General features: G+C 38.3%; 1 protein-coding gene and 1 non-coding gene across 2 annotated transcripts; both read left to right on the top strand.

The window, feature by feature from the left end:
• Positions 1-9,067: 9,067 nt before the first annotated feature.
• On the top strand, positions 9,068-9,170 carry LOC123827580. The gene has a single exon (XR_006787244.1). It is a non-coding gene; the product is annotated as a U6 spliceosomal RNA (small nuclear RNA).
• A 101,760-nt stretch (positions 9,171-110,930) lies between these two features.
• Positions 110,931-265,021, top strand: P3H2 (prolyl 3-hydroxylase 2). The gene is made up of 15 exons (XM_045851973.1): positions 110,931-111,587; positions 233,088-233,240; positions 234,167-234,356; positions 239,141-239,272; positions 240,569-240,711; positions 241,038-241,127; positions 242,984-243,024; positions 244,740-244,834; positions 251,410-251,537; positions 252,042-252,137; positions 252,764-252,914; positions 253,716-253,833; positions 254,750-254,825; positions 259,334-259,474; positions 264,002-265,021. Exons 1-15 carry the CDS (start codon positions 111,102-111,104, stop codon positions 264,092-264,094), a joined length of 2,133 nt encoding a protein of 710 aa, XP_045707929.1. The 5' UTR covers positions 110,931-111,101; the 3' UTR covers positions 264,095-265,021.
• The last annotated feature ends 23,337 nt before the right edge of the window (positions 265,022-288,358 follow it).

Below are 288,358 nucleotides of genomic sequence, written 5' to 3'. Positions count from 1 at the left end.
AGTCATGCTGATTTCTTTTTCTCCTAAATATAGCTCAAATCAGTTATTTCTCTCAGCCACTACCTTGGTCTAAGCCACTGAACTATTTCAATGCCTCCAAATATGCTCCTACCCTCCATTCATTCCCACTTCCTTTGCCAGTAGTAAGCCTTAGCTTTCAGATGGGTCCCTCCTTCCCATGTGTTGCTTGACATTGTAGGGAGGCTAAACCTTGTAGCTGTGACAAGGCTATTTGTCAACTGACTTCCTGCTGGTTCTGCTAATGGGATATAGTGGCAGGAGACTGGAGGATGTAGGAAGGGAGCGAGATATTTCTTTCTTCCTTTTCTACCCCAGCCAGATCTCTGGCACTGTCTGATCTCGTTCCATCTCCCAATTGTTCCAGCTTCTCCTAGGAGACTCCGGACACCAGGTATTGGTTTACTACCTTCTTCCTTGGTCCCTCTAGCCTTGGTGTGTTAGAGACTTCCAGGTGTTGCTGACCTAGCTGTCACCTGTTGACTTTTAATTTACTTCATCAACTATCAATTGTCAACTGACTCTTCCTAGATTGGAACTGTCAGAGAGAGAAATCAAACAATTACAGGGTGAGGGAAAAGTAGGTTTACTGTTGTGAGTACACAAAACACAGAGTTTATTCTTGTATTATTATCTATTATTGTATTACTTTCCATACAAACAACTCTACTTTTGCCCTACCCTGTGTAACCAAGGAATTTCAGAGTCCAGCACCATTTCCTAGTTCTCAAGGCCAAGATTAACTCCAATGGCACAAAATAACAAAGCTGTCATTGTGGATTAGCTGATGGATGTTCTGTGAAAGAGCTAAGACTATAAGGCCACCAAAGAAACTGAATCCTGCACATCATCTAAGAAGGAATGCAAAAAGTACCTGACTATGAACTGTTTATTCCCCACATAGACCGCTAATGATTATTTATCATGTGGATTCTCTCTGACTGTTTAACCCTTTCTTTCTGAATATGATGATTGTTGGGAGCATCTGTATCTGGCTAGACAGGCTACATAAGGATAGATGCAGACACAGCGATACACAAATGGTGTTAAGATGAAAGTCTCCACTGAGGAGGGTCTTTTATGTTTTGTGTTTTTGTACAGTTACTGAGCAAAGAGTACTAGCATACACCTCCTCTTTAATTGCCAGGTTTCTCTGCTGTGCACACAATTCCCTTTCTGTAGTCCTTAGCAGTTTCTCAGTAATGCTGGTGGCCAAAAATCCCTGGATAGTCTGATCCCTTTGGACCACTGAATAGTTTAAAATATACAGGCTTTTTATATTTGTATACCATGAAAGTTATACTTTGTGTCTGGCTAGGTCTCCTTTCCTTACAGACTTCATTTGCTGTAAACTCATTGCAACTTAACTGAAAGAAGAAAAGAGGTACCAAACTATATTTCATATAATGTTAATAATTTGATACTTATGAGGGAAAAAAACACAGTCTCTTATAATTGGGCTCTGAACTTATTACTATCTTCTTTTCAAGTCAAGTTTTTCAGAAAAAAGAAACACTTTTCCCAAGAGGTACTTTTATCATTACTTTTCTAGGTAAAAATAAATTCATCCCAGCGTTTGCCTCTTCATGGTAAGGTGGTATAGTGGTTGCGAGCATGAACTCCCAGCTTCAGAGACCTGAACTGGAGTCTGGGGCCCAGCAGTTACCAGCAGTGTCAGCTGAGGTAAATTGGACTCCCCGTGCCTCAGCTTCGTTATGTCTACAGCAGAGGGAAGAGTACAGTTATCATGAGGAGTAATGGCATATTTGTGTAAAATGCTTACCAGAATGCTTGACACCTAAGGAGTTTGCTATAGATTAGCTATTCTCATTGTTATTTTTATTCTTAACATGTCTACTTATTTTGTATGGATTTCATTAGAAAATGTCTCTCCTTATCCCAAATAAACTCCTCCTTCAATTACTAATCAAAATTAGGCTTTTTATAGTAATCAACTGAACATCCCTAGGGAATTATTTCATGAAGGTCATATACACTGAATCTAATATAGAAAAAATGATTACTCCCCTTTAGTAAATATGTGGTTCAAACCAAAGACTCCTGCCAAAATTCTTTGCGGGTTTTTTCCATTCCCCTGTGTGATTTAATATACAGAAGATCAGCCAAAAGGGAATTAAACTCTCTTCTTCCCTATTCTCTCTCCTCCACTGCAGTCAATGTCCTCCACCTCCTCCCAGCCAGCCACATGTGTATTTTTTCTCCCCAGCGCCTCTCTACTTCATCAACTCGCCTTCATCAACTCCCATCTTCTCACTCTTCATTCACTAACTCTTTAGTTTCAAATGATTGTATTCAATTTAATTAATGTCAGGAAAATAAAGATACAATATTTTGAAAACACAGTTCAGCCCTTTAGAAGTTTAAAGTTAGAAAAATTTCACAAATGGCGATGCCCAACTGTTAAACAAACAGTTAACAAGAAATAGGTTATGAAGTTGCAAAGAACGGAAAGAGATTACATCTTATTGGAGGGATTTAGAAAATACCTTATGGAGTAACTCTGAAAGTTGATTATGGTTTCCTCATGAAAAGATAAGAATAACAGGCACAAAGATAACCCAGGAATGTCAGGGGTGTTTGTGGGGATCAGGAAATAATCTGATTGCCTCATAAATAGAGATGTAGCTAAGAGTGAGGAAGGATTATTTGGACTATTGGGTGGAACACTTAAGACATTAGAATAAACAGTGTACATGTGATTAACAATAAACAAGGAAAGAAAATTTTAAGGCAAGATAGCAGTGTTTAATATTGTATTTTTATATGTTGCCATTTATTTTGCTACCCAGATTCAAATGCTAGAAAACTTACATATGAAATATAACTCCAGTAGAAATACAAAATTAAAGCATAAGATCTAGCCAAATTCTTCTACTTACAAAGCAGGCATTTGTGTTACTACTTAACGATTTCAGCAAACAGTGCTTTTTATGCTTTAAATTCTTTAGGCATGAAAATATATTCATACCTATGTGTTTGCTCTGTGCTTAGTCTCATTCCAAGCCATAAGACACAGCAGAACAAATAAATTGCATTCTCTTGTCTATTGTAAACATAGGAAGAATCCAGGCATTTGGGTTCAATTCACTTGATAGACAGTTGTGGGATTTGTCCTTTTAGGAAACTTCAAGGCTGAAAAAAATACATGTTCTATATTATGTGTGAGAATATTAAAAGAAGGAAAAATATGTATTTTATCAACAATTGAGACTTAATAAACAGTCTCATAAGAAAGATCCAGTTGGTGTAGTAAATCCATGTGAGGAAAAGTGGGTCATCTATATAAACGACTGCTTTGCAAGCATATATGTGCTAAGCCATGTTTGCAGAGATGCTGCTGTGGTAACAATCTTTTCCCTTCATTCCACCTGCACTACTTCCACAATCATTAAAGGAAAACAAATCTATTTTCCTTCATGCCTTTTCTTTCCCTTGATAATCTTACCCCAAATTAGCAATTTTATTAGTCTTTTCCAACAATCAACTTTTGACATTTTGGTATTCTTTCTACAGTGTATTTGTTTCTTATTTCATTTGTGTCCATACTCTCTATGTTGCTTGTTCTACTTAGATTTACTTGTTATTCTTTAAAAACAAACTTCCTGAGATGAGCTAATGCTGATTGAGTTTCAGCTTCATTTCTTTTCTAATACATGAATTTAGAGATAAAAGTTTTTCTCTAAACACAACTTTCCCTGAAGCCTCTAGGTTTCAAAATGTAGTATTTTTGTTATCATTCAATTAAACCTATGCTGTAATTTTAATTTTTACTTCATTGTTCGATGGGTTGTTTTAAAGCTCATTTCTTAATTTAAAAAGGCTAAAATCCTTGTTGTAGTGTTTAAAAATCATTAATTTCTATTTAAATTGCATTTTAGTCAGAGGACACACTGTGATGTCAGTCCATTGAAATTTGCTGAGATGCATCTCATGGTATAGAACATGTTCAGTTGTTGCAAATGTTTGGTGATGCATATTCTGAAATTTGGAGTATAGTGGTTTAGGTATGATAATTCGATCAATTTTATTTATATATATATATATTTAAAGATTATTGTTGGGAACCACCCTGACTGGTATCAGAAGCTGAAACCCCCGCCTAGGCTAAGGCTAAGGGAACGCCCTTGGAACTGTAAGCCAGCAAGGAGACAAAAGCTTATCTTCCAGGCAGGAATGCTGCTTCTGCTGCTTTATTCATGACTGAACCCCCAAAAAGCTTGGTCGGTTAGCCAAAGACAGGGTAAGATTCCCCACGGGGGAACGACCTAAGACAGGCACGATCACTTGGGAGGCCCCCCAAAAGAAGGACTTGGGGGGCTGCAGCAAAAGGGGGTGATGGACCCTCGCTCCTCGGCTTTGACAAAGCCTGAGTTCTCAGTGTCTGGGAGAAAACCTTGTCTCCCAGTTGCCTTAGTTCCCTTGCTCCACCTAAGCCTGAAACAATGACAGGGTGGTGCAGCTCTATGCTGAAAAGGGCGGATTCCCTGGGTAATCAGGCCTAATAAAGAACATGTAAATTACTGTGAAACCTTCTTTGTTTAGAATGCTCTCAGTTGAATGAGAAGGGTCTTAGGAGGAAGTTAGTTTGTTCCTCAAAGTCTTACAGCCTAATGAGTACTGTACTTTACCTGAATTATTATGCAGAATGAGCCCAATAAAAGCAGGTATGGACTGTAAGGCAGCGCGCTCCCCACTGGGGGGGTGGCCATTTCGTCCCTACTTCCCCACAGAAACTAGTTTGTTTCCGTGCATGTGTGTTTTTTCTCACGTGTTTATCGTCGAGCCATCGGCAGCATTCCATGGTCACTGCTGGCCGGTGACCCACGCGCAACAGATTTTATTTATTTATTTATTTTTTAGAGAGGGAAGGGAGGGAGGGGGAGAAAGAGAGAGAGAAAGAGAGAGAAACATCAACGTGCAGTTGCTGGGGGTTGTGGCCTGCAACCTAGGTATGTACCCTGGCTGGGAATCGAACCTGCGACACTTTGGTTCACAGCCCGCACTCAATCCACTGAGCTACGCCAGCCAGGGCAATTTTACTTATATTTTTAAATATTCATAGAGGAATTGATCTTTATTGTTTTCTTAAAAAGTTTCTACTTTATCTTATATGGTTTGAGTCTGTGTTGTTAGTTGTCTTGTGCTTTGCACACAAATTTAGAATTATATCTTCTTTTTTTGAATTAAATCTTTAATAATTTTGAAGTGACCCATTTTATCTTTAGAGATCCTTTCAGCCTTAAAAATATAGTTGTCTCACATTATAATAGCTAAACTGGCATTCTTTTGGTTAATATTTGCATTTGAGTAGTGTAATTTTTACCATCCTGATTTCATTCTTTCTATATCCTTATGTTTTAAATGTCTTTTGTCAACAGTATAAAACTTTTGTTTTTTCCCATTATGATAGTCTTTATCTTTTTCTTGAAATATTTAGGCTTCTATGAGTTTCAAATGCAAATTTAAATTTAATGTCTTTACTGATATATTTTGTTTATATCTCTGTCTTACAATTCCAATATCTTTGCATTAATTTTTCCTCCTTTATTTCACTTGCATTTATTAGTTTTTACTCTATTTTCTGTCTATATTAGCAAAAAGTTATAAATTCTCTTACTTTTATTTGAGATACTACAATATTCATTTATAGATTAAGACATGATTCCTACTTTATTGTCTAATATTCACTGGCTCTTTAACTTTTGTCTTGTACAAGAACCAAATAACTTTTTAATTCCATTTACCCCTTTTCTGAATTAAATACCATTACTGTAATATATTGCAATCTGTCTAAACTATAAACTCAGGAAGACATTACTATTAATTAAGAAAAATATTCATTTATACTGATCACAATCTTTTTCAAATTCATTTGTGCTTTTCTACTTGTATCTACAAACTTCATCTTGAAATATTTTTTTTCTGTCTGAAGAACATCTTTTCATATCTCCCCTAGTACAGATCTGTTGATTTTAAATTCTCTAGTTTTTTTTTGTTAAAATGTCCTTATTTTTATCTTTATTCTTGAATGATATAGAGTAGTAGATTGGTAAATATTTTCTTAGAGAATATATTGTATTAAAAAGTCAACTGTTAATGTCTTTAAAGATGATCTTTGCTTGATGTTGTTGATTAGCTTTGTACATTGTTTTTTTGTACCCTAAAATAACAATAGATTTAATTGTCAGTAATTACTGCTTTCAAATTTTAAGTGGTTGAATGTTTTTCTAGTTAAGTCTTGAACTAATACCTCATGTCAGTGAATTGTGAATAAATACCATAACTGTTCAATTGTGACTTTGCAATATTTTGCTTTAATGATCTTATATATAATTAATTTATACAAATGCTAAATGTTTATTCAAAAAGAATGCCTATTATCTGACAGTACAAATATCAATATGTATCTGTTTAATCATTTCATATTCAAATTCTTTTTAGTCTAATTTAATCTTGCTTATTATATCTGACAAAAGTTATCCATCTTCCAATATGATTGCCATATTATGTAATTCTAAAGGTTTTGCATATGTGTTATTCAAATATGATTCCATTCATAAGGGTTCAGTCTATTCACTGTGGATTTAATGTTTTTCAATATAAGATGACCATTTTTGATCCAGTATAATTATTTTTGGCTTGAATTCTCTTTATTGTCATTATTATTGTTTCCTCATTCTCCTTGTTTTTCATTAGTTGAACTTATTATCATTTTTATCCTTTTATTTTTACTTTTTGTATAACATGTTGCTTTAAGTTGGACTCTTTGTATAGCTAGACTTTAGTTTTGACTCTTCATTTCTTAATCAGAAATCAACCCATTCATATTTTTATTCTTGCAAAAACATATTATTTCTACATAATGTTAAATCATTAATAGGTTATTGTAAAGTTATGAGTTTTCAAATGTCACTTAGTGTTCTCAAAAGGGGAAAGGCTAAATTATATAATGTCCAAGGATACATATTATTCTATATATAATAATACTTCTATATATTTGTGTGGTAATATGTAATTTACAATGTATTTGTATAAACATATTAAAATTATATAGAAAGCAGCAAAAGGTTTGTTACATACTCAGTATTAATTACATTTTTATAACATTGCATTGAATAAATCATAAATTCTTCCTAAAATCTCAGAAATAAGTAGAATAGATCTTATCTGATAGTATAAAAGAAGATATTGTTCACAGAAGTGGCCTGATTAGTACAGGATTATACATCTTTTAATAGGAGGGATTGAACTTGAACACAATTCCAAAAACTTCAGTTACATTGTTTTACCTTGAATTCTAAATTGCAGTTCTATTTTTATAGTTTGTATTAATACAAAACAATATACTAATATAATCTCATCATTCAAATTTAAAATATAGGGAAGTCACAGTTTCAACAACAATATATTATACCATAAAGAGGCCTAGATAAACCTTATATTGTTTCTTAATCTTCTATGAACCTAGATAAAATTAAGATATATTTTTTCTAGTTTTTGTCTCTCTCAGCTGAGTGATTCCATTCTATTCCAAAACATAAGGAAGAATATAACGAGTTATAAATATCATCTGGTTATGGTTCAGGGAAGTAGGATGTCATTTTAAAGGAAAGGACCTTTCTGAGCTGCATCCTTAGCCAGACTATTTAGGGAGGTGACGGGAATCATCCAGCCTGATTCCAGGGTGTTGGACTGGAGCTGGCCTGGACTTTTGTGAAAGGACAGTAACAAAGTGGCAAGCTTTACTAAACTATAGAAATAATTCCATAATTCCATGCACTCTAATTTCCATAGTTCAGGCATACACAAATCATTTTTAAAAGTGATGAATTCGAGAAAACCCTCAGTGATGAATATCAACTAACTCCAATACTAATATATGTTGGACATATAATAAACAAGCAGATATTCTAGTTGAAATATTTAAGAACATTAAAAGCCTCTTTCTTTTGAGTTCAGTGCTACTGAAAAAAAACAAACAGTTCTCTGTGACAGCTGATCAGATAAATGGAGAGAAAAATCTTAGCTCTACAAAGCATGGTAGAATTAGAAAATTTCAATACATTCTAATGGTCACTAATGCTAAATGCATAGTGCGTATAACTCCATTATACTGGTATTCCATAAAATGTCCTTGAGGAAATGCAAATAGATATTCTTATAAAAATTTAATACTTTAATTTTAATATTATATTAAGAAAATCAGACATATTTTGTTTCTTTTTATTATTTAAAAATGCAGTGTCTTACATGTTTATTTTGATTAACTAAGTTATACAAATACCATTTCTGTGACTAAAAGGAGAAAACTAAAGATCTTGTGGTTCTCAACTATAACCAAGTGAAATTTTAAAAAGTCAGATTCTCTCAAAGTTAAGTTGAACAACTGAGCTTTTGTTTTTAAAAAGTTAGTAGGGATAGTGATGATCTATACAAGATGTACATCTAAAAACATTGGAAATAGCTGAATTCAAGATTAACAGTTTATTACTGTAGTTTATTTTCTTTTTATTATAATGCATATGTATAAAATAGGATTTTTATATTGAATAGCACACAAAATAAAATACAAAATATAAAATATAACTTGAATTCTCCATTTTCATTTGTTATAAAGTTAAATGCAACACATTTGAAGACAAATTTTTATTATTTGTTGTAACAGTTCAGGTGCAAAATCATTTTTAGATGTCTACTACATTCAAACTGTTTATTATAGTTTTTGATTCTCTGTTGGTTTCCTAATACATTATAACCTAAAAAGTATTTCTGTGGCCTGATTAGTTAGGGGAATATACTTAAAATATTGAGAGACATTTATATATTGATGAGAAAGAAAAAAATATATCTATCTACTTATTTGCCTGTCTATCCATCTATCTCTCTATCTACCTATCTATACTTTGGAATCCAAAAGCACTATATTTAATTCTTAGTTCTTCAGCTTATTAGCTACATGGTGGGAAAGATAAATGTATGAACTTACTAAGGATCCTTAACTTTACAAGGAACACCAAGGTGCTACAGCTTGCTTCAGCAGCAGATATCCTGGAACTGGAGAGAAACAGAGAAGGTCAGCATGGCCTCTACACAAGGATGGCACTCAAGTTTGTGAAGCATTCCACATTTTTAAAAGAAAAAAAAATACTACAACTGGAAGCACTGGCATGGATGCTTAAGATTGGAAGGAGCAAGATAACTATTCCAGTGCTATGATGTTGGAATTATTTAATAACACCTATGCTTCAAGCAGTGCTGCTTGAAGTTTGTTAATAGACACTGTCAGGTACCTATCAAATTGAAAGAGATGTAAAGAGAGAATATTTGTGTGTCAAAGAATGAGGTAGGTATTCAATATATTATACTATTCAACTTTCACAAAAAGTGATGTAAAATATACTTTTACTATTATGCCTGAGGCTCAATAAAGCTAGAAGATTTGACAGAAATCACAAAACTGGTTTTTGAGACTGAATATTCAATTGGACAGACCATATGAAAAACAGAACTTTGACCCACAACCTGCAGCGACCTGCTCAGGAAATCAACTTCCTATCTACAGCAGACGGCCCGGGAAGCCAATCTGCATAACTGAAACTTCTGGGAAGCCAGATTTCTATCTCTAATATTGTAACAATCCAAGAAGCTAAACAGTAACTCCTGTAACAACCAGCCCCAAATGACCAGGGCTTGATTATCAACGGACAGCTTCCCTAATTTTCTTTACTTCTAACTCAGGACCAGAGAAATTCAAATATGACTCATTACCAATCACACATGATGCCTTGCTTCCAGTTAACCTGCCTACAGCATCCTCAGGCCAACAGCCTCTAAACATGGTGTGCCTGAAGGCTTCCCTGTTTCCACTATTTATAACTCTTTCCCACTCTTCTGCCTTCCCTTGAGTCTCTGCCAAAATGCAAGTGATGGTGGCTGGCCCCTTTGCTAGCAAGCTATCAGTAAGTGGGTTTTGTTTCTCTCATTCAGTTTATCTTATTTATATCTACAACAAACTGATAAAAATGGGATCTAAGAAATTATTGTATTGAGCAATAGGCTACATGTATAAGAATATTCATTGTGACACGGTTTATGACAAATTCCCATCAATAAGAGAATAGTGGAATAGTTACACAATTAAAATTGAAACAATGAGAAACCTTACATCAATAAAAATGAAATAATTACATCCATAGACAGCAATGTAGATCAGTTGTCCTTGCACAGAGAGGGTGTCTGTGATTACCAGAAAGGGCCATACAGGGGAGCGCAGCACACAAGCACCTGTATTTATTAATCTGGTTGAGATTACATGAGTCTCCCTTGATTCTCAATCCAGACTCCTTTCTGTAATATATTCCTTTCCCAGTATAAAAGTGACAATTGTTTGCTGAACTTGAAGTTTGAGTACAACAGTTATGGGACACTTGCAGTTTCTATGGGATTGATTCTTGCTTTATGTTGAACAATGAATTCTCTCCCCAGGAGCATGAATTCCCTTTAAAAATCACATACATTTCTGCTTCAAACCAGGTTTGTGTGTCTCCTACAGGGACAGCCAGACTCTTCTGCTCACAGCTGCTGAGAAAGAATGACACTTGGCATACTTGCTCTGGGGTTTTACTGGATTTTTAACGGAATTCTTGCCCATGAGTACAACAGGCAAGAAAGAAGGAGTCATTCCTTAGTCTGTGACTAGGTTTCTCCTTCCTATCTAACCTCTTTCTTAACCCATTAGGAGTCAGAAAAGTATCTCTGAAATTATATCACAGAGGTCCAGACCTCTGTTATATAACAAAGACTTATGGGGGAAAGGACAAATGACTTCTGGTGGGGTACTGGTGAAAGTTTCAAGGAGAGATTACAAGAGGCCTTGAGGTCATAGCAAGTTTCATTAAAAAATTTATTTAAACATTTTAACATGTCAAATGGCCTCTTTAGCCTTTCACTGTTTCTTTTTTACTTTTTATGTTGAAATAATTTTAGACTTCCAGGAAAGTTGCAAAAATATTTCACAGATTTTCTATGAAGCTTCATTCAGTTTCTTATGTTAACATTTTAGGAATATATGCACATATACTGACCAAACATATACTCACAGTACGTTTACATTTTTGTATATATCTGTGTGTGTGTGTGTGTGTGTGTGTGTGTGTGTGTGTGTCTGTGTGAAAAGCAGGAATCCATACTGATATCTCTGATTCTAATCAAACACCACAAGATTAAAACTTCTGAGTGGGGAGGGAGGAAGGAAAATGGTAAGATTTTGATGGGAGAAGAACACTTTACATTAAAGTAAACAAAAACATAGAGGTTCAAAAACCTTAGTTCTACTGGAGGAAATGGTCAGGTTTTACACTGTTTAGGTGGCAGAAGGAGAGTTACACTTTGAAAAATGCTGCCAATAGAAAGGACAGGGAAGACCGAAGACTGATAGGTGTACCAATATATAAGGCAGAATGACACAATTAAACCTATATAACATATCTGTTTTATTTATTATTAAACATAGGACTGTAACTTAAAGCTACATTCTAATATTGAGCAATACTTGCCTTACTGGGAATTCAGTCTCAATCATGACATTTTTTCCTCCTCACCCATGATTCTCACCTCCCAATGGCATGTTTGCCGAACACTCAGAAATGTATGATCCTGCTTCCTAAGAACTGGAATGGGATCAGCTAGATTTGATCCATTTCCTCTCTCATGACCTTGGCAACATCTGGGATGTTCTCTGCTAAAATTCCAGTCAGCTGTACAAAACCTGGTGCTTGGAAATGAGCAGACATGTGAATTAAGTGTGTGGGTGCTATTGTTTGGTGAAAATTTATAGGTTTCCCTTTCGGGTTTCAGATTTATAAACAGCATGAATAATAACCTGTTTGGCATAAGGTTGTAATTTTATTCAAGAATGCACATCTAACACTGCAAAATATTATTATGCTTTTGCATTGCAGAAGTCTCCTTTATGATTTATGCAGTTTTTACAGTTAGGGATGTTTACAGATTCTGCTAATTAACCTGAGTGTACCAGTTTCCTGATGTGTGGGACAGTTTGTCCTTTTCTATTGACTCAACACTAATATTTTACAGTGTGTCAAGCTTCTACTCTATTCTGCTGGGCATAAAACTGAACACAAAGTTGAATAAGGTATGGGACTCTTTCCTATACCATTCCACATAGAACAACTTCTGGCTTCAGCTCTAATAATAAAAAGAACTTAGAAGTCACCACTCTTGTCCTTGAAATGAGAAAAAGGTGGACAACTTGAAAATCAATCATTTTTCTTGGACCCATTAGTGAAGTGAGATTGCAGGGCAAACCACCACCTTAGAGAGACAGATGGAAAAAAGATTACCAGAGCCTTATTCCACTTGGCAGAAGGGCATTCTTCCTACTTCTGCCTTTCTAACCTTTCTGTCTGACCTGATGGGGGAGGGACAGGGTGAAAGAGCTATATCCCTAAAGAAACTCTTGTGAGGGTCATAGCCAGAGACAAAAGCCACTAAAAGACCAAGATTTAATAATAACATTATCCAATGTTTCTGTTTCCCCACTCTTGACCACCACACTAATAGTCTCCGGTGCAGTGGATTACAGCTCAAAGAGATACAAGATGCAGACTTTTGCTGAGGAAGCATACTCAGGGAAACCTGAAATCAAGATAGGAGACAGAAACATGGACAGAGCAGGAATCTCAAGGCTCTGGCACTTACAACTACAGCAAATATTAAAAACAGCCCTATTCTCAGGCAGATTAACATAAATCCTTACACTAAAGTCTTATTTACTTCCTTGCCTATCATGTGATACCTCATATCCAGCTTTAAACAAAAAATTGTAAGATGTGCCAAAAGGCAAACAAAAAAAAAAGGCTAAATAGGCAAAATAAAATCAGAACCAAACTCAGCTATTACACAGATTTGGGAAGTAGCAGAGAATATAAAAATAACTATGATTAATATATTGGGGTTTTAATGGAAATGTAGAGCACATGAATGAATAGATGGGTAATATAAGCAGAGATATGGAAATTCTAACGAAGAATCAGAAGTGAATACTAGAAATCAAAAATGCTAATGAAATGAAAAATGCCTTTGATAGATATTATCAGTACACAGCACAGGGCTGAGGAATGAATCAGCAGGCTTGAAGATACAGCATTAGAAACTTCCCAAACGGAAAAACAATGAGGAAAAAAAAAGAATAAAATAACAACAACCCCAGAATATTCAAGGACTGTGGAACAATTTCAGAAGTTGTAACATATGCCTAATTGTAATACCAGAAGGAAACAGAGGAGAGAATGGAGGAGAGTGACTCAAATTGTGATCTGGCAGGAAGGGTTCGTGCTTGAGGAAGTAGATCATGATGCACTTTGGGCTGGAGGAAGCCACAAAGCCTTAATGAAACAAAAACAAAACAACAGATCAGAAATGGGATCAAGAAACTTGATCAGATTTCTTCATTTTTCAAGCCATTCCAAAATATAATTTTCCCAGCAGCGGGGTACCTGGAGAAGCCTCTTCCAGTAAGAGTCAGAGATTCTCATCATGGTATTTAAAGGTCATCCCAGGCAGGTATGAAGCACAGTTTTTCAGCTCTTTTTGTGCCACCATCCTGCTACTTACATCTCCTCTCCTCCTCTTGGTTTTTCCCGAGGAAACCAACCTTCTCCAGAGACAGAATCACAGCACAGACGAAGAGTAAAAGAAGCTGGAACAACACATATCTTTTTTGGTTCTTTCTCAAGCACCTCTGATATCCTGTCCTTGGTTCGCAATACAGTCCTCAGGCATACAGTCCATAAGAAAGCATGGTGTTTTTCAATATTATGATAACCTATATAAACTTTTTCTGTATCCAAAGCCACATCCTGGCTTTCAAGGCTCACTAGGCTGTGTTTTTAACTTTAACTAGGGGGTTAGCATAATTAAAAGGCTTTTTAGTAGCATTGTTGAGTGTGCTTTTAGGGAGACAAGACCGGTGGCAGATAGGAAATATAGAACTAATTCATACAGAGATGAGGAAGGTCTGAACTGAGACTGTAGTGAAGTGGAGCAGAGGAAGACTGATTTGATGAAAGAGAGAGGACATGGGGCCCAAATGGATGTTGGGGAGAGAAAGAAAGGAAAGTTTATATATAAGGAATATATAAATGGAATATATTGCCTAATAAAGGCACATTATTTTTATTTTCTATGGGAAGCAAACTCACAAATATGAGTGGAACAATGAAGAAATCAGCCTAATGAAAATAGGGTCTGTGTTTTTAAGAGATAAGTTTTCAAAAAGTAAGGGAGGCAGGTTATGAAAAGCCACACAAGTTTGACATATTTGAAAGGGATGTCACATGCAAGAAGGAGCCAGTGGAGACTCTTGAATAATATCATGCAACAATTTGAAAGATGCATGGGAAGGGGAGAAGTGGAAGTAGAGATAAAAAGTCTTTGCAAGATTTTAAGCATGGAGTGAGCAGCACTAGAACCAGGTAGGGGCAATGGAAACTGGAGAGGACCGCATGTTGATCAAAGGTGCACAACATATACCTCTACACCTTGGTTTCTCATTTATAAGGGAAAAGTAGTAATCCCATTGTCACATACTTATTGCAAAGCTCAAAGCAGCCATCAAGTACAATGGATATGAGTACACAGCCTGAAACCAGACTTTGTGGGTCAAAAGCCCAACTCTGCTACTAACTAGCTGAATATTCTTGTGCAAGTTGCTGAATACCGTGTGCCTCAGTTGTTCCATCTGTAGAATGGAACTTACAACAACTTCAAGGGCTTGTATGAAGATTTACAGAAAACATACACACAAAAAAACTCTTTTCAGCATGTAGCAAATGCTATGTAAGTATTGGCTATCATTACATATATAGAGTACCTCACTCAGTACCTAACACAATGCTCAATAAAAAATATGACTAGTATTTTAGAAATATAATTGTTTGGAAAAAGTATAATAGGTGTAGACTTAAAGTCCATCTAATTCAATTCAGATGCTGAATGTAACACTCAGCATCTACCACTTCCCTTATTGCACACTTGCCCTGTAGTCATCTAGCCTCTGCTTGAACAATTCCAATAGCAAGGAGTTCAGAAAGACATTTCATGGAATATGCAGGACTTCAAGGTAATATTTGCTCTCTGACTCAACGTCTTTCTAACTGCTGGCAAATAACCATGAGTAATGTTTGCCTGGGTATTCTCAATAGGGATCATAAAACCAAGGCAGTCAGCAAAAGGGCTCTGCCCTTCCACCAGTGGCACACTCCTATTTTCTTTAGTCTCTGACTCTCCACAAGGCACAGTGGATCTGCTTATCTCCGTTTTTCCGTGCAAGTCTTTTGGACACTGGATTTTATTATCTATCCCTTTTTAAAACCATATGAATATTGCAGGCTTCCATATCCTTGTCCAGGTTAAGTAATTTCCTGCTGCAGTACTTGGTGGTAACATATGTAAAAAAAAAACACCCTAAAATTTGATAATTGATGTAATTCAAAAAATATTTACTGAACATACACCAAAGATCAGGCACCATGTTGGAAGATAAGACCAAAAATAAATCAAGTATCAATTTTTACTTCTAAGACCTCCAGTCTGGTTGGAAAAACAGACTCACATGAATAAATAAAATGTAGGGCTGAGTATAAAATCATTTTAAATAATAATAGGCTACTAGAGTTTCCCTCCTGAATAAGACTCTTGGTCTTCACTTTTTTTGGTTTATTCAAACAATGGCCATTCAAATCCTGGAATAAGTAACATTAACAGGGTTTGTCTGAGAATTGGAATATTGGCAAGAATATTCATGGTGGCTTTTAGTTTGGAACTTTTAGACATATGATTATAAAAATGACAAAATATGTATAGTTGCTAAGGGTTTTAAAAATTATAAGAAACTGTAACCATGAATTTGAAGGCTGCATTACATACCTGCAATAATTTCTTCTGCCATCTAAGTTAATTTGTGAGGAAGTTGAAACCAAGACCAATGGAGAAACTGGCCTGAATCTGTGGAGGTTGCATGCAGGAGCAAGGAGAGGTGATGAGTTGACAATGGACCATTTCCAAAAAGATGCCTTACAAATATTTGGAAATCTGCAATTAGAGTACAGGGCTAGCCATGGAGATTGTGAAGACATTTCTTGAGCACTGATGTAGAGTCCTGCCAATGGGTTAAATCTCTACAGGGTCATTGTTTAGAGAGAAGAGATGAGAATCAATTGCCAGGTCGTGCAATCAATAATCACAGCTTAGTAAGAGAAGAAAGAAAAGGCAAAAAAAAGTAGAGAGAAAATTTACCTGCAAAATAGAAGATAGCACTGTCATAGAACATCTAATAGGAGGGTTTCAATTGGAAAAGAATGGTCATCAAATTTCTATCATCTGGATTGGTCAATGAAATTGGTCAAATGAAACCTCTAAGAAAATTTGTAAGAAGTGGTTTCTGAACAGTAGTGACTGCAGAAGCCAGAATTTAAGGTGCTAAATTAGGGACTGAGGCTTGATTTTCATATTACCAAGTGCTATTATTTATTTTGGGGTGAGCAGGGTAACTGGGAAGACCAGAACAGTACCCTTGACCTTCTGTTAGCATGGGATGACTCCTCTTTAGCTCAAGGGGAGAGACTCAGACTTTATAGAGCTTGATACAGCTCTGAGCTCTGCCTACTAGATTGTACTACCTTTTATTTTAAAAGGTTCCTGATTATTGTGTCTAAAGTTAATATGTTTTCTTTTTCTTGGAGTTTTCCAGCCAGACACATATTTTCTACCACCAACTGGTAGTATTTATTGGACGTAGGCTACTTAATCTATGCTTTCATACTCAGTTAATAGCCCTGTGTTGAGCTCCGTGTGGAGGGCCAATACCATTATGTGTCACTGAAGATGGAGAATCACATGAGGCATATTCCCTGCCTCATGGAGAAATGACACAAAAACAAGTATCCAATGAGTTGTGCAGATAAATACAAAGTATTGAGAGAACACAGAAGGAGTCTAATTACCTGAAAGTTTGTCAATAGAAATTTTATTTTTCTTAGAGTAGTTCCCAACCCTGGGCCCCTTGCTACCTCATCTTTTCCCTTTTCTGTCCACATTAAGCTGTATTAGTTTGTGGGTGGCAAGTGGGAAGACAACATTTTAGGCCTATGTTCCTGATTCTCTTGGCTTGACAGTTAAGGCTCCATCTGACTCATGGTGCCGCAGGTATTTATTGCTCAACAAGTCAGGTGTGATGGCTCTGGGAGATTCAAATCCCACAGCCATAATGAGGACTAGAATACTCATTTGGTAAACAACTTGGTCTGTAATTTTGGTTTTGTTTTCTTACTTGATTGAGTAGTTGCCTGAAAAATATAGGTTTTTAGAAATACATGTTGTACTTTACATTTATTTCTAGAAATTGTGCCAGCTTAATTGTAAGAATTGGAACACATTTACCTTCCTTATTTTCTTAAATATCTAATTAGATCTGGTGTTTTTTAGAATCTTTTAATATCTTCATAGGAGCAAACCTCAAATGTGATCTAATCTGGGCCTCCTATCTGATTCTTGAAGCAGCTCCTCATCACTCTTGCCATGTGGACATCCAGCCTTCCAGGCACTCAACAGTGAGTGGTGTGTGACTATACTATAATCAGTCCATAACACTGGGTTTTCTTTACGAAATGGCCTATTATTTATTTTGTGTTATCTTTTATGGCTTTTAGAGCAGAAGCCTCATAACAATCTTATTATCCTAGCATTGCACAACTTTCAAATTGCTTTCACTTGCATTTCCTCATATAATTCTTGCATTGCTGTGAAGAAAACAGAATTGTTATTATCACGGTATCACCAGGAGATCAGCCACACAGATCTCCAGTCCTGGAGATCTGCCTCAACACTTGATGACTATCAAATCTTTTTCAACAATCCCACATGGCTGTCTCAGGGACCTTTTATCATCACTCAAGTTATAATATTACCAATTCCTCAAGGGCAAATGTGTCATATCTTAAAGTTTAAATTTTGTGGTTGTTTGGGGTCAAACGGAATACAATTATAAACTACTAATACTATAGTACTTCAATATTGTGAGTAATATAATCCTATTAATTTTTTTTCACTCAGGGATAAATTTAGATCCTTCAAGATGTCAAATAATTTTTTATTATTGATTGATTTGAGAGAGAAATGTCTATTTGTTGTTCCACTTATCAATGAATTAATTGGTTGATTCTTGTATGTGCCCTGACAAGGAATCAAACCCACAACTTTGGCATATCAGGACAATACTCCAACCAACTGAGCTACTGAACCAGGGCAGAGATGTCAAATCTTTTAAAGGATTGCCGGAGGTTAGGCTTGGTATCATCAAATAATAGCCACCATTGATTTAATGTCTACTATGTGGCAGTCAGTGAGTCAAGTTCTCTGTAACTCACCTCCCTTTGAGCTGAGTTAATGACCACTCTAAATTATCATTGTTCCCATGTTATTGTTGAGAAAACTAAACCTTAAAGAGGTCAACAACTCACCTAATGGTGAAGAGCAAGGAACTTTAGGCTTTGGAATTTAAATCTAGACTTTTCTAACTTGAAATCCTGAGCATGTCATAGATTCTGTTAGTATTTCTTTCTATAAAAAAAGAAAACTTCACCTGTGAATATATTTTCATTAATTTATAGAGAGACAGAAAAAGAGGGAGGGAGAGAGCAAGAGACACATCAATTTTAGAGAGAAACATCAATCAGTTGCTTCCTGTATGCACCCCAACCAAGGATTGGACCTGCAACTTAAGTATGTGACCTGACCAGGGATCGAACCTGCAACCTTTTTGGTTCATAGAATGGTGCTCCAACCAGCTGAACCACCTGGCCAGGGCTGTGTTAATATTTCTTAAACTGTGGTATTCAGACCACCTGCATGAGATTATCTGGGGTTTCATCAAGCAGTCAGTTTCTTGGACATTTTCCAAGGCTACAGAATGGGAATTTCTGGAGACATGGCTTGGGCATCTTAATTTGGAGTGTTTCCATTTGGAACACTGATGTTTGAGAACCACTACACTCAGCCATCCTCCCTCACAAGCATTTTTATAAGGGTGATGTAAAGGTGTGGAAAAGTTTTGAACTTCATTGTATACCATGGGTGCTGCCAGATGGTAACTATTAGAACCAGGGTTTACTGATCCTTGTAGCCATCAGGAGGGTTGTACTTGGCTGTTTTGACACTGTGCATGATGGCTTGAATTAAGAGTTTGGCAGAATTGGAAAGTGAGGGGCTTTTCCTGTCTTCTACCTTTATGTTTAGAGATACTGAGGTTACATGAAGACAAAAATGCTCAGAGCATCCTGTTTTATGAAAAAAGTTACATAGATTTCTAAATAGCATCTGTTTTCTCTGTTCCCAAGTCTCGGTATGTGTGTTATCTTCCTGGGCTGCTCCTGCCACAGTGCTTTCTCTGTGAATGGCGCAAGGGCCATGACTAAACCTCATGCCAAAATTAAAATAATCAGTTTAATCTATGAGGAAGATAGTGCAATATAAAGAACACAAATCGCCTGGCTGGCGTAGCTCAGTGGATTGAGCGCAGCTGCGAACCAAAGTATCACAGGTTCGATTCCCAGTCAGGGCACATGCCTGGGTTGCAGGCCATGGCCCCCAGCAACCGCACATTGATGTTTCTCTCTCTCTCTTTCTCCCTCCCTTCCCTCTTTAAAAATAAATAAATAAAATCTTAAAAAAACACAAATCCTCAAAAACTCTCTAAAATGTACAAAATGAGGTGTTTACGGGGTGAGACATAGGAGGCCATAGTGTCTTCAGGGTTTAGAAATGAGTTCAATATCATAAATGAGGAAACTTCATAAATAAAATAGTGTGAGTTTGCACATTAATAGTGCTCCTGCTGACTCCTGTGGGTAGGTCCTGACTCTCTAGCTAGCACATCTGCCATACTGCTTTATAACTCTCCCAGACTCTAGTGCCATGAAAGACAGCAATTTCTTTGCTTTGCTAATGTTGAGTATAAAAATTCAATTGCAACTTAGGCAAAGTACACTTTAAAGTAATTAGAGAGTCTTCATTTTCAAAAGTTAAATTAAAGTGGAATTATTACTCCTCTGTTTATGAAATTCTTCATGACTTTTCCAAAAGAAGCTTAGAGATAGTGCAGTTAATTTTTTCCAGTCTTTTAATTTATCGTATTTACAATTATATGTATATATGATCAGTCTGTCCTAAGGGCTGACTTCTGTAGGCAGTATCTACCTCATTTTTACCGATGAGAAAACGTGGCTCAGAGAAGCAAACGTAATTGCACAAAATAATAGAGTTAATGCCAGATGCAAAACAGTGACTTAAACCTCCAAACTGACAGTATTTTCCACATAAGGAAACCTCCATTGGAAAAAAAAATCTTCAAAGAGGCAGAAAAGTATAAATTTCCATGTTACTGCTCTCCACTATTAATATTATTATGCCTCAAGTTGATTTGCTTGCTCCTTCTCAAATGCTGATGCTCTTTTTAGAGACTGCATGAAAGTAAACTGTAAAAGATGTCTTGCTTCTGAATGTTTTGAGAATAAAAGTGTGAAACCTGCTGGAAGGGTTAGATATTGTTTTTATTTCTTTTCTGGGTGGGTGGTCCACTGCCATTCCCAAGACCACCACCATCGTGGTGTTGGAATCCTGGCTAATGGTGCTCTAGGGAATTAGAAGCTATTGTTTTGCTTTTCAAAACAACAGCTGAGCTAGCCAAGTTCCAGGTCAGCACACTCACACACACACCTGCATAAAGAGATAAGCTGCCAGCTTCAACCTCACCCACTCAATCCTTTCATCAAAAGGAGCTCTCTTGCCTTTCCAAGGCTCCCACTTCCATCCATAGATATCTAGAGAGACAGGCATGTGGAATGTGAGACCCCAGCGACAGTAAACAGAAGGAACCCCCAATTCAGTGGTCCAGTTTTCTCAAACTGCAGCCTAAGCATAAAGTCAGGTATTTATTTTTCTCAGTGTGTCTCTTATCTTGAAACTTAATGTATCCTAGAATCAACTCCTGCCTCTCTGTCCTGAGGCTCCCTGTGTGCATTAGGAGCAAAACAACAATTCCACTGCTCATAATTACATGCTTCTGTCTGGCTGTTTTACATGTGTCAGGTATATTCATCAAATCAGAGAAAGACTGGGTCTGCCCCACCTCTGGGCTCTAATTTTCATATTTCAGTCTAGAACTTTCAAAGCATGTCACTACTTTAAAGCAATCCTCTTGGTAAATAATGTCTCTCAGTTCCCAGAGGATTGCCAGGTTGCTCTGGGAGTTAGCCACATTTCAGCATTCCAACTGGACAATAACTAACCAAAGACTGGTGGAGGTACTTCTGATGTGTTGGTTTTAGACAAACCTGAACTGAAAAAATGCAGTTGCATTTTCCCCTCCTTTGTTTGCCCCAGTGAACTTTTGTTCCATCAGAAATGTTCTTTCTTCCCAATCTGGCATTTGCTGCTCAAACCACTCCCTTGTGCTCAGACATGTTTACGAAGTTTTCTCAGAAAGTTATGGTGTTACCTCTCTGAGACATTTTCTTGGACGTTTTGCCTTGTGACTATGCCCTGATGAATTCACAACCACTCTTCTAGATGCCCAGGGTCTCCCTCAGACATTGCAGTGAATAAGGTCAAGGTGCTAAATCTCTTCTCTTTAAAAAGAAAAGTTGAGGGATGAAATGATCTTAAAAAATTAGCCTAGTGCTCATTTGTAGGATAATCTCCCTTGAAAGGTACAGCTTGTTGCTTAAATAATGTCATCCTACATTTCCAAAGTTCCCTTGGGAATAAGTAGAATAGGAGACTAGCCTCAAAAGGTTATATTAAGAGGCTACTGGGAAAGGCAAAGATAGAAACATAGCAAAGAGGAACAAAAGCAAGTGTTTGGGGAAAAAAGTTAGCGGTAGGATTTACATCAGACAAAAGGCAGGAAACTCATGCTTGCTAAATAGCTATTATATCTTAGGTCCTCAATAATACTTTAAATACATGATCTTATCTAATTCTCATCTTATAAAGCAGATTGAATTGTGTCTAAGAGTCGTATGGTGATGTCTTTTAACTCTTAGTCCTTCACAATAGATTGTGACTATTTGGAAAAGGAGTTGTGGCAGATGTAATTAGTAAGATGGTGTCATTTGGATGGACCCTAATCAATCATGCTGGTTTCCTAATTTAAAAAAAGAGAAATCTGGATGCAGACAGACACCCTTAGATGGAAAATGATGTGAAGTGACACAGGGGGAACACAGCCATTTACAAGCTAAGACAAGAGGCACTTACTGGAACTGTAATATTTTTTTGAGTCTGCCTGCTTGTGTGCACTGGCTCAGATAAATGCATGAGCAATATAGAAAGAAAAAATTAATTTAACATTGCATTGGCCAATTTGAAGGCAGGGAGTTAATACTTCTAAAATCTCCACTCCTCAATGGCCTGTGGGTTACATATTGTATTATAGAGGGCAAAATCACAAGACATACTGGATTGGAGGGTTCAGGGTCATGCTGGGAGCTGATTGGTCCAAGGTGAGGTAAGGTATTTCTTCAGGTATTTAGAACAGGTCCGAGGTCTTTTACAGAGTCTCTCGGTCTGTTCATGGGAAAGCAGCAGGGGGTATGTTCACTTTAGGACTCAGCAACTGAAACATAACTTAGGTCAAGATGTTATCTTTATCCTGCCAGAGCTCTGGGCCTTGAAATCATAGTCAGGCCTTGGCTACTGTCTTCTGCTGCCTCAGGGGCTGCTGATTACCAGGGGTGAAAGGCTAGGTCTCTGAGGGGTAGATATAGAGAGGAATGTGATTTCTAGAGGCAGGATTTAAAGCTAAATATAACCGAAGTCATAAGGACTCTCCATTTCAAGACCTGGAACAGGTTCTTCTCTCACAGCCTCAGAAGGGATGAACCCTGCTGACACATCTGTGAGATTATAAATCTCTGTTGCTTAAGCTCAGAGGTACTTTGTTGTTCTATAACAGCAAACTAATGCAGCAGATGCAGTTATTATCAGTTCACACAAGAAGAAATCAAGGCTAGGTTACTCAAGTTCATCCACAACAAATGTTCATGGGCTCAAACACAGACCTGCTAGATGCTTTTACCTGCTACCTGATCAGAGGTGTTGCTGGAATAAAATATGGTCCCTTTTGAAAAGAACATGACAACTCTGTAGTTTTCAAACATTTTGGCCAGAAGCTTTTTTGTTCACAATGTCATGAAGAAGTTTACTATAAAACAGAGGGGGATGGAGATGTTCCAGTGGGAGCAGGGATGGATGGAGCCTGTGGTCTAACCCATTTATCCCTCTCCCCATCACCACACTGATGGTCCTCAAAAGGCCTCTGAAACCCACTGTTAAATGGAACATTGCTTGAAAAATCACTGTATACAAAAGGAAACTACATGGGCACTAACAGAGTATTTACATTAGGCATAACACTAGGAAGCAAGAAACGGCCATTATCAAATGTTACAAAATGCATCATAAAAAAACGCAGAAATGATACCCCTTCCTCTAGAGTGCATAATGGATGCAAAGCCTTAAAAACATAACCCCTGTCAGGTTGCTGGATTACTGCATAGAATAACACTAGACAGGAGTAATGTGCCACTTACTAGCCCCACCATTTGGGCCAAGTTCATTCCTCTTTGACTCTGTTTCCCTGTCTCTAAAGTGTAGGTCATTGTGTCTGCCCTGTGTACCTCACAGATGCAGTGAGATGACAAAGTAATGGATTTGAAGAGGGCTTTCAAATAATGGAACAAAGTGCCCCAACATGATGAGGATTAGTCTCTTGCTGAGTTCTCTAATCATAAAAAAAATTACATAAAGGAAGATACTTAGTTAAACATGCTGAGGAATCAGGGAGGGACCTAGGGTGAAGGCTCCATGTCTGGGAGAATCAGCGCACCATGAAATTAAGAAGTGTGATCATTAACTGGGCCGTTCTGCACAGGCCTTCATCTCTGCATTCAGTGTTCTCTTTGAAGTCCATGACCTTCTATGTGTCACTGAACTGCTGAATGACTACTCGGAACTGAACTGAGCATCCCAGCTCACCCTGCTGATGTAATCAGACAGGGTTCACTCTGCACAGCCAGGTTTCATGGTTAGCATTCATTCCAGCAATTCAAGTGAAGCACTTGGGGCTGGTAAAACACAAGGCCTGCATTCAGGCATTAGCCATTGACTTCAGGGAGAAGAATGAGTAACCTGTGGTTTGTTTTTGTTCTTCTAGTCCTGTTGGAACTCTCAGAGACTCATTTATTTTTAATGGAGAGTTCAACTAATACTCTGCTAACAACAATGAAAGGGCATGGTTTCATTTTATAGCTAAATTTCAAAAGTTCCAGAATGTCAGGAAAGGAAGGGGACTTAGAAATCACTTCACCCAACCTTCTCATTCTATAAATGGATGAACTAAGGCCCCCAAGAGGAATGTTAATTTTTCCAAGTTTACTCCATGGGTTAGCAGGAGAGCAAGTGTTAGAACTCAGATCAATTATCTCACAGCCCATATTCTGTTTATGGATTGCCAAAAGAATGGACATATTAGCACTACAGGGATGCTGGGGAGATGGAGGAGATGAGATCCCATTTCCACAACATATCGGAGGCCTCAGCAACAACAACAAAGACACATAAAGTGCTTAATTGTGTGTCTTGGTGACGCACATAGAAATTGTAGGTTGGGTTAGCTAAAGGTAGTTGTAAAATAATGTTTGCAATATTCATTTGAGGTAGATGTATATGTCAACAAGGTTGATGTAAAATATTAAGCAGCTTGATATCAATGCATATATTTTCATAAACTGTCAAGCCTGATGCCTTAGTTTGTAACTTCCAAACTTTGATAAATCACATGAGTAGAGCCAAGATATTACAGGTATTCTACATGAACTATATAAAAATCACAGTTCATAATTCATATTAGTAATAGCTTCTGTACATCTCTATAGCACTTAAGGAAAAATCTTTTTAAAATAAAGTTTTATGTTTTTCATATTTTATTCCAAGAAATTGAGATGTGAAATGGCATGCAGTTCTCACACTTGCAGGCTTTGAAAGGGTAGGTAGATTATTTAACCACTCTGTGCCTCAACTCTTTCACATGTAAATAGGGACAGTAACTCTATGTACCTCATAAGATTCTTGTGCTAAGTGAAGTGAAATGACATATGTGAAGCACTCATTAAGCATTAGTTTCTTTTATCACTATTCATAAATTCACACAGAGGGGCAACTATGAAGCTAGGATGAGAATCCCTGGTTTCTGACTGGATTTCCTCTGCTCTTCCCATTTTTATTCTCCCCTTTCATCTTTCTCCCACTCATATTAGGAATTCTCAGTATTTCGTGGGTATTTTTTTTCTCAAAGAATTTCCTCTTTTAAATTTCAGGTGCCACTTCCTCCCCATTTTTATTTTATGTTAAATTGACTTTATTTTTAGGAGTAGTTTGAACCTTCCCAAATATCTAAATAATTAAATTTAGGTATTTTCAACTATCATTGTGCATTTATAAATCAATAATCTCAATTCTTGATATGTCAAAGGGAGTGATAGTTTACAGTTGTAGAGTACATTATCAATGCAAGATGACTTTATGTCCATTATTTAGTGTGGTTTTCAAAAGAACATTGTAAACTAGTCACAGCACACATTTTATGGTTGAGTACCCGAAGCTCAGAAAAGGAAACAACAGCAAAATATCAAGTAATCATAAGTGGCAGAGGAAAGATGAGAATTTAGTTCATGTGTCATGAACTCAAATTCCTATAAAGGCTGGGCAAGAAGAATACAACAGGGACTAAAGAAATTTGTGGAAAAGTAGGGAGGTTCAAATGTGGAAACAATGGCCCAATATTTCCTAGCCTCCTTATTTTTTTAAGAGAAACCGGAAGCATTTTTATGTGAGATCCAAATTTTTTAAATGTTTTGAATTCTAAACAAAACATATCCTTGGTCTACTTGTTTACAACTGTTGATTTAGATTAATAAATTTTGGGCCACATATGCCTCTTCCTACTGCTCAGATTGAATTTGTTTCAGAAGAAATTATGCTTATCAAAATGTTTCTTTTTCTCTCTGGCTAGAACAAACCAAGTCAACTTTTTCTAAACTCAGAAACTAGACTGTGATGTCTAACAACAAACTCAACCTTAACGTAGTTAAGACAGAACTACGGATTTGTTTCTTGCAAAGCTATGTATTTCTAAATCCTCGTAATTTCAGTAAATGAATACACTGTCCGCCCAGTTGCTCAGACCAACATTTTAGGAGACATCTATGGTTCCTCTCCTCCCTCACATCCACATCCAATACATCAGGTGTGTTTAACCCCACTCCAGAGGTTTCTCCACTACCTAAACTGTCTATATATTTTTTTCTTGTTGCCACCCTGTTTTTCACTCTGAAAAATTCCAAGAAAATGAAAAAAGGAGAGAGAACAGTGTAATGAATACCCTTAGGTCCACATGGTAGATTGGATATTTGTTAATATTTTGCTGTATATGCATCATCTATATTTTTGTTTTGAATGAAGTAGTTTAAAGTACACTACCCATATATATATATAATGACATTTTTGACCCTGCTACATATTTCAAAAAAACAAGTGTATTCTCCTATATAACCCCAATACCATTACCACACAACAAAATTACAAATAATTTTTGTAATTTTTTAATATCACCTAATACCCAGATCATCTATAAATTCTGCCAAGTGCTACAATAATTTCATTTATATTGCACTTGGTTTGTCTAACTGGAATCCTATCAAGGCATTGCCTCAAATCATTATGTCTCTTTTCATTTAAAACATTCTCTCTTTTAATATCATACATATTATTTTATTTTATTTTTTATCATTCTTTATAGTATTGACTTGTTGAAGAGACAAGTAGTATCCTATAAACCACCCCTCCTCTCAGTAGCCTAAATTCTTCTTTATGGTGTTTGATTTGTCCCTTTATCCACAGAATTTCCTATGAATTGGAAGTAAGAGCTGAAGGCTTGATTACACTAATATCAAAGTGCCTTCATTTTTGAAGATAGAAATTTGCAGCCATTTTTCTATTTTAATTGACTGAACAAAATCCCAAAATGGCCTTTCAAGGAATAGTAGGAAGGAGACAGGAAAAAAAAGCAGGCATGTGAGAAGGAGGCTGTTGCCTTACATCACAGTGCCCCAGGATTTGGTACTTAGCGGTGGTCCTCAGAACTTGAATGCATTTAAAGAAACATCAAAAAAGTATGAAATACAAACATGAATATTGCCTTTATAATTTCTAATGAGATGTTTAAGCATTATACCAACTTGAATGTTACCATTTGTATGACTAGTATATTTTCCTCCCACAGAGAGTGATTTCCAAGCCTAGTTGCATATTAGAGTCATTTGGCACTCGAAGAAATACCACCCCCATAGATTCTGATTTAACTGGTCTTGGGTGGGGAGAGGGCATTGGTATTTTTTAAAAGCTCTCAAGGTGGTTCAAAAATGCTAACAGGGCTAAGAAACACTGCTGTAGGCAGGTATAAACCAGAAGCCAATTTGTCATCAGTAATTTGTTTTGGAAATACAAACCAGAACTTGGGATGTTTGTGATATGAATAAAGTCTGAAGCCTCAGTACCAGTCAGTGTGTTCAAACATCTGTGAACTTAAGAGTCGGTGGGACGTATTTAATTACAAAGCAGTAATGACAGTAACAACAACAAAAACACTGGATCCTTCCCTGCTTTCCACTTCACTCTCATCTTCACATCTCCTTTGAAATTGTGATTAAAGAACTCTAGGATGAGGCTTTAGATGCGATTTTAATAAACAGCAATGGTGATTCTGACATAGTTATTCCATGGTCCCAGCTAAGGAATACTAGTGCATATCCTATAGCATACACTTGCTTTGAGGAGTAGATAGACTAGTGTTGCCCTTCAACAGTACACTGCATCAGAATGAGCTACAAGGCTTGTTAAAACACAGATGGCTAAGCCTCACTCCCAGAGTTTCTGATTCAGTAAGTTTGGGGCAGAGTCCACAATTTGCATTTCTAGCAAGTGTTAAATCAGTGGTTCTCAGCCAGGGAAATTTTGCCTTCAAGGGAACATTTGGCAGTATCCACAAAACTTATTTTAAGACTTTATTTTCTTTGGAACAGTTTCAGGTACACAGGAAAATTGAGAGGAAGGTAGAGAATTCCCATATACTTCCTTCCCCCAACACAAGCACAGCCTCTCCCATTATGAACATCCCCCACCAGCAACTATTTTATCATTTTAACCTCCTCCTCCTTCCAATTGTCTCATTTACCTCTTAACTATCAGGGTACTTTGAAGATCACTCTTCTATTTCTTCCTCACTGGAGTCCTTTAGAGAATTTTTAAGTGTTATGAATTTTGGTTTTCAGGTACCTAATTTTGCAAGCCATCTTCTTTATAAGTCTCAGCCATGGAAAAATTACTAGTGTTTTTCCCCAAAAATGTTTGAAATGCTTCATCTATACAGCAATATGGGAATTAACTTAAAATAATTTAGAGAGAATAATAGAATTTATAATACTTTATTTTTTGGTTTTCATGTTTTTTTCTTAGACCATTTATATCAAAAAACTAATTTTTTAAAGATAAAAAATCTTAAAGTCTTGTACACATATTTATGTGATGTCAGAGCAGGATATTAGGTTTTATGAAACAAGAAAGGGAGGAACCGTTTGAAGTGAAGAGCTCTTTTCATAGAAGCTGGAGAACAAGTCCTACAGGTCTGGATATGGCACCTGGGGTATCTAACACGGGTGACGGCGGAGGACCACACTGAGAGCTAGAATCACGATGCCCGTGCCAAGCTGCATAAGCAAGGCCTGACATTTCTTTCTTAACCTTCAGAGAATTGTTCCTATCCAAATGGTGATTTATTATTTCACCCATGTGTTTCAGAATGAGCAAGAAATAGTTATTATAAGAACTTGAGAAATCCCACAAACAAGGAAAACATAATCTAGTAAAATAGACCAGTATGTGGCCAGTAGGAGAAACTGACAGTTACACAAATAACTCTCAAACAGGCAGGAAAACCAAGTGCTCTACTAGAGACATAGACTCTGAATTGCGCTTATATTTGATTTGAGTAATCAGAGAAGGAGTCAGAGAAGGATTCAGAAAAAGAAAAAATCAATCTTGAATATTGCTCAGGATTTGAAAAGGTGGAGTTGGTGAAGAACATTTCAGGCTGAAACAATACTGTAGGCAAAGATCCTTGAGCAACTGTGGATAGATAGAACAATAGTGCAAGAATTAAACAGATCTTGCAGGGCTTTGGGGGCTTCCATGATGGACAGAAAGACTTAGTGGAAAATAAAATGGAATTTCTCATTGATAGGAACTAAACAGAAACAGTCATGTGGGCATTAGTTCTCATTTTGAGAATGACTCTTGAAGAGTTCCTATGTGCTGAGGATTTCCCTAGGTATCTTCACTTAAAGCTCTCTAGAGCTTGTTGGCATCTTTTGTGCTTTATCCTAAGAATAGACAGGAAGAGGGTGATATGTTGTAGCCATAGGTCTCTCCACCCTGGAAAGCTGCTTGAGCTTGTTTTTAAGGAACATATGAAAGCCTCATATCTAAATAGAATTACAGTTGGCACACTTGGTATGTCAGGAAGACACAAAGCATAACCTCAGTGTCTGTATTTTTTTCTGTGAGTTTTTCATTTTGGGTTTGCATTATTTTTTTTAATAATTTTTGCTCGTGTATGCATATTATATTAAGTGGAGTGTGACTAATTTCCCAGTTCTCAGTTGTAAATAAATCACTGCTAATGAAACTTTCTGTTGACTGCTATTCCAAACATGATTTCTGTGGCAAGGGTGAGAACCTATTAAGAAAGAGAAAGTTGGAGGGCATCCAGCAACATATTTCAAGCACTTCTCATAAGTGATTGAATCAGGCCTTTACTTTATAACGTAAGCAGAGTCCGTGCTCCGATACCACCTTGAGGTGCCCGAAAGAAGCCCAGTCAGCCACAAGGTTTGAGCAATTCCAAGGGTGGCACCTTATAATAGTGGTATTTTGATGACGAGATCTGCCCACAATGAACTCCCAGAAAGATCTCAGAAAGACTGATGTCATGAAGACCTCAATTATCAAAGTAAAAGAGGAAGAATGTGACGTGGGGATTTCCTCTGTCATCTCCTTGGCACAGACTCAAAAGGTAGAAAGTGGCAGAAAAGGAAGCAGTTCTACTTCTGTGTTGTTTCCTGCACCATGAGTCAGGTTTATGTGAGTGGAGACTCTAGATAAACCAGTGGATCTTTAAGTCAGAATTTCTGGAAGTCAGATCTGGCTTCAGAATAGGTCCTTGTGTATCAAAAACTCCAGAGAAAGAGAAATGAACAGAAGAAGTGTGTGTTACCAGAAGCACAGACTTTAGAATCAGAAAGGCGACGTTTAAATCCCTCAGCTGCCACTCCCGGCTGTGTCACTCTGGCTGAACTCCTCCGAGTTTCACCGGAAAACGGGGTGTGGGGCAAGCAAGGTATTAACACTGTTTTCAACAGAATAGTCTCAAGAATCAAAAGACATGTGTATCTGAAATTGTCTCATGGGCGAATGAGTCACAAACATTAATATGCATACAACTCACAGGGGAATCTTGTTCAAGTGCAGATTCTGTAGGTCTGGGGTGAGGCTGTGGACTCTGCAGCCTCTGCATTTCTAACAAGCTCTCTGGTGATGTTCCATGCAGGGGTCCCTATAGTACATTTTGAACAACATGGTGTTAAAGAGAAAATTGTCAGCCAGTGATTGACTATTAGTCTATTTTAACAAGTTTTCAGGGAAAGATATTCTTCGGTCTTTACATTTTAATTTTTGCTCTCCTTTACCAACTCCTACCCTGACCCTTCTCATCAACCTACACATCTAATAACTTCATAACTGCTCACTTAATATAGTGAATCCTGATTTAAAAAAACAACCCATACTTTTACTTATGTCTAGGTTTAGGGGAAAATAATTTTTTCTGTAGGTTTCTACTTATAATGATTTAATCATTATCTCTGTATACATTAGATTCTTGGGGATTGTGATGAGGCAAAAACATTTTTTTAAAAAGTGCTTGATAAGTTGCAAGAGAGAATTGGAGGAAACTTTATAAAAGGATGTCTTGGAAATAATTGTACACATATTTATATAGTGTGTGAATTTCTGTAATATTTTATATATTTTGCTATTTTTAGGACGCTTTCATATATGTGGTCTCATTTATTCTTTATGAAAAGGTCAGGTGGGCAAGTGCATTAAGTCCTGTTTCTCAGATGATGAAACTGGAACACAGAGAGAGGGAGTGAGTGTTGCTACAACACAAAGTCCAATTCTTCTGATTCCTAATTCAATGCTCTGTCCTTTGTCTCCTTGTCCACAGTGCTGACCACCACGCTGACTCAGAACCTTGTCTTGGTTGGGTTTGTGAAACCCTGGTAAGGCTCCAGGAACTAGAATGTGAAAGGTGGAAGTCACAGATTTCTTCTGGGGTTGGCTACTGTGGGTATACCATCAGCAAAGAGCCCATGAACATAAATATCCCTCAAACTAATCAGATGAAAACTTATTCCAACCCTGAATTTCCAGATGATTCATTTGCTTGCTTCATTTCCAGCCAAGAATACAATGTCCTATTCCTTTTGGAATGTTTACAGATGAGAGTTAGAGGCTGTGGGTGGAGGACATGTTGATTATTACAATCATCCCAAATGGGTGCCTAGTTTTCTACTCTCTCAAAATATTTTTATTACCATCTCTGTGATATGTCCCTGACCACTCAAACTCATAGTGATCTTAATCTCTCTTTTCCTGCTCATACTAACTACCCTATGAGTAACACTTGTAAGGCACTTGGCATCATATACTGATATTTTGCCTGTAGTGAGGTTTCACTCTGCCATGTATGTGGGTTTTCCTTGCCAAAAGAAATAGGGTAGTATTTGAGGGCAACAGCAGACATGTTTCATGCCTCATCTTCTACTGAATGATGGAAATAAAAATGGAGGTGCAGAGTGAAAATTGTGTTGACTTTGGAGTCAGATAATCTGGATCAATTGCTCATTGGCTATATCACCCTGAATAAGAAAGATCCTGAAACTCTGAGCTTTTCTTCCCTCATGTAAAAAGTGAGAGTATTAATACCTATCTCATACTATTGTCATAAAAAGTAAATAAAATAATATGTGTGAAAGTACTTTGCAAACTCCTCAGAGATATACAAAGGTAAAGGATGTATTTGTACTTTAGGAATCATATACATTAAATAGGAAGAGTTTGCTAATAAACTCTAGTCATATACAATTATATTTGCTTTCTCTTCAATACTTTACATTTCTATGTCCTGCTATGCAAATAATATAACCACGTGGAAACAATATTATTAATTTGTTTTTGCAAAAGTGGGAAATATAAAAGATTGCGATTCAAGAAAAGCTGATATAATCCAGATGCCAAAAGGTTCAACATTGTGGTCTCATGGAGCCAACACTAGGAAATTCCCTTTTAAATTCTCAGTAATTTTGTGGAAATATTAAGTGAAATGGCATAACTACCAAAGCTTCTAAATGGAGAAAAATGATTCCCTCTCTGAAATGAGGATGCTAACACAAGCAGAACACACATACCTACCAGCTCCTCTGAAAGTGGCCCTAAAAACCCAAACCCAACCTTCCCTTCCTATTTATCCACTTTCTGTTTGTACCACATCAATGCGCTTCCTGTTTCTGGCTTCAAGACCAGTCCATAGCATTTCCTCTCTGTTACCCTCATCACGCACATACCTACTGAGTGTCAGGAGCTACATTGTTGATAGTCATTATCTGTAATCTGCAAATATATCTTCCAAAAAGATTCCCATTGTTCTGATCTTACAGAAATCAAGACCTCAAGAATCTTAAGTATGTTGCATACAGTCCTGTGGGTCAGGGAGAGCCAGGAGTTAAATTAGATCTCTGTGGTGCTTTGTCTCTGCTCTTGTCAATCAGCACACAGTCCAAGGCTTCTCTCCTTCATTCTTTCAAAAATATTTTACTTTAATCATGTAAACTATTTTTAAACATTTTCAATCACTTGGATTTATCCATAGACATTTTTCAAATGAAAATATAAAAATATTGAACATCCTCCAGACAAGTACTTTTAAATTACTAACTGAAAATAGCAGATAACATATAAATAAGGGTTTGAATAGGAATGTACAACATGGTAAATTGAGTAGAACAGGCACATGAGACCAAAATTTACTTTTTTAAAAAGGGCCTGATTTCATGAAAAAAAATTACTAGATTATGAAGCAAAACCCCAAGTTGTAGATGTTACTGTATAACAAACTTTCTGTGTGATAGTGGGCATTTCTTTTCTCCTGTAGACCTCAGATTTCCCATTTGTGACATGAGGAAGTTCTACAAAATATGTCACTTACATTCTGTCTACAATACTGTGACATCAGCTTGTCTGGCATTTATCCCCTACTTTTCCACACTAAATCCCCCTCATTTTTCCCTCTTTTTCCAATCTATCTTTTCTTGTCAAAATCTTGTTTAGATTTTACAAGAATCTTGTAACATCTTGTTAACAGATCTTGTTAATAGATCTTGTTACAAGATCTTGTTAACATCTTGTTTAGATGTTATTAACATCTTGTTTAGACGTTAATTCTTTGTATTGTCTACCAATCCACAGTACTTTAACTTAATATTATTCTTTACAATAATTTGCAAAACTTTATTTTTATTCTAATCATATTCAAGAATCCTTATTCTAACCATATTCATGATCTAAATAATATTTTATTGACTATGCTATTAGAGTTGTCCTGATTTTTCCCCCCTTTACTCCTTTTCACCCAGCTTCCCCCACTCCCTCAGGCAATTCTCACATTGTTCATGTCAGTGGGTCCTGCTTATAAGTGCCTTGGCTACTCCATTTCCTATAATATACTCTCTATCCCCATGGCTGTTCTGTAACTACCTATTTGTACTTCTTAATCCCCTCACCTCTTTACCTATCCCCCCACATGCTATCCTACCTGGCAACCATCAAATTGCTCTCCATATCCATGATTCTGTCTCTGTTCTTCTTGTTTGCTTAGTTTGTTTTTTAGATTTTATTGTTGACAGATATGTATTTATTACAATTTTATTGTTCAGAGTTTAGATTTTTTTTAAATAAATCTCTCTAATATGTCATATAATAATGATTTAGTGATGATGAACTTCCTTAGGTTTTTCTTATCTTGGAAGCTCTTTATCCGTGCTTTGATTCTAAATGATAGTTTTGCTGGGTACAGCAAACTTGGCTGTAGGTCCCTGCTTTTCATGATTTTGAATATTTCTAGTGAATCCCTTCTAGCCTGCAAGGTTTCTTTTGAGAAATCAGCTGACAGTCTTATGGAAACTCCTTTGTAGGTAATTAAATTCTTTTCTCTTCCTGCTTTTAAGATACTCTCTTTATCTTTAACCTTTGGCATTTTAATTATGATGTGTCTTGGAGGGAGCCTCTTTGCCTCCATCTTGTTTGGGATTCTCTATACTTCCTGGACTTGCATGTCCATTTCCTTCATCAAATTAGGGAAGTTTTGTGTCAATATTTTTTCAGACAGATTTTCAATTTCTTGCTCTTCTTCTCTTTCTGGCACCCTTATGATGTGAATGTTGGACCATTTGAAGTTGTCCCATTTGCTGCTTATACTATCCTCCTTTTTTTAATTTTTTTTTTATTCTTGTTGTTCTGATTGCTTGTATTTTGCTTCCTGATGTTCCAAATCATTGATTTGATTCTCAGCTTCATCCACTCTACTGTTGTTTCTCTGTAAATTGTTCTTTATTTCAATTAGTGTATCCTTCATTTCTGACAGGATCTTTTTTATGCTGCTGATGTCTTCACTAAGTTCTATGAGTATCCTTGTAAATAGTGTTTTGAACTCTGTATCTGATAGATTGCTTATCTCCATTTTATTTAGCTCTGAGTTTTGATTTGTTATTTCATTTAGGCCACATTTCTTTGTCTCCTCATGTCATCAGCCTCCCTGTGTTTGTTTCTATGTATTAGGTAGAGCTGCTTAGCTTCTTTGTCTTGATAGTGTGAACTAATGTAGTAGGTGTCCTATAGGGTCCAGGGACATAGCCCCCCCGCAATTGCCCATGCTCAAGATGTGCCCTTTGGTTAGGCTGAGTACACCCTCCTCTTGTAGTTGAGGTTTAGTTGCTGTTGGCAGATCAATGAAAGGGATTTACCCAGGCCAGTCAGCTGCAAGGACTGGCTTTGGCCACTGATCACCAATCTCTGCCCTCTGTGGAAGATCAGCAGAGCAGGAGCAGGGTGGTGGTACCCCAACGTGGTCTGTAGCTATCTACTGGGTGTGTTGACTCTGGAATTTCCTGGGTGGTGCAGGAAAAGGTCAGCATCCATCTGTCTTTCACCCTGGGCTACCCTGCCTGAGCTGTAAAGCGATCTGAGATGGCTGTTACTTCTACTGGGCTTGGAGATTCCCGGGCAAAGCCAAGCTGTGAATCTAGGCTGGCTGCTGCTAGTGCTGAACCTGGGACTCACTGAGTCCAACTATTGCTTGTTTGAGGGGATTTAGGAAGTTGTACAGCATGAACCAAGACCAGCCATTTATATGAAAAGTCAGCTTAAGTAGGTCTATAATTTGGGTGGGTCAGAGACTCTGGGGATCCCCAAAGTGGATCAAACAGTGTTAGCTAGGTTGATGGAGTCTCAGATATAGCATCAGCTGGCTAGCTCTGTGGGGAGAGGGTTTAGAAAAGGGACAATGGTGTTGATGTCAGATACTTCAGTTTCTCCTTTTATACCGCTGGTGCCTTTTAAGCTGCTACCCTGGTGCTGGAGCTCAGAAGGAGTGAGTATGAGTAGGAGAGCCCATGTGTGGGTTCTTTAAGAGGAACTGCTTGGGGATCCAGAAATTTCTTCCACTGATTCAATCCCTGATTGTTTTTGCAGCTAGAAGTTATGGACCCTCTTGTGCTAGAACCCTAGGTTGCGGGACCTGGTGTCAGGCTGGGACTCCTTGCTCCCAAGATATCCCTCCCAAATTTTTATCCACTACATGTGGGTGAGAGACCAGCCTGTTCTGCATCTGTGTCCCTCCTACCAGTCCAGCTGGATGTGGTTTGCTTAGTTCCGTAGTTGTCAGACTTCCATTCAACTCGTTTTCTGCCAGTTATGAGTGATGATGTTCTATATTTTAGTTGTAATTTTGATGTACTTGTGCAAAGAGAAGAGCCATGTTTGCCTACACCACCATCTTGACCAGAAGTGTGGCAATTTTTTCTCATACTCATGAAATTTAATGTATAACTTAAAAAAAATTTATCTCTGTACCCAAATCTTGAATATCATCAATTGTAAACAAATCACACTTTTCTCAAACTCATATTTTCCAAAAGTTATCTGGACTCCGTAAGGAAACCTGTCCTTACCACAGATCATTCTTGACTGCCTTCACTCTCTACTTCTTTGATCGTTTCCTTTATTAGCTGTCCAATTCACCAGGTCTACCCATCTACTACATCCTAGAAATCTTCTACCACCATCCAGTCTCAGCTATTTGAATCTTTTTCAATATCTTATTTGTAGTGAGGGGTGTAGTTAGGGGTGAAATTCCCTTTCACCACCAACACTCAAAAAAGATTTTTTTAAAAAGTATCACATTAAGTAGTGGTTTAAAAAGCATAGTTTCAGTTATATCCAGTTCACAGTCTCCTTGATGAAGAAGGTACATTCTTATCTGGACTGAATATTGTTCTTCTGAATATAGAACATTCTTCACTACTCGTCATGGTCCATCCAACCACTCCTAGAGGTCACTCTGGCTTTAGGTCCCTGAACATTGTGATGTTGAGGAGGACTTGTTTCCTCTCTCTGGTTTCTTGGTTGTGTGGGGGGAACAAGCACAATTGTCTGAAGGAGTCAGACTAAACTGGGTTGCAGTCTTAAATCTGGTTGTGTGTCATGAATAAGTGACTTAAGAATTCTATGCCCTGGTTTATTTACATGTAAAGGGGGGAACAATACAAAGTGTTTTTTGTGGTATGTAAATGGGGTAATATGGGTAATATATCCATTATAGCACAGCTGGTATAGCGCAACATTCTTATAAAATATTATTTTCACTTGTAGTGTTTGAAATATAGTTATTACTGTCTGGATGTTATTGTCAGCTCTACACTTCAAGAACCCTTGGCTTGCCCTGGCCAGCATGGCTCAGTTTGTTGGGGTGTCAGCCTGTAACCAAAGGGTTGCTGGTTTGATTCCTGGCCCAGGCACATGCCTGCATTACGGACTTCATCTTTGTGTGGGACAGGCGGAGGCAACTGATCAGTGTTTCTCTCTCACATCAATGTATCTCTCTCTCTCTCTCTTCTCCCCTCTCTCGAAAGTGAATAAAATAAACCTTTAAGAAAAAAAGAACACTTGATTTCTTTAGGTAGAATTAAACTACATTTGTGAGAAGCACTGGCTATGTGAAGGCCTTGATACTTCATGTCAGCTCCTGTGGCAAGAGCTTCATATAAAAAACCCAACTTCCTGGGACCTCCCCATTTTGTCCCTATTTCTGATGTGTGGGAAGCTGATTTAAAAGCAGAACGAATTCTTTTCTGATAATCTGTTCAAGCATACACCACCACTCACAAGGACAAAATAACTCATATGTTCATTAGAGATAGCAGTCATTCAAATATTTGCCAAAATGTTGATATTTATTAGCAGGTACGTAAGAGGCACATAAAGGTTCATGATACCACTCTACTTTGATGTAGGCTTAAAAATGTTTCTATTAAATGTAAAAGAAGGATTTCTTCCATAGGGTTTCAAATTGCCACTTGTATCACTCTAAAACTATAATTGCTTTTCCTTGCTCGCATTTTCTACTATCAAAATGTCTTGCTTTACCCCAACTCATTCATATTCTCTATTTTGACCAGAAAAATTACTTACCTTCCTATGCCAATAAAGCAGTTCAGCTCACATATATTGCCTCCCTTTTGCATGGCATGCTGCCCACTATTCTGTTTAGTAAGTCAAGCTGCTTTTCTCCTCAACACACGGGTAATGGTTGTTTCTATGGACTGAGTCAGTGTCTGTGCAGTCACAGCTGTGTGAGGATGTGTGCAATGCTTCTGTGATAGTCTGTGTTCCTTGTTTTCCCAAAAGCGCTGGTTCCACCTTTAACTTAAGTTCCTCAGGAACAAAGGTATTGTTTTCTACTTCCCTAATAATTTGCCACAAAGTCAAATGCAATGTCTTTCACAATGTCAGCCCTGAAGGCATGAAAATTCAGAATTTTATTTTTTCTGCTTAGAGATCTGGAGAATTCTACAACTTCTCTAGGAAACCAAAGTGATGAATTTCATATAATTAAGGCTAATAGGAGAAGGGACATTTTCTGATTTTACCCTTCCTTTTACTTTAAGTGTGGAAAATTTTTAATTCTCTCGTTACAATAGTCACCCTTTTTTTCTTCCTTTTGTCCCCTAATGATTTAATAGCTGTTAGCAGGGAAAAATAGCTAACATAAAATGATAGTGCCCTGAAGATGCTTAAGAAGTATTTGTAAAGCAAAGAATTGAATTACCGTTACCACCACTTCAGCCAAAAGTCATTTTTTTTCCCTTTGAGGAAAGGTGAGAGCCTTGTGAAATAGCATTGAGAGGAAAAGCTATGTTCAGTGTATTGATTACAAAGAGAAAAAACACCCTTTTGAAGGGAGGGGCAGAAATCAGTAGACATATTTTTAGAGAAGAAAGGAAAGGAAACTTCTCGTTCTCAAGGCTCTTGATACATACCCGGTCAATTGGGAAAGCATGATTTCGGACAAACCCTGAAATCCCTAAGATTTTGGTCCTTGAATCCCAGGCAGAAGGGACTAGAGACTACAATATCACCTTTCAAGTATAAAATTCATACTCTAACAATTCGGTACTAAAAACTTAGATATGTCTGTAATTTTTCTTTTATTTATGAAAGGAGAAAGAAAAAAGCAAGGAAAAAGAAACAAACAAAAAAATAAAAGGGAAAGAAATAACTGAAGAATGGTATAAAGAAATTGGCTTTTCTGCTGAAAGAGGAAAGAGAGCAAGAAAGAAAAAGAGAATCTGCTTGAGTGATGATTTAAGTTTTAAATCAATTAATTAAGCTTTGAAATTGTGTTCATGTGGCTCCACCTAAAGGCAGAAACATTGTCTTTTGGGTCCTTAGTCATTGAGGGCCTTCCAGTGGCTGTTGGTTTCGTAGAGTTCAAGACCTGGAGTAGAGCTGAAGGGTTATATTCTCCCAGGAAAATGTGTTCCAATCTGCCCTGAATAAGGAAATGAGTTACTTAGCTTATAAATATTAGAGTTCTGTAAAGGACCTTGTATTATTGAGATAGTAATAAAAATTTAACAAGATCATCCACTGTAGAGTGCATATTAAAATACATTTTGTTATGATTTCTTTGAAGTCTATTTTCAGCTGGGCTTAAAATAAGCAATAATCATATATATTAACAACAAAATTAGGTCTTTTATAGAATGATTATCTTCTAAAGAATTTTTTATTACTTAATCTTTAGAATAAGACAGAATTAAAACATTGCAATCTTTTTAAATGGATAAATGTCAAAATCATGACACAAATACAGACTATTGTACTAATTTGAATGCAAATTAGTGCAGTGGCTGAAGTTCAGGTATGACATTGAAGAATCTGAAGTTCTAGAATCAATCCCCTTGAAATTGCATGAGAATGCCTGGAAGGTTTTTTTTTGTTCCATTTCTGCTTCTGCAAATTCTAATGATACATCAAGGCTCCATAAATTACACTCCTTCCATCACAGTTTCCTGATTTTCAGCATTGTATGGTAAAGACCCACATAAGTGTTTTGGATAATGAATTAAATAACCACTGACGAGTGAATGAGCCCATGAAGGAATAATTGCATCAAAATTCAACTGCAAAGAAAGCAAATTAAGTCTCCTAGATAAAATTTAGGTCAAAGAAACAGTAGAGCAATGCTGTATGAACTAAATAGAGGTCAAAGCTAAAAGAAAATGTGAAGGTGTGACAGAAATAGGTTTAGGTTTACTCAAAGAGTAGGTCAGATCTGAGCCTGGAAGTGGAGGTACGGAGTCAGTAAGTGCATTCTTTTGCTCAAGCATTGCATAGCATGAGCCCATTATCTTGATGTAACCCTAAAACTGCTCTAAAAATTAAAGTCTCAAAAAAAATGACCACTTTCTATGAGTGAGTGAGTCAGAAGTGTGGTAGCATTCCGTTTAGTCTTGGATCAACATCATGAATCCAAGCATTTCTTTTTGGTATCTAATAAATATCTCCACGTCAATAGGTCCCAAAACATACCCTTGATTCCCCATGCCCCACACCTATTTCTCCTCCATTTTTCCTATCACAGTAAACTGTGTCACCATAGACTCAATTACTCAACTGTAAAATCTACAAATTCTCTTTTCCTCTTGCTCTGCTTTTTGTTTCTGATTAATCCTCAAGTCCTGCTAGTTCTTACCTCTGAATCCATCTGCTTCTGTTCCTTCTACTGTCATCTCAGTCCGGCGTACCACTATCTTATACCTGGACAAATGTCATACTCTCCTAACTGGTATCCCAGCTTTCAATTTGTCCATCTCTGATTTATTAATTTTTATAAATCAGTTGTCTTTCTAAAATTATATCAGAGTTGTCATTCTCTATCTTGAAACTTTTCAGTGTTTTCTCTAATGACATTAGAATAAAATCTGGACTTTCTGAGATGTGGCCTGCAACTCCTACAGCAAATGACTCTTGCCTATCTCCAAAATCAACTCTACCATCAAGTTTCATACACTCTGCATTAAGGCCCTATGCCTGTCCTGTGAGTATATCAAACCCTTTCCCAACTCTAGGCTGCTTCACTTACCTAGAGTACTTCCTCCAAATCATTGCATATGTGTTGCTTCTCACTTTTGTTTTTCCAGTTTTTAGTTAAATGGTTAGCCAATTTGATAATAAACTCATGCTTTGCATTTTCCTTCTACCTTGTTTATTTTCACTGGTCCTTCAAACTCCCTGGAATCAAACATCAATTTAATTATTGACTGTACCAGTAGGGGTTCTCTAGAGAAACAGAAATGTTTTCATTTATTATTATGCCTTGATAACTTCAATTGCCATTAAATGTTCTTCAACTTTATTATTTTATTGAGGACACAATGTTGTAGTACAGCAATGTTTCACAATATCTTTAAACAATGTAGATATTCCTCAGTTTTAGTCTTATAATTGATGATAAATTCCACTGTTCACATTCTGATGACATTTACAAGATAATTTTTTTCAGTAATTTAAATTGTTTCCAATGTTTTAGTTTAAAAAAATTTGTTATTTTTATTTCATTTTGGTTATTGAGAAGAGTAAAATTTTATATGTTTAATAATAATTCATATATATTTTTTGTGAATTTGTACTTTTTGATTATTCAGTTGGAGAGTTAGATATTTCTTAGTGATGTAAAATAACTTTTTATATTGATTATATTACTATATCATCCATCATATGCATGACAAATACTCATTTCTAGGATTTTTTTCTTTTTAAAATATTATCTATGAAGTTTTGATACCAATATTTCAATTATTTTTCCAAATTTAGTGATATTTTTACTTGCTTCCTTTGTCCTGTAAGAGTAAAGGCAGAAGTGTTTTGGAATATGATTAAAAACAATTTTTTAAGATAAATTTAAAAGTTAAGTTAAATATGAATAGTGTGATATTTAAAAAAATAAATAGGTTAATGAAATTTTCAATTGAGAATTAAGAATAAAACTCATGCATTAACATTTAAGTCAATGGAAAATGTACGGACTATTCAAAAATTTATTATCTATTTGAAAAAAAATGGATTTATACTATTCAAAGCCAAATTCCAGATGCAACTAATATCAAAATAGCAATAATAAAAATAAACCTTCAAGCTGTTAGAATAAATTATAGTAAAGTTTATTATGCTTTGGGGTAGAAAAGAAATCTTTCTAAATAGTCATAAAAATACATGCATTCAAGAATTGATATATTTGCATCAATTTTCTTTTTCTTTCTAAAGGCTGTTTTATTGTAACACCATACAACACTGACATGAAATCATTTAAGTAACTGGTCTTCTCTAACCATTGAAAGGGTGTCTTTTTGCCTTGGTATCAGCTAACTGGGAAATAGTATAAGAATTCACGGGCTAGAGGGATTCTGAATTCTGGGCTGGGGCTTTTGTTGATTTAAGGAACCAAGTGGAGCCTTCCTCATCTCCCTGGGAATGTCCCACTTTTGGACAAGAATAGACAGTTAGAAACAGTAACATGTAAACAGCTCAGTTTTAAACTGCATTACTTTGTAAAAATCTCTCCTTTTTCTGTTCTTTCCTCCACTTGACATCAGTAAAAGCTTGAAGCATAATGAAATTGATTTGGCTGTAAATGCAGAAACATTACACAAAGCGAAACAAAAAACCCAAAAGGACAAACAGAAAACCCTTAAATAAACCCTCATGTTTGGTCCCGGAGGCTTACACCTCACACACAAACTGTGAACTCAACCTCCGTGCAAAGTGCCTGCTCGCAGAGCTGCAAACAAGCCTTTTCTTAATTAACACAGCAAGGGTGACACTGTGTAATTTTTTTTAACAAAGTACATAGTACACAGGGTCCCAAGATAGCCCTGAATAAACCTCTCGTGGAGACTTGAGCCAAGCACTGAATGTATATAAAAATATTATGTTACTACAAAAGTATAAATTAACACTACTGCTATCAAGAAATATTAAACACATAAAACTTTTAAGGATTAAGAAAAGTATTCATTAATACCTGTAGAAAAACTCTGGCCTAAAAAAGGTGTTTTTTGTGTGTGGGGGGGTTTGTAATTTTGGGGGGTATCTTTTTAAAGATGACTTGATGGGGATGTACCACCAGGAGACAGAGGGACCTTCGGGGCTGATGGCTCAGTCCCACTGGACCACAGGTCCAGGGCCATTCAAATCTCAGGCATCAGGTAATCATTTTGTTCAACCACCTGAAGCAGAGATGTATTTTTTAAGTATTATGTATTTTCCTTTCTCTTCTGATCCTACCTTCTTTCCCCCGCAACTTCTTATCAGTGATTCTTTCATATCAGGGAAATCTTGGGAAGGCTGTGGAGGCCCTTCCCTCCCATGCCTCACTCAGTAATCACGTGCATGCACCCCCATCCTTTCTTAATAGTCAAGACGTTAATCTAGGTGATACCACAGGCACATCTGACTGTGTCTCTCAGAGTGCAAGAAACTCAAAGTTTAAAATGTGAATGTGGGCAAGAAACTATCAGTTGCTATATTTTTCTCCTAGCTGACATTGTTTTTCTTCACAGCTTTCTGTTGGATTTCTCCAGTGCTTCTTTTTATTTGTCTTTAAATCTTGAAAGATAAATATTGTTTTCTATTTTCTAGTATTAACCTTAAATATTTTGCATACACATTTAAAATCATTTAAACAAAATCTTAGTTATCACTAGCTTTATCCAACCTCATGTTCATTATATCTAAAAGTTTACTTCTCCCTTGTCATTCAAAGCTAATTTTTAATCAAACAATACTTAGATTTACTGATTTCATTTACTGATTTTTTTCTTGTGATTCCTTCTTATGTCTTAGTTTTTATTATTAATTTTTATTTTTAATTGACTATATGAATTACTTGCCCTTTCAGAGGGTCAGTGAATTATAAATTTAGAGTCCTTGCATGTCTAAAATGGTTAATAACCCAAAATAGGTTAGCTGGGTATAGAATCCCACACTCAAGTTATTTTATCATAACAATGTGAAGCTGTTGCTACTTTGTCTTCTTGAATACAGTATTGCTGACCTTATTCTATTCCTCATTCCTTTGTAGTTTATTTTCTTTTCTGCTTAAAGTTTACCTTTAGAAGTTAATTTCTTTTCATTATATTCTTAGGTTTCGTTTTGTTGTTTCAAGTTATAAGTATTTGTTCTTGTGTTTATTTTTTAATCTTGTTTGGAAGTTAGAAGGCCCTTTCAATCTTAGGAGTTATGTTTTTCTTCACTTTTGGAAAATTCTTGCCATGTTTCTGAAATGTTATATTCTCTCCATTCTCTCTATTCTTTCTTTCTGAAACATTTTTTAAAAAGCTGAATATTAGGATTCTTGACCAATTCTTGTTTTTACATTTTTTAAAAAATATTTTCAATATTTGGGGACATGTTTGGGCAATTTTTTAGCTCAGTTTTTGCAGCACATTTTTTAGTCCTTCTAGTGAGTTTTTAAATTAAAGTACATGTTTTTAATTTCTAGAATTCTAATATGTTCTTCTTCATAAACACTTGTTCTTTTTTTTTTAAAGATTTTTAAAATTTATTTTTAGGGAGGGAGGGAAGGAAGGGGGAGAGAGAGAGAAACATCAATGTGCGGGTGCTGGGGGTTATGGCCTGCAACCCAGGCATGTACCCTGGCTGGGAATAAAACCTGGGACACTTTGGTTCCCAGCCCGCGCTCAATCCACTGAGCTATGCCAGCCAGGGCTTCATAAACACTTGTTCTTTATCATAATATTTGATTCTTGCTTTTGGAAGTAAATTTTTTTTGGAAGAAGTTACTTCCCTTGACTCTTTGAGATGGTTATATATATATATATATATATATTTAAAAATATATACTATATTTTAATATATAATATATATCATTAATATGTATAATATATAAATATAAGAAAAATAAACTACAAAGGAATGAGGAATAGAATAAGGCCATCAATACTGTATTCAATATGTATATAAATATATTACTTTGAAATCTTTTTTAGACTGCATTATTATATCTACTTACTTGGTTATAAGTTTTTTTGGTGGTTGAGTTTATTATTTCTCTATAAAGATACTGAAGTTAATTTAGCCATTTTGTGATTCTCAGATATTTGCAGAGGATTTTTTTTCACATCTTGTCATGAGAATTTGTTTTTGAGATGTGGCTTCACAATTTTACAAACACTAACCTTAAAGATGGCTTAGCTTTTGACTTGCCTGATCAGCAGGGAAGCCTTGGACTTTGCTTCTGACCAGTACAACCCTAGTTCCAACTTCACGGTAGTAAAGCCGCAGACTCTGAGGTCATGTGCAGTTTGTTTAACCCTTTTAGAAATGTCTCTCCAAATGTCTCTGGTTCATAAAGAGTTCTCTTCTTTGCTTTTGGGTGTGGCCAAAAGTTAGTATATATAATTTCAATGAATTTTGTGTGGAGGGAAGATATTTTATCATATTTCCCACCTGCCATCTTGAACTTGAAAAGATGTACTTATATTTTTAGTTTCCTGAAAGGTTTTATCAGATAAGAATTACATTTAACACATATCCTTTCAACAATAATCCAGGTGAATATTGTATCCTCTGTGTGATATGTTATATCAGTGATCTTCAAAGAAGTATAAGCATTTCAGTATCTGTTTGCCTGCTTTATATTTAAGAATATTTTCATCGTTTTTGTAGGGTGTTTCTTATTTTTCTGTTTCATTTTGTATTATACTTCCTCATTTTTTAGAAGTTCAGTCCACTTAAGTTTGGTGTTAGAATTTATATAATATGAGTGGATTTCCCTAGATCCGTTTTTATCTCCAACTAGTTACAGGGAGAATATTTCTCCAACTTTAATCTCTTACTCAGATGTTAATCTGAAGATCTGGTTGATGTGTGAAATAGTTAATTAACTTTCCAGAGTTTTGTTGTCATTTATCAGGGGTTTTTTTTCCCTAAATTTTCTGACTTCTTTAGAACAAAATTTTTTTTCTTGCTTTTCATGTAGGGAAATGTGTTCCTGGAAAATTTAGAACTAATTATTATGCTTTAATTGAATAATGTATTCTTTTTTTAACTATGATACCATTTTTTAAATGGATCATTACTTTGCTCTAGAAGTATAAGAATGCAACTTTTATTTTCTTCTGTCTCTGAAAATATTACATTTCTGTGTGTGTAGGCCCGAAATAAATATGGAAAATGCAGTACTTATTAGGGACCTAGAGTATTGTCCTAAACCTGCACCTCATAAAGCTTTGCAGTAATTTCTTTACAACCCAGAAATGGCTGTATTGCTTCGATTCAGCAAAAGCTCCATATGTCTGAGGCAGGCATGAAGAAGAATGTTAAAATCTTACCACTCTTCTGATTCACTTTGTCTTTTTGCTCCATGGATATTGTTTTAACTGGACTGCTAAAAATATCCAGTACCCAAAAAAGCACAACACGACTTAAATAGAAAAACATTTGTCTGCTTTTGTAAATTTCCCTTTTGCTTTTACTTTAATAAATGTAGACACATAAACACATGCCTATGTCAGGAAAATAACCATTCTCTCTTTCTTTTGATAAATATGTAATCTTCTCAAGTATGATTAATAAATTATAACTAAGTTATATCTAAGAAATGTCCAGTTTCAGATTTTTTTTAAAAATACCTTTTAAATCTCAACTATCATAATATGCTATTAGAAGAGCCATTGGCTACGGATTAAAATTATCCATGGATCTCCATGCTGCTAGGTCAGCACATGGTCTACTGGTCCCTGGTCTGTGGCTGTGCATTTCAAAAGTTGTATTGTTTTGTCTGTGGGATCCTACTTCTCTATGTGCAAGCTGCGTCTGTATCCTACCCATGGTTCTTCACCACAAAGTTAGGAAGAAAAATGAGATAATGTCTGTAAATGTTAAAAGTCTAGAATTTACTTTCCAATAAGTATAAAAGACATCATTAGACATACAATATTTAACAAAAAAAAATTATTTCTAAATCAGTGAAACAAAAGGGAGAATAAGGAAACAGATTATTTACATCCATCTATTTATTTACTCCTTAATTTATGCAAAATGTAATTGAAAGTGGACTGTATCCTAGCCATTGTGTAAAGTATTGAGTATGTGAACTGTAAAGATAAAAATGGTGTCATCCTGTAAGGAACATAGTGGAAAAACAGATACTGGCACAAGGAGCTCTGACAAAGCACAGGAATTGACAAAGGCTGAGAGTGACTATCAGAGGGTTTAGGATAGAAAAATATCAATGTAAGAAGGGAAGAGGGAAGTGGGAGTTTTTGTAACTAACTTTTATTTTTTGTTAAGCTATTGGTAATATTCTATAGTGTTTACAAAGTGCTCTAAGAAATGGAAAATTTTAAAGATTATACCAGCACTATAATATCAGAGTCTGTTAGTATTTTTAAATTAGTTGTAATTACTCTTAATTAACTTTTCTTAACTAACATAGGGAGTTTCTATAAATTTATTTAATTATGCAAAGTTAGCAGAGCAAAAGGGGAATCTTTTTTCTCATACGCCCTAGTTACCACCCTCTCCCCCTCCTCAGCGGCACCCACTGGTAAGGCTTGGCATGCATTCTTGCAGTCCCTTCTATGAATTGACATGCATGCTCAAGTAAATTACATGCCTACTTCAAGGACAAATGAGAAACATTGTTATACAACTTGCTGTTTTTAATTAAAGTTATTTCTTGGAAATTTCTGTGTTTCATATCAGTGTACCTCTTCTTTTAAATTGCTATTATGTAGAATTCTACAGTAAAATTTATCCTGAGAATGGAGTATGAGTGAGTACATAGACATTCCAGGAATATATGTGATGGAGAAAATGATTCCCAGATCTTCAACTTTCAAGTATGTTTTTCCCTACAATTGCTTTGCCTGAGAATGTTCCTGTAATCTGAATGCTCTCCTTTCCTCAGTCCATTTTCATAAACAATGGATTATTTTTCTCCTACTTAACAACAGAAATGCATACCTCTCACCAATTCCTGTTATTTATCTAAAATAATAGTAAATAATAGCCTCAAGGTATAAAAGATTTGGGGGTGCAAACCAAAGGAAAATTAGAGAATGAATAGCTTCTGGTGGAAGGGACCAAAAAAGAGAGACCAGATGCAGTTTTAACATATTTAGGGGGTAACATTGATTTTATGCAGGCAACTGGATTAACTTGGAATTAAATTTCAAAAGTGAGATGATTGTCCTGGAACAGATATTTATCTATTTGAATTAGAAATGAAAGTAAATATTTTTGACACAGATATGAGGATTGTTATTGCTGTTTGGATTATACGGCAGACATTATCCATAAATTGAGTGAGCAAATTGACAGTACTTAAATTTGTATCAAAATATATTTAAAACATGTGCATAAAATATTAAAAGCATTAGAAGCCACATATTTTGCAATAAATTATTATGATTAAAATACAGTTGATGTCATAGTTTTTCAAAATTCTTTTGAGGAATACTTGAAAAAAATTTAAATACCATTGCCTTATAGTACTTTCTTATTGATGGATTTTTGACATTTCTTTACTCAGCAAATACTGAGCACCTACTGTATGCCAAACAACTCTTTTAAGAGCTGAATGTACATCAGTATATAATAATAAACAAAATTATACAACTAATCAAACAAGAAAATCAGGCAAAAATAATCTAGTTTCAGGAAGCATAAAATAAATATATGAATTCATAAAGCATAAAATATATATATCAGATGGTAATGAGGAAGTATACAACTTTAAATAGACTGGTCAGGAAAGGTTCAATGAGAACATGACAATTGAGTAAAAGCTTACAATAAGTGAGGGAATAAGTAGAGAAGTACAAGAAGAGGAAATGGTAAGGGCATGTGCCCTATGTCAAGGTTATGTCTCAGGGATTTGAAGATTTCACAGGAGGGCAGAATGTCTTAAGTAGAATGAGTCAGGGGAGAGTGTTGGTAGGTAAGGTGAGAAACATTGAGGGAAAGGAGATTTGGGAGGAGATAGTAAGAATGAAAATAATGTTGAACGATGATTTAAAAACTATTTTTTTGGAATTCTGGCTTTTACTCTGATATGGAAAACCAATGGAGAATTCTAGGCAACAGAGACTGAATCTGACTTTCATTTTAAAAGAATCACTCTGCCTGCTGCATAGTATTCCATTGTGTAAATGTACCACAGTTTTTTCATCCACTCATTTACTGATGGGCACTTAGATTGCTTCCAGCCCTTGGCTATTATAACTTGTGCTGCTATGCACATTGGGGTGCATAGGTTCTTTTGAATTGGTGTTTCAGGATTCTTAGGGTAGTGTCCCAGCAGTGGGATTGCCAGGTCTAAAGGCAGTTCCATTTTTAGTATGGAATTTTCCGAGGAAATTCCATACTATTTTCCACAGTGGCTTCACCAGTCTGCATTCCCACCAACAATGTACTGGGGTTCCCTTTTCTCCACAACCTCACCAGCACTTTTGTTTGTTGATTTGTTTATAATGGCCATTCTGACTGGTGTGAAGTGGTATCTCATTGTGGTTTTAATTTGCATCTCTCTGATGGCTAGTGATGCTGAGCACCCTTTCATATGTCTCTGGGCCCTCTGTATGTCCTCTTTGGAGAAGTGTCTGTTTAAGTCCTTTGCCCATTTTTTGGTTAGATTGTTTGTCTTCCTGGAGTGGACTCATGTGAATTCTTTATATATTTTGGAGATCAAATCCATGTCTGAGGTATCATTTGCAAATATATTTTCTCATATGGTTGGTTCCCTTTTCATTTTGCTGTTGTTTTCTTTAGCCATGACAGTAACCAGAGGGGAGGTAGGAGGGGATAATGGGAGGAAAAGAGAGATGGGTTGTCAAGGAACATGTATAAGGGACACATGGACAAAGCCAGAGGGAAATAGGATCAAGGGTGGGAGGTGGGGATGACTGGGTTGGGGGGGAGAGATGGCGGGGGGAATGGAGACAACTGTACTTGAACAACAATTAAAAAAAGAATCCCCCTACTTTCTCTATTAAAAGCAGACCACAGCAGGATAAGTTGCATGTTGGAAGACCAGTTAAAAGGCTATTTCATCATTCAGGTAAGAGATGATGGGGGCTCAGACCAGAGTACTGAGATTGGGAGAAATGGGAGATTATTGAAGTCTCCATATATCGTTAAAGCACAGCCAATAATAAGGCTGCATAAATTGCTGATGAATTGCATGGAGGAGAGGACAAAATGTGATTTCAAATGTGACGACTAGGATTTTGGACTGAGCTACTGAAAAAAAGAAGTATTTATTTACTAAGATCTAAACAATTAAAGTTGAGACCAGGTTTGGAAGAGACGATCAAGAATATTTTTTAATTGTATGTGTGATACATACTAGATATAGAAGAGAAGCCCACAGGCAGATAGATATGTGGATCTGGAGGCCAGAAGAGGAATCTGGACTAGAAATGGAAATTGTCAAGTGGAGAGTAGTGGATGTCGATCAGAGAATGCTGAGACCAGATAAGGTCACCAAGGAAGTGACTACAGACAGAGAAGAGACCTCAGGGCTGAGTCCTGGGGAACTATAACGTGAGGAGGTGGCGGGTATGAGGAGGAACCAGGAAAGGAGATCTAGTCTGGTTGGCCATAGAGGAAGGGAGAAAGTCAGGAGCATGTGGTGTCTGGGGAAACAAGTGAAGAAAATCCTTTCACTTTAAATTGTTTTCCATTTTTCACAATTATTTTTAAAAATAAAGCAATGAACACATATGTGAATATATGTGAATATTTACTTGGGATTGATTCCAGAAGTAGAATCTCTAGGTCAAAAATATGTGAATTTAACAATTTTACAGATTCTGCCAAACTGCCTTCCAAAACTGCTTCAACAATTTATCACTTTTAAAGAGAGTTTAAGAGTGCCTGTTTCCCCACGTTATTATGCATTCTTGATATTACCAAACCTTAAAGTGAATAAAACATCTTATTTTAATTTGCATTTGTCTGAACAGTGTTAAATTTGAGGATCTTTTTATCAGTTTTTTGGCCATCTGTAATTCCTCAGTGAATCCCAGTCCAAATCATTTGCCCAATTTCTCTTGACTTACTTCTTATTGATGTGGAGATGTGGAAACACTTTTATATTCTGAATGTAATTTCCAGTCTGTCACTTGCTGTTTAACTTTGTTTATGGTACCTTTTGTCACAAAGGAATTGAAAAGTTTTATGTAGTCAAGTGTGTCAAACCTTTTCTTTATGCCTCTGGATCTTCGCTTTGTTTAGATTCTCCCTTCCATATGGTTACAAACATTATCCTGCATTTTCTTTTGAACACTTCCATAGTTTTGTTTTTTGCATTTAGCTCTCTAAGCCATAAGGAATTTATACTGGGATGTGGCTTGAAGTTGAAAATAAATATTTTTTTGCAAATGTATAACACATTTTGACAGCACCATATACTGCATATTTGTTCTTTTCCCCACTGATTTGAAATGATGTTTTAATTAATCAACAGCTGAAGTTCAATACATTTCATGATTCTGTTTCTGGACTCCATGTACTATTCAATTGGGTTACTTATTTATTTCTGCATAGTTTTACATCTTTTAATGACTGCTATTTTAATACTTTGAAAATAACTTAAGCATGTTGTTTCTTTATCTTGTTCTTTTGGGGAATTACTGTTTCACATTTTCCTTTATTTAAATGTTAGAGCCAATTTATAATGCCACAGTATACAAACAAAAAATATTTTGGGATATTACCTGGGATGTTTTTGAGTTTGTAACTGAATTTAGAAAGACAATGCATATTTATAATAGTGAATATTCCTCAATAAACATGGTATATGTTCATTATTCTGTGTTTCTTAGTAGAGTTCTGTCATTTTCTTCATAATTGTCTTTTTCATGTCATGTTGGTTTTATTACTAGTTAATATATGTTTTTTCTAGAATTTCATAAGGAAAAATATTCTGAAAATGTGCCCAATCTCAACTTTAAGAGGAAGGGCTGTCTCAAATTTTTATACCTATAGCCATACTGACTGGCCTGCAATATTCACATAGCAGGTACCATCATTAAAATGTGTCATTGGGTAAATTTTGGTTTCGATTTTTACAGCATGATAAAACTGACCACTAGATGGCAGAAGAAGCCACCTTTCCTGGATCTGTGTAAACAGACAGGAAACACAAGCGAGGCAAGACTTGGGGTGGGGGGGAGAGAAGCATATTTTGTAAGTTACATAAAAGCCTAACCACTGTCCTGTACACCTAAAACTAATATAAGATTAAATGTCACCTGTGATCGAAAAATCAAAAATTAAAAAGAAAATCTGTAGTTCACAGCTTCACTAAGTTAATAAACTATTTTATAGTCCACAATAAACCAGAACATACTGGTAATAATATTGATCTTTAAAAAGTCAGTATAAAATAAGATCAATGATTTCTGACTCAAAAACAATCAGCATAAATTATACTTTATTAAATTACCATATAAACAAGTTTTTATGCTCTTTCTCTGATTCTTTCTCCTTCCTCCACTGCAGAACCGTTGTATTCTGCAGTTTATTTTTGACCATATGCTTTGCTGTGCTCATTTTGGCTTTCTCCCTCTGAATAACTTATCTAACGCAAGCTTTCAACCATCATTACTGTGGCCAGAACCCCAAACTCCATTCATGACTCTGAACTCACTCTGATTCTCAAGCCTCATATTTTTGATAGCGGACTGGCATGTCCTATAGGCCGCCTAAGTCCTCCTTGTGCTCTAGGAACACAGACTGGTAGCATGCACCTCTCCAGGGATCTCTTGGCCGATATTCTTCAAGTGACAAGTAGGTTGTGGAATCAATTTAGTTAACTGTATCCAGCAATATAAAAAATAAAATATGATGTAGTAGCAAAATGTCTGAGTGAAATGCCTATATAATGCCTATAGTAAGGACAAATATTCCTTCTACAGGATATTAGTATCAGTTAAATATGAGCATCTACATGAATATGTGTACTGGCTTTGAGAAAAAATGTATTTTTCTTTACTGTGGGCGATAGTCAAAATATGTATTTTTAAATCTTACTAGAATTCCTCAGACTCCATTTTACCTATATATAGTGGGGGATCCCAAATCTCCACTTTCAGAAGTGCACCAGGTCACTTTATACAGTAGCCCTTTGGTCTTAGCACAAATATCAAACTATTGCTCTGTGCTTCTAGGCTGATAGGACTATGAAATCTGCCTTACGTGCTGTAAGTCCTAGCCTCTCCAGAGGTGTGTAGAACCAAACTAAAATGGAGTCTCTTATGTCAAGGACAGAATGGAGACAGTCAGTGCAGGTGCGTGTATAGTAAACGTAACCTACCCTTACAGGAATTTACAGCTCTTCTCAAAAATTAGCAAGTACACGAGCCAATCAGTCCCCAAATGCCAAGACTGTTCAGGTCATCTCCAGACTTCCTTGTTCCTCTGAATTAGCTACCCTCATCCAAACATGAATGAAGACCACTAGGCAACAAATCAGCTGAAAAGTCACTCACCATTCTGCTTTGTTTTATGCTTTGTTTTGTTTCAGTGTGAAGAGTTTGGCTTTTGACGGATGCTTATGGGTGTCACGTTCTCCCATCTCTCCTACCATAATTAGCTTCAGGGTCCCTGCATTCTCTCCTCTAAGACCTACTGAAGGCTATATCCTTGCCTGGCATTTTTGCAAGAGCATGTCTAAGCTTTATCCATTTTTGAAATCGCATTGGACATCCATTTACAAGTTGTACTGTCATTTAAAAGTGAACACATTTGAACCCTCACTCATTCTCCTTGTTTCAAATCAATTCATATCTTGATTTTTATGGTATTAATTTTATCAATCTCTTAGTTAGCCTTGATATTTTAAAATGAGTATTAGATTAGATGTTAAGAGTTAGCTTTGGGCTCACAAAAATCTGCCTTTTAATATGAACTACCTCATTTTTTCTCCGTGTATCTTCAAGCAACTTAGTTAGCATTTCTAATTCTCAGAGTTCCTCATCTATAAAATGGAAGTGATAAAAATGCCTATATTATAGAGTCATTGAGAAGACAATGCTGTAACGTGATGTGTGGGTCACTGGCCAGCAGTGATCATGGAACGCTGCGGATGGCTCGATGAAAACACGTTAGAAAAAACATGCACAGAGACAGACTAGTTTCTGTGGAGAAGTAGGGACGGAATGGCCACCCCCTCTAGTGGGGAGCGCGCCAATTTACCGTCCAAACCTACTTTTATTGGGATCATTTTGCATAATAATTCAGGTAAAGTACAGTACTCATTAGGGGGAAGTAAGGAACCATAGAAAACAAGGAAGTCTGAGGGTCTACTTTGAATCAGGGTCAAAGAGCTGTAAGACTTTGAGGAACAAACTAACTTCCTCCTTAGACCCCTCTCATTCAACTGAGAGCATTCTAAACAAAGGAGGTTTCACAGTAATTTACATGTTCTTTCTTAGGCCTGATTACCCAGGGAATCCGCCCTTTTCAGCACAGAGCTGCACCACCCTGTCATTGTTTCAGGCTTAGGTGGAGCAAGGGAACTAAGGCAACCGAGAGACAAGGTTTTCTCCCAGACACTGAGAACTCAGGCTATGTCAAAGCCGAGGAGCGAGGGTCCATCACCCCCTTTTGCTGCAGCCCCCAAAGTCCTTCTTTTGGGGGGCCTCCCAAGTGATCGTGCCTGTCTTAGGTCGTTCCCCCCTTGGGGAATCTTACGTGTCTTTGGCTAACCCACCAAGCTTTTGGATTCAGTTATGAATGAAGCAGCACTCCTGCCAGGGAGATAAGCTTTTGTCTCCTTGCTGGCTTACGGTTCCAAGGGCGTTCCCTTAGCCTTAGCCTAGGTGGGGGTTTCAGCTTCTGATACCAGGCAGGGCGGTTCCCAACAGTAACATTTTCAAAGCACTTAACTGGCAAATAGTTAAGAACACAATAAATGTGAATTATTGTTTTCAACAGTAGTAGTAATTTTGTACTAGTGGCAACATAAATGAAAGAAATCAACACAACCTTACTAAACCCTTCATTCACTTTGATATGGTCTGAATTCTTCTGAGTTTTTTTTTTCCTCCATAACACTTAGCTTAATGTCTAGTATTGGGTCGGCCAAACAGTGCATTTAGTTTTTTCTGTACCATGGCTCTAGTAGTGCTTAGTTGTCTTTAACTTCATTTGAAACAGTTTTGTTAGTGTGTGTTGTGACAGCTGTTATATCAGTGTGCATTTAAAAAAAAAAAACTTATCAAAACTGGTGAATTTTTGTGCAGCTATTTTAATATTGAAGGATGGAAGAAAATATACAACATTTTAATCCTATTATGCTTTATTATCTCAAGAAAGGTAAAAACACAACCAAAATGCAAAAATAAAGATTTGTGCAGTGTATAGAGAAGGTGCTGTGACCAATTGAATGTGTCAAAAATGGTTTGTGAAGTTTCTTGTATTATTGACGTTTTGGCTAAATAATTATTTGCTGTGGGGCTGTTTTATGCACTGGAAGATGTTTAGCAACACCCCTAGCCTCTACCAACTAGAAACTAATAAGAGATAGCTGCCAACATTCTCAAAATATCCAAATCAATAAAGTTATTGGTAAAAATAAAAAATGTGTCTTTCATTTTATGGAAAAATTCTGAACTAACTTTTTGGCTAACCCAACACATAAAATTCACTCAATAATAGGGTATGTCTGTTATCTGAACATTCTCCAATTACTCATTATAGTTATCTAACTAATCTTTCAATATTATGTTTTGAGAACTCATGTTTACCATTTATATTACAGAATTTATTTTTGCTAAAAATGCTGTTTCTACTCCACAATTTTGTAGTGAAATTGTGAGATATTAGTGTTATTCTTTTTTAAAGGGGAAACCTATGTAAGTTGTATGTTTTTAAAGATGAGATTAATAAAATCTATTATTCCTCATTATAAAGTTCATGTTCTCAGTGTAAAATGGAAAGAGTAGAGCCCGAATGTTGGGGTACTACTCTAAAATGACTTGCGGTCTTTTTTTCTCAAATATTTCATGCATTTGGAAAATTTAAATTATTTTTCCTTGACATTCTCAAGAAATCCTGGCAAGCATGTACCTTTAGTGTAGTAGGGAAAAACGTGCTCTTTAAAAATGTTTTGTTTCCTGCTTTACTTCTATACTGAATCCAGTGTCTGGCATAGTGCTCAACAATATTTATGGAAGGAAGGGAGGGAGGGAGGAAGTGAAGGAAGGAAGGGAGGAAACCAAATCCTCACTTGTTAATATCCTGATCTCAGTCAGGTTATTTACCTCTAACCTTAGTTTTACTCTTCTCCAAAATGGGGAAAGTCTACTTTTTGGCTTTGTTGTCATGTAAAACAAGGATTGCATGAAAGTATATGACAGGTGGAATTGATGGAATAATAAAACTTAGATATCCAAATGTCCAGGTTTGTCTCTTTTAAATTTAATCTTTATTGTATTTTTTCCATTGCTCTTTAGTCGCCTTATATTCCTCCCCCTCAAGCTGTCACTACACCATTGCCCATGTCCATGAATCCTTTCTCCTTTTTGTTCAATCCCTTCACCCCTAACCTCTCCCCTACCCCACTAGCTATCATCTGCTCTCCATCTATGAGTCTGTCTTTGTTTTCCTTGTTAGTTCAGTTTGTTCTTTAGATTCCACATATGAGTGAAATCATATGGTATTTGTCTTTCTCTGACTGGCATATTTCACTTAGCATAATGTTCTCCAGGTCCATCCATACTGAAACAAAGGGTAAAATTTTCTTCTTTTATATGGCTCAGTAGTATTCCACTGTGTAAATATCCCATAGTTGTTATATTCAGTCATCTACTGATAGACACTTGGGCTGCGTCTATGTCTTGACGACTGTAAATAAATAATGCTGCAATGAACATAGGGGTGCTTACAAGGTTTTAATCTTTTGGTAAGCATATAACTATATAGGATACATTGTAACAAATGACTTCAAGTTAAACATTGAATACTACTACTGTGAGTTCTAAAAGGGATTTTAGGCCATTTCATCCTATTGCTTCATTTTATAGGTGAGGAAACTGAGGCACAGAAAGGCAGAGTAACTTTCCCAAGTTCCCACAGCAAGTGAATGTCTGTAGTGAAACTACATTCTAGGTTTAAAAAAAAATTAAATTCTATTTTTTATGCTATTACCGTTGTCCCAATTTCCCCCTTTTGCCTCCTTCCACCCAGCCACCCAACCCCATTCCCTCAGGCAGTCCCCATACTGTAATCCATGTCCACAGAACAACTCAAGATAGTTTTCTTTCTCTCTCCCTCTCCTTCCCTGTTTCCTTTCTCTTGCCCTTTCTCTCCCCACACCTCCCTTTTCTCCACCAGGCAGCTTTCCAAAGTTAGAGTCAGATGATTTTTGGCCAAGAGGGACCCACCAGAGAGACAGCAAGACAGCAGGCAAAGTTAAGACACAGCATCTGTTAATGTTTTATTCTTATGTTCAACATCAGCTATAGACTAAGGGAGAGCTCTCTGAGGTGGCCAGAGTCGGGCATCACCTGCAGCACCGGCCATTCAGCCACCCTGACCTTTGAGACTTGGGAGCACTGAGGAGCAGCTAGAAGGAAATGCAAGAGTCAGCAGTTAATCAGAGGGCAAGTCTGTGCTACAGATGAGAAATTGGGCCTCTCATCTGAGCGATCAGATTGAGAAATCTAACTGGCCCCACTTCATGTATCACTGACACCTTACATACAATAAATATTTAATTCTTTCATTGGCTAAGTATTTATTTTATCAGATATTTTTTCAAAAAGTATTTTATATTTACTTGTATTGATGTTCATTATTTTAACTATGCATCCCTAAATATTTTAAAAATGTATTATATACATAAAATAAAATTTACAAAGAAATTTGTAATTATTTCTATTTGTTTAAAATTTTAATTTCTTGTCATTGCATTGATTTTCTCATTGAAATATTTCAGATTTAGCCAGCTCCCTTCTTCAGATTTTTTTCAGAAATACCTAGGCATTTGGTAAAAAGGTGTTAGTTAAGGAATAAAGTAGTTTAACATCTGTGTTTTAAAATAATCAATAGTTTATCAAGCTTTAGTTGACTTAGAATAAGTGGATAAAGTAAGTATTATGTTTTTGAGAACTTTTAATTTCATTAGGAACTGAATTTTTTCAGATCCAAAGAGGTGGAAGTAATTATATTTTAAAATGTCAGCCACTCATTCATTCGGTCATTTACTGAGCATTTCTACTCTCCAGTCCCATGCTAGTACTTTTCTTATGGTATTACTTGTTACAACAAAGCCTCGTAGTAGGTATTAGCCCCATATTCCAGATGAGTAAATTGATATTTGAAAAAGCCAAAGTCATATTACTAGTAATAGGCAAGGCTGGAATTCAACTCCAGGATATTTTGTGCTGCTTTCATTGTCCCATTAAGTCTCAATAAACTAATAACATTTAGCATTTTTTCAGTAGTGGCCAAGTACTAGACATCATTACAGATATTGTCTGTTTTTCTCATATCACTTCACACACAAGTAAGTAATATAACAATCAGAAACAGAATTTCAGAAAGCTCATAGTTACTTGGTGCAGAGAGATACTGAAATTTGAATCTCAGTCTGTTTGATTTGGAATCCCATACTTTCCAGGGGTTCTTAATCAGGAATGTAGGGATAGAATTCAAGGGGCCTATTAACCTGGATTCAAAAAAATATTCATTTCATACTAAACTTGGACATTTTTTCAACCATGAATGGTGACAAAAATAAAAAATAAAAAACACAGTAGTGTTAGAGGCCCAAGGCAGCCACAGGAATCCAGCTCATAAAAGGTTAAGATTCAAAAACTTCCACACTGCCTCTCAAAAGTCATGAAATACCTACCCTGTCCCTAGCACAGTGTTTCCTACATCAACAGAAGAACATCACCCCTAGTGAGCTCAGAAATGTGTGAAGGAAATAGATAAATGTGTGTACATTAAGTTTATATATATAGTATTTAAAGGCCATGACAAAGGTGGTGAGACCAGCCGTACCCAAGAGAGCTCCACAGGAATAGAGGCAGTCAGGAGACATTTCTGAAAAGACGAGCTACTGGAGCTGCATCTTCAAGAGTAAGGACTCACCTTGCAAGAACAGTTCAGAGAAGAACGACTTGTCAAAAGAAAAACTTATGCAAAAGTTCTAAAATAGGAGAGGCAAGGTGCAATTAGAGAACTCCAAACAGTTCAGGACAAGTGGGCTACAAGGTTTATGTGAGAAGAAGATTCAGAGGCAGAGGCTACAAAAGCAGGCAGGGGTCAGTTTGTGTTTAGTCTGCCGCAGTACGATTCTGAGACCAGAGAAGAGGGGACAAGCTTTGAAAAAGTATCTATCTCCCATGGGAATAAGGAGCATGTTTAATGAATAAGTGATCAGGGCTGACCTCTACGCACCTTCATTATTTCCTGATTTACAACCTTGGGAAGACTGCTTGCCTCAATCCCACCTTAAGCACTGGGTGGTTGATTTCTTAAAGATGCAGTAGACACAGCTGAGGTTGATGAGGTACCCCTTCCAGTGAGGAGGAGCTTCTCAGGGTAGGGAGTCCTGGGCTCTGGAATTTAGCTGGATATTCCGACAGAGCCAGCTTGTTTCCATTCTGAGCATAGTTCTCACTTTACCTCATTCACTCGGGTCTGCAGCTGAGACAGAGAGGAAAGGAGGGCTTGTACCAGTTGTCAGAGACATGAAATCAAACCTCGACCTCTGTTCCAGAGATTAGTGTAGGTCTTTCCACACTGCTCTGAGAGGAGCTCACAGCCTCACTTGGAAAAAAATCAATGACATTTTCTAAAACTTTTGAGCAGCACTGGTCGGACTAAAGTTGTGATAGAATGGGCTTGTGTACCAATAGGGGCCAGAGATAAAATTTATTACAATTATTGTTGTTGGTCCCTTTCTGTATGTCAAGCACTATGCTAAACATTTTACAAACATTAGATCACATTTTCTTCACAGTAATCCCATGAGGTAGGAATTGCTTTTTCTTATTTTACTGATTAGAAAGCTGTGATTAGTGAGGTTCAGTGGTTTCTCAGACTTCACCTTCCTGTCACCTGTGTAAAAGCCAAGATTTTACCCAGGGCCCAAAGGAACAATTTTTAAGGAGTCAATCTGTGTCTAAGTTCTCACTCTGCAACTTAATTTGCTCTAAAATGTGGATTGTCATTTACTCTTTTTCTTCCTTGCATGCAAGATAGAATTAATAATAATTTCACTACAGATATTTGTTGTGGAGATCTAGTGAGTTTATGTATATAAAAGGTTTTTGATGTTATCAAATTTTATGTTAGAGAATTCACATGCTTTTCTTTCTTTCAAAGCCTCAGTTTTATTACCTATAAATGTGGGATAATTCTGGTCTTGCGTAACTCACATAGATGTTGGAAGAAACAACTAAGATGATCTATAAGGAAGTACTTTATAAACTGTAAAGTGTTACAGAAATGAGGTAATGTGCAAGCAATCACCTTATAATTCTAATAGACTGTAAGGAATTATAGTGATTACTGTCAGTTCCTCTGAGACTAATAACATGTATCACTACTCAATATTCTTTCACTTTTATTAGGTTCCTTCTATTGCTGTGGCATATATTTTCCAAGTAACTTGGCATAGAACTTTCTCCTATCCCTTTCTCCTGCTCCTAGCCCCTCTGCTGCTATAAAACAAGATGACGCCATTATCAAACTGGCAGCATGTTCTTTGAATGACCTGCCCAAGTCAAAGCCTCATGTAGGGCACATTCTAAGATCTGCACACGCATTAATACTATGAAAGAGGTTTTGTGAGAGAAACAAATACAAACACCATGAGGTCACTTCTTCCAGAGTATAACAGGATGCAGACTCTTGGAAGAAAATAGTATAAATGTCTTTTTGGAAAATTTTGTCTCTGAGCACAGAACACATTATAAGTTTTCCCAGAACCCTCCAACATACAGTACATCAAACAGTGTGCCTTTTCTTTCATTCCTCTCTCTCTCTTCTTCTCTCTCTCTCTCTCTTGCTCTCTCTCTCTCTTCCTCCCTCTGTCTCTCTGTCATAGTTCTATTTTAAGAAAAAGGAGGAAAATAGTTCTATTTTCAGAGAAAGGAAGAAAAAGTTGGGAGGGAGCTTTTAGTTACAAATGATTTTCAAAGTCCATTCCTGCTCTTTAGACCCTGGTCTGTTAGCAGAGAGGGCAGGGTAATGAATCCAGAATCAAGGTGCCAGACCCATTTCCCCAGCTGGGTGAAAGGTTCCATTTTTCAGCCATCTTCATCTGCCAAGGAGGGCAGTATGACACAGAGTTAAGTAAAAAACAAAGTAGAAATCAAGATATCTGGACTCTTCAAATAATTCCACAAATAATTATGTGATAAAATAACTACTTTTAATAATGTCTACTAACTCATAGTACCACTTGGCAGAGGCTCAGTAAACAGTTGTTAAATGACGAAATATAGAAGTATATTATATACATAAATGTGTAACATATAATAATATATATAAAGTACTCAGTAACCATTAAGCAAAATTTCACTGGAGGTGTTCAGATCACTGTACTTCTAGACTTCTGGAGGTGCTGGAGGTAGCATGTAACCTGTTTTTGAACACGAGAATAACTCCAGAGGACATGTAAAAGCTGAGAGTTAAACTCAGGTCTGTTGCCTTCACTATATTATTGTAGCTCCTCTGGTAAACGGATTGCCCTCTCTGAGCTTCACTGGTCCATCTATGAATATAGTTAGACCAGATAATCCATAAGACCACCTCCAGTTTTGTGAGTCCACTCCTATCGTGCAGCACATAACAAGTAAGAACCCTAGACTTAGAGCCCTGGCTGGTGTGGCTCAGTGGATTGAGTGCAGGCCTGTGAATCAAGGGGGTGCTGGTTCAATTCCCAGCCCGGGCACATGCCTGGGTTGCAGGCCAGGTCCCCAGTAGGGGGTGTGTGAGTGGTAACCACACATTGATCCTGATGTTTCTCTCTCTTTCCCCTTCCCTTTCCCTCTCTAAATAAATAAATAAATAATAAATAATAAATAAATAAATAAATAAGATCTTTTTTTAAAAAGGTCCCTGACTTAGAAACAATTTTTAGTAAACACTCGAAGCTAAGTCCCCCTTCCAAGAAGAATGATATCAAGCACACAAGAGGTTGTATAGGCTCTTCGTAGTGACAGAGGTGCCGTGATCTCCTTTGGTGTCTTACTTGAAAGTCTGGCTACTTTGTTGACCATTAACCCCATATCCAGAAACATTTAGTGGTTGCTTGACATCTTTTACTCTCAACATTTTCACTTTATTGAAAGCCTCAAAGACAACAACCCGCAAACCTGCCACAATTCTACTAAAACTTGGGGAAATTACAGAACTTTCTAGAGGAAGTCAGCCCTTTTTCCCACTAGCAAATTACAGCAGTTTCCAGCACTTTCAAAGACCAATAATTAGAATGTTAGTTTTGAAAGTTTACTAACCCCAAGCATTCTCAACCTTAGCACTTTGAGTTAAATAACTGTATGTATTGTAGGATGTTTTGCAGCTTCCTTGACCTCTACCCACTAGAGGCCAACCCCCTTTCCCCATTGTGACAACCAAAGATGTCTCCAGACATCACCAGATACCCCCTAGAAGGCAAAGTTGTACCTAAACTAGGAGTGCTGATATAGACTCAGGAAATCAATGAGAGTGGTGAGGGTAGGAGACAATGTTCATGGCTCTGACTTGATTATTTGTGTGGAGGACAGTGGTACCTTTACCTGGAATAGGGAGTAAAGGGGGAGTGTGACCTTGAGAAGAAAGACAATAAATTTAGGTTTGTCGTGTGGATTTTGAAATATCCAAGGGCCTTCCTTGCATAGGAAGAACATGGGTAGAGTCATCAGAGGAAATGCCACTAAAAGATGAGAAGCAGAGGTTCTCTGGAATCACTGTAACTTGAAGAGAATGTCACAGAACTGGATATCAAAAAGAAATTCTTTTAATTTGTTTATTATGTTCCAGGAACTTCTTAAGACCTATTATAAATGGCTGTCGTACAAGCTAGCATGATCATTTTGCTGATGAAAACCTAGATTGAGAGAAGCTGAGTAACTGCTCAAAGTAAAACAAACAAACAAAAAAAAACAAAAAAAAGAAACAAAAAAACTCTTAAGTGGCTAAGTTTGGCCTATCTCTGGAGTCTAAAGTTTTTCTATAATCTCTTTCTTCTTCTTCTTTCTTTCTCTCTCTCTCTTTCTCTCTCTCTCCCCGCCTTCCTCCACCTCTTTTGCTTTCGTTTATTATCAACTATAATAAATGGCTACCATGTACCACATATACATTAAAGTAAGGAATAGAAATAGTCTTTGTTCCTTATGAAGCTTTCAATGTAACAGCAAAGATAGAAAATTTAAAAAGGAATAATAAACTGTTAGTTATTATCCAGAAAATCATAGTGTCACAGGATGACAAGATCATTTCTTCCAGTCTTATCTCAAAAGGGGAGAACAGGAAAGGCTCCCAGCAGAAAATGACATTTAAACTAAGATGTTACTGATGAGTAAGAATAGAAAAAGAAGTCTTGGCTGGTGTAGCTCAGTGGATTGAGCACGGGCTGCGAACCAAAGTGTCGCAGGTTTGATTCCCAGTCAGGGCACATGCTTGGGTTGCAGGCCATGGCCCCCAGCAACTGCACATTGATGTTTCTCTCTCTCTCTCTCTTTCTCCCTCCCTTCCCTCTCTAAAAATAAATAAATAAAATATTTTTTAAAAAGAATAGAAAAAGAGGAGGGAAAGAATGTTCTATGGGGTCTGTCTGGAAAAAGTCCAACCATTGTTAATATAATGAGGACAGTTTCAGGGACATCAGTGTAACCTGGCAGCCAAAGAGAGTGGACTGGAATGCACATGTGTACACATTGTGAACAATGATGACTACACTGCACTAGTCAGTGGGGGCAGTATATGCCGTTGAGTGAGCATGTGTACTGAGTGGCCATCACATTCAAAACAACAGAGTGAGTAGAGCAATGCATGAATGTGTAACCAATTTTGTGTTAAGCTTGAACATTCTCCACAGAAACTATTCAGGTGATTCAGAAGGCCACAGCTATTGGCAATTGGTGATTGGCAGCTTCATCATGACAATACACCCATTCACGCATCACATCTCATGTAGAGTTTTTTGGTGAAACATCACATCACCCAGGTGACTCAGCCTCCCACAGCTCAGATTTGGTGCCCTGTGACTACTGGCTTTCCCCAAAACTAAAATCACCTTTGAAAAGGAAGAGATTTCAGACCATTGATGAGAGTCAGGAAAATACAATAGGCAGCTGATGGTGATTGGGAGAATCGTGTGAGGTCCCAAGGTGCCTACTTTAAAGGAGACTGAGGTGTCATTGTCCATTGACCTATGTACAATGTTTCTTGTATCTTGTGCCTTCTTCAATAAATGTCTCTCTTTGTCATATTACATGGCTGGTTACTTTATGGACACACCTAGTAATCTTAATTCTAAATTCTTTTATTCTCTTTAATCTTTAAAACCAATAATGTTTATATCAGTTTGTTAACAGGTAACTTCATTAAACCACATAAATTTATTGAAAGTACCTTGATCTATATTTCAATTACATTGTACTAAAAGAGGCAATATAGCTTGGTGAAGCTTTGAAGCCTAGATTCAAATCCCCGATCTGTAACTTTCTAGGAGTGAAACGTTGAGTAAAGCATTTTCATTCTGAATTTTACTTTTTTTTCATTAGCAAAATGGCAATGGACTATTGTAAATATCATATAAGATAATATATATCGAAGTGCTAGGCTCTTATTAATTAATGAATTATTATTATGCCAGCTCAAAGGATTAGCATGAAACGTGAACACAAAAAGGATATTTAGGAAAAAGCAAAAAATCCACATTAGCTGGAGCCTTGAGATTTTCTTGCAAAAAGAGGCAGAAAATAAACTTAAGTGGTATGTTAGTGGGCCTTAAATACAGGGGGGAGGAGCTTACGCAGGTTACGGCTCTTCATTGCTTGACATCAGAGCAAGAGCCAACATTTTCTGGGAATCTTTATAGCATTTGGCAATTTCTATAAAACTTTTATAAATAGCAACATATATACTGTCAATTTCACAACTGATTCGTAGCAGTTTAAATATTTTTTCAATTCCCAAGTATGCCTGGTTTGAAGTTGGGCTCCAGAAAGCTGTTTACAGATGGAATAACATTTCTTGGGTACAAAAATAAATATATAAATATTAGTCTAAATTTAGAAATGTCTTAGGATTTTCCAGAATGTGGTATGTAGTTGTCCAGCCAAGAAGCTTCTGTGTGTATGGGGGAGGAAAGGGTCACAACAATCAGAGAGATGTCTTGAGGACCAGGAATGTGGCTTTGATAAATTTGCACTGAAGTAGCACAAGACCCAGAGTTGAACACTGGTGGCAATCTTGAGAAAGCCACTGAGAATCATGTCTCTAGAGAGAGGGCCCCTGGGGCCATTGAGTGCCCTGGTCTCAGACACACACACAGAGGACCCCACTTAAAAGACAACTTGAAAAATGTGCAATTCAGGAGGGAGACATTGCCAAAGATTCTGGAATATGTCTGAGAGGTCTTTTTGAAAAGAACAGGAATGCATCTAGTATTGTATAAAAAGCCTGGGTCCTGAAGGCAGAAGATGAGGTTCTGAGGCCCAGTAAGCAGCTATCGGACTGAATCTTCTAGAAGTCACTGCACTGCACTGAGACCCATTTTCATTATCTGTCAAATGGACTAAAGTTACAGCCTTATTCATGAAGTTGCTGTTGTGAAAAACAGATAATATTAATTTTAAAATATTTCTATTTATTTATTATATAAAATATAATACATAAAATGTTAGTCACAGACCAGAAAACTCAATAAAAATGTTATTAAAAACAGGCAGTGATTAATTTTGTTTTAACTTTCAGATAGCATATATACAGGGGTAGACAAAAGTAGGTTTACAGTTGCATGAGAAACACAGAGTTAGAAATGCTCAACATGTTTGTAGTTCTTGCACCAAGTGTGGTTTAGAATTTAGGATTCTCTTCCTAATGGGAGAAGAAGAGAAGAGCCTAGAGTTCAAGGAGTATTTAAAATTCACTTTAAAAGACCTTTTCAGTCCAGGGACCTACCTTCATTGCTTCACTGCTTTCGCTGTGAAATGAGTTTCTGGGACAGTCAGAACATGAGGCCATAATATTTTCCATCTAGAAACTAAATATCTGAAAGTGGATCTTCTGAGGTAAAACGATGTAAGACATTTATTAAAGTTTCACATACATAGTTAAACTGTCAGTAGAAAGCTTTGTGTATTTTAAATTCTCATTAGCAGTCAGTAGTTCGGAATGTTCATTTCCTCACTGCATTGCCAACATAAGATGTTAAAAAGCTTTCTTTTAATGTAAAACATCTGGTGTGCTACAAGAATTTTTAAAATATGCAATACCTGACTATTTAGTCAGGACACTGACGTCTTTTCCCTTAGAATGTCAAATGAAAAATGACAACAGCTGACACAGCAATAGCCATCTGGTGTGAATGAATCAAAATTATACCCATTTCTTGTCAGATCAGCATAGCATATAATATAGTTTGGATGTGCCATAGAATTTTAGTAATTAATTAATATGTGCCATGAGATAACAAAGGTTGAAAATCACTGTTTTAGAGTATAAACAGTATCTTACCATTGTATTTGGTATTTCTTTGAAAATAGATAAATGGACTTCTTATCTTCAGAATTTTTCTCAATGTTGTGCATAAAACTACTTGATCAGTAGGTGGTTATATTTTCATTTATAAGATATTCACAAATCTTTCTGTATAGCCTTGCAAATTATACGCAAGTTTCTGTTTCCATGCATCCTGAATATTATATTTTCAACCTTCACCTCAAATCTTTAAAAGTCTTATAAGAAAATAGTTTAATTTCTTTCTTTAGTAGGTATTTGAAAAAAATAAACAGTTATAAAAATTAATTTATAAGAAACAACAAGGAAGAGAATTAGGCTGTCTGAAGAATTAATTAATGTCTTGGGTGAATAAGGTAAAGGTAAAATTAGATGGGAAGTTCAAACTGGATTTAAAAGCAAGAACACTTTTTAAACCAAGATACAGATCCGGGGGTAATACAAGAGGCAGAATTAAGGAAATACAAAACCAGAATCAGGAAAAAATGAAACTGCCCACAGACAACTCCTATGTTATGTGCTCCATGACCAATAAGAGAAAGGCATTGCACTATTTTCCGGGACCTTTCTTTCATTCCTGTCTGGTGCCATGCCACTTTCCATCGTGCACTTAACCCTTGGTTTCATTTTCATCTTGTGGCCTCTTTCTGCTCTTTGGACTTGGCACGAGCACTTGGAATCCTTGGCTTTGAACTTTGCTGAACACTGAAGACTCTGGCTCATACTCACTTTTCCGATTCATTGTTCTTAGATCCCTTAGGTATTATCTTTTGGATCATGACCTGGCCCTTACTTCAGACTGCAAAGTTCATGAGCAACACTCATGCCAAGGTGTTGTTTGGGTATATTTACGTAGTTTGGGTAAAAGAGGTGGTAATGAGTAAAGGTCTGGGCATTCTTGATCTAAAAGATTACCTGAGCCTTGCATCTTTTTCTCAGTAGTGTATGTGTATCTATCTATCTATCTATCTATCTATCTATGACTTTTAATAACAATCATCTGTCATAATCCCCAAGCATGGCTCTGTGTCTTTATTACATGCTATTCCAAATGCAAACAAAGCCTTTAAATCACACAGCTACTCAACTAGCTCCTTCAAGATATAACTTGAACATTACCTCCTTTACGATGCCTTCCTTGATTCACCCACACTGCTTGCTCATTGTTCTGTTCTCTGTCCTTCTGTAGTAGTTTGAAGCAACAAACAGCAAGTTCCATGTTGTTTTGTAATGTTTCCAAATAAATATGCATCCCCATGGCCATACTATGAATTCCCTCTGCTTCACCAAACCTAGGGAACAGCTCTGCATACATCAAGCCCTATGTAAATCCTTCCTACACAAACCTTTAGTGACACCCTTGAAGAAAGAAAAACAAGAAATTTGACCTTCACTCTACAGAATAGATGAAGTAATTGAGGGGTAAGAGACAAAAAGCCCTGCCCCAAGGTGACCCTGAGAGGTAGTATCAAAGCTGAGACTCAAGTCCAAATTCTCTGAAATTAATCATAGGATTCTTTCCCTTCAAAATATCATCTTCAAGTCGAAATGGGATGATAGAACACTAAACAGAAGGAACCAGTGGCCAAAAGCTTAGCGATATAACATCAAGGTATGAAGAGTTATGGGTTTGTAATCTCAAAGAAAATGTTTATAAGGTTAACAATCCACTTTTCTTTTCGTTGCGTAAGAGGGAACATTATATTCTTCCTGAGCTTATGCTGAGGGATGGGGTAGTAAACAGTTTATAAAACTTGTGGCATCAAGGAAGTTCCAGACTGGTGAAGCATCTCACAGATTAGGATTTATTTTGTAAGTTTTATAAACCTGTCATTATATGTCTATGGTCATGTTGAATTTGCATAATGTTTTATGTGTATTTTAAGAGGAGGTTCCTTAGGGCAGATGTGCAAAGTAGTTTGATATAATGTTTCTCCCAATTATCAAGTCAAAAGCTCAAACTACAGAGGTTATGGAGCCTCTCGGGGGCAGAGACTGCTGTCTGCAGACACTTCCTCGGCTCACGGTACCAGATGACAGGACAAAGAGCTGTTTAGGGCTAAGACTTCCTCAGCAGACTCTGTTCTGTATAATAAAGTTTATTTATTCAGAAATATCTGTGGAACATTCACAGCAGAACTGGGGGTCTCGAAGTGTGCCTTTAAAGAGCAACAGACTTCCAGCTTTCAGAAAACATCCTCTCACCCACTGCTGTCCACCCCATGACTCCCGCATCCCAGTGCAAGTCTTCCATTCTCTGTCCCAGTGCACCTACCACACCTACCAGTTGTCTCAAGGTCCAACTTAAGTGCTGTCTTAGACTTGTTTTTCCATCCCACAGCCAATATTACATCAGGTCTCTACCTTTTTATTACTAGACTTCTTTAAACCGTCCTTTCTTCTTCCCCATTGTGATTGGGTTCAGGTCACAGTGTTTCTATTGCGAGTCCCTGCCCTCAAGTTTTGCCCCATTCTAATCGTTTAGACATAGTTAAGCCAGACTATCCTTCTAAATAGAAATTAGACTGTGGCTATTTTGATGCTTTCAACACATTCAGTTCTTTTTGGCTGACCTTTCTTTTCTCCCCTTACCTTTTGCCCTAGTCTCTTGCACCCCTTCTCTAGGATAAAGTTCAAACACCTTAATATGACTTAGGAGGCCTTTGTAATTTGTTCCTGTGTTTGACCACCCTCTTCTTTCCATTCCTGAATTCTATGCTCTACCCAGACTAAGCAACTTACAGTCCCATGAAGGCACCTGGCTGTAGTACCCACCTGGTTCTCTGGCCCATGAAAGGACAGTTTCCTCTAATGGAAACATCCTTTTACCCTCTTCTCCACTCCATTCCTTCTCCTTCCACTCTTAGCATGGATAACTTCTTCTTATGTTTCTGGCCTCAGCCAACTTACCAATTCTTTCAGGAGGCCTTCCTGAGCCCTTTAAGCTGGGTTAGGGCTCATGTGCTGGGCTGGTTGACAGTTGGTGTCTTCTAGCTAATACAAACAGCATTGTTTTAAAATTCACATTTGTTGTGTGTTTCCTCTATTATACTATCAGCAATCTGAGTGCAAAGACTATGCCTTTTAATATTTGTGCAATTCCACAATAGTTAGTATAATGATTAGACATAGTAGGCCTTCAATAAATATTCATTGAGAGAATAAATTATCTAATCAGTAAATAAAGAATTGATATAATGAAGGTCTTTGTAAATGAAAGTTTTTTATCTAGAAGAATTAACATATTAATACTTCCCTAGCTCTTGCCTAATACACATTAATAATGTAGAGCAGTTTGCTCACATTATGTAACCTTTGCATGTTTATTTTTGCTGTTTTTTTTCAGTGGGAGTAAAGCTGAAGGCAACAGTGGAGCTGTGATAAGCAAAGCAGATTTTAAAGGTCCTTGACATTTGTCTCAGCTTCCCCAAAGCTCAGGCTTTACTTTAGCTTTGCTTTAGATTTTATCAGTCAGTGGAACCCTGGGCCAAAGTGATTTGGCATTGATTCAATAACCACATTTTTGTTTACTAAAAATGAGTCAGAGTCTATAAATTAGTTTCTGGTAATGTTTTAGGGATGTGCTTCTCAAACTGAAGTATACATAAGAATCTGGAGAAGCCTGGAAATTGCCTAGTCCCTATCCTCAAAGATACTTGGGGCATGGTTCCAGAAATAATCCCATGCATTTATGCTCATTTAATATTTGACAAAGGAAGCAAGAACATACAGTGGAGTAAAGACAGTCTATTCGATAAATGATGTTGGGAAAATTGGACAGATATACACACAAAAAGTGAAATTAGACCACATCTTCTTACACCATACACAAGAATAAACTCAAGATAGAACAAAGACTTAAATGTAGGACTCAAAACCATAAAAGTCCTAGGGGAAAATAAGCAGTAAAATCTCAGACATTTCTCATAGCAATATTTTTTTAGATATCTCCTCAGGCAAGGAAAATAGAAGAAAAAATAAACAAATGGTACTACATCAAACTAAAAAGCTTTTTCACAGCAAAGGAAACCATCAACAAAATAAAAAGACAACACGCTGAATGAGAGAACATATTCATTATGATACATAATCAATGATACATCTGTGTAAGGTGTTAATGATACATCTGATAAGGTGTTAATATCAAAAATTTATAAAGAACTCATACAACTCAACACCAAAAAAGCAAACAATTCAATTAAAAAATAGGCAAAGGACTTGAATAGACACTTCTCCAAAGAGGACATACAGATGGCCAGCATACATGTGAAAATATGCTTAATGTCACTAATCATCAGAGAAATGCAAATTAAAACCACAGTAAGATATCACTTCACACCTGGCAGAATGACTATTATTAATAAATCAAAAACAACAAGTGTGGAGAAAGCAGAACCCTCATGCACTGTTTGCGGGAATGCAAATTGGTGCAGCCACTGTGGAAAACAGTATAGAGTTTCCTCAAAAAATTAAAAATGAAACTACTTTATGAACCAGCAATTTCACTTTTGGCAATATATCCAAAGAAACCCAAAACACTAATTTGAAATAATATATGTACACCTATGTTCATTGCATCATTATTTATAGTACCTAACATTTGCAAGCATCCCAAGTGCCCATTAGATGAGTGGATATAAGCTGTGGTATTTTTACACAATGGAATACTACCCAGCTATGAAAAAGAAGAAAATCTTACCTTTTGCTACAGCATGAATGAATTTAGAGAGTATTATGCTAGGTGAAGTAAGCCAGTCAGAAAAAGACAAATATCATATGATTTCTCTCATATGTGAAATCTAATTAACAAAATAAACTAACAAACAAAATAGAAACAGACTCAGATACAGAGAGCAGACTGACAGCTCAGGGGATATGGGAAGTGGCATGCTGAATGAAAAAGGTGAAGGAATTAAGCAAAAGAAAATCCCCAAAACTCATAGACACAGACAATAGTATGATGATTTCCAGAGGGAAAAGTGAGGGTGGGGGCAGGGAGAAGAGGATACAGGCATAATAAATGGTGATGAAAGGAGACTAGACTTTGAGTGGTGAACACACAATGTAATATATAGGTGATCTACAATAGAATTGTACACTTAAAACCTATATAGTTTTATTGATCAATGTCACCCCAATAAATTCAATAATGATTTAAAAAAGAATTTGCATTTCTCACATCTTTCAGGTAAAGCGAGTGCTAGCAGTCCACAGTCCATTGCCTACCATTGGGTAGGTAACAGCAATCAATAGTCATTTATTGAGCATTTTCAGCGTGAGAAACACAAGTAGGGGAAGATCCTGACCAAGGAGACACAATCAATTCCACAAATACTTGCTGAGTGCTTACTGTGCCTCCAAGTGCTGGCTTATACACAAGGATTCAGACATAAATAAGAAACCTCCTCTGCTCTCTGAGAGCTCCCAGAGTAGAGCCAGAAGCTGACATCAATGACTGAGATTGTGGTGCAGGCTGTGGTTGTTCAGATAAGCACTTCGACTCTGCTAGAGCATGTCTCTATGTGCTGGGCAAAGATAGGAAAAGGAGGTTCAGGTCAGATCATGAAGGTCTTTGAATCTCACTTTAAGGAATTTGTACGTGCTTTTTGTTTGCCATGGGGAAAACAGTATTTTTTATTTTGTTTGCCATGGGGAAAACAGTATTTTTTATTTTTTTTTATTTTTATGTTTTTAAAGACTTTATTTATTTATTTTTAGAGAGGGAAGAGAGAGAGAGAGAGAAACATCAATAACCAAACATCAATGCGTGGTTGCTGGGGGCCGTGGCCTGCAACCCAGGTATGTGGCCTGACTTGGAATCGAACCTGCGACACTTTGGTTCGCAGCCCGCACTCAATCCACTGAGCTACGCCAGCCAGGGCAGAAAACAGTATTTTTTTAAAAAGGACATGATGTTAATAGTTTCTTGGGTCACTGATAGCAATTTGCATGGTTATATACATGGGCAGAGATAAGGAGGCTGTTATGGAGGTGCGTGCTATGGTTCTGGCAAGAAGTAATGAGAGAATAAAGTGGGGAGCAGTAGGGTTACATCATTAATGCACACATAGTGGCCTTCAGGCACAGCAGTAGAGAGCCTGGGACTTTCCAACTCCTCAGGAATATTTAAGGCCGTATGATGGGCTTATAATCCAACTTGTTGGCTCTTTCTTCATGTTGAAATAAAAGTCTATTTTGTTTATTAATGTATTTCTAACACATAATAAAGTTCTTGGCACATGGTAGGTGTTAAATAAATATATAATGATTGATTGCTGAGCTGGAAAAGGCCTTGGGTATCATCTAAACTTATCCCTTTCTTAGTTTTTAATAAACAGTGAAACTGAGGCCAAAAATTGCAGTTGGTTAAAACCATGCATTTGGTTACTAGTAAAACTAGGACTAGAATCCACATGTCTTGACAACACATGTCCAGATTGTTTGTTGTTGTTTTTTAACATCACACCAAACACCAATCCACCTTCCATTAAAATTGATATTGCGTTAGAGATAATGAGTTGCTTCTACATAACCTCACTGTTGTCTGTTTGCCTGCCACATGCTGAGGTCTAGAAGACGGCAACTCAGTGAAGTCATCTTTCTAAAGCCAATGGCATCTTTGGCTAAGACAATCAAATGTGTTTGCTCCAACCTATCCCTCTTCAAGTGTTTTGTTTTCCTGGTATTTCACTACAAACAGATTGCAACCTGATTTTATATGCCATTCAAAGAGAAGAAATAAGTGGTTTAACAAGCAGTAATTGCCAAGAGATACTAAATCCTCAAACCACATCTTCAGCTTAAAAAAATGTATCCCATGGAAAATGCACCAGGGTGCCTTGGCCAAACCTTGTAAAATGTCTCTGTTGTGAATGTTCCAGGCCATGTCCCCAGTAAAGTCCCTCAACAAGTGCACTGTTTTGGCTGCAGCATGTGTGTTCTGGAGAGAACAGAAAGAAAGGAAACAGTAGACCTAGGGCTCCCAAAGGGAAATCGGCCAGCTTTCTACCATCGCAATCCCCATCTGAGCAATGTCTTGGTGTTATGTATACTTCACAGTATATTGAGCTTCTTGTTTCTAAGATAAGGAAAAGCACTTTGTATTTATATAAAGTCCAAAGTCATAGAAACTGGTCACTTGATTCACAAGGATTGTGGCCACAAATCTACTTTAACTCTCTGTGTTAATTTCTTCATGTTACAGGAAATAGTAATACCTTACTGATTCATTAAGGCAATTTAAGGAGAAAAATGAAGACAAAAGTAAATGGAACATCCAACAGTCATGTATTTAAACAGTAAGAAAAATTGATGTCCCTTGGATCATTTCTATGGCTTTATAACCATACCATAGGGTTTAAAAGTGGATGATCCTTGTTAGTAACATGTCAAAGGCTTTCTAGCATCACCAGGTCATACATTTATGTTTCTTTCAAATATAACAATAACCTTTATTTATTGAGAGCTTACGATATGCTAGACACTTTATATGGATGTTAACACAACAGTGGTAATAAAATGTGGTCATTATCTCAGTTTCACAGTTGAGGAAAGCAGAGCTCCAACAGGAAGGTAAATTACCTAGCTCAAAGACAAAAGTTTAGACATGATAGTGCAGAAATTCAAGATCAGTGTGTTATAGTCTACTATCTTTTTCACACCACATGACAGTCAACCTAAACCTTGCACACTGCCACATTTCATTTAAGATCAGACAAATCTGGATGTTCTAATTTTTCAGAAATAACTAATTTACTGAGTTTTCTATGGGATAAAAAGAATAACATATTAAAATAGTTCAATATTTTCAGTGATCATAATATTGGTGACATCATTGTTATGGCTTTCTGAGACAATAGAATACATACTATGAATAAATTAAATGCCTAATGATTGTGTATTATAATTATATCATTGTTGATGTACTTGACAGCCAAGATTTTTGATATGTTAAAGAAAAAAAGATAAAGGTGTAAGATAAAATAAATTAAGTAAAAATCTGTAGTCCTAAATTTTAATTTGATATAGCAATATGAAGGAATGATATATGAATGGTGACAATGTTAACTAAAATTATTTTGGTGATCATTTTGCAACATACACAATATTAAATCTATACATTGTGCAACTGCAGCCAACACTTGGAAACTACTAAATAATGTTACATGTTAATTTTATCACATTTTTAAATCACTCTTCCATTGGTGGACACTTAAGTAATTAATGCTGCAGTAGACGTGGGGGCACATATATCTTTTCAAATTGGTGTTTTTGGTTTCTTCAGATATATTCCCAGAAATGGATTGCTGGATTATGTGGTAGTTCTATTTTTCATTTTTTGAGGACCTTCCGTACTGGTTTTCACAGTGGCTGCACCAGTTTACATCCCCACCAACAGTGCACAGTGTTTCCTTCCTCCACAACCTTGTCAATACTTACTACTTCTTGTCTTTTTTATAAGTCATTTTAATAGGTGTGAGGGGACATCTCATTACAGTTTTGTTTTGTGTTTCCTTGATGATTAGTGATATTGGGAATCTTTTCATGAACCTGTTAGCCATCTCTTTGTCCTCTTTAGAAACATGTCTATTTAGATCCTCTGCCCATTTTTAAATCAGATTGTGTAAGATTTTTTGCTATTGAGTTGTATAAATTTGTGTTATTTTTAAGCCATGCAGTTTTTGGTGCTTTGTTTAGCAGCTTTAGACAGTGAATACAGCACTGGATATTTTGGTATTTATATAAAGTCTTGACTTTTATTCTGTGATTCTGCTAAATTACTTGGAAGCAGTTTGATCTTTTTGAATCTTACTTTTAAACTTCTCTAAGAGAGAGCAGTATTTATTCTAGAGCTAATTTTACCCTACTACCAAGACAAGGCCCTTTTTCTGAGCACTCCACCGGATGCTCCATAAATGAGGAGTTTTTCTAGTCTGGCTATATACGAAGAGGCACTCTTCTCAACCTTTTGTAAACTCCAAGTACTGCCATTGCCAGTTTTTTCAGGTCGATCTTTCCCTGTCCTCAGGTAGTTTTCTTGTAATTATTCATGGGTCATTACTCTGCTGAATACTTAAGGGAAACTCTTTGCAGATCTCTGAGGTGACTGGACAGCTGTGCTCTCTGGTGCACTGCCCCAGGAACACCGGCTGCCTCTGTCCTCCCGGCCTTTCAGCTTGATCTGCTCATTCACTGGGTCTGTGGGCTGCTGCTGTGTCACAGCCCGGAAGCTCTCAAGGCAGTAAGCTGGGGCAATTTTAGTGCTTATTTGTCTCTCCCTTTGTAGTGATTACTGTTCTTTGTTGCTTGATGTCCAGTGTGTTGAAAGCTATTATTTCACATTTTTTGTCACTTTGTCCAGATTTTTAGTTACAGTGTTTCAAAAATGTGTGGCATGAAGAAGGAAAGAAAATCAAGATACTGTAAGTCCACCGGACAGAGGGAAAATTCAATCTTTACTCTAGCATGATGGATCAACATTTGTTTTCATTATTGAGGTTTGTTTGTTTTTTAAATCCTGGCTCCAGGATATGCTTTTTTTTTTTTAATTGATTTTAGAGCAATGGGAAGAGACCGCGAGAGAGAAGGGAGTGAAAGAGAGAAAATCATCGTGAGAGAGAAACACCTCCTGGTCCCTTCCTTTACATGCCCTGATGGGGGGATCAAATCTGTAACCTAGGTATGTGCTGACTGGGAATCAAACCCACAATCTTTTTGGTGTATGCTATGATGCTCCAACCAACTGAGCCACCCAGCCAGGGCTTCATTACTGAGTTTTAAACACTTTCTTTCAACTTTACAAGTCAGCATTGAATATGTCATACACAAAAACAATTCAAATGCCTTTGAAATTGCCTGATATGTTGCATGAAGTTGCATACTTTTCTGGTCAAATAATTACCATATTATATACACTGACTTACTGGTGGAAAATGTATTGGTCACAGGAACACTTTTTTTCTTCAGGCCATTTCACTGTGTCAAAGGCAATTTTGCACGCTATTTTATCCGGAAGATCCAGACTTGTCAGGACAAGGGGAAGCAGGTATGCGAAGGCATGACCCTGTTGGGATATATATGACTTGAACATTCACTCACAAATTTACTCACTATTGTAGTACTGCTAAAGATTTATCCCACCAGATACTATGATACATTCTACTTCTCACCATTCCTAACCAAGTAAAAGAAAGAAGGACAATGTTTTAATTGCATAAACTGTGATATTACATATCTTTCTCTCAGGAGAGATTTCCTTTTAATCATGAGTTGATAAGAATTTAAATATCTTTTTATAGCTTTGACATCTGATGTTTGAAAGAATTTTTTACTCACTTTCTTCTGGATCAATCAATGCATTTCAAACCTTGTTTTGTCTTCCAGTGCCCTACAGTTCACGTGCTGGGTCCTACAAGACCCATTTTTGGCATAGATGACCTCTGACTCTGCATCTTCATGCCACATTGCTAGACAACAGTAGAAGTATTCCTGAAAATCATTCCTAGGTGAAGATTAGAACTAGTGTAGTTTTTTTAGCTTTAATTTGTAAATAACTAACTTACAGAAAAATTTCAAATATAAAAGTGGCAAAAGAACAAATATATATATATATATATATATATATACACATACACACACACACACACACACACACACACACCTTTCCCTCGATTCCCCTATTGCTACTATTTTACCCTATTACTTTTTAGGCTTTCTATTTTTACCAATTATTTACTTGCTTATTTTATCATGTGGGCTCATAAATTCCCACTTATCCATGTTTTATAATTAATTACTGCATTCAATTATTTTGGTAATTATATTGTCCCATATGTGGGTCAATCTTTAGAGTCCCTTCAAGCTGACTCCCGTGTTCTCATGCATGCCCCTATACTTTTTGGGGTGCCTTTCTTTCTGGACTGAAAAGTTGTTCAGCAGACTCACCTTGACCTTCTCTAACACTGGTCCATTCATAACTTGAGGATACCCAATTCCTTTCAGTGGAGTTGGTATTAGAGACCAAAATCTGTGTGCTGGATGTGCTCATTGATACTGCCATGTAGCACTTAAACCATTTTTAAGTAATTGCATGCCAATAAACATATTATACTAAACACAAACTAAAGGTATCCCCAACTCAACTTCCCTGTGGCCACTCCAAGGCCAAACTTTATGAATGAAAGTGTAACAGAAGGGAAATTGGAGTGAAAATTTTGTAAACTTTATAACAGCATAAGACCATAGGATTATAACGGAAGGGCTCCTCTAAGACTTCAGGGGAGGTCTAGAGAAAGCTTATATTCATTAGCTCAACAGTCAAAATCTGTCTTGATCTGTTAGAAAGTTGATTTCATTTCTAATTATATGAAGGGGATGGGCCATTAACAAGAAACCCTTGCAAAATTAGTGAAAATATATTATTTAACTGGGATTTTATCAAAGATTTTTAGTTCACATTTGTGGCTTTTTATAAAGATTTTTTTTTATTTACAGAGAGGGAAGGGAGGGAGAGAGAGAGAGAGAGAGGGAGAGAGAGGGAGAGAGAGAGAGAAACATCAATGTGTGGTTGCTGGGGGTCATGGCCTGCAACCCATGCATGTACCCTGACTGGGAATCAAACCTGTGACACTTTGGTTCACTGCCTGCACTCTATCCACTGAGCTACACCAGCCAGGGCTCATTTGTGGCTTTTTAAAAACTCTTTAGCAACAGTTTTTATTGTCCACCATCTTGACTCTTTCAAATGGGTCCCATTTCATTCCAGCTTCTTATTTCCTGTGCATTCAAAATCATTAAAATAGATAATTTAAAATTATTTTGTATTAATTCAACTCTGCAAAAATATGCTTTTATGATATTTCTGGTGACAGGGATATTGGTTTTGGGACCAAACAGTCCTCTGAATGATTGTTGAATAACTATAGCTAATTGGAATTAAGTAGTTGAAAGCCCAAGGTTCCTGGCTAAGATGTTCATCTCTTTGCCCTCTGCAGTCTTTAGTGATAGGTATTTTCATTTTTATGGCACTAAGGGAGAATCTGTTGTTCTATAATAGGAAGATATTGACTGTTGGAATAAAGTGGTCCCTAGTTTAACCAGAGATGAGTTAGGTTTATCCTTGGTTTCTGGGAATTCTGTGCACATTTAAAAAATCAGTACTTTTTGAATTCATACAACATCAAAATGACAACAACCCAATTTATAAATGGGCAAAAGACCTGAACAGACACTTCTCCAAATATGACATACAGATATCTAGCCAACAGACATAACAAAAAATGTTTAACATCATTAATCATCAGAGGAATGCAAATTAAAATCACAATGAGTATCACCTCATGCTTGCCAGAACAGCTATCATCAACAAATAAGTGCTGGTGAGGATGTGGAGAAAAGGGAACCCTCATGGACTGTTGGTGGGAATGCAGACTGGTGCAGCCACTGTGGAAAACAGAATGGAGTTTCCTCAAAAAATTTAAAATGGAACTGCCTTTTGACCCAGAAAACCCACTTCTGGGAATATATTCAGAGAAACCCAAAATGCTAATTCAAAAGAATATATGCATCCTTATGTTCATTGCATCATTATGTATAATAGCCAAGATTTGGTAAAAGGCCAAGTGTCCATCAGTAGGTGAATGGATAAAAATGCTGTGTTACATTTTCTCAGCCATTAAACTTAAAAAAAATAAATAAATAAAGGAAATCTTACCTTTTATGACAGCATGGATGGAGCTGGAGATTATGTGCTAAGTGAAATAAGCTAGTGAGAGAAAAGCAAATACCATATGATCTCACTTATATGTAGAATTTAATTAAGAAAATAAACTAATTGATAAAATATCAACAGAAGCATGGGTACATGGAACAGACTGTTGGGGGGATGGAGGCTGGGAGGCTGGATGAAAGTAGGTGAAGGGATTAAGCAAAAAAAAATATATATATATATATAACACACAGCCACAGACAACAGTATGGTGATAGCCAAAGGGAAAGGGGGTAGCAGTAGGTGCTGGTGGGAAACGGGGGCAAAATGGGGACAGAAAAGGATTTTGCTTGGGATGATAGGAGCATGACACAGTGTGAAGATGATGCTTTATTGCATTGTACACTTGAAAGATGTATGGTTTTGTGAACCAATGCCACCCCAATAGACTTAATAAAATAAAAAATAAATTAATTTAATTAAATTTAAAATATTAAATTAATACTTTCTAATATGACTATAAATTTCTAGTATTCTCTTAGGAAAATATTATAACCCATATATATTCTATATAAAATTAATCCATTTATAGCTTGGACATATTGAAATCATTTATAAATGGTTTTTCTATGAGAAATTACAAAATAATGTAGAAATTTCTTATCTAGAAATTAACACTTGAATCATTAATATATCCAGACATTGATTACTTAAAAATTAACTGAACATTTATTTATACCATGTATAATTTTATGAATTACACTAAAATCTATTGAATATTAACTTTTTAATTATTCTTATCTAACAATCAATGGCATATAGGCCAAGATACAACTTAAGAATTAGAAGGTTTACCTGAGCCCTGGCTTGTGTGGCTCAGTGATTGAGTGCTGGCCTGCAAATCAAAGAGTCTCTGGTTCGATTTCCTGTCTACTGCACATGCCTGGGTTGCAGGCCAGGTCCCCAGTAGGGGGTGTGTAAGATGGAACCGCACATTGATGTTTCTCTCCCTCTCTTTCTCCCTCTCGTCCCCTCTCTAGGAAATAAATAAATAAAATCTTAAAAAAAAAGAAAGTTTACCTGAATAATCCAAGAATTTAAACATTTTGAGTATGAGTATGTGGAGTTGTTTTGTTTTTTAAAATAATCTGTGAGTACAGAGTGATACGTAAAAATTACCAAGGTCAGTTAGGTGGTTAATTCCCCAGGAAGGATTTAAGCAAGAAAACAAAAATAAGTGTCCTCAGTTTGACTATCAGTCTTCATCTGGATAAAAAAGAAGAAATACACAAATCATATGGACTTGCTATGTTCTGAACTCCTCAGTGAAGTCAAATATTAAAGTGGTCATGTTCGATGTGATTATTTAGCAAAACTAATACTCATTTTAAAATAGAAATATAAAAGCTACATTAAAGTTTTCATAGACTTTCTGATTTTTCAAAACAGGTTTTTTGTTGTTGTTGTTTTGGTTTGGTTTTTGAGGAAAGAGCCCAGGAAGTTAAGTCCCAAATGTTTTGAAATTTATGTAAAAGTGAAACATTTTTTTAATTCGTTTGAACTTTGTTGGTGACTTGCAAAAGTGTCTGAACTGTACGAGTGTCTTCTAGGACCTCTGTATATCCTCACTCAGAGCTGGTCAAGGAGGCAGACACTCTATGACTGTGAACACTGGCTTACGAATCAAAGGACATGGGATCGGATCCTGTCTCTGGCATCAGTTGTCTCCGTGATCAAGTGAGTCACTTCTCCAACAGTGTCAGGGGGTGAACTGCATTAGTGCTTACTCATTGTATAACCCTTAGACCAGTGTTAATTCTTAAAATTTTTGTTACTGGTCTGAGGCAAATATAAACATTAACAGCAAATGTTTAAAAACATTACACAGCCTTCTGATGGAGTAATTTTAATTTCTTGTGAAGATCTGATAAAATTTGGGGCCTATATTTTGCATATCTTTTTTTCTAGTAATTCATTTTAATTTTGTTTTTCTAAAAGTGTTAATATTAAATAGCTGGATGGTGGGGTGAAATAAACAAAAACTTGGTCCTTTTGACAGAAACACAGGACCAAATGATCACCAAAGAGTTTTCTGGTTCTAATATATTCTACCACTTTATGACTCTAACAGGCTCATTAGAAAGACAACAATTGTCCAATTCTCACTTCCCTCCCAACTAAGCAATTTATAAGAGCACTGGAAAACACAGGTTTTGCCAAAGTTCTTGCCTTTTGCCAACCAATTTTGATTATGAAAGACTGTCTGGGCTAGCCATTTAGTAGCTGACTTGGACTTGTCCAGACAAAGGTCAGAAAAGCATTTATGAGGCTGGCTTTGCCTCGAAGCAATGACTAGAACACGTGCTATGTCTCCAGTTGTTTCAAGAGAAATGTTCTTTAATTCTAGTTCACGAAGCAATGCCAAATTTCCACAGGAATCTACTAATCGATGTTTAACGCAGAAAGTGAAAAGATATTTCTGACTAAATATTAAGAGACCAAGATGTTCACATGATTTGGCATTCAAGAAATTTGATGTATAAAAATTTATACATATATGGTACCTGCTCTGAAACCCATATAAAACAAGCTTATGACTAGAAATAGTATCTAGATTTCTAGTAGGCATAGGTATTATTTAACAGAAAAATCACCAGGCTGAAATTTGAGCTTCATTTCTTCCAGTGATACTTGATCACTTACCTCTCTAGGACACAGAGGAAACATATGTTAAATGAGTTTGTCTGTTAAACATATGTTAAATGAGTTTATCTGTTAAACATGCGTTAAATGAGATTATCATTTAACATATGTTAAATTAAACAGATAAATCTAAAATGCTTCCATTTCTAATGACCTGTGTTCCAAAATAATCTTATTTTCTGCTTCCAAAAGGGAACATTTTATCCTTATTTTTACATGTGATTCACCTAAAAACCCTTAGAAACCAGCAATTATTTAAAACAATAGCAAAAAACCCCATTTAATCACTATTTTTAATTCTTTCTAAACTTTGAAACTCAAGATAATAATATCTAATAGCCCTTTTAAAATTTCCTGTGTTACTTTTATATTGGGATGACTGAGGTCTTCTAATACATTTCAAATTGGTCAATGCTTGCGGACTGTCTGAATCCGAATTCATTGGTGAATTTTTTTAAAAAATATAGATTCTTTCTAGTTGCAATCTCCTTCTGTTGTTTTCAAGACATCTATTTAGTGGAACCAAGAACTCAGTCTGAATTTTTTGAAAAGCTACCCAAATTTTGTTGTATCATTAATTTGTGGAATCTCTCATATAGTTCCACCATTCATCTGAAGATTGAAATCACCAGTGGGTATTCAGTATGAAGTGGACTTTTACCTCTGCTTAAATACCTCTACTGGTGGGAAATGCTTTTATATTAGCACTGGGCCTATTAGGGAGTAAATACTCAACAAATGTGTGAAAAATGACTGTACATATCAAGGAAGGAAGGAAGGAAGGAAGGAAGGAAGGTAGGTAGGAAGGAAGGAAGGAAGGAAGGAAAGGAGGGAGGGAAAGATTAAGGGGAATGAAATAAAATTATCTCAAACCACTGTACCATTGAATTTGTACTATACTTTGTGTGCTAGGGTTAGCTTTTTCTTTTTCGTTTTGTCTTCTCCATAATTTTCACCCTTTATTCCTACTCTATACAATATATTTTTAAAATAAGTGATGTAAAATTTAAGGGTTTTTTTTACATACTGCTTTTGTATCCATTATTTTGCTAAAACACCTTAAAAATATGGGTACTTTACAGAAGAGAAAATGGAGGCTGGCTCAAAGAGATTAAACTATATTGTTCAACCTTATACATAATCAGAGAATAGTACTTAGTCACTTAGCATAGCTAAGATCAGAAGACTAGTACTCTTTCCACTAATAATTAGAACTAATGTATATATAGTGTTTGCTTTATCCCAAGTAGTTTTTTAAGGTTTTTACCACCAATAACCCCATGAGGTAGAAACTCTAGTATTTTTTGTCCTTTATCTGTGAGGAAACTGAGACACAATGATGTGTTGAGTCATTAATCAATTAATTAACTTTTTGGGTGTTACCCAGTTAATTAATTTGGTAGAAATTGTAAAGTTTGTAATGTATGGATAAAGTCCTTAAAAAGTGAGGATAAAATGGAATTTAGTGAACAAGTGAAAATTCTTGCTTTGAATAGGACAGCTCATCGTTTTAACAGAAAAAATGGTACAAAATATGAATTCTAATACAGCGAATATATGGTTTATTGGAGGGAAGATGGCCAAGCACTATTTAGATGGCTATTTTTATTTGGATGAATATGAACAGCAAAGCCATATGCATCAATAAGGATAGGGGAAAAGGTATAAATGGATGTCTAGAGAGAAGAGACGGGTATAAAGATTGATGGGATGTAGTTAGATTGCTCAGTAGTGCTGAGGTCACATGTGAGGTCTGTGTTGTTAATCTAAAGTAGGTTGACGGTATCTTATCTGTTCTTTTCCAGACATGTTTGATTACTCAGGTGCCAACATAAAGTAATTATAAGGTGACTTTTACCCAGAAAGACCAATGGAGAGAGAGATAAATAAGTCCCAGAGAAATGCTTTGGTTTCTGAAGCATGACAAAAGTTGACCGTGGTGCCTGTCAAGGAGAGGATCAGTGAATGAGAAAGTAAAAACACCAGCTCACCCCCCACTTCCATCACATTCTCTACCACTGTAACCTATTCATAATAACATGGTTATTAATCTTAAAAGTGAACCTGAAAAAATGGCTTACAAAAATGCAATTTTGAAATTTAAGGTTGCTGTTAGAAAGCAATCACATTTCTTGGTTGATTAGAAATGAGTTAGTATAGTAACATAAACATACTGAATACCTCCTTTGCTCCCATATCCCTTACATAAAGCCTCTCTTTCAAATGATCATCATAATAATTGCTCTAAGTGGTCATTTTGTCCTTGACTTTAATTATAAGTAAATTGAAGATTTTGGAAAGTAAATAATTTGCCCAAAGTTTCATTGCCAGTAATAAATGAACTTTATCAAAGCTCTTTCTATATTGACCCCCCACACCACTAAATTTCCAAGCCCAGAGCTGAAAGCTCTTGGCAAGACTAAGAATAATGTTTTAGATTCTGCCTCTTCCAAAATCCTTCTTTATAAAGGAAACACAGACTTTACTAACAAAACTTTGAACTGTGAAGATGAGTAAGAACTTCCACCTCATCACAAGAGAGATGAAAACTCTCTGATTGGGTGAGATATTAGAAACAAACAAGAACCACAAAAATAGTCCAAGACAGCAGCTAAGCACATAACCTGTGCTTGAAGAAGTCTCCAGGAAGTCTGAAAAATGCCAGAGTTCACCCACACGCTGATGGGAGAATTACTTGTTGCCAAGCTCTCAGATCTATTGGGATCAGTTGAATTTCACCCATGTTCATCTGGTTGGGCCCTGAACTACTGCTCTGTGCAAAATCTTCTACAGATCAGAGACCACATTTGGGTCTTCAGTCCCTTAAAGAACTAGCAGGCACACAGGAAAGTTTCAGAGACACCTTAAAAACACTGCACTCTCTTCACTTGAATTAATGGAAGGCATTTGAAGGACTCTGAATCAGCAAGTTGAACCAAGCTCCTGAGTTATACAGGGGTAGGCAAAAGTAAACCTACTGGTTTACTTACAGTTGTATTGTGATATTCTTTTGAGTTCATATAGCTATTGTAACAGTCATAACCTGTATATCTTTTTCCATGTGAGCAACTATAAATCTTGCTCCCAGACTAAGGTGCGATTAGTTGAGACAAATAAAGTTTACCATCAGATGAGGGCTCTGGAACCCAGTGAAGTGAGGCAACTTATAAATAATTCAAGGGATGAAGGCATGTAACTAAGGCAAGCTCAAAAGCCTCTGACACCAGAGCATTGTTCCTTCTACAGTGTGAGGAGAGTAGGGTGGAGCACCCCGCCAAAAAAAAATCCATCTCAGCCAGAATGTCACTCAAACAAGTGCTTTCAGGATCCTTGATGGTTTATTGCAAATCCTCAGTTTTCCTGTGGAGGAGCCAACCTGTGTCACCACTCCCACCAAGGTGACCCACCCTTTGGCAGGTTCACCAGAATTTTAACGGTGCAGTTACAAAGGGCCCCTGTTTACAGTAGAACCACTCAAGAAAGCTGGTTTTGCTTCACAAATAAATAAAACCCTTTTGCCTAGAGTGTTGATTATATATTTATTTATTCTTTATAATGAGAAATAGTCGACCGAAAACTTTCCCTGCTGGGTAAAGAGCAACTTTGTGCTCTATGTTTCTGGTTATTTTGAGCCTCAATATTGGCTCCTCTCTGGAGTAGCCATGAGCAGGCTTCTTCTTCCAGTTTCCACCTTCAGTTTACCTTTGAAGTTTAGAGGCCATATTTGTAATAGCTGATGTGAAAGCAACTTTATCTAAATATTGCCCATCATCTAGCAATGTATGATGAATGTCTATCACTTTCATTCTTGCCATTCTTCCTTCAGATTTACAATTCGAGTCATTGTCCATATCCCCAACAGCATTATTTTCCTGAAGTACCCCCTTGTACCCCAAACTTCTTAATATGGCATTCAAGGTTCTTTATTAACTGACCCCAATTTCCAGGTGTATTTTCTGCTGTTAACCTCTACAGTTCATATGATGTAATCACACAATGCTAAGGATTGTTATTAAAAATATCTCTGTGCTTTATATCTTCTTATCTTTTTATTCGTGCTGGTCTATCTTCCAAAGACCATCTCTAATTTTGCCTGCTGTTAAAACTACTTCTACCAGTGGCCAATCTAAAATGTTCTAGTCACACTATAGTTTTCTTTTTATATTCCCTTCACTGAAACAACATTAATATCTTTTATATTTGTTTTTGTACACCTTTATATTTACATTTATGATTAGGTATGTGTGGTTGTTTTCTTTACAACTGTGTTTGTGTGTATTTTAGATATCGTGAGCTCCTTGGGAATCTTGTCCTTGGCATCCTCAGTGTCCTATATTGTATTTGTTAAATTGAATTAATACAATTTACCAAATATTTTGACAAACAGCTTGTGATTGAGTTTTCTTCTGATTATAATACAGGGTCTGATAGAAGTAAGCCCTGCTTGAAGGTAGTCAGTAGAGTGATAATATGGGTATAGTAATTTATAGTTTTAATTTGAACATTCCACCTAAAATGTCATATGGTGTGCTTGAGTGTGATCTTGTTATGTTATAGAATTACATGCTTATGATTTTATAATAAAAAGGTGTGTTATTTGTTCTAGACCCTGTATTTGTTTTTGATTGATTTGTTTTAATATCAATAAAGACAAAAGAAAATATGTAGACAACAATGATGGGCCTACAAAACTGATGATAATACATCATATAATCTTCAGATTTTAAAAATAAAATGTTACGCATCAAGTTGTGATACCATGTCAAACCTCAGTTCTCTCTCCAGATGCAATTGTTTCTGTGGATGTAGCATATATCAATCCACATTTTTATATCTTTTCTAAGTAAGCATAAGTACCAATAAATAAAATATATTATTCTTCTATGTGTTTTTAAAAAATATATACATACTACCGTACTGAATGTATTTTTAACTTTCTCTTTTCCTTATTACCTACAAATGTTAATTCTTATAGTTGATTTATTTTAACATATATACGATATCCCTTCATATAAAAGTATCATAATCAATTTATTCATTCTTCAACTATTGGGACTATTTCTAATTTTTTGCTTCACATTAACATTTTAATGAGCATTGTCATAAATGTCTTCATGTGCACATGTGTAAGAATTTTTCTAGGAGTTTTACCTAGAAGTGGAATTGTTAGGACATTTTCTGAAGCCAGATTGTTTCTCTTCAAGGGGACTTTATAAACTCTCAGTATATGACAGTTGTATCTCTTTAATCTTGTCACACCTTATTGTTTTTGTATTTGCATTATTATTATTATTATTATTATTATTATTATTATTATTCAATATTATGGCTGCTTACCTCCCCTTCTAATTTTCCAGGTCCATAAATAAGCAGTAACTGCCTGGTACCAACTCTTTCCTGAGAACAATGTCTCTCCATGGTATCCTTTATTCATATAGCCTCAACAAGTTTTGTTTTTGTTTTTTTGTCTCCATAGCATTGAGGAAAATACCGAAGAATGGTTCTTTCCCATTGTCTGCTCCTAACCCTCTACTCCCTGCTGACTGTGATTGGTTATTATATGTAGTCCTTACAGTTCTACCATTATCAAGTAGCAGATCAAAGCACCACCAGCCGCTATCCCTGGCTCCTTTTTCTGCTCTGCTAAAATGTGATCATTTCTGATGCTCTCCCTAGTGCCTCAGCACTAGTTCCTAAGCATCTTCCCTTCCCCCACCCCCAGGAGTCCCATGGATACTGGTCAAAATTCCTGCCAAACCCCTTCTGTGCCCTAATAGGCCTCCAGTCCTTCTCCCACTTCTCCATTCCCCTGCTGTTTCCCACAGCCTTTTCCTGACCAGGATCTGGCCCTCCCACACTGATTAGCTGATTCATCATCTTTTTAGTGTGTATTTTTTGAAGCCTCTTGCCTATGACCCAGAAATAACAATATTCCCTCTGCTGCCTCCACCCACTGCTAGTCATCAACAGCAACCATGGCACCTGGTATATCCAGCCTACACAGGCTCCTGACATACTCATGCCCTGGCAGTTTAAACCCCTATGACTTGCAGGGGTGTTGGCTTTGTAACACCTGGACAAAAAATGTGGGTGGGTGGAGTGTTCTTTACCTCAGACCAGGCACTCCCTAGGGATGATAAATAGGCTTAGTAGACAAGTTTCCAGTTATCTGCCACACCCAAAGTCCCTGGAAGGAGAAAACTTTTATTTTCTATGCCCCAGCTTGCTCCCCCCTCGTCCTTAACCACCACAGATGAATATTTGATCAAACATAGCAAAACCCCTTGGTGGTCATATATATATGACTCATGTGGCTTAGCTTCCAAAGATGATCTATATCATTGGTTTACTACCCTGCTTGAATTTAGAATCAGCTGGGAAACTTTTTAACAATCTACCAATGCCCACATACCGTCCTAAAAACAAATGTTTAATTTTCCAATGTGGGATGAGATATATATTTTTAGTGTCATTTCTCCTCCTGTAGATTCTAATAACAGCCAGCATCGACAATTGAAAACAGAAAATCATCTAAAGCACACAGCTTACTGTCTAAATCAGCATGACATCAGGAAACTCTAAATCAGGAAGATAACATTCCAACTAACTTTATTGTTTATTTCAAGAACTATTGACCCAAATCCATTTATCTGAACAACAGATTACTCAACTATCTCTGCTCACTCCTCCTTAAGACAAAACATAAATTCAATAGGATCATCAGAAGACTGTTTATTCAGACTCTTAGAAACCCTTGCTCCCCTGTGTCCACCAACCCTAAACTATTATGTCACAAAATTGCCTAAACTCAAGTTGGCTTCAGCATTGAAAGACTTACCTTAAACTAGAGCCCCACATCCTCATATATATCACATTCTTGTCACCCCTCTTTTACAAGGTGTCACTACGACTGTCAAAATATTTGTCTGGTAACTATGTAGAAACTGTTTCTTTAACATGACCCTTTCTTCTTTCTGTTTGTCCACTTCCTTCCTTAATCATTAAGTCCTTAGGACATCAGATTCTGGTCAGTATCAAACTGTCTTAGGAACAAAGCCTCAGATCTGTGGACTACAGAAACTGAGTTGCTGTCAAGCTAAAGACAACATCTTGACTTCAGTTGTGTTTCAGCCCTTGTCCCATGAAAACAGAATCACCCTGAGGATGACACCATCAGGAAACCAGACAGAGCACTGCCACGGCTGGCAGCAGGACCTGATACACCGATCAGCTACTCCCTCCCCTGGCTCCAACCAGTCAGCAGAGCCCACAACCCCGACTCCGTTAGCCACCATGATTAATGATGTTTTTCCCCATTCCCTGGAAGCTACTGGGGAGCCAGGTCTCTAACCACTAGCTTACCTGAGACTCTAGGCTTGGCACCATTTCCTCAACTAGGAAACCCTTACTTTCTTGGCTACAAACTCCTGCTTGTTTTTAATTGGGTTTTGATGCATGCACGCAAATGGACCTCTTTAGTCTGGTAGTAGTCTCCCTTATTGTGTTAAGCAATAAACTCTTCTTTCCTTTATCATCAGCAAAGAGGTTACTTTGCTGGCCAATAGGTTATCCTACTGGTATATCAGGAAGTTGACAGTAGATAGAACCACTGATTTGGGCCAATCTAATTGTCTCTGTGATCTAAGAGACCCAGAGACTATTGCAACTGAAAGGAGGGGCCAGACTTAAGACATCATGTGATATAGTCAGGGACCAGAGTCATATTCATTATTTGCAAGATGAATATGCATTGGGAGCTGGATGACAAAGAGGGGAATAGAGCATTGTTCCAATAGAGGAGGAACAATGGGAAAAACAGAGTGGTCTCAGATAGTCTGCTCAGTACCTAGCATTGTGGTTCTACAGTATGTGAGTCCTTAGTATAATACTTTATTTCCTCACTTAGAAATCTGCCCAAGTGCCTGTGGTGCTCTGACAGGGCAGGGAGACTCTGTGTTTTGGGCTTTTATATATTTACTTACTTTTGCTGCTTTATCAAGAAGTCCCTGTAGTCAACTGTTGATGTATTGAGAAGGAAATAAATCATTCTCCCTTCCCTGCAGATAGCAGAGAGCAACAGTTGTGTTTCTAATGATCTGACCCCAAGCATTCAATGATGGTATAAAGTATATTCTATGTTGCTAAGTCATGTGGTTCCATCTGATTGGCCATGAAGCTCTCTCTGGTTAGTTATTAAGCCCATGCAGGACGAGAAACTAAATGAGAATGTACAAAAGAGAAAGTGTAAAGAAGAGGGGTCATGGAAGCAGAAAATGGTCTAGGATGCTTCATGGGCTCCATCCTTCAGAGTGGGCCATTGGTGGTCTGTGGCTTATAAACCAGCAGGGCCTGAGAACCTGGAAAAGGACCACTCACCCTGGCTGGCATAGCTCAGTGGATTGAGCGCGAACTGCGAACCAAAGTGTCGCAGGTTCGATTCCCAGTCAGGGTACATGCATGGGTTGCAGGCCATGACCCCCAGCAATCGCACATTGATGTTTCTCTCTCTCTTTCTCCCTCCCTTCCCTCTCTAAAAATAAGTACATAAAATATTTTTTTAAAAAAAGAAAGAAAAGGACCACTCAAGTGCTCATAGCTGTTTTTGACAGACCTGACTCAGCACCTGGGCCAGCTGTTGCTCACTTAGAAAAGCTTGCCCTTGTGTAAAAAGAAATGTTGCCCTGCCTATACTTCTGATTCAGACATCTAGTCAAACAGAGTAAATTAAACATCCCCTGTGCTTCAAGTTTTCATACACCAAAATCAGTGTGCTTATGCCTGGGGAGTCAAGGTGTGTGTCCTTCTGAGCTAGAATGGGATATGTTAGTATAATGAAGTTGAGAATAGAGGAGAGTAATCCTCCCACCCCCATTAAGATTATTGCCCATTCATCTCATTATTTGAACTAGTTTATGATCCTTGCAATCAAAATTTGTTACTAAAAAAATGATCTAATTCGTATAGGGTAATAGACATTTCTAAGGCACTTAATAGAATGACTGCCTTAAGCTTTAAAGTAACCCTGGAAAGTAAATGTGCTCAACTCCAATTTACCAATAATTAAACATATGTTCCATTGTATTAACTTGACCAAAGTCAGATAACAAGGTGAAGGTTGAATGAGTCAAACCCATGTCTTCATTCCCCATATTACCATCCAGACCTGCCCAGGGCTCCTTACCTCAGCAGGACCGAAGCAGGCAGGATAGCAGTTTCATAAGGGGAATAGCCAAAGTTCCAGCAAAGTTCATAGCAGTTCTTAAAGCTGAGCTATAGAGAGGAATTCATGAAGAGCTATGAAAGTTAACATTATTTTTCATGGCTTAAAACATTTCCCAAAGTTTCAGATCTAATAGCACTAAATAAATGGAACATTTCAGCTAAAAAAGGAAAAACAAATTAAAAAAAACAGAAAACCTTTCCACTATTATTTTCTCTTAATGATTATCAAGGTTTTTAGCAGCTGCCTTCTACAACTGCAGAAGGTATCCCTTTGAAAAATAATTAAATTGTTTGTGAATGTCAAGAAAATCAGTTTTCTTTTTGTTTGGGTTCCTTTCAATCCCAATTAACCTTATTACTTTTGAAGAATTAATTTAATATTAAAATTTATTTATGAATCAAAGTATATATATAAAGTTTGACTTCATTCAACTTTATGTGTATTGTAGTGTTTTATCCATATTCATTATAACTACAGGGTAGTTACAATTAGAACTTGTTTCTAATTTTATCATACTGTTCAGTGTGAATACTAAATAAGTTTGTGACCTAGCTAGTTTGATCGATTATGAATTTTTCTTTTCTCTCTTTGAGGTCTGGAGCATAATGATCGGCTGGAATTTTCTGAGTATAATGGGGAAAAATGGCTACCACCAATAAGTTACCCACATGGAATGATTATAAATATATTTGCTTTCCTTTCTGAACATAGCCCAGTATCATTAAACATCTAGCAGAATCCAATGCTTCTTTAGTCTGTTTTTGTTACAAATTCTTAAGACTTTAATAAGAAAATATTGGCACAGTAATGTGTAAACTGTGCATATTTCTGTGCCTGGCAGAGCTTTTGGAGACTCGTTGGCTATTCAGACTTTATCCCTTCATTCATCTACCTCAGCAAAGTTGGCCATCTGCTGACAATATCAAAAAAACAAACTATGTGATCTATTTTTTAGTGCCTGGCCATCTTATCTGTTCTCTCCATTTGTTCGTTCATCAACCATGCTAAATTCTTGGGGACCAAAAATAAATAGATGAAAGTCCCCAGCTTAGAGGGTTGAAGGGGAAGACAAACATAGAGACACCCCTTTGTAGGAACCTAATAACTGAATTTGAAAACACAAGAAGTAGAACCCCCCTAAGGTGTTTTGGGAACATTGAGGAAGGAATGCTTATCACTGACAGAATGAATTGTGAAAAGCTTCCTAGGGAAATGTCAGTTCAGTTGACTTTTGAAAGAATAATAGCAATTAACATTTATTGAGTTCTTATGACAAGCCAGACATGTTTTAAACTTTACATTAACTCATATAATTATCAAAACAAGCTTAAGAGTTAAATATTATTATTATCTCTTTACCTCATTTAATTCCTCATTTTAATTGTGGAGAAATTGCAGTGGTTAAATAATTTGCCCTGCGTCACTTGGTGAGGTAATGAAGGAAATTAGAATAGAATTTTCTTTGCTTTGTTTTTGACTGATGTCAAGTAAGGTAAATATTTGTTATCAAAGTGTAAGCTCTTTCTCATCAATATGGCACTTTACATAAAATGATATGTGACCAATGGAATCTCTTGGGCAAAAGAGGAATAAAAGCAAAGACTTCAAGAGAAGGTGTGACCAGTGGACTTGGAGAAAAATTTCTTTGGCAACATGTTCTTATGCTCTAAATACTCACCCTATTCATTTGGGGGAAGGAGTCTCACTTCTTTATATAAGGAGAGAGGTTTCAAGGCAACAGCTGAAAGAACTTTGAAATGTGCTTTTAAACATTGGGTGATGCATAGCATTATGACTGCCTCTCTCCTGAGGAAGCTTTCTCAAGCTGAAAACTAGGAATTCTGTAGGACAAAGGCAGGCCTGGCGTTGGTGGCAGAGCCTGGAGAGAACTTCTGCATTGGTATTCATTCCTCACTGGCTAAGGAAGGCTTGAATCTTTCCAAGGTTTGGGTAAGGGTCACAGGAAAGAAAACCACAGAGGGGCTTTTCTGATCTAGTCCAAAAGGATTGCCTGGAGGAGGGAGAGGCAATCAGAGAAAGAGACTGTATGTGTTACGTTAAGTAACCAAGTGCTGAAGAAAGAATTGCAAACAGCCACCTGGAATAGAGACGCCAGGGAATTTAAGAGAGATCCAGCAGATCTCAAACTTTACCGAGAAAAAAAATTCAGCTTTTAACATTCATATTCATAGAGCGGAAAGCCACTCCATCAAGAAATATCCTACCTATTTCCTTCCTTCTTTTCCTACTTAGACTTCAGAGGAGAAAGAAACCTAGTGGGTGGGCCAAAAAGCAAGCAGAGAGGGGCTAGAGAGCAGAAGGACCTTTCACCCTGGGCCTACCCCTTTGCCCAAACCAGACCTCTAGACAGAAGTAGACCAGCTTTGGCCAGGAGACAAATTAGGGGCTATGACAGGTTCAGGAATTTGACTAGGCTTGGACAGAACATTGCAGTGTCTAAATTCAAACTGTGTTTACACTTAAAGTAACCTCAAGACTGTAACCTAAGAATTGAAGCAATGGGGTCTCTGGATGTGTCATCCAGAGTCTGGGAAAACTTACTCCCACTGCTGAAAACTTAAAGGATGGTAGGAGACACACATACAGTTATATTTCGTTTATGTCATGAATCCAACATACAAGTTATACCAGTAGAAGTTAAAGTCATTGTTTCCAACTCTCTTGGTCCCCCAAAAGAAACAAATTTCCAGATGCTCCCTGGGGCAATATCAATTGATAACTAGCGGTGAATTTCCATGTTTCTGTAAGTCTGGCTTTTCAATCTAAAACTGCTTTTTATAAGAGAAGAAATACTGTAATGGAAGAAATATTGTAATGAAAAAATAAAGTTCAGAATACCATGCTCAGTATAAAATTATATAGAATTTAAAATAGCCCACACACAACATAAAAGAATACTACATATTGTTCATGGAGATATATATGTATACATACATATACATATATGTACATCCATTTGAGATGCATGTGTGGATGCAGATGGGGAAATAATCAAAGAGAACTAATTTTAACCAGAGAACATTCAGACTTTTTTATGAAGATAGCAAAACACTTTTTATTACCAGGTTATGAAAACTCAGAAATTTGTTAGGGTTAGGCTTTGTACTTTTTGCATTTTTAACTTTATTTTTATAAAATCCAGAATCAGAGAGGTACACATGAAGAGCAAATTAGAAAACAGATGTGAAAGTGCTGGAAAAACTGTAAAAAGCTGCATAAATATAAAGTGATATTCCTAACATATAGTAATTTTCAGTTTTGAGGTTTAAACTGTGTCTAAGGGTCTTTTTAGATTTCATTAAGGTAAATGAGAAATAATAACATATAGTTATTTGTTATTATATGCCTAAGTATGTCATCAGTTGCTGGATGAGAAGTGTTTTCTTTTAATTACATATGCTAATATATGGTCTGTGATTTTAAAAAGTTGGGAGTCTGGGCCCTGTAAATACTAGTTCACATGTCTAAGCATGGCTCTCTGTTTTAAAGGCTCTTTCCTGAGTTCAAACAATTTTTAAAAATCTCAAATTTTAAAATTAAGTAGTATGCATTTTTTTCTGTTTGTAATAATCACACATGATGCGTGGAAGATTCACAAAAATGAGTTAAGTTTTTAAAAACTGAAGCAACCATAATTCACTTTCTAGAGATGGTAATTTCCTTGTCCTATTTTTCTCTACAACTAAGCAGTTGGTATTATTATTTCATGTGTACTTATGTAGAGCAAAATAGCTCTTATCTCAACTCTGGCACTTGTCACCCAGTTTCATTCAGAGCATGTTTCCCTGTGATGTGCCAGTATGTGCTGATGCCATTGTTTATCTTACACTCTCCTATTGATGAAATTGCAGGTTATTTTCCATTTCTTAATGTGAGGTATAACACTGTGGTAAATATGCTTACTTACAAATATTTCTGCATGTTACTGACTTTTCCTCAGGATAAGCTCCTGGATGAATTATTATTAGGTCAAAAGTAGAACTTTTCTAAGACACTAGATAAATACTGAAAAATTTTTCTCCTCTCCAAAATTAAAGTCCAGGTCCATAATCCCTTAAACTTAGAGTCATATATGTTTTGGAATTGAGATATTTTTGGACTTTAGAAATATAATATGTTACATTTACCTTATATTAGCTAACAACTTTCTTTAGGAATAGGGAAGGAAACACATCAGATCACACACATTCACACTTCCTTAGCAAAAAGTATGAATATTCTCACTAAGTAGGATAAACAATAGCCTCATGTCAATTCAAGTCTGATTTTTCCACCAAATAAGCTATGAAAAGCCTTTGAACTTTGTAAGTATAAATAAGGGATTGCAGATATGTACCAATTTATAGTATATTCCTTCCCAGAATGGATGGGAGTAGTAATTCATGGAATTTTTAACCATTATTTTTAAAGTTTACCAGTTTGTAAAGTGAAAATAAAATATTTCAAAAATGTTAACACTTTCTCATATGTTATTCATTGGTATTTTCTTTCTTTCAGTATTCCTATTATGTCTTTTGCTTTTTCAGTATTGAACAATTCATTTTGATTTACAAGAACTGTTTATATTAAAGACAATAATCCTTCATATGTACTATATGCTGAAAATTTTTCACAGTTGTTTATATGTAATTTTAATATTTAAAATATACACACGTAGTTAAATCTATCATCTGTTGTTTTGTAACTTAGTTATTTGCTTTTATGTTTCAGAACTTCCTCACTTGTAAATCAAATGGTGACTTTCATATTTTCTTGTCCCCCTACGGCTACAGATTTTACATTTAACTTTGACTCTATTGAAATTTTATTTGGTGTATTTGATATAAGGGAGGAATTTTATTCATGTTTTCTCTATTAAAAATGAAACCATTTTAGAGGATATTTAGAAATCAGTCTTGAACTATATCGGTATGTGGTAAACTGCAGATCTCAGGTGCTTTGATTTTCAATCAGTCTGATGAAAAAGAAGTATTTAATAACAAAATTTGAATACACAGTTATAAAATATTTACAGAAGTAAAATGCTCACAATTTGGCATTATTTACAAATATTTTTATTTTATCAATTCAAATTATGCCTTATGTTTTGCATGGATTTGATTCAGCCTTGTATGGATAACAATAAAAAATTCTAACTTCACTCAAAATGTCAAAATCAATGTTAATCCTTTTCTTCAAACTCCTACTTTCAACCTGATCTAATTTTTGTATTTTCTACCATTATTGATGTTCATATCTGACTTTGGTTGAGCTTTCCCAGAAACAGAGTCTGAATTAAGGATGTGGGAGTAGGTAGCATATTTGGAAGGTAATTCCAGTGGGAACTGGAAGAGGAGACAAGAAGGAAAAGAGAAAAGGGTAAAAAGCCCATGAAGGATGTGTCCTGCAGCGCATCACTGCCGTGGGCAACAGAGGCTCAATTCCACTGGAGAAATTACACAGAATGTCGAACATGCTGAGGTTTATTGTGACATGGGCTAACTTTTCTTTCCATTCCCTCCACCTCCTGCTTTTGGTTTGTAGTACCATTTCTTAAGCATTTGCAGTAATCAATTATCTCAGTGATATTTCCTCATTCAGAGGTCCAAAGTTTCCCACTTTAATATAATTATTTTTCATGCCACAGTCTAATCTTATAAATGTACAATTGCCACATGCAAAAGAACATCAATAGATTGCCATTCTCCATAAACAGACTCTAAACCCTGAGAATCATTAGCCCCCCAAAATTATTGTCAGTCCTGCTTACCATTTATAGCTTACTGCTGCTCATAACATGCTCCAATAAAACTGGGCTCCTTTCTGTTTCTAAAACATGTTCCATGTTTCCTAAACACGTGCAACTCTCATACTCTTTTCTCTCCCTGAAGAGCTGTTATCTCCCCACCCCCATATCACTCTTTCGAATACCTACCTGTCCTACAAAGTTCAGCCCAAATACTACTTCTTCTGTTTAGTTCTGTGGCCACTTAGAAGCTAATTATATGGCCTTTTGAAGTTTCTTAAAACACAAGTCACTTTTTACTTTGCATTTTTTTCTGTGTTCCCTAGATTGTTCTCTTTGAGGACAGGGTCTATTAATCTATTCTTGCTTACTCCATTAAATCAAGCAAGCCCTTTGCACATAACATATACATAAGAAATATGTATTAAATTTATGCATTTTTTAATAAATTGCACTAAAGATGGAAGGATTCAGAAACAGCAAAAGTTGTTTCCAAATATCTGAGGAGATGTCAACTAAATGGAATTCTTTATTCTATTGATCTAACAGACAATGATAAAAAAAATGATGGAGATAGCAGGGCTCACGGAGATTGAAAAAAAGCCTTCCCTGAGGTTTTCAGGGTGCATCTACCCTGAATATTTGTCACCTTTTGTCTACTTACTTTATTCATTTGTTGGTTCTTTTAGTTAATTAGTCAATTGTTAGTGTTAATATAAGTCAGGCAGTTTTCTAGTTTCTGGGCATACAGTGGCGAACAAAATATCTGATTCCTACCTCCATAGAGCTGTGATCTATTAAAGGAAAAATACAAAATCAAACACAAAAATATGCAATGTGGTCAGTACCACCAAAAAAAATGACAATGTACTTGGCAGCAGATTATGATAAGAATTTAGTATTAAAAGAGCAAAAAAAAAATCCTTCTGAAAAAAGTAACATTTACATTGATAACTGAAAATGGGAGAATCACCAAAAGAGAGAGTATTCTGTGGAAAAGAACTGAGATGCAAAGGTCTTGGAAATTTTCAGAAAATTAAAGATGTCCAATAAAAATAGAGAACACTAAGTAGGAAGAAATTTTAAGAGGTAAATTTGAGTTTGGCATTTTCCACAACATGCATTATCATTTTTAAAGATTTTACCTATTTATTTTTAGAGATAAGAGTTGGGAGGGAGAAAGAGAAGGGAGGAAACATTGATGTGAGGGAAAAACATCTATCCATCAGTTGCCTGTTGCACACCCACAAGTGGGGACCTGGCCTGCAACCCAGGCATCCACCCTGACTAGGAATTGAACCAGAGACCTTTCATTTGTGGTGTAACACCCAACCCACTGAGCCACCATAGTCAGGGCTAGATCATACATTATCTTTTAGGAAAATTGTCTTATCTCAACTGCAGTGGGAAATCATTGGAGAATGTTAAACTGGGAATGACATGATCATATTTACATTGTTTTAATAAATCAGTTTATCTGTTTTATGAAGAACAAACTGGAGAACAATCATACCATTTAGAAGACCAGAAAGAAGGCCATTACAATTAACTAAGTGAAAAATTATGAGTTTGCTCTTGAGGGGTGATCTGGATTAGAGAGAAAGGGAATAGATTAGAAACATATTTTTAATTTTGAGTGGAGAAAGCTGAGTGATTAGCTATTGATTATGAGGAAAGGTGGGTCTCAATAATAACTTTAGTGTTTGGGGTTGATCAACTAGGTGAATGTTGGTAGATTTAATGATATGGGGAAAATTTGAAAAGGACAAACAAAATTGAGAGGCAAGGCTTGAGACAGAGACACTTTCTCATATCTCTGGTGTTTTAAAAACAGTTTGCTTGGATTTACCCAGTGGTTCTGTCTCTGTTTTCCCAAGATTCTCCAACTTGCCACTTGGATGTAAGGTTATCATCATTCAGAGTCCATTACTGATCTCTTCTTAAATATTCTTTGTGTTTAGGTTCATTTTCGGACTCTGTAGATGTGCTGGACTCAGATTCAGGCCTGCTGATTATAGTAGCTCTAATTGTTTCCTTGGGTATCTTGACTTGTGGCCTAGAAGTAAATAATATCTCCTTCCATGGAAATCTGAGCACACCACAAATGCAAGGGAAAGTAGAAGCAAAAACAACTTACAAAGTCATGTGCAGTTGAACAATAATGATGTTTTCAACTTTGGACCCTTGAGAAATTTTGTACATTTTTGTCGTTGTTTTTGTTCTCAGAAATGTCTTCTCCCCAGATTCCACCTGAACTTTTATGAGTGTGTGTTGGCTGGAAGTATGGCATATTTGAAATGAAGTTTTTTTCAAAGTTACAAAGCAACAGTATTTTTTTAATGTATTATATGCAAATAAAGTCCAAAAGTGTGGGCTGAAATGGAGGCAGGGCTTCTAAAAGGTCTCAGGGACTTCTCAGCATCTCACAGAAAACAGTCTAGCAAAGATTTTAAGGAAATCAGCAAGGAGCAGTTCAAAAGTCCACCTTGATAAGGCTGTTCTCCTAAGACAAAAGCTTTGTCTACCAAAGTGTGATTTCCATGCTAGTTCAGCTGCCAAATTACTGTGTACTTGTGTGTTAACAAGTCACTTTCCTTTCTAGGCCTAGAGGTCTGCAGCTGAATGAGGAATCTATACTAGATGATCTTAAAAGTTTCTCTCACCCTGGAATACCTTGTGAGTGTAACTATTCAAGCTTGCCTCAGTTGAGGAGATACAAGCAAGAGCATGTATATATAAACAGCACATATAACCTCTTTAACTTTCCCTTTGAATGATAAGTCAGTGTGTAGTTAGGGGAGGGGAAGGTAGTGGGAAGTTTGCATAAATATGGTAATAGGAGGCTGTGTGATTTGGCTCACCACCTTCAGAAAGCTGGTGGGGCCCTTCATTCACTGACTTAGTTTTGGGCTTACTGGGAGACTGGGAATAAGCAAGTCTTTGGGTCATGATCTTATTTCATTACCGGATAATTTGAGAAGTTTTCATCTGTACTCATGGGGAAAAGAGCAGAGATTATGAATAAATACATAATGTGGCCTCATTGTTCTATTCTTAAAATGGCAGATGGAAAATTCTTTTAAGAGGAATATCACTGAAGAAAAATGAATAAATGAAAAAATTATCTCTGGCTTTTAATGTTGTTAAGGCTTGTCAGAAATCCTTAGTCAAATATGACATAATCTTCCAAGGAAAAAGTTATGTTTTACCGATTAAAATGAGGCAGCAAATGTAATACAAGGATAATCTCCTGTTTCCATCTCTTCTTTTCTGTTATGCTGCAATAATACAGAAACAGATCCCTAGAGAACTTCAAACTTTGTGTGATACAAGCTGTCTGGCAATCCTTCAGATGGGTAGTGTAGGAGTTACCCTTGTTTCTTTGTGGGTACATGTATTTCAAGGATGAAGTAGGGAAGAAAAATAGAGGAAAGGATCATTCAAGAATAACTTTGATATATCTCAAAAATTGAAAATCATTTTGGCTACATTTATGTTTTAAAATGCTGCAATATCTCTAGAAAGTTAAGTATATTGTTTCATTGAATTGTTTTTCATCCTAGAACATTTTCAGTGGTGAAAAATATCGAGTGGGGTTGTTGAAAAAGAAAAGGGACCGATTAGTATAGAGTATCTAGTCTGGACTAGACTGTCCTATGTTTGCTAAAAGCAATCCTAGGGGCCCAGTGAGATTTTTAATTTCTCCTGCTTTGCATTATAACCCAAAGTCCTTGCGTGGGGAATGCCTGGGAGTACAGAAGATGGAGAGAGACAGCTTCTACCATTTTACACATGTGGAAAAGCTTTGAAAATAATCAACTACTACAAACATTAGTGATGTTATTTTTTAAATAATAATTATTATTACATATGGAATGCTTATTGATGAATCAAGTGGAAAGCCTTTGAGCCCTTAGAAGATTGACTTCAGTCATTGCAATATTTTTAATGTGAGCAATTCTTTATCTTCTGAGAGTGCACCTGACTCCGGGAAACATCTCAATGTCACCTAGGTTGATTCTGGAAAATGAGTTAAGAAAGACTCTTTTTTGGTAAAAATTCAGTTTTGATTATAAAATAATATGCACAATTTCTCTGCAAGTCCTTCCCAAAGCAATATGGCTTCCCAGGGTGTCTACTTTGAAGGAAATTGCTTGTACAATTTCTTCTATGTTTATTTTAACTAATCAACTTCAGATGTCACGTTGTGTGGTAGAATCTGAAGTCTGGTATTCTTTTAGAGGCAGAATGGCAAGTTGGTGACCCATGTTTTCTTGTGGGCATATTGGGACTGAAGTGGGAAAAAAACTGGAGGTTTTATTTATGCAACTTGCATAAGTTTTTATTCATACAACTTACAACCTACTTTCTCTTGAAAGTAAGAGGAGAGAGTTGTCTATAGAGTTTTTAAGAATACATACGTATATTTTTACAGTACCTGAAAAGTAATAATTAAGAGTTCAAAAGTGGTTTGGAGATTAAGTTAATTTTTAAATATAAATTTCCCCGTCCCTCAAGTATAAATGGACCCTGGTCAGTTTATTACTTACATTCTAAATTCTTTCATGGGGTAAGATGGTAAGAGGATAAGATTTAATGGAAGAAAGGAACTAAAATTTTGGCTTGACCAATTATTCATTATATTTCCTTTCAGGTGAGCCACTTTATTACTGTACTTGGACCTGCCTTTCTCCGTTTGTCAAGTGGGATGGGAAAGTGGCCAGCTGTACTTCTAGTCACTATTTCACGTAAATCCTGAACTCTCTTCATAATTCTTTCCTTTGGGTAAATGCAGAAGGAGAAGACATGCTGGACAGGCTGCAGCAGGAAGTTCCCCAGGGAACTGGTGCATGTGGATCAACTCTGCTGTGCCTGGAATTGTTATTATGCTACCAGAGGCCTCAAAACAATAACGCCAGTCTCCTGCTCTTCTGGCTGAGGTTGGCTGACATTTCTAGGCAAAACCAACAAGCTCTGAGTAAGCTGAGACTTTTAATGACCCCAGAGGGAGCCTGGAAATTTTCTTGGGAAACAAAGTTTAACTTCATCCCAGAGATAGATGTAGGGAGAGGAGCAGTAGCGCTTTGAGGGACCTATGGGAATGTGATAACATTATTTTTTAAATGAAAGAATCAGAGAATACTTATTGCCGGAAGGGTTATCAGAAGTCTGATTCCAGACCTTCTTTATTGATGGGGGTAAAAGAGGCCCGAAGAGAAGTGCCTTGTGCTAAGGTATCACAATTAGTTCATGGCAGAGCCAGAACCAGATCTGGGACACTCTGATTTCCTGTCCAGGGTCATTCTATGTATGAGTCTCTTTTGAAATACCTTCATTTTGTTCACTCATTTGAATAGCATTTTCTGAAACACAGGCACAGTGTTGAGATCTACTGAATCTCTTTCTTCCAAAGAGGTGAAGAGGATGATTATCACTAAGTATCTTCTTGGGTGAGTTTCCATTTGGGCAATCCGCACATGGCCAGGTACTGCTAAAAGGTCACTTAGATGTGAACACAGCAGGAGCAGGCTGATGGGGGGGTGGGGGCAGCATGGTTAAAGAAACCACAGGCAGGCGTCCTGCCAGGCTGGCAAGGAACAGGTGGTCAGGTAATCAGGAAGCTGGACTCTGTTTCCAGGGGAGCCGGAATGAGTGGTGAAGTCAGAATCTAAAGTATCCAGGTGTGAGTGACAAGTTCTCCAGCTGAGCCACAATGGTGAGTTTTATGGGTTCCGCCAATGTTTTCATTCATATGAATTTCTTAAAATCACTATGATAAACAAAATAATCAATTTTAAAGACTTTTTTGGTATTTTGCCTTTGCTAATTTTATTTTGATCACTAAGATGTATTATATAGTTTGAACATTTCTAGGGAGGACACTTTTATGTATTCAAAAGGAAAGCAAACTGTTTTTCCTTCCAACCTTTTTCTTTCATACAAATATGTGTAATCCTCATTATGTAATTTCCATTCACTCTATAGTTGCTAGAAAATCATATGGGTTGTTAATCTTTGGGTCTACAAATTACACTTTGGCTAAAAAAAATGGGGCACTGATGTTTTATATATTGACAATGAAACTATACATTTATTATTATTATTATTTTTACTTTGAAAGCAATTTATCTTAGATTTTCCACAGACAAGACTGTTAATGGGATACCAAGATTTCTGGGGCTGGGGGGAAGGACTATACATCTCCTGAGACTTGGAGGGACCACGTGCTGCCACAGATTGGCAAGGCTGTTAGTACCTGTCAGTCACTGGAGAACAGAACAGAGGAAGAGTCTCAACAGTCCTGGCAGAAGCTCAGTTAGGTGCTGCCCGGGGAAGTGGGGATACCAGTGTGCAGGGTACACGATGAGGACATGTTTGGAGATAGTCCAAAAAGAGGGAAATGGTGGTAAGTGTGGGCAAAGCAGACTAGAATAATGAGAGAGGCAGGCAACCAACACTAGAGTTTAGGGGCTTGTGGTGGCTGAGGCTTTAGTGATGTAATATTAGTGCCTTTTTATTTCCCTGTGATCCCAGCAGAAGATGAGTCTGGAAGCCACCAAAGGGAAGCTGGAGAGGTTTGCTAGAATGAACCCTCTGTTGCAGATGCTAAAAAGAATTCTTTTCTGGAGACCCTAACAAGAGAAGTATGAAATCTCCAGTAAAGCGGGCTCTGGACTCAGATTCAAGTCCTGACTTCCTACCTTACTTTTTCTGTGAATATTTAAACTTTCTCTGCCTAAATTTCTTTATTTGTAAAGTTTGTATAACAATATATTTTAATGTCTTCTCATCCTCCAACCTCAAGGATCAAATAAAATCAAAAAATGTTTCCAGCTCAAGTTTTCAATTAGTGCTACTTAAACCTAAACAGAGATGAACGTTTAATGCTATGAGGGAATTTAGTTAAAAATCTCTACCAGACAAGTAACAGCTTTATTTGTCTTCTTGCAGTTTTTGAATTTGGCTTTCCATCTAGGCCCCCAACACAATGTGGAAACTGCAGCAGCTTATGTTTGTTTGTTTGTTTGTTTGTCTGTTTTTGAAATGGGTACATGATACAATTCATTTGAAGTGATCTTCTCCATTCTTTCCCCAGGAAGATGAGGCCAGAGAGGTGAGACATGCACAGCTCTGTTCTAGGGTGGACAGGCCCCAGAGCCGGCTTGCAGACCAGTAAGAAGCAGAGTACACCATCCGGAAGGAAGGTCCTGACAGCTGGTCTGAAACACTTTGGTGGGCCAGACTCAGGGGCACAGAATCAGCCAGCAGCGGGAAGAAATTTACCTAGGCATCCAGGTGTTGCTGTAAGAAGACACAAAGGGTGCAACAGCAGAGAGATGAAGCTCACTCCTAACCATTCTGTCAGCTAGAACTAGGTGCTGGCCCAGGCTGGTTACTGTTATTAGTGATGCCTGACAAATGGAAACAGGGACTTGGTTTAGGGAAAGTCTTCGAGTGAGCAAGAATAAGTAGGGGTGCCATTCCAGAGGATGTGGGGTAATTATTTTCATTAGATAAATAGAGAGTTGGAAGGGAGCTCTTATTTTCCTTATCTGTGTTGATGAGGGAAGTTCTAGAGTAATGCTTCAGTAGGTCACCAGCTTGCACTGAGAGTGGACAGGTAAGTTTGATCTAAATTTGTGGGTGGCAGAAGTAATAAAAAGATCAGTTACAATATATAAAAATCTGTACTCTTCAAACCTGCTTTTCAGCAATCAAGGTAATACTTGGATATTTATTGCTTCCATTTATGAGTCTAACCAAGTCGTTCCAAAATTGAAGTTGAAGAAAGATAAGTGATTAATTATATACCTTAATATGTCCAAAAAGGAGCAGATATGGGTTAACATTCTAAGACAAGGATCTAGTGTCTAAGACAACAATTTAGGTTCTAAATGAGAGTTCAAAAGCAGAACAGGCCATGAGGAAAACACTAGACTTCAGAACATGAATTCAGAATCAATTCTGCTACAAAGCATTCAGGAATGGAGTTGGGAAGGGGGTCCCAAAGATAGGCAGTCCATGAGGGAATCTCAGAATGATGGATTACATATGCATACATAATAATCTTCTCTCCCAGAATTGGGAATAGGCAAGGTTTTTCTTTGTATCCATCCAAAGCAATCTGGCATCTCTTATGCAGGAATGAATTGAGACCTATTTACTCTCGTGGCCATGACTGTTTCTACCTGCATTACGTCACCTATCAATTTGAGTTCACAGTCACATTCAGCTTCTGTCTAATATACATCATGTCTCCTCTCACTCTCTCTCTCTCCTTCTCTCTCTCTGTCTCTCTCTCTGTCATGCACACACACACATACCTTGTCCACATTTATTCTGAAAAAAATGTTGTGTGTATGTGACTCTAGCTGAATGAGGAACATAGAGCAAAGTTGGTGACTAAAGAAAACATGTGGTCCATACTCATTTACCCAAAGCAGAACTTTCACAGGAGCTACGAGGACAGTTTCAGCTTAGAAAGAGGCAGCATAGGCCAGTGGGGAAAGCACTAAATAGCCTTCAGTCCTGGCCTTGTAATTTGCAAACTGGACTTTGGCAAGTCATTTCTCTTTTATAAGACTCAACTTTCTCACTGGTACAATTATAACACTAATACCTTATTCAAAGAGACCCTTAAAACTTAAATGACAAAATTCTGTGAAAAGAACTGGGTTGATATTCAGCATATAGGGTCTGTGCAATTCTCTGAATTTCAATCTGAGAAAGTTGTGTTTTTAACTTAAATTATTTTGGGAATAATTAGTATTCTCTATTTCACTTTTTTCTCATTCACCTAAAATGTGAGTCTCCTAAGGAATCAAGTTAGAATGCCTCCATGACAAGAGTGTACAGACAGAGTGTTTGTAGTGTTTTGCTTGATTTGGAATTTTAAAGCCCAATTAGGAATTAAGGTAAGTACAGGGACAGAGCTATTAAGGAAATTGGAAAGGAACAGACAGTCTTGGAATTTGGCAGCTCCTGTTTGATTTTAAATGTAAGTTAAATATTAATTTTTCTAAAAAAACACTCTTCTTCCAGGGAGGCCTTTTTTTTCTTCCTCTCCCTCTCTTATGTTGACAGACTGTTGGTGGCTTGCCTTTCACACTAACTTATTTGGAGAAAAAAAAAGTCTTCAGATGATCCTATTTGTATAAGAGAAAAAAAAATCTTCAAAACAGCTCCCTTGTCGCCAGCATCAACAGCAGCTGAACAGGGTTGGGTTGTTGCATATTGAGAATTATTCCTTTCATTTCAAAGGAATCAAAAATGTTTGGGGCAAGCAAGAGCCCTGGTTATACACGATCAAAATAAACTAATATTAGACTTGCATATTGAAAGAGTCTACTGAAGAGTATGCTGAAGTTTGAGTACAGTTTTTATTGTTCCCCAAGGATTTTGGAGCAAAGAGAGGCATCAGCTTTGAAAAGCTAAGCTGATTTGGGGGAAATAAGAAACATGCAAAGATCTCTTCTCTGAATCCCTTCCCAATGGAAGTTCCCTGAGCAAGCTGAGGCCACAATGCTGTTGACTTGTAAACAGAAATCGAAAGGAAATTCAAGCTTCTGTCAAGATTCATTCCAAATATAATAAAAAAGGAAGTGATTGAATCCCTTTTAAAGTTTTTGGATGGGCTTTCTTGTGCTTTGATTGTTCTCTGAATTTATAAGAAATGGGGAACAGTAGAGAAATTACAAGCTCCTAGTTCATACCTATCTTAGTAGAAATCCAACACTGTACGCTTTCAATGGCTCCTTTTCTCAAATCATCATTTCTTTCTTTTTTACTTTCATGCATATTTGTTTACTCTTTTAAAAAAATTTACAAGACTATATCATCCAGTACTATATGACATTCAACATATATGATTAATATTTTGGTATATAAATTTGAGCATATTACTTCTTTTGCTGCCTAGTTACATGATCTGTGGTCCTAAATTTCCTCATTTGTAAAATAAGGGAATGGAATAAAACTTGTAGCTCTAAAACTATGTTCTATCCCAGGGTTCTTCAACTTGTGCACTCTGGATACTTTAGGCAGGGTAATTATTTGTGTGGGAGGCTATCTAGTTCATTCAGGGATGGTTAGTACCATTAGATGCCAGTAGTGCAGCTGTGCTACCCTACCCTGGCTGTGACAACCAGCAATGTCTCCAGGTGGGAAATCACTAACTAAAGCAGTGGTTCTCAAATACTGGTGGGTGTCAGAATCCCTGGGGAACTTGGTGAAAACATAAAGACCCACACTTGATTTGACTCCAAAAGCCAGGGCCTCTATGTTCTTATTAGTTTTTTTCATACGCAACAAAGTCTGACAATCACTCTTCATAAGGAACAGTATCAATGAAGTGGTTCCCCATGTATGGTTCTTGGACCAAGGGCCTCAGCATCACCAAGAAACTTGTTAGAAATGCACATTTTGGGAGCTCCACCTAGACTCAGTGAATCAGAAGCTCTAAGATGGGACTCCGTTGTCTAGGACATGGCCCAAGTAAAGAAGAAGTGCAATCTTGGTACACCCAGCAAGACATTCAGGAGTGTGAGAGATCTATGGAAGACTGTCTTTCTCAACACAGAGTTGATACCATGGGCTAGAGCATTGCTTGAGATCAATTTCTGGGCCCATCATCACTCTCATCACTATACTGTCATATGAGCTTTGGTCCTGATTCAAGCTTAAAAGGCAGACCAGATAGTCCTTCTTGGGAAGGGGAGATCTGAGGAATGGCACATCTCAGACACATGAATTCCCCATGGAACCTGAAGCTCTGACTCACAGACTTACTCTCTGAGCTATGACGTTAACACCAGAACAGCAGTTCTCAATCTTGGCTGCATGTTAGAATTGCCTAGGGAACTATTAAAAAAGAAATCTCAGTGCTCAGGCCATACCCCAGACAAATTAAACCATAGTATCTCAGAGTGAGAGCCAGATATCATTATTCTTGTTTTCTCAGGTGATTTCAATGTTCAAGAAAATTTGAGATGTCGATTGAACACTCTATAAAGTCAGGCAGGATTTATACAGAGGGAAATAAAGTAGTAAGACACTTAGAAGGTTGAAAGCACATGGACAGTTTGCAGATCAATGGAAGTTTGGTAAGTTTTGACTCTGTGATGTCAATTCTTCCTCTAAGTTTTCCTAGATCCTTCCACCAGAAGTCAGTGTGGGCTCTGAATTTCCAACACACTTTGAATTCAATATGACATGTATAAAAGGACAGGGGCCTGGCCCTGAGTGGGCCTGCCGAGGGCCAGCTGTAGTGTGTGAGTTCTTGACTTCCTGTAGGAAAGATTTCACAACATGAGTCCAGGTGACTATGAGGATACATTTATTAGAGCTGGGGACAGTGAAACGAGGAAGGGCTTAGAATAAAAGAAACAACAGGAGAGATTAGCCTGAGCTGCCTTAGCCCACTGGGAAGTCAGAGAAAAAGGTGCCCTGGAGACAAGCGCAGGAGATCAGCCCGGGACAAGCTGCCAGCTGCCCATTCCATTGCCGTAAGTTTAGGAAACATGTTCCTGTGAAGAAAGAAGTGGGAAATGGGGGAGAAGAAAAAAAAGGAATAGCTCCTGACTGCTCTCCAGAGGGAGAGTGCAAGAGCTAGGAGTGAGAGAGATAGGTCCTTTGTTTTGAGGCTTTTATCTCTTTCTTGCAGTCTTAGGGGGATATCTCGGGGGAGGGTTTAGTAGAATATTCATCAGTTCTCCAGTGTGTTCTCTCACGGTCATGGTCTCTTCTGGCTGGTCAGTGACAGGGCAAGGGGCCTTTAGTCATTGCAGCTGGTTCTGGCATAGTTCACCTAGTTTTGCTGCTTTTCTGGGCCTGGAGTTGAAATACAACTGAGACCTAGATGTTACCTCCAGGGAGGAAAGGCCAGGGGAGGAGAGGTTACCCTGAAGGGTGACATCCTTATTTTCCCCTCTGCCACACACTGGGGGTTTCAGCCCTGGTGACAATTTTCATCTGGCTATAAATTGCTTGGCCATTGTATTCAGCTATCAGCCTCATTTTCCCTATTTGATATGCCAAGGAATTTTCCTAGCTTCTTACTATCCTGTCTCTCATGTACCACGTTCAATCTTGTATCATATAGTTCTGTACATAATGTTTGTCTCCTTTACAACATTGTGAACTCCCAGGAGTTTACCCCAGCTCATTTGCCTCTTCTCTCCCCGAGAACACTTATTTTGATAGTAGGCATCCAAAGATGTGAATTTAATAGACAAATATTAAATGATGCATAAGTGTCAAAGAATGTAAAGGTAATCTATGGCAAAGTGACCTCACAGGAGGACTTCCCAACCTAGTATGCTTTAAAACCTTCCATAAGTGGATTGATGACTCTGGACTACAAAGTCTTTATCTGATAAGAGAGACAATTCCTACAGAAAATAGGCAGATGGCTCAAGTGCAAGTTCTGGAAAATTGAATATCCAAAAGCATTGAATACACACTCAGCTCCAAACTGGAACTTTTCCATCAGAGGGATGAGGCAAATAAGTGAGGTTCAATGGAGAAAAATAATAAAGAAATGATTCTTTGGCATTTCTTAGAGTTACAGAGCCAAAGCTATTCATGGTCAGAGTGCTTAAATTCAACAAAATGAATGAAGGGATGAGCATCAAACTCTGGCAACCTCCTGGGCATCGTGTGATTCCTCACGAAAGCCTTCTTTAGGAAATTCACATCAACTCCGTGACACATGTGGTTCTTTCCCATTGCCCTCGCCTTGCTCACCATTCCAGTAACCAGGAGGGCTGGTGAAATTGCCACAGGCACTAGAAGACCACAAGAATGCCTTCAGGAGGCAGGCTGGAGTCAAGGGTCCTTTGCTTAAGCTCTTAGGAATCCTTGTGAGACTGTGGAGCCAAAGAACAGGGAAGAGGGAACATCTTGGCTCAGAAGGTATTTATGAGGGAGAAGCAGAGGAACAGGAAAGCCTTCTGCTAGTCCTTTGGAGTCTGGCAGCCATTTCTGTCAGCTTTCCCATTCCAAGACTGATACTCATTGCTTAAGTCCTGTGGGTACAGGATATATTAATTTCCTCTTTGTTCAACTCTTAGAAGAATTTATAACTGAGAACTATTTGACATGTTGGGACATTTGTCTGCTGTAGGAGACAGAGGACTGAGGCTCAGTTGCACAATGTCACAGGGTGGGTGAATAGAGAGGCAGAATTTTAAGTACAGCGGCTCCTTCCTCCAGCAGTTCTCTGGGTCCTGTAATACTGCTGTCTGCATAGAAAAGAGGACTATTTATAGTTCCTCCTTAGCCCCCAACTCCCTGTCCACTGCACAGACACACACCCACACGAACTGGGATGAGTAGCCAGGGTAGGGCCCCTTCCTAAGAGTAGAAGCTGTAAGCTTTGATTCCCAAGGCCCAAAGGGTGAGGTCTATAAACCAGGAATGATCACTCTTCTCAAGCCTCCACAACTGGGCCAACTCGCCCTCTAGTGCTTTCTCACAGCCTGAGACGGAGCTTCAGTGCTTCCCCCGAAGCCGAAGGTCCCTGCAAACTGCGAGGTCATGTATCAATTCCAGAAAATGATAAGAACCCCAACCTCACTCCTCCGGACTTCCTTCATCTCCAAAAAGGGAGTTATCATATCCACTTTGCAATCTAGAAGGGGACACCTCGTGTAGAGCTTCGCCCAGTTTGCCCTCAAGCAGCGCTCCCTCTGTGCCTGGCACTTGGGTGTGCAGCCCTTGGCACCCCGCGGCTGCGGCCGGGAGCCGGCAGGGCGCGCGCTGAGCGCCGGCGAAAAGCTCTCGAAGGCTCGAGCAGCAGGAGGAGCGTGTGAGCTGTGGGCGTCCCTTTAAGAGCTGCCGGCGGACTGGCCTCCGCGTCCCAGTCCTCCGAGCGCCGGCGGTCACCTGGGGCTCGCAGGACAGCCAGATCGTCGCAGGACCAGCTCTCTCACCCGCAGAGGTGGGAGAAGAGGCCGAGACTCCGGGTGCGGGAAGCAGTCTGGGGAGTGTGGCCATCCTGCGTCTCTCCGAAGCGGAGAATGCGGGAGCGCACCTCCGCGCCGCCGCCGCCCCTGCCGCTGCTGCCGCTGCTGCTGCTGCTGCTACTGCCGCCACTGAGGGGCGGCCCCCCGGACAGCCTGCGCCGGGATCCGGAGTCTGAGCCGGGGCCTCTGCAGCCCTTTGACCAGCTCTACGCCAGCGGCGTGGCCGCCTACTATAGAAGGGACTACGAGCTTGCGGTGCACGACTTGGAAGCGGCGCTGCGCAGCCACCGGCGCCTGCGGGAGATCCGTGCGCGTTGCGCCCGCCACTGTGCCGCCCGCAGCCCGCTCGCGCCCCCCGGCGCTGGGCCCGGGGCGGAGCTGCCCTTCTTCCGCGCCTTGCTGGAGCGGGCGCGCTGCTACCACAGCTGCCAGACCCAGCGCCTTGGGGGCCCCGCGTCCCGCCACCGCGTCAGCGAGGATGTGCGCAGCGACTTCCAGCGCCGAGTGCCCTACAACTACCTGCAGCGAGCCTACATCAAGGTACCAACCAGGGCGCACACCTAACGCTCCCTGCGGCTCCAGGTGCTCTCTTGAGCCCACTCCACTGTTCTTGACTTCTTGCTAGTTTGAGTCTTCTTTAATGCTTCTTTTAAAAAATTACTGAATTTATTGGGGTGACATTGGTTAATAAATTCTATAGGTTGAGGTGTACAGTTCTGTAATACATCATCTGCATTTTGTATTGTGTTCACCAACCCAAGCCAAGTCTCCTTCTATCACCATTTAAAAATGCCCCCCATTACCCACTTCTACCCCCACTCTCCTTTCCTCTTGATAACCACCATACTGTTGTCTGTGTTTTGTAAGTTTTTTCTCTTCTTTTGCTTAATCCTTTCACATTTTTTCACGCAGCCCCCAGCTTTCCTCCCCTTTGACAGCTGTCAGTCTGTTCTCGGAATCTATGAGTCTGTTTCTATTTTCTTTGCTAGTTTATTTCTTTTATTAGATTTCACATATAAGTGAAATCACATGGTATTTGTCTTTCTCTGCCTGGCTTATTTCACTTAGCGTAATACACTCTAGGCCCATTCATGCTGTTGCAAAAAGGAAGATCTTCTTCTCCTTCTTATTCTTCCTCTCCTCCTCCTCCTTTTCTTTTTTTTCCAGCCAAATAGGAAAATAGTATTCCACTGTGTAAATGCACCACAGCTTTATATAGAGGACCCTGAAGATTCCACCATAAAAATTACTAGAACTGATAGATGAATTCAGTAAAGTGGCAGGATACAAAATAAATATCCAGAATCAGTTGTATTTTTATATACCAATAATGAACTATCAGAAAGGGAAACTAACAAAAACAATCCCATTTATAATTACATCAAAAAATAAAGTACAATACCTTGTAATAAATTTAATTAAGAATGTAAAAGACCTGTACTTGGGAAATTATAGGACACCAAAGAAAGAAATTGTAGAAGGTACAAGTGAGTGGAAGCATATAATGTGCTCATGAACAGGAAGAATTGGCATCCATAATGTCCATACTACCCGAAGCAATCTATAGATTCACCACAATTCTTATCAAAACACCAATGGCGTATCTCAGAGAACTAGAACAAATATTCCAAAAGCTTATATGAAACCACAAAATGACCCCGAATAGCCACAACAATCTTGAGAAAGAAGAAAAAAATTGGAGAAATCACAACCAAACAATAGTACAGGGCCATAATAATTCTTTCATGTTTCTGTCTTCTGTTTGTGGATTCAGGTATCTGGTGGCAAGAACTCTGTAACCAACACTAGATGAACCTGAGCAAGTGATTAGCTCCATTGCAGTTAACCTCTCTCTCAAAAAGGACCGTACTGATCAGGCGATGTTTCAAGTTCCCACTAAGTCTAATTCTTGAGACTTTGTCAGAACTGAGTCTACCATAAGGTCTTCTCTTGCTTCATTTCTTGGTGTAGCCTCACACCCATTTCTCTGCTGTCTCCACTCCTTCATCCCTCCTACACACTAGTCTGCACCTCTGCTCTGAGGTTTAAAAAAAAAAGCATTCTCAAAACAGAGGAGTTAAAAGTAGGTTCCCTCTCGAACAAATCTCTCTCCTCCTCTGCATCTACAAAATATTAAGATCAAAGGTTAACGAGAAGGAATGCTTGGAAAAGGTGAATTTTGTGTGAGGCGATCTCACTAAGGCTTTCTGTGTCTGGAGGTAAGCATTCGACTGGGTTTTTCAACAGTAGATGCCCAGTGATCTCCTTCTGTTTTTATTTCTGTCTATTCAACTTGCCTGAACTCAGTGTCGGGGGCACAGGGTATATGTGAACATTTCCCCCATATCCACAATTTTGAAGATCTATCTGGATGCTTCAGCAGAGAGAATGTAGCTTATGTTCCTCAACCCTACACCCACTCTCACTCATTCACATTGTTCTTCACTTGCATTTTTCCCCTTTCTGCCCCTAGTTTTATGTCAATATGTTAATGTCTTGTATACAGCTTTTGGAGAAGTGGCAGCTCATGCCAGCCAATGGACCAGGCTGCTTTCCTGGAGTGGTGAAAATACACACCACATGCAGATACCCATGTATGTATGTTTTGTAGCTTCTTCCTGAAGATCTGTTCCCTCACAGGTGAAAGGGTGCTTGGTAGACTTGCAGGTGTTGGTGGAGTTCGGGAAATCGTAACAGAGACAAACGCTTAACTCTCAGTGCTGTGGCTAAGGTGCTCGAGTTCACTATGTTATCTCGGGCAGTTAATCAGGAGAGAGCCAGAATCCTTTCCAGGATTTGTCTTCTACTTACTTGTGGCTCTTGATAGATTTGCAAAAGCATGTATTAAGTATAAATCTGATTTCTTTTTTATGAGTAGACAGTTTTTGGTGGTCTTACAAAAATCAGTCAGTGGTAGGCAGAGAGGGGACCTTGAGCACCTGACAGCTGAAGACATACATACTAAGCTAGTTCCCAAAGGAGAACACAGGTGGTCCCATAGCATACTCTTCCCAGGAGTCTCGGATTGAGGCTGGCAGTCCCACTGATACTTTCGTCATACATCTTTGGCAGATTTTTGTTTTCTCAGGTCCTATGAAAATAAAGAACCACAAGGTAACAACATGTGCATTTCTTCAGTTCTGTAATTAAGCTTCCTTCATTGTAAATATTAACATTTATCATTCCCCTGTGCCCTGGCTGGAGGTCAAAAAAGGTGAAGCCATAGGTTTAATGTGCCTCAAATCATTGCAGTGAATTGATTACAGGAGTTAGTCACTCACAGGCACTCAGTGGTTGAACTTACTAGGTGTGGTCTAGTGAACCAATAAAGTTTAAAAGTTCTTTTTAAAATGTGTGAATTAATGTAAAAATAAAATACCAGGAATGTTTCTGAGAGCAAAACAAGTCTTGCATCTTCTCCATATTCATCCCTACTCCTGCAGACAATGTTTCTTGGATCCACATAATTTATAATCTCTTTGAAAATTCATTTTTGATGGTTGGAGTCTGCAGGAATATTTTTGTGAACGCTGACTACCACGCATCATGGTCGTCCCCCCTTTCCACAATTTTAGCCTTTGCATGGCTTCCAAGGAATGTTACACATACACACTATCTTTTGAAAGTAAATCAAAAATCTCAAATAATAACAGAATATCCTCGGGTTTTGACAGGCATGGATCCTAAAATACTCATTTCCTGATGACAGACTGAGGCGTTCCCTGCATGTGCTTGGATATGATCATGTTGTTGTTGAATGACTTTTGATCAGTGATCCAGTTTGCACTTGAAAAAGATAATCTCGGGCCAGATTGAATTCAGTGAGGACTTTGCAGCCAGGAATTGAGAATTGCAAATCTTATAACAGAGTCAGAACTAGCAGGCTTCCTAGAGATAAGGAAGCACATTTATTCTCAGCTAGGGCTTTACAAACTGTGGAAGCTCTTGGGAGATGCTGCTTCCCCCATCTTCCCCCGTCTCACACACACATATCCCAGGTGCTGAACCACTCACGGAAGCAGATCTTTTATGCAGTTGTGTTGGAGGGGGAAAATTAAAAATTGTAAAATCTGTGTCTGGTCCAGATCAATTTCTCATTTCACAGAGAAGGAAAGGGCGATTCGGAGAGGGAAAGGGTCTTGCCCAGTGTCACACAATCTGATTAGATGAAATGAGCACAGGAGTGGAATTCAGGAGTCTGGGCTCTCCCAATAAGTGATTTCCATGCCTGTGCTGTGCGCTCTGCCCCACGGGGCCGCCTCAGGTCCCAGAGAATGCTGTAGTCTCCAGGGCTACCTTCCTGCCAGGTTTGGACAGCTCCAGGGATGAGCTGATCCTTGTCCTGCAGGGTAACAGACACACATTGCATTTATCCTGAGGCCTCCTCTGTAGAATCTTCTCCAAGACCTGGCATGTTGGGAATTCACCTGAACAGCTTCGAGGCAACAGTTCCACCTGGCTCTTAGCTATACTTGTTTGCTTAAAGGCAAGGCAAGACTGTTCAAACTTTTGATTTTTATCATTTCCTATTGTAAGATATAAGTGGTGATTCATAGTCTAAAACCTAAAGTAAAGCTTTTTATCATAGTATTCTTTGGGAAACCTTCAGTGGTTTCCCCTTGCTACCATACAAAGACCACGTAGTTTAATACAGCATCTACAGCCTGGCTCCCTTTAACCGAAAGGGCTCTACCTCCCCCAACTCTGCCACCCTCCAGGCAGAGGCAACAATGGACGCCTGGTCTTATGTGTCTGACACTTTTGCACATCTGGGCTTTGTTTATTCTTCCTTGGGAGGCATGTAGGCTTTGGAATAAGATAGCTCTGGGGTTGAACTTCAGTTCCTCAATCTCGAGCTATGTGACTGTGAACACATTTCATAAAATTCCTGAGTTCACTCACCCCATCTGCAACATGGGGAAATGATAGGACTTTCCTGACTGGTTTGGGTTGGGTTTCCTAGAAGATTTATGTAAAGCGCCCGGGACAGGACCTCTTTTTCTCCAACACTGGCATCATGTTTCTGCTTTTTATTAGTTCTAACAGATTTTTCCTTCTCTATGTGTTGAAATGGTAGTTGTACTAACACAAATGTACCTATTTCTGTGAGGTCCTCTTTCACCCCCTGTGCAACTCCCAACAATCCATCACTTCTCACTCCTCTAACTGTCCACAGCAAAGAATGTGTCCCTCTCATATCATGTTTCATGTTTAATCTTGTTGTGGGAAAATTCACGTATCTTTCTATCACTTAGGTGAGCTCCTTGAGGTCAAGAAGTGTCTTAGTCATTGTTACATCTCCTAAAGTAGGAGTTCCCAGATCTGGATGATTATTAGATGGGTGATTATTATTAATCATCCGGGCGTTAAAAATGTGATTTAAAATTAGAGATTTGGGTTCAGTAGGTCTGAGATGGATCCTCAGAATCTATGTGTCCCCCAAATACCTAACACAGGGGGCAATAGCAGTTAATGCTCAGTATCTATTTGTTGAGTAAATAATAGCCTGGTTCCTGGTGCAGGACATATTGCTGAGACAGATCGCTGTGTGGCAGCCTCCCACTGGTTATTTGCCTTCCTGGTTGGTGAGTTGGGGGAGAAAGTTACAAAAGGGCTACAGATTGTTTCACCAGCCATTCTTTTCTACATGCATATCCTGGCTAGCGTTGCAAACCTTCTTTCCTTCCCTCTCCCTTTTTTTCCTCATTTAATTCTTATGACCTAAAACTATGTTTCAGAAAATCCTTGACACATTGTGCTTGCTTTATATACATTTGTTGAATTTAAAGGAATGAAAAGAGAGCCTTTTTTTTATCAGTGTGCTTTATAATCTGGAATACTTTAACAGTCATCTGTTTTTCTCCTGCTGTTCCAGCCATTCAAGAAAAAAAAAAGAAAAAAACTCCAAAGTGCTCATTATTTATTTATTTTTTTTAACTTAGAACAAGCCTGCCCCTGCATGCTTTGCTTCTGAGTCGGTGCTCTATGCCATCTGACCTTTGTTTTTTCTTCTCAGGATTAAAGGGGAACAAGAAAAAAATGCAATTAAGTTAGGGAATTTTATTTCCTTCCTACGGTCATCTAAGCTCCCCTTTTCTTGACCATAATGTGTTCTATTAGTGGCCCTGAGAAAAGAAAAAAAAGTAAGCTCAAGTTTTCTCACTTTTATTCTGTTTTATGAACTTCCATCTCTATCTAGATGAATGCCTTTAACAACAATAAAAAAATTGAAGCCGTAGGCCACAACTGCACGATGAGGATGCTGTTAGTTCTGAATAAAAACCTTTTCCAAACCCCATGTTTAAATCACTTTTTGCCTATGTGTAGACTATGCGCCTTTTGTTCTCCAAATTATTTCACATTGGAGGCTATGTCTTCTTGAAATAGCTGTTCTAAAACCTTGCTAGTGGTTATTTCCTCAGGGGATGAGACTTTCCCCACCCCTCTTTGAACAATTGAGCCTTTTTGGGGGCTTGAATCATCAGAATCCCTGAGTCACCATCTTTCTGTCTGCCCCACTTCTCAGGAAGGAAACCTGGGTGATTCTTTGTCTAGCCAGCTCTTAGGTCCTGTGTGCTAAGAAGTTAGAGTCCCAGTTTTCCCCTCAAAGGGGGTGTCCACTTGAAGGCCCAGTCAGCTCTTTATTCATTTCAATTGCAAAAAGTACCACCACCGAGGTTTAAAATTCAATTAAACGAGGCTAGCAACTGCTTATAAGTTTTCTCCTATCTCAGTCTGGTGAATCAGGGATTCCTTTACAGGTTTTAATAAAAGTAAGTAATAAACTGCTTGTTTCTCTTCACTGATCCCATCTTTGAGAATCAAATGCATTCTGTCACTAATATTTGCTCACTGATAAACTCCCAAACCATAGCCCTGTGAATTATTTTGGGAATGTTTGATAAAATGTCATTTGCTTCATGGGTGGGGCTTGAGAAATTCTGAAAGGCAGGTGGGTTCACCTGAAGTGTACACTCATCAGATTTGGTGTAATAATGGTTCTTTTGTATCGCTAAGGAATTGAGTAAACTGTGGGCTTCTTAGAATTAGAGATTTTAGAGCTCGTAGGGCCTCCAAGAGAACATCTTCAACTCTCTCTCTTCAGGTAAAATCATTGCTTTTGAGCAGTGCAGTAGGGGTGAGAGAGGGAGGAATGAATACCATACTCTGCTCAAGAAATGTGGTCTAGCAAGGGTGTGGAGTGGTCATTATTTCAACTATAAAAATGTTTCAGCTCGAAGATCCCACAGAAATCATGAAGAAGTCCATCCCTGTCACTTAATAACTAATAGCACTGGCTTCAGAGGTTCCATGACAAATCAAGGTGGGTCAGCAAGGAATGCTGGATCTGGAATGCAGGTATTCTCTTACCAGACTCTGCTATAGCCAAGGCCACCTCTGTGTAAAGGGGCAGTGCGCTTACCTAGTGATGAAGCAGGGACCTACAGTCCGCCTTGGGCCTTCAGAGACATGGCAGACACAAGACAGAGCTTCCTGCTCTGCCCCGCCCACCCTACATTTTCATTCACATGATACATGGACCACTCAGCCAAGAGTCAGAGTTGTCTGGTGGAAAATTTTGCAGTTCTCACTGGGAAAAATATTTTTTCCTGTCTTCTTTTTCCATTCAGCTTTTCTCCTGTCATTCTTTTTCTTTCCTTTTATTTATCCCTCTTTTCTTGCTGTCTGACTTCCAAGCTATGTGATTTCCATGAATCTTGGCCCCCACTTGCCAAAGGGCCCAGACACATCTTTTTACAATGTGATTTGGATTTAGCCTGAGTGGCACACTTTAGTGTGGTGTGTGTGATTTTCAGTTTTCAGAACTGCTGAGGGCAATAGACTGTTATTGGAAGAAGCCAGTTTCACTTGACTGCATTCCTTTCTGCTTTACTTAGTTTTCTATAATTGTTTCTGTCTCTCTCCCTCTCCTACCCCATCCCTTGTCCTATTGGTGACCAACATCATGAAATTACATCTGGAAAGGAGAGGCTTGAGGGGATCAGTAGAGGGAAGAGAAATGCAGGTGGTGGTATAGGCAACATCAGGTTTCTGGCTCTAATACAATGAAGGCGATAGAGCTTCTTTTTCTTTGTTTTACTGTTGTTCAAGTACAATTGTCCCTATTACTTTCCCCCATCCTACCCACCTCCACCTCCCACATTCAATCCTTTCCCCCCACTGTTGACTTTGTCCATGGGTCCTTTATACATGTTCCCTGACAATCCTTCTTCTTCTTTCCCCCGTTACCCCCCTCCCCCTCCCCTCTGGTCACTGTCAATTTGTTCTTTATTTCAGTGTCTCTGGTTATATTTTGCTTACTTGTTTGTTTTGTTGATTAGGTTCCACTTATAGGTGTGATCATATGGTATTTGTCTTTCACTGCCTTCTTATTTAATTTGACATACAGATATAGGCATCTACATCTTTGAAACTCTTTTTGTGCCCCCTTTCCTCATACACCCATGTACGGCTTGGGCATGTGTTGGGGAAGGTAGTCCCCTCCCCTCTCAGCTCCCTATCTTTCTTCAGCTGCTCCCTGCCACATTCATGGAATGAGAGGGCTCCAAACGTTCCATTTTATAGATGGGATAATAAAGCCTAAAAGGGCATCAAGTAGTCCACATTTATCCAGCAATTTAATGCAAGAACCAAGATTAGAATTCAAGAACCCTAGTCTCTCACCTCTGTAACATTGCTGATGACCATCGCTTGTAATACCCACACTGAAAACATAGACTCAACAAAATTAAAACACATAACATGTCACTGACATTATTTGCTAAATGGAATAGATCCATCTCCTTATGCAATGTTGCTCCTTATGGTACTATTCTGCCTACTTCTGGGAAATAAAACAAAACTCAGAAATGGGAACCTGGTCAATGCTGTTCCCCCATAAATCTAATGAAAATGAATAAGGCAAAATCTTCTTTGGAAAGGAAGTGAAAGAATAAGAGCCAGGTAGAGGGATGTCCAAGATGTCAGATTTTCCAGAAGTTCAGGGCTATCACAATGATCCCACTGGAATTCATTATCTGCGAATAATGGATTCAATTTTTGTTCAAGCAATGGGACACTGCTGGAAAATGCAGCACAATTATCCTGGACCCCAGAAAGGAATGGAAAAAAGCAAAGGATAAAATAAAATAAATAAATCCAAAACAAAACAGAGAAATTTTTAACAAACCCTGAATCATAAAGTTAATTGAGCCAATTTAGATTTATTCTTGCTTGAATGCTAGATTTTTAGCTTTCACTCTGCCAAGATCAATAGACTTGCATGAAGAAATCAACACATAATTAAGACTACAGGCACAGTGAATTACCTTAAAACCAAATTTGGCTGTTTTATAAAATGATCTCAAATTATGGTATCAAAGACTAATCCAGAACACCATACTAATTATTTCTCCACTGAAGCAAGAACTATTTCTTAATAATATTTTTCAGATTGAATCCAGGATCAACAATCAGCATTTGATTCTAGCACACACCACCAGGGACAGGGGCTTTCACAGTCACTCAAGAATTTTGCAGGATTACCAAGGGCTCAGTTACACTGTAGAGGCTACGTGGTTTAGGTCAGTAGGCATTGAAGCTGGAATTTCTCAACCTTGGCTTATTGATATTTGGGATGAATGATTCTTTGGTGTGGTGGGTTGTCCTGTGCAGTGTAACATGGTTAGCAGCAACTCTGGCTGTTACCTACCAGATAACAGTTTCAGCACACTCCACCCTGCTCCAAGCTGTGACCACAGTAAATGTCTTTGTGCGTTGCGCAATGTCTCCTGGGGGTCGAAATCATCCCACATGGAGAAGCACTGATTTAACACTTAGCCATATTTAAGATAACTGGACATTAAGGTTAGATAAATACAAAATCAATTTTTGACAATGAATGCTAGATGGCAATCTAGTGGGCTAGGTGCCCACTGATGAATCATGATATTTATGAGAAAGTTTGGATATAGGTTGACACTTTTCCTGAGGGGAAATCCATTGGAAATAGAGCCTCTTTCTCCAAGATGCAAATCGCTAGGCTCACGTCACACTGCTGGCCCTCCCCTGTGACTGTACTCACTCAGCTTGCAGGAGAGACCTGAGGGTCTGGTTTCCCTCTACTTGTTGTCTGAGCTTGACAGGACAGGCTGCTTTAGCTGTACAGACTAGGACCTTTTAGTCGTGAGCTCCAAACTCCAGAAAGCAGCTTGACTGAAACCCAAAATGCCAACCTATAGAAGCCTGTAAAGTGGTTGTAATGAGAGGGGCCAGAGGAAGGAAGAATGACATAGAGCTGGGGAGAGAGGCAGAGGAACTCTTAGTCTGCTAAAACAAAATACCCATACATAGACTGGGTAGCAAACATCTGTTTCTCACACTCTGGCTGCAGGAAGGCCAACAGGTGGAGGCCTGCTTCCTAGAGAGCCGTCTTTTCCCCGTCGCCACACATGGTGGAAGGGGGCAGGAAGCCCTGTGGGCCCTCTTTCATAAGGGCACCAAATCCATTCATGAGGGCTCTGCCTTCCTGACTTAATCACCTCCCAAAGGCCCCACCTCCTGATACCAGCAGTTTGAAGGCCGGGTTTCAACATAGGAATGTTGTGGGGACACACACATTCAGACTGTAACACATTATGTGGTGGCAGTTCAGGGATGTTTTGTTTCAAAGCCATGGAATTAGACATGGAAAAAAGATACAATTTATAATAGAGGAGAAATTCCATTTCACTGGTAACTTTTAACTTATAGTAGGAAAAATGGAGTAAGAAAGAAAAAACAAGGGCAAGGGGCAAGCAAAGGAACACTAATAGAAGACTCCTGGGCATGGACAATGGGGAGGGACTGACTGTGGCAGTCAGGGGGATGGGGCAGGGGTAAGCAATGGGGAAAAAGGTGGCACAACTGTACCTGAACAATAAATTTAAAAAAGAGAGAAAACATTGGAAGTAGACATGATGGAAAATTTGGAGAATTAATTTACTCCTGAGTATAGGATGTTTTAAGGATAAAGTTGAGTGATTACATTTTTTAAAATAATATATACTATTCTGAAGCTGGAAAAAATCAATATATGGTAGTATGAAATGATGCCTTTAGGGAATTTCACCTTAATTATAGCTGTAAAATACTTGTATGCCACCTCAAAGCTAAGTTCAAGTAAATTGTGGTTTTAGTGACTTCTTAAGCTTGTTAAGGGAAATGCCACTATACCCTTTTAGGTTTCTTTGAAATCCCAGATGTAGTTTGACCTTCCCTTTTACAGTTTTCCAAGTTACCTACATTCTTTGGGACTCAATATCTATCTCTGTGAAAAGGTAGATGATAATAAAAATAATAATAATGAAACTTCCTAACTCACAGAGTTGGTATAAAGATGAAATGAGAAATTATCTTTAAAAGTCATAGTGTGAGGCATAAGCATATAGAAAAGATGAGGAATCAGGAAGAGGAGGAAATAAAGTCCCAATAGAAGGCTAAATCATGTACATAAAAGCAAAAAGAGAATATTCATCACTTTGTACAGCTGCTATGTGTTAAACAATTTTCTGACTTTATCAGATTCACTTATTGGGTCTTAACATCAAAACCCACTTATATCGTCATAAAAACCCTGCCTTTTGTTCATGGCTGATACACAGAGCTCAGCACGTGAACCTGAGGTTTTTATCTGGGGAGCAGGGAGGATCATCATGCAAACCTCACAAGGCTCTTGTGAGAAGTTAATAAGCACACAACAAGCAAACAACGATTGTGGCTCACCTAGTCCAGCACTGATGCAGAAGTACTGGTTCTGTGCTGCAGAGTTTCTAGGCAGAGGGCAAACTTGTGAGGGAAGATGAAAGGCAAAATAATTGGCCAGTGTATCATGATAGACTGAGATAATATTAACACACAGAGTAGGTACAAAAAGCTTGGGGACACACAAAACAAGAACTTGATCACTCAGTGTGAGCCACTGACTTCATGTTCGACTCACTGTACCTTGGAGAGCATATTGACCAGCCTCCTGTCACCATTGGGCCAAAACAGAAACCCCACCTCTTAATGAGAACTTGCTTTTCCTTGTTGTTCTTGTTGTGTCAAGAAAAGTCCTTTTGTTCTCTTCTGTACTACATTCTTCAACCCCCTGATTTCACAACTTCCATGAGATCGTGGCTTATTCTTTGTATTTTTCAAAAAATGGGACTCTGTTCAAACACATTCCAAACCTTCTTTGTTTAATGTTAATAGATTAAATCTCTCCCTGTAGACCAGCACATCTTGAGTACCCCAGGGGGGGTGGCTTAGGTTTGGAAATCAACAAACATATCCTCGTAAACACCAAAAATGAGCCTGCCTCTTATATAACAGGTAAATGAGAAAGGAACTCAAATGAAAATCTAGAGGGTTATAAGGTTAAGAATCAAGCAATTTAAGCTCTAGTTCTGTCACTAACTTTACTCTCTAGGCCTGATGTCTCCATTTGGACAGGGGCAACATTGGACCACATGATTTATAAGAGCTCTTTTACTTTGCCAGCCAGAGATTCTGAAATACTTTAGTAGACTGGTAGAGACAGCCAACAGTCTACTTATGGAAAGGAAAAAGTGATGAGATAATGTAGTGGAATACAAAATGGAATGGAGATGAATGGAGTTTAAAATGCTGTAAAAAAGCAAGTACTTCCAGTGTGTCTGATGCTCATCTTCAACTTTGGACAATAGTCAATCACTTTAAAGTAAACCTTTCAAGAAGGTCACACTAATGTCTAATCTGGTAGCAATTTAAGAGATATAGGATAAACTAGGGCATGTTCAGGCAGAACAAAAGATAGATAAAAGACTCATAACTATGTTATTTGAGACATAGTTGAAATAGGAATGAGTAGACTAACCAAAAAAAGGAAGTTTTTTAAGAAAATATCATCAGAAACAGTCATTCTTGATCTTAGCGGCATTGAGCAATTGGAGAGCTAGAACCAAGTAAGAGGAATTCCAGAGAACAAGATCTTGGTTCAAACACACAAGACTTTCCTAACCCTAGCATCTGTTCACATATAATAGCATGTCCTTGACCATGAGTTGGGCAAATGCTTAACAGGGAGGTTGCATTTAATGTTCAAGCAATAAAGCAATGTTGAAATAGATAAGATTCCATATATTTTCTAATCCAGACTTAACAAGACTCCATGATCTTATGAAATAAAAATTTATCTTGACCCACAGATGGTGGATCATTAAAAACTATGTCATTGGAAAAGACATACAATTCTCTCTCTATCCTGCTTCTTAATTCTGGTTAATATAACATTAGACCAGGGTTAATATATTAGCACACTCCTTATAAGTAGCTCACATAATGCAAAGAAGGAAAGAGGAAAAAAACACTACCAAAGCCTTAAACATGTATAAGAACACACCCTCACAGAATATCTAACAGTAATAATATCCACATGAATGATCGGCATCAGCCTTCTGGTTTCTGGCTCAAGCATCTATGAGATGACATCTAAAAAGAATTTACTGATTGAAAGAAAGTGAAGGGATTAGTCAAAGAATATATATGCATAACCCATGGACATGGACAACGGTGTGGGGATTGACTGTAGGAGTGGGGGGCGGGCTAGGTGGAGAGTGGCAAAGGGGGGAAAATTGGGATAACTGTAACAGCATAAACAATAAAATATTTAATACAAAAATTATTTGTGGTTGCAGACTACCAATGACTATTTCAAATTAAATGTAATAGCTGATCAGAATATCCACGCTTAGGAATTGAAAGTGGGTACATTTCTCTTAGAAAGTACATCACAATATACTCAGAAAATCCATTTTCATTTACAAAGTGTTTACAGAGTGAGTCTAATTTGCTCTTCATTAATTGTGTGCTATGCAAAGGCCAAGCTAAAATCTGACCATATTCCACATTGTGGTTCAGTTTTGAAACCTTTTGCTGGTGTTCATTTGCACATTGGGTTTTTAGGGAGTCTGCCTAGGACTTCATATTTAAGAATATTTAACATTAAATATTGCTAAAGAATATTTAAAAGATCCTTTTATCTGGCCCCTCCTCTCTGAGATCCCTCCTTTACTCCCTATTTGAGAGGGGGCTGAGGGCAGTGGGAGTCCAGGCTCTCTGCTCTACCTGCTGCCCAAGGTTGGGGAGGGTGTGTGTTTTAATTCCCTGGTATTTGGCTGCAGTAAGGCAGGTGTTATCACAAACATTTCTATTCTGTTATTCTTGACCTTCCTGGTCCTTTAACTATAAAAAAGCATGTTTTTAAGGGGGAGGGAACCTTTATTTGTCTGCTCCCATTGGCATTTCCTGGTAGCAGGGTTCTCCAGAGTCCCTTCTGAGATACACGACTGACTATATGAAAAACAAAAAGAAATCCCAGGAAACATACCACCATGTTTAAGTGCCAGATCCCTCGCCATCTCTTCTTGCTACCTGTCAAACTCTTCCTGTGTTAGCCTGTTGCAGTTTGTCCAGAAGTTTTAGGTGTACTACAGGGGAAGTAGAAGAGAAATTAGTTCATATCATCTTGCTGAGATCTGAAGTCTTTATGCAGACTCTTCATACAATCTTTAAATTATAATGATGATGATGAATACTAATTGAGTAGACTTGATCTCAAAACTCTGGATTAACTTTGTTACCAATGCTTAATTGCAAAAAGCTACAGAAAAGCTTCTCTGATCTCTAATAAAAATGTCTAGTCAACTTTCACCACCACTAAATCAAACCTAAGTAGACTTAGACTACTAGACTGTGCTGTGGTTCATGTAAAGTCATTAAGAGTATTCTCTCCTACTCCTTCTTTCGAAGTATGAAATACCCCGGAACTTCTGTAGAGTTGCCTCAGAAGTTGCCCTTTTCTTTCACCTGTTCATAGGTCCAAGGAGGAGAGCCTTCTGGAGCATGGTGTTTTAACTCTTCACAAATAAATGAACAGTTGTTCATTCTGGCTCATTTTCCCACTAGGGTACTTAGTAAAGTTTTACCTACTATATTATATAGGTGAAGCCAATTAAGGTAGAATTTAAAATACGAAAAAAAATACTGCTGAGTAATGATCCCCTTTTCTCTCTCTCATTTTCCCGGAGCAGATATGACCCTCCCTTAATCGGCATCTCCTGTGTTCCAGGTGACTATGTGTAAGCCTCTGTCCTAAACATTCACACGTGGCTGACTTCACCGCCTGAGTCTCTGCACTTGGCACTAACTCAGTAGGTTTGTTGAATTCAAATTGTCACTGCTCCTAGAACATGAGTTTCTCCCTATGATACTCCTCATAATTATGTATTTTAAAATGCTGATCTGTGCACTTGATCATAGTTGTTGAGACTGCTCTTTCATGGGGGTATCGCATGAAAGATTATATGAAAGATTACTCTTTTTGATTATAAGTCAATGTAAGAATACTAACGTGAAGTTGGGTGGGATCGATTGGAAATAGTATTTGGGTAGGGAATTAAGAAACTGTGGCTCTAATTCTTTTTAAAATTTTATTTTAATTGTTGTTCAAGTACAGTTTTCTGTCTTTTACTCCTATCCCAGCCCACCCCCCAGCCCTCCCCACCTCCCTCCCATTTCCACCCCCACTAGTTTTTGTCCATGTGTCCTTTATACTTGTTCCTATAAACCCTTCCTCTTTCCCCTGAAATTCCCTCCCCTTTCCCCTCTGACCACTGCCAGCCTGTTCTCTGTTTCAGTGTCTTTGGTTATATTTTGCTGTTTGTTTGTTTTGTTGTTTAGGTTCCTGTTAAAGGTGAGATTACATGGTATCTGTCTTTTACCGTCTGGCTTATTTCGCTTAGTATAATGCTTTCCAGTTCCATCCATGCTGTCGTAAAGTGTGGCTCTAATTCTAATTATGCCACTAACTCTGGTTTTATGATGATGGTCTTTTCTTGGTCTCAGTATCTTCATTTATAAATGCAGATTATTGGAATATATAATCTTGAAGGTCTCTACTAGCTTTACTATATTTTAATGTTTGACATAATATTTCTTTTGATAAAAAAAGTATTAAATGTTACTGAACTATGAAACTCTCAGCAATGGAATTGTGTGCTCCTCAATTTGGTCTTAAGTCCTAGTATCTTGCCTACAAATGTTTGATATGTAGACACTAAAATAATGGCTTGAGCAATATAAACTGCTGAATATATTGCAGAAGAGCTCTAAGTGGGCAAGCCCTTTGCAATCATATAAGTAGCTTTTTGTAGCACTATCAGAGGCCTGAAGAAATACATTGATCTCATCACTAAATTCAAGAATGGCATCTCTCTTCTTCTAAACTGCATCTCTCTCTTCTCTAACTTCAGTGTTAGAAAAAACTTGCTAACACTGTTCCGAAGACTGCCCTCTGAAATGACGTAAGCTAATGGTTTAGATTCAATTTTATTCAAAATGTTCACTATTTTCTGTAATGCTAGATCAAGATCAGGATGCAAGTTTTTAACACTGGCTCTTCTCTCTGAATAAAGCACTTTATGCATTGGCATGGAGTTGAGACCTCTTACTTGACATGCACCTTTTTGCCACACACACACACACACACTCAACAAAGCAGAACCAAACCAGTGCTCTGTTACCCATTTTGATTTCAACACATCTTGTTCCAAGACACCTATGCTGTGACTCACACAGCACTGTGAATTACGCCAGACACCAAAGTCTGCATGGGCTTCAGTGGTAAATAAACAAGAAGTCTCCTCCACTTGTCTCTTACATGTGAATCAATTGTCTGGACATGGTTCTCTCTAATGATTTGCCCAGCAATAAATCAAAATATTCTTATATGTAAGTATATGATCATAATTGTTCTTCCCCATTGCATTATATCATGTATTATCCTTCAGGGTCATTTGAAAACAGAGCTTTGCCAGAGCTCATTCTTCTTTCTTTCCAATTATAGCATGTTATTTATTTTTAAGGCTCTTTTAATAAGTTTCTAAGCACTAGTATTTAATGTAATTATTTTTGCTATATGGAGTGTTACTTTGAAAAATGCCCCCTTTTTAACCAGTTATTTTCAGTTCTAGTATTTGTTACTGTTTTTGTCTCTACTACTGGGCTTCAGTGAAGCACTAAGGAACCAGGTATTTTTGTATGTTGGTAAATTGGAGTTGTAACAAACATAACAGTGATGAGAAAAGTCACACACTTAATAATGGTAAACAGCATGTAAATGGTGCAGAGTGGCAAGATTAAATGCACCCTGATAATTGGATGGTAGTACACAGAAAACACCGAGTGCGGCCCAGCGAAGAGCTGCTGTGTCATGGCATTCGTGAGGAGGTCATGATCATTAAGAGCATAACTGGGATTTCTATGAAAATCATAATTAAACATAGGTTACAAATTAATGTAATGTACCTAACCAAATCACTTTTAAGTCTGAAATTCTTGTTAACCCATGCAATACGCTGTGAATGATTGATGTATTTTAAGAAACACCGATCCAGAAAGTAAATGAGATGGTATTTTATCACCTGCAGCAAATTAAAGTGTCTGGGAAGCAGCAGTGAGTCACAGAGACATTGTGAGGGTTTTGTGAGAGAATACAGGGTCCGGCAGAAGCAAGGCCTGATTGAGTGTGGCTGGAGGGTAATACTATTGTAATAATTTATAGTTTTAATTTGCACATTTCACCTAAAATATATGGTGTGCTTAAGTGTGATATCATTATGTTATAGGATTACATGCTTATGGTTCTGTAATAAAAAAGGGGTGTTATTTGTGCCAGATCCTGTAATGTCAGGTGCCAAGAAAAGCACCTGGTTCATGGTGTAGGCACTCAGTAAAGAGTCATTGTTGCTGATGATACATTTATTACCATTATTGTTTTTCTAATGGACTACCTGCTCTTTACTAACCCATCCCACATCTTGCTTATATGAACCAGGAAGACTTGTGACAGTTGTTCTTTTCAGACCTCATCTCTTAAATTTTCAATTTTGTAGCATGAGATTAACTCTACACTGGCATTATTTAAAACATAAATGGCACAGTGTCTGAATACAAAACAATAGACTGATTCCAAAGAGCTCTAAAAGAGTATTTAACTTCTTTGAAATTCAGTTTTCCTTTCTGTATAATGGGAATACTACTACTATTACTCTATCTATAGAATGAGTTTACTATAAGGACTGAAGAAAGTATTTTGAAAATATTCAAGTTCTATGCAAATGTAATATAAATGCAAAGTAATTTTTATTTATACAAGAATATGTATAGTTTGTAAAATTGTGCTTTCTAAAATTAGTTACTATATTAATAAACATTTTATTTTTATACCACATTAAATTGTTCATTTTTACTTAAATAATGACCATATGCATATGGGCCATAAAGTTCATTAATATGACTTGAAAATATTTTTTTCCAAATGCTTTTGAGCTTACACATATCAGATATGGATTGTGCAGACACAAGAGAGCATATTTGGATGTTTCTTTTTGTCCTTGAAAATTTTAAGATCTCTGGCTTCCTTTAATAAGTTCCAGACCTACACATGCCTTTATCTCTGGGGGGTAGGGCATGGGGAGTGGAAGCTGTTGCTTAAAACAACACTTGGAACGGGAATTGTTTGATAAGGCCAATGGTTAGAATATTTGCAACTTCTTGTTTTGAATTCCTATGATAACATCAGCTTCCAAAGATTATCCGGCAATTTGTGGAAAATCCAGCAGTAAGAAAAATTGGGCCTGCAAGACAGACTTTGTATGTATGACCCATGAGGCAGAAAGCAATGAAGGAGGTGAATGTGAGGAAGGTCTGGGCTGGCCCCAGGCTACAGTGAGTCTTTTTGCTCCATGAGTCATAACAGGCGTGAGCGCAGGGCCGGACCCATGTCGGTGCTGTTCCTTCTTCGGGGTGTTTCTTCTCTTTAACCTATAACTTACTTGTTTTTTGAGTCTGTCACTTATTGACTTCTTTGTTGAACTGCACATGAGAAGCCAGCACCACTATTTTTGATTTGTAGTATATGGAAATAATTGTGTTGGAAAAATCAGATCAATTTCTTTCTTTAAGTCATGCAGCTTATCTGTGACGGAGTCAGGGCACACAGAATATGTGTCACTATGCTTCTTGAACTGGTTCTCTTTGCCTTTGAGTGGGGAGAATTACAATGGGCATGAAGATAATTACCTCTTATGTTTGTGTAAGTGTGAAGTACATTTGCACAACCACATCTTCACTTCCTCATGAGATCCCTATAAGAAAGCTGAGGTTCAATGGTTAGCCCAGCCAGACACTGAGAAAATGGCAGAGCAGTGAAGTTTTCTGGCTCCAAGGTTGGTGCTCTTGCCAACATGTCATAGCTGCTGTCTATTCAGATTTGAAGAGTTCTTTGTAGCCACAAAGCTATACAGTCTGAGTTTCCATTTCAAGGCCCACATGATGTCACTGTTCTGAGTCTGTCTTTATCTTCTCCAATGTGTGGTATTTCCAAGCTAGAGATTATAATCCAGTCATTTTTCTCTTTCTTTGATATATGGGGGCTTCTGGCCCCATCAGATGTCTGTTCTCATTGATCCATGAAAGCACACAAAAGGCTTGGTGTAAGAATACCACTTGCAGTCAGCATGGCACTATGGCACAGATCAGTCTCCTCAAGGTGTGTCCCATCTGAAGTGGAATCCACACCCCCTCTCACTTTCTTAAACCCCCTGGGTAAAGTATGGCAATAATACTTCCAATTGTCCATGTCACGTAAGGGAAATCACAGTGGTCGAGACCTTGGTTACTTTTCCAGTTCTTGATGTACGGTACTGTTCATTTCAAAGGGTTCTCTCTCTGTGCTTGATGTAAACACCAATGTACAGTGCTGGATTTCATTCTCTGATCAGCTAAAGGACTATAATTTTCAGTATCTAAAATGGTGCATTGAAAGAAATGATTCACAATTACACATGTTTTTTACTGGCATTGGTAAAATGTTGTGGTATTTTTATGTGATATTTACACATCTTTCCCTTGAGTTGTAATAAATCAGAATTGGTTTTTAAATTTTCTCCTAAGTTGACATATTTTCATGGACATGGCCCCCTCTCTTGTTGTGGTTCATTATGTGTAGCCCAACAGAAATTTCAATCAAATCTCTGTTGTTAAACTTTTGGATGGGGCATGTTGCTCTTTCACACAGGAGAATTATAAGCAAAATGTTAAACATTGTATCATTTGGAGGAGTAATTCTTCATGTTTTATAGACTTTGAGGGAGTTTGGCTTTGATACACAATTCCACTTCAAGCTCTCATGCATGGTTTTGTAACTTTGGGCAAGTTATTTAATGTCTTCAAGAATCAGCTAATCATCTTGAAAATGAGCATAATATGTCTCAGTTTTCCTGTCTGAAAAAATTAGCAACTCCTAAAAATATTATGAGGATTAAAGTGATTCATATAAAGTGATTAGATATGTGTGGCAAGTCATAAGCATGAAGCACATGTTAACTTTTCTTTTAAAACTAATGGATCACACTTTGAAAAATACTCATTCTATTTTTTCAAGTAAGTTTTTGGTTTTGTGATATTAATTAGACTTGGCATGGCTATATGGCAGAACTGTCTTGATATAACCAAACAATCATGGACGAACAGTCAGGAGATCCAATAGTTATCCTGCTTATTTCTTATCTAGCTGAATGACTTTGGACAAATCATTTTACATCTTTAAGTCTGGTGTTCCTCTAATGATGAATAAAAGTGGCATACTTATATACTTAGTCTCCTTAGTTTACAGGATTTTCTGGGGGTTGTTTCTTTATATTGGTGTGTAAGTATTATACTTTGGAAATTACAAAGAACTGCATACATGTGGCTTCTTATAATCCTAGCTTTAAAAATTACCATTTGGGGTTGGGCAGAGTGTCAGAGGCACTCAGCATTCTGCTGTTGTTGGTATATTGTGCTCAGGCACAACCAAGCTACAACATCAGGGCTCAGGACCCTGAGTGAGCCTTTCCAAGGCCACAATTGTCCCAGTACTTAGGAACTGTGCCCGGGTCCTCTAGAATTATAGGGGAAATGTGAATCAATGGGCTGTTGTACTTGACTGCTAAATTTGGTCCACTGTTTCATGAATTAGGACAAATCTGCCTAGAATGGTTCTTGTTGCCACCAGCAACCAGGGCCATAGAACTGAAGGATGTCAGATACGCAAGATAAATGGAAAATAACTTCCCAAAGTCATTCTTTCTGCAAGGATCCCAAGGCTAGTTGCAGGGTTGAAGAAAGCTTGAGATTTCCTGCTTGTAACAGAAAACGGATGTGGATGTTGATGTGGACACGAAGATATGGCCCCAAATTTTACTTTCCTGGGTGGAAGCAATGGCATCAGCATTAGATTACTAATTAACATTTTTTGCAATATATATAGCTCCACAGTTACAGACAGTAGAACAGAGATTAATTTTCTAGATGAGCTCATTCTCAATTCTGATTTTACATATAATTTATGTTATATTATATTAGTCAGATTGTTACCATTGATCTATCTGTTCCAAAGTTTCTGAAATTCTCAAAATTAATCTAACTTACTTTGGTTTATGCTATACCATTTTTCTTTTTGGAGGAAGAGGTGATAATTAAGAAAGTATGTGAAAATTTTTTTAAAGATTTTATTTATTTATTTTTAGAGAGGGAAGGGAGGGAGATTGAGAGAGAGAGAAACATCAATGTGTGGTTGCTGGGGGTCATGACCTGCAACCCACGCATGTGCCCTGACTGGGAATCGAACCTGCGACACTTTGGTTCGCAGCCTGCGCTCAATCCACTGAGCTACGCCAGCCAGGGCTGAAAGTATGTGAAATCTTTATCATGTAAAATAAAACCTAAATAACTTAACTGCAAGCTTTCATTGAACAATATGAACTTATAACATTTAATTTTCCATTTTTATGGGATTTTCATTGAAGAATCATGTGATGAGTTTTGCAAAACTTAAAAAAAAAAAGTCCTCCAGCTTTTCAAATATTGCCAAGGGCATCTACAGCTAATCCTGATGACAATGATATTAAACCAAACCAATAGGAAGCAGAGAGATGCTTCTTGTTGTACAGTCACTTATTTTAACGCCCACACCCTCTCATGTTCTCACCAGGGTCATTTACTGGTTCCCTCCTGCCCTCCGGACTCCCTCCTGGATGACTTCAGCTTCGGCTTGTGGTTTCATCGCAGCCCTTACTTTTGTCCAGCTCCCAGCCTCTGTGAATTCAGTAACCATGAGGATATTGCTTTGTTTTTCTTTAATCTTCTCAATTTTTTTATCTGATTTTGTCCTTACTAGCTACCTAGTTGTTCTGAACTTCCCGTGATGCCCTTCTTACCTATCTTTATTTACCTTTCTGTGTAAGCCAACTCCATGGCCAGTCTCTAACTTTATATAGAGGGATATGGGCATTTGTGTCGCAGTAAAGATCGTCATCACTCTTTCCTCTAATTTTGCATCTTGTTAAGCTTCGGCCTCTTCTCCAAACACTGCAGACAAATGTTGCACAGCCATGCCTTTGAGGTCTTCTACTAATTTTCACTGTGCGCTCACGGTGTTTTCAGGGTTTAGTGTTAGTGTTATTGAGCAGTTTTCTGCTGTTGGGGCTCAGTAATTTTTTCCTCATAGTAGATGTTCAGAATCATTTATAGTCCCCAAATCTGTAATCCTTCATGTTCTGCATGACTTTATCTCCTATATTAGCAAAGCGACTTTTAATAAGGAACAAAATTCAGGGCAGCATGCTAGGAAAAGAGAAGAGAGGCATACATGTGTGAGATACTAAGAAGGTGAAATTAATAGGTGCGTGTATCTTCCTATGCATAGGAAAGTAAAAGTAAAAGAAGGGGGTCAGAACTGAGACTCAGGAACTGATGGATTGTGATTCTGTGAATAAAAACAAGAAACACTGGAAAGAAAGTAGAGATGAAGGATGTGATTTTTCCCTTCTTACTTCTAGTCCTCTTTGCCTTTTATAAAAGTATAATTATTTGTGTTTGCATACCTTAAGTAAAATTTTTTAAAAATATTCCTTGAAATGAATGAGCACATACCAGAAACACTTAAACAAAGATAAAAAAAAAAGGAAGGAAGGAAGGAAGCATATACCAGAAATACTAAAAAAAGTTTAGGTCCCAACTTCCAGAAAGAATAATCAATCTTGATAAGTCAGGTTTGAGCTCCCTAATGTTAGATAACTAGAACAGCACTCTTCTGTCTTTGGAAAAATGCTATCAATTGTTTCTTTGCCTTTCCTCTTTCAAAATAACTATGGAAATGAGATGTGGCAGGTCTTAATGGGAAAACTTTCTATATTTTATGTCTTGCCTTGAGCGCCAGCTATTTTGCTAAGCCCACTATCTTCTCCGAGGGTTTTGTAAGTCAAGGAGTAAGAGAGTTGATAGGAAGTGACACAAGACATGAGGGCTATTTTAGTAGCAACTTGCCCTGAATAACCCCGTGGTCCTTGTATACTGTTTCAGCTGAAACATTTCCTCTTTGATAGAAATTTAGTGTGGCTAAGACTTACTGGAAAATACTTTTAGTCCAAAATCTGGCTTCACATCCATAATACGTTAGTAGAAATTGGGCTCCAGGTGGTTCCTAAGATAAAGCTCAGGGGAAGGTTTGATTCTCTTCCATTTTTATAGTGTTTTCCTTACTATCCCAGCTTCTTTGTAACCCACCTTCCCCACTTAACAGAGATGCCAAAATGTGAGAAATAGATACTGAATTAGCAACATCTTTTTGCTCTGGTTCTGTCGGAATACCCTGCCAGCCTGTGTGTTCTTTACAAACGTCATGTGGTGTCATTCTGTCCACAGTGATGCAAGTGGTCTCTTTGTTGGGGTGTGGCTTTTGTCATAGTTCTTTTTAAACTTTTATAGATTAGTATTTTTAAGACAGACAGTCTAGGATAGGTCTATAGGATAATGCTAATACCCTAAATAGATTTTGAGATGCATCTTTTCCTAACCTAAATTGTCACTTGCTTTGCACGTGGTGTAATAGCACTTTGTTTCTTTCCTTATGTATGTAGGAAATAGCCTGGATGGCCTATTATATCATTTTATTAAGTATGAATTCAGGAGAAGCATGACAGTGAGAGTATGTATTCATGAAATCAAGTTACTGTTGAGGTAACAAAAGTGTTCACTTTGTGTTTCCACACGGCAAATGTGAATCTTAGAACCACCTCCCTCAGTCTGAACACTTCACATCAGACAAGAAAGAAGCCATTCAGCGTATACAAGTTTAAAGTTGTCTCTTGGCAAACATTTCCTAGAAGGCAAATTTGTTTCCTCAAATCAGAATTAATAATACTAAGGCCAACACACCTAATTTTGGGATCACCTACCTGATTTTGTATTTATTTGTGGCTGATATTTCTCTTCATTTACACAATAGAAAGCTAGCCTCTATATTTAATTTGTTTATAGAATTAGAATTATATACTAAACATGGCAGAATCCCTATCTTAAGTGTTCATAGCTTTGGGAGAGGCCTGGCAGACATGTATTTCAGTACTAAAAAGAGTATGTGAGGAAGACTATGCGAGTACTGTTCAGCTGGCAGGCAACTGGGTGAGCCAAGGAAAACCTCTCTGGGAGGCTGACATTGAAGTGAGGCCTGTCGAATCTGTGAGAGGTCCCTGGACAGAGGACATGGAATCAGCCCATCGATATAAGGCAGTAACCTGGGTAAAGACTGGGTGTGTAAATGCTCAATGAGGAATTCTTCTAGGTCTAAGGTAATAGGTGGTGCAGAGTTTTTGAGTCTGTAATATGCTCAGCGAGAATTGCAAAAGTTGTATGTATAAAATGTTAACCTGTTTATCAGGTTAATATTTTGTTTTCAGTAAGCATTTTACTTAACATGCTCTCTTAGTACCTATTATCTGATAAACCCCAAAAGGAAAAATAAATGAAGAAGAAACACATGACATCTTAAAAATTTCCAACTATTTGAGGTAAGAGTGTTCCTTATTTAGGTAAGACATATTTGACCTGATGCAAAACGAGCAAGGAAAAGATGTTGCTGGGACACAAAGGAGGGAGCAGTTCTGGGGACAGACTGACAAGCCTCAGGCAAACCTACGTACAGAGAGGATCCATTGACTCCGTATTCTTTCCACTTTATGGGACAGACACCAGACCACAAGTCTGTTCCCTCACCCGCCGCTGAGGCTTTGCCAGGCCCAGAAAACTTTGCCCACAAAGGCCCCCATTCATCATTTCTTCACTCTGTGACCTAAATGGGATGAGGTAGCAGGCACTACTAGAGCTAAATATGGGATCGAAAACCTCAGTTGCACTAGGGTGGTAGCTTTGTGGTAGCCAAGTCTTCTTTAACAGACCTCACAAATTGGACACCCATCTTGTCCTGCCCAGATTTATGACTCCATGGGGCTGGAAGCCCCAGAATGACTACCAGCACTTGTCTCCCAGTTTCTGACGTGCTTCCCCTCACATGTCTCAAAGGTCTTCGTGGCTCATTCCTATAAATGCTACATCTCTGCCTGATGAGATACAGGAAGAGGGGAGGGAGAGAATGGGGCATAATGTAAATATTTATGACCACCCTCTAGAGTCAGATCAGCCTGTCCACCAGTCCTGTCTCTGATTTGCAAGGCAGAGGAGCACAAGGCTGCAAAGAAGAGGAGATTAAAGCCCTTAGTAATCTGGCTTTGGAGCAAGGGGGCTCATCCTGTGTTGTTCTTGTTTCCAAAAACTACTTTGGTAATTTTAACTCCAACACCTATCTGATTGACTCTGTTGGAACCTTCTTTGGTCATTTTGTATGAATGATGGTGGCAGAGGTCCTAGGAGGTAAAGGGACTGTTTTTGTGGCGGTATATAATGCAAAAATGGTATCTAAAATTTTTCATATTCATAAAAATGAATTTCATTAATAAAATTTATTTTATTTTATTTTTTATTTAGTTTCTTATTTTTTAAAAAGTGAGAAAATATCTAAGCACAGGGATCTTTCTTTTCAGTCTCCTAATTGGGTTTCATATGTCGGGTTGATATTCACCCCAATACTGCAGTTCTCAAGTATGAGCCGAGAGAAGGGTATGATATTAGACACAGATTTTGTCCTTCCATCCCCAGCTCTGACTCATTTTGTTTATAAGCAGCCCAGTCACAAGGGAGACCCACATGTTTTTCTTATGCATCAGCCTTGTAGAAAGAAGCACCCACTTAGTTCACACGTACCCCTCTCCAGATCAGCGAAGGAATATGGAACTTTTGAGAACTTAATGAATAATCTGCCTTCTCTTCCTTTCTCTAAGACATCTCAGAAGTTTCTAATGTGGTACAGTACAGTTATTTTACTCAGTTTTGCCAAGAGATTTTATTCTACAGCAGGATTATCCAGATGCTGTTAGATGCATTACTATTCTGAGGGAGTAATATTTTTGTGGTTCAAAACATTTTAAAGGGAATGTTCATTTTAAGGACCCAAGGAAGAACTCCTCTAAAAATGGCTTTGACTTTTATGCTTATCACAAAGTGAAACTCTAAATCTATTGAAATAAAGATTGTTTCCATGTGTACCATATGGGATTTTGTGTTTGATCTGTTAAATTTACCTTGAACAAAGTCATATTCAAAATCTAGCACATAAGTTTTGATAAGAAAAACCTTCACAGTACAATCCATGTGTTGAGGAGTCAAAAGGCAACTACTTTTAAGAACTTTTTAAAACCTTGGACCAGTGCCTTATTTTCTAGTATTTGTTAATATGTGAAATCTAAGAAGGCAACTTTCAGATTAGTAATCTGTGAAGCTGTGGGTGGTAGCTCTGCCTTTTATTTATGGTAATTCAGATTATGTTTCTATTTGTCTTTTTTATTCCACTCCCTGCCCTTCCCTTCCCTGCCCCCCACTCATTCCCTACCCAGAAATCAGGGTCAAAACTAATAAAACCCCACAAAAATCAACACCATTTTGGAGTTTTATAGAACTGAATTTGGAAGTACAAATCAATCCCTCATCAAATATACCAAGATCTTTAATTTATATTGAAGAGCAGTGTAGACTGACATGACATTGACATATCCCTGAAGAATTTTGAATTAACACCAGTGATACAGATGTATAGATAACAAAGATAGAATTTTAACAAGTATTTTATGGAGGCAAATCAGAGCACTGAAAAATGTGTATAGGAAAGAATTTGTTCTACTTAGTGGCATGTGTAAGGATGAGACCTTATAAGAAGGGGTGAACTTACCTGGGTCTGTATAGATGAGTAAGAATTTACACAGTATTTAAGGTAGAGTAAGTAGCACAGACTGACATTTGGGGTTGCAGATTTATTACTACTACTTGCTTGTGCAAATAAGTTAAAACGTGTGCTCCTTTACAGATCTAACTTCCCATACTGCTAAATAGTGGGGTCAGATTTGGGGGTATGGAGAGATAATAAGCTGCTAAAGTAGGATAGTGGATTTGAAGAATAAGAGAAGGCAGTGGGTCCAAGATGCATTAGAAAAGTTAGTGTCAGACAGATTTAGTTTGATTTTGGGGATGACTAGTTAAAAATAACCTCAACATTTGTTACTTGGGTGATGAGGTACTTACTGATGCCATTGATCAAATCATACAATTACAGAGTAACAAGTTTGGGACTGACTTTAGTGAGGTCAGTTTTGGTAATTGCCTTGGTCTGCTTAGGCTGCTTGCTATAAAAGAATACCTAGATTGAAGGGCTTATAATCAACAGAAATTTCTTTCTCACAGTTCTGGAAACTAGAAGTTCAAGATCAAGGCATTGGTGATTTTGAGTCTGGTGAGAGCCCACTTCCTGGTCCTTGGATGTCTGTGCTTTTGCTGTGTCCTCAGGTAGTGGAAGGGGCAAGGGTCTCTGGGGTCTCTTCTATAAGAGGACAAATCCCATTCAGGAGGGCTCCACCCACATGACCTAATCACCTTCTAAAGGCCCCACCTCCCAATACCATCACTTTGGGGATTAGTTTCAACACATGAATTTGGAGGGCACACAGACATTCAGTCTTCAGCAGTAATGAAGAATGAATGTTACTTAAAGTTTTTTAGTATGCTTCACTCAATAGAATGTTCTCATTTCCCTTTGTCCATTAAAAAGTATTACCTTAGAAATTTACAAATCAGACTATGACACATTATTAATCTTGCAAAATTACTGGGAACATATAAAAGTACAGATTTTAACATTTGAGACCTACATTAAGGAGGAGCATATCAACAGAATAAAAGTATATCATATTTTTATGATCTATGTTAATGAATGGAGAGGTAATTCACAAACATATTAAATACACCAAATAATTCAAAAGTCAATTTTTGATGTAAACATTAGTATTTTCTCTTTTTAGGTTCTCTAATCTGTTCCAGACAAAACATTAAAAGTAACGGTTATTGAACAATGAAAGATGTATTACCATAGGGAAAAATGTAGTCAGCTTCAATAAGAGTAATGATTATAAAGAGTCATTTGTTTACAAGGAGTGTGTTTAATCTATTGTATTAGATTGCATGGAGCTATAAATGGTTAGATAATTTGTGCCGGCACTAGTCAAGCAATTGGAAGAATCAATCATTTTTCTGCTGACAGCACTTCCATTCTCCATTTAAAAGCATATGTGTTTAACCACAGTATATCCAGAGACTTGTAGCATCTCAGGGGTATGTCTTTATCAACAAAAATTGGCACGTCGTCATTTTGGCCTTGGTGGCTCACATCATGCTTACACTAAAAACTCTCCGTAAAAGCAGCAGGTATCACAGATGACTGCATCATTAAACAATACAGCTGCAATTTCTGAATCATCTGTGTGCTGCAGGAGTCACCAATGCTGTTGCAACAGAAAGAGCATGGTTCTGGCTCCTTCTCCTCCCCTCGATGCACTGGGACTTTGGAAAAGTCATGATTCTTCCCTGGGCCTCAGTTCTTATATCTGTGAGAAGAGAGAGTTCCATCAGAAGCAATATAAAAGTAATCCAATATCCAGTGCCCAAAGGTCCTTAAACCAATCCTGCATATGCTCTCTAATTTAACATTTGAGATTAACATAACGCTATATTTTTCTCCAAAAAACAGCATAGATTTTTTAAATCTCAATAAGTCATGAGAGAGAGATAAAGTCAGTTCTAGAACTGAGGAGAATGCAGCTCAAAAAGTTTAAAAGATTGTTTCTGAAGTGTGTCCCCAAATCTTTTGTAATTTGCATTGTTTTATATTGTCTCATCAGTGGAAAAAGAAATAGAATAAAGGAATGTCATAGAGTTGATATAGTTTAATTAATATGTTTTTACATATTAACTTTTTAACATTTAATGAGATTTTAACACGGCAAGACCATTGGTCAGAATAATAATTTTACTTTCAGCATCCATAATTATTCATTTATTCATTTGGCATTTGGTTTTATAGAGCTTTTACTGTTAGGCTTCCCTCCCTTCCCATGTGCCTTTAGGACTATGACTAAAGATAAGAGTTCTGGCAAAGAGAAGGGGAAAATTAACACAAATTTGTGAATAAATTAGACTCAACATAAGGCCACTTATGTGTTAGATAATGTAAAAAGCTCTTTACATGCTGTTTTAAATGATGGAAAAGGTTGGTTAAAACATATCATTTCGTGAATTTGCCGTTCATTTTCCTTTTAGCAGAGACCTCTTATTTTTGTCATCTTCCTATTCTAACGAAGTTAGTGTGAAGATGATGTTTGTTAGCTGCAAACACATTGAAGAGATTTTGGTGCAAGGCAAAGAAACTTAATAAGGAGGAATTATTCAGGAAGTGTAACTCCATGCACATTATCCACAATATACAGCATACACAGAGGGCTTGTCTGAGCCCTAACCTCACGGGTCGATTCAAACAAATCCTGACCATGCCCTTTAGCCACTGGCTGACCTGAGTTAAAGTCACTGAGGGAAGACACTGCTCCCCAAATTGCCCTCTCATGGACCGCTCAAGTTGTTTAGACAAACAGTTCCAGACTGTGAGAGAATTTTTTGAATTTGAGAAAATTGTTTTCAAAATAATGAGCATAGAGCACATTACATAGGCTCTTAACCTATTAATTGCTACTCTTATGAAAATATTCAGATTCTCATTTTCTAAAATTCAGCCAAGTTTGTGGCTATTTGTTCATTTTTTTAAAAAAGCTAGTTACTTTGTCTGAACTCACTACAGGTCCAATAGGAGCCACAAAGCAGGATTCTCTTACATGGAGCAGAGCACTGCTCTTGGGTGCAACTGGCAAAAGGGTGAAAGGGTTTGATGTTGATCGGAAGGGTTTCTGGAAGGCTAAACAGTACATGATTTGAAAATGGATTGGACCTCTATGGGGGCCTAGGGAAATTTTATACTTAGTTAATTTTAGAAAGGGCTTTTATTTAGGGCTGTTTTTATGCCTGTGATGGGTCAGGCCACACCACAATTACACATTTTTAGAGGGGAGGATTCTTTGATGACAGATGTAATTCCTACCCCCTCATTTCTCCCCAGTTAAAAGATTACCATTTAAAAATCCTTTGAAAAGAGTTTGATCCTTTTTGCACATGCACTATTTTTTTTTCAGTCTTGAGGAGATTTATGCAGAGTGCAGTTTTTAGTGGAAAAGAGCACACCAGGGAGTTGAGTCCTTTTCCTTATCCAAAATAGAAAGGGCTGGGCTTTCCTCCTTTGATGTGGGTGAGGCACACCTCCTCCCTAACACTCCTGATGACTTCAGTGTTTCCTGCTATTTGGACTTCCTGTGAGCATCCCATCCCTTTTCTCCCTGTCTTTACCTCAAAATACCTAAGATGTTTTTCATTTCTCAGGCCAAATGTGATCTTGGATAAATTGGGTTGAAGAAGGAAGGCTGCAATTTTATAACTGGGTTTTCAAAACTCTAGAAAATCAACGTTATTATAAAAGTAAGGCCTAGACACCTTGATTAGCTTCTTGGTTTTGGTGACTTTAGGTGAATGCAGGTAAGTTCCACAATTCTCTGTATTATGGCATTCTGGTTACATATACATACTCTCTCATTAAACTTGGAGTATTATGTTTTTTAACCAATATATGATTACAACAAAATTTCAATTTCAGTTAAAAAGTATGTGTGTATGTATAATCTCCACCTGAGAGTGATTCTCCATTTCCCTTTAGTATTTATACTAGTAGTGGTAATTAATCATTCTTGAACATTTATTCTATAGAAAATGCTCTGCTAAGTACATATATTTCATTAACTCATTTGTACCTTATAAGAACTATGAGGTAGGCTTTATTATTATTCTTTTTCATAGATGAAGAAACCAAGACTACCTTCTGCATGTTCATACATTAGGAGATGGTAGATTCAGGACTTGCATACAGGTTCCTCTCACAACAAAGTCAATGTCTTAGACATGAGTTTGTTTAGCCTTCTCAGCCAAATGCCTTGAGTCTCACGTCTCAGAACCCTCTAGCAATTCAGAACATTTTCATACCCCATGAATTATAATTCTGTTAGAATGAGTGTTGTCATATTGTTCTCCCTACCACTGCTGTCCTATCAGTGACTCTTTCATTTACTGTGATTTTTCTGCATTTCATATTATAATTTAGTTTAAATTTTAAAGTAGAGTTTGTTTTCAGTAAAAGTCCCATTTTAAGGCTTCAAGGAACATGATGCAATGAAAGGCGATGACAGGTAGGGCAGGGATAGAATGCTGGCAGGTGCATTTGATGCTTCTCCTCTAGACTAGAATGATGGGATTAGGAAGTCCCTGTGCTCTCAGGACTGAAAGGGAGGAAATAGTTCAACTGGATGGTAGTTCACTTTAAGAACCAGACTTATTCCCCTGAAAAACAATTGAAGGCCCTTTTCCCTTTTTCATATCATGCCTTTTCCCCCCCAATATATTCAATTTCAGGTTTTTAAATATGTAACACACAACTCAATGTAAGTAGCCCTTCTATTATAGTCACTTATTTTGGGGTCAGTGGTAACATGAAGCTCTAATTTTTACCTATTATGATATACCAACCTAAGAAAAAGCCAGTAGGAAAACCTTAGACTTTTATTTGAATATACAATACTTACTACAATCTTTATATTTATTTATAGTCTGTTATGTGTCAAAGTGCTCTATGTACATGAACTTCTAATAATAAATGATGTCATAAAACATATAAAGGCTTTATAGTTTCTAGATTGATTTTTATTCATCAGATTATTTGGTAATTTTCAGAGCTCTATGAAAAAGACAGGAATGTATATGATGGAGGAAACTCAAGAAACTGAGGCACAGAAGTGCCAAATTGCTTGCTTATTTCACTTGAAAGCATGAGTATACTTACTTGTCATGTCAGCCACAGCCATTCATGTATAAGCATGGTAATTTCAACCCTGAACTTGTTTTGAAGTAAATTATTGTCTGTGTGGGAATGAAACATCAGCACGTTTCTTTTTATTTAATTAAGAGGTTCTAAAAGGCATACATGAATTCAACAGTTGGGAAGGCCATTATTTTTATTTCATCCTCTCTTATTTCTCATCACAGACATTTTCTGGATAAGTGATTTTTTAATGATGTTCCCTTTAAGTTTTACAGAGACCATATATGGGGGGGGGTAGAAAAAATTGTTCAAGCTGCATTCATTCTCTTCCAGATTTGTCAACAAGATTATCTGAGGACAATGAGGCAAAGACTAAAATTTTTAACCATGACACCCAGGTCCTTCACACAATGTGGCCTGGTTTACACTGCAGCCTCATTGCCCATTGCTTATGCCTATATCTTATTCTGTAACTCTAATCAAAGTAGTATTGGCATTGCTAGAACTCATCATGCTCGGTTATGGATCTGTCATTTTATCCATACTCTTCTTTTTGTCCCCCAGGCCCTAACACCACAGCCTTAACTGCTGTAAAAAACTGCATAGCCACTTCCCGAACTCATCATTGCCTGTGAATTCCCTCACTATTTTTTCTGCCTTTACGATAAATATAATATGTAATCTGCCTTTCTTTACTGTACTATATTAACAGTGAAGTTATTTATTTAATAGTTTTATAATCCAAGCACTATCCTAATTACTTTTCATATTATTTAAATGGTCTAACATAAATCTCTGAAATTGCTAGTAATATCCTCCCTCCGGACTGTAGATGAGAAGACTGGGCACTAGGCCCCATAGTAAATGATGGGCAGTATTATGAATTCAGAGTTATCTGCTTTCAAGCCAAGGAATTTTAGCATTAAAACACACTACCTAAAGTCAGCGAGTTAAGAAAGAGGAGGTTCACTGTCATTCATTGCTATAGACCAGTTCCTAGCCCCATTTTCAGTGGTGTGGATGCTCAGTTAAGAGGGTGGAAAGTGTGATGCAAACCGGGCACTGTCTTGCTGTGTCTTTGGGACATAGTAGACTCTCAGTCCTGGGAAGATCAATTACTAGGGAAGTAAAGTGTCATGTGCTGTGGACATTATCCAAAGGGATGCTGCCAAATTATACACTTTTAAAAGGAAAATTCAGTTTGATCTGTTATTTACTTGGGCTTATGTGCATTAACTCATTTCTCACAATAATCTTTTGTGTTAGATATTTTATGTCCCTGTGACACAAATGTGGATTATTGAGACACAGAGAGGTGAAGTTCATGTTCATGCTCACAAAACTAGTGTGTGACTAAGCTAGGACAGGATCATGGTGGACATATGGGCACCAGAGCCCACCTCCAACCACTGTGCACGCAAATATGATCCTTTTCCTCTGCTATACCTCTGAGTGAAGACCCCAAGGGAGCTGTCTGACCTTGCACCCTTTGACTAAGAATATCAACTCATACACACTGGTTTCTTTGCTGGTCGTCTGTAAATGCAAAGTCTTAGTTTGCCCAAAGTAGATGGTGATTTTATAAATAATACATAAAAAACAACACATGAAAAATTTGGGGATACAGTCAGAGCTGAGGGAACTGAGTCTATTTTTTGTTTTCTGTAAAATTGAGAGCAAGGATAATAACACTTGCAATCGCTGTAGTCCTTTCCAGTTTGTAATTATAAATATTTATGGCAGTTGGTCTCCTGTGTATGTTCTCTTGTCTCATGAGGCTGCTGTTGCTTGTCAGCAACAATCTCCTTTGCTAGATTATGAAGTACCAAATTATTGACATATATTGTTTAAATGGTATTGATTTTAATGAAATTCATCATAAGTGCAATTAAAACTGTTAAAATGAGCAGTATTGTAGCCCAGACTGCTTAATTTCTTCTATCATTTACCACATATTTATTTTAAGTTTACCAAATACTAGGCCCTCTTCCAAGCAATTAAGACACAAGAATAATATGAAAATAAAACAAACAAATAAAACAAAAGAAAACAAAAGAAGCCCATGATCTCTGGATTCAGGGGGCATAAACTCTAAAGGCCAGAGACTTTGAGGACTGATCAAGTTCTGTTCTCATTTCTTCACCCTGCCTACCTCCCAAATCTGTCCTACTTTATTGTCTCTTGAGGAAAAGATGGAGAAGATTTAGAGTAGCTACCCATCAGAATTTCCATGATACCTTGAGCTATGTTGGAGGCAATTGGAAGGGCCCTTAATTGATTAGCATTGGGCCAATTGGAGTAGTTTTGAACCATAAGAAACTGTCAGACTTATTGGAATTTTGCTTTTCCTGGTCTCATGTTTCCCATCATTGTAATCAGTACTCTCTTTAGACCCCTGGGAGGCTCTGTGAAGCTTGACATTTGGATAATGAAGAGAGGAGAAATTTCAGTCATTTCATGATTGGAGCTGTTTGACCTTAAGTGAATAATGACTGTTTTTCACAGGTCTGCTTTGTTGTGTCTCTTCCTAAACTATGCGTCTAAAGGACACTTCCTCTTACTTCCTCTGCTTATTGTTAAAGTTAATACAGTTGTGTTAACTAACATCTCTGCACCAAGTTCAAAATGTTTTATCATTTATATCTTGTGCCTCACAAGAGCACTGTGAGCCGGATATTTTTATTTGCTTTTTACATGATCAGGTAATCAGAGGTGAACAGGCATTCCTGAATTCACCACTAAGTGAGGGGCATCCATGCTTTTTGTACTGGACAACATGACCATTACTCAGGATAAATTCTGTTTGCTGCAGGGGGGTGTGCATATGTGTATTTGTGTAAGAGACAACAAAGAGAGAAAAGGGGAGAGGGAGACCTAGGATGGGAGATAAGAAATTCAATTTCAACTGGTTTTCCAAATCTGAATCCAGACCTCAGACACCTTTGATGGCATAGAAGGGTTTTCATTTGTCTGGACAGAGGATAAGAGAAGAACAACCATGAAAAAGAGTGAACTGCTACAGATGACTAGGTAGAGAAAATGCTCATCGTTGCTAGGAGACCAGTTCTGCTGCCAGGCATAGGAATGAGAGCATGTCCAGTGGAGGGTACTGGGCTGGAATTTGTGTTTGACACAAATGGTTGAATCACACATGCCAGCGGACTGAGTCAGAATCCACCAAAGCTAAAAAGGGTCAAGAAGTTTTCTTGCCTTTTACTTGTTTCTCCTCATTTTACTTTTGTTTGTTTTTTTTCAGATACAAATTCTTAATTACACATTCAACAGTAGATATTGGATGCATAGAAATTTTTGGTGCCAGTTTGAGGTAGATGGTAATGTATTTTAAGCCTCCATTCAGAATGAGAAATCCTTTCTCCAAAAGGAGTGAGTAAGCGCAAGGAGTGCTTTCACTTGCTTGTCTTCAAACTTCCTTTGAGATAGTCTAAAATGTTGATCAAATGAATCATCATTGCTGAGTTAATGGCAAAAGTCTTTGCACTGTTTACAGCAAGGGTGCATCCTTACCTGTGCTCAACAGACCTCCTTACTGCCTCCTGAGCTTATACAAATAGCCCGTGTAGGCTTGCACATGTCATGTTTTCTTTATGGATTGCCTTTTTCTCAGGTAAGCGAGGCCAGAAATATGGATTACAATACCTTATGGAATATTTGGCTTTATATGATTCCAGCACCACAAACAGGTATCACCAACCAGGATCTTCTTAGATTCCTTCTACTTGGGTCACAAGGTAAACTGGGAAAGGGAGATTGTATGGATCAGTAAGTAGGCACTCTCACCTTGCTGGAGCTTTGTGTGATAAGGATACCACTTGACTATTTTGAAGAATTGACCACCATTCCATTTCCTAGAGCCAGAAAGCTACTTCAGGGAATGTTCTGGCTTTTGATAGCTAATGGTCAAACACATTCTCTTCCTTGTCAAGATTCCAGGAAGCAGGGAGCACTTGGCTCTTGAAATCCACTGTGCTCTGCCAAAGCACATAAATACCTCAAAATTAAGGACACTTGTTCTTAAATGTTTCAGTTTTAACATACGTGTGTGTATTTACACACACACACACACACACGTGTGTGTGTGTTCAACATCTTAAAATAGCTGGAAGCTACTACTGTTGATAGTAAAGGTTGATTGAGCCAGAAATAAACAAACCCAAAGTTGTCCAAGAAATAGTAACCGTAGAGATGAAACAAAATCTTTCTTAATTTATATCTAATGACTTGCAGAGCTATGTTTAATTTCCCAGGAGGATTTTCTCTGAAAGGTAGCTGATACATCTTCAGAAGAAATTTTTAAGGTTTGGGTGGCATTTCAAAGTACAGATCCATTCCCATTGTTCCTCTAATGTAAAATCTGATGATGCCTATATAGTAGAAAGACTGTGGAATTCAAGGCTTTCAGGCTCTGACCCTCTGGCTCATCCAATCTTTTAGCCTGATCTTCCACTCCTCCTTTTCGGGTACCCAAGTACCTTTCCCCTTCATCTCCACATGTCTAATCCTACTCTTTGTTCAATGCCCTTTTCCAGTTCTGTATCTCTCAGGAAGCTTTCTCTGAGCCATGCAGTTTGGAAGAAAGCTTTCCCTTCTCAGAAATCCCATATGATTTTTTGTGTACCCATCAATGTACATTTATTCATTTCCACCTTGCATGGCTGTTACTTGTTCCATGTCTTAGTTTTCTCTGCACTACTAACCTGTGAGCTCCCTGAGAACAGAGAGCCTCTCTGGTTTACCTCTGTATCGCCCACCCACATCACATCCTAACAAGTGATTGTGGAGTGAAGAACACTCTGGAGGATGTGCTGTTTGTGACATGTCCTCATCCAGGTGAGTGGAGAGCAGTGCCATGCAAAGTCAGAGGACAAATTCCATGGTTAGAAGTAATGGTAGTCACAGCTGTTCTAATTGTTCAAGGGCTTGACTGTGTACATTCCTCTCTTTATTTTGCCTTCATATCTTTCCTTTGTTAATTCCATTTGTATAAGGTATTAAAGGGGGCTAAGAGGAGACATGAAGTGAGAATCATAGTGCTTTAGATTTAGATTTGGTCTCATTGAATTTAATGAGAGTTTAAGGTTAAGTGGTACAGTTGGATACTGGAGATATCAAGGGAAAACTTTATAAAGTATGTGATTGTCTAATCACTATGCTGTACACCTGAAACTAATACAAAATATTAAATGTAAACTGTAATTGAAAAAATTGAAAAAACTGTTAAAATGTAATAAAGATTAAGCAGCCCAATTATGCCTTACTAATGAGTAAATTGAAACAGTACAAGATGGAATGATTTAATTAGATTTACATATATATATTTTTATGAAGACTAAAGATTAAAATCCAAGTGTCCTGAACTATCTTTTGTTTGTGTAGTACTATTTCTTAATTTACTGACAAAAATCATTCACTGTATAATCTGCTTCAATGGTTGACCCACACAAAAGTGAACTGCCCTTAAAAGTATTGTTTTTAAGTTTTGTTTACAATTTAAAAAATTCAGGCAAAATCGTTACAGCTGCAGATATAATTCACCAGTCTTATTTGTAGCCAATTTGTGGTATGGCCTTAGTTCAAAAAGAGCAAAACTCCTTGAACTGTCTGCTTCCGTTATTGCAAGGATCTCTTCTTTCAGCTTGCCTATATTAGGCACCCATATGTCACTTTACTACTGGCTTCAAAAAAGAAATTCAGTTTGGCATCAGCTGAGCCTTAGAAATTCTGGCCCCACTTCTTGCACTTGTCCTACTTCTGTAGACCACACTGTAGTTTCTGGGCACACAGCTGTCATCATCCTTCAGTCATGTCCACCAGAGCTGCTGTGGCAACTGCCGTTTCCAGGCCGAATGGCAGAATGCATTGTAGGCCTTAGTGACTGATGATCCTCTGACAGTCTAAGTATGCCTGTAGCTGATTAGCTCAGACTTGCCTAAAAGCTGAAAAGAGGAGATTGTGGTTCACTGGGAGAATTATGGTTTTATCAGGGCTCTGCAGCAGTGGAATGACATTCCAGCCATTGTGGCATTTCTTATTGTAGTACTGAAGGAGTGAGGGGAGCAGTTGGGTTTCCTTCTAGCTCTGCATCCAGTCTATAATAAGCAAGTCAGGGGTCAAAAGCCAGAGTTATTTTTAATATTTTGGACTGAAATATAACATACACAAAATAGTGCAAGTTTATAAGTAAGAGTGTGCATTCATTTAACAAAGACTATTTACCATAACCTGCAGTTTTTTCACAACACCAAGATAGGTCTGTTCATTAGTGCCAAATCCTGATGATCGATGTTCTCACAGGGCTGGTTATATATATATATATATATATATATATATATATATATATATATACACATATATATACACACATGGTCTCTGTATATATCATGTGATTTTGTTTTTGCTATTTTCAGAGTGATATAATTGCTGTTTTAAAATAATACAGGAAGATAGTAATTCTGATATGCAACCATTACCATAGTGGTTTAAGAATAATATTTACTTTTTTCTGGACTAATACATGTTCAATGTTGATAATTTTCAAAATACAGAGAAGCAGAGTACACAAAGAAATCTAATTAATCAATACTCAACATCATCACCTAGACCTACCCATTCAAAACAGTTTAACATAAACTGCTTCAGATACACATTAACCACATGCATGCATATGTACACATATACATAAAATAGATGTAATATTCAAATCATATTGTGCATGTTTTCCTGTAGCTTTTATTGATACAAATATGAAGTGATACCTCTTACATTTGTATTGTATTTATTTGTTTTAAAATTAGATTTTATTGATTATGCTATTACAGTTGTCCCGATTGCCCCCTTCACCCAGCACCCTCCACTCCCTCAGGCAATGCCCCCACCATTGTTCATGTCTATGGGTCATGCCTATAAGTCTTTGGCTTCTCCATTTTCTATGCTGCACTTTACATCCCCATGGCCATTCTGCAACTACCTATTTACACTTCTTAACCCCTCACTTCATCCATTCCCCCCCTCCCTCCCAGCTGATAACAATCAAAACACCCTCTATATCCATGATTCTGTCTCTGTTTTTCTTGTTTCTTTAGTTTGTTTTTTAGATTAAATTGCTGATAGATGTATGTTTTTGCCATTTTATTGTTCGTAGTTTTGATCTTCTTTTTCTTAAATAAGGCCCTTTAACATGTCATATAATAATGGTTTGGTGATGATGAACTCTTTTAGTTTTTTCATGTCTGGGAAGCTCTTTATCTGCCCTTGGATTCTAAATAAAAGCTTTGCTGGGTAGAGCAATCTTGGCTGTAGGTCCCTGTTTTTCGTGACTTTGAATATTTCCTGCCAATCCCCTCTAGCCTGCAAAGTTTCTTTTGAGAAACCAGCTCACAGTCTAATGAGAACTCCCCTATAGGTAACTAACTGCTTTTCTCTTGCACTGTTAAGATTCTCTCTTTGAGTTTTGGCATTTTAATTATGATGTGTTTTGTAGTGGGCCTCTTTGCATCCATCTTATTCGGGACTCTCTGTTCTTCCTGGACTTTCATGTCTATTTCCTTCACCGATTAGGGAAGTTTTCTTTCATTATTTTTTCATATAGATATCCAATTTGTTGCTCTTTCTCTCCTTCTGGCACCCCTGTGATGCAAATGTTGGACCTCTTGAAGTTGTCCCAGAGGCTGCTTATGGTATCCTCATTTTCTTTTATTCTTTTTCCTTCTTGTTCTGATTGGTTGATTTTTGCTTCATGATGTTCCAAATCATTGATTTGATTCTCGGCTTCATCCACTCTACTGTTGTTTCCCTGTAAATTGTTCTTTATTTCAATTTGTGTATCCTTCATTTCTGACTGGATCTTTTTTATGCTGCTGAGGTCCTTACTAAGTTCCTTGAGCATCCTTACAGCCAGTGTTTTGAACTCTGCATCTGATAGATTGTTTATCTCCATTTTGTTAAGCTCTTTTTCTGGAGTTTTGATTTGTTATTTCATTTGGGCCATCTTTCTTTGTCTCCTCATTTTGGAAGCCTCCTACTTTTGTTTCTATATATTAGGTAGAGCTGCTTTGACTCTGTGTCTTGGTTGTGCAGCCTAATGCAGTAGTTATCCTGTAGCATCCAGTGGCACATCCTCCCCTATCACCCAAGCTAAGTATTCTTGGTGCACCCTTCATGTGGGTTGAGTACAGCCTCCTCTTATAGTTGAGCCTTGAATGCTTTTGGCAAGTCAATGGGAGGATTTACCCAGGACATTCCACTGCAAAGACTGGCTGTGACCACTAATCACCAATCTCCACACTCTGTAGAGGATCAGCTGTGCAGGGGCAGAGTGGTGGTTTTCTGATGTGGTCTGTAGCTATTCACTGGGTGTGCTGGCTCTGGGATTTCCTGGGTGGTGCAGTCCAAGGTTAGCCCCCACCTATGTTTTGCCCAGGACTATCCTGCCTGAACTATACAGCAATCTGAGATGGTTGCTACTGGTGCTGGGCTTGGAGATTCCCAGGTGATGCCAACATGTGAATCTAGGCTGGCTGCTGCTAGTGCAAGACCTGGGATCCATTGAGGAGAGTTATTGCTTGTTTGAGAGGATTTAGGAAGTTGTGAAGCATGAGCCAAGACAAGCCATTCATATGGAAAAGCAGGTCATATAGGCCAGTAAGTTGGGTGGGGCAGAGTCTCTGGAGATCTCCAAGGCAGGTCAAATAATGTTAGCCAGGTTGATGGAGTCTCAGGTATGGCACCAGCTTGCCAGCTGTGTCAAGGGAGGGTTTAAAAAAGGGACAATGACTTCTGCTCACCTTCATGCCAGACACTTCAGTTCTTCCCTTTATGCCGCTGGTGCCTTTCAAGCTGCTACCCTGGAGCTGGAGCTCAGAGAGGGTGAGTCTGAGTAAGTGAATCCATGTGTGGTTTCTTTAAGAGGAACTTCTTTGGGTTCCAGAAGTTTCTTCCCTTAATCCCTGCTGGTTTTTCCAGCCAGAAATTGTGGGGACTTATCTTTGTGGGACTGGAAGCTGGTGTGGGGCTGGGACTCCTTGCCTGAGATATCCCTCCCAAATTTTCATCCACCACATGTGGGTGAGAGACCAGCCCGTTCCGTGTGTGTGCCCCTCCTACCAGTCTGGATGGGTGTGGTTTCTTTAATTCCATAGTCCTCAGACTTCCATTCAACTCGATTTCTGCCAGTTCTTAGTGATGGTTGTTCTATATTTTAGTTGTAATTTTGATGTGGTTGTGTGAAGAGGCAAGCCATGTCTGCCTGTGCTGCCTTTTTGATCAGAAGTCCTCCCTCTTACATTTTTAAATGCTGTAGTTGAACTATTAAAGGTATCCCTTGTGCTCACAGATAAAAGATTACAACTTGCTGAAGACTCAGACATAGTTAGCATTTTTTAGCAATGAGATATTTTTAAATTAGGACATGTACATTGTTTTTTAGATATGATGCTATTACATACTTAATAGACTATAGTATAGTATACTGTAACTTTTATAATCACTGGGAAACCAAAAAATTCCTGTGACTCATTTTATTGTGATAACTTTTTATTATGGTGGTCTGGAATGAAAGTTGCAATATCTTTGAGGTATGTCTGTATATGAATATATATAATCTATTTAATAAATATCTACTCTAGTTATTTGGGCTTTGTTCTACTTTGATATCTCACAAATACTGCTTGGGGCTCATTATTTTGTTTAAATATTCATTGCTCGTCATTTCCCTAAAGTACTTTCCTAGAAGTAGAATTGCTGGATCAAATAGTATGTATACTTTAGGACATTTGGGATATATATTGCCAAAAGGTCAGTACCACTTAATCTTCTAAATAGCAGTGACTGAGAATCTGTTTCCCAGAAACACTGCCAGCTTTCTAGATTATACTTAAATTAAAAAAAAACTATGACAATTTGATCGATTAAAAAATTCATCTTGTCTTATTATGCATTTTTTACTATCAATATGAAAATTTTTTAAATGTTTGCTGATAACTTTTCATGCTTTTTGCCCATTTTATTGAAGTATTATTTTCCTTATTTTTATGTAGAGTTTACTTATATGTATATGCCTCAAAAGACCCATGAATAATTCAAGATGGTGACTGTGATCTTTCCTGGAATGGAAAGTAGTGAATGAGCCCAATAGTGCTTTTAAAATTCTTCCTGAGATTATTTGGAATAAATAAAATGATCTTTTTTAAATTTTGTATTAAAAATTCATAGTGGCTATCAACCAATATTTGTTCATTGATTAATGTACCGAGGGCTCAGTTAGGAATTATAGAAGTAGACTGGATGTGCACATCCCTAAAATGGCAAGCAGATCTAACTCATTTGCCAGGAAAGAACTTACTGAATATTCTAAGTTGAACGTTTACTCTAGGTGACAGATTCCCTTCAGGGACTGTTACTGAAAAGCTTATTTGCTGTGGTTTGCAGTAGGATATTACAAAATTAACGTAAGCCTTTTGGAGGAACCTTATTTCAGCATTTACCTAGTAAACTTTTGGATACTGTCTGAATGTCTAAAACAAATCATGATAGCTAAAGCCAATTTCCTAAGACTTTGCTTGGTTCATCAACTTTCATACAAACATGTCATCCTAGAACACGCTGGTATTTACTGGGGAAGTTCAGTACGTCAGATGTGATGGATCTCTTGGAAGCCAGTGAAAATATGCTAGAATCCAGACTAGAGCCAAGATTGTCTTACTTTCTAAAATTTCTCTAATAAATTATTTTCCTTGATTTAATTTATTCTGCCTGCAAATCATTTAAGAAGACCTTGTGCAGTCTGTGCATTATATGATTATATTGTTCTGTTCTGGTCAACTTAAAGAACAGTTTCTACTCAATGAGCAGGAGCTAATGAAGTGAGGGCATCACGTAAGTGTGAAATATGAAGCTGCAGTGAGAGTGGGGAATTTGAGGCAAGTTTGAGGTAATGGAAATTCCTGCTTCAGGCACACAATATGTTTTTACTAAAGATAACTTTTTGAGAAGACTGACTGTTAATATGGCTTGTGAGAAATAGGAGTGTTTAATGTTGGAAGTGGAAATAGCTATACAGACAGGATTTATTGTCCTGTAAGCTTTCTCTTTCTTGCAGTAACTGTGGGCACCCCCTCCTTGGTGGGGTGCTGCTGATTACAGCTCCTGATTTTGTAGAAGAAGAAAGGGGAAGGCAGCATGACTAAGAGAAGTCCCAGAATAATCTTTCACACACTTGAAATTCCTAGAACTTTCTGTCACGCTGAGTGTAAGACAAAAAAATTGAACCCTTTACTTTCTGGAACCCTTTCTGTGTCTTTTAATGCCCATGACTTCCAAGAAAATGAGATAGATGTTATTAAATGAGAACAATCTCATCTTTCACCATCAGTTCCACCAACCCATTAACTTCTGTAGATAGATAGATAGTGCTATTTTTCCTCCTAGCTCAATAGTAATAATGATAATAGCAATAATAATAGCAATAATAATAATAATAATAATATGAAATGAAATAAAACAATCTGTAGATGAGATCTATGTGAGGTCAAGATTTTTTACTAGTACCCTGGATCTAGCTTATTTCTCCTAGACTTACAAAAGATTTCATGCTTTCAATTATCTTTTTTATTTCTCCTGAATCATCAGTTTCTCTGTAATTATTGAATGATTGCCAATAGCTCACAAACCTACTTTAATGCATCCATTGTAAAACAAATAAGTCACCTTTGATCTCACTTTTCTCTTATCACAAGCTTAAACTTGTCTGTACTTACTGTCTAGTTCCACTTCCTTCATTTTCTCCAGAACTCTTGCTAAATGGATTTCCATCTATATCACCCACTGAAAGGGTGCCCAGCAATGTCCCCAGGGGTCTACTTCTTGCTAGGGATAATGGTCAGTTATCTGCTTTCAGCTTTCTTGCTCTCCCAGCAGAATTTCCCTCTCATGACATTGTATCTTAGAGCCCTTCCTTCTCCAGGCTTCCTTTCTCCCACTCTTGCTTGATTTCCTTTTATTTAACTACTATTTTCTGTCTCCCTTATTGGCTCTTTTTCTACTAAACCTTGGGAATTTTTTAATGACTTATTTGAGAAAAACCCTGACTTCTTCTATTAAAAGAGTAGCATTAGATTTCCTGGAACAGTATGATTTGTTTGTTTTGTTTGTATTTTACTTTTTCCGCTCCAAAAAAAATCTAGATACAATGCCTATCATTTTTGTTTTTCATATCTTGAAGCACAGTAGTAATACCCATAGAGAGCATTATGCCAAGTGAAATAAGCCAGGCAGTGGAAGACAAATACTATATGATCTCACCTATAAGTGGAACCTAATCAACAAAACAAATAAACAAGCAGAATGTAGCCAGAGACATTGAAATGATGGACCTTGGAATGTTGGAGTGCCTGGATATTTCCGTAGTTGAAGAGATGGGGAAAATTTTAACACCCAGGGATAAAGACTGTGAGGAGGACAGGAAGGAGGAAAGGTGAACACATTGTAAATTTTACAAAGGAGTTCTGCTTGGTTGGAGTTTAAAGTAGGTGAAGAGGAAAGTTACTTATGGAAGGAGCTTGCAATGCCCTATAAATACATATAATATCTAATTTGAAACTAGGAAAAGTTTTCTAGGGATTATAATTTCTCAATTTTTTTGGAGCCCTGCAATTGGTAAAAAGTCAATAGATGCCAACTCAGTGAGGTTGGTGAGCTAATTAGGCCCCATATTGAAGGTAGCAATTTTCTTTTATTGAAAACCAAAATCTTAGCAATGTCCCAGAAGAGAAACCAAGAGTATGTCATCATAGGCTGTCTTGTCCTTGTTGATATACTTTCTCCAAAAGGTACTGGAGGGTCTGAAGCCAAACCACATGGAGGCCGACATTCATTCCTTAATTCCCCAAATATTTATTGAGCTGCTACTATGTGGAAAGAACTGATGGGTGAGGCCGTCTTGGGTAAATATACTAGAGAATGGATTTTTTGTTGTAACTATTTAAAGTGCCACCTATGAAAATACTGACCTCATTGATATGAAATATTTTTCCACGGTTTCTCAGGATACCACTCGACCTGAGATGGTCTATGTAGCAATAGTTTAAAAAGTCATAATAGAGGATTAACTCTGGTCTTCAAAAAAAATATTTGCAACTTATTTGTAAAAGTCTTATAAATTATATTTTATTTTCTGCTTTTTAGATATGAAAGCATCAATATGTAGGAGAACTGAAAATTATTGCCAAAGAAGAAGATATGTGTTACGTAGATCAGCATATTTCAATCTTTCTATTGAGCAAAATAGGTGACCCATTAAAATAAGCCTTCTCACTCAAGAAATTCAACTGTTTTTATACAAGTGCCCTATGTCCTCATCTTCATCCAGGAAGACTGCATTGGTAGATTGAGTAAGCAGTAGTTTTACAAAGAAAACTGATTCCTTACATAGTATTACTCTGAGTGTCTTTGCCAGGGCCTTATAAATGTTGAGGAATAGGAAGCTGTTCAGTTTTGGTGTCAGTTAGAGTTTGGTGTGAGCCCAGTTTACCAAATCTGGCATTTAAAGACCCAGTGAATTTTTTTGAGAGAAAAGGGGGATAACTTTTTACCATTATCTCAGTGTCCAGTGATCTGAGTACACTGGGAACCTACAGAGCGACTACTGGGATTAAGGTATCTGGAGGCTTATAATATTTCAGAGGAGCGGCAAGCTTAACTTGCCAACTTTCTTTCCAGTTCTTGTTATGTTGCTGTTGCTTTTTGTTTTGTTTATTGAAATTCAACCATGCTAATTTTCATCTTAAAGTCCCTTCAAAATGTTTGGTGACAATGTATTATCTTTAAAGTTCTCAGGAAGGGTTTTATAAGTGATGCACATAATTTATCTTAGACAGGTCTTGTAAATAATTAAAAATCTTTATTATCAGGTCCTTATGGGTAGGAAGAATCATAAGTAAGATACTTAGTAAATGTGTCAGCATCCTATGGAAATTCATATTAGATACCAGAGAATAACACAGAATTACAATTTATCCTAAAGAAAACCCCTAAAGAAATGAATGGTAGAAGAAATACTATGGATTTGCCTCTTTGCTTTTATGCAAGAAACATGGAGCTCAAGGTCCTACACTGGAGAGCCTAAAAGAGGGTCTCACAGTTATTTATATCCATCCCTCATCCTCCTCTTCCTCCCTTTCATTTTCTTTTTATTCAATAAATAGTTCCTAAATGCCATATGTCAGGAATTGCACCAAGTAAAAAGAAAGATTTGACACAGATCACATCTATAAAAATCTAAGAATCTGATGATGGAGACATCTGCAAAAATATACAAATTATAGTTAAATGGCAAGATAAAGTACTTGTGAACAAAGTGGAGAGAATTATTGTTTAGTCAGTGACCTTTGAACTGGATACTGAAAGGCAGTCAGAAGACACTTAGATGAGAGGAACATTATGAACAAAAGCACTGTGAGGGCTCTGGCTTTTATAGGGAGCTCTGAATAGACAAGGCTAGAGATGTCAGTTGGAGACAGATTGAGCATGAACTTGAATGGCATGGTAAGAAATTTGTACAGTAAATGATAAATCTTAAATGGTTTTTAAGCAGAGGAATTTCACTATCAGATTTATTTCAAAAGTTGTATATGGATGATAGATTGTAGGACATACTGATGGAAGACCACATAGGAAGCTATGCAGTAGCTCTGAAAGGCTTTCTCATATCCTGGTTACAAAGGCAGATATAATGACCAAATATTGTTGGGACATTTTATATAAAATTAAGGAAATTGCAAAATAAACCAAACTTAATGTTTCTTTTTGAATCCTATATTGACCAAGGTTTTGGTTGGGAGAGCGAGCCTTCAGTTAAAACTCCATAGGAGCAGATGCTGTATTCAGGGTCCGGCAGAAGTAACACCTGCTCGAGTGTGGTTGGCAGGGTAATAATATGGGTGTAATAATTTATAGTTTTAATTTGAACATTTCACCTAAAATGTCATATAGTGTGCTTGAGTATGATATTATGTTACAGAATTATATGCTTATGATTTCGCAATAAAAAGGCATTATTTGTGCTGGACTAATGTGTGTGTGTGTGTGTGTGTGTATTATTTATTGATTAATATAACTGGCTGTTATAAAAGAGTCACTCCTAAATCTCAATGGCTTAAACAATAAAAGTCTGCCTCTCGTATAAAATCCAAGCAGTGATGGCTGGTGGTGGGGAGTACTGCTCCTATGGTACCTTCAATAAATGGCTTCCAAAGTCATCCTGGGAATTGACAATGTAATTGGTAGACAAGGGGGGAGAGAGAAGAAGAGAGTTCAGGATTTCATGAGAGGTTTTTATGGGCCTGGCCTGGAAAGGGAATATATCACCTGCACCCATATTCCATTTTCTCACTCAGTCTTGCAGCCTGAGTTAACGCAGAGGAGCTGGAAAATATGCTCTAGCTTTGTTTCCAGGATGAAAGCAGGTCTAGCAAACAACCAGGCAGTCTCTGAAACACTGACATTGCCTACACTGATCCTGGGAGATACTAGATTCCTTAGTGGGTTCGTGCTCACCCTTCACATCTTGCATTCTGGCACTAGGGTTGTTTTGGCACGGAGTCCTCCAACATCGGGAAACCAATCTACCAAAAAACAAAGAACCCAGACTCTCTATGCAAAAGCAGGCTTGACCTTGAAGGTGGAATTTGCTGAACAGCTAGGTCTCCTATTTGTGCCTAATGAGCCTGCATTACATTGGGAATTCTGCTGCATCTGAAGCCTGGCTGGCACAAATCAGGAAGGCTTACCCTATGTCCTCTGCTAGGTCATCCTGTTCCTTTCCCCTGCCAGGAACGTGCTCGAGACACCTTTTTAATTTAGGTGAGATTTACAAAACTATACAGAATGACTCAAATTTTATCTTTTTAAATTGTGTGCGTCTTTGATTTTGTAAGTACTAGACATATTCAGATGGTCACCTCAATGAAGCTTGGGGCTGTGCCAGTTTTTGCTCTGCACCTTGTGCCTGCCAGAGTGCCTAGAACACCCGAGTCTCAATAAAAATAGATGAAATAAATACATATGTGAATGCACAAAGTCTGGAAATGTGTTTCAGATATTAATTGCATTTATTCAAGTTACAAAACATTTCTCTGCTTGAACCTGCCAGCTCTCCCCTCTTAGTATTCACATCCTGGTGTGACTCACCTGTCCCTCCATCATTACCGTGTTTCCTGACTCACCCTCAGAGAGGATCAGAAACAAAATTCCCTGACCATGTCCAGAACTTTGTTATTGAAGCTGTTTATTCTAAAATTGCTTTTATTTTTATTGAGGGCAGATTTAAATTCAACTGTTTATGTTTAGTTAAATATAAAGTCTCAGTTTTAACTCATGACAGCACTGGCCAGGTAGCTCAGTTGGTTAGAGCATCATCCCTACATGCCAGTGTTGTGGGATTGATTCCTACCAGAGCTCATATAAGAATCAACCAACAAATGCACAAATAAATGGAACAAGTCAGTGTTTCTCTCTCTCTCTCTCAAATCAATACATTAAAGAAAAATTAGCTCATGACAAAAAGAGAATAAAGGCTCCTCCATTTTCTTCACTTTGGAAAGTAGGTAAGAAGTTACCTACTTCTTAGTAGCTGCCCCTCGAAGGCCTCTGCCTCTCTCTTCCCAGTCTTTTCCCTGCAGAACCTGGTGGTAGCTTGAGTTCAGGGGCAGCTCAGGGGGTTTGTGTTCATCATCACATAGGCTTCACTCATTTCAAAAGTACTATTAACTATAATATCAACAACCATGACAAGGGGTGGAAAGTTTAATGGAGCACTATTTAAATCTCTGGCAAAGCGCACAGCTGGTATTTAATAAAACAGTAAATATGTAAACAGAGCCTTCCAAACTTAAAAAAAATGTGAAATGAAGTCTGGAGGCAACTGCTGATATGACTTTTAAAAACAACTTTTCACCAAGCAATATCTGGTATGGTTGTCTTAGTTAAAGAGAAACATTAGTCCCCAGTTTGTCCCTCGCATGATAGCCAAATGCTCCAACCAGAGCAGGGATTTAACACAAGGCCTTTGTCCCAAGAACATTTGTTTTAGCCTTTGGCATCTTGGGAAGCAGGAGTCTGTGCTTGTGCATGGAAATGATTAATTCTGTCTCTTCATGTCAGAATTACTGTTTACATTGTAATAATCCGCAGTTTATGCTATCTGCAGATTATCACTGAATAACTAGAAGCAGCCTTTTACCAGTAGCTGTATTTCACACACAGCACATTTTTCATAGGTTGTGAAGCAATTGCTTTTGTTTTGCAGATATCAGAGATAGCTGTATTGATGGCAGAAGAAAGCAAGCATGTTGACACAAGATATTACTAGCCCCATTTTACAGATGACAAAATGGGAGCACAAAAAGATTAAGTAACTTGTCCAAGGTTACACAGTAAGAAGTGCTAGAACTTCAACACAGGCAGTCTAGTTTTGCTTTTAAAAGAGTCATGCATCATAATAGTACCAGGGTTATTATTAGCAATCAATAAGTGTTTATTGGGAACTCATTAAGCCCATGACATAGAAGTATAGATATTCTGTATTTGAGCAACAATAATGTATGGCTCATGGCATTTCAGTTAATAAAGCTAGTTCCCGAGGGTGAGACATTATTTTATTTATTTATTTAGTTTTAATTTATTAAATGGGGCTATTTCGTGCAAGGTACTTTGAGATTAGAGAGTTAAATAAAATGATGTTTTAATCAAGGAGTATGGCTGGAGGGGATATCATATGTCACATACATCTGAACAGAATCCAGAAAGTGCCAAAGACAGCTAAATGTAAGGACCTCTGAGAGACATAGGAAAAAAAACTGGGGGAGGAAGGATTTGAGAACAAAGAGATGATATTCCAGAATTTTGAAGGATGGGTGGTATTCGAGCACAATTGATAGATGACTCTGTGATCATGGACAAAGGGCACTTCAGGCCGCTGGTGTGTGGGGGGGTAGCTTTCGGGGGGATATTTGAGGGGGAGGATAATTTTGCTTGACTGGTGTACCTTGAGGAGTAGAGGCATGCTGAGATTGGTAAAGTAAATTGGCATGTTTCACAGGACCTTGAGGAGAAGGAAAGTCCATTTGTCATTTATTGAGTACCTAATACATGCCAGTCATTTTACATGCTTTTTCCCTTGTGATTCTGACAATCACAAATAGTTGCTCTTTTCTGTCTTTCACCAAGTGAAAAACTGAAGTCTAGACAGACTGAGGAACCTGCCTGAGTTCAATTGGTAATACACGAGGATTCTAATCCAGGCTGCAAGGGTGCTAACATATGTTCTCTCCTTTCATCATATGGTGTTCCTTCTGATGACAATGAAGAATTCTTAAAGATGTTTGAGGGAAAGAACACATTATAACTGGCACCAGTTTGCATAATGAATAGGAAGAAGGCAAGACTTTGAGGCCCTGGTAACCTCAAGCAGGGCATGGGCAGGGGAATGGAGGACAGGATATTATAGAATTAAACTCTGCAAAGCTCAGTATTGTTTAGATTTTGCAGCAGAATAGAAGGAGGGGTTGCACAAGCTAGGTGACCTATTTTTGTCTCTGCATTTTGTGGTTATATCCACATTTATTCCCATCATCCTGCTTCTGGTCTTTGTAATTCCTGATTTTTCCTTGAGCAACCATTGCCCTCACTTCTACCTTATCAGCAGAGATTTTTTAAAATTAAAAACATAGACCCTATTGTACTAAGTAAAATCTAACCATAAGCTCCTGGCACCAACCTTTCAGTGGAATGTGTGTTCCTATGGGACAGCAGTGCTCCCTTAGTTGGGATTAGTACAGAGTAAGTTCCCAAACACAGCACACATGTGACTGCTGTTCTAAGGCCCAAAGGAAAGAGACTGAAGGGGGGATTCTCAAGCAATTGTGGGGGAAGTAAGAAGAAGGGAGAGCAGGAAAGAAGTTTTAGTTTTGTTTTTAATTCCATCTCAGTCTCACTTCACACATGCCCCATGGTGAGAAAAAGCGTCTCTGGTGGTACTGAGAGCACCGGCTCAAGGATAAAGCAGGCTCCTTGTTTCCCAAACGGGTAAGGGTAACTGTCCCTGCCACCCCTACACTCCTCATCCCTACGTTTCTGGAAAGTTAATAGATGAATTTTAGTGTACAATTCACTCTTATTTTTCTGAAGTTTTTTTTGGGGGGGGGTTAAGATCTTTATTTATTTATTTATTTATTTATTTATTTATTTATTTATTTATTAGAGAGGGAAGGGAGGGAGAAAGAGAGAGAGAGAGAAACATCAATGTGCGTTTGCTGGGGGTCATGGCCTCCAACCCAGGCATGTACCCTGAATGGGAATCGAACCTGCAACACTTTGGTTTGCAGCCCATGTTGGTTTGTTTTTTTTTTAAGAGATTTTGTTTATTTATTTTTTAGAGGAAAGGGAAAAGAGGGAGAAAGAGTGTGAGAGAAACATCAATTAGTCGCTTTTCACATGGACCCTGACCAGGGACCGAACCTGCAACCCAAGCATGTGCCCTGACCGGGAATTGAACCAGAAATCTTGTTGCTTTAGGATGACACTCATCCAACTGAGCCACACCAGTCAGGACTCACTGAAATTTTTATAATTAGGTTCACCTATTTATGAGAGAGTGGAACAAAAGAGCACCAAATTATAGTTTGATATGACATCTTTGCTTTGTCTCTTGGGATGTACTTTATTTCAGGAAGTAGAAAAGATCATAGTTTACATTAGGCCATTGTGACTAAGATGCAGTGTATCATTCACATTCAGTTACTTAAAAAAAAAAAAAGAAAGAAAGAAAGAAAGAAAGAAAGAGGAAGGATGACTTGACCAAAGCATGGACAACCATTTTTTAAAAACTAAAAATGCCAGTTGGAATTAGAACAAGTGCAAGGGAACTGCTACCATGAGTCACTGACCGTTTAAAAAGTCCAGGAAAGCTTTCTTGTCTGATTTGGCATGCATGGTCTCTCTAATTCCCACAAAATTAGTATGTGAACTTGAACAGATTTTGTGTTCACTTGTAAACTCTCAGAAACTTGGAAGCTTTGGCTTCTGAATTACAAGTTAGATAATAAACTTCCTTACAAATTGTAAGCGTTATTTTATAACTGATACCCTAATTAGGATTCAGCCTTGTGCTTCATTAGTAGTGGTCCACATTGTACTTAACTAATAGCGACTTCTTTCCTTTAACTTTTGGGCACTTTCAGAACCCCCAGAGCCGTGAATTTCAGTAAATTTGTTTCCTCCAAAGGCTGCTAAAGGGCAAATAATTGCAACTATTTGCTACAAAACCCAGGTAGTTCTCAGGCATTGAATGGGAAGTAAGCAAAATGTTTTCATCAAAATGTTAGAAATTAAGTTTAAGTGACTTATATAAAGCCCGTTTTTGTAGGAAAATGTTCGATTTTGGCCAAAGCCTTGTAATATTTCAGCAGTCCAAAATTCCTTTTAATTTTTTCTTTCATTAATCTGTCGTACCTGGTAAAAATTTATCTTTTCTCTTAGAAATGGAACCGTACCTGTGAGGGTTTCCCAGTGTAACTTACTTAGAATCATAATGATACTCCTTGATGTTATACGACCTCAGATCATGAGCAGAAATCCTCACTCCCACAGTGTGAAAAAGAAATCACTTAGATTTGTGAGCAAGGGGATTGTGTGAATGGAGTATGGTTCGGGTTCTCGCAAGGATACTAAAGAAAGTTAGAGAATGTATTCATCCTGGTACCTTAGTTGGCATTCAGTTTTTCTTTCCCATCCTAGATCACTTCCAAACACAGGAGGCCAGCATTAGTGGATGTAAGTGGCAAGAGTTTTTGGAGGGTGTGGTGCCCACTACTGTGGAGGTGAATGGCTCTGGAGGTGGGGTAGAGCTGTGAGGTAAGGATGTAATGATGAAGAGGAAAAAGTCACTATTTCCAATTCTGGCAATTCCTGCTTTCTCATTCCCTTGGCCTTTGCTTCTTTTAGGCTGGCACGATGGCTGGAGATAGATGCAGGGGAGGGAAAGGGCCTTCGTGACTGAAACCAGTGACCTTTCCAATTTTCCATTCTCCAGTGTTGGATAACAATAATGTGCTTTGATGTTGCCTGACGCAACTGTGCTGGGAGTGCCACTGTCCGGCACAGCTGTGCTGGAAGTGCCTTACTCATGGAGACTGTTTCTGTAATGCATTTTCTAAAGACATATTGAACACCTACTATGTGCACCAGCTTTATAAAAGCATAGAGTACATAGACCTGTTGCTCAAGGGACACACAGTCAGTGGGGAAGATAGGCATGAAGACATAATTATGGTGGGTAACAGAGGTGTGCCCTCAGGGCAACAAGGTAGGAAGCCACTGCTGCCTCACTAGCTGCCGAGAGCAGATGCTGCGTATCTGGGCCTGCTCTCTTTCTGTCTGGTCCAGCCTTTGTTCAAGGGAAGGCTTGGATATCAGGAGGCAATCCAGAAAGGTGTATCGATGAAAGAATGTCCAGTGTAAGAAAAGGGAAGCAAAATCTCAATGGATTGAGAAAATGCTCCAAAGAATGGCAGTTTTGCAGCTTATTTTATATATTAGAATCAAAAGGAGAAGACAGAAGGGGGAGTGGGTTGCATGAAATCTATTAGTAGTAGATTAAGGGGGTGGGAGAAAGCAAAGTGGGGAAATCTCTGGGGTTGGATAAAAAGTAAAACAGAGACTTGTACTGGTGGATACACGATAGTAATCAGCATTGATGGTACCACCATAGAGATGGTATTCGGGGAACAAGACAATGAGCTGCTGGGGTCTCTTGCTTTGGTGGGAGGTTGTAGCCTGAGGGACCTGGAATAGGAGAGTACTCTGTCATTTTATTTAAATCATTTTTTTCCAATTATCTAAAAAGATAATAGACAGTCTCAGTTTAGATAAAGATTGACCTTTGTCCAGGAAGCTACAGACCTAAGATGTGACTATCCACCATGACCCAGACCTACATTTTACATTCAGACCATAATATGTGATTACTTTCAGCCTCTGAGTTTTTAAGGCCACCATGCAGGCCTCTCCTGAGCTTGTCAGGGTTAGTATGTGGCCCCTTTTTTTGTCCACAAGTGGTTATGAAAGCAGAACTTCCATAATCCATTAAGCTAATGGTGAGACAAAATAGTAAGAAGCTGGGGAAATTCCTTGGCAAATGCAATAGGGAAACTGAGACAGATGGTTGAACAAACTGGCCAAGCAAGTTACAGCCAAGTGCAGATGGTCACCAGGGCAGAAGGCCCCAGTGCCTGGCAGGGGGCAAAACTGGTAAAACAAGGACCTCACCCCCAGGGCAACCTCTCCTCCCCTGGCCTTTCCTCCCTGGAGATAACATCTAGGCCTCAGTGTATTTCAGCTCTAGTCCCAGAAAAGCAGCAAAACCAGGTGAGCTATGCTAGAACCAGCTGCAATGACTAAAGGCCCCCTGCCCTGTCACTGACCAATCAGTACAGACCATGACCCTGAAAAGACACACCTGGAGAACTGATGAATAGTCTGCTAAAAGCCTCCCCTGAAACCTTCCCTAAGATTCCTGCCTGCAAGCGAAAGATTAAAACCCTCAAGAAAGATAAAGGAATGGCCAGTGCCATTCCTTTTCCTTCTTCCCCCACTTCTTCCCCCACAGGCACATGTCTCCTAAACACTAAGGCAATGGGCAGTTGACAGCTTGTCCTAGGCTAATCCCCTGAACCTGTCCCCAAAGCTCCCCTTTCTCTTGCTTCCCAGTGGACAAAGGCTGCTGAGCCCAGGCTCTCCTGTTGCCTGTTCTATGCTAAGCCCTTCCTTGTTTCACTGTCCCCAGCTCTAATAAATGTGTCCTCATAGTCACCTGGACTCGTGTTGTGAAATCCTTCGTATATTAAGTCAAGAACCCCCGCACTACAGCTGGCCCTGGTCAGACCCACTCAGGGCCAGGTCCTGTCCAATAACAACAGGACAGCGAGAAAAGGAAGGCAACACTGTATGCCACTAGAGAGACTCTCTGGCAAAAGCTAGTGATTTCCCCTGGAATGAAATCTGGCCTTTGTTTGGTGAGTTTCCTTTGTGTGGTGCATTCTCTGGTCTTTTCCCAACATCCTTTTGTTGTAAGGGACAAAGCACTGTGACCCTTTGCACAGGGTTAAAATAACAGCTGTAGCTCAAGCAAAAGTTGAATTTTGCTGACATTTTTATATTTCCCCTATAACTTTTTGTCTGCGTCAGCAAAGCCTATGGGCCCTCCTACCCTCAGCTTCTAGCGTGTTGTTGAACAGATCAAAGCAATGGAGTCTCCTTTGCTCTTTTAAATTGATATCAACATGTCATTGTTTCTATTCCCGGTCAACTCCCTTTCTTCCTCTCACTCCTACTCTGTTACCAAACTGATGCTTATATTCCGGGAATCATTACTTCCCATCCAATTTCAGAACTTTGACTCAAACTCTTAAAAGTGTGTCTCTTACAGTTTCTGTGGATCCCAGCAATCTTTGCCACTTTTTCAGGCATGCTTTTATCTCCCGGAAGGTCACCAGTACCCATCAATGTCACCATGAGGCTACAAACTTGATCCATAGTAATTTGATAAATGCTACTTACCTATACACAGGAGACTATAACATATTACCAAGTTAATGGAAAAGGAGTAGGTCTTCAACAAACCTGTTACCAGACTTGGATTGAAATCTTCTACATATAAGGCACTGTGTTGGCCCCTCCAGGGTACACGTAGAAGGTATGCATGCTCCTCAATTATATTAAATCTGGAGCTGCTGAGCTGATCTTGGGAATTTTCATGCTCTCCCTTATATATTTGAAGCAGGAAGGGGGGGTGCTTAATGAGGGCCTTTCATCCTGCTTTTGATCTGCCCCAGCTGCTTCTACATCTCTACCACCCCCATCTTCCAAAGCCAGATCCCAAATTCTTTTCTCATTTCTGACTATTTCAGGTTGAAGGTCAACTATGCATTAGTGCTGGGAGTGACTGAGAAAGAGAGGGGGAGAAAGAGAAGGAGCCCCTAATGGTGACTCTCTCCATCTTTTCCTATTCCTTCATCTTTCTCTTCATTCCCATGTTTCTGTGGAAAGATGCTCTTCATAGGCAAAGTTTTTCTTTTTACTGAAAGGTAGATGAATTTAAATTTCTGCCTCAAAGACCTCACACCACACCATCTCTATTTTCACCACCCTTCAGCAACTTTGAATTTTGTCTCCTACAGGAGGATCCTGTAAAGTCAAGTGTGGCAACTTCTTTCTCCTTTCTCAGCATCCACATCATTTAGCAATAGGAACCCCCTGAAGGACCAAATTCTTGCTTCAGGTAGAGAAGAGATGCAGGATTCTGTTCCTAGGGGATGAAAGAAAGAAATAGTCCTGATAGAAGGGGTTGGGGGGAAGGACGTCAGGACAGACCTATGAGAGGGATAATAGAGTTTATCCAGGGCCTGACTGGGGATCAGAACTGGTGGTTTCAGGTACTTCTCCCAGGACTCAAACCAGTGTTCCTCAAACTTGCATGTGCATATAAATCCCCCTTATGATTTTGTTAAAATGTGGCTTCTATTCAGCAGGTCTGGGGTAGAGCCAGAGATTAGCATTGTTAACAAGTTCCTACCTAATGCCTCTGCTTCTGGTGTAAGGATCACACTCTGAGTAGCAAGACTCTAAACTACCCATCACAATGTAAAAGGGCAAGAAGATATTTAAAGTCAAACCTTCCCAACCTTTCAAAATTGATTTATAGGTAGTGCAAATTCCACCTCTTTCAGCTCCAGTTCCCCTCCTCCCCCTTCTCCTTGTCTGAGGTTGGCAGCAGCTTCATCAGTCCTCCCTGCTATAAGTGAACCCAAGTTACCCTGGGATGAGGTCACTTTTTCCAAAGACATGTTCCTAGTCTGTGGTGAAGGGGGAGGGTCTGTCTGAGAGTTAAAGCCTGGGGAGTGTAGCCTGCATAAGACAGAGCAGAGTCTGGGCCCAGCGTGGGTTTGAGGACATTCCCCAGGCAGAGGATGTGGGGAGGCCTGAGCAGCTGCCTGTGCCTTTCTAATCCAGCCTCCTGGGTTCATGGAAATATATTCCTGCCTGGCATGTCTAAGGCATCCCAGTGGCCTGCAGCCAGGAAGAAGTCTCTATTGTTTCTGCTGATACCTGAAGATTAGAGTTTAAGACTCTTGAAGAGGGGTAAATTAATGCAGATCGTCATCCACACCTTGAAATTATGCTCCCTATAAATATGAATTTTCAAGAGAGATACTGTGATTTATAAGAAATATATATAGTTGATCTTTGTTCATAGTTCCTGGTTCACAATTGCTAACACCCTCAGAATTTCCTGTGCTAAGGGTGGTAAAGGTGTCTTTTATATGTTAATGAGGTGACCTTTGGAAAGTCTTTAGGTAACCTAAGAGTGGGGGCTGGTTTCCAGGGAACCACCTTGTGATTAGAGGGTTAGAATTTTCAGCCTCAGCCTCTGGGAAGGGGAGAGGGACTGGAGATTGAATTCAATTGCCAATGGTCAGTGATTTCATTAATCACGTTTATGTAATGAAGGCTCCACAAAATCCCAAAAGGACAGAGTGTTGAAAGCTTTTGGGTTGATGAACACACGGAGATGCAGAGAGGGTGGCATGCCTGGAGAGGGCATGGAAGCTCTTTGCCATTCCCAGACACCTCGCCCGATGCCTCTCTTCTGTTGGGCTGCTCCTGAGTTGTATCCTTTTACAATAAATTGATAACCTGAGAAAACTCAGGTTTTTCTGAGCTTTATGAGCTGCTCTAGCAAATTAATCAAACCCAGTGAGGACATCTTGAGAACTTTAGACTCATAGCTGGTCAGTCAGAAGTCCAGGTAACAATCTGGTCTTCTGACTCCCATCTGTAAGACTGAGTCCTTAACCTGTGGAATCTGATATCCAGGTCGATCACATTCAAATTGGTATAAATTGTAAGGCACCAAGCTGGTGTCCAAAGAATCATTTGTTGGTTTAAGGAAACTGCCCCCTGCCCCCAATACACATCAGGATTTGTCTCAGAGCTAGTTATAGAGAGTTCCAATATCAAATATTCTGTATAAAAAGAGAGCACATAAAGGTTTCCCAAAGTACATTCATAAAATTCTAGTTAAAATTACATAATTTTTCCTACATATTTATTGGGCAACTCCTCCGTGGAGTCTCTTTGTGGAGTATTGGGGAATACAGCTGTGAACCGAATGGAGGTGTTAGCTGCCCTGATGGGACTGCCTACAACCTAGTTGAGGGAAACATCCCTTTAATGCATTTTAGTGTACTGGGGGTCGGGGGACAGGAGGGGGTACCATAGCCAAATACCACAGACTGGTTGGCTTTAGTAATAATGAACATTTGTTTTTTCACAGTTCTGGAGGCTAGAAGTCCAACCCCAAGGTTCCCTTTGATGAAGTTTCTGGTGAGAATAGCTGCCTTCTAACTGTCCTCATGTGATGTTTCCTACTATACACACACGTACAGAGAGAGAGAGAGAGAGAGAGAGAGAGAGCATGCACTGATGTGTCTTCTTATAGGGACACTAATCACATAGATCTGGGCCCCACCCCTATGATGTCATTTAACCTTTCTCAGAGGCTCTTCCTCCATATACAGCTTGGGTTCTACATAGAATTTTATTTTATTTTATTTTTTATTTTTTTTTGCCTAGGGCAGGGTGTGGAGGCACAAACATTCAATCTACAAAACAGATAGACAAATGATACCTAATTACAAAGTATGGTACATGCCAAAATGAAAAAAGATAGATGCTCTTTTTAGAGCTGTATTCCATGGAATTACTTTATAAAGATTACTTTTATTATCCACTGAAAATATAAATCAGTAAAGCAAGGAGGATAAAATTGGGAATGCTGGTGTATTCTATATTCTCTTTTTGAAAACCAGAGTCTATTTTATTCATACTTGCTGTAATGCCCACACAGTTATCTTTGACTTCCTTCAAGAGAATATGAGCCTTTTGTGAAATATAGCTATGACCACTGCCTGACTCTTGAAGTGTAATTAGCAGATGCCTTAAATATCTAAGTCCTGGGCCTTTTGGTATTTAGTGAAACCAGAGAAAAGGAAAAATAACACTTTGTATCTGGCAGAAGTCACTGTCCCAGAATTTGATTGCATTTAGTTTAGCATTTAAAGATCCTTGTTACATGGATTGAAACTCTTTTTTTATTAGTGTGGTTGTTATTCTAGTAAAAAGGGTGTAATTAAAAACACATTAATGTGAATTCCAATTTTCAAACTTAGTTTTACAAAAATCAAATATAACGTCACTCTTTGGCAGAAGAAAAATCAACTTGAAAATTTTTTAGTTTTTATCCAAACCCAAACAAACTCGGGTAAGTAAGGAAACTACTGATCAAGAGACCATATATTATGTGCTCCTGGTTATTACTCCTAACTCTAACATGCACTATTAAAGCTTGTTTGTGAGCACAGCGAGGTCAGTGTTCTCCCAGTGTCACCATGTGATAGCAGCCCTTGTTTGTTACTCGTGTACGGGACACGTGTTAGTCCGGTGACTGATTGAGGCCCCTCCTTCACAGAGCAAGAAATGTATCTGAGAGGGGAACCCCCAAAACAGAATTTATTTATAAAAAATTATGAACTTATTCTTGCATGTTTAAACTTCAGTCATCTTTAAAGTATTCTCCATTTGATGCAAGATATTTTTTCCACTGCTCAAAACAGGTTTTGAACTTGTCAATTTTGAGGCCTTTTAGTGCTTCTTCTGTTTTTTGTTTCACCCCTCCACATTGGCAAAACATTTCCCTTTGAGGACATTTGTTCATCTGAGGAAACAAGAAATGTCACTGGGGCGAGATTGGGCGAGTAGGGAGGGTGGGTTACAGGGTCAAGCCATTTTTGGTTAAAAACTGTTGAGCACTCAGCAAGGAGTGGGCAGGTGCGCTCGTAAATCACCCATCATAAAATGGGAAATGTGTTGAAAGGGTCTTCAAAAAAAATTCACTGAAGCAAATGCAGCCTTTCACAACAACACCAGCAGTACACTGATACAGATGTGTCCCTACAACACCTAGCAGAGGAAGCCTGTACTGCAAAGGGCACGCCCTCCAGAAGATAATTCCAATTTTGGGGGGTCCCCGCTCATATATCCTTCTCTGACTGCTGAGGACAGCAGAAGTGCTTAGGAATGCCTAAAGAACATAGCAGCTGACTTTCCCACTGTACTTATTGTGGGACCGTTCCTGGAGAAGAGTGTTTAGTTTTGGGCTAACCATTTTTAAAAAACATATTGAAAAAGTAGAGGAATTCAAGTTGAAGCACAAGATGGAAGGGACCTACAACTTTGTAATGTGAACAAGGAGGGATATTAAGCTTAGTTCTTTTAGTTCCCACTCATAATTCTAGGCAGGGAGGGAAGGTTAGGGCAGTACCTGAGAGTGTCTTCATCTGCCTGATGGCCAGGGAGGTAGAATCCATGTGGGGCTTCAAAACTTAGATTAATGAGTGTTTTGGGATCACAAAATTGCACAATGTGAGGAAGAGCTTTAAAGCTGTTAGGAGTGTCCCTAGACAAATGAGCTGCCTTGGGTAGAGGACAGATGAGGTTGGGTTCTCTGTAGGGGTCCAGTCAAGCTTCCTGACTGATTGAAGACTTTATACATGACAAAGAGGCCCTTGAGATCAAACAGGTGAACTGTAAGCCCAGTAGTATCACTCCCAATGCTGAGATTCCATGATCTTCCCCCTTCCACATACACCCCAAAGAAAAGACCGCCAAATGTCCCTCCTGAGGTGAGCGCTCCGATCGTACTGAACAGCTGCCAGTGACTTCACCGGATCTTCAGAAAGGAAGCCAGTTTACTTTGAGATTATTCAAAATTCAGGTTCCTCTTTTTGACCACCAGGTAAGCCAGATTCTTTCATTGCCTAAATTGCTTTATTGATGATACATTGAGCATTTAAAAATTAAAGCATGGGGGCAGCTCTGATAGGGCATTATTTCAGTACCTTCATGGTTGCACGAGTGGCCTCAGAGTATAATGTAGTGTAGACGTTAAGGACAGAAGGGAATAGAGTCCAGGGATAGTCTCCCACATATGTGGCTAATCAATTTTCAATTAGGAGACCATGACAATTCAATGGAAAAAGAATATTTTTTTCAGCAAATGGTGATGGAAAAATTGGATAGCCATGGGCAAAAAAAATTAACTTCAATCCTTATATAACAACATATACAAAAATTAACTCAGATGGAATATAAAACTAAGTGTAAGAATTATAAGTTTAAAACTTCCAAAAAAAAGCAGGAGAAAAAATTAGTGACTTTGGATTTGGTGGTTATTTCATAAAAGGAATAAAATGTACAAATTATAAAAAAATAAGAAATTACATCTTATCAAAATTTAAAAGGATCATTTCTAGAAAGACATTTATAAAAATGAAAAGGAAGCCATGGAGTGATAGAAAATATTTGCAAAATATGTATCTGACAAAGGAAATGTATCTTGAATAGATAAAGAATCATTACAACTCAATAATAAGATTACCCTTTTTAAAAAAACAGGAAAATATTTGAACAATTTACTGAAGATGATATACAGGTGGCAAATAAGTATATTAAATGGTGCCCAATACCATCAGGGAAAGTAAAGGCTTTTACCTAAATATTTTTAGCATCTTTATTTGGAGCTGCTAAAAATTAGGATCAAATGTCTATCAATGAATGTATGGTGAAATAAATTGTAGTGTTGCCACACAATGGGATACTGCTCAGCAATAAAAAGAAATAAATTGTCAATATGTGCAACAACATGCTTGAATCTCAAACTATTTGTACTGAGTGCAAAAAGCCAGATTTTAAAAAAAGTATATGCTGTATAATTCCTTTTATATAAAGTTCTTTTAAAAATGTATACTAACCTATAGAAAGAAAACTGATTGATTAGTGGCTGCTTCAGAGTGAACAGAGAGAAAGAGATGGATTACAAAGGGGTATAAGGAAACTTTTAGGGGTGATGGATATATTCATTATCTTGATTGTGGTATGCTCTCATGGTCAAATACATACGCCAAAACTCCTCAAATTGTGTTTTGTAATTTGTGCAGTTTGTGGTCATCAGTTATACCTTAGTAAAGACTAAATATACACATGCATATACACACATGTGTGCATACATATACACACATGTATATGGATATATACATACAAATATGTATATACATACATATACATATATATACTTTCATACACCTGCACACACACAGCCAAATATTCTTAGGTTAATAACCTCTCTGACCTCACTTTATATTTGTATAAAATGGTGATATAATATTAGGTTGGCCAAAAAGTCCATTTAGTTTTTTCCATAAGTGACATTATTTTTCATTTTCACAAGTAACTTTATTGATTTGGACATTTTGAGTATGTAGGCTATTTCACTTGTGATATAATATTGATTGTTTTCAATTAACGTCTTGATTTGATTGCTTCAACCGGTCTACCCAACCACGGAGCATCATCCAGTGAGAAATCTCCAGCATGAAACTTTGCAAACCACTTTTGACACATTCAATCAGTCACAGCACTTTCTCCATACACTGTACAAATCTTTTTGTGTGTTTCAGTTGCGTTTTTACCTTTCTTAAAATAATGAAGAATAGTATGCCAAAAACGTTGCTCATATTCTTCCATCTTCAGTACTAAAATGGCTTCACAAAAATTCACCATTTTTGATAAGTTTTTTTGCACACTGGTATTACAGCTGTCACAATACAATCTAACAAAATTGTTTTGAATGAAGTTGAAGACAACTCACTGCTACTGGAGCCATCATGGAAAAAAGCCAAATGAACTTTTTGGCCAACCCAATATTATTTCCCTCCTGAGAACGGCAGTGCTGAGTACAGAGCAAGATCTCAATAAATGTTAGTTAACTACAATTATTACCCTGCGGTAGTCATTTTGAACTTTATTGGTTTGTTTATTCCACCTCTCTGTTTTTTCTTTATTTTTGCGAGTGTCTATTACCAGGAACAAAATCATGTTCCCTCAATAGCTTTTTTTTTTCTTTTGGGGGTGCAAAATTTGACCCCTGTGGCAGCATAAATAGAACACATGGGAAAAGAAGCCTTTCAAAATAGCATTCCCAGGCCTGACAGGGGGAGACCTTGTGCTCAGAAACTTTCCATCCTCCTCCACAGCTGAAATGCCTCCTTGGCTGAAATGCCTCCCTCAGTATTTCTCTCATGAACTCCCTTTCTTAGGGGATCCTAACCCAGCTGCAAGAATTCGCTGTAGGCAGAAACCTGGCAGATTAAATCTTGAGGAGGGAAAGTGATTTGAAAGTAATAGTTGTCCTTAAAATGACAAACAGGTGTTGCAGATTTTCATTATTTTCTGTGTTTCCATTAAAATGTTGGGGATTTTCCAGATCAGCAACAATAAGACACTTGGATTTGCCTAATGGGAGATTTCTTTTGTTTCTTTTAATTTTTTCAAAAGAAAGTAGACTAAGCTACAACTTTTCAAAGTCAGCTGCTCTTTAAAATAACCGAGGATTTGTATCTATTTTTTTGAAACTGAGGAATCTAGTGGTACAGAAAGCTGAGCACATTATTTAATCCTTTTCATACTAAATGGTGTTGTTTGAACAAAGATTGAAATGACATTGTTTATTTTGATTCCATAAAGTTCTATGGTACCTCTTCCCATCTGCATTTTTTTATAGAGTAAAAAACAAAAACAAAAGGCTTGTTGTGTACTGGTTGCCTATTTTCGTGGCTATGCTGATTTTTTTCTATAGTGCTTTCTCTCCTGTCATTGGAAGTGATCTCTCAACTATTGACTTCAGAGACTTGGGATTGACATCATCCAGGGGTGTCCAAACTTTTGGCCTCTCCTCTCAGTTGTCTTAGGCCACACATTAAATACACGGTGACACGTAATCACAAAATACCTCATAATGTGTTAAGTAAATTTAGGCTTTTGTGTTGGGTCGCAGGTTGGACACCCTTCCTCATACCAGGTTACATGATGATACTATCATTGATGCCATAGATGGTGAATTAATAACAACTGCATTATCTACATCAGAGAAACTAGCTACTTAGATTTGCAGATCAGGAAATCATTACAGATTAATATCCTAATCTCAGAAGGCATTTGACTGTATCCTTTTTTATATCCTAAATTCATGACTGGCTACAGAAATTATTCCTGATTGGTATTATGTGCATTTGTAACTGCTTGAAAGGATTTCTGTGGTATTAATTAAGAATTAGTATTAAACTAGAAGGACTCTAGTAGTAACCTTCAGAATAGTGCACTCCATTCTCTTAAAATGATGAAGTTTGTGTGAAAGTGAGATGACTCTCTATAAAATAACTGAGAAAAGACAACTGGTTTATTGTACAGAAGAGTCTCCATGATGGAAGACAAATGAAATCTAATGGACTTGTGTTCTCCTAACATTCCCCCAAAACTCATGTATGTTCACACAGGTTTAGCCACAAAACTTATGAGAAGGACTCAAAAGTTTTAGTAAATTAATGGGAACCAACGATAAGCCATGTCTGCCAGACAAAAGCTAGTGAGATCTAGGATGGCATCTATAGAAGCATATGTGCATTTTTGTGTTCATTTTGGGGTGCCTTCTCTAAAGGAGATATTCAGATTCAGAGGATTAGAGTATGTAATTTGACACATTCATTTTACAACTGAAGAGTTTTTTTTTCTGTAAAATAGAATACTGTGGGAATAAAATTGTTGCCTTCAAATATCTGAAGGGTCATAGAAAAAAGGGACTACATTATTCTTGTTTTTGTTCTCCCAAAATACAAAACTAGGAGCAATGGTAGATGTTATAAGGAAGATGATTATGGTTCAATGTTGGAAAAATTACATTTGACTTAGAGTCTGTGTCAGACAGAATGGATATTTTGGAAAGTAGCTATTGTCTTCACAAAGGGAAAGTTCAGCCAGAGGCTGGACAAACACCTTGGGTCAATTTAGAGTAGCATTTCTGTCAGCAGGCCCTGCAAATCACTGCCCTCACAAAGTACCCCAAAGACTCCGAGTCACCCGGCTTTGAGAAACAGCCTGGTATATTGCTCACCTGAACACTCCAGTGTGCACCAGCATGTCAGAGGCTCTGACAGTCCCACAAACAGGAAACATGTTTAACGTGGTCTAACCCAGCATTTCTCAAATGTATTTAATGCCTGATGACTTTGATTTCATGAAACCACTCTCTCCGTATTTATTTACATATTCACATGTTAATTTATGTGTGTGTGCATGTGTGTCCCTGTAACATAGTTTTAATGATAAAACAATCCTTTCAGGATCCCAACTGCCTGGATAAAACTACAGTCCTTATCTTTCCCTCAGAGGGGTCATGAAAGCCAAATGTAGTCATCGCACATCATCAACGGCTCATCAACGGGGCAGTAAGGCTGTAACCCCAGAGCTACTTTCTTCATTTTCCCCTTCCCTCCCCTGTCATTTTGGCAGAAAGCCAATTTCCGGAATGTGTGGTGAGGAAGGCAAAAAGATGTGAGAGAATACAAGTTTGAACCACATCTTAAACATCTGGTTTTATTTATGTACAAGCACTGTGCACAGAATTTAATCAACAACCCTGTGTCTATTGAAACATTAGGCAAGCCTTATCATGTATATTTCTCTTTCCTAAACACTCTGACCCTGTGCTCTTTATCGTACCATCAGGATATAGTTTTGAGCAGGAGTTGTGCACGTGCGTAGCAGTTTATTTTCCTGTTCTCTTTTCTGACTTTGTTTTTCTGCAGTATTCTTTCTAGAAAACTACTACTTTGGCAAGGGTTGAGGACTGAGTCATGGATGTGCCCTTACTCACGTCTTCTGTAATTTGAAGCCAGAATCTGAAGCAAATTCCAGTACAGCTGTGACAGGCAGCTGTTTAGCTCTTGAAATGCTATCCACACGCATATGCACACACCTGCAAAGCCATTTTTCTTGTTGCTCTGGAAGGATCGAGGGCTGGAGGACATGTCGATAGGAGGCAGCAAGGAGAAGCCTTTTCCTGTCTCTTACAGAGCTTTTTTTTCTTTAATTTGTGAATGATGTGATACTGAGAAGAAGAAACATTGCTTCCAGAATATGTTGCAGCTGATCTCCAGCTGTTGTTCCTATTGTCTAGTCAGTCAGGGAAAGCTGCTCCAGTGATAAGCTGCTCCAGGAGAATGTTTGGGTGAATATTTTATGTAAATATTACATACCTCAGTACAGTTATCCAAAGAGATGAAAAGTAATAGCTTTGAATAGGCCAAAGACATTATTAAGCTTAAATCTCCTGCCTGCCCTCCACTTACTAATGTTAGAGTCCATAAATATTAATAACCTACCAAGTAAAAAGGATCTCTAATAAAATGAAGCAAAATCTAGTGTCATTATTTTTAAACCAGCTTTCTTAAGTTAGCAGAAGCCATTTTTCAAATTAAAACTCTTGAATAATTGTGACTTTTTTAAAGAAAGAAAAGTCAGTAAATTAAGAGAGTTGTGTTGGTGAAACTGCCGCCTCTGTGTTCTGCAGTCTTTGAGGGGCCTGCGAGGCTCTTCCAGGAGCTCAGGGTGGCAGCCTCTGCTCTAGAACGTGGGAAGTCGGAGGACTTGTATGCACAAGGAAGGAGAATGAGTTTTCTGTGATACAATATAAGGCAAATCTAGATCAAGAACTGCCCCCCCGCAAAGATCTTGTTTTTAAATAATATGACATTGTATATAGTTTGCTTTCTTATGTCATTGCATCCCAAACCAGTGAAACATACAAACATATTCTTAGGTCAGATTTCCCAAGCAGTGCTGTACATCAGGATCACCTAGAGCTTTTAAAATACAGGTTTCTGGTTCACAGCCCTGGAGGCTCAGAATTTGTAGATTTTATGCTAGGCTCCAGCATCTGAATCCAAAAAATTAAAATGATTAATAAGATCTCACAGAAGATGAACTTTTTGTGCCCATAGATTAAGGAATTACTCTAGGTTACTTTTTTCCTCCCCACAAAGAGATAGTCTCTTACAGCCACTGGACCTTTATTCCAAAACAGTCAATACTTTTGATTGCCAGCATGATGCTGATATTGGGGAACTAAGATGGAAGATTTAGTCTTAATGTCTGTGATTTTTTTCTTTTACATTCTAGATTATTTTAGTTCTATTTGAAAATATGAAAACTGTAGGGTTTTGCAAACCAATGTCATGCCAATAAATTCAAATTAAAAAAAATAAATAAGGGGAAATCTAGCTCTAAAGAGGAAGATGGCTTCAACTATCTAGAATAAAACCAAGCCTGTCTTAAGTACCATAGTAGAGCAAAAATACAATTCTATGAGGGCTTGATGGGTTTGGCCATAATTAGAGGGAACTGGTCACTCTGATAAGCTATTCCAGCAATAGCATCCTGGACTAGACCGACCCACACATCCAACCTAGGTGAGTGCTCTAGAGCTTCAATCCTGATCTTGTTATCATCTACTGTGAGTGTGTTAGGCCATAATAATGGAACTTGGCCACATTACATCTGAGTCAACCATTCTTCCTTTTACCATCTTCTACATAATTAAAACCACATTGTGTTATCACAGAAGTGAAGGGGTTATGTTTAACTTTATCCCCTTTAGTGTTTGGCACAGGTAATCTTGAAAGCATGACTTCAACATGAGTTTAACACCTTGTATTAGTCCAGTTCAACCAGAAAAATGGAATCAGGTACATCATAAGTGATTTACTGCAAGGAAATGGCTACCATGTTTGGGAGGCCGGCTAAGCAAGTCTGAAATCCATAGGGCAGTCTATTCAGGAGGGTGTACTTGAACTTCTGGCCATAAGCTGAGGTTGTCTGCAGAAGGAATTTATTTTTCCTTCAAGAAGAAGAAATTCCCTTCTTAAGCCCTTTCAACTCAATGAATCAGGATCACTCAGATTATCTAGAATAATCTCCTTTACTTGAAATAAACTGGTTATGGACTCCAGTCACATTTACAAAATATCTTCACAGCAACATCTAGGTTAATGTGTGATTAGGAACTGTAGCCTATCTAAGCTGACACACAAAACTGACCATCACATTGTTCTCTCTCTCTGCCTCTCTCATTCTTTCTGCCATAATTGGAACTCAGATTTATGAAGGAATTCAGGGGTGGGAGGCAAGAAATTCAGTAAACAAGAAAGCAAGTTAATGGGAAGAAGAAAAATTGACTTGATTTTTTTTCTTTTCTTAAATGCCTATATAACAATGATTGTTCTATTTTTCCTTGTTGACAGGGAAACAAATTTAGCAGCTAGGAGGCTCTGATATAACTGTAAAGCCCAAAATCATTACTTTTCTGATCATTTAGATATAAATCCAAGTTGCTTACCTTGGCCTACAGTGCCTTAGATGATCTAGGCTCTGCTTGCTTATTCAGTCTCACCTTACATTATTAAGTTCCAGGTACTCTAGCATGGTTTTCTTTTCTTCAAAGACAACAAATTTGCACTATTTTCTTTGCTTTGAATGTTGTCCTCTAAGTCTTCTCTCTCCGGGCCTTGTTACTGAGGCCTCAGCTCAAATATTTCCTCCTCAGAAAAGCCTTCCAGGCCACTCTACTTAAAAGAGTTCCTTCCTCCCAAGTTAACTATTTCACTCTCCAATTTTAATTTTTATAGTGAAAGGGAAGATCTATAATTTTATTGTTTTAATAGTTTTCTTAGTTATCATATATCTCTTCTTGTCTTCACTTTGAGACAGAAAAGATCTCTTTTTTTCCCCACTAAATTACAGTGACAAGTTCCTTACCTGCCATCTAATAGTGCTTCACTCCATACTTGTGGAATAAATTGATGCGTTGCAATTTACTTCCTGGATACAATTAATCACATATGTATAATACATATTTTATATGTATATATAACTTTATATTATATTTTGTCCTTCCTTCTAACACTTGTATTCTTATTCTATACATTTTTATTGTAAGCTACTTTACAATATTAATTATGGAAGTTGTATGTATTTACTCTGTTGCAGAATTAATCAAGTATCCTTGGTGTCGTGCTCCAGTCCTGAGTAGAATATATTTATGTCTTAAGATTCTTACTGTGACCACAAGGGACGCAGTTGTCAGAACTGTATTCTAGGAAGAGGTGTGGCAGCTGTGAGGGAACTGAGAGCCCAGGGGATGTGCCTTGGCTGGAATATGCTTATGCTGTATCATTCCACCACGCTGACTGCTCTGTACTGTATAACCATTTGGCATCTGGTTCAGCCAAAGCTAATGTGTTAGAATTATGAAGTGTGGTGAGAAAGCAGTGAGTATCTAGGGAATAACTTCTACTTCTAACTAGTTCTGAAAAAGCATTGGCCGATGGTTTTCAAAATATCTTGGGAATGAAGCTGGGCACTTATTCAATCCCTTGTGTGTGCTTTTGTTTTGTTTTTATTTTAAACACATTTGTTTGACCGTACATGCATTTTAACAGATGTAAAATATGCTAGCTAAAGATAAAAGTAAACAATTTTATTTTTTATTTTTTACACTCATTTGTTGTGTTTATTTTTATCTGGGAAGTACAGTAAAACAAGATGTTCCGTTATTTGTTTTGATTTGATTTTTCCCTAAAATTCATATAGATAACATTCCAAACTCTTATTTTAATAACAAAGACCTGATTGTAAGGCAGATTGGTTAGAAAAAAATTTGTTTATTGTTTTAAAAAGGTGTGTTCTTTGATGCCACTATCTGTGTGTTCAAAGAATGAAACCTGGGTGCGGTGGTGGGGAGTGGGGGGCAGAATGGAGACAACTGTACTTGTACAACATTAAAAAAAGAAAAAAAATGAAACCATTTTATGGACAGATTATAACTTCAAAGTTTGAATATTACAGCTAGTAGATATTATGAAGAAAGTTGCACTCAATTTTCTCTATTACCTAATTATGCTCCTGTCAAAGGGACATGAACTTACATAAATTATTATGATATCATTAAGACTGTTTTGGTAATGGATTAATGATTATGTTCCTCTCTAAGAATTTCTGAGTCAGAAATATGCTGCCTAGAGTATCACCACCTCCTGCTCTTACAGTCATAAAAGGTGTACATCAGGACAGGCAACAGACTCCAAGCATGATAGAACTCTGAAGAGATAATGATGTGTTCTAGGATTAACAGAAATAATCCTTGTGATTTATGATTGCTGTTGTACAGCTATGAGTGTTCCAATTTCAAAGAAAGTTTCCTCAAATGCCATTTGCTTTTATAAAGACACTCTTGCAAGAATATAATATCTGTTTGTCTCTCAATGCACTGAGAACACCTATACTGTCAGTATTATTTGAATTATGAAACAATTTAATTGACTGGATTTTGTTTCTTTCTGGAAAATTTAACTAGCATAAAGGCAGACAACTCATTTATTTACATGTGCTTATTACGTATGTGATTAACCTTGACCTACGTTCAGTAGCTTTGCTAATGTTTATAAATTATAAAAGAGATGTTTTATCTAGCTGAAGTTGATTTAGTAAGTTGTAGACCTAAAATGATAAGTAGGACAAATGTTGCAAATGGAGATCCAAATAGCAGTATGTTATAGATTTTTGGATCACCTTTGGAAATGATGAAAAATTATCAAACGACTCCCTTTTATGTGTCTTGGCTCAGTGGTTAGATGGGATCCTGAGTTGGTTTTGTGGAATCACACTGACAGCCAAACACAAGTCCTAGTGGTTGCCAAAGTGGGGAGTGGGAGTCAGGGACTTCATTTAGCTCTAAGAAACAGGAAAGTGTAACTTGGAGGGAAGATAACGTAGGCACTGGAGAGCTGTCTTCAAGTTCTGGAATGACTATAAGTAGAAATATGAAAGGACTTCTTAGAAATGGCTGGGGAAGTCCTAACCAGTACAAATGGGAGGATTTTACAGGGTTACAGCTCAGCCAGTCAAATCTAATCCAATGAGCTCCTTGCCTCTAAAGGAGTTCACACAGAACTTGTCCAGTGGCTGTGTGGATGCAAATGTACGTGAGAAAAATGACCAGAGTCTTTATAAAGCCCAGGATTTGTTTGAAGGCTTCACACCTTCCTCAGGCACTGCCATTTACTGCGTGCTTAGTAAATGCAAAATATTGTCCTATTAACTAGGAACACAGTATGTGCATGTGTTACATCCTAGTTAAACTTTAGATAAGCAAGTAAGGAAAATAGAGGCTTAATATTCTGCCAGTAGTTGATAAAACTGGGACTCAAAGGGAGGCCTTGTTGGCTTCAAAGCATATTTTGTTGGTTTCAGTTTTTGTTTTTTTCCTCTTCTGCCAGAATGAACTTGCTGATTTAGTGGTCCAGTTAATTAGATTTCCTTATCGCCTGCTTCCTCTTCCTGCAGTTGCTAGAGAACTGAAGGGGAGCATGAGTGCAGTGGAAAGAACAGGTCAGAAAAGCTGAGTTTTAGCTCTGATTTTGCTATTGACACTCAAGAACCTTGAACACACCTCCTGCCGCTACCCACCCCATTCATCTCTCAGCTGTAATGTCTCTCCCAGAAGTTCAACTGGGTGGCCTCTGTGCTTCCTTCCAGTCCCGACCGTGTCACTCTGCAACCCCAGGCTTCTCTACCTAACTCTGGGAGATGAGAGTCAGGACTTGTCAAACATGTTGGCTCAAGGTTGATCATTATGATTCTAATTAGTGCACCAAATCACGATATATAAATGCCTTCTTGATATCAAAAATAGTATAAAGGCTTGATAGAGGTATATCATTTTCCTAATATAATCAATTTCTATACAATGAAAATTTACCTGCATTCTGCTATTCTCTCTTCCACCTGCATAAAGTCTAGTTCAAGGACAGTAAGAAAATGCTGAGAGCTGTGAATTACCCACAGCAAATCAGAATTCTTTCTACTCATCATCTCCATTCATCATGGTGTTCAACGTGGTCTTCTGGATGTTAGAGACACTAGTTACTTAATTTTGATCTGTTGCTTTGGGTCCTAGACGATGAATACTGCCTGCATTTCCTCCATGAATCATATAATAAGCCTCACATGAGATCTTGCTATAATTAACTGAAAATGTGAAAAATGCAGTGCTCCATCAAAACATACACAGCGTATCTGGTTCTGTTCTATTATTGGAGAATATTTTTGGAAAGCATATATAATGACCATCTCTAATGCTTATATTTCAAATAAAAAATATCTATCTGCCTTTATTTTCAGCATTAGATGAGGGTGGTCTTCTTTCCTCCTCTGGCTTTCTACCAAAGTATTCTCTTTTTTTGAGTGAAAAACAAACATAAGGGTTCACCAGTTTTTTTCCAGAATGTGGAGCTCTGGGGACGAATTTTCACTGCCTCTTGTTACTAAGAATAGTAAGCACGCTGGGATCTCACCCTTTAAAACAAAGAGAAACTATGCCAATATAAAATAGGAACCATTTCTTTGGTTTCAGGCCAAGAGATTTAGTGTTAGGACTGGAAATGATATAAAATTGAAAATACAGTATTTTTATCCATACCACTGTTCTGAAGAAGATGCTCCATTAATTTTTAAAAATCTTTCCTCACAAATGTAGCATACTCTTACATTGCTAAGTGCTTAAAAGTCTGTAGTCTGCTTTGATGTATTTTGATAGAGCCCACAATACTCCCATGAGATAGATGCCAAGACAGAGGATGTTCTGACTAAAGACACACAGAGTAAACAAGTAAAAAATATTTAACACTGGACTCTTTCTGCTATTTACACTGCAATTTCATGTCCATTTGAAACAAAGTTTATGGGCTGGATCAGCTAAAAATAAAAAGCTTCAACTATGCTAGTTCCCCAGACCCCAACACAGTTCACAATCTGAGAGTCCTATCCATGTCTATTAGGTTAGTAATGCATCGGGGATCCTGCAGAAAGATGTTCAACAGAATGAATCATTTTCTTCCTTACTGTCCCTTCACTCCTCTACCATTGCATTCAGACAGTAGGGGCCAGTTTAGGGTATTAGAGGCAGTGAATTGCCAGATGGCATTGAAGCAATTATAGACTTTAATCATTGAAACAATGATAGACTTTTATCCTTTGGGGACTATCTGTGATTCTAAACCGTGAAAAGCTAGTAGGAAAACTAAAGTAATTGCTTTCTTATATGTGGAGAAATTTCAAAAAGTTGAACTGCTCATGACCATGAATTTTAAAGTTTTGTTTACAGTATTTCTTTCCTCTCAACAATTAAAAATTATCTGTTTGGCTATTGAAGACAGATTGCATCTCTACCTGTACTTGGGGGCATATAAAGCCCTATAAAAGCAATAGGGATAAATTATTTAATTTAAGTTTTAAAATGTTAATAGAGGGCAAACAATGACCAGACCAGATGTTGAGCTTATTGACCTAGGTTTATGCAGCCTCTCAGGCTGTAGAACAGCTATTACTCTCTTTAAGCGCTTGCTAGTCAGGCATGGAAAGTTTTAAGTAGGCTCTGACAAAAGTGCTGGATTTCATTTGTAATTGCACTAAGTAGAAGCCAGCTGTGAGCCTCCCAAGACTCTCTTATTGAACTGAGATTTTTTAAACATTTTGCTGATTAGGCAGTAAAGTATTTTTGTCTGCACTCCTACCCTCTTTGTGAAAACACTCTTAATAAGCTTAAAGGAAAGAGGATATGAAAAAAATAAATGAAGAACTTATGTTGAACACAGATTTTATTGTTTACCTAAAACTCACATAACCCACCATATGGAATTTAATTTATGACTATTACATGCTGGCTTTGTAGTAGATGCTCAATAAATATTTGTTGAATGGATCATGCCATTCAGCTCAGTTTTTGCATATAATAGAAATGTATACAGTCTATCTGAAAGGCCAGTAGCTTTCCACAGATATTATCAGTTTGGCTAAGTGAGGGCCACTTTGTATGAGGCCAACAATGTGAAATATGTGGATGACTTAAGTCAAAAGCATCACCAATCCTAGAAAAATGCTACTTTGCATATTCATGATTATGAAGATGAATTATTGCCTTCTTAGGCTATGGATATGACTTTTTTTTTAGACCATACCTATGGTGTCCTTAGGTAACCATTTAGATCAGATTTCACATACAAGATTTTGATTTATAAGAAATATGTATTTGGTCATTCAGATGGCAAAATACATATTTCTCATACATTTGGTCTGCATTCAGGATTCCTGGTTTACAGCTCCCCAAACCCTCAGAATTTCCTGAATGATAAGAGCAATGGGAGCATCCTTCATTATAATATTTTGTCTCCTCACTTCCTAAAATTGCTTCAGAAGCTTAAAGTTGAAACTAGTGTCCTGTCCTGTTTTTTAAAACAAGCCTGTTTCCACCAAGACTGGGTTTATGTTAATGAAGACAATTTTAGAAAAGCACCTAAGGATGAGGGCTGGTTGCCGGGGAAACCAAAGATGAATAGAGGCTCACCCCCTAATCTCTGGGGAGGGAAGAGGGATTGGAGATTGAAAGAATTGCTGATAGCTAATTAGTTAATCAATCACACCTATATAATGAAGCCTCCATAAAAATCCAAAGGGTGGAGTTTGGAGAACTTCTGAGTTGGTGAAGATGTGGAGCTTTGGGGAGAGTGGTGAGCTTGGAGAGAACACAGAAGCTTCAGGACCTTTCCCCATCCCTTACCCTATGCATCTCTTCTACCTGGCTGTCCCTTAGTTATGCTCTTTTATAATAAATGGGTGATCTAGTAAATGAAATGTTTCTCTGAGCTCTGTGAACTGCTCTAGCACATTGATCAAGCCTGTGAAAGGGTTGTTGGAACCGCTGATCTGTAGCCACCTGGTCAGAAATACAGGTAACAACCTGGACTTGTGATTGGTGTCTAGAAGTGGGCAGTGGGGGAGGGGAAGATCAGGGAGTTCTGTGGGACTGAGTCTTTAACCTGTGGGATCTGACTTGCTCTCCAGGGAGGTAGTGTTCTAACTGAGTTGAATCGCAGGACATCCAGCTTGTTGGTGTGGAAGACCCCCAGTCCTTCCCCACCAAACACACACATTGGAATGGGAATCAGAAGCATTATCACGTCTTCTGAAAAGATAGTCCACATTGCATTTTGACTCTAATGGAACAGACTGATTTTGTGAAGTCATTCTGTAAGTGGCAGATTCAATAACCATTAGTTGGCATTCTCTTACAAGCCTGAAGTAAGCTGTTTTTGCAAATAGGTTTGTAGACTCCATGAACAACACAATCATTTATAGACTCAGTAAAAATGATTTCAGTGTGCTGGTAGTGCTTTGCAAACATTCCCATCCCAGAGCTTTCAAACTTCCCTGGAATCCACCTATATAGTTGTCTTCTAGTTGGTGATATCCTGAATGCTCTTTGATTAAGTATAAGACTATGGACATTATGATGGACAATTGTAATACAAATAAATAATGCAATAATTAATAAATAATAGTACAAGAATAAACTCTGTGATTCACATACCCACAACTGTAAACTTACTTTGGCCCACCCCTGTATATGTGGAATCATTATATGATAAAGGATTAAGAGCTGAGTATCCCTTTAAGAAGCATCTAATGACAATGTAGTAACTGTTCTCATTTTTGTTTAGTCAAGTGAGTTTTTGTTCTGTTCCTTATTCTTAGAGTACATAGTACTCATTTTATACAGAAGCAGACAACTTAATGTATTCAATTTATTTTTTCCAACCAACATATTCTGAACATCTGTAGCATGAGGTCTGCCCAGAAAGTATTCAGCCACATAATATGAAAAATACAGACATTTACAGAAGAAGATACAAGGTACAAGAAACATCGTACACATGGCACAGATGCCTCAGTCTCCTTCAAAATAGTCACCTTGGGACCTGCCTGACACAGTTCTCCCAATCGCCATCAGCTGCCCCGTTGTATTTTCCTGAATCTCATCAATGGTCTGAAGTCTCTTCCTTTTCAAATGTGATTTTAGTTTTGGGAAAAGCCAGAAGTCACAGGGTGCCAAATCTGGGCTCTAGGGATCTGAGTCTCCTGGATAATTTGATGTTTCATCAAAAAACTCTGCATAAACTGTTGGTGGGACTGCAGACTGGTACAACCACTATGGAAAGCAGTATGGAACTTCCTCAGAATACTAAAAATGGATCTGCCTTTTGACCCTGCAATTCCACTGCTGGGACTATATCCTAAGAACACTGAAACACCAATACAAAAGAACCTTTGCACCCCGATGTTCATAGCAGCACAATTTACAATAGCTAGGTGCTGGAAGCAACCTAGATGCCCATCAGTAAATGAATGGATCAAAAAACTATGGTACATTTACACAATGGAATTCTATGCAGCAGAAAGGAAGAAGGAGCTCCTACCCTTTGCAACAGCATGGATGGAGCTGGAAAGCATTATGCTAAGTGAAACAAGCCAGGCAGTGAAAGACAAATACCACATGATATCACCTTTAACAGGAACCTAAACAACAAAACAAAGAAACAAGAAAAATATAACCAAAGACACTGAAATAGGGGACAGATTGACAGTGGTCAGAGGGGAGAGAAGAGGGAATTTCAGGGGGGAATGGGTAGGGTTTACAGGAACAAATTTGGAGGACACATGGACAAAAACTAGGGGTGGGAGGTAATGGGGGGAAAGAGAGGAGGGTTGGGTGGGTGGGCTGGAATGGGAGTAAGTGGGAGAAAACTGTACTTGAACAATGATTAAAATAAAATAAAAAAACAAAAACAAACAAAAAAAACCTCTGCATGAGATGGAATGCGTGAACAGGTGTGACGAAGCTGCCAATCACCAGTTGCCTATAGCCATAGCCTTCAGAATCATCCAAATAGTTTCCACAGAGGAAAGTTCAAGCTTAATGCAAAATTTGATGCATATTTGTTGCACTACTCTCTTAGTCATTTTGAATGTGATGGCCATACAGTACACATGCTCACTCCATGGCATCTAATGCCACCAATGACTAATATAGTGAAGTCATCATTGTTCATGCATGCATGTTCCAGTTCACTCTCCTTGGCTGCCAGGTTACATTGATGTCACACAAACTGTTCTTGTTATATTAAAATGTTTGGACTTTTTCCAGACAGACCTCATATTTTAGGCTCTGTGAGGAAATAAGAATGAATAAGTCTTAGTTTTTATCCTTGACAAGTTCACTATCAGTAGTAAATAAACTCAAATAATTTCTTATGTTAATTTCTCCCTCCTGTGAGTCCCATGACATCCTGGAAGCTTTTTTGGAGATTTACCATAGTCTATCTGACTTTAGAGTCTTATGTGATTTGTTTTGTTTGCTTGTTTGTTTTTAATGCTCCTTGGTAGATTTAGAAGTCCTGCAAGGCAAAGATTGTATTCCTCATCTTTGTATCCCCAGTTCCCAGTATTATTGTTCTTAATACATTTTATGAGCTTAACGTGTTTATTAAAATGAATGAATGATCTAATGGCTTTGCCACTAGCAATCTATGAGACATTTAGTTAGTAATCTAGTACCCCTGGGTCCTTTTTCCTCATCTGTAAGTGAAGAAGTAAGGATAATGCATGTTATAATACATCTTATAAAGTTATGACATTAGCAATAGAGTCATTACATTTTGCAAACTGTGAAGTACTCTTATTAAAATTAAATATGTGCTGTCATTGAATCAGTGAGTTGCCACAGCTGGCAGTAATGTGTGAGGGACTCTAAGGGGCTGTACTATTAGAGGAGAAGTCCATTATATGTTCCATAAAATTTGTATTTCTTACAATGCTCAGTTGTTTTTTTAAAAAAGTAAAAAGTATGTTCTAATGAAGCATACTAAGTCTAGTTTATTCTTCAAAACTTTTAACCTCTGTTTTGTCCATAAAATGTGAATTATTGTGGCAAATGATTCTATTCAAGGTATGATGAATATTATATGTACTTAAGGAAGGAAACTATAAGGTATGTTCCTGGCTTGTCATGAGGAAGAAATAAATGGCCTATTCAGTCATTTCTATTTTTGGTTTCAGTGATTAACGCATCCTAGAGGAACAATTTCCTTGAAACTACAATGCCAATTTTTATCCTTATTTCATCCTTGGAGTTTTAGATGGAATGTGAACTGGAAATAAAATTAACTTTTATTTTAGATGACTTTTTTCTCTACTCCTGCTTATGTTTTTCACATTTTTCTCTTTTTTTTGTTCTGGAGTGGCTCACCTTCTTTTTTATATGTAGGTTTTTATCTAGGAGGATACAGGAGGCAATTGAGATCCCGCAGGGTGCCGCCCAGGGCTCTCGTTCCAGCAGGCTCTGTGTGTCTTACCATGTCAGTCACTGGCAGCCTCCAGGAGGCTTAGGAACAACCAGGATTATGTGTTAGTTCCAGGTCATGATTTGGTGGGTCCTTAAGTGCAGGAGATGAGCATCTTGTGAAACCATTTGAGCATGTTTTGTGTTCTCCGATGAGATGATTCATCAGGTACAGCTACAAGGGAAGACACAGAAAAACAAATGTTATTACAGTTACAGGTCCTACAGAGAGAATCACCATATGACATACAGTGAAAGGACATACTGAGGGAGAACCTGGGGAGCCTGCTTAACTGAGCAGTAGAGGAGCTGAGAGGAGCTGAGAGGACCCATGGACAAGTGGATTTATTAGGGTCAGAGTGAAGGACATAAGCAAAAGCCATGAGAGGATTTCATTGATGTGTTTGAATGTCACTAGATCAGTCAGAGGGCAAGAAGGAGAACTTATGTCAATGAACAGCCTTATCCCATTTGTGCACATGGACACCTGGAGGGGTGTTCAAAGCCTTTTTGTGGGGATAGTGAAACAGCAAAAATAGGAAGCTTTAATATTCATAATATGGATTTGGTGTCAACAAAGATTTGCTATAATTTGTTATATATCTCAGTACCAACTCTAACTCATTTTAATTCTTATTTCTTAAAAAGATGGTTTCTATTACCAATGTGAGCTATCTGTTATCAGGTGTGTTCTCAGATTTAGGAGGTCTTTGAGATTAGTAAGGAAGTGAAACTTTAGCAAAGCCTGGACTATAACTTCGTTATGAAAATAAATTTTGGTTATAACATAGATAATATTATTTGAACCTATCTTTGGGGCTTATATTGCTATAGAAATAATCCATTATCTTAATTATTAAAAATAATGATTTCATTTAACAAACATTGAGCATCTGCAATATGACACTGAAAGAGATGCAAAAAATTAGAAACAGTATCTATAATTAAGTTGCTTATAATTTGATTTTATCAAAATATCATACCATGGAATCATCAACATTTGCATTTACAAAGATGAATGTACATTAGTAATTTAAAATTACCTTTAAGAGCATGCCAATTGCTTGATTTCTAGTCAAGATGGTGCACAGTTAAACATGGTTCATCTCCTCATATAACCACATCAAGATTACAATTAAAATATAGTTGCACAGAACAACCATCACTCAGTACCATCAGAAATTGAGTTGAATGGAAGTCTGACAACTATGGAATTAAAGAAACCACATCCATTCAGACCAGTAGGAGGGACAAAGATGCACAACAGGCTAGTTTCACATCCATGTGTGATGGATAAATATTCAGAAGGGATATATTAGGAGTGAGAAGTCCCAGCCCTATACCAGGCTGCCCATCCCAAGAAGATAAGTCACCATAACTTCCAGCTACAAAAACCAGTAGGGGTTGAGTCAGTGGAAGAAACTACTGGAAGCCTAAGTAGTTTCCCTTGCAGAATCTACACATGGACTTACCAGATTAACTTCTTCTGAGCTCCAGCACTGGGGTAGCAGCTTGAAAGGCACCAGTGGCATATGGGGAGAAACGGAAATATCTGGCATCAAGATAAGAATTGGGAGACAGCTTTCTCCCAGACAGAAAGGTGGGCAGAGGCTACCATCCCTTTTCTGAATCTTCCCCCATCAGAGCCACAGAGCCTGCAGGCCAGTGCCATATCTGAGACTCTATCCACCTGGCTAATACCACTTTCCCTACCCTGAAGATCCCCTGAGACTCCCACCCAACTTACGAGCCCACCCAAACTTTTAACCATAACTTTTCTGTATGAATAGTTGGTCTTGGTTCATGCTTCACAACCTCCTAAACCCTATCAAACAAGCAAGAGCCAGCCTTGGTAAGCTCCCAGCTCCCTTACCTCTTGTTAAGTGTCCCCAGGCCTGGCACTAGCAGCAGCTAGCCTAGATTCATAGATTGACTCCTCCTGGGAATCTCCAATCACAGCACAAGTAGCAGCCATCTCAGATTGCTTTATAGCTCATGCAGGATGCCCTGGTGAGAACACAGGTGAGGGATGACCTTGGACTACACCACCTGGCAAACCCCAGGGCCAACACACCCAGAGTACAGCTACAGACTACCTTGGAGCACCACCTCCCTGTCCCTGCACAGCTGAGCCTCCACAGTGGGCAGAGGGTGGTGGTCAGTGGTCACAGACAGTCCTTGAAGCTGACTGGCCTGAGTAAATCCCTCCCATTAACCTGCAAATAGCAATCAAGGCTCAAATATTCTTACATTTGAGGGGGTACTCAACCCACAAGAAAGGTACACTTCAAGTACCGAGCTTTCGTGATAGGGGAGGCCATGCCACTGGACCCTACAGGACACCTAATATGTTAGGCCACACTACCAAGACACAGAGTCAAAGCAGCTCTACCTAATACATAGAAACAAACACAGGGAGGCTGCCAAAATAAGGAGACAAAAAGAAACATGGTCCAAATGAAAGAACAGATTAAAACTCCAAAAAAAGAGCTAAACAAAATAGAGGTAAGCAATCTATGAGCTGCAGAGTTCATAATATTGGTTATAAGGATACTCAAAGAACTTAGTGAGGACTCTAACAGCATAAAGAAGATACAGTCAGAAACAAAGGATACACTAATTGAAATTTACAGGAAACAGTTATAATTTACAGGGAAACAACAGTAGAGTGGATGAAGCCAAGAGTCAAATCAATGATTTGGAACATAGAAACAAAAAAACAACCAATCAGAGAACAACAAGAAGAAAAAAAGAATCCAAAAAAATGACGATAGTGTTAGCAACCTCTGGTACAACTTCAAGTGTTCCACCATTCACATTTTAGGGGTGCCAGAAGAAGAGAAAGGGAAAGAAAACTTCCCTAATTTGGTGAAGGAAACAGACATGCAAGTCTAGGGAACACAGGAAGTCCCAAACATGATGGATGCAAAGAGGCCCACTATAAGGCACTTCATAATTGAAATGCCTAAGCCTAAGGAAAAGATAGAATCATAAAAGCAGAAAGAGAAAAGAAGTTAGTTACCTACAGGGGAGTTCCCATAAGACTGTCAACTGGTTTTTCAAAAGAAACTTTTCAGGCTAGAAGTGATTGGCAAGAAATATTCAAAGTCATGGAAAGCAGGGGCCTACAGCCAAGACCGTTCTAGCCAGCAAAGCTATCATTTGGAATCAAAGGGCAGATAAAGAGGTTCCCAGACAGGAGACAACTAAAGGAGTTCATCATCACCAAACTATTATTATATGAAATGTTAAAGGGAGTTATTTAAGAAAAAGAAGATCCAAACTCTGAACAATAAAATGGCAATAAATATCTATCAACAATCAAATCTAAAAAACAAACTAAGCAAACAAGAAGAACAAAGACAGAATCGTGGATACGGAGAGGGTTTTGGTGGTTGCCAGATGGGAGTGTGTATGGGAGAAGGGTTGAAAAGATGAGGAGATTAAGAAGTACAAATAGGTAGTTACAGAATAGTCATGGAGATGTACAATACAGTCTAGGAAATGGAGTAGCCAAAATCCTATACATATGACTCATGGACATGAACAATAATGGTGGGTGTGTTACTTGAGGGAGTTGGTGGTACTGGGTGGAGGGGGTAAAGGGGGAAAAATTAGGACAACTGTAATAGTATTATCAATAAAATATAATTTTAAGAAAATTAAAAATTAAAAATTTACAAAAAAGAACATGCTTATTTAGAATTACATGAAGAAAGCAGTACTATGCAAATTGAATGCATAGGTCTAGGAGACTGAGGTATTGAGAATGAGGGAAGAGGATTAATGGAGAGTAAAAAAGTCTGTTTTGCTAAAATCTGAGATAAGAAATCAGTTGCATTTTTATATGCTAATAACAAACTAATAGAAAGGAACATTAAGAAAACAGTCCCTTTCACAATTGCTTCAAAAAGAACAAAATGCCTAGGAATAAGCCTAACCAAGAATGTAAAAGACCTGGACATGGAAAATTATAAGACACTAAAGAAAGAAATTGCAGAATACAGAAGTAAATGGAAGCAGATCTGTGTTCATGGATAGGAAGGATTAACATCATTAAAATGTCCATACTACCCAAAACAATCTATAGGTTCAAAACAATTCTTACCAAGATTTCAATGACATATTTCACAGAACTAGAACAATATTGCAAAAACTTATATAGAACCAGAAAAGACCCCACATAGCAAAAGCGATCCTGAGAAAAAAGAACAAAGTTGGAGGAATTATGTTACCTAATATCAAACTATACTATACAGCCATAGTAATCCAAACCACGTGGTACTGGAATAAAAACAGACACGTAAGCCAATGGAAAAGAATAGAGTGCCTAGAAATGAGCCCATACCTTCATAGTTAGTCAATTAATATATAACGGAGAAAGCAAGCACATACAATGGGCTAAAGAGAGTTTATTCAATAAATGATGTTGGGAAAATTGGACAGAAAATGTAGAAAAATGAAACCAGACCACCTTCTTAAACCATACACAAGAAAAAAATTCAAAATGGATCAAAAACTGAAATGTTAGACCTTAAACCATAAAAATCCTAGAAGAAAACATAGGCAGAAAAGTCTTGAACATTGCTCATACCAATTTTTTATCAGATGTATCTCCCCGGGCAAGGGAAACAGAAGAAAAAATAAGCAAATGGGACTACATTAAACTAAAAAGCTTTGCACAATGAAGGAAATCATTAACAAAATAAAAAGGCAACCCACAGAATGGGATTGATGTGGATCCCAGCTCCTGGGGTCCACAGTGTTGTGGATGAGATACAAGACAAATTCACCTGGACTACTGAGTCCTGTAGAGAAAATGGACAGTGCAGCTTCTTTCTCAAGAGGAGGTCATCTCGACCCTTGCCTTGACAAGCTTTTATTCATTCGATTCAATTTGCACAGGAATACAGGGTGTGTACATAAAGCTCATCAATCATTGTCAGGCAGAAATGATTAAACAATAGATAACATTCAGAGAACTCTGAGGGCTTATTCTGAGTCAGGCTCAGAAAGTTAAGTGGCCAGAAAACTTTGGGGAACAAACTCACTTCCTGCTTGGACCCTTATCATTTAAATTGAGGGTATTAGCAAAGTAGGTTTCACAGGATTTTATGTATTCTTTCTTAGGCCTGATCACCCTAGGGAACCCGACCTTTCCAGCACAGGGCCACACCTACCTCCAGCATTGTTTCAGGCTTAAGGCATTATTTCAGGCTTAAATCAGGCAGGGGAAGTAAGGCAGCCAAGAGATTAGGAGACTCCTTGCAGACAGAATGAGGACTCAAGCTATGTCAAAGCCGAGGGGCAAGGGTCCATCTCCCCCTTTTTCTGTAGCCCCTCAAGTCCTTCCCTGAGGGCCCCTTCCTGACCATGTCTATCTTAGGTCATTCCTCTTTTGAGGAATCTTACCCATCTTTGGCTAACCAGTCACCAACCCAGGGCTAAGCGGGGTGAAGAGAAAGGGGGCAGAGGTGGTGCCCCCTACAAGGAAGGTAAGTTTTGTCTCCTAAGTGGCTTATGGTCCCAAGGTCCTTCACTCAGCTTTAGCCATAGGGGTTACAGCTTCTGAAACCAGGCAGGGCAATTCCCAACATGGGATAACATATTTGCCAATGTATTTGATAAGGGGTTACTATCCACAATTTATAAAGTACTTACAAAATTCAATACCAAGAAAACAAACAACCCAATTAAAAAATTGACAAAGGACCTAAATAGACACTTCTCCAAAGCAGACATACACATGGCCAATAGACATATGAAAAAATGCTCAACATCACTAGTCATCAGAAAAATGCAAATTAAAACAACAATGAGATACCATCTTACACCTTTCAGAATGGCTATCGTCAATAAATCAACAAACAACAAGTGCTGACAAGGATGTGGAGAAATGGGAACCCTTTTGCACTGTTGGTGGCAATGAAGATTGGTTGTGCCACTGTGGAAAGAAGTGTGGCACAATTTTTTGAGGCATACCTCAAAAAATTAAAAATGAATCTGCCTTTTGACCTAGCAGCCTACTTCTGCAAATATATCTGAAGGAACCCAAAACACTAATTCCAAAGAACGTAAACACCCCTGTGTTCATTGCAGCATTATTTATGATCACCAAAATATGGAAGCAGTCCAAGTGCCCATCAGTAGATGATTGAATAAAACAACTATGGTACATATACACAATGGAATACTACTCGGCCATAAAAAAGAAAATTTAACCCTTTGCCACAGTATGGATGGACCTGGAGAACATTGTGCTAGGTGAAATAAGCCAGTCAGAGAAAGACAAATATAGGTTTCACTCATATATGGCACCTAATGAACAAATAGCATAACAAGCATAACAAAGACAGACTTACAGATGGAGGGCAGATGACAGCTAGTGGGGGAGGGGGGGAGGTTAGGGGGTGAAGGGATTAAGCAAAAAAGAAAAAGGACTTATGGACATGGTCAACAGTGTGGTGATTGCATTGGGAAGAGGGTAGTAGGGGACTAAATGGTAATGGGAAAAAGGACAATAAATACTTAAAAAGTAAAAAAAAATTAAAAAACAAAACCTGAGATCATTTACTATTTTCTTCAGACTCTATCCAGAGCACCTCAATTTTCCCTTAAAGTCTATATTTTTGTTGAGGTTTAGGAGTGGTGGGGCACATTTATGAAGTCTATAAAATTATATGCAGGAGTGTGTATGTATGAGTGTCCCGGGAAGGAATCTAAAACTTACTAGATTCTAAAATAATAATCTAGTAATACTAAGAATCACTGATGCAGATTTTGATTTGTAATTTTCTTCTCCTTTTAGAGAAGACACTGTAATTGATGGAAAGATCTTAGAAGTGGGGTGAAAAGGCATAAATTATAGTCCTTAATTTTTCCTTTCTAGCTGTGTGCCCACAAAGAAATCACTGAACTATAATATCTTTATCTTTACAACCAGCCATATACTCCCTTTCCTCTTGAGAGTCAAATAAGATAGGATATGTGATTGGCCAGAATAAACAATAAAAGATATGCAAATTTAGGGATCACTATTATCTTAAATGGTCTGGGCTTCTGCAACTGCCAATCCAAGATACTTTTCTTTGCTGGTTGAAAATTTTATTCCATTACCAAGTGAATATATCCTTCCCACCCTTCCAGTGTTGTCAGTTTGTTTTTTCCAATATTGATTGTTCAGTTCATAGATTTCCCATGCCTTTGGAGGCCTTCATTTTTAAACGAGTCAGGGTAAGTATCTGATAACCCATGGCCAAAGCCTGGTCTGTGCCACAGTTGAGGCCGTGTTGGGGGCCCAGCAAGGCTGCAGAGGAGCCTAGGGTGTTTCTGGCCTGTGTCAGAGTCTATTGTACAAAGGAAACTTGAAAAAATTGATTTTGTTTTCTTTGAATAAAGGTCGAAGATAAGTTGAATGAGTGAGATTTAGGAAGAAATGAAAACAGAAATGAATGTGATTTGACATTAGATTCTGAGTTGAATTCTCTGCCTTGTTTCCATGCAGTTGGTAGTGATATTCTTTCTGAGATGCACTGTTATTGTTTTTAAAATGAAGATAAAAAAAGAATCATCTCCCAAGATTATACTAAGCATGAAGTACTTATATCTGTGGGATACAGCTTGTCAACTGTTAATTATATGCCACTTTTAATGTGACTGGTCATTAAGGAGTAATTATTTCTTTTTTTTAAAGATTTTAATTATTTATTTTTAGAGAGGGAAGGGAAGGAGAAAGAGAGAGAGAGAGAGAGAAACATCAATGTGCAGTTGCTGAGGGCTGTGGCCTGCAACCCATGCATGTGCCCTGGCTGGGAATCCAACCTGCGACACTTTGGTTCGCAGCCCGCGCTCAATCCACTGAGCTACGCCAGCCAGGGCCTAGGAGTAATTATTTCAATACAAAATAATTGGATTGCTCCTTTGGCATTCATTCTGATGGAATTTTACTAGTATTTTACTTATTCGTACATATATATATATATATATATATATCTGTGTGTGTATATATATACACACATGTGTATATTTACATATATATTCTATATGTATATATTAACTATTTGTGGGCACATAAGATATGTAGAATGCATCATTAGTGAAGTACAAACTTCTCAAATGAGACATCAGAGAAAATTAAAAATAGGAAAGAATTTGGAAGAAAAGGGAGAGTCATGTGATAAAAAAAAAGAGAAACTAGCACTTAGTATTAGAAAACCACAGAGGTAGGAAGGAACCGGCAGTGGTAACTTGGACCAGAAGTAAATTTTATTCTGAGTGTGGAAAAATGGGAAACCAAATGATTCAGAAGTAGAACAGTACAGATAGGGACTGCAATGCAATAACATAATTCGTAGGAAATGCTCGTCCAACTCACAAATACTTTCTAGGGACTCTTCACTACAGTTTACTATGTATGATTTAAATTAAACTACTTAACGATTGGGCATGTGCCTGATGGACCTCTCATTCCCTGCCTCCACTCTTAACCTCACTGCTAATTAGCAGCACATGTTTAGAAAAGGTCGCTAAGACATTCCAACATGAGATCTGGGTTTGCTTCAATTCCCCAAGTCCCCTAAGTTCAACAGATGGTGCATGGCTATTTGCTTTTTGTTTAAATGGGAATAATTTTGAGTTACCAATAGTACAATACCTACCCTCATTCTGCTGTCCTTTTAGTGAAAATTAAGGCAAAGGGCATGATAACAGTATCAGCAAAATCGCAGAACGAAAAGGGAAACCCATAGGACCCTTGACAGGTGACAGAGAATTGATGTATAGATTATAGCTGGCGGATTAAAAGGGAATGACAAGAGGATATCCTGAGAAATGAAATGAAGCGTTCAAAAGAGAAAAAGTTCTTTAAGGATGAAGACTGTAATCTTTAGGGAGTCAAAGCTTTTTATATATGTCTTTACTAAGCTCTATGTTCATATAAAATTTAATTCTTCTAATAGGATGATATATAGATTAACTTAGTTCCCAAATACTGCAGGATGGGTTAAGTGTCAATTATCTTTATAGTAATTTTATGTATAATAATCCAGAGAAGTTAAACCGTGTCTCTAAAGTCATAACAAGTTATATAGAAGTCAAGGCTCAAATGCTGGTCATCTGATGTCAAGTCTTGTATTCTACCAATTATTCCCAGTCACCCAAGAAGCAAATTTAAAACTGATTAAGCCAAATATTTTTAAATATGTAAAATGTATTTGTTTATTTTTAATTTGCATATAGTAAAATTTACACTTTTGGTGTACAGCGCTATTACTTTTGACCAATGTAAAGAGCTGTGTAACCACCACCACCAATATTAAGATACAGTAACCATCGCCCCAAACCTGCCCTTCAATGGTCAAGTCCTCCCTGGTTCCCAGGCCCCGATCACTATTGATCTCATCTTTGTTCATCAAGTTTTACTGACTCCAGAATACCTATACATGGAATCAAACAGGTTGAAGCCTTTTGAGGCTTCTTTCTGTTTTTCAAATATTTCACTTCAGGGACCGGAATCATATGGAAAATACACTATTTTTAAAATTATTTTATTTATATCTGGAACTGTGCAATCTTGTGGAAATTGCCAGATTTCTATATTTATTGTAAACACATGATGCTCAAACTCTGAAGCAAATCATCGTTTTAACTTACACTACTTAAAGTCTGCACTAATATGGTTAAAGGGATAAATACCACCACGAAAATGCAAGCCTTTCACTTTCTTTGAGTATCTCCATCATTATTAAGTGCAATACTCAATTAAAAGTATGAGGAATAAGTATTGATGTGTAATTACATATATTGACTACATCTTTAATCAGCCCTCTGCATAATTTTATTTATAAAAGAGATCTATTAGAATGTTTAGATGCCTTTACATCATGTATGTAGTTATTATGTTGCCACTACGTTAAATAATTTTAATGTAATTTTAGAACTTTTTGCTAAATTTGAACATTTGCTTTAGAAAGTATTTTGTAACATGAGCTTGAGTTTGTCAGTAGACCTATTTCATCTTGAGTGTACATTATGAATATTACTCCCTTCTGCTTAGAAAAATTAAAAAGTGGAACTTCAGGATAGATGGGCTTCTGCAGTCTTTTGTAAATTGCTTAAATCATGGGGATTAAAAAACAGAACTAAGGACAGGTAATTCAATTAAGAATAGTCTTTTTTTTCTTGGGAACTTCTAGAGTTAGAGAGGGATGGTTTGCAGATGGAAAATGGAAATGTTCTTACCAGAAAAAGACAGAATGGATGCTGGGCAGGAAAGCAGTAGACAAGTGCTGAAAGCACCATAGCAACTAGGGAAAGATTTTTCTCTTAAAAAGATCCACAAAAATCATATGATTTACGGTCAAGGAGTATGAGAAGAGTACCAAATTGGACTAGATACTTATTTTCTTGAATAGATTCTTTTGAATGCCTTTTATAGTATTTAACATCAAATTTTAATAAAGATTTATATTCTGGTTGTTTTGATTAATAAAAGGCAAACTTCACATTATTTCTAGCTTAGCTGATCACACATATTAAGAAAGATTAAGAAAGCCATAACTTAATACTCTATCTTGGTGATTAGGTGCCCTCTGTACTTGAGTGATAATCTAACTGTAGGCAATGTTTCTAGGAGGAAATAAGACAGCCTCAAATTCCGACTTGCAAATCCAAACCTCCAATGTACCATGTAAATGCTAATGTTATTCTACTCTTTTCTCATGGCTTCTGAGTTAGTGTCCAACACTTTTATATGTTTGATCCTTCCTTCCTTCCTTCCTTCCTTCCTTCCTTCCTTCCTTCCTCCCACCCTCCCTCTCTCCCTCCCTCCCTCCCTCCCTTCCTTCTCTTCCTCCTACTCCTTCTCCTCATCCTTCTTTTTCTACTTTCTTTCCCTTGTGTTGTTACCAAAACCTTAACATTTAATTTTTGTTCTAAATTTCTCGAGACTAAATCACAGAAATTATGGAATTAAAATTTTTGAGTGTTACTTTAGGACAAAGAATTTAGAATCTCCCCAAAATTCTAAAGAAAACTATGCATTAAGTTATGTACTTGAGCAGATGAACCAGCATTTTGATACCACACTTCAGGATTTATAGTGACATGAAATAATTATTTTATCTTCGAGAATGACTAATGTGGACCAGGGAGTTCTACCATAAACATTTCTGGAATTGAAGAGATAACAAATACTTTAAAAATATCCACTTCAAAATAGAATGTGGGAAAGAAGTACATCCCCCATCACTGGACATGGGTTTCTGGGACATCAGCTAATAGCAATTCAACACTGCTATTTCCTCAAGAACAGGGACTTGTCCTAACTATTCTTGTATCCCCATGTGTAGAAGTAGGCTTGGCATTCAATAGGTGGTTAGTAAATGTTTTTGAATGAACTAAAAAAGAGCAGCAGGGGGAAAGCACAAGCATGGAAAAAAGAAGAGAAGGGAAGAGGAAGTGTGATGGCGTCTAGCAGCCTGTCAACACGAGATATTCAAGTTCCCATCTGATCACACTAACTCCCTGTGAGATTCAGTACACAGCCACTGAAATTCTCAGCTTTCTTATCTGAAAAGGTAGAGTTTTTTAAAAAGATTTTTTCTATATTTTGTTAAGATTTTCTTAGGGTTTTTATAACCAACATTTCATTTTAGTATCTGACCTGTTCATTGAAACACATTTCCTGTTAAATTAAATGACATCCTCTTCTTGACCCACAGCAGTGATGGCACACAGTCCTATTTTGCACCGGGAGCACAACTGAAGTCCCTCAGTCTGTACTGGAAAAATGTACATTCTTATTAACACTTCCTGAGGTTTAAAAATTAGTATTTGTCCTTATACCTTGAAAAATTACAAACTGTCTCCTTCAATATTTTGCAACTTCTTTGTCTTCCACTTAAAAAATGTATTGACACTTTTTTTCTTGACTATAGAAATGGTATTGGCTCTTTGCTTAAAAAAAATTAGAAAACAGGTAATTCCTGATGATAATTTTTGTGGTAGATTTAATTTTATTCCTTTTTTCTAAGACCTTTATATATAGTTTGTAATTCTTTGATTCTTGTGTAACTGAGCTAGTTCTTTTCTCCCAAGAAAAAAAATTTTAAATAATTTATTTATTTATTTTTAGAGAGGGAAGGGAGGGAGAGAGAGAGAGAGAGAGAGAGAGAGAGAGAGAGAGAGAGAGAGAGAGAGAGAGAGAGAGAGAGAGAGAGAGAGAGAGAGAAACATCAATGTGAGGTTGCTGGGGGTCATGGCCTCCAACCCAGGCATGTACCCTGACTGGGAATCGAACCTGCAACACTTTGGTTCCCAGCCCCTGCTCAATCCACTGAGCTATGCCAGCCAGGGGCCCAAGAAAAATTTTGATAATGTAAGACAATTTTATTGTGCTTTCTTTTAATCCCTTTTAGACAAAGAACAATTTTGAAAAAATACTAGAATTAGCAAAATCTAGCAAAAATACGATGTCCTTTACCCAGTTTCCATGTTATCAACTTATATATCCATGGCATAATGATTAAAACCAGCAAATTTACATGTGATGCTGTTATTTTAACTTTGCTACAAAACTTATTTCGTTTGCACCAGTTTTTCCACTATTGGTATTTTTCTGCTCCAGGATTCAATCCAGGATCTCACACTGCACTGAGCTGTTGTGTCCCCTTAGTCTCCTCAAGTCCCTGACAGTTTCTGGGTCAACATTTGTCTTTAATGGCTTTGGCACTTTTAATGAGTCCTGGTCATTCAAGTATTTTTGTCACAAATCTTAGCTGAAATTTTAAATGTTTGTTACCAGTCTGCGTTTGTTCCTTTGTGAATTCTCTGATTATTTATTAGAATTTTAGTGATTTCACTTAAAAGTTGCAGTTCTTTATATATTAAAGTATTAACATAAATTAACATTTGTTTAAAATATTTTTCCATCATGAGTATATCCTTTAAAGTATTAAGGGTTTATTTTTGTTTTATTTTTCTAGTTTATGTGTATTTCCATTGACAAACTTTTTCCTATATGCATTGACAAGTGAATATAACTTTTTAATCTATCTGTAGCTTATTATTTCATATGATATCAGGCTAAGATCAAAGTAATGTTTTCTAAATAATTAACCAGTTTTTTCTAACATCATTTATTGATTTCATGTAGACTGGTATTTTCTCATTTTTCTACATTAAGTTTCTTTGTATCTGTTTATGGTCTGTTTAGTTAATTCCATTGATTTTATGTTCGATTTTTCTCACTAATTGATTATTTTAATTACTGTGGTCTTATTCTAGCAAATACACCACCATTATTTTTAATTTTTCAAAATGTTATCCCTTTTGCCTTCTCATTTTTGATGTGAACATCAGAATCATTTGGAATAGTTCTAAGAAAGTCTCATTGTATTTCTAATTATTTAAATCCTTTAGTGAAATTTTGTAGTTTTCTTCATGTAGCTAAAACACATAACATAAAAGCCATTGTTTTAAAGTTTTGTCCATATAATCTGTAGATGCTATCTTTGCCTATTATATATTTAAATTGCTTAATAGAGGAATATAGGAAAACTAAACTTTCTTATGTAATTATCTTTTAATACAGCTACTTAATTGAACTCTTAATAAGCCTAATAATTCAACATATTTTTGGGGGGTCAAATAATGATAAATTTATCTCTTTCTTTTCTAATACTTTCTATCATACCTTGTTTTATTGATCAAATTTCTAAAATAGGGTTAAATAAACTGAATAAGAATTTCTCTAATATTTTGTCACTAATTATGATTTTGAGTCACAAATTATATTGAATGTAGGGCACAGATCAAACACTTTAATAAAAAAAGCAAAATATAACCTTGGCTGGTGTAGCTCAGTGGATTGAGTGCTGGCCTGCGAACCAAAAGGTTGCTGGTTCCATTCCCACTCAGGGCACATGTCTGAGTTGCAGTCCAGGTCCTCAGTAGGAAGTGCATGAAAGGCAACCACACATTGTTTTTCTGCCTGTCTTTCTCTCTCCTTTCCCTCTCTCTAAAAACAAAGAAATAAAATCTTTAAAAAAAAGAAAAAATAAGGAAAATCACCAATTTCCTTTTGCTTATGGGCATTTCTCCGGAGTTATCAGTTGTGAAAGACTGACCACAACTTGACATATAAATATAGTTTTCACTAAATGAAAATGTCAAGTCGGGGATATTAAAAATTGAATGCGGGTAAGAGTATTCAGGTTTTTTTTTAAATTCTGGATGCCTTTGATCTCCTGATCATCTTTGTAATTATCAGCAAGAGATTAAATAAGAGGTCTACCTCTGATATAAGGACTTAATGGTGAGTGGAATCAGTGGTTTCAATTGCTGGGATCACTGGCTTCTGTGCAGATATTGGGAGTCCCTTTAAATCAGATAATATGTACAGGAGCTGCCAGTGATCCCAAGATGCCAAGTTCACAATAGCCACTCAGTAAATATTAGCCACCCTCACTCCAGCTTTTAGGAGATCAAATATTTACTCAAGAAACTCAGACCAGCACTTTAAGAGTTGGTCAGAACCTGAAGAAATCAAAAAGGCCTGTAAATGATTTTGTGAGTCAGTTGTAATTCAGGCTTTCTACCTTCATCTTTGCTTCTGGAAACTTCTCCCTTGCTTTTCTCACTCTCCTCTCTTTAGACTTATTTAACTGTGGTCCAGACACATCATCATTTGTTTCTCTTTCATTTAGCAGAGATGCATTTGGGCTTTTAAAGAATAAACCTTGTAAGCAAACCAAGAAAACCAAACAAAAATGAAAATAGCAATAAAATTACAATAGAACAGTCTTCATTCTAATTTCTTAGAATGAAGAGTTGTGATTAATCTGGCAGCGTTCGTGAGTATCAGTCTCTGTGGACGGTGCTGCAAAGATTTGGTCTGAGTTGTGGCTGCTGATCTGGGTGCACCATTATAAGATCATCTAAGCAACCTTCATTCTCTTTCAATTATGTCAACTAGGAAGAAGAATGGAGGATTTCTAGACTCCAGTGGTTAGCTGGAATAGCTCTCAAAGATGAATTTTCTTGTTCCCCCAAATTTTCTCTTTGCTTTAGGCCCTTAACCCTGTCTTTGCACTTTACCAGAATAAGAGTGAAAGGAAATGCCAATCACCTGTTTTTACATTGGGCTATCCTGGGTGAGATGGCTTACCTATTCTCTTGATAAAGATAGTAATCATCCCTTTTCAGGATAGGTAACACTTATTCTTTGTCTCCATTGGGCATACTATAAATTGGGTTCCAGATTTTGGAAAAGGCAAGAATGATCAGTTGCTCTTCTAGGAATGTGAGGAAATAGAAGGAACTTTTTGTTAGGAATAGAAAAGCCACCCTAATGAAAGGCCAAGGTGTAGAATGCAGAGGGCTCAGGAAATAATATAAATAGAGAAGGTGACAGAGCCTGGTCTTATAACTGTAGTCTGTAATGTTAGAGAGGGAGCTGGGTACTCGGACCCAGCACAGAGGACCTCCTGTGTGCAAAACCCAGATACCAGCATGGAGGTGGGGTGGGGAGAAGAGCAAAGTAAAATCCTGAGCAGAGGATGATGAATGGAAATTAATAGTATATGACTCCATTATTTGTTTAAAATCACTAAATATTAATAGTATTATATATCTACTTTATTGAGATAATTATTATATTTTAGTGAAAATATCACTAATATTTATAAGGAGTTTTTTAGGTTAACTAATGACCTCCTTCTCTATAATCTGATGTTCCATTATCAGGTCATAATTCCTCAGAGGGAATTCTTTTATTCTAAGGTTTTTCATGTACCCTACCACTCTCTCTCACTTTGGTTAAGGATAGATTTATTATATTTTACATAGTGGGGAATTAGCTGGCTGTGATACCGTTGTCTGTTTGCCCTTATGGATAGAACACAGAGGTAAGTTTATATCAACCCTACTTTACAGCAAGTTATTACATGTTTGGGAGCTTCTCTAGAGCTAAGTGGTAAGGATTTAGTTCAGCATAAGAACTTAACATTACATGCCTCTGAACCAACTGGCTGGCTTTGAATTATGTTCTCTGTTATTTCTAATCTTATCAGCTTGGGCAAATTCCTTTTACTTCTCAGTGCCTCAGTTCCCCAATGTGTAAATGAGAGTGACAATAGTATCTGAGTTACAAGATTGTTATGTGGATCAAATGAGTTAATATTTGTACATCACCTAAAAACAGTTCTTGGCTTGTAGAAAGCACCAATGTTTGAAATCAAATTTAGAGATTTTTCTCCTAGCCTAAATTTTTCATCCTATTGCTTTATACACCCAGCAAATTTCCATTGAAAAACCAGACCCAAATATTGGAACAACTAATATTTGTGTGATATGTTCACTCTACAAAGCTCTTCTCATTTCAGTTTAATTGTTACAATAATGAGGAAGTCATTAAGAATTCTCAAGAATGTAATTTTTAAGTAAATAGGGTAAGAGAGAGTAAGTCAATGCATTGGTGGATGGTGGATGGATTGGCAGATGGACAGCTAGGTGGATAGGTTTCTGGTGGTATGAATATTACAGATTGGTTCAATGTAAGCTTTAAGTCTGGACTTAATTTTCAAAAACTGGATGAGAAAGAGTTTACATAATCTAGGAGTAAAATTTTTGCAGAGAAGAGAAAGTTACTGTTTGGAAAAAGGATATTATGAAAGAAAAATGTGTTTGGTTTGGATTAATGCATTCTAACAGTGTTGACAATCTAATTGTTATAAAACCAAAAATCAAAAAAGGAAGACTTTAAAAACAAAGTGAAACAGGCCAATTGAATTTCATTTTTCCAGGCTTAAGAAATGCCAAAAAAATAAACAGAGACAGAGGCAAATCATTATGATTTTAATGAGCTATAATGATGCATATGAAAAAGAACCACTTTATTGCTTCTTGATTGTGTTTATTTCTCCACCAGATTACAATATTCACATAAGTGGTGTGAAATCTCTGAAACCACCCAAATGTTTATTGTTGTATATTAACTTTTCAATCCAAATTTCTGATTGTTTGGAAACACTTCATGTTGGGTGTCATTAAACATAGGTTTCCAGATGGGTGTAATTTGGCGTTATTTACATCTGGAAGACTCTAGCCTGGTGTAAGGCAAAGATGGTTAGTTTGGGTCCTGGAGACTGATGTTTCCCAAGTGACTTTGGGAGAATCATTTCCCCATTCTGGATCTCAGTCTCTCATATAACATTGAGGGGTTGGGACTAAAGCATGCCTAAAGCATCCTGCAGCACATAATCTGCCAGTTTGCACTCTAGCATTTTAACTGGGGCTTTATAGACATTACTTCCTTTTGTTTGGCATTTGTGATGGAATCCACTCCTCCTTGGAAAATGACTCCTCAGGAAGTTTTAGGCCAGTTAGGCTTCAGGCACTTCAAGGGGTTTAAAATGATCAACACGTGTCTGTGGCAGCCACCTAGCCAGACCACGCACTGGAAAAATCACCCCACCCCTGGATGGGCTTCACACTAAAGGCCCACACTTAACTGTGACCCTATTTAATTTTGCTGTGTATCTGGGACTGATCAAACATAGACAGCTTTCATGAAAGGGGAAAAGGTCTGACTTTTAAGATGAGACCTGGAGGGCAGGCCTGTTCAGCAATAAAAAAGATGCTTATGAGGGAAAGTCCTTGAAGGACTCATCGTGGCTTCTTTGAAGTTACTGCTGATGCTATATAAATAAATTTAAAAAGAAGGAAAAAAATGTTGGATTAAGATGGAAAAGAAGAGACAGACTTGGCTATTAGGAAAGTTTTCCCACTCTACCTCCAAAAGCATATTTTAATTGGTTTGACTTTTTCCCCCCTAAATCTCTTTGATTTTTCTATGATCAAGATGACATATTTGTGTGCTAAAATCTATCCTTGACTTTATATCCAGTGTCATTGAGATATCTGATGCAGATTTCTTGAATCATGACCTCTGTTTTCACCAGAAACCTGGTGTTGAATGCCTTAGCCTTTCTGGAGGTTGCAGCCAACCCAGCTAATGGAAGAAACTTTGAAGTAACTTGATAGCTTCCTACTTTATTACAGAAGTAAATCAGCTGTGAACTTCACTAATCATGGCCCTCAGCCTTATGCCTCCTCCTGCTGCCAGTGATCATGACTACTGGCAGAATTGTGCGCACTGGGCAAGGCATGTTAAATTTCATTCTCATCAATATCATTTACATCCACCAAAATTCTCCCCTTCCTAAAATCTCAAAATAGCAAAACACACAAGTTATTGTCATCACAATGGAAAGAAGACATACTTAAACAGAAATAATTACACTGACACCAGTTGTAAGTTTGTAGGTCTATGTATTTTTTTGTGTGGTTTAGGCAATGCCACATAACAGCAACCCCTTGAGGTAAATCAACCAAGGATCGTCATTGCTGTTTTATTAATAAGGTTATTAAAATGATTAGAAGGGCAGTGTTGTGATGTTACTGAGGTCCTACAAATGGAAAACAGACCCAGGGGCATGTGTCTGCTTACTACATTAAAAGTACGAAGTTAATGGTAATGGAAATGACCATGAGCATTCTGACATGGATTTAGGAATAGATGTAGGAATAGAGGGACATTTTCATGGAAGAATAATCAAAAAGGCACTGAATCAATACCATTGATTTGACCATTCCTCAGTTCTGGAAACTAAGCTTACCATGTTTAGGTATTCTGAATATGAAGCTCTCACATTGTACTTCTGGATTAGAAAGAAATACCTTGTATTTGGGCATAAAATAGGCATTTATTCTAGGTGACTATGTGCTTAAAAGTAACATCAGACTCATTAACTTGCATTGTCTGAGAGGAGTCTGCCTTCACAGGCACTGGGAGAGCCAGCCCCTTTGGGATTTTTTTCTCAGTTATTGAAATGAATGGCAGTTCTCTTGGCTTTCTTAAGGGAGGCCTGGTCAAACTGTGTTTCAAGTCTTCCATGTGTGTTTTGGACAAGGATGAATGGTATAGAATCCAAAAGTTTCTCCTATATCAGATGAATGGTGTAGAGTCCAATAGTTCCTCCTGTATCAGTCACAGTGGCATTAATATCTCCATATGTATTTCCATAATAGTTTGTTACATTACCAAATAAGGAGTTTGCAGATGTTTATATTAGAGTGAAATATGGAAATATTTACTGTCTTAAAATAGTGAACAACTTAAAAAGAGGTGTACAACAATCTCAAGTGATACATGCAGAATTATACCCACAACCACTTAGAGTTCATTCCTTCCTTATGCCCATATAAACATAAACTAACAGTGTGAAGTAGTAGAGTTAGAAAGGCCTAAAATATTTAACTTATCTAAGTTGTGGTTTTCTCACCTATAAAATGGGACTATTGACACCCACCTTCCAGTGTTGTTGAAAAAACTCAATTAGTGATAATGTATTTAAGTGCTTAGCAATAAAGTACATTATTATTAGTAGTAACTATTATTGTTATTATTATTACTTTGTAGAAATGGACATCTGTATGCAAGGGAGGTTAACTGGTAAAGAAATGTGAATAATGAGTTCAGCAAGGCAGACCACAATGACTGAGAAAACAAAGTAGGTGTCCTCTTATTAGAAATTATCTTTACCAAACAGAGCAACACTTCATTATAGAGATTCATGTAATTATTGAGTGGCTGCACGTAAAACCTTTCAGTATAAGAGGGTGGATTCATGAAGAAGTGCAGATAGAATTGGCCGCTATATCCTCACTCACATGACAATTTGTGAGAAAGATAAGTTAAACATACTTACTTTCACCAACTCATTCAAAATATGTTACATACACTTAGGTTAATTATGTACGTGAATATATGGACCAATTTTCACCATTCCAATGTCCCAAGTAATGAGGCTTTAATTACAAAGACAAGATCCTTCAAGTCAAAGGCAGAAATTTTTCAGGAAGTAGACTGCAGAGAGATAGAATATTCATCTCTTTGCTGGTGGATCCACAAACAAAGCTGGCCTCCTGTTCCAAGACTAACGAGGGCCATAGCATCAGCAGCACTTGACACCTTGTACCACACGCATAATGCATTGTGGCCCAGGGGTGTGGCGCAGTGGCAACCACATAACTGTGTACTGCTGGCACTGGCTGGGCTAAGGAGAAATCCAGAGGAGAATTTCTTTTAAAATCCATTTCCCATTATCCAAGCTGTCTTGGGGATTTGTTTTGGTTATTGTCAGGAGTCAGATGTATTTACCAAGCTGTTGCTGGCTCCATGCAGTCAACAAATCTTGTGTATCCCATGTGTGTGCTATTTAGCCTCTGGAAATAATATCTCTTCTTGAAATATTTTTTGGGATGATTCCCAAACTTTTGTAACTGGAGAACCAACAGTAAAATAGGTGTTTTTTTTTCTTTCCTGAGAGAGCAGCTGAGGTAGCTTAAATTTAAGCTACTAAGTAGAATTTCACTGCCCGAGTCATTGCTACTCGATTTATGAAGGAAAAAAGATGACATTGCCATCTGACACACTGCTTCCTTGAACACAGTTCTTTTGCATATGTGGGGACCATTCCTGATGGACAGAGCAGCTGGGAAAGGACTAAATGTAAGGGAACATGGAGAGATGATGAGGCAGGTTCCGTGATAGAGTTCTTCCCCCCAGCTGGCTTCAGATCTGCGATGTACAGGACATAGCCCATGATAAAAATATTCTTAAAGGAACAACATTTCCTACCAAAAGGACTCATTAACTTAGTGCCCCTATGTTTGAAGGGCTCCTTTAGATCTATTTGGAATGGCTATGATGAGTGAGTTGAAGACCAGCTGGCAAAAATTCTAGCATAGATTCCAGTCAGCATGAGACAGGATGTTAGAATAGCCAGATCTGTCTAAAGCTGGAATAGGCTGCTTTGGAAGATGGTGAATTTCTTGTCAATAGGGGTATTCAAGAAGAAGTAACATGACCATTGACAGAAATTTTCAGAAGATTCAAGCACCAGAAGAAGGGGTGGAGGTTTGGCCAGGTTTGTTCTCTCAAGGTTTCTTTGATCTCTGAGATTCAATGGAAAAAGTAGTGAGAATGTAGTAAAGTTATGTTTGACCTGTAATTAACAAACTTGTAACTTTTTCCACAAATCACATCCAGATTAAAAAATAAAACTAATACAAAATAATATAGAATGCAAACTGTAAGTGAAAAAATAAAACTAAAAATAAAATAAAAATCAAGCATCACTATAATTTTTATTATATACATGAGGCAATTAAATTGAGAGATTAGGATTTACCACATGCCAAACGTAGCAAAAGAATAGGAAATTCCCTCAATGATTTTATATTGTGATTTCTTCTCCCTTCATGATAAGCAAGCCATGGGTATAGGGCTGATGATTGAGACAGAGAATTGAGAGATGTACCATTTCTCTCAATGCCTGAACTCTAGGGAAAATATTCGGTCATGAAGCAGAATGCAGGCACCACCACTCCGCCCCCATGACACATGTCTGTTTACTTCCAGTGGAACGTTAATCTCCAGCCCTATCCCTTGGGAAAAATTTCAGGCCAGGCAACAATGTAGCAATTATGATCTTGTTCAAAGCAGTACTCTGAAGATACAAGCTGAACCCTAGCTCATTCCCGGAATACCCCAAATATTAAAGTGTTGAGGGACCCCCTCTCCCCTCTGTAGGATGAGCCCAGGGCAGGTGAGTGCGCTGATGCTGAGCTAAAGCAGAGCCTAATGATACCAGCTTGGGAAACGTCAGGAATGCTGGATCCATTCTCAAGTAGATCTTTTGTCTTGAAGAGTAGTTCAAGGATGGTCAAAGGGCGATGAGCAAGACAGACACGGAAAATGCACATTGGACCCCTCGACCAGTGCTATTTCTTCTGTAGAATACAGTCTCTTGTTGGCAAGAAAGGCAGGTCTGGGATAAGAATAATTCATCCTTCAGTGAGTGAAGCCAGGTAGGCAGAGACAAAGTGTCCCTGGATAAGTCTTATTATAGTCTGAAGCACCCTTTCAAATTTTTCACACTGTAGGGTTTTTTTAAATGGATTAAGCTGATTATACTATTTACGCCTTTCATTCCTGGTATGTATGAAATCTATAGCAAGCTTGAAGTCATCTTAAAGGTCATCTGGCCCAACCCTTTCACTTTACAGATGAAGTAGCAAATTCAGGGATGTAGATTGGCTCGTTTAAGGTTACTCACCAAGCTGCCAGCAGAGCCTGAACTAGAATCCATGTCTTCTGTGCCCTGGTCTCACACTTTTCTCATTATCTGAGTGGAGAAGAATCAAGGCCCCAGGAATGGTGGAGAAGACAGTGAGCTCTTCATTTTGGATTCAATCCACAGAAGTTGTGGGCTCTGGGTTGGTGCCAACATTCATTTGAGTACATTCACAGTGTAAATTTCTCGTCCAGCCCAATTTCCCAGTCTTGCCAATTAGCCTCAGCCGAAACCAAGTAGACTTCTCTCTCAGTACATAACCTGTGCTTTCAGGGCACTCTGCCTTTGCCAGTTACAATTGTTTCTCTGAGAATACTTTTTTCTATCCAGCTTCAGCCGCCCATCCCTGTTCATCTGCCAAAGTTGATCCCAAGAGTCACTTCTTAGGGAGTTTTACTTTTCTCTCCCCAGAGCCATATCTGTTGGTCACCTGTCTACTTTCCTCTCAGAAAGAATAAACATTATATGAATAAAACTGGAGAAGGTAACTTCAATGACAAGAAAATATAAGAAATTCTCTAACTTCATAAAGACCTGCAATAGGCATTCATTCATTAATTTATTCATTCCTTCACTCATTCTTTTGATCTTTTAGTTTAACAAACCTTTGCTGAGCACCCACTTCTCGTTTCCAAATCACATCTTTTCCTCAAAGACCAGCATAAACTTTGTATTCTTTGTGAGTCTCTCCCTAATTCCTCACCTGTAAGTAATAACTGCTTCTCATAAATCAGCTATTTATTGTCTATATTTTGCAACCAAAAGTTTTTTTCTTCCCCCAGTAGACAGTAAATTCCCAGAAGAGTATTTTTCTTGGGGAAAAATACCAAGGAAATATGAATATAACACATAAATTTTCCTACTGTTTTTAAAATAGGATTGAATCAGATTTTGCTGATAACCTACCACACTAAATTCTTGGTCTCGGTGCAATAATTCATATGCACAAATGATGAGGTGATGATTTAATTGATTCTCTCTCTTTTCTTTTCTTCATAGGGGATTTTCAAACCATCAGTACTTGGCAGCCAGGACTAGTCCACTTACCCTCTGGTTCTGGAAAAGATATTTGAAAAACCAGCAGCATTCAAAGCTAGGGTTGTTAAAATCATCATTTCCCCAAAGGATGTCAGAAATCCTGAGGGGAAATATTTACAAGGAAAAATCTGTTTTCTCTTTGGAATTTACAGATTTTATTTGTCTGTTTTTCTCTTCTTCCATGTCTCACCCTTGCCTCATCCCACGTGGCAGGAAGCAGGTCCAGTTGTCCTTCCACAGATAGGTCTGTCATCCAGCAGCTGACTGAAAGCTGCGCCTATTCAATAAATGGTTTGCAGTTAATCAGAATTTGCTAACATTATCATTAGTTCATTTTAATTTTTCAAAAGTGATTAACAATGACTTAGTAGTTCCAGTTTAACCAAACTTTTGACAAACATAACGCGACTTTTAACCAGCTCCTACAATTTTAAAAGCTCGATGATGTGATAAATGGCATCTACATTGAGACATGTCTTTTCTCTGTGTTCCCACACCAGTCTCATTTGCACTCAACTCATGATTTGATGATTGTCTGTTCACTTGCTGTAGCCCTCACAATGCTATGATCTCTTACTATAGTGACATTGATTGAAGGACACACTTGTGCCCATCATGCATAATCAGTGACTAACCCACCGTGGGCTCTCAAAAAGTGTTTGCTGAGTGGACAGGTACCTGAACAACCTTTTGTCAAGTTCTTTATTGATACCCAACGTATCAAAGAGGATTAATCACAAGTAATGTAATACAACAGCCAATCAGAAGACATAGAAACACAGCTATTTGTGAATTAAGTATAATTTCGTATTAAAAATGAGGAGATAGTTTTGTTTTTCTACAGAGTAGTTATTTTATTATTGTTTTGTTTTAGCTTGCAAAATCTCAATCTTCTATGTACTGGCAAACAATGTCTTCAGAACTCTGCCCCCAGAGAACCAATGGAGTGTTCCAGCATGTCAATGGATGATTGTAATGCTCTGAGGGAGGCACTATGCTGGGTAGCTCACATGGTTTAAGTAGGCCTGTAGGAGTTGGTTGTTCATGGCAGACACAACAAAGGAAATGATGTCTGATCAAACTACTAAAGATGATTAAGAAATAATGAGGCAAAGACTGGGAGGAGAGTTTTCCAAGGAGAGGAATACTGCAGACTCTCGGAGGGGAGAGAGTAAACAGAACTGAGACAAAATCCAACAGGAGCATAGTCTAGAAAGCAACATAAAATAGTGAGCAGTGAGTCCAGCAGGTAAACGGGGACAAGCCAGACAGCAACTTTTGAGTTACTTAAGGAATTTGAGCTTTAGCCTCAGAGTAGGGGTTAGTCTTTGAAAGATCAAGTCAGGAAGGGATAAGATCAGATTTGCATTTTAGAAAGATCATTCTGGCTTGTGTGGTAAGTAGATTAAGGGGAGCAGGAGTTCACAAGGAAGTTTCCTACAGCTATTTTCCTTTATGCATTTAAATATAATGCCCTTCATGCACAAGTGTGTACTCCCATGTACACACGTGCATGCACACAGCTTTTCAGAATTTCACTCGTCTTATTTAAATTATATAAATCAAATTCACTGGTGGGATCTACAGACATCTTTTAAAGATTAAGCTCTTCTTTTCCTGAAACGTGTATATGTGTGTGAGTGTGAGTGTGTGTGTGTGTGTGTATAATTCAGGAAATCATGATGAACCATGATTCTTGCTTACTTTTTCACTCAACTTCCATTTATTTCTTTGTAACACACATATTCCATATCTTTGTTTTTTGAAAATGAGAAAGCAAGGTAAAAATAATAATTACTAAGTCCTAAATTAAGTCTCCTGCCTCCACTTGAACTCAGCTACTATTAATACTTGATGTGCATAATTGTATTTATACTATACATAGTGTTATACAGTCTGCTTTGTTTTCAAGAGTGTATCATAAGCATCTTTGTGTGTTTCATTAGTCTCAGTAGGCATATAATATTCTACCAAATGACTGTGCTATGAGTTAGCTCATTCTTGTTATTAGAAACTTCACTTTTGACTTGATCGGATCAGAGTTTATATGACTCTTAGAAATTCTTTTTCACAGAATTGAGAGGACATTTCCAGGCAAACTTCTCTGTCTGATTGTCTGGTATTATGGGTTGTCAGCATTTTGGGAACTTTACCACTAATTTAAGTAATGCTGGAAGCACTGTCCTTTGGGGAGTTTTCTGCATTAGTGAAACCTTTTACTTACAATAAAATGTGAGGAGATACTTAAAGGAAGAATCTTGATCAAACTCTTTTTTAGAATAAACCAAAATGGTAGACTTATGAACCATTAAATACAAACAAATTTACACTCCAGGATGCCTGGAAAAGAAAATTCATTTGCCTTGATTTTTTTAGTCTTATCCTAAGAAATTATAAAAGAAACCAGGTTAATTTTCATTTGCAACTCTGTTTTTTTTCTTAACTTGTTTCCCAGACAGTTTGAATGTCTAATTCCATGATACTTTTGTACAACACTGAATTAAAAGTTAGAATGTTCTAATTTAGTTGCTAGCATTGTCATTGATCAGTTTATTACCTCAGAGAAATAGCTGGGAAATAAAGGGCCCAAGTTCTGGTAAGACATTATTGGATTCAAAATCAGATTCAATTACTTAAGGTTTTTAGTTTTCTTAATTGTAATTGAAGTTAGCGATTCCTACTTCCCTGTTAATTTTATTTTTTTTTAAATGTGGTATGTTAGTTCAAGATTAAGGTGTCTGTAGTACTGGTTTCTTCTGAGGCCTATCTTTTGGCTGGCAGATGACAACCTCTCTCCATGCTCACGTGGTCTTTTCCTCCGTGTTCCAGTTCCTGGAGTATCTCTCTGTGTCCTAATCTCCTTTCTTTATGAAGGCACCAGTCGTATGGGATTAGGGCCTATGCTAAAGGCCTCATTTTAATTACCACTGAAAGTCCCTATCTGAGGGACTTTCAAATGCAGTCACATTCTGAGGCACTGGGAGTTAAGGCTTCAGCATATGCATTTTAGGGAATATAATTTAGCACACAACGTAATATAGCTAAAACATTTCTTTCAGTTCTCTGACATATGCTCAATAATAGTAGCAACTATTCTTATCCTCTCTGAGCTTCATTTTTTTCATTGTGAAATTGGGACATTAATTTCCACTCAGCCTGCATATGATGATGATTTGAGATAACTTATGTTAAATTTCTTTGCAAAATAAGTGGTAGGAGGTTGTTGTTAATTCCTGATGTATACATGCATACTTATTGTCTCCTCTTGAGAATATGCACATTTCATCCAGGCATTTGCTCTTAGCTTCTTTCCTGTTAGAGCTGGGATTTGGAAGAGTAGGATTTAGACTCCCATTCTTCTCCATTTTATTCTTTTTCCAAAAAAGAATTTATTTATTAATTTTTTTAGAGGGAAAGGAAGTAGAAAGAGAGGGAGAGAAGCATCTATATGTGGTTGCCTCTCACATGCCCCCTACTGGGGACCTGGCCCAAAACCCAGGCATGTGCCCTGATTGGAAATGGAACCAGTGACCCTTTGGTTCACAGGCTGGCACTCAATCCACTGAACCACACCAGCCAGAGTTCCATTTTATTCTTGTAAGTCTCAGCATTCTCACTTCCTAAACAGAAAAGCAGAGGTTAATAATTACCAAGTAATAAAGCCTTTCCCATAGAGACTCTGCCCATATGTGGCATGAGGCAAAAATTAATGAAAGTGTAACAGAATCTCTCCAAGCGCAGGCAGGTGAGAATTCCTCTAGTGCCTCATGGGAGTGTTTTCAAACAAAAAAAAATGAATACTGCTTGTATTATTTTGTAATAGGACCATATGTTCTCCTGGGTAGAAAGAGTAGAGGTGGCAACTTCCAGATGGAAGGCTGTGTTCATTTTAATGATTTGGCTGGGATTTCTCTCTAGTTGAAAATTGGACTTGCTATGGAGTCTTTAAAATACAAAAGGTTTTAGATTGACAGAAGCTAAGTCTTCCAGAAATGGGAACTATGGCATTTTAGCACTTTGTTGGCATGCCTGATGGACTTTTGGAGTGTATGTGGCCTGGTTCCATAGTGCTCAGGATTCAAGGCCAGTGGAGACCTGACTAGAGACCATAGGGTACACTGGCACCTGGAACTTAGTGGGGTTGACCTAATTTGCCTGTCACTACAGATCATTCTACATTGCTTGTATAGTGTAATAATTTAGACTTCTTTCCAAAGAGATGGAGATGTTTCTAGAAGAGAGTTTCAAAAGATCCAAGTCACTCCATTGCTCTGAAATATTCAAGTACCCTCCCAAATATGACAGCGTATTTACTTAACTTCAAACCCATCCTACTTTGGCACCAGCCTACTTTTCATGTATTCTCAGCTTCTCTAAACTCCACTCTCAACATTTGTACTCCCGACAAACTAATCTTCACATGTGAATGAGTTTTTCTCAGTGTCTTGCCCATGGTGAAATGCCCTCCCTGGAAGCTCTGTTGAAACCCCATCCATCTTTCAGTGTTCATTACAAATGCCATAGTCATAATAAGACCTCTAAGAAGGCTCTCTAGATCCAAATCCACCTATTTAGAAGTGTTTTTTTTTTCCTATGTTGAATCCTTATAGTACTTGTTTTTACTTCTTTTATGGACCCTTACTTAATCCTGAATTATAGGTGTTTCTCCCATCCCCCAGAGTAGCTACTAAAAAGCAGAAATTAACTCAATTTTCTCGCCCCATCCTCGCCCACCCAAACTTAGCACAAGACCTTCATTAAATGTTGGTCAGGTTGAACTGAAAGACAAAGAGTAGTCTGAGCCTCAGGATCCCCAGAAATACAGAGTTTGTAGTACCCTGTGCAGATGAAGTGGGAACGTTGGACTACATGTGTGGGAGATCATAGTGGCAATCTTTTCATAGCGCAGATCAACCAAACATGCAACTACTAAATTCTGCCACAATATTACATTTCAAGGAGAAGGAAGCCAATGTAAACCACAGTATGTACAAAGTCAAAATCAGAAGCCCTGAGTGTTTTAACCACTAAATATAATTTTATAGTCTATTTGATATGATTTTTCTAGGCTGTGGTTCAGTTTTAAAAAGGCTCTTCAATTGAATGTAACCCTAATTCTCTTCTGTACTCTTTAGCAGCTGCTTTTCAACTTTAATTTTGGCTTATTCTGGGTGGCACAGAGAAAAATATTCTTTTATAACTTTTGGAGAGATATGTGTGGGTGTAACTTTTTTATATGCACTTGTCTAACATGTTCTATTCTTTATTTTCCTGCTGAATCAGGAAGATTGGTATTTTAGTCTTAAGCACAATGAAATTTACCAGAAAAAAATCATTTACTGTGGAATTAAAAGATTAGTTGTAGGTCTCAGCTCTTTTATTAGGGTCCATGTGGCCCTGAGAACAATTTCTTACTTGTCCACCTAAGTATAGGAGAGGAGGGAGTCTTATATCAAATGATATCTAAGGACCATTTCAGTCTTTGCACTTTGGGATCACTTATGATGATTTAACAAGTAATGTCATTCTTTTATCAAAGTTAATGCAGTTTACCAAAAGAGCAGGTTGCCATATATATTTGAAGAAAGTTGAGTTTCAAAAAGATAATTAGTCTTTTGAGCCATTCTGAAGCAGGAAAGATAATTCTTTGGTCAAAAAAAAAAAAGGAAAAATGTAGAATAAAATATCCCATTCATAGAAATTAACTATTGGAGTAGCATATTAAAGATTCTAAAATATTATCATAAGTATGTTTAACTTTTAATATAGCTTATCTCATACTTAATTAACTATAAAAACTTCAGTTTTATTAATCTATGACCATCTGGGGAATAAACTTCTTAGCAAGGTAAGGGCTAACTGTAAACCCAAAGACATTTCCTCCTGTCCCTCTGTGTTGCTCTGAGCAATTTGTAATGATATATAAATGATACAAATGGACAACAGTGTGCTGATTGTGGTGAAGAGGGGGATATAAAAAAAGAAAAAATATATAAATGAGTATGCCCTCATTCTGGAGTCTTGCTTTCTCTGAGCCAATGATCCCAAGTGTACCTCAAGTGAAGACCTTGCCTAACTCAAGTCAAGATTCTTTACTGCTAAAAAGATGTATTCTTTTTCATGCCTTCTAATTATATCAACATAAACTAGTTCAAAAATGAAAAGAATGTTTTTTCCAACCCACAACCAAATTTTGGAATCACCTAAAAATATTGGTTTACATTGCTGTTTCCATTGTATTCTTAATTGACTGGTTTTGAAATTTTAAGGATGTCCTTGACTTTTACATGTCCTTTGGCTAATGCTATGGGCTGAATTGTGTTCCCAGCCCAATTTTATGTTGAATCCTTAAATCTCAGTGTAATGGGGATAGTTTTCGCAGATGGGGCTTTTGGGAGGTAATTACGTTTAGATGAGTTCATGAGGATGGGCCCCTCATGGATTAGTGCCCTACAAGAAGAGAAAACAGAGAGCTTGCCCATTCTCTAACATGTGAGTACTCCATGAGAAAGTAGTCATATGCAAACCTGGAAGAGAGATCTTACAAGAACACTATCATGTTGGCACTCTGATCTTTGACACCCAGCCTCTAGAATTGTGGGAAAACAAATATCTGTTATTTAAGCCACTCAGTCTATGGTATTTCATTATGGCAGCCAAAGCTAAGATAATCAGCTTGTTTTTTCTTTATGTGAGAGAGGATTATAGTGTTTTCCAAGAATTTTGCCTGCTCTACAGGCTACCCTTACTGGTTATTGTAATATATAGTCTATCGTAGAATAATCAGGCTAACCTTTCCACAAGAGGATTATCAAGTTGATAATACACCTACATTTTCATACCATTTTTCCTGCTGAGAAATAAAAAGTATTTCAGACTTCTCATTCCTGGTTCTGCTTATAAAAAGCTTGGTGTTGGCATTCCATCCTGCCAACAAGTAAAAAGCTAAAAAACTGAAAGACCAATAACTTTTCTAAAATTTACTAAAAGAAGTGAGAACACAGTAGTTAAAACAAAACAAAACAAACCTTTCTGTGGAAAATAATTTCAAGAGAATTAGAAGACAAGCAACAGGCTAGGAAATAATACTTGCAAAAGACACATTTGAGATACAGAATTGTTACCCAAAACACACAGAGTTCTTACACCTAAAAAAACCCCCTCAATTAAAAAATGGGTCAAAGCCTTAAAAAGACACCTCATCAAGGAAGACATACAGTTCATAAGCACATGAAAAAATTCTCCACATCATATATCATCAGGAATGCAAATTAAAGCAATTATATTCCACCCCACATCTATTAGGATGACCAAAATCCAGAATACTGACAGCACCAAATGCTGACAGGGGCATGCAGTGGCAAGATCTCTCATTTGTTGCTGGTGGGAATGCAAAATCATGAGGCTTCTCCAAAAGACAGTGTGATGGTCCCCTACAGATTAAACTGATCTTCCTTACCATCTGGCAGTCTCACTCTTTGGCATTTACCCAAAGGAGTTGAAAACTTATGTTCACAATAACCTGCATATGAATATTTATAGAAAGCTTTATTTGTAATTACCAAACTTGGAAGCAATGAAGGTGCCCTTCGGTAGGTAAATGGATAAACTGTGGTATATCCAGACAATGGAATGTTATTTAATGCTAAAAATTGATGAGCTAGCAAACCATGAAAAGACTTAGAGGAAACTTACATGCTTATACTGAATGAAAGAAAACAACCTGAAAAGGCAAAATACTGTTTAATTCCAAATATGTGATGTTTTGAAAACGGCAAAACTATGGAGAGAGTAAAAAAGATCAAGGAAGAGATGAATAGATAGAGAACAGAGGAATTTTAGGGCATGAAAATTCTCTGTATGACACTAGAGTGATATATACCTGTCATTATACATTTCTCCACATCCACAGAATGTACAGTAGCAAGAGTAAAATCAATGAACTTTGGGTGATTATGATGTGCCAATGTAGGTTCCTTAACTCTAACCATTGTACCCACTCTGGTTGAAGATGTTGATAATGGGAGAAGTTATGCCTATGGGCAGGAGGCATGTTGGAAATGTCTGTTCTTTCTTTTCATTTTTGCTGTGAACTTAAAATTGCTCAAAACAAGTCTTAAAAAGTTTTTGGCCCTGGCTCTGTGGCTCATTTGGTTGGAACATCATCCTGTCACCAAAAGGTTGTGGGATTGATCACCATTCAGGGCACATACCTCAGCTGCAGGTTCAATTTCCAGCCGTGGTGTATACAGGAGGCAACCAATTAATGTTTCTCTTTCACATCCATGTTTCCCTCTCTGTCTCTCTCTCTTCCTCCTTCTCTCTCTAAAATCGATAAAAATATCCTCAAGTGAGGATTTTTAAAACAAAGTTTTTTTTCAGCTACCTCAAATATTGTAGTTCTTATTTTTTAAATCTTTTTGGAATGAGGTAGTGGACATTTTCGTGACTACACTCATACACATACACACATAGATACATCTGTTTCTCTTTTTCTAAGAATAAAAATCAAACACCTCAGTTTAGTGTTCAAAGGTCTCCATAATCTGGCCCTGTTCAACCTCGTTTTCCATTACTCTGCGATCTAGACCTTCAAAATGAGCCAGGTCAGTCCAATTACTATTCTGTAAAAACATCTGAGTCATTTCTATTTCTCCCTTCTCTGCCTATTCTGAATCTGAGGCTCCACATAGTTTATGTTATTGAAGACCCAGTCTCAGTCCCACTTTCTCAATGAGGCCTTCCTTGAGCCTTCTGGGTGTCAACTAATAGTTGTTGGCACCAATTAAATGCCAACAGGAATCACAAATTTGGGATGTGGTGAAAATGAAAACTTTATTCAGTGCAAAAACAGCTCAACTGTGCCATGGCAAGCCTGTGAAAACAACATGGCTGTGAAACAGCTCAATTAGGAGATAGCATGGCTGTGAGGCAGTCCTGGGGCCAGTTCTCTCTCTGGCTAGACAGCTCAGCTCCCTACTGTGCTGCTCTGCTTCTCAATGGTCTGCTCTGCTCTGTGCTGGTCTGCTTTCCACTGCACTGGTCCTGCTCTGCTCTGCTCCAGGTAGACATTTTATGTGTTTCAGCTCAGTTGGGGAAATGTAGTCTTTGGTCTTCAGAGGAAAGGGAGAGTGAGTTCTGAGAGCAAGGGGGAGCTGGCTTTTATTGAATATAGACAATTCCCTGCCCAAGTCTCAGACTGATTGGTCCTCATACAAATTCGGCCTCCAAATCCTCAAAGTTTGATTGGTCCAAAAAGTACTTTCCTAATTGGTGAGAATGGGGATGCTCTGATTAGTGTGTGGAAATGTTGATGGGGATATAGCTGCACAGCTCCAATTGGATGAGGTAAGCCTCAGTCCTCTTGGTTGAACCGGGTGTCCTGGAACTCCTTTAACAGGGCTGAGACAGATGGCAGAAGCACAGTGCAGGCAGGGCATTTCAGTATAGTGGCAGGTAGTTCAGTGCAGCTTTTCCATGAAGTAAAGTTTGTGTGAGAGGCCCTCATGTAGAAATGGCTGCTAGGCTCTGTCCTTTCCTCTTCCTTCCTTCCTTCCTTCCTTCCTTCCTTCCTTCCTTCCTTCCTTCCTTCCTTCTTTCCTTCCTTCCTTCTTTCCCTCCTTCCTTCCTTCCTCCCTCCCTTTCTTCCTCCCTCCCTCCCTCCCTTCCTTCCTTCCTTCTTTCCCTCCTTCTTTCCCTCCTTCCTTCCTTCCTCCCTCCCTCCCTCCCTCCCTCCCTCCCTTCCTTCCTTCTTTCCTTCCTTCCTTTTTTTCTTTTCATTTACTTAGAGCCTAGTTAGCCATCAGAGGTCTTTCTTAGTAGGTATCTTTTCCCTCAAGGACCACAAAGGTCACTGTGATTTAAAATTTCTCACAATTTCTATAGCACCATGTTTTCTGCTAACCACTCACTCTGCACTCTAATTCTGTAGAGCCTAAGTTTTTAAGATTACTAGTTTGTGTATATCTCCTTGTCCTACTGGACTGTATGTCATAAAACGTCAAGGACCATATTGCAAATATTTTATACCTTCAGAGAGCATCTATCACAATTCTTTCCAGGGCAGAAGTGACCAGCAAACACTTGTTACATGAACCAGATGTGCACACACACACTCACTTCTACTTTGAAATAGTAGATTATAATCCCATATGTATGTTTGTGAATGTCTTAATAAAAGATATATATTACACCCATGGTCTTAACACTAATTTTCTGTGCAAGTCCTTCCTTTACCTGTAAACAAGGTAGAGATACTAGATGATTTAAAGAGGATTTCTAGCCCTGGTTGCTTATGATTAATGAGGGTTACTATTCAGAAGACCACAACAAGTACCACAAAAATTATAAGAATTAGTGCTACGTGATATGTTTATTAAGTGGATTTTGTCCAAGCTTTAACCTCTGCACAAATTCAGATGGCCTGAAACTTCTTTCCAGTGCAGTCCATTGGCTGAGGTACAAAGAAAATGTTTGGGTTTATGTTTAACCTGTGGAGATGGCAGGGCTATTTAATTTATAATACAGCCTGAAGGTTATTGCCATGGCTGAATGCTTAAGAAGTTCAGAGATGATGCTAGAGGACCTTATGAAATTTTGAAAGAACTTTGTAACCAAAACTATCTCTTTAATAAGACCACGTGACCTGTCGGGTTAAGAGTATCCATTAGTCAGCTTGATGGGTTAAATACCTGAAGGGACTTTAGTCTCTTCTCAAAATCGCCTGCAAGGGAGTCTTGAGAGTGAAACTCCCTTTGCCTTGTAGCCAGGGCGCATTCCTTTACATGAGCTGAAGTGAATGTTTGGAAATACTTTTTAAAGTAAATCCTCCAACCCTTATAAGAGCAAGAGAGAGTGTATTTCATAGGGGAACATGGCATATTTTTACCAAAAAGGTACAAGTGGAAAAGCTTTTGATTTGCTTGTTTACTTTTCTTATATTTCCCACAATGGAGTGATTGGGTGGAGTGTTATATTTGTTTCATAAACACAAAATAGGAGACCAAAATAGAAGGGAGATATTAGAAACAGGAATGATAGCATTTTTATCTATATGCTCACTAAGCCCTAAAGTCTTCCCCAAATCATCAATTTTGGCCAGCTATCTCCAATATTAGCCTAGCACTGTTACAATTTTTAGCAAGGCAAGGCCCAGTTTTTCTCTTCTTTCCCCTGACCCACATGCCTCCATCTGCAAACCACTAAGGAAAGACGGGGGCTTACGAGAGAAATAAGAAAAAAACCTGCACTTTGGTTCTCAGTTCTCTGGATTCCCACTCCTTCTTGCCTATGACAAGCATTTTATGCCTATCGTTTTAGTTTATAAAACAATGCTGCAGACACACAATATAGTTTTGAAATTTTTATATTCTCAAGGTTAGAAAAATCAGTGTTATATCTATATTAAGCTATTACTATGGGGGAGGAAAAGGGGGAAGGATTTTCAGGAACATGTATAAAGGACACAGGACAAAATCAAAGTGGGGGAGAACCGAGGGTGGGAGGTAGGGATGGCTGGGGTGGGGGGACTGGTAGGGAGAAAATGGAGCCAACTGTACTTGAACAACAATAAAAAAAGAGAAAAGAATATCTCAGAAGCAGAAAACCCAAATCTATAGTTAATTGTCATTTTGTGATCATATTTGACAACTAAATTCAAATGATTGCAACTTTGTGGGATGGCGGTGGGGGTAGGCAATGCTATCTGGCTTCTAATGGCTGCAGAGACATAATTCTGGTAGTCAGTAATTAGGGAGCTGGTTGTTGGCTCTAGAGAAGCAATGGCCAGATAGAACATTTTTTTAATGGGTCGCTAGGGAAAGACGACATTCATCTCCATTTATCATAATGAAAACCAGACAGAAGCAAAGCATGAGTGAATGGTTAGGAAAACAAAATTTGTTTTTGTACCATGAAGTTCATTAGGGGCGACTCAGTCTGTCCCAGCACTAGTTTCTAAGTGAGGTAGGAGTTCATTTTCCAGCTCTTTGAAAATTTTTATAATAGGAACTGAGCAGACACTCAATAAATGACCATTTTTATTAGTAGTATTATGAAGTGTTTTGTAAACAATAAAATAATGTGCAAGGGTAAATTCTTATTAACCCTTTGTACAAGATCATGGTCCCCGATATGAGGGTCCCAAAGGAGAGGAGTATATAGTTCTGTGCTTGCAAAGAGTGACCTTGGATTTCTATGTATTTATTTTCAAAATCAGATGCCAATATGATTTTTTATGAGTTAAAATGATGACTACTGCAGTAGTCTTGGTAAGCTGGCAAAACTGGTGTATGAATTGAGTGACAGCTACCTTCCAAAGAAATTTTTGAAGAGAATTAAAGCTGTGGTTTCAAAAACAGTAGCAGGAAACAAATGTCAGACAGGTCTTGGCATGAACGTTCTTTTCGGTAACCATTAGTCAGCCTCCGACACCTCAAGGGAGACTTCTGGACAACACTGCAGAGGTTAAGATGCCTGCCTAGTTGTGCCTTCTTACCATGCCCTAATGTTTAGAACCTAAAAAAACAGAAACATACCGATAAACCACACACACTAATTTCATTTGATCCCTGGCAGCTATGACTTGCCCACATTGCATCCCAAAGATAGTGTTCTCTGCTCCTTGCACAGCAGGCATTCAAGTCTTGGCTGTTTTCTTGTTAGGAAATTAGACATTACCCAGATGGCTTGAAGGATTTTGACCAATTAAGCACACACTTATTTTCTGGCTGATACATTGAGGTTTTGTTGTTGTTTTTTTCTTTCGAAAACTTCAGGGATTTTTTTTTTGTTTTCAATAGTCTCTAACCTGAAATATCATGTTTTAAAAATTCTGCCTCTTTGCCTTATTTTTTTCCTTACCGAAAAAGAAGGTTTTTATTTAGATAAGACAATTTCTAGCAAATTTAGTTGATAGAATCTCTTGTTCTACTGTGCTTATAAGGATAACCTCATTTGACAGTGGCTAGTCACCTTCAGTGTTTAACCTTAACTTATAAACATCAGATTAAAACTTCACTAGAGTGTTTAGAAAGAGCAGGAAGATATTAATCAGGTTTAGGACCATAAGTAATTGAAGAAAAGAGCGTGAACAGTTTGGCAAGAGAGAGTGCTTTACAAAGATGTATTCTTCCTTTCCAATTTATTCCATAGAGAAAATGTTCCTCTTGAGAAATGTCATTTCCCATCTAATCCTTACCAAGTAGTGATGTGAAAGCTGTAAATATTTACTTATAACCATGGCTACACCTCAGACTAACATTCCACAAATGCAAAGATAATTTTATTTTCTATATTAGCATGAACACTGAACTTGTGAATTAATATGGGTTCTTTAAAGCTGGAAATTTCTAAATTTTCTGCATTGAAATATAGGAAAGAATTTACTTACTAGAAGTTTCCTTACTATAAGAATTTGGATTTTTAGTAAATTGTACCTTTCCTGTGTCCTACAGGACTTTGAGTTACCTTGCTAAAACAATTATTTGTATAGTTAGATTTTTGAAATGGAAACAAACAAAAAAAACAACAACTAAAAAGAGAGGAATATACCAACTTTAATACAACTTATTTCTGAGTTATCTAGTAGTCAAGGCAAAAAGCATAGCATACATATTATATAGTTGTCAATGTCTGGTAAATGAATTTTATAAATTTGTTAAGTTATTTTCCATAACTGAATTATTAAACAATCTAACTCATGTGTCTTTTTGCAAGTTATATTTATAGCTTAAAGGGATAGTCCCATCACCAGAAATTGTGAAATACAGATGCAAAGTTGTTTTCCATATGGCCATTTTTTCTTTTTAATTACATTAGACATTCAATATTATTTTATATTAGTTTCAGGAATATAGCATGGTGGTTAGACATTTATATAATTTATGAAGTGAAACTCCAATAAGTCTAGTACCCACCACATAGTTATTACAACATCAGTGACTATATTCCCTATGCTATACGTTACATCCTGTGACTACTCTGTAACTCCCAATTTGTACTTCTTAATTCCTTTATCTTTTCCACACAGCTGCCCCACCCCACCCCTCCTATCTGGCAACCATCAATTTGTTCTCTGTATATGAGTCTGTTTCTGTTTTGCTTGTTTGTTTATTTTATTCTTTAGATTCCACATATAAGTGAAATCACATGGTATCTGTCTGGCTTATTATACTTAGCATAATACACCTTAAGTTCACCCATGTTGTTGCAGATGGTAAGATTTTAGATGGTCATTCTTTTTTATGGCAAAGTAATATTTCATTGTATATATGTAGTACTACTTCTTTATCAAATTATCCATTCATGGGCACTTAAGTTGTTTCCATATCTTGTCTATTGTAAATAATGCTGGTCCTATGTGTACTTGAAAAAAACATATATTCTAGTGCTTTAGGGTAAAATGCTCTAAAAATATCAATTAAATCTGTCTTGTCTAATTTGTCATTTAAGGCCACTGTTTCCTTGTTGATTTTCCATCTGGAAGACTTACCCTTTGACTACAATGGGGTGTTAACATCCCCTGCTATGACTGTATCACACTTGATCTCTCTCTTTATGTCCATTTATAATTGCTTTATATATGTAGATGGTCCTGTGTTGGGTGCACAAATGTTTGTAAGGGTCGAAACCTTTTGTTGGGTTGATCCTTTTGTCATTATGAAATGTCTTCCTCCTTTGTCTTTTATTATCATGTAGCTATTTTTGACCCTCCAAACATTTGACTCCATTATGTAGAAATCTTTAGGACTTCCCTAAAATAAGATTGAATTTTGATTAACTAGCCTAGTGTTTACATTTGAAACACTATAATTTATAGGATTTAGTTTAATCTAGTAGGTCAAACTGCGTTCAAATTTTGTTTAAAAATCTGATGGGCCTTCATTTTTAGAGTATTTTATAATATATATTTAATTTTATTTTAAGTCAAGAAATTAACTTTGAGCTGGCAAAAATTTAAGGTAAATTTGAGGATATTACCATGTACTAAAATACCTACAAAAATGTCTGGTGTAATCTTTACTTACAAAACAAAACAAAAAAAAAAACCCTTACTGATCCATAAAAAGAAGACTGAAGTTTTTAGACTATACATTTTTAGCATAAAGTATGTGCTGTAGTCTGGTGGGCTGTCTTTCTCTCCAGCCAGCATGTTTATGCTGCTAAGCAGACTTAAAAACTTCTGCTTAGAAACAAAATGCCTTCAGTGTCCACTTGTGTGCTTCATAGAATGAAACCTCATGGTGGGGGGGGTAACAATGGTCTGAAGTTGCTAGATTGTGCAATTTAAAAGTCAAGGCAGAAATTATAGCATTTTGTCAAAATGTAATGCATGATATTGGATGAATTCCAAATGTTAGAATGAGGAAAATAGAGAAATAATTCCCTTCTTTACTGAAAATGTTGATGCTTGAGTAGAAGAACAGGAATTACTTTGGGCTTGACATTTTACCATGATTGTATAAAAAAGGCTTCAGAAGACAAAAAGTGATCTTAAATATTCTTTTCTCAGAAGTATACAGTGTTCTTTACATGTTTTAATGCTTTGGGATATCTTTTTTCCTTCCTTGCACATGTCTTACAAGCTGTTTTAAATTTCTAACTCAAAGTATTTGGGATTCATATTTCTTCTAATTCAGAAGAGAGGGGATTTGTATATTTTCCCTGAAACATGTTTGGAAATTTTACTATTGTTTTCTTTTGTGGTATATGTTCATCTTCTGAATTAAGAAACATTGCTATAGCAAGGTTGAATAGCATGGGAAGGAAGAGAGAGAGGGTAAAAAGGAAGGACTCCCAGAATAGGTCAGAATCTATTCTGTCTCTATTTTTATTGTACAAAGTAAAAATATTATCTCTGTCTTGGATTACCGCAGTATTCTCCTGCCTGCTACCAAAGATCTAGTTTCCAAATAGCAGACTGAATTATTACTTAAAAATGTGTATCAGATAATGTTTAAAAGTCTTTACTAGTTTTCTCCTACACTTAGAATAACATTCAAACTCTTTACCATTGTCTACAAGGGATTTGTTGTCCTCCAACTTCTCAAATCTCTCTCCTTAATCTCTGCTCTGCTTTTAAAAAATATCAAGACTTTTTCCACTTCATGTCCATTTTACCTGACGTCCTTTTGTCTGGAATGCTCTTCCTCCTGTTCTGCTCATGACTGACTTCTTAAAAATTCAGGTCTCATCTCAAACATCCTTCTGCAGAGACATGCTCCTTGACTAATTTACCTAAATGAGTCCTGCTTTCATTCCAACCCTCAGCAGGCTCTTAGAGTATTTTGTTCATTTATTTCTTTGTAGCACTTAGCACAATCTAAAATTATTTTTATCAATGATTTATTTACTTGAGACCTGTCTCCTCGGATGAGACTAAATACCTAGAAAGCAGGTCTTTGTTTTGGTCATGTAGGTATTGTCACTGATTGTCACAGTGTCTGGCACAGATTCTGTGCAAAATAAATATTTGCTGACTTAGGTGAATGAGTTAAACAAAGAATTTGGGTGTGCCCTGGCTGGTGTGGCCCAGTGAATTGAATGCCAGCCTGCTTAGGGGGCGTGCAAGAGGCAACCACACATTGATGTTTCTCTCTATCTCTTTCTCCTTCCCTTCCTCTCTGTCTAAAAATAAATAAAACTATTTTTTAAAAAAGAATCTGGGTGTGACTGAAGTACCGAGCCTATGTGTGTTTTCTTCAGTAGGAGGATGGTAAATTAGAAAACTTCTAGAAATACTTCTAGAACATTTTGGGGGAAAAGTTTGAACAATGACAGATAGGAGGAAGTTATGCTAGAAAGTTAGGGTAAAGGCCAAATCCTGGTGGTTTTGAATGTCACAGTGCATGGTTTCTGGAATCTCCTCTGTGGTCAGTGGAAAGCTACTGAAGATTTTTCAGTAGTCTGTGTGTACTTCTGAAATGCTCCTTTATTATTAGCCATGGAAAATCATTTGTGTCTCAGAGGAGTCTCATTCACTCACCAGTGGACAGGGTAACTTCTGCATGCCAGCAGGGTGTTGATTTAATCAGCACTCATTTCTTTTCCATGTGGCCTGACTGCCACGTACAGTCGTGGTGCTTCTGGGCTGGCAGGAGAAAATGTTTTCTGCATTCTTCATGGCTGGAGGTGAAATGAATGACCAGTGCTTCCTGAAGGCATTCCTTACCCCATTTCTCATATATCAGTGGAACAGTGGGCTCCTTTAAAAGTGATACCATCTTGTTGTCAAATAATGTCCCTTTCTTCAGTTCTTTATTTTGCAACTTGTTTTTCTAATGCATAGAGTTACCCTCACATTAGAGTTATCCTCTCCTGTGCTTTGTCTTGTTTTGGTCTTAAAAGAAATCCAGTCTGGAGCCTTTAATACAGTTTGATTTTGTTCATTTTAATGGAGTAGTTGGTAGATCCTTCCTTAGCTGAAACCTAGTACTTAGTACTTACAAGGTCTTGTACTAAATCTCCAGCCAATAATATGGCATTATATGTAGCATACACATGTTCACCTGGACTTTTTCTACCACATCAGATGTGTGTATCTAATTTCTAAAATGAAGTACAAAGATACAAGCTTCCAGTTAAAGTAATGGTCTGTTTTATAGACTCTGGAAGCCAATACTAGTTTCCTGAACTGGTTCACAATAATTTGAAAGCTCTGGCCAGTTCATGAATAAGTTTTATGGTTTAACTTTAAGTCATGGAATCTTTTTATACTTAGATTGGGGCTGATGGTATTATGTTCAATACCAGATTATACATAAGGAAAAACCAGTGTGGTACAATTTAAGGAAAAGAACCGGTGTATTTATGTTGTCTGACAGTTTTCAAAAGCTACTGGATCGCATTCATAGATGGTAATCACTATTGGAAACTTTTGGTGGAATACTGACTTCTGAGATGTACTCAGCTTACATCCTTTTAGTATATTATAGCTTATGAAGCACACTCACATGTGATATACTAATATTCCTTTTGATTTGTATGTAAAAGATATACTTACTAGAAGTTCTTTTTTTCTTAGACATGTAATAGACATCATCTGTGTGTAAAGTAGGAAAAAAAGATAAATAAGTCAGATGGTCCCTTTCCTCAGAAAGCTCTACTAGGAGAAACAAGCATACTCAGACAGATACAATGTATGACAGCATATAAATGCCAGTAGAGGAAAACGGACAATATTGTAATACTTGACTATAGGTATAGGGTTGAGAAGAATCTCTTAGAGAAGATAGAATTGAAGTTTGCTTTATAGGATACGTTCTATTTCAATAAGAAAAGACCAAGGGGCAAATGACCTCTAAGCCAGTGACACAGCCTGAGCAAAACATGAAGGCAAGAAGATGAAAAACATAAATATTGATTTATGTTCCATCAACTGTAATGGCTGGTGCCATGGAACCAGAGTATGTCCCTGCTAATCTGTTTTGTTCATAACTTACAGTTTGACTCTTAACTGGAGGCAGTTTACAACAACCATTAGAACCTTAAGAAGCCTTATCAATTATGTGTCCATGACAGTCATAAACTATACCCATCATTAAGGAGAGCATATTTACATACTTAAAATTGATAGATCATTTATATGTCATATTCTATTATTTATTTTATTAAGGTTTGAGTGGTTTCTGAAGCACATTCTTATATAATTACACAATTAATTTTTTCCAAAATCTTATGTGGTAGATGGTGGTGTGGAAATTTTAAGGGTGTTTTTCTTAAAGGAGAAATGAGGCACAAATGCTTAGATGACATTTCCCAGGTTCACTGGGTTAATAAGTGTAGACACACACCCAATTTACAATCTGGTTTTTTTTTCATCTATATCTATATACTTGTTACTTTGTAGACATCCACAAAACTCATGTTTGAGGTGGTATGTGTGATAAATTGAGAAAATTTAAATTAAGAAAGAAAACAGGCCCAATTTTAGTGGTTTTGATAGCAAAAATTATTCTGGGAGCAAACAAATGAGAACAAAGGTAAAAGTGGCAGGGAAAGCTGATTTCAGACCAGTTTTAATGGAAGAAAGGCCAATAGGTAAGACTATGAAAATTAAAGGGGAATGTTACGGTATTATTAGACAAAGTTAAGCATGTCAGGTCTTGAAATAGGGAAGTTTATGTTTCCATGGTGAGGGTTAAGATTCTTTGTATACCATAAGGCAGCAATCACTGAAGACTTCAGAACCTAATACTTCTTTCTATATCTTACTCACAGTTGAGTGGCCAGACTGTCAAAAGCATACTCAGTTGAATCTTATATGCTGTTCCATGATTTTATATTTACTTGCTCAGGGACAATGAGTTTTTATGTTATATTTAAAAACAGATCAAACATTATTTAAATTTACCATGAAAAAGATGACTAATATAAATCATATCAGTTTCTGGATATGGGGCAAATTGATCTATCTACACACATTCTTTATGACTAAAAGAGAAATGTCTTAAATTCAGTAAATTTAATTTCATTTTATTAAAAAAAACATCACTGCATGTTACATAAAGAGCAGTGTATTAAGTGCTTTAGGAGTTGATTTATAGTGTCTATGTAGTGATTATTAAAAAGTCTTTTTTTTTTAATTAATGACAAGCAGAGTTGTAAGTTTGGAATCAAATGCACTAGTCAAAAGAGTGTGGTAGAACAGTGTCTGTGCTGTATTTAGCATCTTTTATTGGAATAATTTACTCCTTCTAACTTTGTATTTTTCACATTCTGAAGCCTGGAAACAGGCTTTGGTGCAGTGGAAGGTATACCCAGTCCCATCATATGGAAAGTCATAGTTTTGTTTATACTCCCAGGGTCAAGATTACAGCAAAAGGAATAAGAAGAAATGAAAAGACAATGAAAGACAAAGATGTTGAAAATATGCATTACAAGTGGCATAGCACTGGTAGCTTCTTATTTGGATTAATTATAAAGCAAAAAGAAGCATTTAGATTCAATTTCCCAGACACAAACAGCTTAGAAAGTAGTGGGGAGAGAATGAACTTGGAACAAAGTACAGTCTGCATTCTCACTAAAGTTGAAATAGCCACATATCATTTTGGGAGTACTGTTGATTTACCTCCTGGAGGTTGAGTATAGTGAATGTGAACTGGACCCCCACCCTGCTACTTTCAAGCCGTAAGACCCTGGTGTAGTACTGAGCCTGGCTTAGAAATATTTGTCTTTAATTGATCCTTTTTCTTCTTTTTTATCCATAGCTTAACCAGCTGGAAAAGGCAGTGGAAGCAGCCCACACATTTTTCATGGCCAACCCTGAACACATGGAAATGCAGCAGAACATCGAGAATTACAGAACGATGGCTGGCGTTGAAACATTCCAGTTGGTAGATAGGGAAGCCAAACCACACCTGGTGAGCTCCCGGCCCTCCTGCCAACCATGTGGTGCTAAGTGCTCTTAAGTTTTATTTGACTCAAAGCAGATTTCTATGAATGGATATCGCAGATCAGTTCCTGATTTCTAGTACAGTGATGTTTTTATACTTTTGGAGTTATTAGATGAAATGTTATAATTATCAGGGTGGAAGAAATTGAGAGACAATGAATATTAATTTAGAAAATCAGTATGACATTGTGAAAAGTAGGATATGATAAAAATATCTATAACCCTTCCTGAGCTTCAGCTCCCCCTCCAGCACTTATTTTACACCTAAAACATGAAGCCAATGTGAATTGTGCAGTTCTCACTATACTTTTCTAGCTCCAAGTCCGGTGTTTTTTCCATTGTATCAGTACTTTCAAATTCTGTTTGATTTTTTTAAGTCACGTAACTATTTAAGTGAAATCTTACTTAAAATCATGTTGAAAAGGTTTCTTTTACAGTTCAAGATGTTGCTATTTTTAACAGGTGACCTCCAAGATGATTGAAGAAAATGATAAAAGAGGAAGATTTTAAATGGAAGCCTTTTTTTTTTTAACTGAGCCAGGCCTGGAAATAATTGTCAAGTCCACCCACATCAATCCTCCTGCAGTTTGTTGCATGGCCCTACCTACATTCAGAGGGGTTAGAAAGTATAGTCTTGAGTGTGCTTGGGAAGAAAATGACATTGATTGGTGCCATGGTAGTTGGCTTGCCCAGTGAGTCCTTTCTTATATACAGTTAGCTGAAGCTGGAGCAGTCACACTTTATCTCCCAGTACAACCCTTTTTTATCCATCCACAGCACAACAGTCCAGTACCCCCCCTACCTAAGTGATCCAGAGTCTGCATGAACCCTTCTATTCAAGAGCCCTGTGGGCGCTCTTTTTGGAAAAAAAAATGGTTTTCTGTTTCTTTGCAGGAGAGTTACAGTGCAGGAGTCAAACACTACGAGGTCGACAACTTTGAGCTAGCTATCCAGTACTTTGAACAAGCTTTGAGAGAGTATTACAGTGAAGATGTGGAGTGTCGAGCCCTGTGTGAGGGGCCTCAGAGATTTGAGGAGTATGAGTACTTGGGGTATAAAGCTGGTCTCTATGAAGTCATTGCAGGTAAAGCTCATTTTTCTTTCATTTATTTTATGCTTATAGATATACTACATGTAATCTGTAAAAATATTCCAACAACATGCTATAGAAATATATATTGTAAGAAGTAAAAGATTTTCATATATTTAAATAATCCTACCCCCTACAGATAAATTTAAGTAGTTTAAATTTTAATAACTATGCTCCCAAACATTTTCATATGTACATCTAAATATTTATGTATTTATTTATGATAATTTTATTTTTTATAAAAATAGGACAATACTATAAGTACTGAACATTGGCATATTTTTTGTTTTTGTTTCATTTTATGCTTAACAATATATTGTGGACTTCTTCTCATGTAAGTACACATAGATCTACCTTATTGTATTTAATGGTTGCATAATGTTCCTTTATATATGGGGATGACACAGTTTATTTGACCAGTTCTTTACTGACACATATTAAGGACGTAATTTATTATTACTATAAACAATGTAGTAGTGAATCCCTTTTTATGGACTTGTTTAATTATTTAAAAGAGTATTTTATTATATGTGGGAATTTAATGTGTTACAAAGTAGTATCTAAAATAGTAGGTAATGTGCATTCCACATTAATTGAGGAGATTGGCTAGTTAACCATTTGTGGTGGGAAGTGAATTTTCTGCTGCATATGAAAATATACACATGCATTCTTTTTATATTAATAATTTCAGTGTAAAAAACTGTTAGGAGAAAATGCAGGTAAACATTTGTGTAATATTAGGAAAGGCAAAGTTCCTTGCATAACAAAACAAGAAATATGAAGAAAAAGACCTTAATAAGACTTATAAACACAAAAGATAGAATAAATCAAACTGATTTCTAAATGACAAGTGGAAAAATTGCAAAAAACTTACAGAGTTAATTTCTTTAATGTTTAAATAGAACATGTACATTTTTATTAGTAGTAATTTATTTGTCATTTGTGAGTCATAATAATAACAAACATTTATTTAGCAATTACAGTATAGAAAACACTTTACTTCTTTATATCTCTTTTAATTCTCTAAATAACTTATGTATATAATAGCTATTGTTACTCATTCTCTTCTTTTTTTAAATGAGGAATTCATACCCCAAAAGTTTAAGTAGTGTGATTAAATTGAAACTTGGAATCAAAACTAGGCTTTCCTCACTCTAGTGCTGGTAGTTTAAAGGCCTATAAATAGACAAAGGGTAATTTATTCAACAGTAAATGTTTAACAAATAATTGTTGAGTATGTGGTGTGTTCCGCATCGTAAACATATGAAAAAACAGTGATCGACTTCACATGTACTCATAGAAATGCAAATTAATGAAGTCAGTATACTCTCCCCAACTTCCAGCATTTTCTCTCACCATGAAAAGTACCACTCACCTAGTAGCTCAAACCAAACTTCGAGAAGTTGTACATCTTTCAATCTGAAATTTCCCAAAATTCCTGCCCCCCTCTGGTTTGTTACCAGACTTTGATTGATGTTACCTTCTAATGGCACTGAGCTTTCTGGGTTCTCTCCACCCCTTTCATTAGCATCCTCGTTCAAATCAACAGTGTATTTTAACAAAATCATTATGTCTTCTTCATGTTTTACTCTGTAGGCAGACAGAGCAGTCTTCAAAAAAAAAAATGAGTGTCTGCTCAAAAACATCCTGAAAATCCTCCACTGGCTCCCACTGCACGTGGAATAAAACCCAGAACCTTTAACAAGGATTTTTGTGACTGTACACTTACATGTGTTTTCCTCTTTATCTTTTTTTTTCCTATTTGTGACCCATTCCAACTACAATTCTTTTAACCCCTTGGATGTGCCAAGCTCATTTCCACTTACAGACCTTCAGAATATTCCTTTTCTCTATCACTTGGCTAATGCCCTATCTTGTTCAGTGCTCGGTCCTCAATGCCTAAGTACAGTGATTGGCAAATAGTAGGTTCTTAGTAAATGAATGGGTTAAATGACCGAAGTAGATGGCATATCCACCAATTACACTGCAGAGATGAAAATGGCTAATAATATTCTGTTTGTGAAAATGTAGATAAAAAATTGTTAAGGTCCTTTAGCAGGGCAATTGGGGAATATCTATTAAATTAGACAAGGAAGTTAGACTGAGAATCAATTTGTCAAATGATCAATTTACCACACACTTAGTTACCCAAAATCAACTAAATACACCTAGAATCAATACCAATATCTGAATTATTGAGGATCCCCCCAAAGTTGTGTTACACTGGGCTTCTGTCAGAGCCATTTGCCTGCATTTTTGTGAGCATTGCTCATTTGAAAGTCAGTTTCACGTGTTTTGCATTTCTTTTTGCTGTGTATTTCTCTAAAGAGAAATGCTTTTCCTTTATGACAGTTTACTATCTTGCAGTTCTGTGGGGATATGTGTCCTACCTCCACTCCCACATTTGCCTCTACGCCAGCCTCTACCAGTGGCCACTAAACAGCCTTGACAAATGTCCTAATACTGGTTTAGGAAAATTGACTAACAATTCCCCATAGGTTAGCATTTAGTAATTTGCTCAAGGTCACCACAGCATGTTGTTGCTGGAATAGAAGATCTCTCCTAATTCAGGCTCTTAATACTTAACACAACTTCCAACACCATGACCCCCACTTCCTATAAAGAAAAGTGATTTAAAAAAGTCAAAGTCCTTTAAGTTCCAGCCAAACATTATATATTATAGAAATATGATAAGTCGTCTTGGGAATTTGAAACCTTCAATTTTCTATGAGATGGAAATTTTAGAAAGTATTACTACATAGTCTTTTGGATATAAACTTATTAGAAACATATTAATTGCATGATAACATTTTGCATAGAAAGGAAGCAAGGAACACAACTAAGAAGTGATATTATAACTGTGAATTCTTGGTTAGTTCAAAACTGTGCTAAATTTGGAGTAAAACTGGCTTTTAAAATACAAATGTATTTAGAAAGTGAGAATATTTGAATTTTACTGTCAGAAGAACATTAAAAGCTAGAGAAATATACACAAATGGCTTCTGAATGCCATTATTTATTACTAGTGATGCTTGTTGAAGCCCCAAAATATCTTACTGTGTCACTTTTATTTCACTGCTATTTATACCTTGCTTTGAAAAACACTTTTAATCAGATGTTGATTTCCTGGTAGGTGTGTTTCCCACCTTTTCCTTTTGCTTGTCATTTGGAATTAGGAAGAGTGTGTATAGGAAGGTAAATGGCCAGCTAACTAGGAGAAAACAGTCGAGAGTTGTTTGTTGTTTTTTTCTTAAGATATAAAATAGCTAGCTATTTATCTCTAACATGCTCATCAAATCAACAGAACTCCTTCTTTCCCTCACATTTCCCCATTTGGAATTAAGAATATTTGAACTGCAGGAATTCCATTAGCTATGCTAAATTGGATTGAGTTGGCCAGGTTATGTGACAGTTGGCACATTTTCTTACTAGAAAATGTATATTCCCTGCCTGTTGTATTTTGGGGTTCTTCTTCAAGGTCATCAAGACACAATCTGAGCCATCCTACCTTTTGAAAGCAGTCAGTGGTGGTGAACTAAACTGTACAGTCATAAAGTCAGATGATTTTACCAGCATTCTCAGGAGAACCTGCTCACTCAGCACAAACACGAACAAACTATTCTCTTACTGGAAAAGAGACCTCCATCTTCATTGTAAAAATAAAACTTGGGGCAAAATATAGGAAGTGATTTTCCTCCATTTCTGGTTCATTAGTCACTTGTGTTTTCTCAGCTCATGCTTGGGAGAGCTAGAGCCCAGAGCTGAGGGGAGCATGGAAACCCCTTCGCTTCAGCATCTTGGCCTGCTTGCAAGCAAGGAGAGTGGGAATAAAGAAAGTGAAAACAAGGAGAAGGAGGCAAAGTGCTTATTTAAATTCTTCAGCTTTCACTCTTCTGGTATTTTACCAGTCCCTAGCAGAGGTGTCTAACCCGCAGCCCAGAGGCCACATGCAGCCCAGAATGGCTATGAATGCGGCCCGATACAAAATTGTAGATTTACTAAAACCTTTTCTTGCTCATCAGTTTTTGTTAGTGTTTGTGTATTTAATGTGTGGCCCAAGACAACTCTTCTTATTCCAGTGTGACCCAGAGACGCTGAATGGTTGGATACCCCTGCTACAGTGTTAGAATTTAGTGTAGTTAAATTTTGTCTAGGTGATGGACTAATTTATAATTGACCAAATGGGTTTCCAATCAGTAGTTGTAAAGGAACATTGTTTTTATTTCCATTTTAGGATAAGTTGCCTGAAAATATTAACAAGCAGAAAGAGCATTCTAGGTTACTTCTCCAATGTGAACTCCCCACCAGGGCAGTTCCTTTCTCTCAACTGATCCTTAACAAAGCCAGACCTAACCTTCTGATCCTGACTCTGGGACACTTCAGGCTATCAAAACATCTGAAAAGAGGCCCTGAAGTTGTTAAATATAGGAAAGTCAAGTATCAGGCTGGGTGTGAGTGGGGTGAGATGGCCTATGTCACTCTCAGGACATGTAGAAAACAAGACACACGGAAGGGAAGAGTGCAGTATGCAGGAAAGATCAGGAACCAGAAGATCTGGAACCTAATATTAATTAACTCCAGTGAGCACCAATTAGGAGGCCCTGGCAAGTCACTTAACTTTCTTGGTGAAAAGGGTTTTTGCTCATGAAGTGAAGATAATAGTGACGTGGTTCTCAGAATGTGGCGGGGTGAGGAATGCCCTGTGTAACTGGCTCTGACTTTGAAGTCTGCACGTTCGGCTGACTGCAGGCACCCACTTGTCGGCTCTTGTCTCCCAGATCACTACATGCAGGTGCTGCTGTGTCAGCATGATTGTGTGAGGGAACTTGCCACCCGCCCCGGCCGCCTCTCTCCAATTGAGAACTTTCTTCCCCTGCATTACGACTACCTACAGTTCGCCTACTATCGAGGTAAAGCGTGGGTTATCCGCAAAGACCTTTGGGGGAGGGGGTGGTGCCCATCACTACAGAGTGGCTCTCTCGTCTCACATTGCCACAGCTTGGAACAAGAAGAGCAGCAGGGGAAACAATGAATGGGTAGATGCTGTGATAACGTGCTGAAAACTATACTAAGACCGATGTTTTATGTGATTTGTTAAATTTACTTTTTCAACTTAATTTTAAAAGATAATATATTCACAGGTTCAGAGACCAAATATCATAAAGGCCTCCCTCTCTTCCTTTTCCCCACAACCTACTTCCATGTCCTGCAACCCAGTTTTGTATTTATCCCTCCAAAATTTGTATATAGAACTGACACACCCACACATTCTGACTTATTTCTGCATCTTGCACAAAGAAGACAGCATATTATTTACACTCTTCCCTACATTATTTTCTTCACTTCAGGTAATCTTTAGTTAGGTTGGACCTACAAAATTACCATTTGCTCAGGTCAAATTTTGGTAATTTTATGGTTCAACTTAATTGTATCAGTACAGACTCCTTATTCATGAATTCTCTTTACACCTGCATATCTTTGTACTATAAGTTTTTCATGTGACCCCTTTCTGGTGGGCATTATGCTGTTTATAATTTTTAGCTATGATAATCAATGAAAAAATGGATGACATCATTTTACATTTGAATATAAATGTCCATAAGATGGATTTCTATGAATTAAATAGTTTTATTCTTTTGTGATTTTGATAGATGTTGCCAATTTTTTCTCCATGGAGTACATCTTTCATTGCTTATCAACAGAATATATTATCAAATTAGCAGATATTCACCAATCCATTAGGTAAAAATTGTTATCTCAATATAGTTTTACTTTCTATTCATCTTACTAAGAAAGAGAGAGACTGGGCATCTTTTCTTACATTTAAGAACAATGAGTAGAATTTGGATTGCTGAAATTAGTCTTAAATATCATGTTGTCAAACTCAGTACAAAAATCAGAACTAACCCCTAATATTATACTCTGTGTATCTATATTAAGTAATGTAAGTTGTCAACATACATCTTCAGGGAGAAACTTTTGATAATTTATGCAAAACACATAGTACCAAAGTAGACCAAAAGTAGTACCTTTGGAATACCTGAAGTCATATTCTTTCAGCTACCTGTAACTATTTCTGATTACTTAGCCTCACCTTATCATCCTTTATTAATGTTTAATGCTGACCTCTCACAGACATGTTGAAGTTCAACATCCTTCAAATGGACCTAGGCTGACTCTAATGCTTCAATTCCTTGGTCTTTCAGTTGGTGAATATGTGAAAGCCCTGGAGTGTGCCAAGGCCTATCTTCTCCTCCATCCGGATGATGAGGACGTCCTAGACAATGTGGATTACTATGAGAACCTGCTGGGTGACAGCATGGACCCAGCGTCCATTGAGGCTAGAGAGGTGAGACCAATGTCCTCAGAAGAAACCAAATTCTGCTTCGTGCTCTGGAGAGTTAGTAAAAAATATAACACTGCACTTAAATATATATATAACAGTTTAGTATAAGTTCTAGAACTCTGTTCTTTCAAACTTTATTAATGCCACAACCGTATTTTTCTCATGTGTGCTGGCTTGCAAGAATCTATTGAGATGGAGATGTTTTTTCAGCTCTGAATATGTATTTTTCTGCTTATTGTCTCTGTCTAATGAAAATTTCCACTTGAACATTTATCATATCTCTTAGCTGTGATTTAAATTAAAATTTTTCTTTCATTTTTGTTCTCTAGGATTTGGCAATGTTTGTGAAACGTCATAAACTGGAATCAGAACTAATAAAATCAGCTGCAGAGGGCCTGGGATTTTCATACACTGAACCAGTAAGAGCAAAGAGAAAAAGGACATGTTTTTTAAAAGAACTGTTCAGTGGACTTTTTTTATTTATAATTTTATTACCCAGCCTCATTTGCTGATGATTCTAATCTCCTGCCTTAATGGAAACTGGAGGCATGTGTGAGTGGGTGTGAGGGGTGTTGTTTATTCAATATAAGGGATAAGCTTTAAAAGGTTTGGGTCACTGAGATCCAAAGTCAAAAGCAAATATATTTGGATAGAAGAGAAGTATCGTGTACATGATGCATTTGCCTCAGGTTTGTTTTATTCCCTAAATGACGGATGCAACATTTTGCATTTTTCTCTTAAACATTTACAACATTTAAAAGACTTCGAAAAGAACAAAATCAATCACAGTTATACAACACAACATGCTGACTTTCCTTTACTTCTCCATGCTGTCTTGGAAGCATTCTCCATGTGAAGACATACCTTTGGCAGAACTAGTACTGTAGTATATAGATATCTTTCTGTTTTGATTTTTATTTTGGAAACCATAAACAATTTTGATATTTCTACAGCTTCTAAAATTATTTTAGCTACATATATACAGTTGATATACAATGAATAAACTCTTCTTCTAATGTTGAACATTTGATTTGCTTTCTTTTATGCTTAATACATTAATCACTTTTTCTCTCTTTCAAGCTACACTGTTTGTACAAATTCCCAGGAGTGGGATTACTCTGCCATCAAGGAATATGAGTTTTAAAGTTCTTAAAATTGCTCTTCTAAGATGGTTTTCCGCCACTTTTATTGCTCCTAGCAATACATAAAAGTACCAGTTCACTACACACATCTCAGCAATGAGAAATAACATTTTAAAATCATTAGTATTAATCTGCCCCAGCTGGCATGGCTCAGCGGATTGAGCACTGGCCTGCAAAAAACAAAGGATTGCTGGTTCGATTCCCAGTCAGGGCACATGCCTGGGTTGCAGGTCTGCTTCCCTGTAAGAGGTGCAAGAGAGGCAATCACACATTGCTGTTTCTCTCCCTTTCTTTCTCCCTCCCTTCCCCTCTCTCTGAAAGTAAATAAATGAAATCTTAAAAAATAATACAAATAAAATAAAATCATTAGGTAATATATTATTAGTTAATATATTAATCATATATTATTTAAAATATGCCACATCATTGCTACTTTATTTTGCATTTCTTTGATGACCAGAAAAAACGAAACTTTCACTTATTAGTATAGATTATTTTCCCTCTAATTTGAATTTTCTGGACATACTTTTTGTTCATTTATCTCATGTTCATAAAAAGCACTATTTGTAAAACATTCTATTTGTAACATACTTTTAAAAATTTCTGTCTTAGTTATATCATGTTTTATTGACACATTTAAAAAATTAAGTTAATTTTAATTTGCCAGTTCTAGTGTAACATTTTTAATAGTTTTATCTGATCCTACCTATGATTTTTTTTCAAAACTGCATTTTCCCAAGACACCCCAGAAAAAGCCACTTAATCACTTATTGTCCTGTTGAGAAGTTCAATCAAGCTGGACTTTTTGTTTGTTTGTTTTATTCACAAAACATCAGAGTGATTTTTAAATGTCTTCCCAATAATAAATTCTAAATCACTTTCTTGGACACAAGAATGGGTGTCCAGGATAGTTTCATACCATTTTTTACAAATCTGTGCATTATCTTTTCTTTTTCAAAATTGTGTCAACCTTAACCTTTCTTTTTCTTATTTTTAAATTAAAAATGTATCTTTATGTATTATATAGGTTTCAAAACATTATAGATCTTTGGGGAATTTTAAGGTCATTCTATTTATGTAAGTGATTTTTTAGTGGCAAAACCACTGAACTTCTTTTTTTAAATTTAAAACAGAATTATTGGATTCGATATGGAGGACGACAGGATGAGAATAGGTGAGTTCTCCATTCAGAGCACCAACTGTTTATTTTTTTAATGTTTTCAAAAGTATAATATTCTTTAACTTTTAAAAAATTTTTTCAATTATGGTTGCCAGATATGGGATTGGGGGGATGGGTGAAAAAAGGAAAGGGATTAAAATGTAAAAATTATCATTTATCAAAGCAGCCATGGGGATGTTAAGTACAGTGTAGGGAATATAGTCAATAATGCATAATAACCATGTAGGGTGTCATACACCATGTATGGTATAGTAGATTTATTGGGAGGATAACTCCATAAGTTATATAAATGTCTAATCACTATCTTGTATACTTGAAACTAATATATTACTGTATGTCAATGGTTTATTTTATTTTTTCTAATCATAATAGGGTTTATTTCTTTTTTTAAAATTGTTATTCAACTGTTTATTTTTAATGAAAAGAAATGCCAAGAGTCATACCTATTGTAAGGAACTTAGCTCTATGAATAAGCAAAAAGATATAATTAAGAGAGTTCCAAACTGGGAATTAAGAGCTCTGTATCCTGGTCTCAGCTGTTCCTATTACTTCTGTGTAACTTCGAGTAATTTGTTTTCCTCTCTGGGTCTCAGGGTTTTTCTCAAATTAAGGAATTGGATCAGGTGATCTCTGAGGAATAAACACTCTGTAATTCTAAAGCAATACCAAATTGGATTTTTAAAATCCGTTAGTATAATAAAACTATGACATTTTCTTGTTACTGCTGAACTCCCTCACTGTGTTTATTTGAAACAAGAAGCTCAGAAAGCTTTACTGCAAGTTAAAATATAGGTGTCACTAACTCAATTAAAAATGAAGATAACGTATATTTTGAAATGATAGAAGTCAAGAGTCAACTTACATATTATGACCCGTTCAAGGAATTATAGCATCTTGGGGTTGAATACCCAAGATCGCATGGACTGGCCTACTCATTTTCAAGTTCTAAAGCTGAGGTCCTGCTGAAGCAAAGGACCCTCTAGAGTCCCACACCATGAGGGTTGGGCACATCCAGATCATCTTACTCAAAATGTTGTGGTCTTTCACTAGACTTCTAGGACTCAACCTCAGGGTGGCCTAGAATTATTGTAAAAGATCCAAGAATGCATATGCACATTTGGATGTGTTCAATCTGTGTATATTAAAAGAACATCATACAACTGTAATAGTATAATCAATTAAATGTAATTTAAAAAACAATGGATGGCAGAAAGACCTAGAAAAAAAGAATATCATGTTGTCCTTTGTATGTTTTCAGAGTTAGACACAATCTTGTGTCTTCCTTCTTGAAATAATCAAGAACCACCACTCGAGGACATGATTTATTTCAATTCAGCCATTGTTCAGTGATGAACACTCTATGTTCAAGACATATAATGTGACACTGTGAGCATAATACAGATGCACATGATAGTTTTTTCCTGCTCTGTTGTGATTCAAAGTCTAAAAGGGGTTAAGTTATGGATACAATTAGCTGTAATAAAGGTTGCTAAGCAGATTTAGAGAAGTAAAATAGAGCATATTTGTTGAAAAAATAGAAAAGAACTTCATGGAGGCAGTGACATTTAATTTGACCTTGAAAGATAAGTGTACTTCTGTACAACAAAAATATAAAATGTGGAGTCATAGTCTATCTGAGCGAGGTATGTTTTGCCTTTGAACATTTTATTCAATGGGAAATTGCTATCTCAACTTATTTGAATGACCAGGGTCCCTTCAGGAGTAAACGTGGAGGGGGCAGAAGTTCATGGATTGTCAATGGGGAAAAAATCATCACTCAAGACAGACCGAGACCTAAGAGAAGGTAAGTAAGTATCTGTGCACTTTTACTCTAAGAAGGAAGGTGAGGTTAGGATAGGACTTGACCAGTTCTCACTCAGATCTAGGCAGAACCCACTCTCTCTGGAAAATAAAGAAAATGACTAAGCTACTACAGTTAACAGAATTCTGAAAGCAAGGCTTATAAACAAGAATATCTCGGGTTTGTATATCATCACCTTTGGTTCCCAAGAAAAGGACTTCTGTTTGCCACAGGAATCCTTGTGAGCCAGGCAGGGATGGTACAATCATCACCATTCTCAGTTGAGTGCCTGAGGCTGAGAGAGGTCTTGGGGCTGACTTCTCTCATAGCAAGTGAGTAGAGCTAGATAGTATGGAATAGACTGCATATCAGAGGAACTTGAAGAGACCGATTGCATGAGATTTGGATTAGTTCATCTGAGATGCTTGAGGCACACATGTCTTAGCAAGGCTAGGACAGAAAAGCAGAATTTAGGTTGAATTGACAGAGATGTAGAGGAAGCCATTCTAATGGATAAAACAAATGGAATAAAGCCATAGAGATAGAACAGAGCATCATAAGCCTACTTAAGTAAGATCAAAATTAGTGGAGACAACAGTAGTTTTTAAATAAATCCAAGCATTTGTTATAATAATGAATTATTAGCAATAGTAGTACTGATTGCATAAGTAATCCTTAACAATTATTATTTCTGTTGATGATTTTTCAAGGAAATTTCCTTTTTTAATTATTTTTAAAAATCTACAGTGAATATTGTTTTGTATTAGGTTCAGGTTGCGGCACAGTGGTTAGAGAATCATGCACCCTGCAACACACACAGTTCCTTTGAATACTGGCGGCATCTCATGGGAGGAAAGTATCCCCACTCCACAGACAGGAACAACGAGGCTCAGAGATTCTGTGACTTGTCCAAAGTCTCACAGCTCATAATAGGTCGAGCAGCCATTGAGACTCAGGCTTCTGAATACAAACCCCATGTTGTCTTTACCTGACGATGGGCCACTGAAGTGTCTAAATATTCAAAATGTGCCCTATTGATTAAATAACTGCAAAATTGGAAAGAGGTTTTTGAAAACCTGCATTGAGACAAAGTGCAGTACTCCGTTCCCAGACAAGAAGCTTGTCAGCACATTCTTCTAGCTGATTTGAAAACTACTGGCTCTCTACGGTTCATATTTCCCAGCCCTTTCCTTCCTGAGCTTCCAAGTCAGTGTGAGGCAGTAAACAGGATAGCACGCTCATCTAATTTAACCTGGACCGTCATGCATAGCTACAAAGCCCAAGCTCTTTCACAAGTGCCAGAGAGCCTCATGGTCAGCCAGAGTTCGTGTTGCTTTTTAAGCCCAGAAATCACCCAGGAAATACGTGACAATAAGCCAGAACTTTGCTGTAAAGGTTTGGGAAACTCCAGGAAAGTTGCCAAATGTCAAAGCATTGTTTTTTTTCCTCTGGCTACCAAAAGATCTGATGTCCAGCAACTGACTAGGAAGATTAATGAGAAGAGCTGAAAAGATTACACAGGATGGAGAAAGGTCACGACTACCAAATTCTATCATTTCTGCAGAATTTACTTAGTTGAATTAGGCTAATGGATCTTAGGATGTTCTCTGGGAATCCACTGGACAGCTTTCTGTCCTGTCACTGGAGACTTAACTAGTGTCTAAATTAAGAACAGTGGTAGACAGAGGCAGAGTTCCCAATCAGAAAACACTTTCCTATCTTAGGCTGAAAGCAGATGTCACGGAGACAACAAAGGACGCTTGGCTCACAGAGCAGAATGTAGTCCAGCTTTTCTCATTTTCCACAGAGAGGTGGTCATGCACTGTGGTTACCTAACAGTAGTTAGTCATATTCACATTGGATGGCTCCCAAGTATTAAGATGGGAGTGACCCAGGGTGACTCCAGTCCATGGAACATACATGTCTACTTCCAGAAAAAAAACAACAATCTGTCACTTACCCATTCTCCTTTCAGCCATCAACTTTCCGAAGGTCCTGCTCTGCGATAATCCCAGAGTCACTAGAGACTCACTAGAGACTCTAGTTATCACTAGAGACTCAATCTCCCAGGGCCCTCTGGCCCTCATCTGTAAAACAATGACAGCAACTGTTGGAAAAGATGAGTGTGCAAAGTCTTTTGTAAACTTTAGAGGTTTGTGCTCATATAAGGGCTTGTTAGTCAGCGCACACTGTCGTGGCCTCATGACATGGCAATATTTACAACAAAATGACTTTCTAGCTGTGGGCCACAAACAATGAGCACAAGGAGTATTTTCCTAGATGATCCCTCTTTATTGCAGCTGGAGAGTCAGAGCCAAGAACATACTTTATGAATGAGAGAAGAATTGAGTTGTTTAACCAAATCTCCTTGGGCTGTGGTTAAGGGTTGGCCGAAGCTGTCAGATCAGGCCCCAGGAACCACAACTTATTGGACTACATTTTTTACTTTTATTTTAATGCTTTTCTCAGTCTAGTGTGCTACTAGTCATTTGTAAGTTGGTCAGTTTGTATTTTTGAATGGCAGGGTTTATCCCCCCCTTTTGGTTAGTGAGTGGGTAGTTAGTTGTTTTTCTGTTAAATGTATGTGTGCGAAACCTCTCTATAGAACTGCATAATGGTAAACGTGTCAGCTATGATGTGAAGGGCATATTTCTAGTACAGACTCTGCCTGAGCCTGTTAGGGTTTAGATATTTAATACTGCATTGGCATTCTGCTCCTTCACCTGATCGATGTGTGTTACTTAGGGCATGGCTGGGGGAGTTCTCAATATCTCAGTAGCACTCTTTTAAATATACTTGATTGTGTTTATGAAGATGTCTCAGTCAGAACTTAATACACCGGGCATGTATTACTAATTCAATAATAATTATAATAATAATAAATATTTATATACAGCTTAAGAATGGTAGGCATTTTTCTAAATGGTTTAGTTTTAGTAACTTTTAAAGTTATATTTTTCAAATAAGCTAATTATATTTAAAGCAATACATTCTCAGTGTAGAAGACAAGAAAAAGCTGGCAAAGTACAAACCAACCTAATCCACTAAACTCGGTCTGTCTTCCATTTCTATTTGAGTTTTATATGAAAAAAAAAATGCTTTTCAGGGAACCTATGAGGATCTTGTCTTTGTTGTTGAAGGAAAATCTCTTTTTATAGTTCTTTTTTTTAAAAGATTTTATTTATTTATTTGTAGAGAGGAAGGGAGGGAGATAGAGAGAGAGAGAGAAACATCAATGTGCGGTTGCTGGGGGTCATGGCCTGCAACCCAGGCATGTGCCCTGACTGGGAATCAAACCTGCGACACTTTGGTTCTCAGCCCGCGCTCAATCCACTGAGCTATGCCAGCCAGGGCTTCTTTTTATAGTTCTAAATGAGAGTTGAACATGCAGTTGACTCTTCCAAATATTTGAGGGATGGCCTCTATTTGGCTATGTATCTTAATCAGCTACATGGATTAAAGCAACCTTTCCCAAGCAAAATGTTTTGTGTTAAGAAATTCCATGATGGGAAATCAATCTACTTGTTTTTATATTGCTATGAAAAATGTTAGCACAAATATGGCAGCTTAAAATAGCACACATTTACTATTTCAGTTTCTCTGGGTCAAGAGTCTGGGGAGAGCTTAGCTGGGGTCTATTGCTTCAAGCTCATATAAGGCAACTATCAAGTTTTTGATTGGGGCTGGAGTCTTTTCTAAGGCCTGACTGAGGAACTATCTTCTTCCAAGTTCAGATGACAGCATGACAGATTTGGTTCTTAAAGGATTATGGGACTGTATTCCTCAGTTCCTAGTTGGTTGTTGGCTAGAGGATACCCTTGGGGTTTTTTTCTTGCCACATGAGCCTGTCCAATACAGCCACTTGCTGCATCAGATGGCAAGCTAAAAAGGCAATAAACTGAGTCTGCTAGCAGGATAGAAGTTTCAGTTTTATGTAAGGCAGTCATGGAAGTGACAGTTCATCATGTTTTCCATATTCTATTGGTTAGAGGCAAGATCTAGGCCATGCCCACACTAGGAAGCAAATTATACAAGCCAATTCCAGGAGGCAGTGATCTTTAGAGTCCATACTGGAGTCTCTCTGCCATAGTAAGGAAGGAGGGAAGGAAGCAGGGAAGGAAGGAAGGAAGAATATTGTGCTGATTTAAGGGTAAAAACTACTATATATTACATTGATACTTAGAATGTTCATAATGCCTATTCTAAGAAGCCCTCTTAAATTGTGTTTAACCCAGTATGCTTCCCAAACACGTTTAACTAAGAAATTCTTTTTTTTTCATCAAAAACATTTCTGTAGAAAAATGTTTGAGAAACATTGAACTGCAGAAAAAAATGCTTTTTCTATTCATCCAAAAGATTTGGTACTCACACTGGGAGCTTATTGGTATATTCCCAAATTCCAAGAAATTCCATATTCATAAATTTTAATGACAATTTAAAATATTGAGGGGCAACTAGTGGGTCATATGAATAACCACCTATAGCCAAACACTGCCTTGAGGTTGCAAACCTCAGTGGGTAAGGGTACAGTTACCATCACATTGGCAGCACTTAATAATATTCAATAGTTGAGGATAGTATCAGTACAGATAGGCCCAAAGAACATTATGCTAAGTGAAATAAGCCAGTCAGAGAAAGACAAATACCATATGATTTCACTCATATGCGGAGTCTAATGAACAAACTGAACTAACAAACAAAATAGAGATAGACTCACAGATAGAGAGCAGGATGACAGGTAAGGCAGGGGAGAGAAAAGGGTGGAGGGATTGAGCAAAACGAAAAAAAGACTCATGGACTTGGACCACAGTGTGGTGATTGAGGGGGGTGGGTATAATGGGACTAAATGGTAATGGAAAAAAAATACAGTAAAAATTAAATAAATGAATGAAACAAAGTAGTATAAATTTATAAATAATGGAGCAGATGAAAGTCAAAATCCACCATAGTACACTAAGAGAGTGCGGTAGTTTCAGCGGAGAAATGCTGTGGTAGAATGCACGAGTCATCACCCACCAAGAGCAGCAGAGGAGTACTGGCTTGAAGAACGCAGGCCAGATTAGTTAACAGGAAATTCATGTGGAACGTAGCTTATTAGTTTCCACAAAACAACGGTGATCATTTCATTAATATTACTAATTTTAATTTAGGTGGTTTATGGTCTTGCTTTTATTTAATCTTATAAATTGGTTTTGGTATTATAGTTGTTTGAAACCACAAAAATAAGTACTGTATTCCTAATTTCATTATTGGAAATATGGAAGTAAAATTACAGCACAAATAATTTGTCAATGCCACAGTTCCTTAGGCAACTTTTGTTTTAACAAATAACCATATGTTGCTCAAGACTGAGAAACACTGCCTTGTTGTTTTAGTATTCCATTAATTGTGGCCTGTAGTGACTCTTCTGTCCTAACTAGGCTCATGAACACTTAGTGCTGCTCCCTGATTTGACTAACCTATTTTACAACCGCAGAATAGATATCAGTGTCAATAGTCTTGTCTTCCTTCAGCTGGCATGTCTTAGACCAGTGTGTTTGTGACCATAGCTTGACTGTGGGGAGGAAGGGAGTAGCTGAGCCCTCTCCACCACTCCCTCCACAGTGAGCTGTTGTCACTGAGGGCACATACCAGGTCCTTTAGGAATATTGGAAAGAGTAGAAAAACAGTGTTTTTTACTTTCTATTCACTTTTCTGGTTCAAGATGGTTACACTTTTTGAGTCTGAAGATTTCCTCACCATCAGAGGTTTCGTTCTTTAATCCTACTTCTGGTGAAGAAAAGACCTGCCTGGTCTAGATTTTTAATTTCACCACCTAAAACACGGCCCACCTGCGTCATTCTCTGAAGAGGCTGTGTGGGGCTAATTTCATGTAGTTGTGGACTGTCTCCAGGGAAAGGGCAGGTGCCTACAGGAGACGATCTGTACAAAGAAAGTCATATGAAGGTATGCCCACAGAGCAGAATAGAATAAATATTCCAAAAGCAAGACTATAGAGTCAGTAAGTGGCAGAAAGAAGAGCAGGAAGGAGCTGGGTGACTTGGGCGTGACTGTTCTGATGGTGTGCATTCACTACCTGCCTTTCCCAGTGAAGGCATTGCTCTCAGATCCTTGAAGCTGAGATGTTTATTTCTGGGAATGCAGACATGTGATCAAGTAACTGCCTGTCATGGTATAGCAGCAGTAGGAACCAAGGGCTGTAGAGAAGGGTGGGTTCAATTATACAGAAAATTCTGGAAAGTCTTCCCAGAGGAGAATCTTGTGAGATGCCCAGTCTGTTTTGCTGGATCATCACTGGAATCAAATAAAAAGCTAGTTTATCAAGCCCACGATACTGCACAAATGTAATACATTATCATGACATTTTGGAAACACCTGGTAGTCAGACAAACAGCTGCCTTTTTTGTGAATCCATATTTTGTTTATCAAATTCCAAATGTGCCATTTGTCTTAGCATTCCTAAATATTTATAAGGAAAAGGACTCTCCTGAACTTCACATCGCAAGCTGTTGGGTGTTCTGTGCTTCACTCCTTGGAGACAGAGGTAACAGAGAAGACAATGTGCTCTGTCCCTTCAGGTGGCCCTCTGCTCTATGAGAACATCACGTTCGTCTACAACTCAGAGCAGCTGAACGGGACGCAGCGGGTTCTCCTGGACAACGTCCTGTCAGAAGAACAGTGCCGGGAGCTGCACAGTGTGGCCAGTGTGAGGCCCGGGGAGGGCGGGGGCCTGGCTGTGCTGGTCTGGTGTGAGCCTGGAGCCAGAGAGCCAGGCCTGGAATGTCATCTTCTTTAGGAGGAGGACATTGGTTGTGGAGGCACTTTCACAGCCTTTGGTTTGAGAAGACTTTAGCTTTTCCCAGATCTGGGTATAGCTAGTGGATCTGAAATAGTCAGTGGCTTCATTCCCAGGACAGCAGCCATCCAGCATGTGCCCTATCTGCCATATGAGGTTGCTGAGAAAGTTCCATTATTTCCATCAGTAAGACACAATGTATGTCTTCAAAAGTGGTGGTGTTTTACAGTAAAAATTAAATAACTGTATCCCTTTTGACTGTAAAAACGAATGATACCACAATCCTGGAACAAAATGGGGATGGTTCTGAGTATCGACTTTGGTTCTTAGCTTTCTGGCAATCGAGGCAGACAGGGAGACCTGGTGAGTTTGTAGCTGTCATTAAGAAAACATCTTCTTGTATTGTGCTTCCAGGGAATCATGCTTGTCGGTGATGGATACAGAGGAAAAACTTCACCCCACACACCCAATGAGAAGTTTGAAGGTGCAACTGTCCTGAAAGCACTCAAAGTAAAGTCTCACCTGGATTGGGGTTCAGGTTCCTAAGTGCCAATCCAGGACCTTCTGTGAATGGCAGACACAAGAAAGAACTCAGAATATAGTAGTTTTATCTGGAGTTCCAGTAATGCAAGCGGTTGGCATGCAGTGCTGATTAGAATGTAGTTTTATCAGGACAGTTGAAGGGATCATGTATGAAATGGCACCTGCATTGTTTTTAATTCTTCCTTCATTCCTCCATTCAATCATCGATTTATCAAACTTAATGTTTCCTAAATTTGTACCTGAACAATAACATATGGCTCTTGCCCTGTCACCCCCCTCTCAAGGAGCTCATGGGCCCATGGTGAAAACATACCCTAAAAAGTAACTATTCTGTATTGCAAGCAGCGTCGTTAGAGAGGAATGACAAAGGGTTATAAGAGAAAAGAGTGATTAGCTTCTCATGTTCTCTCGGTGATTAGGAAGGCTTATTTCAATGGTTCGTTTTCCTAACCCAGATTCACAAGCATGTAGCAGTATTCCCACCAGTCAGTACCGAGATGGCCATTGTATACTGGCTTAATGAAACCTAGCATCTGTTTTTCTCAAGCTCCCCAATCAAACCCATGGTGGCTAACGTTCTCCTTTTTCTTCAGTTTGGCTATGAAGGCCGAGTCCCACTGAAGAGTGCCCGTCTGTTTTATGACATCAGCGAGAAGGCTCGGAAGATTGTAGAATCCTATTTCATGCTGAACTCAACCCTGTATTTTTCCTATACACACATGGTCTGCCGAACAGCCCTGTCTGGTGAGGTTCCAGAGTCTGAACTCTTTTCCTTCTATCCACATGGAGATAAGAAAGAACGCAAAGCTCTATTACATGACAGATGAGTGGTTTAGAAGAGTTCTACATTTCTAAAACAAAAGAAACTTACTCTTATTTTCCCTTCCCTCCTGTGTTTCATTTTCACCCCTAAATACCATTGGTCTGCCTAGTTTCCCTTTCAGATCAATTTCTACTTTCTAAAGTCTCACAGAAAAATGCTTTTCTGCCCTAGGGCACTAGGAACCTGGGACTTCCAATGTCCTATTCCATCCACAGCGTCCAGTGGTAATGGGGAAGGAATTGTTGAAATAAGTGTTCTTAAAAAGCCAGAGACCTCCCCTGCTCACTCCCTGCTGTCATCATTTCTTCCCTAGATCTTCTCTTCTCTACCGTCCTGACTAGAAAGGGAAGGATAATGTCACAGGGTAAGGCTTTGACACTTGGCAAAGTCTCAGCTAACTCAGACCTCATTTTTTTTGTTTTACATTTTCATTCCCTCCTCCTTCTATTACTGTTCCACACGAACTGCAACCCACGAAATGCATGGAATGTTTATATGTCTATTTATATCAGTAACTTTTATAGCCGAAGCAGCAGGTGTGACTTGCTCACAGTTTTACATCAAGCTCATAGCAAAGCAGGACAGAGTCTTTTCAACTGCTTGCCCAGTGTCCTTTCATCTGTTCTGCTGGGCTTTCTGTCTCCTCTAATTTGCAAGGGCACAAGGGCTGCTGTTGGACATCAGTGCCCTCCTCTCATTCTCCCCTGTCCCTTTCCTGGCAGGTCAACAGGATAGAAGAAATGACCTCAGTCATCCCATCCATGCTGACAATTGCCTGTTGGATCCAGAGGCCAATGAATGCTGGAAGGAGCCTCCTGCTTACACGTTCCGGGACTATAGGTACAGCCAGCACCTGCTTCAGTGCCAAGCCCTTGCCCAACAGTTTTCAAAAACCCTTGGAATATAGAAAGCTGACCTTTTTGCTTGTCATCACATTCACCTCTACAAAGCAGAGATTCTCAAATGATCTTTTGAAGCAGCTGTTACAACTGAGAAGTGACTTCACCATCTCATATGTTTATCCTAGGAATCCATGCATGTTTTTTGTCTCCTATCCACAAAATGTTCATTTTGTTTTAATACAAAGTTTATATATATATATATATATATATAATTTATGATCACGTAGCTTTCACTAAAACATATCTTTTATGCATAGGAATCTTATCACATCACTCATCTATGTCTGCATTTTATAAACTAGAAACTGGACACTCAGGAGGGAAGAATGTTTTCTCTTATTGAACGATATTTAAGTGTGTAAAGAGAAGAGTCAGGAGTCAGAGGCACCATGTCTAGATAATAGTGGGTGATTATTATTCCATGCTCTCTCTATACAGAAATAGTTATTGAGCACCCCCTATCCTCAAGGCTAGGATACTACATCCCTTGGAGCTCTCCAGCTAGTTTGGTAAAAAATACATTGTTTAGAGTTACTGGTTGAGAGTTGTAAATAGCAGGGGCAAGATTCAAAGGGCTAGATTAAACCCAGTTAGGTATTCTTTGAAGGAAGTCAAGTGCAAGATGAGCTGTAAACTATTATTAAAAATGTAACATAAGTGGAATAAATACTTCAAGGATATATGATCCAAACTCCATGTGATCTTACTTTTGAGGGTTAGGAGGATCAGTTATTTCAATGTCTAGTTCAAAAGAAACTCACTGATCATGCTGGTCAGTTCATCACCAATCTTCAGCGTTCTGTGGTCGTGTTGTCACCAGGTGATAGTACAAATGACCCCCCTTCTTCTTCTAGTGCTCTCCTGTACATGAACGACGACTTTGAAGGAGGGGAATTCATATTCACTGAAATGGATGCCAAGACTGTGACTGTAAGTAAACCTCTTCTTGCACATTTATTTACTGTCTTTCATCTCAGTCTTGCCACTTTCTAAACACTGAGACTGTTGGATTTCAAATATTTCTGAGCTTGAGAATTCAAGAGGTGCAAAGAGGTTCAGTAAATTTATACATCATAAAAGGTGAGAAATGAAACCACCAATAAAAATCTTCTAGTTCATTTTAAAGATGGATAAATTAAAGACTAGAAATATTAAGCTTTCCTTAATCCTCATGTAGCAAGTTCAGTTGGACCCAGAACCAGAACCTTAGTCTTCTGACCGTTTGCCAAATAGTCTGGTGGAAACATAAAAACACTAATTCCTAAGTCACCGAACCCTAGGACAAGTCAAATGACTCCACAGAGTGGCTTTCAAGTAACCTAGGATTGTACGTGTTTGGATTGATCATTGGCCTCCAGACCCCTGGTTCTCAAAATTATTGTATATGTGTGCATGTATGCGTATGTGTATGTATATATGTGTGAATGTGTGTGTGTATGATTGTGATTGCAAGTAAACCCTGAAAATAGATATGTACGCATTCACATACACATAAGTTTGTGTGTGTGTTCATATGACATGTTTTGGATGAGATTCTAAACATTCCTTTACAGGTAAAAATCAAAAGTTAAGTTCAACCACCATCTTTCTAAGCAAACTGATGCCTTTGGAAACCAGCCTACAGAGCATTTATAGACCACAGGGGCAGCATCCTCTGGTCTTTAATTCAAAGGGATTAAAGGCTGGTAGAAAGGCAGGTTTTCCTATGGAGGAGATAATTGAATCCTAAATAGATTATGAGATCCCTCTTTCTTCCATACAAAATCTAAGTAGTTGGGACATGCATGTAATAAACTTCAAAGATTTTGTATTATATAAGCTATTTCCACAACATTTTCTTAGTTTCCTGGTTTTCTCCTCATATTTTTGCACTTTTTCTTAATAGTGAAACAGCCATATAATACTCATGACATACCACTGGAATGTAAGCAGACGATATTCCAAAACTGTATGTTACTGCAGAAAAGGAAATCCTATGGAGATTCTGATTAAAACTGTTATAATTAAGAAAAACATTCTATACATTTTAATACAATAATATATATTTAAAAGGCTATGTGCCTATACTTTTTGGTAAAAACCTTAAATACTAACATGGGAGTAGTTAGATCAACATTGGTACTGTGAGTTGGAATTTAAAGTCGCTATACAAAATTCTCCCTTTTCAAAGAAGAGCCTCTGGGCAGAAAGGAGCTCTGAGTTCTGCTAACACTGAAACTGAGATTCAAAAATGCTTGCAACTCGCACAGTCGAAAATTCAGACAGGTGGTCAAAAAATTTCTTTGCTTCTACTCCACCTAGTGGCCAAATTTGGAAATGCTCAGTGTTTGAAAGTGATGCATGGAATACTGTGTATGAAGAAATAATTCATTAATTGTTGAATGCAAGTTAACTGGAATTCTTTTTCTTTAGAATTGAGGGATTTTATTTTTATTTTCAAAAGATTTTTATTGTATTTATTGGGGTTACATTGGTTTAAAAATTATATAGGCTTCTCGGGTGTACAGTTCTACAGCACATCATCTGTATATTGTATTGTGTGTTCACTGACCTATGTCAAATCTCGTTCCACCACCATTCGTCCCCCCTTTACCCTCTTCTACACCCCCAACCCCTGTCCCTCTGGTAATCACCATACTGTTGTCAGAGTCTACGAGGGCTTTTTGTTTTACTGTTTTACTCCAACACTGCACCACCACCCTCCCCTCTGGCGGCTGTCAGTTTGTTCTCTGTATCTATGAGTCTGTTTCTATATTGCTTATCAGTTTATTTTGTTCATTTGATTCCACAGATAAGTTAGGTAACTGGAGTTCTATTTTTTAATGACGTGAAAACAGATAATACTTCACTTTAATAGTTCCATCCTTTTAATATAAAGGTGTAACTATTTTAAAATTCTTACCCCCCCCAAAGTAAAAGATAAATCTGATTTAAACAATGTTTTCATTCAAAAGCTCCAAGTTGGGAGATTTATTTTCCCAAATTATTTCTGTTTCTGATTAGTTTATGTGGTAGACTTCTTAGGACATTGTGTAAATAATCCAAGTCCTAGGTAACCAGTCTCAATAGCAAAGAGAAAGGGATAGTTTTCCTTTTCAGTGTTCCCATCTTTGACTCTGGAGAGACAGAGGGAGCAGGGGAGAACCCAGTCTGAGGTTACATAAGGCAGTCAAGTCTTATGTTGTCTATGTCCTTTATTTTTTTTAAAAAAATCTGGAAATTATTTAATTAACTGAACAGTGGCTGAAGGTTTACATTTATTCAAGAAAAGCATGACACAAAAGCTTCTCTACCGTTTCATCATCCAGTGGACGAAAAGCACACCTTGAAGCTCCATGAATTATTTCAACAGCAGCATTCATTTGTGGAACATGGGTATTTAGGGATTTGGGTTTCTCTGTGCAAGTTTCCAAAAGAGAAAATGTCATGAGTTCCATTTGCTTCATGAAAAATGGAAATCACTGTGGATCTGTGTTCATGAGTATGTGTACAGTTGTCTGCGGTGCCACAGATTTCCCTCTAGAAACAACATCAGCCACGGAGCTTCCTCACACCCCTGTGCCCCTGATACGTAACAGGTGAGGCCACCTGTGGGATCAGATTAGTCCTAATGACGCCTGTGGGCCCACACACCTGTAATCAATTGCACCGACTTCAAGCAGTTGATAGCTTCCTGAACTTTTCCAAAGGTCTTCACATGTAAAAATACTTTCCATTCTTCCAGTTTCATCCATCGTGCCTATGCCCTTTCTTTAGTGTTGTCAGATGCTGTTGCCATGGTTCAGTAGTCACACAGAAGTGGCCCAACGGCATGTGGCTGAGTCCCAACCAGCACCAGGATGGGAGCAGCGAGAAAGCTTGAAACAAGTTCCTAAGGCCATGTGTACAGGAAGGCTGTCCTAGTCTATGTCATACGTGTCAGTTATGGTTTATTTTGCTGTTTTTATGTGGAAATGCACAACAAAGGCCTTTGTTAGAAAAACAAAGTCAGATTGATACTGACGGCACCGGAACTACTGAACTCTCTATATTACATCAGAAAAGTCCCCTTGGTAAAGCTACTAAACAAAAGCAACAGTCTCTAGTGACAAATCAGTCCTCCTTAATTATTGTGAATAGAAGAATAACCAGGAACCGACTGATCTTCTCTGTGCTTTCCTTTAACACACACACACCTCTCTCTCTCACACCCACACCTGCCTGGGTCTCAGACTTTTGGATCCCTCCACCTACCTTCAATTCCAGCCTTCTACATGTAGGCCACACAGTCTGGGAGTCCTTATGCTAAGAGGCAGCCAAGGACTTCAGGCAACTTCCCAAATAGCTCCCCCGAAACTGTCTTTCAAAATACTTTAGCCCTCCCATTTTATGGTAAAGAAAACCAAAGAGTCTTCTAAAGGGCATCTATGAACTCAGATCAATTCAGAAACTAGCTAATTAGAATGGGCCCATCTTACCAAAAGGAATGGTTGGTACCACTTTTTTGCTTTTACTTTTCCAAGATCTACTATGTATGGAATGAGTCAAGTGTCTGTGTTTCCCAAGAAAGGAAAATTTACTTACATTTAGGCATTTCTTTTGACATGCAGGCAAGGCCCACATCCATCGCTTAAGCTTGCTCAGTTTGGAAAGCCTGCTTGTTTGATCTAATGCCCTGGCTCAGCTCCACCCCAGCCACGTCCCTTCCCTCCTACCCTCTACCTAAACATTCCTGGACAGATCCGTCTGAATGATGCACAAGCTTGGGAGGACTGTCAATCATTTCAGAGCCCTGGACGCCAGGTAGTGGGTCACCCTGAGAGGTAGTGTGTTCTCGGGACTGGAGGTGTTAAAGCATTGGCTGAAGATCACCAGCAGGAATATTGTAACAGGAATTCAGTGATCGTATGGGATTAGACCTGACTTCTTAAAATCTTTGTATTATGAAAAGTTCATAAACCCTAAATATATGATTGAGGAATTAGAAAGGGTACATACACCCATGGAACCACAACCTGGTTCAATAATAAAAATTTACCAGCATTCTAGGTGTCCACTTAATTTGTTTTTGCCCTTCCACAGATAGTGAATGCACATCTACACAGGCGAGATGCCGTGTTAGTTCCAAAGTTAGAGAAGTAAAGCGAAGGGGAGAGCCTGGGCCTCTCGGGGTACGTCAGCTGCCAACACAGCATGTACTGAGCAGTCACTCCCTGCCACGGACTGTGCCAGTCATGTTACCTGGATAATTTCATTTTCTGAGTTAGATATTATTTTGACTTTAACTTTGTTTTCCAGATGAGCAGAATGAAATCATCTATGTCTTCTTCAACCTCAGGATTCCATTATTCTTTGATTCAAAACTTGACCCAAATAACCCTGCAGAAGGATAGAGAATGGGGGTTGTAGAGATGTTTGTGACACAGGAATTGAGAGTCGAATTTTCACTTTTTTCTCAGGCCTCCATCAAACCAAAGTGTGGCCGTATGATCAGCTTCTCATCGGGAGGGGAGAACCCGCATGGGGTGAAGGCAGTCACCAGAGGCCAGAGGTGTGCTGTGGCTCTGTGGTTCACCCTGGACCCACTTTACAGAGAATTGGTGAGTCTCTGACCCACCCAGAAGGCCAATTAGATGCCCTGCTGACCTGCTTCATGAACTGATTTCTCTGAAAAATCCTCTTAGGTTGATTCATAATGCTTCAGAGATCATGGAAAACAAACCAACAAAAAATATTTTATAGCTTTTATAGAACACTTTCTCTCTTGTTTCTGACACTGACTGTTTCTTCACTCAAGAACAAATACATTTTCCTGATATCTAATGTTCGTAGTCTGAGGCTGAGGGAGAGAAGAGGGACCATGAAGGCAATTCTTAATCACATGGGCTCGAGTAAGGGAATGATTGCGGAAGTCAATGCTTCAGTGGTAGTTGGCAGTCCTTAATTAGCCTTGATCTTTATTGAAAACTGTAGCATCAGGAGAAAGGAACCACTTTCTACAGGTTACGAGGAAGAGTGATTTGTTTTCTCAACAAGTCATTAAAAGCAACACTAATTTATGAAACATGTACAAGAGGTGAGGGAACCTGAAAGTTCATTGTTATGTATTACAATCAAATTAAATCTTAAATAGTAACATATTGTTCTGATTATATGGGAAGTAGCTGAGGACACTTTAGCCTGAGTAAGAGACCATGATCTTGTCCGTGGGCAGAGGTTGCAGTCTCTGCCTGCGAGGCTGCAGAGGAGTGGGTTAAGACCAATGGATAGAATTTCCTGTAAGAAAAATTGGGGCATACAGAATAACTTATAAATTATCGCCACTGTTTGGTGGAATTCTCTGTTTTGGAAGTAGTGAGCTCCTCGTCACTACTGGCTCCAGTCAAAAGCTCAGCAGCAGCTTGGCATGGAAGGCAAAAATTGAAGTGGCAACTTCACAGCAAAGCCTCAGCTAGATAGCGTGAAGTCTTCTCCAGCCCCAAATGTTGATGAAGCCAAGGAATTCCAGTCTTTAAAATGGCACTCCATCCAATTTTCCTCTTTAGCTTCCTAAATTGAATCAAATTAGGAACTGTTTAAAATTATTAATTCAGCTTCTCATATACTTTTACCATCAAACCTAACTCACACATTCCCTCAGCATTCTTTTGTACACTTATCAAATGTTTACAGCAGAACCACCGTTGTGCCTAGAAAACTCTGCTAGGCAGGCCCTGGAGCTCGAGGGGGAGCAAAGCATAGTCCCTGACCAGGAGGTGCTTGGAGAGTTGACCAGGAAATAGACGGTGAGAAGAAGGCAGTGTGAGTTCTGTTTGCGAATCAAGAAAGACATACCAAAGCTCAGTGCTAAAAGAGAAGATGACAGCAAGGCCCAGAAAGAGAAAAGAAAGGTCCTGAGTGAAGGAGCAGAGCACAGAGAGTTCCGAGCAAGCTCCTTCATTTGTAGCTCCTTCCTTTCCTGTGCTTCCCCACCTCCAATGCCAGCGGGGGGCCCCCACAAAACTCTGTACTAAGGAACAGAGTTCCTTCCTTAGCAGTGAAGATAACTGGTTGAAAGACTGCCTTACTATTTTCTCCTAGTGTTCAGTGCAGCAAAGAGTTAATCTGTGTGTTATTTAGTACCTTAACCCTCTCTTCCAACATATTTTCTATCAAAATGAACTAACAAAAAAGTTCTCTTTCCTCTTTCTTAACCAGGGAACATCAATGCAAACGCCCCTCTGAAGGGCAGGTATTGGGAAATGTCTCCAGTCTGGGCAGTAGCGACATCTAGTGGCCACAGGCCAAAATGACCAGAGACTCTCAACTACTACCAGAAAATTCAGCCTATGATTTGATTCCCAGACTTTGATCCTCGTTGGAATCACCTGGGGAACTTTCCAAACTACTGACATCAGGATCCCATTCCCAGGCATTCTGGTTTAATTGATATGGGATGTGACCTGGACATCAGGAGTTTTCAGAGTTCCCCAGGTGATTCTAATGTGCAGCAAAGTTAGAAAGTCCCCGAATTCGGTACCTCTTCTCAGATTGAATCCCTGAGCAAACAAAGTCAGCCTATCAATAAATCATCAGAGCTGGACATTTCCATGGTTGTTACAGATTATTTTAAAGGCATTTAAAATTCTTAAGGAGTATTTTGCACCATAAACTCTTAAAGGGGCCCAATCTTGGAAGCTTCAGTTTCTTGCATGTAGAGTTCCAGCTCTTGCACTTCTTTCCTCTCCGGAGAGACAGCTGCAGCAGTCTGGTGTGGCAGTCCATGGGGCTGGGGGCGGGAGGCGGCGGGGGCTGGTGTGTGTGCATCAGTTTGTTAGGCAAGCATTTTATGTGGGCATCACAACAGCAATTTGGATTTCTGTTATTTAGTATATTGGGTCCTTTTAGTTGTCTTTAGATCATTTTCATACATGCTCTTAAATAAAAGGGGCTTTGTTTTCAAGTTGCAAAATAGTTATTTTCATAACATACAGTGTGAGGCACTGTGCCAGGGACTACCTATAGGGGATAAGAACTAGATAAGACATAACCCCAATTTTCAAGGAGCTTAAAGTCGAAGTGCAGTGTTAAGCCAGACACCCGAGTGATTGAAACACGGCATGGTTTGGTAAGAATTCTTGGAGGCAAAGGCATGGTGTGTAGGGGTATAAATAGCAAACCTGAAAAGGCTTTATGGAGGAGATGAGGTTTGACGTGAGTCTGAGAGGATGAGCACAGTTTCCTTAGGGAGAGACAGTGCAGACAGAGCAGGCCCTTTCTTCACGTCACACTCATCCATCAAACAGAGTAGAGGCCTTGCTCAATGTCAGTAGCTTTTCTGCTCACTGGAAATACAGCCATGACTGAAAATGACAGGATTCCTGTGTTCATGGCACTCACCTTCTAGTGGAAGAAGGCAGACAACAAATAAGTAAAAGTAAACCATTGAGAGATTTTCGGATATGGGGCAAGGGCAAGAGGAGAAGGTCACTGATTTGAGAGCATAAAGGAAGGAGAGGCACTCTGAGGGCCCTCCAGACTGAAGGCACTCGAGGTGCCACCTGAGTGACGAGAAGAAGTCAACTACTATGATAAAGGCCTTGGGAAGAGAATTCTAGGTGGAGAACACATGAGAAAGGCCCAGGGACAAGAGGGTGCTTCAGAATGGTCAGGAAACGAAGGAAAGCAGTGTGGCCAGAATGCACTGAGCAAGCTGGAGAGTAGTGGGAAAGGAGGCAGGGTTCAGACCCCACAGGCTTGTTAGGGAATATGGATTGTACTCTACCTGGGCACGTGGGGTGGGGGGAGCTCTGTGCCCTATCCACCTGGCCTCCCCCACTCCTCGAGAGTTACAGGATTGGAAAGGGTAACAGAATGAATGTTGCAGACTAAATTAGTTTGTGAGAAGGTGAAAAACTGGGGAAGGTTTGAGATGCAGTTTGGAGATAGACCTACTGGGCCTGCTGATTGATTGATGTAGGGGGTGAGAAAAAGCATGGGATATAACGGGAACATCTGGAGGAGCATTTAACCTAGACTAGAACTGGGGAATTCTTCTGAGAGTGCTGGATTCAAAGATCTTGAGGTAAGTTAGGAAGTTGGAGTGTAAGATGAGGTGAGAGGGGACAGGTGAGCTGAAAAGAGAGAATGGTGTAAACAGACAGCTCCTTATAAGCACACCAAGAAGACTGGACCTGGAACTTCAAGCAATAGGAATGCTTGTCAAGGTTGTGGGCAGTGAGCAGGAAAGTGATGTGGAAAGTGATGAGATAATGGGGGTGGGGGTGGGGGTTGTGTGTGTGTGTGTGTGTGTGTGTGTGTGTGTGTGTGGAGGGGATCCATTAGAAGCATGTGGGAGCAGGGTGTGGAACAGATCAAGTTGGAAGCTACTGTAGCAATTGAGTTGAGAGATGACGACAGTCTAAAATAAAGCCTTGGTTTTCAAGCAGGAGCTATTTTCCTCCTATGGCACATTGGACAATGTCCAGAGATGTTTTTGGTTGTTGCAACTTTCAGGGAGGTGCTACTGGCCAGGGTTGCTGCTAGACATCCTACAATGCACACAGGACAGCCCTCGTACAGCAAGGAATTATCTGGTCCAAAATGTCAGTGGCGCCAAGGTTGGGAGTCCTGTGCCTGTGCAGGACTGTAAGCTAAGGCGACAGTAATGTGCACAGAAAAGAAAGGGACATACACGGGAAGCAGGACAGAAAGGACTAGGTGATTGATTCATCAGATCCAAGAAACCAAGGTCAGGCTTTTAGGGGCAGGTGGTTGAGCAGTGGTGGTCTTCACTGAGAGACGGAACTTGTGAAAAGGAACAGAGTAGAGGGAAATGGTGAACTCAGCTGGAAGACTGAGCTAGAAACTAACTTGGAAACATCTATAGGACCACAGCATAGAAAGGGCAGTGAGGAGCTGAGTATATGAGACTTCTTGGCAATAGAGAGATCTTGGAAAGTAATTGCTTGGGACACAGGGAAGTCAGGAGAAGGCACTTGTGTAGGGATGAGGTGAGGTTCCATCCTTAACTGGATTTAGCATTCATTCCACGTACAGATGGATGCCTGGAAGTGTTTGGGAAGCATCTGCCACTGGGACTGATTGTGATGCTTGTGACAAAAATGTGCCAATTGCCTTTTTTGCAGGAGCGAATACAGGCTGATGAAGTGATCGCAATCCTGGATCAAGAAGAACAAGGGAAGCGTGAACTGCATATTAACCCGAAAGATGAGCTATGAAAATGAGAAAGTGTTCTATCAGATATTTATTTAAATTGTTAATCTTATGAGAACCTTTTTATTTTTGTACAGAGCCGTGGTATAAATTAACAGGTTAATACGTGTCACCATATCTCCCTTCTGTTCCTAAGGATGCTTGCTTTGCCTCACTTTGTCTGTATGTCTTGGTTTTTCCATCAGTTCATTCATCTTTCATAATTCAGTCACCCCTCCCCAACACACACACACACACACACACACACTCTGCATCGGCTGCAGACCCAAAAGCTCAAGCAGAAAGAGTAAATCCATTTTGGGAAAAACTACACTCCCATGCATGCTGTTGTTCTAACGCTAGTGTGTAATTGGGTCTCACAAGGCCTCTCTGGCTCCGTCACCTCTCTTTTCTGCCACCCCCTCTCATGGCGCTGATGGCTGTGAGTTTGAGTCTGCGGTGGTGCCGGTGGCTGTGGGGCCTGCGTTGCCTGCTGCATCACTGGGCGGAGGGGCCCCAGGCACTGAGCAGGAACTGCTCTGATGAGTACTATATGAGATGGAGCGGCCCGGCCTTTCCAGGGCCTTGATGGAATTTTTGGCTCTGGTATTTTCACCAGAGAACAAATTTACACTGGAAGCTTCGATTCACCCTCCACAGTGCTACAGAAAGGATGCCTGTCAGTTGTGTCTTTAAAAAGGTTGTTTGGGGGTTTCAATGGCTCTTCACCGCACTGACTTTGAAGAAAAAAATCTTGAAGCCTGAATTGGGCCCATCATCTGAGAGTGGAGGTCTTGGGTAAGAAAGAGCATTTTACTCCTAAGAAAAATGGATTCCTGGTGGATTTCAGTCTTCATCTGCATAGAGTTTTGTGGCCCCTCCTCTTTGCTGCTGTCCAGCATGTGGACTTGTTCTCGTGTCTGATTTGTTTAATAAAGGGAGCCTTATTTTAATACCTGGCATTTGTTTTTCTTCTCCCAAATGTTTGAGTTTCTTCAGATAATGGTTCTGTGGGCCCACAGGATCTTTTGGGGACAACACAGGGGCAGCACTGGGCTCTGACTAGTGTTCTCAGCAAGCACTCCGGGGCTGCAAGGGAGGTGGGACATCTGCTTTTGAGAAACAGAAATGGTTGGCAGACAGAGGTGTTCATGCAGACAGGGTCCGGTCTGTGGTGCAAGGCTAAGGAAGATACTGTGAAGTCATCCTTTGGCATGGGGCTGAGCTGTTCTGGCCTAAAGGAACCTGCTCCCCTAGCCCGTGGGAGATCACCTGCCTCTGTGCTGGGCAGGTGGTGGTAGAGGTCATAGCCTTTCAGAAAAGCAGCAAATCAAACATTTTCCTAAATACCACATTTACTTTCTGCCACTTATCATCATAGTTAGTGGTAAGAGCACTCATCCTTTGAGACTGAAAACATGAGTCATGGTGATTTACAAGCTGTTTTCCGCCCAACCTTCTAGTTGCATTTTCATTGTGGAGAGTGGAAAAGAGCATTGGATTATAGTCCCAGCCCCATCAAATATGCCTGCTGTGTGACCTGGAGCTGCTCTCTTCCTTTCTGGGCTTTAGTCTTCTCTGTGGGTGACGTAATGGGTTGTGCTGGCTTCCGAAAGCCCTCCCTCTTGCTCTCCGTCCAAAACAAAGCCATAAAAAACAAAAACCAAACTGACTTGGGATTTATTCACAAATACAACCACAGTCACTTCTACAAACATCTTGAGACTCGTGAATGGGTTCATTATAGGTGCATGCGGTTTTAAAATGTTAAACCCAGTTTTAAGGCTATAAAAGTTCCTGAGCTTTGAAAAAGTAGATTGCTATTTGTTTGCTGTCTGGCTGAGAAGTGTTTGCTGGCACTCAGATCTGCTGATAGGAAGATCTGGGCAAGGATCTAATTTCTGTTTTCTGGCAACAAGGCATCAACAAAGAAAACAGCCTTTGGCTTCTTTCAGTCCCACTTCCTGGGTGCTCTGGGAGCTCTGGGAGCTCTGGGAGAGGCAGGGGCTTCGGCACTGATTCTGAGAGTCAGCCCCACAGAAAGTGGGTGAAGGCCTCCATCAGTGTCCTTTTGGTCAACTGTATCTTATGCCTTTTGCTGATGACGGAGGAGTTATTCCTGTTTGGTGGGTTACCAATATTGTTTTACACCTGAGACATCATACATACAGGAAAGCATTAATATTTTCAATCTGTTCCACATCAAACCATATACATATTTTCATACAAATAACTAGGGAGTGTCATCAGGGGAATTTTAAAACTTGAGCTCAAAAATTATAGTCTGTGTGCTAGAAGAACCCACTGGAAGCTTTGCGGCTTTTAGGACTGACGGCATGAAGGAGGCCATTGAAGTCACTGTCCAGTTCCATGGGTCCCCCTGGGAGGAAGCTGAGGCTCAGAGATCAGAAGGATGACTCACTCCCTGGTTACAGACTTTGAGTGATGTGAGAAGGCCTGGCTTGTGGGCGAGGGAATCTTGGCTCAGGTCAGCGTCCACTAGAGAGGAAGGGCTGCCTTTTGGTTTTCGGCAGAGGTGGTGCTTGCACCCCAGGCTGTGGACCTGCAGAGCCGTGCCTGGCCAGAGGACTGCCTTTTCTAACTTACTCCACTGTACTGCAGGTGCTTGAGGAAGCCCAGGCTATCTAGCCCCATTGTTATGACTTCAACTCTAGGACTCCCCATTTATAGCTCTTGGGGAACTACCACTTGTCTTGTGACTCTGAGGCCCTTGTGTAAAAAGTCTGGAGTTCTACAAAGCACTTATTTTCACTGACATGAGTGCACTGAATGTTTGTCACACACAGCTTGTTCACACACCAATGGGAAGTCCTGGAGGGATTCTGGGCATGGAGTATGATGTCCACTTTGAAGGTGGGGAGATGCAGGGACTGTAACTGGTGAACTCGGAGTGTCCACATCTAGGACAGAAGCACAGTCTTTTGACAGGAGGGGAGAACAAAGCACCAGGTTGTTTGCTCTCTCAGCCATGCTTCCAGACATATCCAGTAATAAATAATGCATTCATGTGAAGAAAAATGGGTAATTTGATAAAATCTACATTTCCTCTCTCTTTTATTATCCTGCTGAATTATGTGTAAAGGCACAGTCACCCTTCTCATCTGAGATATGATGAATAGGGATTGCATAATTCAATTAGATCAGCCCCATTTTTGAGCAAATTCAGTGAGCCAGGCACTGCTTTCCTGAAACTCACAAGAGGAAAGAAGGTTCTAGTCAGGACTCATTTCCCTCTCCCTCTGAGCAGAAAGAACCTTGAGCTTGAATTTCCTCTTGAGAAAAAACAACTGACACAAGACAGAGGGGTACTTTTGTATATGTAGCATGCTTCTTTCAGAGCCCTGAGTGTAAATTGTTTGACAAGGAAGTTTTAGTTTAATGCAGTCTGTGGACATAGCACTTTTTTTGGCACTTACTCAGCTGGGGAGAAGCCATGGAGTCACTACCCTTTAATAATTTATACCTATGAATTTTAACTGAAGCACAAATGCTGAATTATTTCATGTAAGAGCCACAGCAAACAACTCTCTAACAACTGTCAAGAAAGGAGGTAAGGGGGCCACCTCACCAGTCCTTTATGCCAAAGGATTAAAATTCTGAGGTGACTGGCAATGGTATGTCTGAGAAGTGGGAGAAAATTGAACTGTTGCACATCCAGAACTTTGGGGAAACCGGAGCCATTTGGCAAAAAACCCTAAGCCATAAGTCAGGCCGGGCCCCTGGTTACGGGCCCTCTCTGGCTCCTGCCAAGATGCCTGTGATGTAAAGTGGCCCCGCCACATAGTCCCACAGCCCACCCACAAGTCCTCCATTCTCAGGTAATTCAATGTTTCCAACGTGAGACATAAGGGCTCATTTTGTTTTGAACCTGATTGATTTCTTCTGACGCATGAAGACAAGTAGCATCAACCACTTCTGAGCTCACTGCTGGGCTGAGCTGCAGACTCATGCTGTCAGAGCCCCCCCAGTTCTCCTCCCCCTGGTAAATCACAATGTTTTCTGTGCCCACTGCTGACCTCTGAGGCCAGACGACGTCAGGTCTGGAACAATCCGATCATTGATTCTGCCTTGCTGTGCAATGGATGATGACATCAGCCGTGTGAAAAGTTGGCTTAATGAGTCACCTCTTCCTTCAGAGATCTTGTTAAGGGCTCACAAGAAAAGTAACCAAACAAAATGTTCCTGCCCTCTATTTTCCTGACACACATTAATGAGGAGGACATGTGAATGCTCCGTCCAGTCCACATACAACACATGTTTTTTTCTGGCCACTTTATGTGATGTACCTGGGGGTGGGGGGGCGCCACAGGGAAGAAAAGGTGAATGAGACGAGTCTAGCCCTCCAAACGTAGGTCACCACAAGGAGGTTGAGGACACAGTAGAGCTGGACAACCTTTTCAGTCCTTGTCCTAAAGCAACTTCTGCTCTGGGATGGCCGATCAACTGCCTTCTTCATCTAAGTCTCCACTTCAGAAGTGAATTGGATACCTTTGATCTATCTGCGAACTCTTGCCCTCGGCCCCTCCTGTCAGATTTAGGTGCTTTCCCTGTTGATGACAGGGTGATGGCATGTGTCCTGGAAATTTTATCTAGACCCCACTTAAATCCTCTTTGCTTTTCCCAAGTCAATGTTTTTACCTCTGAATCACTATATGATGGTGGGTGGGGATAGAAATGAGAACCAGGCAAGAAGGATTACCTGCTATGTCTCATCTTTTTCCATTTGTAAATCATATATCCCATTGTTTCAAAGGGTTGTAATCATGGTTGGCATTTATTAAGTTCTTTTATGGTCTTGAAACATTTGACGATCATACGTAACTGCACAATTATCTTGAGAGACACTTCAGTGCAATCTGCACACTGTAAACAGAGAAAATTAACAGTCCCAGGGAAGGTAATGTAGTGAAGCTCTGGCCATTCATGAATTAATTCTTCAGTCAGTTTCTGAGCGGCTACTCAGTAGTGGTTTTAGGGAGGTATTAAAAAATGACTAAGCCTTTAATCTTCATGGAATTCAAAGTAGAGTGGGAAAAATACATGTAAGCAAATGAAAAACATAAAGTGAGGCAAGTGCTGCAATAGAAGGGTCATGGCAGAGGCAGGGACAAAACAAGCCATGTGAGTTCAGAGAAGAGGGTGGGTGGGGACCAATCAGGTGACAGTTAATCTGGGTGTCCAGTGCTAGTTCTGCCACCAAAATGCAGAAATAAATGAGCCATATGATCTCTCATTTCACCACAGTATCCTCAACTGAAAAAGTGTTGAATTTGAGCTGGTTGATTTCTTGCACTCTATAATATTAAGCTTTCAGAATAGTTAGGAGAGTTCATACTAAAATTGGTCTCTTGGAGGTGGGGTAGATTGGGATCTTTACTACAGATTGTCCCTAAGAAAAGCACTGTAATGAATGCTGTGAAAATCCAAGTAAATACCAGTTTAAAATAAAGTTTTGTTCTCCTGTGAGGAGGTATAGTTAAGTGGGTGGGGTACAGCCAGCAAGAACCATGCTGCTTACTAAGAAGCAGGTGAGCAGCAGGTGTCAGAGAAAGCTGAAGTGAACCCCATCATTCAGACTGATGTTAATGAGCTCTCCCAGGGGCATTTTCTTCTGCTGTCTGTGAGTCCAAGAAACTTCATGTGCCCTGGAACCAGTCTGTTCACTCAAACCCTTACATGTTCATCTCAGAAATGGAAATAATTAATTGAGTCTTGCCACCTGAGGATATTCAGGTGTGTTGTCTAAAAAGCCTAAAGAAGTTGGTAAATCAGTCAAGCTTTTATTAAAACCAGAAAGCTATGTAATGCTTTAGTAAAGACATCACTTCTAATGTCAAATGGAATAAGGTGTCAGGAGCTTTGGGAATGCTTAGAAGTAAATAATCTCCAACAGGAGTTAATGGGGCACATTTGCCTCATTTAAAACCAGACAGTGGAATAGGACACCATGCAATAAATGCCCAACACACTTATTACATTTGTTCTCTGTACTTGTTTTTGGTTTGTGAAACTTTGAAAATGCCTTTGAAGGTCTTTGACAATCATACTGCTTAGATTTAGAATAAATATGGAGTCTGCAGCTTAGAAACCAACTTCACTTCTTCTAGTCACCAGAGTAATGTTCTGGGCTTTCATGATATCCCAGTGTTTAGCAACATTTACCCAACAGATCCCAGTATTTCTATTGTACTTGAAGTTCAGAGTTTCAGGATATGTTTCTCTCACAAGAAAATAGGAATTAGAATTCTACTTCCTTGAAGTTAATATTGAAAATTAAATAAAAACTATTTAGTCATTTTCTCTCCTCCATATCCAAGAAGAAAGTGTAACATTTTTTTAGCAGAATTGCATTCTGAGCGGTCCTAATTTTCAATTTATTCTACTTGTAGCTGCTTAGCACCAAATGAAGAACAGGCATGAAGGCGTTGACTAGAGACAGTCAAGATTCATGGAACAATGTCCCGCGTTCCTTCATCGGTCACCATTGCGATCCCTAAGCATCTCACAACACCCTAGGAAAAAAGAAAGCCAGAGTAGATGAACAAATTGATTTAAGTCAAAGTTACAGGGTAGATATGTTTCCTGAGTAAAAACAAAATAAAAGTGGTTGTACACTCTAAGGATATTTTGCAGTTCTGAGCAGTTTTTATGAATAGCTAGAAGGCAGGAGGAATTAATATAAACTTAAATGACCCCAAACCTCAACACTCTCCACACCCTAGTGGAAATTCAGAAGGAGGCTACTGTCCTCAGCAAGATGGCTGCTGCCACTCTGTGGAGCGTGCCAGGCTTGCTCTCCGCTCTGTTCAAACATGCTCCTGTTTTCCTCACCGGGAGCACTTGGAGCCTCCTCTGAACTTCCAGGCCACAGGGCTGAGCACAGGGTACAGTTTTTCTTCCAGACGTTTGCCTTCTGAGTAATGTTTTTCTTGTCTCTAAGGGTAATAAAATTGTCAGATGTTGCTCCTTGTACCATGAACTTGGCTTTGAAGCACCAGTGAGCCACTTCAAAGGCTCAGCACCACTTGGAGATGCTTTTCCTGGGGACTCTATCCTGTGAAGGTGGACCCATCTACCTGGGACACATTGCCCACCGAGGCACTTACCAGTGAAAGCCTAGTTGTTGAACATGTCAAATGCGACAATGGTGTACTGAAAACTTCACGCTGCCCTTGTCTTGTTACAAGGGCTGTCTTGTCTTGCCCTTGTTACATTAAAGTAGTTGGGATTATACCAGGATTCTAATGCAATATCATATGGGTATGATTTCTTAGTACAATCAGCATAGACTATACATCATGCTTTGGACCCTGTAGGAGAAATGTGCATCATTTACATGCAGAATGACTTACAAAGTAAATAGGAAGATATCTAAATGGCCTGAAAACCCATGGGGTGCTTTTGGTGATCTGATCATTTGTCTGAAGTCCACATTGAACTATTCAGAGCTGGTGAGACTGGGAAGATCAAGCCTGGGGTGACCCCTTAAGAATGACTCATCACGACAATAAGGCTTTATGTTTAGAGCTCCACAAATGACTGCCACTACCAGTAACGGGCTCCAAGGTGGAAGGGGCCTTAGAGAGTATTTGGTCCGACAATTCTTATTTAGAGTTGCGGGAACTGAGGCTCAGAAAGGAAATTCATTTACTCAACTTGACTACAAGTTACTGGCAGAATCTGGATTTAAAAGCAAATAGCCTCAATCCCAGTCCAGAGCCCCATCCTAAGAGGAATCCAAGGTGAGGAGCTGCGAGGAAGGCAGACTCGTTCCCCCCAGACTTAGGCCCCCTTGCAGGCTCTTATTAGCTCAACAATATGGACACATTTCTTGCCCTCTTATTTTCAATGTCTTCCTCTCTAAAGGGATAGTAATACCTACCTGATGAGTTAGCAGGAGAGTTAACTGATGCAATAGAAGATAAATGCCAAGCACACAAGAAGCAATCATTAAAAGGCAATTGTTATTTTTACTACATACAAGAACACCTGAAAAGAAGGAAGATGAATAGGGCTGTGATTAGCAATCCTTTTTTAGCTCTCATGACTTTTTTTTTTAAAAAATGCATTCTCCCATGAAGTATCTTGAAATCTTCAAAGTTAACTTTCATGTAATTAGATTTAAAAATCATCTCTGGCCATAAACAACATACTTTTTTGCTGGGAGAGGGGCCCAGGAGAAGAGAAACATGTTATACAAAATCGAGAGTGTGTTTTCATTCCAAGCTCGTTGTCAATCACTGGTCTAGAAAGAAGGTTCTCGGCTGACTTCCTAGGGTCCCCTGCACTGGACCTTCCAGCAGCTTTTCCTAGTCCTCTCTGTCCCAGCACATTGAAAGGCACAATTTTTACCTATTTCTCTTACTAAGCATTCTCTCACTTGCTTGTCTACTGTACAGAAAACAGACTCATTGATAAGCAGCAGAGGGCACTATCAGCATATTTTGCTTTAAGGGGTAAAAAAGAGGTGCCTCTGTGTATTCATTCATTTATTCATTCATTCATTCAACAAGTCCTGATTTAACATCTGTTTTGTGTTCAGCATTGACAGGGAGGCTAAACAAAGCTAAAAGGTAGCACTTATAGTCCAGGTGGGAAGATTACATGATGGGTGTGGTACCTGTGTAAACACAAAGGAAGTATGTTTTGAAGGTTTTTGAAGAGAGCAGAGTTCAGGGCAGGCCTAAAGAGCAAGGGAAGGAGTTTTGAAGAAGTTGGTCTAGAGCTCTTCCTTAAATGATGAGCAGGGCATGAAAGGCAAAGATGAAAGCAGTAGAAGGGAAGACAGACAACGAAGACAAAGAGTCAAGCCTTGCACGAACATCAGCACTAGAACTGGGACAGCCACTATTCTGACACGTGGTATCTCCAACACTTACAATCATCATCATGGTTCACACAGGCAGATGATTTCATAACCATGACTTCATTTGACCTTTCTTGCAATTCTGTGACTTTGGCTCTACTGGTATATTAACCTAGTTTGGCTAATGAGAATATTGAATTTCTCAGAGGGAAAGTGACTTGCTTAAGGACACACAAGCAGTCTCTGGTATGCTGGGATCCAAAACTAGATTCCTCACAGCTAATGCAACAGGAAACCAAGGTTCTTGAGGCACAGATTTGCATGGCAAACAGGGTCTGGGATTCAGAGTAATAGGATAAGTTTCAGCTGTTGGTCTGGTTTCAGGTTACTGAGGGCTTGACTGAAGGCTAGACTGCGGTATTGGGGCTTGATCTTGGAAATCTCAGGAAGGCTTCTGAGGTTTGGGGAAGCTAGAGATGGGTGGTTATTCACTATAGTTGCATAGCAAAATTGGCATACGAGGGATTAGAAGAAAAAGGACAGGAACCGGGGAGGCCGAGGAAGAAAACACAACAGGATTAGAGGCCAAAATGGGAGTAGGGGGAGTGGCCTGTTCCAGAGGAGAGGAGATTTTATTGCTGGCGTCAGTGGCTGGCACATAGAAATATCACACAGCAAACTGACTTTAAATCGATTGGTTTTAAATTCCCTACAGGCAGCACATCCCCTAATTGCCCACACCCAGGGAGGTCTAATCCCACTCCTCCACCCCTCCACCCCCACACATAGACCCTTAGCCCACCACTTTCAGGCACCAGGTGAGGGCAGCCTGATCAGGCTCACAGACAAGGGGTGTAAGAGTTAAGAACAACCCTGGCTGGCGTAGCTCAGTGCATTGAGCGTGGGCTGTGAACCAAAGTATCGCAGGTTCAATTCCCAGCCAGGGCACATGCCTGGGTTGTAGGCCACGGCCCACAGCAACCACACATTCATGTTTCTCTCTCTCTCTTTCTCCCTCCCTTCCCTCTCTAAAAATAAATAAATAAATCTTAAAAAAAGAGTTAAGAACAAAGGAGAGACGTTTTGAAGAAAAAAGCAATAAAGATGGTGCCTGACAGAATCACCAAGGAAAGAATATAAAAATCCTGAGTCTGAGATTTTGAGGTTAGTAAAACAATAACATCATTAATACAAATAAGGAAATGAAAAAAACAAAAAACCGAGTCTTATAGGAATGTGACCTTATTGGGCATGAGGACTTCCAAGTCACAACTGAACACTCGGTTGGAATGTTTTGACACAAATTTATTTCTCACTCTATTTATTGATTTCTTTCTTTTCAGCTTTCACCTGAAACTTACAAAATATGGGGTTTTTTTATAGCTCTACTGTAAGTAAGGAAGTTGAGGGGAGGGATAAAACTGCCAAGTCATTAGTGTTACAGCTGTTACTGGTGGATTGTGTGCTTGGCATGATGGGGGAGTCTCTGCCCATTGGCCCAAGTGGCAGCAGGGGAAAACTCTTCTTATACTGAGTGCACAGAAGGCTAGCAAGATAGTTGGATAGAGGAAAAAGCCCTCCTCCCCCGTTCTGGTACCAGATTGGGAGTGGGACCAGGGAAAGGCAGACACATGTGCCATAGGAGTCAAAATGGTGGCCGGGGAAGGTGCTGGACCAAAAAGGCCTGTCAGTCTAGCCAGAGGGAAGAAGGGATTGTTTGGAAGGTGGACCCACCCACAGCATGAGAAAGCACCTAGTCCATCCCACACCCAAACTAACACAGTCCCAGAGGAACAAAGAAACGCTTCTTGCCCACCTGGTGATGCAATGGCCAGTGCGTTCATGCTACCTTGAGGGCCCAGCAGCCACATGGCTCATGGCCACACAGGCTCCACACACAGGTTCCAAGAGGGAAACTAAAACAGACAGTAGCCAGGAACAAGCAAAGCTACCTGAACAATCGCTGAGCAGCTGCCCGCAGCTTCAATGGGCTGTATTTTAAGTTGGAACACTGGCTTTTGTCTTGGTCTTGCTGAGGAGACGGGCTTTGAGATGGGTGTCTGCCGTTCCCCCAGACATTGCAGCACATGAATAAAACCTCCTTTCTTTTTTGCCAGCATCTGCCTCGCCAGTTTGGCTTTTGTGGTAACAGGTAGCAAATCCTGCGTATTTGTTTGGTAACAAATCATCCTTAAAACCCTTCCACTGACATCAGAATGAATTCTGTGGCTTGTTTGTTCTTGTGGCTCACAGAACTTTGCACTTTGGGGCCCTGCCTACCTCCTCCACATGTTGCCATCTCCCCCTTTTCCTCCCAATCCCCGGCATCACCCTCTCCTGCCTCTCAGATGTTTATAATCTGTTCTCTTCCAGAACACTCTCGCACCGCCCACCACCTCTCCAACTTTACCAGGAAACTCTCACAGGACACTGGTCCACTGGCCTGGTTTTCCCAGGACTTAGGAGTCTTAAACCTAGGAGAGTCTCCAGCAGACCTGGAAAGCTGGCCACCCTACCTCTGGTGGCCGCTTTTTCCTTGCACACTTCTCCCTCTAGGAAGCCTCTCCAGAGCCGAGACAGCTCCAGGCTAAGTTCCATTTCCCTGCTGATCAGTCCAGCTCCACCCTTCACCCCACTTCCAAGATCCTTCTCATTTTCCAAATTACAGACTAGGTTTGTATGTCCATCTTTCCTGCTATTCACAGTGGCTGTCTTTGTGCCACCTCCAGATCATGTCATTCCTCTGCTCGAAATCCTCCCCCGGCTTTCCATCTTACTGGCGAAGTCACTGCAGTGGCCCATAAGATCTGAGCCAGTTACCTTTCCACTCCTACCTCCTATAGACTCCTGTGAGCTCCAGTAGCTCTGGCCACCCTCCTGTTCCCACAACACACTCAGCACGCTTCTGCCTCTGGGCCTTTCCATTTACTGCTGTTTACGCCTGAACTGCTCTTCCCTCAGATGTCCACACGGCTCATCTACCATGTCCATCAAGTCAAGATTCAAGCTTTCTTTCTTAGGGAGGTCTTCCATGACCTTCTTTTATACTTGAGCTCCTCTACCTGATATACCTTCTCTCCATTTCTGCTTTATTTTTTCATAGCACTTATCACCATCTAAGCTTCCTATTTACATTTCATCTAATTTATTTTGTCTGTCCCTCTTCACTCAGAATAGTTTCTAGGGCAGGAACTTTATTCCTTGCTTTATTTCCAGAGTTCAGAGTAGTGCATGGCATGGAAATTCAGGAATATTTACTCATGCGTGTAAAAGTGATTACATGAAGGAGTGAACCAACACAGTGGAAAAGGTGGTTGACTAAGTCATGAGTTTTAGCTTAGCCCCTCATGGACTTGGATGATTTTGATGAAACTGCTTTCCCCCTTTAGTTCAAGTTTTTTCCAGCTGTAGAATGAAGGCAGTGGACCCAGGACTCTTTAAGGATACACAAGCAGTGGTCTCTTCAAAGTCCACCAGTCGTCAATGAAAGAGTAAGAACCAGAATCCACATTTGTTGTTAAACAAAGCTCAGAAGCAAGAAAACATCAACAAGGCAAAGGTAAGCATTGCACAAGTTACAATTGAGAAAAAAATGTTTAAGAGACACGAAGATTTGATTTATAAGGAAATGCAAAGGAGGCAGATGACTGAGCCAAGCTGACACAGACGATTCATGCTAGGGCTGGGACTGAGCTCTACCCAGGGATGCATTGCCCCGCAGCCTGGAAATGACACCAAGGGCGGGCCAGCCCCCATCTGATTACAAAGCCCTACCTGATACAATTTGTGATTAGAGCACTGCTTGGAAACCTCGCACCGCCTAATGGCCTCCAGAGTGGGCGGATTCTCAAATTAGTCATATGAGAACAGAGGTTTAATAGAACAGAGATCCAATCTAGGCTTTTTCATTTAGAAAGCTATCATCCCTTCAAAAAAGGAAAGTAATTCAAGATGCACGTTGCTTAGTGTCCATTGCATGTTGTCTTGGGTGGGACAAACATGGGTCACCATCTCAGAGAGGGTACTTGGAGAGATGGTGGAAGGGGCTAAATTAGTCCATTTAAAGAAGACATTTCAAGTGTTACAGCGGCCACACCCAGAGTGCCAGGAACCAGACCGGTTATTCAACTTCTCCTGTATAGCTACTATGTAGATACAAACTTGAGCCCAGTAGGGTCAGTGAGTTACTTGCAGTAACCAAATCCATGGTGTTGCGGTGATTATCAGGGTGACCTGCCCCTGGTGTTGTGGTTGAATAGGATTTGTTAGTGCCACCTTATTTGTAAGTGTTAGTAGCAAATGTTGCAAGTTTAATTGTTGCTGTTGAAATGTCTCCTTGGCAGTTCTGTGTGTGTATGTGTGTCCCACCCCCTTCAGTCTTTTCAAAAAGGCTCTGGGAACTTATATTCTAACTCGAGGAAGTAGTCATGGGCTGGATGTAGAGCCAGCTAGTAATCTCACACCTCTAGTTCATAGCGGACATTGCACTGAACACTTTGTAGTGTTCTAACACCTTGGGGGATGGTGCCATCGGTTCCATTTCACAGATGAGGACACAGAGGCTCACAGAGGCTAAGCAGCCAAGTCAAGTCCCCAGTGAGAGCAAGTTGCCAAACCAGGATTTAAGGATTTGTTCCCCAAACACCTTTAAGAAACATTTCTCAAACAAAACCGTGGAAAGAGTACCACTGTATAAAACGAAACATCAGGGCTGCTTGGGTCGAAGCAGGAGTCAGGACTTCGGAGCCCTGTCCACTTGGCTGTCCTCGTCCACTTCTGTGGGCTCCTGAGAACTCTGTGGGACAAACTCCAAGAAGCCTGCTGGGGGAAGTCTAAGTTGCTTAGCTCTAAAGTGCTGTGCATCTATGATTGTGAGAAGCTCCTGCTTGCATTAGATGCAGGCAATCAACTCCTTCCTCTCGACGAGTACTGGAACTAGTCCAACCTCAGATATGGGAATCTGAATATTTTCATAATTTACAGAATCATACATAGGATGTTAAAGGTGGAAGAGACCTGGGAAATCAACAAGTCCCAAAACTCCATACACTTAATACAAGGAAAGTAAATTTAATTTTTATTGACTGATAGAAGCCCAGAAAAAAGAAATGATTTGCTCAGGAAAGTCAGTTCATCAGTTTTCCTCCTTCTCCCAGAGAGGTGACATTTACAACACACAACAGCTAGTTTATTCTAACCAAACAGAACAAACAGAACGCTGGGGTGGGGCCCCGGCGAGGCCTTTCACGGCAGGATTTACCCCCTCGGTTGCTGGATTGTGAGCATGTGCCAGGGCTCCCAGAGGAGGGATGGAGGAGCTAAAGCAGCAAGGGTCAGGATGGCCCAGGCCAGGGGCTGGGCTGGGGGACGTGGTTATGTATCAACAGTCTGGAATGATTTAATAACTAGTAGAGCCGTCCTGGTGCGCAATAGTAGATCATCAGTTCTAACCTTTAAGCATTCCTTCAGCAGAACACTCAAAGTTGCAGGGCTTCTTAGTGATTGCTAAAACTTTTAAGGTAACTGGTAAGTACTTTGCCCCACTGTCGATTCACTTTTTTTTTTTCTTCAGGAGGGGATAAAAGAGGCAAGGAGGAGCAAAATTTCTGCCAGCCAAGTGTCACATCAAAGAATTCCACCCATATCCACCCAGGTGCAGATACCTGAGGGGCATTGCCAGGAAGATAGCACTGTCTCTGGTAATTGGGTTGACATCACCCAGCAGCCTCAGAGGATTTGAATCCCTTCCATGACTCCTGTCACCTCCTGTCTGGTTGGAAGCTGGGTAATTATGCAAAAATAAATGCAAAGTCTCTCCCTTAGGAGAGACTTTCTGCTAGGTTCTGATCCAGACTCTGAAGGAGAAGAAAAGCACCAACGCCTGAGTCGCCTTTGAGGGGGCACAAAACAGGGCCGAGGTTGTTCACAGAATCACATGCTCATGTGGTTGGAAGGCTCTCTAGTGGTCACTGGCTCCAGTCCCCTGTTGAAGGCGGGCATCTTCAAAATGAGGCATCTCCAACCCCACCCAGATACAAAAGATGCTCTGTTCCTGAATAAGCCTTGGTGCCCCTTGCTTCCAGATCTTTCTATATATAGTTGCCTCAGCTTGTAGTATCCTTCCTCTTCCCCTGCTACTCGTTGGGCCCATGTCCTACTTGCTTTCCAAGTCTCATTCCAGAAAAATATGTAGATAAAAGGCTGCATTAGCTGTCCCTTAGAACATTTCTAAAGCCACTGGAACTTCAAACAGGTAGCATGTTTTCATTCTTTCCCTCCCTAGGCTGTGAGCTACATTAGTGGAGAAACAGCTCTGTTACGCCTATCCATCAGGGCCTAATGCAGGGCCAACCACAGAATCTCACACAACAAAGGTCTTCAAAAATGCAAACAAATGAATGAATGAGTGAATGGATAAGTATATCCTGACTGCTAATAAAGTTTTTACATTCATAATCTAATATTATCTTTGCACCATGCTTAGGAAGATGGTAAGACTTTTATACTTGTAAGAAGTAATATTTTATTTCCTATTCTATGGATGAGAAAAACAAGCTTGGAAAGAAAGGAAAAAAAAAACCCTGATGTGTACTTAGAATACATATGAAATATTTATATTCATTGTGCTCGGTACTTTCAAAACTTTTATCATCTTTACCTTATGATTAGCCTTTGAAAAGTTATTTAAATCACATTTTTAACAAATACTTATTTTTGAATGTACACACCCTTTTCACTGTACAGTTATGTTAGTTTTGACATGTGCACAGAGTCCTGTGGTCGCCACTGCAACCGTAACACAAAGCTATCCCATCACCCACACGCTGTCCTTGGCAGCCATTCCCTCCCAACCCACATTTTCTGGCAATCACTGGCTTGTTTCCAATCCCTAGAATTTACATAATAATACTTTTAAGAAATACAACCAAAGCTCAGAGAGTTTAAGCAACTTGCTCAAGGTAAGCAGCTAATGGGTGATTAGATTTTGCCTTTGAAGCCAGACTTCTGATTCTCTGTAAAGATGGAAAGCAGGTGTGTGGAGCCAAAGAAAGCACTGGCTTCATCCCTTACCTACCTCCCACCTTCCACAGAGTGGGCCCTGTCCCTAGTCAGTGTTGTGTGAGAGGCAGGGCAAACACAGCCTCATTACTGAGGGCAAAATCTGATAAAGCTCCTCCACCTCTGATCATTCAATAGGTGCTGAGGGAAGACTGTGTTCCTTCCCGGTGGAATCATTTGAAAACCATTATAATCTGCAGGCTGCTTGGCAGACTATGGTATGAGAGGTTGGTCTTTTTCCAGTGCCTTCACTGATCTCCAAGACAAGAGGGTTCTGAGAGAAGGTCACTGCTAAACATTTAGCCTCCCAATTCACCAGCTTCCCCACCGAGGCCCCAGGGCCCTTTTACAGACAGGGGTAAGACAGCAGGTGAGCCTTGCTTGCTCAAGGTGGGTGCTACTGCTAATTGGGTTGATGTAATTGACTGTCGCGGTTGTTCACCTGGGAAGCCGGCCATGGTCTTAGCATGAGCAGCCTCACTGGGCCAGCCTGCTGCTGCGAGCACAGATCTTACTGGAGCTCTGAAAGCAAACAGGATTAGAGGCAGCTTCAAAAGTGGAGAGCCGGGCTGTCTGCCGCTGGGAGAGGGCCATTTCCCTGGGTGGTGCTGGCTCCCAGAGCCGTGAGGGATAGAGAAGTCATTTTATCTTCATATTGCTTTTAATCAGGGGTAGCAGGATATTGGTGCTACCCGAGTCTAAAGATAATCTCTTTTCTAAGTAAAAAAAGTACTTGTTTGGAACTGAAGGAAGGGAAGTGAGCTGTGATCTGCCCTGGCAGATAAAGGAAATAGCCATCAGTGTTCTGCACTGCATCTATCCCAGGCCGCACTGCGGCCTTCTCCACCAGCCTGAGACCCCACCCATCTGTCTCTCTTCCCTCAGAGGACACCTTAGGAAATAATTTGCAATTCACGAGGGCTGATCCTTCCCTTCAGGTGACAGCCTTTGCTGCAAAATACCATCCAGCTCTATCACCTAATGAAGTTGCATTTTCTTGTGAGGGCTTTTTTTAAATCATTAGCTCTGACATTTTAGGGGCAGGAGTCTCCAGAGAACCCAGCCTTTGCATCCTGTGTTCTCTACTCAGGGGCTGCAGCAGTGATAATGAACCAAATCCAAGAGTCTTGGCCAAAATGGAATAGCACAGCTATTCCATGAAAAATTTGTCCCATACATGAAAAGTTTGCAAGTTTGATCCCTGGTTGGCACACACGTGCAAGAAGAACCAATTGATGTTTCTCACATAGATGTTTATCTCTCTCTCTCTCTCTCTCTCTCTCTCTCTCTCTCTCTCTCTCTCTCTCTCTCTCTCTCTCTCTCTCTCTCTCTTTTCCCCTTTCTCTAAAAAATCATTTAAAAAAACAGTGAAGATTAAAACAAAAATTTACGGCTGTGAAAATCCAAGTTTCTGGTACAGTTACTAGCTAGCTGGGTGATCTTGAAAGAGTTACCTTCTGTATAACATTATCTTCTCATCTGTGCAATGAAATAAATAATACCTATCTTACAGAGTTATCAAGAGACTAATGCGTGCCAAGTGGCATACAAAACACACTCAACAGCAGTAATTATGATCATCCCTATCATCACTATCACCATTACTCAACACAGTTTAGTTTAAAAAATGTTTGGGTATTTTTGTAAATTATATACCTAAAAAGTTCTCTGCTTTTGCTGCCAATCCACAATATAATACATGGAATGCTTCAGGTAATGCCCCGTCTTTATTCCCAAATGGAACTTCTGCCCTGAGAGCCTGCTGTCTTTCACCCTAAACTTGGTTCTACAACCCAGAGTGCAGAGCCCAGGACTAAACCAAAACTCCAGTCCTGATGCTTTTCTTCCACATCTTACCCTGGTCTCTCTAGTCCCCAGACTGAAGTTCCTTCCTAAATAGAAAGCAACTTCTAGCTAAAATGCAAATATGGTGAAAACAATTTCAAGAGACCACAGACCAGCAATGCAAAAATGAAAACCCTGAATCTTTTTCTTTTCTTACCACAACAACGTTCTCAGTCAAAAGGTGTAGGCGCTGAAGATGGGTGCCATTCCTCTGACCAAGACTGGGCATTTGCCCATCTCCTTCAATCTTTGCCTAGTTCACACAGAATTCCCTTATCATGATGTCTGGGCACCAGAGGAGAGGGTGTGAGGCCCACAGAATATATATGTTCAAATCATAAGATGTGAGATTATTTGAATACAGAAAACTATCTTTCTTCTACTAGTATAGGGCTGGTTTGATGGCTTGGTTTTCTCTTTGGCTATTCCCAGAATCTAAATGGTAGCCAATCCCTTGTTTCATTATGTTTTGAGCTACTATACTCCCTTCCCTTTTTAGACCTAAAAATATTGGGCCAAGTGCCCTGACCAGTGTGGCTTGGTTGGTTGGGCAATGTCCCACAAAGCAAAGGGTCACGGGCTGAATTCTGGCCAGGGCACATGCCTGGGTTGTGTGTTTGGTCCTGGTGGGGGCATGCACAAGACACACTAATGTTTCTCTCCCTCTTTGTCTCTCTCCTTTCCCCTCTCTCTAAAAATAAATAAACAAATCTGTAAAAAAAATTTTGTGACAAGTGAAGAAGGCTAGATCAGGTAATATGGATAATTAACTCATAAGACAGTCCCTTAATTTATACAAATCCTGGCAGTTTGTCTGAAGTGCAAGGTTAATTTAGCTGGCATTTTAACCAATTAAACATACATAAACTTTTCATCACACAATTACTTGGAATTTAAAGATCAATCTTTATCTCTGGGCTTTGAGCTAGCATTGACATTGGCTCTGAATTCTCTTACCTCCTTTGGGAGGAGAGGTGAATTAAGGATCAGGAGAAATTTTAAGACGTAGTCAAGACACATAGGAAATGATCAGATGACTGAACTTACCATTCTTAAGTTCTTCTTCAAGGCACCTTACAGTCTCACCATCTTATAGTCTCTTGCCTCTTAAATAAAGATTATAATTACTCTTCTCTTAAAGTAAGAGAAAGTATTTAAAAAATATGAAGAAATACCTCAAACCAACGGTAGTTATTTCTAAATGGCGGGATTATAAATACATTTATTTTTTCATATTTTCTAATTTTTAACACAGAACAATTTATCAATTTTATCCTAAATAAATATCATAATTATGGATTTTTAAAGGTTGTGTACAGTGAAATACAAGTCTTTTAAGTAAAAAGACATAACACATGTGAGTGCTACTGCCATTCAGTTATTATTCAGTATCTCAATCATTCTGTAAATTCTTAGGCCTTGTGTCACATTTTCCTGACAAGTAGGCCCACTAAAGGGCCCTAGTTTCAAAGGGTACTCAGTGAAGCACCTTGTCCTCTCCTAGTCATTTAAAGACAGAGTCACTTAAGATCGTGCATTCCTGCACCAATGCAGAATGTAGCCAGTAGCTCAGTCATACAATCACATCAATCTGTTTCAGGTTTTCAAAGTCTAGGCCTGGCAGAATGAAGACAGCTGATGGGTGAAGAAACCTGGGGTACAGAATAGAGCACTGAGTCACGACATTCTCACCAGGTGTTAACTGTAAGGCTTCAGCCCACTCAATAGCCTTAGGGAAAGTCCCTTGGCCACTGTTTCCCCACCTGTGGCCCCCAATGCTGACCAACAACCCCCTCTGGCACCTTATAAGGGAAAGCTAATGAGAAAACTCACCTTGCAAGAATGCTGCAGAGAGACCTATCATAGGGGGTGAAATCACAGCACCCAGAGGCACTGTGATTCAGTGGTGAAGCTGACTTCCAACACCTACTTCTGATCACTCTCCAGCCACAAAATGAGATGACCTACATGACAAAGGCCAGGGAAATTCACACGGGCAAGCCACAAGAATAGTGCATGGCAGTGGCAGGTTCTTAAAGTGCTCAAGAAAGCAGTAGTTACACCTGCAGTGTCTGGAAGAAAAGGGAAGAGGCCAACCGACTCATCTACTCATTTGTTTATTTTATTAGTGCATATTGTCTGCCCCTAATGTATTAAGAACTGTGTTACTTGCTATGGGGAAATCAAAGTGAATCAGATAGTCCTTGCCCTCGGGTCCATTTAGAGGAAAAGATTAACCATACAATATTAAATGCCTTATAATTTCTATAAAAGAGAATATACACAAAAGCCATGGAATTACAAAGTTATGAGTAGCTTGCAGCTGAGAGGGAAAGTGAAAACTTCTCATCAAAATCAGTCCAAGTTAGGTCTTGAAGAATGACTAAGACATTGCCTCTAGATTCTGAAGAACCCCCTTTTCATCCACAATTTCCACTTTCGGTCAATACAAAGCACGCCAGTTATAGGGAAAAAATGTAAATAAGTGAAAGGAACAACTAAGGCAGAGTAAATGAGCCAGCTTTTTTGAAAATTAATTTCATTTTCTAAGCAACATTCCATAGCTCTCCCTAGCCATGTCATTCTCTAATATTATTATGAAAATTTCACCTCTGTACTTAAAACCCAGAGGAAGATTGGTATTCCCAAAGTAGTCCAGCAAATCAAGAGAGAGAAAGGGGGGAATGTAGGAGTTGATTAATTTAAAGCATCCTCAAAGAAAGAAAGAACCCACATCCTTTCACTCAAGACTCCAGGATGCTTTTTCTTAAAATTCAGAAACCCACCCTAAGTTGGCTCTGGGTGATTCTTCCACTGCATTTGTCAGCTTAATTATTTGATATAGTTTTACACCAGGATGGCTGAGAACCACCCAACAGCCATATGTGTGTGTATATGTATTTTCTAAATGCTGTTATTTCTTGTGTTTCATCTTTTGTTTTGTTTTTGTTTTTCTTATTTCCCACTCTACCCTGGCTGTGGGCATGCAAAGAGATGTAAACCATCCTGTTTGGCATCTTTGGGAGACAGTTCATACCTTGCCAGCATTGCCTCCAGGGCACTGATGTTCACTTTTCTCTTTCTTTCCCAAGAATAACCACCATGAGCAAAGCTGTGACATCTTCTACTCATTTCAATTCTTCTAACAAAATAAGGAAATAAGATGCAGGAATAACAGATGAGATGAAAAGAGGTAGATACTTGGGAGACCAGAATGCATTTTGTTTTCTTATAGACAGATATGAACAGAGGTAGAGTGTGACCCAGTGAGTATGGACCCATTGCCACTTATTAGTCAGCAGATCATGAGGACATTGAAGTCATATTCCTCTCAAGCCTACTTTCAGATGAGAAAATAGTATCTCAGGGAACTTATATTCCTAATAGCAATAATGAGAGTAAACTACAAATATTCTGATGGTAATCAGTGCTCTTGTACACTTGTAGTGTCAATGCAGGAAATGTCCAACATGTAGAGAATTTTTATACAATTTTATGTGAACAAAAAATGATAATAATGGCTAAGAATTAAGACCAAAATGCTCTGGAGAAGCAGTTTTGAAGTTTCTTTTATGCATTTGAAATGAAGGAGGGACCACAAGGAAGATTATACGAAGGTGGGAAAAAGCAAGGCAGGGATTAGATGGTAGGATAGTTAATAAGATTATGTGCTCTCTTGAGGTTGGTTACAATTATTTCAAAGGCGTGTTAACCTACATGCTCAAAAACAATGGGCAGGGCTTGCTTAAGGCAAAGATAAAATCTTTTACTAAAAAAAGTCATATGCCTACCCACCATGGTGTGGTCGGTTACAAATTTATGATCAGATCACCCTGTGAGGTTAATATCAGTAGAATCCCTTTTTTACCCCCATTCTTACTTTTGGCCACAACTCAATCAGAAGGATACATTGATGACCAACTTTGGTCAGATAGTGAGGTCTCACAGTGCTAGGAAGGCTCATTCCTAGGAATTCTCATTATCAATGTCATCTTGTTGAAATGGTGCACTATGGCGGATGGGACAATGACATAGCCATGGATAAGAGTTTGTTACTGAACAACAAGTGGGGTCCTGCTGCCTGCTGCCAACCTCTAGGCCAGGGGTGTCAGACTCATTTTCACTGGGGGCCATATCAGCTTTGAGGTTATCTTCAAAGGACTGAATGTAACTTTAGGACTGTATAAATGTAACTACTCCTTAACAAGGGGAAAGGAGCTCGGCACTGCTGCCTAGAAACAAGGTGCCGGGCTGGATCAAACAAGGTGGAGGGCTGGATTCGGCCCCCAGGCCATGTGTTTGCTACCACTGCTCTAGGAAAAATTACAGAGGCAAAAGTTTGGTGGTAAAGGAAAGGAGTCTTTATTCAAAGGCTTCACAATCTTAGAATAACAGCTTTCCCCATGCGTTAGTCACTTAAGCCTATCAATTACTGCTAAATTCTTTAACTCTTTATTTACAGCTTTAATCACTTAAGCCTATCAATTAAGGTTAAACTCTTCCACACCTGAGTTCTCATACCATTCCCCTTGTTAGTTTTAATTATCTTATTTCTATAGGATTAGTTACAAACTAAAACAACATAAGATACAAAAGCTACACGATTTTGAAAGAGTGGCAGGCTTTTTCCTCAGAGCTAGTCCCATCTAGAACACCCAAAGAAGAATAACCCTGCCACCCTCTGCCAGGCCAGCCTTAGTCTAGGCTGCTCCTGGAGTTTCTTCTCATCCAAGGTACCCTCTGTTGGGAAATGCAGGCAGCTGCAGCACGATCATCCAGGCATCCTGAGGAAGAAGAGAACGAGCCAATGAGCCATCCCAAAAGCCCTAGAACATAGGTAGCAAACACAAGGTCTGTGGGCCAAATCCGGCCCTCCACCTTGTTTTATCTGGCCCATCACCTTGTTTCTACCTGGCAGCAGCACTGAGCTCCTTGCCCTTAGTTAAGGAGGAGTTACATTTATACAGTTCTAAAATTACATTTGGCCCTTTGAAGGCAACCTCAACGCTGATGTGGCCTCCGGTGAAAACGAGTTTGACACCCCTGCCCTAGAGCCCTAGAGATCTAGAACCCTAGAACCCTAGAGCCTGAGAGCCCTTCTTTTATTTCCAATCTTCTAGCCCATAATTCCATGAACTCAGGAGACATTCAATTTCTCAGCCAATCTTTTCCTAGACTGTTTACCATTGCCTCAGGCAACCTCCTCCTATCATTCCTCCATACTCCTTCCCAGTGATTTGATCAGACCTTACTATATCAAGTTGAGGCCAAATTTAACCAAAAAGGCAAAGCAAGGGTAAGTGGAAGGCAGTCACATCTTTTGGTCTTCATTGTAGAAAACCCTCACAATCATTTCTATTCTGTGAACTATCATGATCCAAGTTTTGCCATCTGTCACATTTTCTGTATTTTGCATCTAATATAACATTTACATAAGCTATTAAAAGATTACTAAAAGTTATCGTACACATGTTCAGTAATTAGAAGTAGTTGGACTGTAGTAGAAATGAAAGGACAGGTACAAAGGGTTACCAGGGTGGAGAGCCCTGGGTGCCTGGTAATGGTCAAAACTATGCGGCCTTGAATGACCACTCCCTTAAGCATTAACTCTAGGAAGATGACATCTAGACTTCAGCTGTGTTTCAGCTCCATAGCCAGAGAAGCAGCAAAATCAGACTGAGTGATGCCATGGCTGATGTCAGGGCCAGTTGCATTGATTAACAATCCCCTGGCCCCAACCAATCAGTGGACCACAAAGGAGCAAACCTGGAAAACTGATGAATATTCTCTTGAGATACTCTGAGGTCCCAGATAACCCCCAGGACAGAGAACCCAGTGCATACTCTCTCTTTTCCAGAGCACACCTGCACCTCTCCTCCCTCTTTTGTCCCTCAAGGCACATACCTCTCTCCCTCTTTCTCCTAATCTCTACAGGCCCTTCTACTACCTCTGTAACTTTCTCAATGAACTTTCCCTTATGGTTTGAGTTTCTTGTCTCTGAATTTTTCAAGTCAAATTCAAGTACTGAGGTTGCTGAACCGAGGTCTGGCCTACTGATCGCCAGTGCCTGGTGCCATTTTTCTACTGCTAACAGGATTATATAGAAAAAAAAAAGTATAACTATTATTATGACTAATATCATTAACAGACAAGGAAAGGCAATAAACAATTGGCTTTTAAGTTCAACATCAATTCATAGGTATATAGGCCTTGTTGATTTCTTGGGATAGCTGCCTGTCTCTGAAGTCAGTGGCTTCTCATCCTAGAGGTCCTAAAGTCTCCTATAATATAGGAGACTTTTATGCCTGTTTTAGGTGGAGGCAAGTGTCAGAGACAGGTAGATATGCATTCATAGTTAGGTGTCAGATAAAGTGCATTCCAATGAGGTTGAAGAGTGTCTTTTATTTGATGTCATTTCCAATAAGCAAAAGCAGTGGCAGTCAGTCAGTGATCTTTAAAGTCTTTGTCTCTGGGGAGCTTGGTGTGAAAGAGAGGGGTTACCAATTTGGCATTTTCTTGAACTGACTTTATCAAACTTTGGCAATAGTGTAAGATGTCT

Source organism: Phyllostomus hastatus, unplaced genomic scaffold, assembly GCF_019186645.2.
Source record: "Phyllostomus hastatus isolate PE091 unplaced genomic scaffold, TTU_PhHast_1.1 phas_contig_86, whole genome shotgun sequence".
Lineage (NCBI taxonomy): Eukaryota > Metazoa > Chordata > Mammalia > Chiroptera > Phyllostomidae > Phyllostomus > Phyllostomus hastatus.
Note: the sequence above shows the minus strand (reverse complement) of the source record. Positions and strands in the feature narration are given on the sequence as shown.

Bases quoted from the DNA above. Each gene is read 5' to 3' on its own strand.
- P3H2 (XM_045851973.1), top strand. From the start codon at position 111,102: ATGCGGGAGCGCACCTCCGCGCCGCCGCCGCCCCTGCCGCTGCTGCCG. The intron at 239,273-240,568 runs GTAAAGCGTGGG...TTGGTCTTTCAG, and splicing joins ACAGTTCGCCTACTATCGAG to TTGGTGAATATGTGAAAGCC. The intron at 254,826-259,333 runs GTAAGTAAACCT...CTTTTTTCTCAG, and splicing joins TGGATGCCAAGACTGTGACT to GCCTCCATCAAACCAAAGTG.